Raw genomic sequence first — 288,358 nt, forward strand, 5'->3', positions numbered from 1 at the left:
ATTTTAAGGATCTGGAGGATAACGGTACAGACTTTCTTACAAGCCTAGTTATTATTAATTAAAAGTACAACTCAAGTGAAGAATACAGGATATGCTATTTATTTCTCTTTGCATTATTGATTCAAATAATTTCTCAGCATGAAAAGTCAGACCCAAATTGACATGAACATAAACCAAAATAAACAAACAAGACTAGTGCCCCCTCCTGCATCCAGGCATGGCAGGAGAGCTCATACATAGACAAGTGCCTGGTGGCTGGGCGTGTACTGGTTATGAAAACTGTCTCTTGGGAACTATCTCTGTCCTTTCTCCATAGCCCATCATGATATGGAATTTTACTCTGTCTGGCCGCAACCCAGTACCGGTCCGTGCACTGTTGCCAACCGGGCCATCTACTTGCCTGAGCAATGAAGGCCAGATGATAAGGAGTGACAGTGTGCATAAATGATACATTAAATTTAGCGTCCTCTTCTCCTGATGCCGTCCCTGGTTCTGAACCACTCTTCAACACTGATGTGTGTACGCTGAGCTAACAAGGGAATCAGCTTTCTTTTGAAGTAGAATGAATGAGCTTGCCGGTCCCAACACCCAAAAAGGTTAAGAACCCCCTGCTATTTGACTGCAGGAAGCAGGTTAATTGCCACATAGACCTGATAAATGCAAATTAGTAGTTTGGACTTTCAGGCCTGGTTGGGTCAGGGATACATCTAGTCTATATCCATGATGTTCCACTTCCAGGATTGCTCACGTTCTGCCAGAAATTCCACCGTCACTCTTTTCGGATGTCCGTTTTTGGATGTCCCGCTACCTTCCGCTTTCTTTGTGTTGGAATTTTAAACTCTGATCGAATTATGAGGCCTATGGTTAACTGCTCCTCAGATCTCTGCAGGGTAAATCTAGACAGCTAGCTAGACTATCTGTCCAATCTAAGTTTTCTGTTGCACGACTAAAACAACTTTTAAACATACAAATGTTCCAACAAAAAAAGTTCCTTCCTGAGGCTATATTGCAGCGGCATCCGCTCGATGCTGAGCAGCGGCAAAGACGATTGTGATTGGTTTAAAGAAATGCCAATAAACGAGAGCATGTTTTTCTCTCATCCGGGAATGCTGTGTGGACTATACAGACCCTCGTTCGCAGCGCTGTGGAAGATGGTCTGGCAAAGCGAGACTAGGGAACACTCGACTCGGCAGACTGGTATTAGGGGACCAGTGGGGTGAGGACCGCAGGAAGTTCAAGAAGACTGCGGCAAAGGATCTGGCTAACCGTCAAATGACGAAGCACTCTTCCCATTGGGAGGCAGGGTTCATCCCGGGGCTGTTCTCAGCCCCTGGGAGGACCTCAGAGTGCTGAGGGGTATTGTCAGGCAGTAGAAGGAACACTCTGAGGAACTCCTAAATGTGACCAACATGTCCTCAGTGGAGGGGACAAAGTCGGACAACTTGGGGGAGCCTTGCCTACCTTTCTGGCAGGGATCACCAAGGTAGTCAAAAAAGCTCCACAGTATATTAAATATTAAAACTGACGCATATGTGTCTCCCTACAAAATGAGAGGGTTTCTAGTGCTGCTGATGTCAATATTGATTGACACCCAACTCTGCAGCTTTTTAAGAAGTTTCAGTTTGTTGTTTTGGTTTGCTGATCCATTTGATTGTGTCCTAACAAGCTCTTACTGACCTAACCCTGTACTGTACATGACCATGGTCCTATTCCAACAAATAAAGCTATACATAACAACAGTTTGCTTCCCATTGCAAAATGGTACATGACCATACATGCTATAATACTTCATTATTGGAACTTGTATTGCCTTTAGTATTAAATCATTGGTATACAATTTGCAAGACTATGTTTACTAAAGAACCCACTGGTCAGTTTTTACATCTTAGGAAAACAATATACTAAAATATACAGTGCATAAAGTGTAGTTCATTACATATATATTTAAATAAACTAGTAAACAAGTTCAATTACAGCTTACACTATGTATAATTTACCTCAGAGAGAGTTTAACCACCACATATCATGGTGTGACAGGGGAGGTGTAATACTTTATAAAGCTTTATATTCCAACTCCTTGCAAATATCCCATGTGTTAATTAAATGAGTAAAAAGTGCAGTGGCCTGTGTCCTAAATTAATTGCTTTCTATTAGATTACATTATTGTAGATAGACCAAGCCATATTATTAAAATTGTTGTACATTCTCCTACATTCAATTTCCTTGAACATTATTATTGAGAGAAATCTCTCTCTCTTTCTCATGCTGTCTCTCTCTTTCTTCCTTCTCGAGATTGTTCCAAATTTCTGTCATGGTGCATTCTGCTCAGTTAATTAAAGGGGGCTAAAGTGCAGTGGCCTGTATCCTATTGCCATCAAATCCATAACTTAGAGAGAAAACATTTACATTAACTTGCCATTAATACCGCCTATGCCGACTTTTCAATTCCCGCTAAGTATGATCTTATACAATAATTGCTGTTGCCTGTAAGACAAAAAGGCGATGAGGTCCATGAAGGGGACAAGAAGAATTTGATGCCACTGTTAATTAAATGAATAAAAGTGCACCAGGCTGTGTCTTGGAAAACAGCTTTCAGTAATAAAAAATATAGCTGACAATCTCTCCCTCTTCTTCCTTTCAATTCAGTTTTGAATGCTATTACACAAGGTAATGGAGTTTGGGAATGGGAACTTCTTGATAGCTGTCAGAAAGAAAGAGAGAGCGAGAGAGCAGAGAATGCCTTGTATTTCTTTCTCTTTTTTAAATAAAACAACTAAGCTCAGCAGTCTGTATCCTATCTCAGCTATTGGATTGGATTATTTTACATTTTGATTGAAATGATGTCCGCGCCAGATAAAAGCACAGACCCCAGCTGTTGTAATTGAATCAGGGTGGAGTTGTTTATTCGGTTGATCTACAGCAGTGATTTGCTTGTCCTAACACCCAATGCATAAAAGATCCACTCTTGTTTAACACACTGCTGATTAGATCTGTTTAAAATGGCGAAACAAGAGGCGTCTGTGTCCAGAGATGGGCAGGCATAAAGATAATACATATAACGGCATCGGGAGAAGGGGGGAGGAATAGAGAGTAGAAGAGGAGAGGAGAGAAAGGAGGATACAAAGGGGCCCCACGCTCCCTGGCTCTCTTGATGGTGTTGTGCGCATATGTGTGTGTGTGTGTGTGTGTGTGTGTGTGTGTGTGTGGGTGTGCGTGTGTGTGTGTGTGTGTGTATATGTGTGTGTGTGTGTGTGTGTGTGCTGTAGATGCACCATCTGCTTAACTTTCCATGTGTGACCAAAACTTTCAATAAATAAATTTCACATGGCATGGATGCCAGATGCAGAGGGGCCCTTGAATAACATTTAAATAACATCTAATTGGAAGTAAGAGTAAGTGTTCTTATCCCTCCAAAAACAGGCATCTTCTGAGAATTTAAAACCGCATGTGTGTTTGAATAGCACTAAGGATACGGTGGGCCACTCTATATATACCACGATGTTGATGTAATATTACGCAGCATTAGGTCATACACATACACGATTTATTGAACCTTATTTATGAAGACTACTAAATATATGCTATACAATGGATGGTTGATCATCAAATAATGACTCTTATCACTTTGGTGTAGGATGCACATCCATCATGTTGAGAAAAAGGTGAAGTACGCTCCAGTGCGCAATGCATGCTAATTTCAATATCACTCCTTGAGGGACCACATATGAAAACATAATCTGCTTAGATTGTGTTGCCCCTCATACAACAATAACTGTGTCAAGGGCACAGGCAAAATCTCCAATATGTTTGCATTTTTTGCATGTCAAATATGTGATAAGAGGCACTCTTTTAGGTAAATATCAATATCACATCACGACTAGGCAGAGTTCCATGTTACCTTTGGGATGATCCCTGTCCAGTTTAATATGATAGATGAGCTATTTTCTCCTAAAGAAAGATACACAAGGTATACGCACGTGCTATTTACATATTGATAAAAGTAAAGCAAAGCACTTTGATTTTGTCCAATAAAGACAACAATATGTTTGTGTATACCACATTCATTGGAAAAAACAATATGTATCAGCATTGAACAGTCACAATAAACTACAGATAACTTCATCGCATATGGTGTTATCATGAAATCCACTTGCATAATAAACGTGTAATCTTCATATAAACTGGTCAGGTTTGGCAAAAGCATAAAACTGTAAACAGGATATGTATCAACAGTGAACTTTACTTGGGACACAAAACACTGTGTAAGCTTTGACATTTACTGATATTCAGATTAGGCCAACATTTGTCAGAAAGCCTAACCTTTGTCCTTCCTTGTCTGTATATTAGCTGCATATTAAACCTTTGCATCTGACTCTATCATTTCCCCCAAAAAACAGCTTTTGTTGCAAAACGCAGATCATATGTTTAATAATTTCTCATGTTTCAGACGCTATTGGGTCGGCCCCGCTATAATCAATCATCTCTATTAACTACCATATCTCGCGCTCCGCCAGCCGTGACCCCTGGACAGCTGAGCTCAGATTTTATCGCTGCATGCATGCCACGTTTTACTTACCCTGACATCCCTGTGTTGCTTTACACCTCTCTGTGCTGTCTGCTCATGTGGTGTTATAAGCATCCTGTCGTCTCGCAGTTGTTTTATCGGACTGCTACGATTGCTCATTGTGGCCCCGTGGTAACCTGAATAACCTGAAACATCTCAGACGCCTGAATTCCCCACAGATAGCTGAGAGATACACTTTTATCACTTTAAAATTACGGAAGTCTAGAATGTGTACTTTGTTAGCCTATGTCAAATGAATATCAATGCACAACACAGTGTTCTTGATGAGAACAAAATATACCTAACACCTACAGTACCAGTCAAAAGTTTGGATACGTTTTCGCATTCACTTAAATGGGAAAGCGTGTCCAAACTTTTGACTGGTACTGTATGTAAATACAAAAAAAAGAAAAGAAATGCACTCCATGTCCATGTACCTCATTGTGTTGTTGCATTATTCATATATTTCTCTTTTTTACTTTTTTTTTTACACGTTTATTACCTAAACAGGTGTTTTGAAGTATTACCGTATTGCTTATTTCTATTTTGATGCAAAAAGATCAAAAATGGTAGCATATTTTAAAGGTGCTGTAGGTAGGATTGCAAAGATCCAGGACTTATTCAAAAAATTTAAACATCAACAACTTGTCAGTCCCTCCCCCTTTTCTGCTAAAGCCCAAAACGGTCTCCTAAGCCCCTCCCCCAACAAGGGAGAATGAATGCATGTGCATGAGCAGTGATTGACACACAGTTAGACACCCCCCCTGGCCCTGACTGGTGCATCTGAACAGGGAGTGGTGGATTTTTGCAAATCACACTACAGGATGTAGGTGGTGCCAGAGGAGCCAGATTATTTTTTTTATTACCAGCTTTATGTAGCTCTACTGGAACATAGGGTCAGTTTCAGCAAATATGACAGAATGTTAGTTTTATAAGGCTTACCTACTGCACCTTTAATACTTCCACTACTACTACTTCTTCTAATTCTGCTAATAATAACAATAATAGTACATCAAAACGAATTCATTGAAGGGGTTTAAAGGCTGAGCTCTCAAAGGCATCAGCAGCTTCTGAAGTTCAAATGAGGTAAACATGCTGAGATGAGCCTATCATAGTAGCTGTTTAAATATTATCTGGTTGTAAGTCTCATCATAAAGACTTTTGAAATACAATTTAAAAAATGAGTTTCTGTTACAAATTATATAACTTTTTTTTCATATTTTACGGTCTGAGCACTGTTTGGTGGGTTTGGAACGATGAAAAGGAAGAATGTCGGCAGAGTAAGATTGTTGTTTCTTGTTTACTAGACTGAAAGCTGTCACATGCTTTGTGTTGCAAACTTGAAATGTGGTAGACTAATTAGATGTTCGTATGACCCAAGTTTTAATTGCTGTATTTATGTAATGACGTTATGCAACTGCACGTGCATGCTGTATGACAAGTGCTAAAAAACAAAACAAAGGCCCCAGTCTTGAGCTTTTTCCATGTACTCTGCCTTTATCGCTTAGTGACATACATAGCGGTAAAATTACCGTACAACCAGAGTGCAATTAAAATACACACGTGTCTTCTTCAGTATTTGGTGTCTACTGTATAGATCACATTCAATAGCAATGCACATCGACTACATTACTCAGGCTAGTGTCATGTTGGAGATATTTACATCTGAGCTAGAAAGGATGGAACAGAAACATTCTCAGCTCGTAGACACCAGCGGCTGACCTTTTCTCTCACTGTTGGTAGCAACCCTTCAAACGTTAAACACACACACACACGCACACCCACACACACACACACACACACACACGCACACACGAACACTTGGAGGAAGAAAAAAACACAAAGCAATAATGTGGAAATGTTAACTGCTTACAATTAAAAATGTGATTTATGTTCCGTGCAGCTGTTAAATGACACTGCAGCCCAACGATATCGATTTCCATATCATTAGCATAATAGTTTTATTGTGGTATAATTACTAAATAAAAAGGCTCCTACCTGGCAAACCTTACTGCATATCAGGGACTCTTAAACGAGCAAAATGTTGCCTCACACAAGTAACATGGGTCAATTGCAGCCGGGGATAGTCAGGGGTAATGATTAGATCATTAAAATTTAGTCTATGCTTCACAGAGCATAGAGAAAATTAACTTCCCCCCACCAAGCTCATTTTTCTGCTGAACATGAAATAATGATTTTCTGCCAGTATAATTACAAAGCTAACATCTGATAGAGTCAGCATCCAGGGGGGATTATCACATGCATGAGTATTAGACCTCATTACCAGCTTGACTGCAAAATTATTACATCTTGTAATTGGATGGCGAGATTTATACACAGATTGGGCCAGGGTTCCTCGGTAAGATTGTAATTACAGGCTTCGCTGGTTTGCTACTTATCACACTGCGTGCAGGAGGGAGGAGGGCCGAAAAACAAGCAGAGACGAGGAGAAGGAAGGACCGTTTCATTAAGCAGGGCTACCCTATCAATGGCAAAATGGCGTCGCGGCCAGGCTGCGCGGATTGCTGGGGCGAGTGGGTAACATCTTCCCTCTCCTTCTCTATTTATGAGGCCAAACAGTGGAGGTGTTTGCAGAGGGAGGGGGCGTGGAGGGGGGCATTTATTATTACCAGGGTTCCTCTCCCTGACAAATGGGATTTCATTTATTTAACCTCTGCTGATCTATTCCAGTGAAACGTATAAACAAGCCATCCGTTTTTTTACGACCGTCGCAGAGTCAACGCCTCAATTATCTAAAGGCTAACTGAGTGTTAAAGTGAGCCATCTGCCAGTGGGAAGCCCATTGATTTAATTTGCCTTGTGGTTTTACCCCTGATGCAACCGAGGCCCCGCTTTGTGCCTATAGAAAAAGAGTCGACAGATACACATATCCCTCATTGAACTTGAGTTCAAAGAGAGTGGTCATGGGGTGCTTGTGTGCATGCAGTTGTTGCCATGTCATCACAATCTGCCATGTTCCTCCTCATTGCATACTTCCACTACACGTCATACTCTTCTGTGAAATGCAAGTGAAGTGGAGAGATGGAGTAAGAGAGAGGAAGAGAAAGAGCGGTTAATGGAAATCAATATCTGGGCTTAAATTTGATGAGGAGGATGTCAGGCTGCCAATGGAGGGGACACCTTTGTTCTCCTGTAGCCAGCTAATCTCTGTCTACATGCTGAATTACTATTGACACAATATGTGTGTGTATGTGGGTGTGGGCTCGTCTGCGTGAATTTGTAATGTCTGTGCCGTCCATGCATATGTTTACCCGGTACCTGATTGGATAGTATGTGAGTATCTGTAAGCATGTATGTTTTGTGTGTGTGTGTGTGTGTGTGTGTGTGTGTGTGTGTGTGTGTGTGTGCGTGTGTGTGTGCGTGTGTGTTTGCATCCTAGAAGGCTCCTTTGCAGCTAATTTTATAGTCGGCCCCACACACTAATCAGTGTGCCAGCAGTAATGGAGTTGTTATTGGAGTCCATTACAAAGACCCAGGTTGGATCAATGCTGGTATCAGTGTTCACAGATGCAGCTGGTTCAACCCTATAAAGACAGAGATTCAGAAGGGTGTGTGTGTGTGTGTGTGTGTGTGTGTGTGTGTGTGTGTGTGTGTGTGTGTGTGTGTGTGTGTGTGTGTGTGTGTGTGTGTAAATACTTGCTCACTGTGTGCTCAGTGGCTGGTTCCAAGAGGCCTTTTAATATAGCGTTCAGTTAAATAATGTCATGTATCAGATGATATACAAATACAGAAAATCACTTTGGAGTTATGTTATTTTCTAATGTGTTGACTGTTCACACCTGTACCTACTGTGAAGTAATTTTATAAAATGCTCAAAACTCAGGTTTTCAAAACAATTCTTCCTGGGGTCATGCTATACTTTATGTATTATGTTATGTTATGTAGGATACATGTTGGAAAATGTCATTGACATTTTCCGAGGCTAGTTTGCAGCGGCATGGCTACCAAATTCGGCCAAATAATCACCTGCTGCTAGCACTGTGAGTGTTATTGGCAGGCATATGAGAGAAAATCCCTTCAAGTGACATTCAATCCTTTCCTGAGCAACAGCTACAGTAAAGAACACATGGCTTACTCTAGTAGACAGTGAGCGTGTGTATTTACTCACGTGCACCTGAATGTGCACACACTGGACACACAGAGATAGGTACAACATTCCTAAATTACTGCTTTGTTCCATTTTCATGTATAATTTAACCACTTTATGAATATGAAATCTCAAATCTGAAACCAAAATGTAAACGTGCAAATTTACAGTGTTAATGATGATATTTGAATCCTCATTCACATAATTAGTCACTCTCCATGCATTAATGTCTTTACAAGTATTTTCTCCTCCCTCATTTCCTCTCTTCCTCGTTTTTTCCATCTCCCTCTATCTTTTACACTGGCATCTATCCCCACCCCACCCCTTTTACACTGCCTCAATTATTCATCCTCCCCCTTCCTTCTTTCCCCAATACTTCTTTATATTTTCCTTTTTTCTTTCTTATATCTTATCTTCTCTTCTTCCTTTTCCTCTATTTTTTACAGTCCCTCTCCCCACCCCTTCTCTCCCTCCATCTCTGTCTCCCCAGAGTCACTCATATGGTATTTAAGTGGAATGGGGCCCATTAACCCTGCCAGCTTGTGTCTCTTCTCTCCTCCATTGATCAGAATGCACACTGGAGATATTTTATTACTGCTGGTTGTGGGGGACTGACGCAGCCGTTTAAGCAACTCCTCATTTTTAGTCATGATGGAGCGGTATCGTGTGTGTGTGTGTGTGTGTGTGTGTGTGTGTGTGTGTGTGTGTGTGTGTGTGTGTGTGTGTGTGTGTGTGTGTGCGTGCTTGTGAGTGAATGTAGGACTGCACACAGACTGAAAAGAATGTTGTTCCCCAGGGAACTATCAGAGGGAATTATGAGTGCATTTAGGCTTGCAGGATATGAAAAGAGCTTTTTTCATTTTATTTTTCTTTGAGTATTAGTTAGTGTCTTGATTAATTCTTTCAATCAATTCCAAGTGTCTCTTCTTTATAGTTCTGCAACAGTCTATCATTTCCTCTCCCATACGTGATGTGCTGTGTATTTAATGTTTACTTCAAATATGTAATATTGTGATAGCATCTTTTTTCTCTCTTTGGCTATTTGTTTGACAATTTTCAAACTGTAGTGCTTAACAATGCCCAATTAAAGGAATCCCATCACGGATTACAGTATGGGACATTTAATTAATAATTATGTAATTGTTCGTTGCCTGTAGGCTCAAAAGTTATCTCTGGAAAGTTTTTTGCTCACTTATTTGTGGAGCGGAGCAGCTGTAGTCAAATTGGACTCACATAATTAAAAATGTATTCTGATGGAGCGCCAATTAATAGTGAATACGTTTTGGAAATGTTCATACAAACTAAAGCCCAATCCATTACTCTAACATCTGCCCATTGTTGCCTTATATTGCAACAGCATCGACTGTTTACATGTTTTGTATAAATTTGCTGTAATGTCTAAATGCCATACAATATATTGATCTACTACTATATGGGAGGTACTATACATTTGCACCGTAAGCTTATAGTAGTTTATGATCTCTGTCCAATCTTACATTTCCACATCCAATGGACAATAATCTTAATAATCTCCAATCTTAAACTATTCCAACTGCACATTGTTCCAAAATGCCACTGGCCACTTTTGCATGTAGCAAGTCTGTTGTTTCTTGTGGTGTGGTTTGCTAGAAGTTTTTAAATTCACAATAAATGGCTGCAACTGTAGAGGAACTATAGAGGAAGGACTTGGCAGCATAGACAGATAAATGAAAGGTGAGCAGAAAGACGTCAGGAAAAGCTCTCCAGGTAAATGTCAAGGGGGCTTAAATCCAACTGCTCATAACTCTGCATAGATAGAGTCATCCATGGCTCTCTGTAACAATCCCATAGCTCACAGGGCCTCTCTCCTGCTATGATATGGGGTACTTCACCTCACTGCTTCTCTCTCTTTCTATCATGGTTATTCCATACCCTTTAGGCAGGATTGCACAACCGAAGAGTGGATGAGTCATGGAATAATTCCAGGTTAAAGCACCGTTCAATTATTAGATGCTCCGAAGTAATAGTTCTTCTCCCAGTAATATTCAGCATGTGCTCATACTGTATGCTGAAGGCCTGCTTATAGAAATATAGAGAGGGGTCAACCAGGGACATCACATCTCACTTACAGTAGTTACTGAAGATCAACACACACAAAATAATTGTACCTTTATAAGTGTAATACGTTTTGCTTGTTTATGTAATAATAATAGTAATTACTGTATAATGATTATAATAATGTCAGGCATAATTTTCTTAAGTAGTAAGAAAATAAACATATTTTAAAAAGTGAATTAAATTGATGATTTATAGGGTGAAGAAGCTATCATATCAATAAAATGTGTAAAATATTGTATGCCCTGAGACTGATAATTGATGAGCCCTTGGGACATACAGCTGGTTGGCAAAAGGTAATACTACACTGTCACATGTGTACAAATCTGGATCCATCATTCTTATTGCAGAACCAAAAATCTCAAACACCGGCCACCAAAAAATGCACTGCAGATGCAGAGGTACAATTTATGGCTGAGTCAAGACTGGACTTCTTCCAGGTGCACTGAAACCAAAACACAGCGGGAAACAGCTGGAAGTAATTGCTAAGGTTACCAAAGTGATTTGACCCATCAGCTTTAAAACAAATTGTTTCTCGTCTTTGTAATTAATAAAACATGCATGTTATAAGTTCAAAAAGCTTGATGAACATTAGACTCAGTTGTTAATTTAATTTGCAGTGCATTTAAAATGTTGAAAACAGTTATATAACTGTAGGTTAAAGATTCATCCTATGTGTATGTTGCTTCATGGAACCCGTTGTTTTACTTCACTGCCAGTTTTCTTTAGAAGTGAAGGCCATGGTGGCTGCACATACTTTATTTTATTTTTTATACATTTTGCTATGACAGCTACTGAGATTGAAACTGTGTATCAGGTACTGTGTGAGCCACTTTGGGGACGGGAACAAATGAGGAGATAATGAAAGAAGTGAGCCTGGGGAGAAAACCAAAACAGAGTCAATGAGTTTGTTCTAATTTCTCCTTAGCTCAGCAGTTCTTGGCGTGTGAGTTTGACTTGATTCAACATGAGGATAAATGTCAAAATGCAGGGAGTTTTACTGTAATAAGCACAAGTACACACAAAGGCATGCACTTCAATAGAAATGCATACTGTTCATGTAAGCTGGAGTGCACACTTACATGCACACACACACACATGTTAAGCTCTTAAGCCTTTATTACTTGCTGGGATACCGAAGAATTGTATTAACTTTGAAAGCTGTAGGTAAGAGAAAAAAATACCTCTCATGGTAACTGGTAGCATTGTATTTGATTTGAACAATGCCATTCAATGTAATAACCCACAGCTCTACATAATAGATTGCACTGCACAACACTCTACTGTGTACCCAGTTGTATTTCATTGTAATGTACCTTGTATGGCAGCAGACCAAAGTGAGATCTCAATCATTCACACGGAACAGTTTTATTGTTATTGTTGCTGACATCTACATGTTGACACATTGTCAGCAGGAAAAGAGAGAGAGAGAGAGAGACAGAGAGAGAGAAAGAGGAAAGAGTGTGCTTTGGCAGCTCTGTTGCGTGTGGAAGAAAAAAAAAATCTACTGGATGTGGAGTCGGCTCAGCACAAGCAACTGGCCAATTATTTCTGAAATGGCAGGGGAGTTTTTGAAATGTGAGAATGTTTCCCTGGATATATGCCGCAGACAGCGAATAAATGACAAGCACATAAACAAGACGTTCTAGTGATGATTTTTTCCCCTTCCTTTTCTCTTCACACGCACACACACACACACACACACACACACACACACACACAATGGGCGGAATACTGTTTCTGATATCAAAATTATTGACTCCAAAGCTCTGACTGTTCACTAAAAGCATTCCGCTTGTGTGTGTGTGCTTCTAAGCTTTTGTGTGTGTGTTTCGGTATGTTTGTTTGTGTGTGCACACACATTCCATTCACTTGAAGCGGCGATTCAAAGGTTGGCTTGTGTATCATAAACCTGTGCTGTTTGACATTTGATTAAATAGCATTACTGCCAATCTGCAAAGCAAGATGCTGAGTGTTGGGTCACACAGGTTATGGATTCTTTCCCTTACTGTTGACAGGCAGCACGTTATAAGCCCAAATAAAAATGTTTGCACGTCCGTGTCTGCAGTTTATGTCCACAATCAACTGGTTGTACATATTATAATGTGTTGCGACCAGCCAATCATATGCAGGGTAGTTAGTGTTCTTTTGCTTCTAGTCCAAAACAAAAATGTATTTTGCAAAGTGCAAAAGATAAATTGGCATCTCTCTTGGCTATATCACTTTGATTAGCTTTCAAATTGTGCATATTTAGTGTAGTTTTTTTTTTTCACACTGTCTGACAGTATCAGCTATTTTTTAACTCTTTATGGAAGCTCATTTTACAAGGATCATTTTATACACCTTTCCCCAATATAAAAAACATTGTACTGTTGGAAACATTTTGATTTACACTAGAATTTAAAATGGCTCCATAGCATCAGTTTTACGGGAAATCATGCATACTTTACACTGAAGAGTCAATTTGGAACTCATGATGGATTTTTGGACACATTTTTCCTATTGTCCAGGCACCCTGTAGTTTCCGTTCATTTTTGCATGGTAAAACAAAATATTTAGCAGAATCTTAAAACTTGCTTCAATCATACTGAAATTAAGACAGCGTTTGATTCTTTCAATGTTAACATCACTACAACGCAATGCAGTGCCAACTTCAATTCATTTGCACTTGCAACTGCATTGCCTTGCATTAACCATTTATTCAAAACATATATATACAAGAATTACAAAACCGTGTGTACTATACACATACAGTACATACATGCATATATGGGTCAAACAAACACAGGACTCACCCAGGAGATGGGGTGCATCTGTTGTTGGAAAATAAAAGTAAACGGCAAATTTTTTACAACTTTATGGAACCGGAATTTAAGTAAAGTAATATATGTACTAATTTTAGACAAAACCACAATGTTTTTCTAAACTTAACCAAGACATTTTTGTGCCTGAACTGCAATCTTTTCGCAACGTTAATGTGTTTAAAACATTACGTTCTCTTGTTAGATATGAGGACAGAAAACGCTCCTGTGGGTCGTATTTCCTGCCACTGATAAGGGTGCTAATTAATATAATTCTCCTATGGATTATGTTAGAGTGTAGGAATAAACAACCTATATGGTCGTATGGTTTAGAAGACTTCTTGGAAAACCTTTACATCCACACACACACACACACACACACACACACACACACACACACACACACACACACACACACACACACACACACACACACCTGCATATGTACACATTCAGAGATTTTCCACCCTGTGATTGCAATTATGAATGTCAAAATGGTCAGAAGAAACATGATACGCAATGCACACGGAGACACTGTCAGAACATATGGACTGAAAGCAAAACCATCCTGTTAAAGAGGTTACTTTCTGTATTTGACGAGCCAAGCATTATAATACAGATTTTTACATTTTAAATGACTGTTAATCCAATATCTAACCTTCTTGCTCTTTGGCCAACTGTTCCAGAAATAGATGATCCTACTTTCCCTTTAACTATTGACATTTTGATCAAAACACAAGAGTCAGGTATCAGACCAAAAAAAACAAAAAAAAAACAGCAGTATTTATTTGTTTTCGGGTCAAGCTTCATCCACAATAAAGGTTGACCCGTGACCCCTCTCTCCATTAATCAATGTAGAGATGAATACATAAGTGGGATATGTGGCAGCTGGCTTTCCAACAAGCCGTCTACAACTGTCCAAACCACTTCAGAGTCATTTGCCAAAGAGAGGCCTATAGATCAGCCAAATGGAGTTTGAAACCTAAAGAGTGACCGGGGGATTGGAGAGCAGAGGAGAGGGATGATAGCATGACAATCTGCTACTGGTGCGGGGGGTCTCACTGAGGAGGGGAGACGTGGAGAGAGGAGGAGAGGAGATAGGCGAGTGGGAGCGGAGAATGAAAGGGTACTGGGATATTGTAAAGAGGAGAGGAGATGTATAACAAGTATTCAGACAAGTAATCAGATACTGGATGATCTGTTGCCTTGGGTGGTCTGGGGAGGCTAACATGCAAAAACAGACAGGGTGACAGAACAGACTTTTGGGGAGAAGAGTGAGCGGGGAAGGTTATGATGGTGAGGAATTTATAGAAGTGAGAGGACAGTAAGAGGAAGATTTAAAGGAGGACTTAAAAAGCAATCTCTCGTGGGTGTATCTGACAGAGGACTTGATTAGATGCAGAGTAGTCAGATTTGACTGGGGGCGGTCGCTTGTATATGCGGGGGGAATTTGAAAAAAACAAATTCTCATTAAAAGATATTTCTTATTAGCCATGCAATTTGCTAAATGTCTACAAATGACACTGTCACCTCACAGTAGGAAGGTTCTTGGTAAAATCAGTAGATAGAGAGAGCAATAGATTAATGGACAAATGAAAGAAGGAAAAATAAGAGAGGTGTGGAGTAGACAGAGGAGAGGGAGTAACAGTGCACTCTACTCCTTCCATTATTGATTATGATCTGAGCCCACCAGAGGCACCAGATGTCAGCCAGGCAGTTTAAGTTTCCATTGGCCTGTTTAAAGCTGCCAAAACTCATCTCCCTTTCTCATCCTCTCTGTAATTCCCCCTCCTCTTTGCTCCAAAATCTCAAATGTTGTTTTTGTAATGAACATTGTATTTCCTTAAAGGGCCAGTCCAGCTATTTAGTATTGCATTTCCACAAAGTTCACAGGCTTTCAAGAGACATATTAGAGATATTTAAAAAAAAGAGTGGTCAAAGATCAAAGCAGCAGAGGCTGTGATATCCTGACTTGTAGTCCCTAGGTTTGGTCAAGCTCCACATTGCCCATATTTCAACCCAATAGTATTTTGCATTCACAATTGTCTCCTAGAAATTATGTTTATATAGAACACATTTGCATTAGCAAATATATGAGAAGACCTTGATGATGACACCAGGGTTTATTTCTTAAATGTTTAGAGCCACAGAAGACAGTAGTAGTAGCAGAGAGTAGTACTCGCTATGACAAGTAAACTCAACTTCATGTTTAAAATCAGCAGATTGCCACTAAAATGTATGTTGACCATGACCACTCTCCCCATTCTACATGCTGTATTGTGTTAAATCTTCCTCTCTCTATTTATGTCCCTCTAACAACCACCCGCCATTATTTCTAATGATCAAATTGATTTAGGGCTAATGACTTGATGATACTCAGCACTTCATAATTAACAGAACAGTGAAGAAATGGAAGAAAAGATGTTTAAGTGTGTGTGGAGGTGTCTATATGTGCACTCTTTAAACATTGCCAAGTGTAGGTTTTTGTTTGAGAGTGTGTGTGTGTGTGTGTGTGTGTGTGTGTGTGTGTGTGTGTGTGTGTGTGTGTGTGTTTCCTCTCTGTATTTCACCGGTAGCATCTCTGGGATACATCATGGTGTCTCAGAGACCTGATCCTGAACAAATGAAATAGTAACGCTTTGGATGGGAAACAAGAGCAGCCAGATAATTCTATTTGAAGAGAAAATCAATTCAACACCAAAACACAGGTCCCCCATCAACCACACTATGTCTCCACTATGGTTGTATATAAAGTCATCCCAATGCCCCAGTGTGTGCGAATTATTGTCGCTGTAGTTGCTGTTGTTACTTTACAATGTTGTAAATATATATTTTTCAGGGATAGTGCTATATTCACGCCTCACATCTCTTTCATTTCAGACCGCTTTTCTCTGTGCCACATGGTTAAAGATTAAGCAGCGTAACCCGAGTCCAAAGTTGAAAGCAAATGTTTTACTTGACCTCCATACCCCTTTTATTTTTTTTTTCTTTTTGGTGCAGAGTATCAACCCCTCCATACTGCCTCTGCTGGCACTGAATGTGCCACCGAACCTAAACAATTGCACATTGCACTGGAAATCAGAAAAGAAGGCCATCTAAACACACGCATAAAACCCACACACATACAGCTCACACACACTTAATCAGAGAAGAGAGGAAGATTATTTTGAAAGTTCACCTCGCTCTTCTCTCACTTCTGTCACTTTATTGATTTCCTGACAGAGGAATAAGAGGGGAGCATGCGACCTATTAAAGACCAGTGTCTGGTGTCTTAAAGGTTAACTAATCAACAGTAATGGAAAAGAGTCATACACCTTTACCACCACACACACATTTGCATTATGCTAAATTTCTTTGTACAATAATGTCTGGGTTTAAATTCAGCCACAGTAAAATGAAAACCACCTTTTCTCATGCTTTGAATTTGGAAAAGAAAAAAACACATATAGGGAGAATGGAAGTGCGGGACACAGTGTTGACGTGTGTGTGTGCATGTGGATTTATTTGTATGATGCATGCACGTGCAATTATGTGTGTTGCATCGGATGCTTAAGTGGTATTAAATCACATTGAGTTTTGCACGGGGCAGATGTGATGTCCAGGTCTGTGTTTAAATGTCGCAGCATTGATAAGGTGTGACTGGGACCAGTCAACTGTTAAGGATTTGATGTCGCATTATAGACTGTTTAGTTCTGCGTTAATGGGCTGCTGCACAGGAGAATGTTACATTTACATCAGTCAATGTATACCAAAACTAGGACACGGAGGGGAGGGCATTTTTGTCTTTCATAAATTATTTTTCTCTGTACATTTATTTTATCCTATATAATGTATTTTTTATCTTTATGTGTTATATATGATATGTATGATAATATTAACAACAGGCAATACATAGCCTTATCAGAATTGCTTTGGATATTACAACTTAATATGTAATACTGTATGTGATGTTCCTCGCCATAATCTACTGTCCACTGTTCATCTCATCCTCCCTCATTTGAGCTCCACACCTTTGACATTTATGGCGACTTTATGATTTTGTTCGTTTTGTTTCTTTGCCAGGCTTCTTCAGCACAGCCAATGATGTGCCTGGTGCTTTTATTTCTTGATCTTGAGCAGCACAGTTGCAATACTTCAGGATGCCAGGAGGTGGCAGCTCTTATACTGTTTCTACAAGCTTTCTAATCCCACTACTGGGGGAGTTTACACACAAGCAGTACCACACTACCTTTACTGTTTAGAAAAAGAAATGATTTATTCAAATTTGGGGAAAGAGGGCTACATAAATCAAATTAATTCGGTTTTTTTTGTTATTAATTGTTTTACTAACCTGTATTGATTTCAACTGAATCTTAACTTTAAATAATAAATATGTCAATGAATTGCTTTATTTAAATTGATTTTAAATGTGATTAATTCCACCATTTCCATTGTTCCATGGTTGATTTTCAGTTTCAAAAAATGTAAAGCTAGAATTAGTATAATCTCAGCTCAAATCCTCCCCTGACGTCCTTTCTTTAAGTGCTCGACCTGACTTTCAAACCTCCGCCCAAGCACCAGCATCATCATATTCTGAAATGTTCTGCAATGATGACTGACTCGCGGGCACACAGAGAAACAATCAGCTATCGCCACGTCCATATAACTGTTTTAGTTACATTAGGAATTGAGGACGTTCCCAGGGGGTGTTTCGTGTCCATTTAGTCCCCCTTCTTCCACCCTGAGAGGTCACACACCCACACGGCCAGTTTACATTTCCTCTGTCACAAAAGCAATACTCTGCAATTTCCCTGCACGAAATACCCCCTCTGGTCACTAACAACTGAATGACCTTTTCTCCCTCGCTTCCTTCTTTCTCCCTCGTGTGATTTAAACACTGACAATCCATCTTCAAATAAATATACACACTTATATGTTGTTGTTTTTTCTTTAACCCCCCTCCCCACAATCCCCTCTATCCATACAGGAATGGAGGATAATCCTCCTGAAAGAAACACAGAGGAGTTAGAAACAGAAGCAGAAGAGTGCGCGCATCTAGAAAGCAAAACAGGAGGAATTCATCGCTGACCTGCAGCAGTGTGGATGGGCAACAGGAGATATTCCCCAATGACTTCACCCTCTACTTTCTACACTTCTCCTCCCACCTTTTCACCCCTTTTCCCTCTGTCTTCCCCTGGGTGCCTTCTTGCCTTTCCATAACCCCCCCCCGTCCCTTTCTCTTTTTTCACTCCAATCTCCCACTTATTTTTCCTCTCTCCTCTCCTCCCCCTCCTTTCTTCACTTTACTCTCCATCTTTCCGCAACCTATCTCTCTTCCTCCCCGCTCTGTCCATCTGTAGCCTTCTTGACATTTCTTTAGTTTTTCGCCACTTTTTGCTCTCCCTCTCTCTTTTCCCTCTTCTGCGTCTAGTGGCCATTTCTTCCTTTTCCCTTTCTCCCTGTCCTTTCTCTTCCCTCTTACTTCACTCCTTCCCTCCATCCCCCCCCAAACCCCCCCCCACCAGCTCCTCCACTACACACACACACACACACACACACACACACACACACACACACAAACACTGACAGAGAGAAAGCACTGTTCCCTCTCTTACCCTCTCTCAGACTAACACAGGGCCTTTCCGGCCCACTGCCTCTCCTGTTCAAATGTAACAATGCTCAGTGTGATTTGATGATGGCCTCAGTTCACCGGCCTCTGTGTGCACTGTATGTGTGTGTGTTTATTCAATTCCTATATCCAGACCCCTTTATGTTGTCTATGTGTTTGTGAATTATTATACTGTATATTATTACTTAATTGAAATGCTGTTGAGGAATTTACAAACACGATCATATGAAATAATTTCATTATTTAAAGATAAGTGTATCCTATAATGATTTTCCGTTCTTCTTAATACATTTTTACCCAACTTAACAACATTTATCTCCGGTCCAATTTCTTATTTTGTTTCCTAATGTTCTTTTGATTTCATCTCTCCTTATTTTTCTCAGTTTGTTTGTTTCCCAGCTTTTTATTGTTGTTTGGTCGCATCAGTAAGTGGTCTCGGTTTCTTGACAATGTGGTTTCTTTTGACTTATGTACCCATCTTCATTTAGATACCCTCATGTCATTTTATTTCCCCTGTCTCTTAAAAAGCAACCAAACACTCTATATCCATCTATATGTCCAAAAATGCTGCCTTCAGGCTACACACCTTTATCCATCCTCTCCAATTCGCTGTACACACACAGTGTGGTGTAATGTTGTTGTGTGTTGTCTTTATGTGCTTGGATTTCATGTTTGTCTTAATGTGTGTAAATGTTTATGTGACTGTCTTTATGTTTTTTGGGTGTATGTGTTTTTGCACATATGTATGTCTGCATAGATGTGTGTGTAAACAGTGCAATGTCATCTCCTGCCAACCAACCACAATTCAATGCAATATTGAATAAATACAAAGATTAAAATCGGCTGCAACAAACTCCTCACGTAAGTGCAACTTACATCATGGAGACAAAAAGTAAACTTTGCAGCATTTTGTGTGTGTGTGTGTGCGTGTGTGTGTGTGTGTGTGTGTGTGTGTGTTGTGTGTGTGTGTTTGTGTGTGTGCGCAGGTGTTGGCTCTCCTCTCTATGCAAGCGCAGGCATTAAAACACATCAGGAGGCGGGGGGATATTGACTAGGCTGTGTCTCCCTCACATTCGTGTTTGGTCGGCAGGCAATCTACCAACCGTCAATCACAGAGAGGCGACCCAAGTTGGGGAACCATCAAACTGCCTGACTTCTGGTGTCAGTGCTGAGGGGGATCTATTTCAGCGTGACACGCCATCAGCTGCAAATCTAAAGAGGGCTCCATTGTCAGAGCGGTGGAAACACACAAGAATACACATATTCATGAAAGAGCGCCTACACCTGCACACACATGCATGCACTGTGCACCCACCTACATGTTTTAGTTCAGCCTGATAGAATATTTACATTCAACTAAATCCAATTCTTACTTTTTTCTTGTAAATTACAGTATATGCATGAGAATTGTGATATTAGATACAATCAGTTTCTATAGAGAATCTGTTTTTGTTTAATCAACTTTGAATTATTTAGAGATTTACTACACATGTTCCTTTTTTTTCAATTTTCATTTCTTTACAATATAAAACCACAGCATCATATCTTTTTTTGTATGTATTTATTATTATTTTAATCATAACAAATGAATATTATACACACCATCTAGCAATTAAATAATGCTAATCCATAAAGCAAATTAAAAATCAAATATCTTATTTTCCTCTTTACCTGTGTTCTTAAATTGGTTTGAATGTGACAATAATAAAGCATTGATGCCTTCCGGGGCTTATGATTATTGAAATCGATTGATAGAAAATTACTTCTCCGCTGGTAATAAAGCATTGCACTTTGCCTAACCTTTGAACTTTTGCCACTGTTGCCCCTGGCTCTTCGGCGGCCATGGATGATAAAGTTCAACGTGACGTTCAGACACATTTAAGTTCCCCCTTTCTTTGAATACAATTAAAAGGGTGTTCTGTGTTCTTCCATGAGAGTGACTGATCCAAACCTCATTGGAATAAATGCAGTCATTAATAAAACAAAAATAACGAAATGCATTTCAAACAACAAAACCATAGGTGTTAAATCTTGTTTTTTTTAACCCTAACCCTCTTTTTTTTTAAATATAACCCTTAAAATATATTAGACTCCATTGTTTTGCACAAGGAACACGTTTGTCTGAATAAGCCCCTTCCATGTTTTAACTTATTAAGTACCTTTAACACCACAGTCTCATATGAATTCCTTAGGCGTAACCACTCTCAGGCCGTTATACCAAAGTCATTTAAACACTGCCCCCAAATTAACTAACGACATGAAGCATTACTTAAGCAAAGCATATTGATCCTAATTTAAATGTACAACTATATGCATATTGATTATGTGGAAACCATTATCCCCACGATTCAAGGAGCAGAAGCATATCTTATTGTTAATTATTTCTCAGGCATAAGATAGTGGTATGGGACAGACATTAAAGAGCTTTAGCTTAATAATTATGTAAGGCTGAAAGAAAACCGAGATAAATGTTGTTTATGATGCATGAAGCAGTGTGTACTTAAAGAGTACTCACGGATGATTTGTCATTTTTTGCTTTGTACATACGAGGAGAGAGGCAGCGGCAGAGAGAGGCCTCATTCCTTACTATCAGTAACATAGGACGGCAAAGTATCGTGGACCGCCATCGTTGAAAAGTTTTTCTGATCAAGCCAAAAAGTGATTCACAGCTGTCATCAATCTCCATCTTATCCCTCAAAACACGTTGTTCTTCTTTGCTTTAAAGTCTCTTTCTATCGCCATCATAAAGGGTTACAAATCATACAAAATTGCTGTAAATATGTAATAATACCAACAACAAAAATTAGCAGGATGCAAGGTGGATACCGCAGTAATTGAGCAAGCCTCCATCAGGAGTGAATGTTGACAGAATGAGACATTGTACTTTTGAGCCATGAAATTACAGGCTGGTAAGCCCAAGGCAGTCGCCAGGTGTGACTGATGCAATCACGGCCTGCTTGGACAAACGCAGCAGTGTGCAACAGCATTCCTACTTGTCAATCACGTTATAGATCTCCAGGACATAACTCATCACAAGCACCAAAGATAAATTATGAAGTTAGTTGATGAATTGTGTGCAATACCTCCCAGTTTTGAGATATTTCGAAAATGTACTCCATATAGTATGGGCTTCTATGGCTTGTTTTCCTTTTTTCATTTTATGCTGCTTTATATTTCTGCTCCGCTACATTTTGGAGGCAAATATTGTACTTTTTACTCACCTACTGTACATCCATTTGACAGCTTTAGTTACTCTGCAGATTGAAATTAGTAACACATAATTAAAATGAACTAATATATGTTGTTGTGTTAGCCAGCAGTATATCAAGTAATTGAAATTATCCCCACCTTTACCAGCCACATTAAAGTGACATACAATCATAATTAAGTAACATAATATATCAATCTGAAATGGGCTATTCTGCATAATGAGTACTTTTACCTTCGGTACTATGCAACAATTTTGATGCTAATTCTTTTGCAATTTAACTTGAGTACAATTTTGAATGCAGGATGTTGTTTTACAATGTAGTATTTTTATTTGTACTTACAGTAAGTAAAATATCCAAATACTTCCTCCACTACTGTTTATCACTGGTCACATTTAAATTCATGGCAACTATTATAGATACTTGTATTTTACTCAATTGATTTTTTTTCTCTCCTGCTGCAATGTTTGTCCTCACGAATGGATTCACTACAGACACACAACTGGGGACTTCTATAATGGCTGCTACTGTAATCCTTTTGGGTGCACACTGGTTTGGCCTTAGTCTTATGTACTTGTATTGGCTTGGCCTTTGCACTAAACTGACAATTACATAGAGAAGTTGATAAAGTGAACAATAATTAGTGTAACTATTATTATGATATAATTATAATAAAAACAACACCTATTTCCCTTACCTTACATCTAATAATATAATTGTTGTGAGCAGGTCTGGTATTTACAAATGTGTTTCCCACTAATTGCAACTTCATTCCATTGAGCAAGTTCTATTTGAAGCTTGAACAGGAGGTGGTCTCAGTGGAGAGGTAACTGTGCTGTCCTCTACTGTACTGTGACAATTACAGTGAATCCCTCCCTGGTTCCCACACCTGTCCTCAGGGCACCAAGATTTATGTCTCTGTCCTGCCAATGAACCGCTGTGACCCTCACTTACAATCCTCCTGTCTCCTCCTGTGTAGTGTATGCTTGTGGGTGTGTATGAGAATGAATGTACATGGTACACGGTGAATGCTTGTAACACTGCTGGGGGTCCCATATTGGGACAATTAAACTATTTCAATTGGCTAACACTGAACTCCATGGTCTAACAATGTACAACTCTCTTCTATTGGGACGTTTTACTCCCTGGCCAGAAAACTCTGGATATTTTCAAAATAAAACATGATTAATTTCCTTTCGAGTGGATGCACACACGTGGGTTTGTCACATTAACTATTAACTAAACTGCTCAGTCGTTGCTCAGTGAGAATGTTCTGTGATGATGAAATTAGCATCTGTAAAAATTAATCTGCGTATCAGCTTTTTACTTCAAGACCGCATGCACTTGTGATGGCATACAATATATCACCCAAATTATCATGTGTGGATTCAAATAAATGTAAGCATGTTACCAAAAAAATGGTGTGAAAATACAATTGCAACCCATCCCTGTGTTCAAACTTGACTAGCGTCCTCTTCAGTAGACGGGAAAACAGTGGCTACTACAGTGTTTTCTCCAAATGCCAGCAACAATTAGAGTCATCTCCTCTCCGAGCTTTCGTGACACTCTCCTGATAGTGATAATATGCCGTCCTCATAAATAAGATGGGCTCATAAAGGACCCACAGGACACTGCTTAAATCCATCTGAAATATGCATAATACTCCCCTCCCCCTCTCTCCTACAGAGAGAAGTGAGATGGGATAGCCATGTCCTATATAACATCGTGTCAGCTCATTTAGGCTCACACACAGCGTCAAATTTGATGTACATCAAGTATGATTGGGTAACACTTTACAATAAGGTACACAAAAAATAGGTAGTTAATGATAAGTTACTGTTTTTGAAAGGGTAGTTACCCTTTTTCAGAAGGGTAACGAATGGTTAGTTACCCTTTTTCAGAAGGGGGTGTTACCCTTTTTCAGAAGGGTAACGAATGGTTAGTTACCCTTCTGAAAAGGGTAACTAACCATTCGTTACCCTTTCCGAAAAAGGGTATGAACCATTCGTTACCCTTCTGAAAAAGGGTAACTACCCTTTTCAAAAAGGGTAACTAACCATTCGTTACCCTTCTGAAAAAGGGTAAGTAACCATTCGTTACCCTTTTGAAAAAGGGTAACTTTTGAAAGGGTAACTACCCTTTTCAAAAAGGGTAACTAACCATTCGTTACCCTTCTGAAAAAGGGTAACTACCCTTTTCAAAAAGGGCAACTAACCATTCGTTACCTTTCTGAAAAAGGGTAACTACCCTTTTCAAAAAGGGTAACTAACCATTTGTTACCCACCCTTTCAAAAACAGTAACTAATCATTAACTACCTATTTTTTGTGTACCTTATTGTAAAGTGTTACCAATGAACAAGCCAGAATCAAACATAGCATGAATGTATGATGATAGAGCTCCTGACACTTCTCTTTATAACAGGAAAGATTTTGCCAGGAAATACGAAAACATGCAATACGTCCAAAATTATCAATCTGGTTTCTATAAGAAATAAGTTGCATAAACTTTAACGTACTAAAACGCCACAAACCAAACTTAACTCCAATATTTCTATTATTGGGAAAGTGAATCAAGTTACGCTGCTCATCAAAGCAGAAGGAAGGCAATCTTATAGATCCCACGCTATCGAGGAACAGAGCTGAGAGAGAAAATATCGAGCTTTAAACGGTGGCTTTTAAAAGGTAAATGGAGTCAAAATGCTTCAACCAATAAATTTGCCCCAAGAGACAAGAGGGAATGCGTAGCGGGCAGAATAATACATGTGGGCTAGGGGGTAATGAATTGGAAGGGATGCAGAAAATGTGCAGCTCTGAGCATGGCCCTTTGAAATGGATGGGGAGTTTTAAGAAAATACCGCTCAGATGCCCTCTGAAGCATCTTCGTCCAAGAGAGATGACTCTCCTCCAGCTGATTCTGATGTTAGAACTCTCTGTATCCATAGGATCATATTGGATATGCACATTGGTTAATGCCACTATTACATGTAAGCAGTTGCGTATTGTTGGGCTTAACAGTTTCTACAGCCATCTGTCCAACAGTGGGAGCTTCCTGTTGTGCTCAGGGCTCTACTCATTTGAACCCATTGCAGTCTTTAAAGCCAGTATTGCTCTTGGTACTGACTTTTGCAAAGTGAGTCAAGGATCTGTGTTCTCTGCCAGTCCACTTGAGCTTTTTGTTCATTTGAAAGGACTGAAGTGATACTACATTTTTACTTGTAGCTAAAAACCTCACATATTCTGCTTGAGGATGAGGATGCTTCAGCTTCCCTTTTCCATATTCCAGGTTTTTCCTGCCATGCATGCTCTGCATATGTGGAATGCTCAGAAAACCTATGCAAAACAATTTGTATGATATCCTACAACAATAAGACAACCGCTGGCTGGTCGGGCCCCCTTAAGTATTGTTCCCAGGAGACAAACACACTATTCCTGGGTAAAAGTCCCCGGGACACGAACTCCGCTCCCCCACTTGAAAGCCCTGCGTTTTATGACCCACCCTGACCTCCTCCCTATGCGGACCAGAGTGGTCTTATACAGCAGCAGTCAATGTGGTGCATAGAGCAATAAATACGTGGAATGCACACACATTACAGTGCATTACTTTTCATAGTTATTTGTACGAATAGCTCATGAGAACAGCATGGTCGCTTTAAAGGCTGTGTTCAGTGGCATGTTTTTCCTTCCTTGCTTTTTGCTGGATATTTCCAGATCCTGCAAAGATGAGATCCCTACTTAGTTGAAGCACTTCGATCCCTAACAATCATTTTGAACAACTTTTAGCCACTTCCTGTGTTTCAAAACTGTCCTCCGAACAAAACGCTATGTTGTTTTTTTCAAGCAGCAGTTATGACTCATAGGTATGTTTACAGTGGCGGCACCCTCTAGTTAGCCTCGTGAGACCGTCCTGATCTCGCGAGCTCCAGTTTTCCACTCGCAGATCAGTCTGGCATCTTGAGATAGAGAAAATTTGGAGCCGTTAGCCAAACGACTGGGCCAATCAGCGTTGGTTTTGAGGCGGGTTTAGGTGGTTACAAACAGATGGTTTATCCAATCAGCTAACCAGTACTTTCAGACAGCGGTAGCCCTAATTCTGTTAGCCGCTCGCTAATGCTTTTTTTCTCTAGGATCCTTCTTTTGGAATATGGAGCGGGAACCTGAAATGGTGCCTTTATTCCTAAATTCTCGTTACACAAACGGCAAATATCCTTTACCTACATGTTGCTTGCATGCTGAGCTAACGAGCTATGCTTTGCCTGCAATCCATCTGGCGGAGTCAGGTTACCCTCTAGTGGCTTCCCATAATTATTAAGGTAGTAAAGCACGAAGTAAGGTGACAAAGTATAAGAGGGCCAAATTATAGAGGCAGGTAGGAGCGAAGGATGGGTAAAACAAACGCAGGGTTCGTATTCCATTTCAAAATAAATATAAATGGCATTTTTGTATAACTTTAAAGAGTAAACTGTGTCACGTTCTGCTTCACGTGCGTAACCAGAAGTTAATTAACGAAATGGATGATTTTAACCCAAACCACAATCTTTTTCTAAACTAAATTCTAAAAAGAAATGGAGTGCATTATTTTTACAGGGCAGTAATTAATGCTTTTATTGTTTTGCATCTTGTCTTATTCCCCTGTTTTTCCCATTCCTCCAAAAGCTGGTAATTCGTGGTTGCAGTTTCTGTCCATTCTGCAACGATTTCTATATCATATAAGTAAGGACCATCTCTCTTTCTCCCTCTCTTGTGCTGCTGGGAAAAGGTGCCATATTCTAAAGTTTCATAGAGTGCGCAGGTTTGACAAGTACTTGTGGCGGCTGGCATTCTCTCCCGAGACCCTCTGAACTTCTCCTGCAGTCAGCTGATGAAATATTTAGCATTACAATAGCAGCCTCTTTAAGGGAGGAGGGTGTCACTGACTTGGATCTATTGTTGTGTTCCTGCACTGTTGTTGTGTGTTTTTGAGGACAGTCAGTGATATTTGGAATAATTGTTGTCAAGGTTATTTTGTTTTCATGATCACTTCTTGCTTCTCAGATTGGCAAGCAACTGCGGAGTGCCTTTGGATATTTCTATGGCATGGCAATATAAACAACACCGATAAAGTCTCCAAGAAGCAGAGGAACACACAGCCTCGAAGGCAAGATGTGTAAAAATCTTGCTCTCAGCTGCAAATATGTAAAGGTTGTCATTGTAATGACAGCTTTTTGTCACAAAATCTGTGTTTACAGCATGGATTTCCTTGGCAGAATACAATCCATAATGACTTGGGGAATTTAACTCAGCTTTTATTTCTTTTCTTCATCAAGAGTGTTGAAAAATAGATGGAATTGGGGACAGTGCAAGGTGTTGTATTCAATATAAGGGCTTTCATGTGATAAATTGAACGTTATTCATATATGAGTGCACACTGTTTTTTGGTTATTCTGGAGAGAAGTTGCTTCTCGCTGCCCAGGGACACTTTTCCTTTTAACTGAGAAGCCGTTCAGGAGCGGTTTAGGAGAGGAGGGGGGTGTGTTGGTGGGTGGGTGGGGAATCTCTACAGACCTTGGTACAATTACTGTGCCTTCCCCTCTCCTTCCGCACCACTTCTGGCCACGCTCTCGGCGCACCTCTGGGAATAGAAAGGCCCAGCTATCTGGCAGAAGATTTGGTCAGTCAGGCATCAAATGCAGGGCCCTCTTCTCACACTCTGTGCCGGGGGTGGGCACGCCGAGGGACCTGCATTGTGCATTTTCACACACTTCTCTCAGGGGCCGCAGGAATCCTTAGCCTTCGGAAGGAAAAGTGGTTAGAGAGAGAGCAAGAGAGGCAGAGAGACACAGAAGGAGGGAGAGTGATGGGGTGAATGAGGGAAAGTGGTGGAGAAAGAGTGAGAAAGGTTGAGGGAGGGAGAAGGAGAGAAGGGAGTAAAATAGGTCCAGAGGCGAGACAAAAAGCATTAAGGCTGCGGGCAACCTCAAGGAGAAAAACAACAGCTCATCGGACACTGGGATGGTTCTCTCTCTTTCTGTCTTTTTGTTTGTTTTTCTGTCTATATGTCTGCCCCACCCCACCACCACCATCACCCCTTTCTGTTCCTGACTGGTAAAAAAGGTTTTATTCAGGGGTTTTGGAGAGTTGACCCTTTGTGGGTGTGTGACAGAAATGGCCATGGGCTATAGGGCTCAGGGTCAGGATGGAAGCCGTGAAATGTATTTCTATTTATGGTTTCAGGGCACTGTACTTGTTCAAAGGCTAATGTCACACAAGCATTTCTTTATTTGAGAAAAGGAAGGTGTTTTAGAAAGGTGTAAGCCCCCCAAGCAACAAATCTCCATCAGCAAGCCAGGAGACCCTCTCATTTCCCTCAACTATCTCCACACAAAATGTGATTGGTTCTCAGATCAGCTCAAACTTTTTTGACACAAAGGGCGAAAGGCCAACAGATATTATTTGTCTGTGAGCACTGGGGCAAACAATAACAGAGTATAGTTTGTGAAGCATATAACAACTGAAAAAATAACTTATACGTCACATCACCAGCATGAATATATCTGAAAATATGTCCTCAAAGTAGCAACAAAACAGCTTGCGTTCATGGTTATAGTCTCAATTTAAATTTAAATATATAATATTTTTTTATAATATTAAACAAATTGAAAATCAATTGTTACCACAAAGAAGTGTTTTTAACGTAACAAATAGAAGAAATGTCTAAGAATTTCCTCTTCCCAGAAGTCCTTTAAGTGACAGAACAAAGCTCATAGTGCACCATCCTTTAAGTGGACTAAAAACAATGTAATGTCACATTTACATTATCATGCTTCCCAGTGTTCCTTCGGCAGGTCTGTGTGAAGCAGAATGTCCCCTTTTATCATTTTGGGAAAAACACATGTTGAGGGCATTGTATACCCTAATGAAAGAAGTGAATGATAAGGGAATGATGTGACACCTTGTTTTCCCTGCTGTGTATGTGTGTAAGTGCGTGTGCGCTGTGTTTCTGGTGAAAGAAGGAATGATAAGTCCTAAAATGAATTAATGTAACACAGATATACTGCACCGTACAGTTGTCCATTATGAAATGATGCAGTGCCCCTATAATTGTTATGTCATTTGTTGAAAACATCAAGTTTTATACAATATCTTTTCTGAGAAGTTTACTAATATCTACAAGATAAATCATGACACATTTTTGTATTAGTTCTAACAAAATGCACACTGAATGCTTTTCATCCAAATGTTTATTTGATTTTATCCAGAATGTGTCCATCCAACCTCTCATAGATCTGACAAAGCTGCCCCATATCTTCTAAATTAATTCCTCACCATTTACTATGTTATCCACAGTGATTATACGATTTCCACAACAATTTGGCACTTCACATCCCAACTGAAGGTAATATTGCTCTTCTTCATTGCCTCAAAATGTTGTCCTTGTATCACAGCATTGAAAAAACAGCCTATGTATCATTCACACTGGATAAATCTCTGCTACTAACATGCGAGTCTTTAAAGGGATTATAAAGTCAAACGAAAGACCCCTCTTCTTGAGGCGGGTAGTGTATGAATATTATTATTGTTGTGCATCTCTGTGAAAAAGGGAGAGAGACTTCCCAGCCATCTTTATTGCAGTGTTAAGGCCCAGGTAATGCCTCAGAATAATGCATGATAAGGCAAACATAGGCACTCCTTTCAAAATATTCAAATGTGATCAGCCGAGTGGAAAATAAAGGTACGTGAATGGGTGGAATGACTTCCCTCTTCTCTATACTCCTTCATAGTATTCATATCGCCATTCATTTTCTTGTTACTTATTTACTTTCAAAGTGACCCTGACACAGGAGGAACACACAATCTGATATTTTAAGGGAACTAATGTTTCTGATCAATGTGGTATAAGTACTGTTGAAATGTTATTATTTTCTTGTGAACAGTCACAACCACAACTTTGTTCAACTCTGGAGCCGTAACATTGATATAAAGCACATTTAGGTATTTTGTTCCTATATGATCAAAGATGAGATCAGGCATAGAGCGTTTTCCGAGGTTTCACCTCATGTTATTCACATTACTTTATTGTTTTAGCAGTCTGCAGTTTATTCCTTCCAATGTACCAAATGTACAGACGTTAGTTGCAACGTTAGTTAGCTAGCAACGTACTGTAAGCACTGACCGTGTGCGGTCGCTGTGTGCCTGTGTGTTTTTCTCAGAAACTCCACTTCTCGCTGTTATTTTATTTTTCTCCAGCCTCTCTCCCTTTTCCTCTAATTTCTGTCAATTTATGAACTTTTTGTGCCCACCCACAGCTTTTTATTGACTTTTTATGCAACTGTGCCACATCTAAAATTGCACTTGCGTTCCAATACAATAGTTTATTTTTACTATGGTGGGAAACTGGTTAGAAGAATGAAAATATGCCCCTAAAATTGTGTAAACCACAGGTACTGTGTTTATGCTCTTCATGGGTATTCCATCTCCACTAATCCATCAATCGTTTTTTTTTTTTTTTTTACTTCCCAAAGCCCATGTTCGGGGACTTCCCTCAAATTAGCTTTACAATGCACTTTCTCATAGACTGTGTACAAATCCTATGATTAGCAGACTGAAATCTGAACTATGGACCTGACCTAAACATGAACCATCTTTAACCTGAGCCCAAAAACCCTTTTGATTAATGGTATTGCTGTAAGCAGTAACAACATGTCCTCATTCCTAAACAACACACTAGGTCTTTTGCTAATGATTCCCAAATTATATTTTATCAGTGATCTATTCATCACGACTATTCAATTTAACGTTGGGAAACTGTCACAGTTTAAACATGTGGTAAACATTGTGAAAGGGAACTACTTAGCTAAGTTTAGGCAAAATATCTTCTTGGTTATGTTTCGGAAAAGATCATGGTTTGGGTTAAAATTAGTAAGTTTGTTACGGACAAAAGCCCATGACGTAGTTACCTCTATGATGGGGTTACACAGTAACATAGTAACGTAGCTACGTTGGTTAACTTAAAAAACAATATTGATTTTTGGGTTCACACAAACAACAGTATCCCCTGTCCCTACGCAGACTTTGCCAATACGTGAAATGGTCACGTTATTTTAATCTATTGATACGTGTTCACAGGGACGTTTTTGTCGTTTGTTTCGTGGTGGCCAGGACGAAAATGTAAACTAATGTATTTAAATGGGACGCATATGTCGTGGTCACAGCACGTCTATGGTAGCGAGTAGTATTAAAGCAAATGCCGAAGATCCGCGTAAGGGGGTTGGTTGTGGTTGTGGATGGGTCAAACAATTCTGGACTTTCACCCAGGAGGCAGGAGATCGCGTCCTGCGTGTGGCGTTTTGTTTCCCCGTTAACCGTACTGTTATTGTCGCGTGTTCCCTGCAGCCGTCTCCCGGCGTGTGAGGCGTCCTTTCCCCGTTGTTTTGCGGGCGTTTCCCGGCGTGTAAGGCGTCCTTTCCCCGTTGTTTTTTTCCTAAATCCAACCTCCGCCATCCCGTTACTGTCGCACATCCCCCGCGGCCGTCTCCCGTCGTGTGAGGCGTCCTCCCCCGGGGTGTGACGCTTGCGTTCCACGTTAATCTCCGTATAGACCATTTTGTGCTGGCCACCACGAAACAAACGACAAAAACGTCCCCGTAAACACGTATCAATAGATTAAAAATAACGTGACCATTACACGAACTACCGTGAGACCGTGTTGTTACTGCCGGTTAACAACAAACGTAAATATGGGTCCTAAGAAATTGCTTGCACATATGGACGTTTTTTTTTGGTGAGCAGGACAGTCTGGCAGTTCTCACAAGTTTTGACGCAGACACTCAGACATGTAAAGGGGCCAGAAGTTATGGCTGGACTGTGGCTCACCATGCATCAGATAGATGGAAATACTGGCGAGGTTGAATCTATTGCATTGCTTTAATTATAGTGAAGAAGCTTATGCAAAAAAATTGCCTACATACTGTGTATGTGTTCTTTTTACAGACTGAATTCCCAATTGTAAGACTAAAATAAACATTTATTTTTTGAAGAGCAGAGAAGTGTTGAAATAAACGGAATGAAGTATTGAATTATGAAGTACAAAGTTCTTTCTGTGGCCCAAATCTCTGCCGTCTCAGCAAGCACAGCGAAGACAACAGAATAAAGAAGAAAGCCAGAATTAGACTGCTGCGAGAGAGCAGCCCACTCAGTGAGTAAGATCTTAATGCAGCGATTAAAGTCGGGGAATGGTTGAAAAACCATGTCATGCCCATAACTGCCACAGTTACTCCTGCATTACCTGCCTGCTTTTCATGCAGAACTGCAAAAATGAGAGGCACAAAAAGCAACTGCATGTTAAATAGCTATTAAAATTGTATAGTTTTAATACCTCCAGGTAGAGGAAAATATTCAAATGCATCCATTCCCTCTTGTTCTGGCTTTGAGTGATTGAAGGAACTTGTGATTGGGTTTCCACATTGTGCTCCCATCTGCACATGCCAACCCTTATCGGCCTTGATATTAACATGGCTCTTTCATTAGAATCCCAGCCCATTTTCTGGTTTATGGGTAAAATAAGATGCAGAATGAGACAATAAAGTGCATTTGTGTTTCAGTGGATGCATTATGAATAAATAATTGTAAGTGCCTGCCTAGGCCTGTGTCGTCTTCAGGAAGATAATCACTGCCTATAACGCATCCTCTGCCCCTTAACGCAGCTACGCTCAATGTACTAGTTCTATTATGTAGGTGAATATTGAAAGAGGATCATTACTTTATAATATCCATGTGCTTCAGGAGCCGAAACAAATGGGAAGATGGTGAAAGAAGATGGAAACAGGTCATTTCTAGACAAAGAAAAGGAGGGGAAAGGAAGGAGAGGGCAGAGAATATAGGAAGTATAAGAATAAATGTATTGTATAAAAAACGTAAAAAGGCAGCAGGGCAGAGACAGCAAGAGATTTCAGTCACAACCATGTCTTCAGAGGTGTACTAACATACTTTCAGAGCTTATTTTCAAGGCTGAATTTGGAGTTTGCTCGAACTCACTTGAGTACTTGTCCATGACACTTATGCACATCGTGGTGAGGTCCTGTCAGATACACAAGTACAAGGAAAGTAAGCTAAAATCCCTGATTTATCCTCAGGGCAGCATGGTGTACCTGAGGCCCAGGCCGTGACATAGCAGATCTCTGTTTAGAATGGCATGTTGCGTTGACTGGTTTGACTGAAAACTGGCATACTTGTGCAGTGATGGCACATGGGTAAGAGTCACTCTTTTAAACCATGTTATACCCATCAAAACAGCAGGAAACAGCACCCCAGGCTGGTACAACAGTATCTATATTAATATAAAACAAAATGTTCCTTGCAAATTTCAAATGGGGGAAAATGTATTCAATAACCGGTGGCTGTGCATGGCTGCAGCTGGGTTGGCTGCACTAGTGGTGGTCGCAGGTGTTGGGGGAGTCGAGGGAGTCAGTGGTCTGGTCTGGGGTCTGTCATGACAGAGAGAGCAGCCACCTGGCCCCTGTGTGTGTGTGTGTGTGTGTGTGTGTGTGTGTGTGTGTGTGTGTGTGTGTGTGTGTGTGTGTGTGTGTGTGTGTGTGTGTGTGTGTGTGTGTGTGTGTGTGTGTGTGTGTGTGTGTGTGTGTGTGTGTGTGTGTGTGTGTGTGTGTGTGTGTGTGTGAGTGTGCGCATCGCACTGCGATCAGTGTCATTCCGGTGTCTGACATGATGGGTCTGCCGTTGGTGACACACACACACACACACACACACACACACACACACACACACACATACACACACACACACACACAGGATGGGACACATTCAGGCAGAAAGGTGATTGACAAGTCTCTTTGTTTGGCTGCCCAGCCTGTTTGCATTTCCCTTACTAACGGATAACACTGAAAAGAAAGCTACATTGTAATCAGATACATAAAAGTTACAATCTTTCTGGTATACATGTTAAGGTTAGTTCATGCATAGACAGGTTGTCACCTTTTCTCCAATTGCACTTGAAATACTTAATACCTGAAAAAACACTGATTCCTGAGATACTATAATAGGCAATGGTGTACCTCTGCTTTTTTATTTAAATTTGGGTATAGACTCAAACGTTGCTTACAATGGCTGCTAGATAACAGTCTGTGTCAGCTATGTTTCCATTAGTTTCCTAAGATCAGCAAAATAAAAATGTTGGAGTTAAACTAAAAAGCTTGGTGGATAGATTGTCCTCGAGATAAAATAACTTGTGTTGGCTGCTTCCATTACTTGCAGCCTGTAACAGTTGTATATGCTGCCGATAAAAATGCATATAATCAGATGTAACTCATTGGATGGGATGATATACAGACATAGTTTTAAAGAAACAGAGATGGCAATACAGGGTCCAGCAATAATGCATTAATTGTTGTATTTTAAATTACCTTGAAATAACTCATACACATATTACACAATTAGAACCGGAGCAAACTAATCACACACATTTGACACGCACATCAAATTTTGTGTGAAAGCAATAGAGATATGAGTATCATTAAAGAGTATGTGGCAGACAGACTTTAGCATTCTGGACCCACCACAAAGACATTACATTTACAGATTAAATCTGATGTAATGTAAAATAATATAATATAGAATTTCAAAAGTTTATTTAGTTCTCCACTCCTAATCTCCAATGATTTGTCCCCCTTTTGCAGGTTCCTTGATTAGTTAATATGTTGCAGCGTTTCACATGAGGCACTTATGAAAGGCTGGACAAAACAGGCAGACAGCAAGTAACACTGTATTCATTTATGGCAGTCTACTGTTACCTTGGTGCGACATTGATTAGTTTTCATTTGTTTTCCTGATGGTTTAGGGGGCAGAGCAGGGTTCAGCAGCTTCTATTGTGTTTGGACCATGCACTCTAACTGTGTTGTCTTCTTTGCTGAATTGATTTTTAATTTGGTAATTAAATATATTTTTCATTTTATTTTTCCCCCCAATTTATTTTAGTATGGGGTGGTGTGTATTTCCAGAGAGTGTTACCCTTTCTCATATGCTTTGTGTTATATGAGAAAGTGTCAGCTACCAAAGTTTGCTCTTGTTCTGTGTGTGTAATAAATGACTAATCTGAATAATTAAATAAATATTAAGTAAATAAATGATTGAAATATTTCTCTAAACTATGTCAGATTACAAATCAAAACAAGAGAAATCATGGAAAATGTTGGGTTTACAGTGACATATGCATACATTCCCAAGCAAAAATCCACATGAAAAATAACCAGCACCGTTGTTGCATGATTTGTAATTTACTACATTAAAATGTTGTAAAAAGGAGAATATCCATTCCACTCAGCATTGAAATCACAGGGATGACCACAGAGGAGTAGGTGCAAATGCCAATGTTACAAGACATTTGATTGTTTCCACCCATATCCTGGACCGTGTAATGGGCAGACATACATACTCAGTCCAAGAACACAACCAGTGAACAAGGGGCCAACACCAAGGTTTACAAGACACGTTGGGTTCCCATTTTTGGGAGTCTACCATATTTCAGTGTTTTGGTCCCTGGCCAGTTGCTAAGGGAACACCTGCAGATAGCTAGTTAACTAAGTGCAGCGAAGATGCTCCCGTTGTGGTGATCAATTATGGATGAGCCGAGAGAACTTTGACATGTTAAACCACTTAGAGGGACTGGAGAGGAAGAGCAGCGAAAGAGATGGGAGTGAGAGGAAGATGAAGAAAGAAAGGGTTCGGTAGACTCATCTCAGACATATTATTGTGGTATTGTTAAAAAAGTAGGTCTACTTTCATTGGATTTCACCGCAATTGCTGCACACCCTGCTTGGGATAATACATGAGTGATAATGGACATGCTATCGTTGAAGGTGCTGATGCTGCAGGATTTGCATAATGCATTTGGATGTCTACCTTCGTAATGTGTTTAGTGCAGTACGCATGGAATCTGCTGCATGTTGTCAGAGTGACTAGAAAGTTGCTTTGGAAAGTTGTGTGGATTTTCAATGACATTAATGATGATTCATACACTGTTGTCTGCTTTACTTTATTTTAACCCTTCAGATTACATCCCATACAATAAAGTGTCAATATTTTGTACAAAAAAATAATAAAAAAAAAGACTGCAGAACTAGACTACTAAATGTAATGAACTTGCTAACATGTTATCCAGTTAGTTTTGAAGATGCAAAGTTTGACACACTAAACTTTATACTATAAGTTGTCTACTAAATGTCAATAAAGTTTCTTTCTGAGTTCATTTAAAATCAGTCCCATTGGTGTTTTCTTGTAAACAAACAAAAAATATGTTTACAGTCATTGCTACTCACCAATACGCTGACAAACTGTCCAGTGAATTTGTGAAGCCAATTTATTTTTGTATTTTATTAGTACACTGCAGCGTATCTTGCCGTGTTACCGCCATTTGTAGATCAGTGTAGATAGTGTGATGTCATTGGTAGGACTGTATATTGCATCACCCTTGTGCGGGTGCAAGAGATGAACAAAACCTGGACCAACTCATAGAAAAACAGCTCCACAAAGCTACTGGAGGTCAACAACTCCCCAGGGAACCTGTAATTATGAAATGACAGGATATAAAAGCTTGTCTAGGTTCTACTTTAACATCTATTTTGATCTTTAGATTGATTCCACAGTAAAGCTACAATACCTTTCCCCAGGTTTTTAAAACATGCAAGTAAGTATTTTATAACCACAGCTATAAACAACTCTTCTTATTAGGGATGCACCGAACCCAGATATTTTGGGTTCTGCTGAATACCGAACCCACTGGTTAAGATTCTGCCGAACCCCGAACCGAACCAAACCGAACCCTACTCCCATCCTTAACACAGTAAACACATTAATGAAGTAAACAACGTCCACAGCAGTGCATTTTTCATTTTATTTTGTTTTAACTGTAAAAAATAAAAAAGAATAGGCAACATTATGCCTGGCACACAAGTGGGAAAACTATTTTTGACAAGGCCTATGTTTACCCTATCTCTATCTCCATCTACCCCCACGCTCTTTTCACATCGTAGGAAAGTACATCGCTATCGCCAAAATTCTAACGTTCAGCAGTACCCGAACTCCGTCAAAAAGCCCAAAGTTCTGCCGAATTCCAAACCGAACTCTGGGTTCGGAGCATCCCTACTTCTTATTCACAGGCGTAGCCTAATATTTTGTTCCCCAGCAGAAATAATGATGTACACTATAATAAAAAACATACTGTCATTTCCCAAAGTTAAATTTAGTATTACAATTTTAAAACACAGTGACATAAAACATGTTTTACACCATTTGTCCTATTGTTCCAGTCTTTTTAACCAAGAACAACATTACTATACCCCATCATTATTTAATAAGTATTCAGTAATTTAAAATAAATACTTACAGTCTCCCTCAAACCTAAGTTGTTTCCTCCTTCTTTCCTAACATGGCTGCTTCATCTACACTTACATATTTGTTCTTTACCAACCCAGTAAAGTGGTAAGAAATGAATCGTAGTCTGACCAAGCTAACCTAACATTAGAGTAAAGGAAGTAATTTTAAAAGCCACTTCAGCTGGTTACGATACAGAGTGTTGACTAGTTTGCACAATCCACAAAATAAAATTATTTATTACCACCTGGAAACATCTTCAGCAACAACAAAATTCCCCATTTTTATTCAGAGTGCCTGAAGCAACCCAGCCTCCAACTCATGCAAAAACCATTAGGGCTTTAAGGCCAAAAGAGAAGAGGAAAAGAAATCATTGTGCTGTTCAGGATGAAATAAGAAATACATTGAGAAGATCGTTGGAGATCAATATTCAATTTGGACTCACAGACTAGACAGACTAGACAACAAATAGGCTACTGTTTTGCTTGATAATCATGCGCATGCATGTGTGTGTGTGTGTGTGTGTGTGTGTGTGTGTGTGTGCGTGTGTGTGCGTGCGTGTGTGTAACAATGCTCAGACATTATTTCAGTGACTGCAGAAAGAGAAACATGGTGGCCTGGGAGCTGCTCGGGGCTTCATGTCACCGAGCGAGTCGGCCTGTGCAGCTAGCTATTGAGGTCATCTTGGGTTTCTTTGTGGTTGACTCAGAAAACAATGCATGAGACAGAGGACCACAAGACATCAGAGCACCAGAACATTTTCCTCATACAGGGTGAAAAATAAAATACAATAGGACAGAGTAGAGCCAATGTTTCATGAAGTTGGACCAAAACATATAAATACAAAAAAAAACAAAAAAAAAACAGGGTAGAACTCCAAGATTACAGTATAAACTCACAATGTGGCTAAACATTTACTTTTTGACAAATGTGATTGAAGAGAAGAGAGGGTTAAGAACTGACTTGAAAAACTGAGAATCATAGACAAAGAGATACAAAACAGTCCATTTTAAAGAAGTCAATAAACTAGGTTCTTCTTTCACCTGATGCTAACCCACGTTGGGGAGTTTGAACACGGCAGAGGTCAACATCAGCACTATCACTGAACCACACATGATTGAGGCAAGTTCCCTGTCTCGGTGCTCACTCAACCCTCAGTCCTGTCCAAAACTCATAGCACAATTTACGCATTTTGCCTGTTATCTGAAGACATTCCAATCTGAATCTGTGGGGGAAAAAACTCGCACAAAGGCACAAATTTAGCTCATACAAAGTGAAATAACACTGAGCGTGAAACTATACAAGAACTTATGAAAACTTGGTTTTGAGGAGTTAATTGATTGACAGGTAAATGTCAGCAATATTTCATATATTGCAAGTCATCCCTGTGCCACTGAATAGCAGCTCTCCCTCTACACTTTGTCATCAAAAGACACAACAGTTGCTGCCATGAGCATTAAAATCCACAATAACAACAACAAAAATCTTGGAGTTCAAAATAAATGTTAAAGTATAACTGGTTATATATGAATTGTCAGAAAAAAGGTTGACGGTTGGTTCATATGTTGCTCATGTTCAAAAATATGTATCTTATTGACCCGAATCAGACAAAAAAACATTTTCTATTCTGTTACTAAGAATAAAAAACACTAAATTTCATAACTGCATAGCATTCCAGGAGCTCTTGTCTGTAACTCCACCACTGTATAAACTAAATACTACTATACACTAATTTAACGTCAGGATCACTATGTTCTGTTGTGGCAGAGGCTATTGCTGTATACATATCTTATTTAATATGCACTGGTTACAAAAGATGAACAGATGAGACAGGTTTAAGATTTTTATGTTGAAAAAATTGATTAAACTCAAGTATCAGGAAGGTATTTTTTCCGATCTTGTAGATTTAGATGTTGTTGAACAGATCGGCAGACTACTTACTTGTTAATCAAGTCAAGTCAGTTTCATTATATTGCGTCAAATCAGAATAGTGTCACAAAGGTCTTTGCAATCTGCACAGCATGGCTCATGTGGTTAATTCAAATTGAAGTGCCACTGGGTTGTGTTCTGAGGTGGCATTAACTCTTTAGGTGTACCATACAGCACAGTGTACCTACAACTGAACTCTGTGCCATAATACCCACAGCCAGAATTCTCAAAGCAGCCTAATAAACAATGTTGTTCAACATTACCCATCACTGTCATGAAAGATTTAGCTTTGGTGCTTCATTGACACAGTTCACCTTTTTTTTGTGTCTCACTTTAACTCAGATGACTAGAATCGAAGGTGTTTTACCCTCCTCCCTTCACCTCTCTCTCTCTCTATTTCTCACAAACATAAACTCACACACACAAACACACACACACACACACACACACACACACACACACACACACACACACACACACACACACACACACACACACACACACACACACACAGGCACACTCAGGCTCTCTCCTTGTGGCTCATTAATCAAAGACAGATTATCAGGGAAGTGACACCTTCATGATTACAATGTTTCTGGGGAACTTTTTAATAAGAGTTTAGTTGGAAAGGAGATGCAAATTAGCAGGCTTACTGCAAAGTGCAACACAGTTATTATTCAGATTACAATGGTTTGAGGTTGATGCCATGAGGCAAAAACTGAAACTTGAATAAATAACTAAATAAGCATAACTAAATGACCCAAAAACTCAAGAATGTTAGACTTGCAGATACAAAAGAAGATCTTTATGGTTGCATTCATGACCCAATTGTGGATGTCACAATTGTCCCATTAGTTAGTCTAATTCCAGTCAGGGCGTTGATTTATGCTACTCATCAATATGACGGATGCTCTTACACTAAATCACTGCTGAACACTGCTATCTGTCCTAATTTATACACTAAAATCATCTTCAAATCGCTCATTAATCTAGATAATTAATAACTGATAACTCGCTGATTATCATGTTTAATTTCATAAGAAAAAAGGAAAAGAAAGAAAATGCAATCAGGTCATAAGCAAGGCTCATTTGTCCTGAACTGGAATAGAATAACTTGCTCCACTTTAAACATCCCTGCATCCCCACATCTGTCCAAGAAAAAAAAGGAAGCATCTCTTTTAATCTTTAAACGCTAAACAAGAATGAACTCCTGCCGTCGCCTTTATTTTCCATCTAAAAGCATATACTAGTGTGCCTAAATATTTGATTATAGGCGCCCGATGACACTGGGTAACGCAGTGGATAATGAAAAGGTATACACCAAGGGGAGGAGGGAGGGAATGTGGCCAGTATAGTTTAGTGAATGTGTCTATCAGATTGCCCCACTGTCTCCAGCTGGATTCTATACATACACAAGGGTGGAGGTCCATTCAAAGGACCATAAAGAAAAGTATCAGAGTGGCCCTGATTATACAATATATCTGTGGAAGAATACATGCCACTTATGGGTGTGCTCGTGCGTGTGTCAGGTGCGCTCACACCATCCCCAAAATCAACGTGTCAACACTTTCTCTTCCGTCCAGTGGGTGTGATGTTAAAGATAAATTGGGTCCCGCCCTGCCTTAATGCACTGCGTGTCACATTAACCCCAATGCATTTAAAACAGAAAAAAAGTCTAAATTACTGTAATAAGACAAAGGGGAGCTGTGTGTGTGTGTGTGTGTGTGTGTGTGTGTGTGTGTGTGTGTGTGTGTGTGTGAGAAAGAGAGAGAGAGAGAGAGAGAGAGAGAGAGAGAGAGAGAGAGAGAGAGAGAGAGAGAGAGAGAGAGTGTGTGTGAGTGAGTGTATGGTTGAGCGCTTCAGACGGGTTGTTAATGTTAAGGTGACATTAGAGTTAATGCAAATTAAAAAGCGCTGGCTGATCCCTTTTGACCCCCCTTCCCCGTTCACAGCGTTAATGCGTCCATTTGCTTGGAGGTACTAACCCCCTATAATTCAATTTGTCAGAATGAATGAGAGAACAGACAGACAGCCCGCCCTCCCACACCACCCTACCAAAATAAAACCGAAAAAAAAAAAAGTTGGGCTACTTAATCGAAGCAAAAGCCTCCGTCTTTATAGCTGTTTATTACTTCTTTCATCTGTAAATGAAAGAGAGCAATTATTGAAAGGAGCCTGTATCATATTATTATGTTGGCCCCGGTCCCCTAGATAGTCATCAATCACTCTCAATCGACCTGTCACCGGCAGGCAGAGATCCAGCTGGAGAGGGGAGAAGAAAGGGGAGGAGGGGGAGGAGTACATCATCATTAATTTGAGGAGTGACCCCTGGGGCTATCCACATGTCTCAACCCGGGATTCTCCAAGCAAGGCAGCGCGCACCGGCACCGGCACCGGCACTGGAGGACGAGTTTTGGGATTCTGGCTGTTTTGGTTAACTGCAGTTTAACGATTTTACCTGACCAGAAAGGAAGATAAAAGATAGAAGACAGAGAGAGAGATTGATAGATAGATAGATAGATAGATAGATAGATAGATAGATAGATAGATAGATAGATAGATAGATAGATAGATAGATAGATAGATAGATAGATAGATAGGATGACGTGGTTGTAAATTTCATAACAATTTAAATAATATCCGTGCACGTGTGTGAAGTTCGTGCGAAGAGGTGCAAAGTTCATTCAAACTACACCCTATTAGGCACTTTTGGGGAAACATTGGGGTCATTACAACACTCTGGGGACTCATTGCTCCAGGTGGAATTGGAGCATATGAAACCAAAAGGTGGTCTTTTTTATGTTGGTAATTATCTAATAAATACCAAATATTAATATTTTCACATTTATTTTTGTGGATCTATTTGCTCAATGTATGGGAGGGCTGTGATTTTTGTCTCTGCCCAGTATAAAAATATTCTTTACTAATTAATTTAAAATCAATTAGTTCCCCACGTGATTAGCATCAATGCGGAGGAATGATAAGAATGTGCTTAATTGGGCCTAATGCATTTAAACTGATACATACGTTTGCATATTGAAGACACTGATTGGCTTAATTGATTGATTGGGACTGCAAATTAATCTCCAGGACATGTTTTTTTAAGTACTCCCCCCCTGTTCCCTCTTGAAGATTTCTTGTTGGATTGTTCATTTCAGTTTTTTTTTTTTTCTTTTCTTCATCCTGAGAAAGAAAATGCATATTAAAGTTACAGTCCGGTCATTTTTAGAGTGGGAAACTTCTGACGTCAGAGTCACCGCCGTTTAAAACAACCTGCCTCTGCTGCTGACGTCTTTTATACTATGTTTTTATACGGCAAAAATATGTATCTGACAACAAAGTGATTATTCCAGGCACAGGAAGCCCGTATCACCTTAATTCGTTTATCTATTCATAATATAGCTTTAAAAAAAGGGAGAGCTAGAAGATTTTTTTACTTTTTTTATTTTTTCGCCATTGAAAGGCGTTTGAGTGGGGGGCATTTTCCACAAATTAAACATGCTACTCTGCTTCGCCCTATAAGCATCCAGGAGCCAGTGCTTAACAATCAATTGGTACAGTCAAACAGAGCTGCAGCCTGCGTTAGAGTGGAGACCTTCAGTCTCGCTTTATTTCTGGATATTGGGGGACCTCTCTACCATGTCATATCCACAATTTGGATATCCCTATTCGTCTGCTCCACAAGTAAGTCCATGTAACTACCTTTGCTCAGTTAATCGGATGTTTTGGTTTTGATATTGCAGCGATTGATTATGTCATCGATTTCAGCGTGATCCTTTTACGCATTTTGGCCAAGAATCAGCGAAGCTGTCACAGTCATTTCGCGTATCGGAAGGGTATTGCGTTTCAGCCACTGATACCTGTGTTCCTGCAGCGATAGAAAAAAAAAAAAAAAAAAAAAAAAAACTAAGAAGAGGGAAAGCAGAAACCAGCGAGACCCCCCGACCTCCCGTTCACTGATTTCGGCAAGATAATAGCCGCTCTGTAATGTCAACCATATGTTTATCTGCGCTGGAACACACATGCCAACTTGTTCTGCACACGCTGTGTGTGTTTTACGCCATAACCCAGCTGCTGTTTTGTTTTGGCTTTGAGCCATAAAAGATAATTTGGGCATTACTTTGGGTATTACTGGGCGTTGTTGGGAAAACATGTTGTATCGGTTTGTAACGTTCTGTTCTGTTGACACGTTTTACGCGCACATTACCCCACGAATTCAACGCATCATTCATCATCAAATATCTTTATTTAAGTGATTTGATGTTGTATTTTACTTGTTTATTTATTTTGGTTATCTACAAAGAAGCAAAATGTTTTTTTTTTAACTTAAATCATGTTCAATTTTGAGGTCAGAGAAGTACAACAGAATTTGGAAACCGGTAGAATCGTGCTCATTTCACTGAGATGATTTTTTGAGTTCATATTGAAAAAAATAAAAGTTATAAACTAACTTCAAAATCCAAACATTGGATTTTGTTTCAATGCAGAATCAAATACAACTTTTTAAAAAGGTAAATTCTCTCTCGGTCTCCACCCAGTTCCTGATGACAACCAACTCTCTGACCACTTGCTGCGAGTCCACCGGCAGATCCATAGCCGACTCCGGAGTAGCAGCGTCCGGGCAGACACCAGTCTACTGCCCCGTGTACGAGAGCCGGCTGCTGGCCACGGCGAGACATGAACTCAGCTCAGCCGCCGCGCTTGGCGTGTACGGGAGCCCCTACACCGGCAGTCAAGGCTATGGGAATTACGTTACATACGGCACGGACGCCTCGGCTTTCTACTCGCTGGTAAGCCCTTCATCTGAGCCCCCTTGGCATTGATTAATGGAGCCGCAGGGTGCACCGCTCCTCTTTTTTTATGCTCTACACAACAAAATACCAGTCTCCTACTGAACGTGATTTATCCTCATGTCACCCTTCAAGCAAACTTTTCTTTACTTATTGGAAAATTCTTCTCAGCAAGGCGAGATAGGCTCACTTTCTTGTGTCAGAGGTTTCCTTCATGTTTAAATGAAGCAAGGCAGAACAAAGTTCAAGCATCCCATTAATGCTGAGACATGTTTTTTATAAGCTGGCTGACTCTGAAGATTCAGTATTTTATTAAAAATATATCGATATTGTATTAAAAAATTTAATGATTCCATATGTTTTCATAATATACCCCAGAGTCCAACAATGTTGTTTGTTCCAGTGTTAAAAAAATAATAATTGTGATGAGAAGACTATTCAGAATAGCTACAGGCTATGCTTTTCTAACTGAAGATAATAATTAAACTTCCTGGATTTATTTGCTCAGACTCCTGCTAATAAACCTACTGCTTCTGTGTTTTTCTGAAGGTTTTATTTTAAAAACATATTTTGAAAGTCGTAAATCAAAGACTTTTGTTAGTATAGTTTGTCCATGTTTAGTTTTGCAGGAGGGTATTTAAAAAATTTGATTTACTGCACAATCAGTCATTACCCTCTTCAATAGCCTTAATGACTTAACATAACCAAGCAGGTTTTAAATACAGCCAATACAAGTCTGTCTGTTTTTCAGTAGGTGAGTCATTTAATGTACCAGAATTGATTTCCTATTTGCATCATCTCTAAAACACTTATGCATGTGTGTGATTGCAGGGCGCATTCGATACTAAAGATGCCACAGCTTCTGCGCATGCGGGAATAACCCAGGCAACAGCGTACTATCCTTATGATCCTACATTGGGACAGTATCAGTATGACAGGTATGTTGTTTCTGCTGTATAATAATGTGACTTCTGTTGATTTTTCGATTGTAAAAAGGCTTGATTATCAATGCAAACATCAGACGTGGGAGTGACCTGTATGTGTGACTTAATACAATGTGGTACAGGATGGAAAAGTTAGAATAACAGAACTTGAGCTGTGTAGTTAAAGTTCACTTTAGCAGACTTACATCACCTGCTTCAAACAGGATGTAATCAAAATTTAGGCAGACAGTAACTCTCAAAGTATTGCGCACTAGTGTAGGGTGAGCTTTCCCAGCGTTAAATCAATCAGCCCTGAGAGGTCAAGTCCATTCTCATCACGTCGAGCAACACTGGGTCATCACCTTCATCTCATGACACATTTATTTCCTGATGGGGGTGATGTGCTTCACAACACTCATGCCCCCTTTCAGAAAAGACATGAGGCCTCTTCAGTGTTGTGAAGAGCACGCCTGCCATATTGAAAGGCCTTCCCAATAATGACATGATGTCCAAATTAAGTCTGCGATACGGTGAAAATGGATGTCGTGAACGATAAATATACCTGTGACCAGCATGCTTTTTGAACAGAGCCAGCAACTTAAAAGATGCCAGTACTAACAGACATGCGTGGGATGAAAACTGCTTTTTTTTTTATAATGTTGCGTTTTAATTGATCAGCAAAGTGTCATATTGATTAGCTTTTATAGCGACACAAGAGTTCACATAACCCAAAACCAAACAGCAGGCTTCTTTTACCAATCACTCTAAATTCAGTATAAAGTGCAAAAAGGTGTCAGCAGGAATGCTAATAAGTGCACAGACAGCAAAATGCCTAAAAGTCTAAAGCAAGACAGAATTAGTGGCACTGAGAAAAACAAGCAGGCCTACAGCAGTACCACTCTGTCTGCGCCCGCCTGTTACCTGAGGGCCCATCATTACACTCAATAAAGCAATTTTACAGTCTATTTTATCTGCGAGAGAACAACGCGGGGTATGGAAAGGTGCAGCCCTCCTCTCCTCTCGATTCCCTTAGCAGTGCTTGACCTGCACTAAGCTATACGGAGCAATAAAGGCCTCATAAAAGCCTCCCCTGAGAGGACTTTTACAGCTCACTGCTGACTGAAAATCAACACTGTGCATTTTAAATGGAGGTCTATGGTTGATATATGTGGGTAGGCAAAGAGTTGCGCTAAGAATGGCTATAATAGGCAATGCATTGATATTGGAAAATATACGTGCATATAGTCCAAACATTTGACTTAGGTAGAATAATTTGCATATTCCGAAACTGATAGGAGATGTACTTTGGATACCAGTGTAGGTGCGACAGAAGGATTGTTTGAGGGATTTCAGGGAATGTAGGTGCTCTGCATACTGCACATGATCCTCCAAGGCTTATGTACAATTCTGTAAAACAATTTACTGATAATATTAATGTTACAGTTCCCAAACGGATGGACATGGTGTGTTTACTCCTTACCTGGCTCCCGTATTTTCTAAATGATGTCTCTTAAGTGATGTGTTTATGATGTGTACTGTTTTTCAGACCTTTACACAATTGATTGTCACGCTTATAATGCTCATTATGCATCATTTCAAGATCCCAAGCAGATGGCTCTCCCGTTTTTTTCGAAAAAAGACCCCCCCTTATACAACATCATCACATTTTTATTTACACATAAAATTGTAATAGAAAAATGCGGAGAACGACACGGCGGAAACCCAGCAAGCCCTGAAGGCCTGGCTGCAGGAACACAGGAAGAACCCGTACCCGACCAAAGGAGAGAAGATCATGCTGGCCATCATCACCAAGATGACCCTGACGCAGGTCTCCACGTGGTTCGCCAACGCCAGGAGGAGGCTCAAGAAGGAGAACAAGATGACATGGCCGCCCAGGAACAAGGGCTCAGAGGAGAAGAGATATGACGAGGATGAAGATGGGTCTCAGGAGGAGCAGATCAAAAGCGAGAACAATGAGGATGGTTAGTGTCACCATTTCTCATTGCGCTGCAGAAATAAAGAGAATCTATTAAAGCTTTATGCTCAATTGTTTGGCACTATATTACAGGTGGCTTTTGTCTCAAAAGCATGTAATGTATTCATGACACCTTAAAACTGCAATGTTGTTGTTGTTGTTGTTGTTGTTGCTATAAGTATCAAAACGTGGCACTCTTCTTGTTTGGAATGGAAACATTCTTAACCGCAGCATTATTTCTGAATATCACTCGAACTGAGAGCATGTGTACATATTGAGTAACTGTGTCCTGTCTTATCTCACTTGGAGGGATCAGGATGAATCACAAATAATTACAGAAGAACATGAACCATGATCTTAATACTGTTTAAAATGCACTTTTATCATCTACCCTATTTTAGTTTTTATCCAACTATACACTGGGATGATGTGACCACACTGACATCTTTTATTGTGTTCAAAAATGTCAGTTAGAATAAGATTTGATTAAATCTACTAATCAGTGTAAGGTAACGCTAGCAGTCTTGCATCTTATTTTATTTTCTACTGTATGATTTAAAAAAGATATTTGTAGTATTTGTTTGATGCCGTTTTATTGTTAAAAACTATCATATTGATAATAAGAAACAAAACATAGAGGCCTTACACTTTGTATAGTCAAACATGTTATTGTTGTTATATGCACTGTGCTAAAAGCACTGTATTTTTTATTAAACAGTGTCAGCAGTTTTGTGTCCATGCATGCTGTATCACTCTGATCGCCATAACAATGAAGCTATGGAATACCATTAGACAGACCAGAGTCAGTTTCACACAGGGATATGGTGGAGGTTCAAATCTAAATTTAGGGGTCTTTGCAATGGTGAGATTGTGTTTTCCAACTTTTTTCAGCTGATTATGGCTAAATATTTCTGACAGGACTGAATTAAGTTAGTTAATAAATTAAAGTACATCAGACTGTACGTAAACTATATACAGTATGTAAGGTGAAACTTGATTTATGATTAAACTGATTAAATAGTATTTACCACTGTCAGGCTGTACACGTGAATTCCTTAATTAAAGTCGATATTTTACAAGTGTGATTGAACTTCAATACTTTGGATCGGAGAGTGAGTGTCCAGGATGCCCTTGTCAGATCTGCTGCCATATCTGTCACTGACCATGTCCTTCGTCTCCTCTCTGTTCTCTTTCTCCCAGAGACCAGAAGTCGGCCTGATAAGGACCTCCAGTTGAGCGACTTGGACGACTTCGACACGCTGGAGTCTGAGAGCTCTGAGTGTGAGCTGAAGCACCGATACCACATGAACACACACATGTCAACGACGGGCGACTGCCCCGCCGAACACCTCATCAAGGACGCGTCTCTGAAAATCTCCATCCCTGTTTCTCTGGGAGGCGAGCAGGACTTGAGCAAAAGTTGTCTGAAAACGAGCCCGGAGGATTTCCAGGCGGACAGCAGACAGCAGGCAAAAGCATGTTATAACCAACAGCAGCAGCAGCAGGAGCAGCACGGGCACCAGATATTAGACGGCAAGCCTCGGATCTGGTCATTGGCCCAAACTGCGACGTCCCTGAACCAGACTGAGTACCCGTCGTGTATGCTTAGGTGCCAGCCGCCGCCCTCCTCCCTCACCCCATCCCCCGCCGCTACCTCACCCGTGACCGGCCTGGACAACAGGCATGACTCGCCGGTCACGACCCTGAGAAACTGGGTGGACGGGGTGTTCCACGACCCCTTGTTCAGGCACAGCACTTTGAGCCAGGCTCTGACCAACACCACCGTCTCTTGGACCACGAACACCAAAGGCGCCATCCTGGAGGCTGAGAGGAGCGCGGCGGCCTTGCAGCAGCACCAAGACTCCTCCAAAGACAGTGCCATGAGTTTCCCAAAAACTATCAACAAACTTTTCTGCTCGTAACAAAACCAAATGACCCTTTTATTGCAAAGAGAGAGAGAGGGTCTCTTTGTGACTGACTGAAAGTCGGATGGAAAAGCTTATTTCGTCTCCATGGTTCCCTCATTGTTTGATTCGTTTGTTTTTTTTAACACAATGCTATCTATATAGGCTACTGTTACATTGGCGTTACATGCGTGAAATATCCGGATCGGTTTGGCTTATTTGATTTAACGCACGCACAGAAATGTATAACTAAAAGTTTACATCTTGGGGGGAAAAAATAGGTTTACATGATTTTTATTTTTTCTTTACTATGCGCATGCAAATGTAATTGAATATTATTTAGTTCTCAGCAGTTGAGTATCACTATTAAAAGAAGAAAAAAAAAAGTCTCACAAATGCACAGCTCTGTTAGGAAGTGGATGAGAGCGTCTCAACTTTGTTCACTGAAAATAAAAGCAGTCGGTTTCTGAAGAGCGCTTGTGATGGTGGGCTGAGTTGCTGTCCATGGTGCTGAAACACAAGGGGAATCAAATTCGTCCTGGGCCTTGCAAATCTTCCTTGGTCTGTTTTTGCACGTTTTTTTTATTTTTCTTTATGTAGCTACAACTACGTCCCATTCTTTACTACTAGAACACATGGGGCCTACTACACGGCTGAGCAGAGAGGAAATTTTTAAACGCAATCTACTGTTAAACAAAGCAGTTTTATCCAATTCATTCTTAACCCATTAAAACAGGCGCAATCGAACATCTCCCATGTGTTATTTCAAAAACATCCAGTCTCATTTAGTGACAGCGAGAAAATGAGGCAGCTCAACCCTCAAGACAGAACAATATCAGTATCTAAGATCTGCCTCATTAATCCCCCCTAAACAGGCTGTAATTGGCATGTTCGCAGTCATATTTCATGCCGGGCTATTGATTTCCCCTCTCTGCTCTCTGATAACATTATCGAAACATCTCAACACCGTCCATGATGCAGCTGTCAAAAGGGTAAGTTATTCGCCATACGTCCATTAATGGGTTCAAAGCGGAGGCCCTGCGAAATAATTTGAAGTGAAGAGTTTTCGTTTTGACACTAACCCCTCAATTTCCTAGAGACGGGGCGCTGCAGAAAACAGCCTGGATGCTGATTCCTCCGCTGAAAAATGAAAGGGCCTTACGAGGGAGGCACTCACGTCGTCTAAAAGTGAAAAGGGCAAAGGAACTCGAATTAGTTGTTGTAGATAAAAGGGCAAAAAGAAAAGAAGTCAAGGGTACTTGACAGTAATGGCGAAAGTGGAGCTCTCGGGGGACTCTGTCTGTCCTGCGAGAGAGGGGGGAACGGGAGGCGGGGGGCTTCAGTGATGAATTTTAATGGGAAAAGCACAAACGACTGAGATCTCCCCCTCTCATGAAATAAAGTGATATAGTGGACAAAAGGGATTTTCTATAAATCGCAGTCAGGATGTATGTTTATATTTGCTTTCTTAGTTCGGAAAACCTTGCCGCAAAATAAATTGGAGCAAAGACACATGATGTTGTCAGGGAATAGATATCTGACAGGTGCATGCATGGTTAATAGGGTCCTATAGGGATATTTGTATTCTCATTGTCCTTAATGTAGGCATGTTTATTAGCCTGTGCATGCAAAATGGTGTGTTTAATTTTTCATAGCTACTGATAGCAAAAGTAGGCCAAAGTTAAAGGCCCCACAGGTAAAACAATATAGCCTCGACACTTAATTTAACATGAAGACAGATTTTATTAGACCTCCGAAACAAGTGGCTTTGTATTAGAGAAAGACACGAAATAAGACGTAGAATAGAGAGCGGAGAGAAAGAGAGAGAGAGAGAGAGAGAGAGAGAGAGAGAGAGAGAGAGAGAGAGAGAGAGAGAGACAGGCCAGCTATAACTAAATTATTCAGCCGTAGCAAATACGAACACACAGAGGGAGCGAGATGGTAAATTAACAGGGGCTTTTTACATAGAGGCCAAATACAACTGTAATCAGCGACGCGTTACTTTTTATTAAGCGGGTTTGACAGCAGCACATTCAGCCACTCCGACACAGGAGCAGGGTCCGGGCTGAAATAAACTGCTCTCAAACCGAGAGTCATAAGATAATTCCTTAAGCTCCATTAACAACTCTTAGCCGCAGGAAATGGGCTCCCCCTGAAAACATCTCCAAATCTAAAAGCTTTATCGACCTGGCAAACCTCAGCTGATGGCTTCTCTTTTTTTCATCCCCCCCACCCCCTTCCCTCTCTCTTTCTCACTCTATCCTCCCCCCCCTCCCTTTCTCTTTTTTCAACTTAAGGGACAGAAACGTCCAACTGAGGTAATAGACTTTGACACAACACATTAAATGGGAAATGAGAAACGGGAGAAGAAAGGGCACTCTTAAACGCCTTTTAAACGTTACCAATTAGAGGTTTAAAACTTGAATAAGATGTAGGCCTTTGGCATATGCCTGACTGATGGGACATTTAACTGAATACCTCCCCCCCCCCTTGCTAAAAGCAGCACATAAGTGAGCACGGTATGTAGCCCTCCTGTGAGGTAGCTGAGTCAAGGGACTCACACAAAAGCTGTATCTCACTGTCTGCAAGAAAACATCCACAATTATGTGCAGCCTGATTGTCTCATGATGAGTTTTTTAAAAAGTTTTTTTAAAAGTTAAAAGTTATGGAACCCTTTGAACTTCCTTCCCTTTTTCAAACAAGCATCCTGTCAAATACATGCTCTGTTTATAGCAGAAGGCCCTCAAAAGCTGACTGAAACGCAGAACAATCAGCTGCATGGTGCCTCCCCAGAGAGAGAGAGAGAGAGAGAGAGAGAGAGAGAGAGAGAGAGAGAGAGAGAGAGAGAGAGTCTGGGTCAGGTTTATACCACTGTGACCCTGAGCCATAAATATATTTACACATCATTACACATCAACATACACACACACAGAATCACACTCAAACGCTTGCCACACACACACACGCATTAGGCTTAATTGAATATTTAATCTATTCATTGACTAACATTAATATGGTGAGAATAGCAGTAATGTGATCAAAGCTTTAATGAAAATATGAAGCATGACCTCACACAAAGAGCAGTGTGGAAAGACCACACACACACACACACACACACACACACACACACATACAAGCAGAATGCACAATGCTGGTATGGCCTGAACGCCCCTTTCAAGAATCAATGGAATGGCCTTTTATTCCAATTAAAATAAAGCGCATTATTATCAGAAAATATAAATTCACAAAAAGGAAAACAGCCTGTAGGTGTGTGTGATCGTATCATTTAAAAAACACTTTTTCTTTCTCAGGGTTAAATTACATCTAAATGTCAGTTGATGTGAATGCTTGGCATGGCTGATCTTAGCGAATTAATATATTGATATAATACAGAATAATATGCCAAGTAGAGAGGAGTTTGTAGAGTTGTTTAGACAAGAGAAAACCAAAGTAGAGCACTTTACATGCAGTAAAGTTCTGATTTGGATCTTGTGGCTCCAGTAAAGACAGGAAGCCCCTTCCAGAGCTGTCAGGATGAGGTGCAGAATATTTACCCCTCTACTTTAAAATCGGAAGTGCCTCGTCTTATTCTTTCTCCAACATCTTGGACATATGGTGTGTGTGTGTGTGTGTGTGTGTGTGTGTGTGTGTGTGTGTGTGTGTGTGTGTGTGTGTGTGTGTGTGTGTGTGTGTGTGTGTGTGATCATGTGTGATCATGTGTGAGTATTTGTGGCTGTGTTCAGAGCCCTGCTGCCAAAAAGACACAAGTCTAGGATGTGCCTTTAGGTCCCAGTGACTGGGCTCTGTCAGGCCTCTATCATCGCCTCCTGCAGTCGTTCCAGAGGTCAAGAGGTTTTAGCCTGAGGCGCATCACGTTTCACCATCTCAGCCGTCTCAATCTGAATGACTGAACTTTAAGTGTGCAAGATAAAGCTGGAAAAATGCTATCCATATCAAGTACTATTTTTCACATTATAATTTTCTACTTTCATGGATGAAAACACAATAACATGTTTTTAAAATGTTCTTAGTAGCTTTTAAAAGCACTCACAAAAATGGGCCAGTTAGATTTGTTTCTTAGTTTGGCTTACTGGGTTACCTTACTATGCTTAATAGTGGTTGTAGTACCCCAAACAAGTCCAGGATTGTAATCTTGCACCCTCTTGAGGTCAGAGGAAAGGTGAAGAGGTTCTAATCATGGGTCATCACAACACACTTCAACTCTGTCAGACAACTTAGACCCAGTTAAGCTCACCAGATAACTGAGATTCTATAAGCAGGCATCCGACTTGTTCGCTGTCTGGTTATTATACAGCTAAAATTCAGATTTCTTTCTTTATTTTTAGCCTGGTGTAATCCCAGTATCTTCCATGTTTATGAGATACCTGACATTACAGTCATAGCACACTCATTCCTACATCTGAGGATATGCATGCAGCTCGGAGGAAACAAAGAGCCAGCATTCTTTTTAATATGTTTCTGTCTCATCAGGGGATTTGATATACTGTACATGAGGTTGGGTGAAACACCTAACAGCAGATATTTTGAATGTATGCAGCTATAAGGTGTTCCCATATGGATGAAGCAGTGATTCTTTGTCAAATCATGTAGCCCTAACAGTTACTTGTGGATTAGATTTAAGTCTACAACAGCAATGATGTCACAGTATCTTGTAATCATAATGTCTTTAGATTGCAAAGCGCAGTATCTCTGAAATGTAACTAAAAGCTATTTTCATATAAGTCAGCTGTACTTGAGAAAGATGTAGGTATAGTTACACAGGAAAAAGAAAAAAAAAAGAAAAAGAAAATGAGTTGGACGTTGTTTTTTTCATCTACAGTACTGCTAAAGCCATGTAGAAGTAATTGCTAAAGGTCAAAAGAGACTGTGTTTTACCAACACATTTGTGTTTATCATTCAGGACAGATCAATACAATATTGCTGTTTTAAAGAACAAAAGCCAGGGGAGACTTAACACTGACCTTTGCTTCCATTTTCCATTGTGTTCGGGAGGTCCAACAAAACATACAAATGAGGCCCTCAGGTTTCTCTGAAAGTGAAAGGTTTCTCAAAGTGCTGGCTAGGTGTTTAACTGGGGAAAGGATTGGCTATTTGGTTTTTGCACAAGAAAATCACTTCAGAGAAATGTGGTGCAGACTGTTCTCTAGTATGCTGGCTTCTCCAAATCAAAGTTAAGAGACCTCCGTAATTGCAACGGCAATGGCAATTTTATTTATATAGCACCTTTCATTACGCAGAAGTGTTTTACATTTAAAACAGCATAAACATTAAAACAATAAGACCCCCCCCCCCACACACACACACACACACACACACACACTGTAATTAATGAAATGCCAGAGAAAATAAGAAGGTTTTAAGTTTGTCTCCATAAGATGCATAAACTTAAACTTTAATCATTTACAAATTCTGTCTTTGGAACATATCAACGTGATGATATCGTTGATATCCCCCGTCCCCACTCCCCCCATCTGATTTGCGTGCAGTACAAACATTTAGCATTTAACATTTAGAAAATAATTGCCAAGGAACATAATCCAGACAGCGGTTATGTTTCCTTACAAAATAAAAGTAACTGGGAAAACAAGAGTGTGAGAGAGCAACTTTAAAAATGGTTGCATCTGCTAGAAAAACAAAAACAAAGTGAACTTAACGTAACTGTACAAAACCACCAAGTCATACAGTACATAATTATGCTACATTATAAGGCCTCTTTACTAGTTAGGCATTTAATGTCAAGCACTGGGGTGTCTTGTCAGACTGTTTGCCAATTAGTTTTTCAGTAAATTATCTGTGCTCTTTTATCTGTCTTGTTTGCATGTGAAGGGTTTTCCCTTAAAGTGCTGCTGTGACCTTTTGAGTCTCATTATAGGGAAAAGTTTCTGCATTGGCACTTCCATTATCTGAAAATAGTGTAGCTGTGTCGTCTGACTCAGGATAATGCTGAAATCATTGTTTTAAATAAAGAATGCTTACAGTCCTATGAAAGTATTTCAGACAGAAAACTTCTTTCTCATTCTGTCACATGGCGTACAGCCAAGTCAATTTCCTGTGCCGTAAGCATCTCCCAGCCATCCTTTAGTAGTTTCGCTTTGTCATTGTGAACATGAAGTATCCACATCACCAGCTGATGGGCATACACATTAGTCGTGCTGTAGTGTTTGGAAAGCACATGCACGCCACCATATTAGAGAAACCAGACATTTGATTCTAAGTTGAATCTGGTGTACAGGTTAACGATGGTAAAGCTGTGTTATGTACCATGCAAATGAAAAAGTGTAGCTTTCGTCATGCATGAAAAGTAGTTGTTGCTCTGTGAAAACAATTTTATAGTTGAATTCCAACAATCCTTTTTGGATTGCTTTTCAACAAGAACCCAAATTGTATAAAGTATGTGGTACAACCTCAAGGTGTTTTGCAGCAGCGAGAATGAAGGCAGAGAGGTTCCAAAATAGCACCGCTAACAAGTCCCGCAGAGAGAGGAAAAGAGACACCTTTGCGGGCCCATTGCTCCTGGGCTACAACATGTAGTGTGACGACTCAGTAACTCCAACAGGTCGACTTTAGACTATTTGGAGAGTTTTGAGAGACAGCCTGGCCAACTGTGAGGATGTGCTCTGACGCGCTAGGTGATTCTCCGTCTGCCATGCGTCTCAATCAAACCTAATGTCCGCTTCCTGGCTTCTCTGTCTTTACCCTTTCCTCTTAGCTTTTATTTCAATCTCTCCTCACCTCAGGTGGAAGAAGGGGGATTCATTTTCCCTTCTAAATTATGATGAGTCAGCCAAGCGATGTGCTTTCCACCTTTCTTTATTTATTTTTTTTAAATAACTGTTTGACTCAGCCTACAAGCTGTACTTTCTCTTGTCAATCCAGAAGGAGAAGGGATAGACAGCTTCTTTGTTCAGAGGCTTGTAGCTGCACTGGGCTGGTTGTGACTGAGTTTACAGTGTCCACAGGCTGTCAGGCTAACTGGGACTTTAAGATGGACAAGGCCCTTGGTTTGCCATTCAGTGGAATACTTTGCAGGCGTTCCAAATTTCTGTTTTTGTACTCTATTTGACAGGTGGCTTTCACCCACTTCAAAATGACCTCAGCACCAAAATGCATGAATCTTAGTTTTATATGAATACTGCAAACAATGAGATCTGTTATGAATGCTTATTTAGGGCTTCCTTATGTAAAGACTTCCTATGTTTGTCAATGTTGCTGGTCATCCTGGTACATCAAAAATGGACTCTGTTGTACACAAAAAAACATAGCAACATAGTGGTAGCTTAGTGCTAACTGGCACTAATGCTCAAGGGTCTGACTTTCTTGAACAGGAAAACTTAATTCAAGAAATATCTTCCCTTACTGAAACGATTCCTCGAGTAACTCGGAAAATTCAATTGCTAAAAATCCTTGATGCAAAATTCTTTGCCTCGAAGTGCCGTTTGATCAATGTAACTAATGTTTTACCGCTCACTGTGTTTCCGCACGGGTGGTTATTACTGTCGCACAACGGGCTGACGCTGCTGTGGACACAAGACTGACGGCGCAGATTACAAATGAAGAAAGAGAGCGAAAACAGTGAGAAGGGACAGGCTTCTTAAAATGTGTTCCCCTGAACAGTATAGTGGAATAGCTTTGCTGTAGCTTAAGCGTACATTCACATGTACCTGGGCTTAGTGAAAAGCTCTTTTACATATCCAGTGAAAGAGGCATGAAGGGGAAGGGGGTGAAAAAGATTTACATTTGGGCCACCAAAAATATACTTTGAACAATAGAATAAGGGGTTTGGTGGTGCAGCCAGTGCTTAAAAGTATTAGCATCTATCCCTGTTATAGTATGCAATTTAGGCAATAAACATGTTGCTTTTTTCTAAAAAGAAAACCACTTTTTTTTTGCATATTTACTATTGCTGTTTACTATAAAGCAAAAGTAATTTCTTATCCGATAACTCGATTAATCGATGGAATAATCGGTAGAATACCCGGATAATAAATAATCGATAGCTGCAGCCCTAAAAATAAGTGCATGAAAGTATATTTGGGCATTGTTTTTGTATTTCCTAGATGTATTTTTATACATCTAAAAAAAATATAATATATATATATATATATATATATATATATATATATATATATATATATATATATATATATATATATATTTTTTTTTTAAATGATGTTACACCAGCATTACAGCCAGACAATCATTCTGTATTCAACAGATAGAGTTGGACACATTTTATTTTCCTTAGCTCTATGCAGTAGCTTTGTCTCATGGATGACGGAAAAAAAACATGTATATGATTTAAGATTTAGAATAAATACTAGAGAATTTTAACATTTAAACTTGCATACTTGTAGTAGCAACTCAACACATTTCATTTTCAATTTGTTGGTAGATTTTGGAAGTTATCCTTGCTGAAATAGGTAAACTTTTCCGGCTTCTACATAAGCCCACAGGTTTAAGGAAAATAAAAATATCAGAAAAACTTAAGTAAGGAGACGGCAGTGGAAGTCAGTTTTTCCCCTCGGTCTGGTGCAGAGGTTGGTCCCTGCATAAGCAGTGTGTGGGACTGGTACAGTGGCTGCGGCTGACTGACCTGCCTGCTCATTAAGGCACTAGCGAGCCCATTTGGCCTGCTCCTGTAATAGGAGCCTGTACTGTGTCAGAAACACTTATTTGCTCCACAGCCATCACAGAACATTAACATTCACGACAGCTCGTCACATGAGGGAGGGTGAGGGGGGGTCAGGAGGGTGTCTGAGAGGGTTTCCTCACTGCCCCAGCCCAGTCACACACACACACACACACACACACACACACACACACACACACACACACACACACACACACACACACACACACACACACACACACACACACCTTCAGTAATTTCACACGCATACACAGTAGATCTGCATTTCATACATACACATACACACAAACATAACACACACATCTGCAGCATATGCATGCTCTTAGGTAATATGTATAAACACTTACACGCACACGTACACACACACACACACACACACACACACACACACACACACACACACACACACACACACATCTACACAATTTCTTTCTCTCAACACACTCTTTTGGAGATCACATGCTCTCTCTTACACACATACACACACACACACTTCAAAACTCTGCGTTCTCTCACACTCTAGGAAACATGCAATCAGCCCTCTAAGGAAAGGTCACATTTGCAATGCAGGTGACTCAAGCAGAAGGCAGCAGGTAATTGGCTGACGGGACGGGGAGCGCTAATACCTCGTCTCTGAAAGATAATGTGATGGATGGGAAACGCTTGGCATTGGGGTAATTAGATAGTGTTTGGAGGAGACTAGACCAGGCCAGGGCCTCCACTTATGGTGAGTGGAAGTACAGAGGGAGCAAGGGGGGAGCAGTCAAAGAGAGAGTGGTAAGGTTGAGAAGCAAGGGTTACACAAGGCCTCCACTAAATTTAAGAGATCAGGAGACAGAAATAGAGAGAGGAAGATAAAGGATGCTTAAACAGTATGCAAGGGAGATTCAGGGGTATATAGTAGACTTGATTTTCAATGCTACCTCACCGTGGAACTGAGGATCAGCTGGAAATTAAGCACCACAGCAGGGGACATTGTGGCACAGCTTAACATGTTGCACAGCAGATCAGACAAGTGTTTCAGTGGCTTCTTTGAGCAAGTTAACACGCAGGGAAACAAATAAAGATAACTGTTAGAATGGAGCAAAAAAACTTAAGAAACGATGGGCACAATCAGTGTATACATATCTATTTTTTCTACAAGTATTTGACACAGAAGCAAGGTTACATGGCAGAATGTTATAAATGCATCTCAATGTAGCATAATACTGGAAAAACATGCTCATTTGTACAATGGATGGCTGATATAGAGAAAATCTATTTTACTGCAGTCAAAATTCTCAGTGCAAAAAGTAGAAAAACACTTACTGGAATGACCGAGGAAATGGAGAGAAAGTGTGCACGAGAAAGGAGGGAAAAGATGAGTGCAAAGCGTTCTAATTGAAGTGGGCCAGCTGTGGTGGGGTGAAACCCTTTAAGACACATGCATTATTTACATAGTGTGTGTAACTGTGTAGAACTGTGTGCCTGTGTCTGTGTGAGACACCCTGTCTGCATCGCACCTCCTTTGGAGAGGGGAATATATTCTATCACGGGGCACCCAAGTGGAAACAAAGACTCAGCTCATTCTCCATATAGACTATATACACAGTCGGAGGGTGGAGGGCCGAGATGGAAATATTGTCATTGACACTGTTCATAAGTAGGGCTGGAAAAAGAAGGGATAACATGTATTCTGAAATTTCAAACTGCATCAGTTAAGAAATATAGATACGTGACAAAATGAAATTGGTATTTGAAGGGGATAAAACTTGCTGTCACGTCATAGAAACAAATGAAATGGATGAAAAATAAACTGTTTCATAAAGCTATAAAATATATTTACATATATATTGAATTATATATAATTATATTAAAATGTAAAAAATAGGATAGAGTAACATGACAAATTACAATATATAAAGAGTTACATAAAAAGTCAGTAATGTGTTTAAGACCAATCCTCTCTTCTTCTGTTGTTTTTCTCTTCTGCAACGTATTCCTCTCCTCTCCGCTCCTCTCCTCTCCTTTCCTTTCATTTCCTCTCTCCTCTCCTCTCCTCTCCTCCTCTCCTCTCCTCTCCTCCTCTCCTCTCCTCCTCTCCTCTCTTTCCCTCTCCTCCTCCTCTCCTCTCCTCTCCTCTCCTCTCCTCTCCTCTCCCTCTCCTCTCCTCTCCTCTCACCCAGAATGGTTGTTGCCGCTGTGTGCAAATAAGATTAGTAGGTTGTATTTTCTCAGGTCTCTGCATTGAAACAGTAAGCCTGGCTGTGTATATAATTAGAGAGAGATTATGGCAAGGCCATTGCCAACGACCACGGCCAACTCACATTTTGTGTGTGCATGTGTGTATGCGAGTGTGAACTGGCTGCGGTTGTTGTGCAGTGGCCTCTCCATAATCTCTGTGTAATTGTGAGCGTGTGTGTGTGCGTCTGTGTGTGTGTGCGTCTGTGTGTGTGTACAGGACCACAGGTGATGTTTGAAGTGTAGCAGAGCCAGGACCTCAAAAACCAAAGTGCTGATGATACGGTTTCTCTGAAAATGTGTACAATGTAAAGTTTTATGTGGGCTGTAATTTACCACCTGATAATAGTTGTAGAATGTGATGAACACAGTACATGGCATAAATTAACCTATTTTTCAGGGTCCCTTTCCATGATAAGCATGTTTTACTGTAATTTGCCTGTCAGTCCTTGCCCTTAGTTACTCCAGGCTTCAACTCAACAGGGTAAACATGCACCCCTGTGAACTTGGCAGATGTCTGTAGCCAGTATCTATCATCCTGATGGCCCGAGTGTTTGACTTTGACATCATCAATATCCTGTTTATTCAGTCTGCATTGGAATAATCACTTTAGTAAATGTGCAATATTTTCCAGGATTTATAGGTGTGTAGGTCAGAACTGTTTTTAAACATACTGACGGGTGGCGTCAAAGTCAGATTTCAAACCATATTACCATGCTCAGTGTCAGAAATGTTGGAAATATAGACAGCGGAAATATGGAGAATTGCAAGTAGAACTAGAAAAATGATCAACACCATGAACGAAGAAATGTAAATTTTACACTTTTTAACAATACCTCAAACATCTAGTTAGTACGTATGTATGATGTATGTATTTTTCACCTTTAACTCTTTTTCCAGATTTTCGCTGTCTTCATTTTACTGCCTTCACTCCCTTTATTATTTGAAGGAATTTCAGAGTCATACATCGTCGCTGTCGGGCACCTCGTATTTCCATATTTTGTCATTTCATTGTTTTTCATAAATCAGTGCTACTGGTCACCCTTTGCGTCTGTCTGTGTGTTTAACAAATATTTAAACAGTAACGTGACGATTTCGTCTGACTTAGTCTGAGCTACATAGCTCAATTTAAATTAGCCTTTTTTTTTCATTTCCTGAAAAACAACGGTTATTGACATTGATCTTGTCTGTGCTTAAAAAACAAAGAAAATGTGAAAAATGTATTAAGAGGTTTTATTTAATTGTATTTGATATTATTATTATTATTATTATTATTATTATTATTATTATTATTATTATTATTAGTAGTAGTAGTAGTAGTAGTAGTAGTAGTAGTAGTAGTATCATTATTATTGTTGTTGTTATTATAAGGGCCATATTATTTTAATTGTAGCTCAATCTACTTCTTACTTACTAGGTAATGGGTCACTCACATCTCACTTCTCACATCTCGAGGCATGTAGGGTTTTTGGCAAAACACCCAAGCAATTAGGGGTTAAATTCCAAGAAAAAGAATTCTAAAAGTTAAAACTTTTCTTTCATCAAACACTCTGCAACACCACAAACAGCAAACATTCCGAGACAATGCCTCTCTCTTCCCCCCTTGTTTTCCATCTGCTTCCCTTCTCTCCGTGTTGCCTGAAAGTTACTAAATAATAGAAGAATTATGGGTATTTTATTCAGCCATTTTTCACGCACAGTTTCACACAAATGTCCGCTCAGAGCGGTTTTCTAACTGACTGAAGAATCATCATAGTGGTCTGCTGTTGCCTCTCCTAATAGACGCCTAACAGCTCCCCACTCTCACCTCTCGCAATTAGTTTTCAATGAATGCTATTGATTTTTACCCCCTTTCAATTATATACACAAAAGTCAACCACACAGATGTTTGCAGTCATTAGGAGCTACTCTTTGTGTCTTCTTCAATACTAATTATGTCTGGCTGCTGGTGTTTGTTATCCTCCCTTGGATGAAAGGAAAAAAAGAAAAACTCCAAGAGGAAAAAAAAAAATAGAATCACTACATGCACCAGTGGACATCTGGGGTCCTGTCATGTGCGTGTGTTTGTGTGTGCGTGCATGCGTGTGTGTGTGTGTGTGTGTGAGTGAGTGAGTGAGTGTCTGAGCGCATGGCTATCCTGCCACCATGAAGCCTATGGAGAATACACCTAATAAAATAAATATGACTTGGATAAAGAAAAAAGTAGAAAGTGTTTGTCCCTTGGCACGTCTCTCTCAGAGTGTGTAATGTATTGTGTTTTCTATGTGGCCCGGGGTTTCTCCTGCATTGTTAAAGGAATGTCTTTGTTGTATTTAAAGTAAATCCTGACAATAAATGGCTATTTCCTTTGGATAGAATTGAGGATTTATATTGAAATCTGTTTGAAGATGGAACAGGAATGGAAAGGAAAGTTGATACCGGAATATACAACATTTATTTTGGTGACCTCATAGATTAATCTGTATGAATTTCTCCTTAAAGGATGAAGGATGAATGGTAGGGGAGGATATATTGTATTTTAGTTTTATTTGGGGCTTTCGATAACCTAAATGTTACTGTAAGACATATTTATAGAAATATTCCCTCACATGCAGTAATTTTACACTTTGTCCTAACTGTACTCCTAACTGAATATGTCATGTTTCCCTCTCCCTTGCACATGTAGTGAACATTTTGCAGATTAGAGAGTGTAAGGTTGCACAGGTCTCTGTGTTTGAACTAACCTCTGTCCTATATTTACACATCCTCTAAACAGGAATGCCATGCATATGTACAGAACAGATTTGGCTAGCATCTCTGAGTTGAATCATTATGCCCTTTCCTCTGCATGGCAGCAGTTCAATGATAGCTCTGAACTGTGAGAGGGGATGGGTATATCATGGCACAGAGACGTAGAAGTTGATTTTGTAGAATAGTGTTGAATCTTTTACTCTCAGGAATCCACATTTTCCAAATATATTCTCTTGTAAAACAATATCAAAACTTGAGGAAGTTGTAGGTCTTGCAATGCACGTTGAAACCTTTTAATGGCCTTGTCACACCAGCTTTTATTTTGATGCATAGTCAGTTCATTCTTATGAAATCTCCTCAATCCATAGATACGCTTGTGTGGGCACAGTAAATCTGCTTTGGTGACCTTGATATGCAAATGTGACATGCATGTTTGCAGTATTGACCAATAGAAAACCGCCTTGACAGTGCTGACATTTGTGGGGCTGGCGAACCACTGGAGGAAGCTACTGGAGGTTGTTAGCTGTGAAAAAGTGGGGGTCGTCTTATTTCTTTGTCTTCGTTGAAAAGACAATTACGTGCTGAAATCTTTGAATAAGGGTTAAATTGAGCCAAGGGTGTCCTGGGCTCAGCCCGGCACATAGTCCTACATAGGTCAGTTGCGGCTGGTTAATGAAGGGCGCTAGGGCGCCACCCCCATCAACTTCCAGAAATATAAATGTATACTTAAACACAAAAATTATATAAAAATGAAATGAAAATGAAAAAAATAAAACTAACGATGTTGGTAGTAAGAGCCTCAGCATTTAATTAAAACTGGCTTTAATTGGTTAACTATTTTCTATGTTTCAATATGTTTCATGCGGTTTCATGGGCAACACTGGACAAATGTATGTCTATGTAAGTCCTTAAACTTTCAGCAAGCATGTGACCTGAAGCTGGTCTCTAATTGGTTTCTTAAAGATTCTCCTCCGGGCGCAGCTCGCTGCGTCCCTGGCGAATCAGAATTGGAAACATGTTATTTTATCCAATCTGATTGATTCTCGACACCTGTCATTCAACTTCACACTCTTGGCCGCTACTCGCGCAGGCGATACTGTCACTCCGCCAAAACCTTGCAAGCTGACAATCACACAAATCACTTTCGTAGAAATAATGGCAGCAGTTAAACCAAATTCTGTCATTGATTTAAAAAAAAAACTTTCACAAGACGTTCGCTGGAAGAAAAAAAAAGAGGATAGAGGTCCGGACCAACCCGATTTACAAATCCAGCAGCAGGCCAGTGACCGAGGACAAAGCTACACCCACGGCTTCACCCGCTTTTGTTATGCGAAACGGAGTTGGCTGGCTGGATGTGATGTTAGCAATGCCTTTTTTTTGCTTTCCCTGTCTTTTATTTCAAAGCGTCGCCACTGAGGTTTTGTGGACAACAACAGGGGTAAGAGACCTAAAACATTTCTCTAAAAAATGCAAACGTCATGAAAGTAGCCACAGCCATCTTGATAATAGCATGAAGCTAACGTTTATTGGCAAAGTTAGCATTGCTGAACAACTAGATAAAGGCTACAGGATTGACATTAGAAGGCACAACGAAGAGGTGACAAAAAAATCAACACATAGGCTACTGTCCAGAATAATAGACTGTGAAATGTTGTGGAGCCTTTGAGTTGGCTTTACGTGGCCATGAGAGTGAGAGCTCAGATACCCGCGGGTTGGTGGATTTTGTTGCCTCTCTTGATGGAGCTTTGAAAGAGCACCATGACAGCACCACTGTATTTAATGGACCATCAAAAACTATACAGAACAAGCTTCTGGACTGTATGTTAGCTGTTACAAGAGAAAAAATAATCAACAAAGTCCAGACAAGTGAAGTGAAGACAGAGCTCAGTCTCATCCACAGCAAGGAAGAGTTCAAAGCCTGCCGTGGTGCTGTGGAGCTATTCCAGCTGTATATGGAAAATAATCTTGAAGAAGTCTTTTCCAAAACTGTCACTCTCATGAAAGTTGTCATAACCACACCCATGACCACGGCTAAAGCTGAGAGGTGAGAGTGGGGAGCTGTTAGGTGCTTCTCAACCTTGAAAAGAATAAAAACCTTTCTCAGAAACACCATGACCCAGGAGAGGCTGAATGCTCTGGCCATGCTGTCCATGGAAAAGAGACTTGTTACTGAGATGACTGACTGATCAGAGAGTCATTGAGAAATTTGCTGGCCAGAAGGAAAGAATGGCAAAATTTATATTCAAGTAGTTAACATGCTTTTTGGTAGTGGGTGGGAGGATATAGTTAAAAGAAAAACTCAGTCAAAGTCACTATCTTCTTATGTTTGTAACTTGAATCTTGTATCGTATTGTCTTGCTCTTCTTAAATACATAGTTGTTTAAATAAAGTAGTGCTGGTTGTTTTGCCTAGTTTCTAAGTAAGCCATCTTCTAACCGTATACATACTGGGAACTATATTCTCAGAAAGGCAACGCACTGCTACTTCTACTACTTGGGCGGAGTGATTTGCTTCCAGCACCTGAAGCCCCGTGGTGAGGAGCAGAGAGTAGCTGCAGTGCTTCGCCTTCTGAGAATATAGTTCCCAGTTTGTATATGGTTAGAAGATGTCTGTGTCTCATGTGACGTTGTTATTTGTGCACGCTGTGACTATACAAATCGCAACATGTAAATAGGAAAATGTTGGCGTTATTTTGTCACTTATTGGGAGCAGTAGGCTAGATGGAGCCGGTTACCTCCAGGATCTGGGCTAAGCTAGGCTAGCAGTGGGGGCACCAGACAGAGTTACGACACGCACGGAGATGAGAAGGGTATGTATGGGGTCCGGGGTGATACGGTGAATAAGCTAAGTCCCAATAAATCGGTGTGTTCCTTTAATCTGGACCGTATTTTAACATGGATTTGTGTCTAAGTGAACAAGAATCTTTGAAATTGGTCCTGTATTGAGTGAGAACGCTGTAACTGGCAGCGACCCTCAATTATGTCCACTAAAAGGGCTTGTTTTTGCCACTGACAGGCTCAGATGGTTATTATAAGTGTCTGACTACATGCAACATAGAGTCCAGGTTAAAAAATACCAGACACACACAGACACACATCCACAGCTTGTTCATTCTAGGATCTTTTTAGGCCTTGGGTACTCAGTCCCCTTCCACCCCCTGTCCGACACCCCTGCAGAAACATACTATGGAGTGAATCATCTATCAAGCAGCCAATAATTACAGCTGTCACAGGTGATGAGGAGCACAAAATGACTCAACAATTTGAAAAATGCTAATTGCCAGAGAAAATAATTTTGACAACTCCAGTAGCCTGACAAGGGAATGTGTAGTATGTGACTGATAGACAAGCTACACTAATGTGGGATTAATGCAATGCTGTAATGGTAATATTTCATTATACTTTCACTTTTACGATTAAAGGGGGAATAATATTATCTCAGGAAAACCTTCCTAACAGGACAAGTGTAAAAGTGTGTTCTGTCCTCAAAATTGCTTTTTTAATTTTTAAATTTAAAACTTTTTTTAATTATGTTTGGGTCAAAGCGGTATTTAACCTTCTCTGTTAGAGTATAGCAGAGCAGTCGCTGTACGTCCTTTGAATAAATTGACGTATTCTCCCATTAGTAACAAGGCAAACAATCTTGCTAAGAGCTTTTTCCCACCTAAAAACTCTTTATTGAATGAAATGATGTACAGTAGTCTAATACAGTGACACTGAGCCCAAGAAAAATGTCCCTAAGGGGACAATAAAGTATATTGTATTGTATCTTATCGTATTTTATCGTAATGTAACGTATCAAATTGAATCTTATCCTATCATAACGTATCATATTGTGTCCTATTGTAAGCCTGGAAAACGAAATTACAGGAACAAGTAAATGGCACAATAGAAAGAACCTCTAAGATGTTCCAAGCTGGCCAGCATGTTAGCTTTTATTTTCGCCAGCAACAGCAGCCCTACATCGCCAAGCCTATAGAACCATGTACTTTGAGAAGACATGCAAATGAAGTATGCTGTGCCACTTTCTGACTGGGCCTAAAGAGGTTCTAGCTCAACAACAGTGTGATGGCCTCATATTCCTTATAAAGTATTGCTATGGTTTTTGCAACATAATAAAGCCACCGATTGTTGATGCTTTTCTCCATAACAATGTACTGTAGACCTAAGGTAGATAAAAAGTGTTTGGATCATGTGTCATCATCAGTAATAGGCTCAAGAGCGCTGCCACATTACTGTAAAGCATTAACAACACCAAGAATACCTACTGCCATACTCAAAGCTTTTATTTGTGCTTTTTCCTCACACACTTTGGCTTCAGCAATTTGTTACCACCAAAGGTTCACATTTAGGAAGTTTTTCCTTTGACAGCTAATTAGAATAGCTTGTTTGACAGGTGCATGCATGTCTGTCAGGTATAGGTCTAATATATCAACTTTAAAAGGATTCATGAGGAAACTCTCATCCGTTGAATCAAAGTCAGAGAAATCCTCTAATTATGATGAGGTTCAGACGGGGTGTCTCACTCTCTCTTTTCCTCCTGCTCCCTTGATCTCTCAGTCGTTGACTCTGCCATCTATCACAAAGTGTTCCTTTGATAATTACATGCCAAAATGACTTAAAACTCCCCCACTAGGTGTAAGGCATTACAGCCTGAATGACATGCCAACTCACCTTAAGGACTTTTCAACAAGGTAAGTCAGAAGCACGCCACGCAGTCACTCACTCTTTTGCACAATCATTCTGCAACACCTAATTACAGTCTTTCATAATCCTCTGACTTCTTTTTTTTTACTAAACAAGTTTACAATGAAAGCCACTGTGGCAGTCTGCCATCTCTCTCTTTCTTCCTCCCTCTCTATCGCTCAGTGTGTGTTTGTGTGTGTGTGTGTGTGTGTGTGTGTGTGTGTGTGTGTGTGTGTGTGTGTGTGTGTGTGTGTGTGTGTGTGTGTGTGTGTGTGTGTGTGTAAACATGCAGACAGAAAGTAAGGTGGAGACAGTCTGCCACTCAGTGAAACAGATAATTAACTGATGTAACAGTGGAGTGAAGATTTATTTATTAATTTTAACAGATTCAGTGGGCAGGGGGATCCTGCCTTTGTGTTTGTCAGGCGATGGAAATAAGACTTCAGGAGAGAGGGGCAGAGAGGAAATAGAATGTTGATGGGCCAAATACCAAGCCACAAAGTCTCTAGTGAGTTCCTCCATGAGACGTGCGTGTGTGTGTGTGTGTGTGTGTGTGTGTGTGTGTGTGTGTGTGTGTGCATGCGCGCGCAAACCACCAGAACAAGCCAGCAGAGCTTGAACGTTTGGCACATGCAGTTCATGTGTTAAATGTGGGCATGGTTGTCAGCGTGTATAGAGGTGTGTTGAACTTGCTTAGCATGTCCCATGGACACCTGCACACTTTGTATACTTTTACTCAGCATGTCACTTGTGAAGTGTGCATTTATATACAGTATGCAAGCAGACTGGGTTTGATTTGTGTGTGTTTGTGTGTGTGTGTGTGTGTGTGTGTGTGTGTGTGTGTGTGTTTCAGAGGCAGAGACTGTGCTTGATGACACTGCTGTGGTTCCTTTATGCATTTTTCTTTTTGTTTCTATCTTTTACGGGGAAAAGAAATCACAACATAGTTATGTGCACAAGAGAATAAAAACACTTTCTGCTTTAGGTAGTCAGTTGAAATGCTTCCATAGCAGTTGAAATTAAGAGACAGTAGTAAAGCAGACAATAACCTATACATGTACAGTACCAGTCAAAGGTTTGGACAGGCTTTCTCATTCAGTTGAATTGGACAGCGTGTCCAAACTTTGGACTGGTACTATATGTCCATGTTAGATATTGTGTTTAATGCCAGTGTAAACACAATATTTTTCCAGGAGGTAGTCCGACAGGTGAGTAGTACTGACAGGAGTTTCCACAGAAGAGTCAGTGATGAGTGTGAGCTACGCTGAAAATGATAGCCTAAAGCTAGAACTGCTGTCAAGAAAAATTCCAACGACAAAGTTGTTTTTGGTTTTCAAATCACATTTATTTTGTGATCTAGTTAAAAGGTGATTTTTTAAAAAACTGAGCTCACATTTCAGGAACATTTGGTTCACTTTTAGTAGGATTACATTGGAGTTGTTTGAAGATTGTATTAAATCATGTCTGATATGGACAAAAAGGTTTTTTTTCCAGCTCATTGTTTTTTGAAACTTACTACTGAACTGAGTTTCAAATAATGATGCCTGTGTACTGGGAGGAAATGTGGGGTGCTGTTGTATTGCAAAACAAATTATAGTATATCTTTACACACTCATACCAACCCATCAAAAGTCAGGACCATGTTAAACGAAGCATTTTTATTTTGGTAGCATGCCTGCTGGCACTTAGCTACATATAAGAATATGGTGCTTGTGGTAGTAGTTTTACTGCTTACATTGCAGAAAACAAGGCATTTCTTTATCCTCTGTTAGAGTTCAAAGAAAACAAAAGTAGGTGAATATGGAGTATCCTCCCTCAGAGTGTTTTAACCATTAACACGTCTACATTTAACTTGGAATATCTTTTGGCATTTGCTTAATTAAAAGGTAAATTATGTTAATTAAAGCACTTACAGCTGTTTAAGATGTTTCCCACCTTTACTTGTGGGCACACCACTCACTTGCATTACAAGTCATAACACTGACTTTATCTGTTGGGTTTTGTGGTTGTTGAACAGGTGCAGCACTTCAATAGGGTGTCTATATTGCTGGCTTAAAACCTGAGGTATGTTCCTTGTAGCAAGTTTAACCACATGAAGTGAGTCTTAAGTGCTCTGCGAAGTGTTTGGGGTTAGTTTGAGGTTGCACTTTAAGTGCTTATGCCCTTTTACAATTTAGACACTCTCGTGTGTGCAACAACCAGTATCTTAAAACCACATGCAGAAATCAACCTCACAGCAGCAGCTTTAATAACATGTAGGAGTAAATGTTACATCAACAATACACTAAACATTCCCATTTGAACTGTGATAGCACAGCTTTCAGGGTTAATCTTGAGAGAGAGTTTAAAGAAAGAGAAACATTTTTTAGAAAATATATAACGGACAGCATTTAATGAAAAAGTAAAGAAAAAGTGTGGATCAAGATACTTTATAAGGGAGGAAGAGAGGTTTACACTGAGCCCATCTGTTTTTAGTAGTATGTAAAGCAACAGTGACCTCTATGGTTCGAAAAGAGAAGTACAGAATTGGAGGAGAACAGCAAGTTGTTTTTACAGTTTTTTCCAACTGCTTACACACAAAATCTTTTCATGTCACACGATTTTTGAAACCTCTCACTCAAAGTACAAAACTACACAGCAAATCTCCAAAACCATAAGCTATTTCTCAGCCTTTCACTCAGTTTTCAATTGCATAAAACACTTTTTTCAAAACATTACACACAATTATCTACCTAAGACACAACAATCTAACAGGAAGTGACTTGCTTTCCATTTCTAAACACAACCAATCAAAATGCTTCACTTATTTACCAGGGCACACACTCCTCACATTTGCAAACACTTTATGTCATAACTGAACACTAACCAATCACTGCTTTAGTATAGGCCTATACATAGGTCAAAGGTCAGATTACCTGTTTTGAACAATGGATGCAAGGGGAGTAGGAGGGAGAGACAGGGGACAACAACGAAGAGGAGGAGGAGTAGGAGGAGGAGGAGGGAAGAAGAGGAAGAAGGAGAGCCATCTCTGATGAGATCAGGGCCACACTTATTCATCATGTGATCAACCACGGATTGACCATGAGAGAAGCCCATCTTGAGTAGCTTTACAGTGGCGTCCATACTGCATGCAACTATCTAATGACTATTTCAGCATTACAAAATATAATCAGACTTTGTTTTGCACAAAGTGCATACAATCCCCCACCCCGACACACAAGCACACACAAACACACACAACACACACGCACACACACACACAACGACATGTAATCCTTCATGTGACAGAAATATCTGTTCTGTGGTCCTTAAAACGACTTCCCACTGTTAAATTAACTAACATTTTGTAAGATTGTCTACGTGTTTTGAATGTTCATAAAAATAAGATAAACACTTTTCACCTTATCTAATCAAAGTAGCCGTTGAGAAAAAAAGTGGGACATTTTGACCAGCTCTAAAACCTAATTGTTGGGTTTCAATTCAAATACAGTTTTTCCAACTGCTTCCACACGTCTTCAAAACTATCTCTCCTTTTTTCAAAACTCTACACACAGTTCCCAAAACTGCACACACAAAATGCTAAATGCCTCACATCTCCTTCAAAATGAAACACTGCATTCAAAATACCATAAACACTTCTCAAAATGAAGCATTTGCATCAAATGCCAAACACTTTTTGTGTGTGTGTGTGTGTGTGTGTGTATGTATGTGTGTGTGTGTGTGTGTGTGTGTTCTTGTGCATTTCTTTCTGCCTATAGAATGTGTCTCTTTGTCTGTTAGTCTCGTCCGTCTATCTCTCTGTCGATCATTGTGTGTTTGTGTGTGTATGCATGTGTCTGTGTGTGTCTGTGTGTGAGAGAGAGTCTGACTGTCAGACTGTCTGTCTGTCACCACTGATACTAGCAGTTTGCTGGAGGGGAAACATTCAGATATTTCTGCTTGACCGTACAGCTGCCCAGCCAGAGACAGCCTCTTTTCCTGCTTGGCCCCTCTGCGGACTGCTCTGTGTGTGTGTGTGTGTGTGTGTGTGTGTGTGTGTGTGTGTGTGTGTGTGTGTGTGTGTGTGTGTGTGTGTGTGTGTGTGTGTGTGTGTGTGTGTGTGTGTGTCAGACAAAGCAAGACAATGTGTGGCCGGTTGGACAGTGATTTTGGAATCTGTTTCACCCTCAGGTGGCTGTCAAGCTGTCAGAAAAGCAGGTTTGTTCCAGCTCGAGATGTACCTCAGCATGTTTATATTTGCAGTTATTTTCCCCTTTGAGTGCTAACATCTTGTTGACAACGCTGTACACAGAGAGGCTGGACAGGACAAATAAGTCACACAACTCTCCCGATCTGCAGGAGTATTTCAAGAAGCAGGATAGAGTAACAGAAATTGTATGTTGTTCTTGGAGTTTTTGTGTTTTTCACGTTCGAAAAAAATATGTACATCTTATTTCTGGTTATTTTGAGTCCCTCAGAATAAAATAAGCTATTTTAAATAACTTTAAACAATGAGGCAAAGTAGTTTAATAGGATAGCTGACAAACACAAGTTGTAGGGCAGGAAAGACAAAAAGCTGTATGAAGGTTGTATTTAGTCCTGCATTGTATGATTGGCTGTACAAAGATCTTATACATTGCCTTGAAAAACTATTAACAGTGATTTCCGCAAAAGTTCATGCTTTTAATCCAGTGGAATGTGCTCAGATTGAAGCAGGAGACCAAACCACACAGCAGCTGTATAAGCGTTATATCTGAACTATCCATGTGGTTTATCACTCTACAGATAATAATGAGCCTCTTAGTTTATCGTCATACACAAGACAATCTACTCCACTTATTGTCTCCTCTCCCTGAGTGAGTGCGCCCTGCTAATCAATCCCCTGATCCCTCCAGCAACAAGGACAAAGTGAGAAAAGGCCCCTTTCTCACATCACCTGATTACCTATTATGCCATTAGAACTATACGGTAGCTTTGATCTGACAAAACAGAAAACAACAATGACTGATTACAACATTTTGGCATAGAGAAGAAGCAACAAAGAGTTTGGTTGAACAACAATCCAAAAATGTCCATTTTTTTATGATCCAGGATCTAAATGAATGAGAGCATGTGAGATTAGTTTGGGGTTTTGTTCAAGCCCGTTATCAAAGAGCTTGGAACGACAATGGTGCCGAAAGATGGAACAGGCTAGTGTGAAACAAAAAGTTTTTGTTTCTCAATTTCCAAAGCCTTCCCTGAGAGTCGCTGGGGGAAACAATCGCCCTGACACAGGTCCATTGTTTATGGGCGGGTATAAATACAACAGGCCTAATGTGTCTGTTGTTTTCCCTTTCTGGCTCTCAGAACTCATCACTTCCCAGAAGATAGGCGATCAAAGATAGAGACAACAGGATGCTGAAGAGATATCACAGAGAATGTGAGGATTTACATCTGCACTCCTCATAAAACCAGAAGCTTTTACAATGGAGCTCTGATGGCCCCGCGAGGACTGAGCATTGTGTGTGTGTGTGTGTGTGTGTGTGTGTGTGTGTGTGTGCGTGTGTGTGTGCGTGTGCGTGTGCGTGTGCGTGCGTGCGTGCGCGTGCGTGCATGCAATGGATTTCCAACTCCAAATCAAGTCTCGTGCTATTATCTGCTGTGTGAGAAACAGCTATGGGAACCCCAACAGAAAAGGCAATATCAACAATTTCACACAAAGGACCACATAGCAGAATTATGCTTTCAAAAACCTCTGTCTTGCATGGTGACTAATGTATGTGCACAACCCTACATAAGCACAAATACACAAACTTACACAGACACACAGCCAGATACAGGCACATGCACATATCGCAGAGGACGGAGGGGATTACGATATTTCCCCCCTCAGCCAGATTAGACAAGATCAAATTATTTCCCTTCTCTGATGCCAGTTTTCTGCTGTCTAATGCCGGCTTTTCAAACAACACAAGGTTTATTGTGGGAAGCACATAATGCAGCAGATTTCAAATTCCTGTCAAATGCAGTGTGACAGAATACAGTAAGTCTTCTCGTATTCAGCAGAAGGAGGCCCACGCAGGCCACTTACACTGGCTGCAGCTAAGCTGTTTATGTCCCCCATTCAGCAGTTACACAGGCCAGCGAGTGTAAACACAACAGTATCTTTTTAATTGTGCTGTTTCAAGCCTCGCTTCTCTGTCGAATTAGAGAGAGGACCACTCTCTGTCTCTCCCCCAGTCTGGCAGATTAGGGGCCTCGCTGTAAGGAAATGCCGGGGTGGCTTGGTTTGGGTTGTCACCGAATCAGCTTAAACTTTGCTCAGCAAGCATGGCGGAGAGCGATAACAACCAGATGCTTGTTTGCGGTGCAGAGATGCTGCGGCAGGGGCGGCAGGGTGAAGGTGTGTGCGTGCACGCGTGCGTACGTCCAGCAGACTTTTCTGCTCGTTGTTGTCTTATTTGTTAGAAAGCCGGAGATAAGAGGAGACAGAGTGAGCCAAAGAGACTGAGATAGGTACTGTGTATGCGTGAGTGTGTGATAGAAAGGGAGACGTTGAGTAGGTGAAGCAGTATATGAGTGAGCGATTGTGAGAGTTTGAAGAAAGTACAGCGTGTACTGTATACACATGTCAACAAAGGAGCAGTCATTTGGTCCTGTCTTAAAAAATGGCTGCTGCTGTAAGATGAAACCTTTGATCGGTTTGATGACATTTATTAGATAGCTGACAGCGACTACAGGAATATGGGGAAAGGGGTCATCCCCAAATGGCATACATCAAGGTATTTGGTCTGACTCAACTGCGCTCACCGCTCAGTTACATCCTCTATCTTTTGGCTGTTGACAGGAAATATCAAACCCGCTCAAGCTGATTTTGGTGCTCTAAACAGAAGATCTGTTTTTTTGAATTATTGCGCCTATTATTTAGTAAAGTTAGGTGGTGTCAGTATTAGTATTGCATATTTTTTCTCAGAATTGAGCCTACTACAGTATAATCATGCAATCGCAGAACCAATTTCCCACCTCCAACTTTGCTTTTGACATCCATGTCTAGTCCAAAGGGCTGTCAGTTTTTAGTTAACATTGAAAGTAACCTTCAAATGTGGTAAGAAATTGAACAATCAATCTGTAATCACCTTTTCAAAGTCAAAACTCTTGTTGTATAAGTGCAACAGGCCTTACCATATCCACTGTCCATCGGCTCGCTGACTTTAACAACTGTGCATCCAAGAAGTAACTGTGCTTCCAAGAAAAGCGATTCAACATGGGCCCCAACTCTTGACAAAACCTTGGACTTCGGGGCGACCTCTAGCTCACCAAGTAGAGCAGCGGTCTGGGTTCAAATCCGACCTGCGGCCCTTTGCTGCTTGTCGTCCCCACTCTCTCTCTTTTCCCCCTTTCCTGTCTACCTTTCTCTATCAAATAAAATAAAAAGCCCAAAAAGTGATCTTAAAAAAACACCAACCTTGGACTTAAAGCATCATCAAGGCTGTTCCCCTAACCTTAACAAAGTACTTATTTTTACCCGAAGCACAATGTTTCAGGTCATTTTGTGCCTAAACCTAGCCAGACCTTCACTATATTTTTTATATATATATATATATATATATATATATATATATATATATATATATATATATGTATATTTGTGTAAAAGATCAGAAAACAGACACAGTTTTAAAACAGCCATATCTTCCTGTTGATAGTGGTGTCAGATCGGATCGGTTATACGTGTGATTCTGGAGCGCATTGACGTTTAATTTGGAGAACTTGTTGTATTTGACCCTGAAGTGAGGCAGCGGAGACACCTTGAATACTTTTGAATGGACTATGTGCAAACACTACATTTCCGTTTGAATTAGAATGAATTGTATGATAGTTCAAATTTGTTTATAGTTTCTATTTTTAAGTAATTATTTCATTAAGAAAACCCAAGCATATCACTTGACATCTTGGTTAAATTTGGTTGAGTCTCTGAAGTCCCAGACACCAAATTAGTGAGTCCTCCTCATTATGAAATGCAAACAAGATACATATGTTTCTGTTTCTCCATCCCAACCATTAAAAACTTCTCCAAGATTGGCTACAATGCATTTTTTATTGTGCCCTGTGCTTTTGTAGAATGATCAGCTGGAGTTAAATAGGTTAGGACAGGTAGGTTTTTAAAATTTAAACATTGTCTTTAAAAGACGGGGGCAGGGATATAACCCTGGTGGTTGAAATGAGGTCTGTACACACTGAAGGAATTAACCTTTTCTGTATTTAACAGCTGGGGAGAAGAGACAAGAAAGTATCTGTCTGTCACCTCTCGCATTCAGGAGAGAAGAGAGGGAGAGGGGCGGAGTAAAGGAGGAAAGGGAATGAGGAAAGGACAGAAGAGAAGAACAGAAAAGGGGGAGGGGATGGATGTGAATGCTCATGAATATTATAATGACGGTTGTATTTTTTATACCAAAGGCACTTCACAATACGGCCAGGCCTTGATAAGTTCCCTGACATGAGTGTGGCATGATGGTGTACATCACAAAATCAAAGAGGCATGTGTGCGTGTGCCTTGACTTGACTTAATTTTGAGCTTTTAAAACTCCAGTGACAGTGTTGGGAAAGTTCACTTTCTACACGAACTAGTTCAAAGTTCAGTTCACAAATTTTAAAAAGAACTAGTTCAGTTCATACTTCAAAATTTTGAACTAAGTTCACAGTTCCAAAAATGAACTAGTTCATAGTTCTTTTTTTCCATATGTTGCTTCAGTTCAATGTGCCGTTTCAGGTTTGCTGTGGATGTCACTGAAGTGCAGATTTTCTTTTTGAAAGCCGGCAGGCAAAGTTTGCACAGAAATGTAACATTTTTCCCATCCTCACTGACCTTGTCATAAAACTCGTTTGCCTACATGCATAGACAGACAGTATATAAGAAGCCTCCATGCTGCTTTTTGTTTTGATGACGCGTGCAGCGGTGCGACACTGGTGGCTGGTGTTGCCAGATTGGGTGTTTTTTTCCACTACATATTAAGGCCTGTTTACTGTGTGTTTTAGCTGAGTTTTCGTCTGGAAGGCTCTATAGAAATCTGGCACCCTATTGAACGAAGTTAAACCGAGAGAGCGTGCCGTTCACAGACACCAGAATGAACGAGTTCACAGTAACGTTCATCAGGCAGAAATACAGTACGTTCAGTTCACGTTCGCCCAAAATACGAATGAGTTAATGAACTATCGTTCAATGAACGCGTTCAGGCACAACACTGTCCAGTGAGGCGTATTTTTGCGAGTGAGGAAACTGTTGCCCGTTGGACCTGTTTTTCTTGTTAAGATCACATCTAGGTTCAGGTGAGGGTTGTGCACATACAGCAGTGAGTGTTCATTCTGAATTTAAACTGGCATACAGGGGAACCTGAGGGTAAGTGTCCATGGTTTAGTGGATGATAGATGCTGATCTTATATTCCAAAAGAGAACAAAGACAGTAAAAGATATTTTTAAATTGACACCCATTTTGAAAATGAAGCGCTTCAAATGACCTAGCTGTGTATCTGTTTTGGAAATCAACTTTTATTTTACCACTTTGTTCCAGAATGAAGTATCTTTGTCCAATACTTTGGTTTATGACCAAATACTTCCAAATTATAATGGCATTCCCATCAGCCTCAGTTTTGTGTTTACTGCTTATTGGCAAATATTTGCATGCTAATAGGCTTATATAATAATAATTAAGATGATGAACATAATATCCATAAGCATGTTAGCATTGTCATTGTGAGTATGTTAGCATGCTGACCATAGCATTTACAATAGCTCAAACCCCTGCTATGTCTATGTAAAGCCTCACAGAGCCGCTATGGCTGTAGACTCTTGTTTGAAACTAGAGAGGGAATAGTTTCTCCTTGAACTCATATTTCAAGTATGACAAGAAGAGATGTATTCTACTGGAGAGACATTTAGTTCTCAGTCTATCTGTTTATTTTTCCCCCGTTTTTTTACTAATACAAAGGCAACTAACTAAATGATGCTGTATGGTCGAAGAACTGTTGGAAACTACAAACACTTATTGGATTAATTTGATTGATTGTTTCTGAGGTTTATCGAGTGTAGTATGGATCCTTATTATTCTAATACACTGTACTACATAATACAGTTTCTGGCATATAGCTGAGGATTAAAATAGTTTGTAGGCTAATGTCTGAGCCTGTAGGCTAATTGGTATAGTTACTTCATTGAAAAATTTAACTAAAAGTGAAGCTGTACTCAAAGAATCATTGCTTTCTTCGATGTCAGTTGTTTTGAGAAGAAGTTGGTGTAGATGTAAAGCAAAGACATTTGTGTAAATCTCACCTGTGTAGATCTTAGAAAACACTTTTCATTGCCTTGATTGTTAAATATGATTGATATTCTCTTGGCCAGGAAAGATGTTTGAAAATACATAAATTCAGCAAAAAATAAATTTATATTAATATTTTCAAAGGCAAAGGAAAAAAATCAGGTCTGAAGAGCACTGGGGTGATGCCTATTAATCCCCTTCTATCCGACAGCAGCGTTGGAAAAGGTAGAATTGTGAAATGACAAGCCCCTAAAAAAAGTGAACGAGCACACTTGAACGGTTTCGACTACAGCTCCCCTCAACCATGCCTGTGGTTTTGAAAAGGAGGAGAATATGGTGAAATCTGTCTGAAGACTGATGCAAAGCCGAGTGGACAGGCAGGTAATAGGAAGGCGAGGCGCGGAGAGGGAGACAGGCATGGAGCAATCATGAAAATGAATGCAAATGGAGGCAAGAGCAGCCATGGGAGGTCCAGAAGCATGGAGAAGGGTGTACTTAAAAAAGATCTGTTCAAAGGGCACAGTCGGCCTAACCTTTAGATACAAATGGATGGGTTTAAAATACCGGTCACCTTGGTAAAAGTATACAAACAGACATTTTCAAAGACGTAAGTGACTGTTCAGATTTGTAAAAATAAACTTGTTTTCGTAGGAGCTGAAACCTAATTGATCCTCCTGTGTGTAGTCATTACTAAACAAATAGTTATGTCTGAACTTTGTTGCTACTTACTTATTTGCACATACAGGAAGTGTGTAACTGTCATGGACCTGATCTTCCCCATTGCATATTCACACATAAAAAGGTTGTTCAAAACCTGTATGTCATTGTTCATTTATCTACGTCATCTTTCTTCAACATTAGCCCGAATGGATTGATTGAGAAACCACAAATCGCTTTGTTGCCAACCATCATTCCATCCCATAATTATGGACACAGGTACATATAATTAGATAAGGATGATGATGATTTTATAACAGCGGAATTTTGAATCAAAATCAATCAATTGCAGTCAGTATGTCCCAACATACTGTACAGTATCCATTGCTTTCCCCATTTCTCTCTCTCTCTCCATCATTCCATCTCCATTTTCCCCCCATATCATTCCCATTGCCTCTTCACTCCCTTCTACCTCCCCCGTCTTCACCATACGTTCTTTAAATATGCAGTGTGGATGCAAAAACCCAGTTAGTTTAAAAGCATTACGCCCGGTGACTTTAGCGGCATCTCACACCAGATAAATGTATGGAAATATACATCAAAACTGTGCGTGTGAGTACTGTATGTATGTATGTGTGTGGGTGGGTTGATTCCCACTCATGTGAATGCAGAACTTAAAAATAAATGAATATATATGAATTATGGGCCATTCAATTCAAAGGAACCTGGATCTTGAAAGTTAAAATCAATGAAAGCAAAGAGTGCTATTTGTTTTGGTTTGGTTTATTTATGGATATAGAAAGACAACAAGGGGATCCAAGGGATAACATGTAAAAGCGAAAAACACTTTTTTCCAACATGGTCCCTGATGTAAGAGAACAGGACATACAACACATGCAAACACATACAGTCCTAAGATTAAAACAATAAAAAATAAAACTACACATCAAAAAACCAGCTAAAACACCATGACCTACCAAACAATAAATTTCCCTGTCCCCAATCTAGATTTTATTTCCCCCTAATTATCTATTTTATTCCATAAGTAGGCCCTAACTTTATGTCTAAAATCCCTTTTCGTTACTGCCATTTTGATATGAAGTGGAAGACTATTCCATAAAACAATTCCTGTATAAAAAAAGGATTTTCTGGCTTCGCTATTCACACATGGCACCTTACATGAACGGACACTGGCCCTAGTCTCATGGGCATGTTGAGTATGTACCATTAAAATCTGAAATCCCAAATACTTTGGGGCTACACCATTAATAATACTGTACATATGATTGAGTTTAAGTTGTTCAACTCTAAGCTTAACAGGCAGGAACTCAACCCTCTTAAACTCATTTCTTCCCACATGATACCTAGAAGGTTTAGACGGGAATAAAACGGATCATATTATTTTGCATAATCTGCATCTTATTTTTCATTTTCATCGTTAGGCCACTATACCATGCTGTGTCAAAATGGCATTGAATGAGTGCTGAGACGAGGAGTTTTTTTTATTTTTGAGTCAAACTGTCTAGTATTACGGTATAAAAATTTAAATTTGCCGGCACTTTTATTCAGTAATTTCTCTGCAATGGAATATCCTGACAATGTTTGGTCCAATATAATACCTAGATAAATAACAGAATTCTTTGCTTCAATTTCATTTTCGTTACATATAACTTTTAATGCAGATGCCTTTTGTAACTTACGTTTGGTGCCAAATAGGATGCACTCAGATTTCCCTAAGTGCAATGACAGTACACTATGATAGATCCTTCATACTCTCTGTCTCTCACACACACACACACACACACACACACACACACACACACACACACACACACACACACACACACACACACACATACACATACACATACACACACATACACACCATTTAAGACTCAGCTCCAAATATTGAGTTTGAATGATGCATAAATAATTGAATGGCTGCTGTTGGTTTCTCATGCTTTCCTGGCTGAGCTGGCAGTTTGGGAGGGTTCGTCAGCTAATTGGTGAACACCTGGGTAGACCTCAACCAAGACTATTAATCTCTATTACATCTCAAGTTTGAATATGCAGGATCACCCTCTTTAGCTTCTACACACACAGCGAGTGTGAATATGTGAATAATAATATATAATAATATGTTACTATAGTTTAACCTTTCCCATCTGCACATTGCATTGGATTGACAGATTAAAGGCAGATTTATGTGTGGTTAAACTTCTTTAGAGTTTAGTAACTTTCCTAATAACTTTAAAGATAGGGATGGTAGGGGCTCCTGATGAAGTGTTGGCAAACATGCATACATAATTCCAGTGTCTCTTTCCCGTTCACACTTATTTTCCCTCTTTCCCTGCACCACAGGTTCTGGCCTTCCTGCAGCTTTGAACATCTCAGCTTGCGGTTCGAGATTAATAAAACAGGAAATTAATGAATTTTGGATGAAATCTTCCCAGTTGGGGGCAGGTTGTGCCTCATTAAGGCCTGTATTATTGATCAGATTGAAGACCTCCAGTACCTCTGGACCCAAACTGTTATAACCAGGCACCCAACTCCCTCCTCCTCCATAAAGAATGCTAATTGCAGGTAAAGGATTAATAGCTAATTGAGCATATTTTCAGACAAATCATCATCATGGCTTGACACTAAAATGAACGTCTTTAATATGCATGGCGACTGTCACACACAGTTAGCTTGGTAATGTCATGGAAAAGATTGAGAGATCTAAAAGAAAAAAATGTAATTTAAACCATATTCTGTAAGGCCCATATCCTTCTTATAACTGATGAATGATGGACGCAAATTCTACTGGAATGAGGCATATATTTGGCAACATTTCCATCCGTCCATTCTCGACAAGCAGTCCGCTGTACTGTAGAATAAAATGATACAGTAATCCTCAATTGTGAAATCTTCAGTTCAGTCTCCTCAAAGTTGTTATCCATTTTCTAACTCAGTTCAATTTATATAAATATTCTCAGCTGGGTTTAAAACTCACATTAAATGCTGACTTCCTTCACCTACGGTATATGCCAATATGTTAACAGGGCATCAAAGGTCTTTCTCTGTGTGACAACTGTGTGTAGTTACATCATGTGGTTGCATTTTGTTGTCTTCTCTTTGGTGACTATTTTTTTTTCTCCCAAGCAGCTTGCCATGAAAAATTAAATGGATGCTAAGTGACTAATGCATTTTCTCAGTCGCATGTTGAGACAATAAAAAATTAACAATAGAAGTAATTCATTTTGATTGGTGCCTGCAGTACTAAAAAACTTGTGTTGTGCCCTCATAAGTAATGCATATCTCATGCAAATTTGCCTCTTCACTTACATGCAAAATAATGTTGCTTCCATGTTATATAAATTCTGAAAGACTTTTAACTTATGTTCCAGCATGTTGTGATTGCAATATGCCCCTGTGCACCTCAGCCTGGCTTTGAAATATTTGCTTTTATTTTGAAGTTCCACCCAGTCATCTAATATGCATTTAACCAGAGGTAAACATGCATCCCAAGCAAGATTTCATTTTGTAACTATTAATTCTTACCTTTCTCCCTGGCATGGCTCATTGTCACACTATTGTAAACATCTTTCTTTTTGTTTTGCTGTCTGCTACTTGGCATATCGCTACCAGCTCTGCATGCCTTAGATTTAACTGTCATTTAGCCTAATGCAGCATCCAGTTCTCCTTGTTTACATGATGTTAGCCTGACTACTACCACCGTGGCAACATTAGTTTGTTTGTTTCCTAAAGTGATTCAACAAATAGATTCAATGTTACCGGGATACCTACAGTACAAGTGTAAATCAGTATATTTGCAAGAAGAGCAGACATCCTTATTGTGTAGTAAAAGTAAGTGGTTTGTTACTACAGTTGACTGAAGGGTAATATGGTCATGATTTGAGTCATGGACTACAGTTTAAAGGTGTTCTTTCACAGCTGGGTATAACAATAGAATTTGTAGGGATTTAACGTTTAATCATGAAATAATTTGCGACTGATGAACTCCCCGAGTAAATGAAGCAATAGTAAAATATCATCATTAGAACTTCATGTACTTTTGGCAGCTTTATGCACTGTAAGTTTCCAGATTGTACGATGCAGTTCTATGCAGTGTGTGCCACAGGTTCCAAGTGTTTTTCACCTGTGTGCCATGATATAAATGCTTTTAACAGCAGGTCACATTTTATTTATGTGTTAACAATTTTTGTACAGGAACAATAAATACCAAGCCATATATAAATAATCATGAACATATATAAGCATGTGTAAATAATAGATGATTTGGTGTACACTATTTAGCTAATGTCTCCTTTACTTTCCATGTCTACATACTGGACAGGTAGACATAAACAATAGACAATACAAAGAACATACATTTACAGTAAACATAACAACATAACAATTGCATACATGTTACCTCAGCCCTGCCTCCCCCCAACCAACACACACACACACACACACACACACACACACACACACACACACACACACACATACACACTCCTCTCAGCCCCTCATGAACCCCCTTGTTATCCCCGTATGGCATCTTGCTGAATGAGTGAATCCATCCTGACAACAAATGGGATATAAGACAAAGAATATGTTTCCCTTCACTCCCCTGTATTACTAATAGATAGACTGTTGGGTTGCATAGCATAAATACTTTAACCATGTCGCCTCCATTTGTAACTGTGTGGCCCAAACTGATTCAAACAGGAACATATGAAATATAAATTGGCATTTTATAATGGCCTTTTGTGTGCGTCTGTCTAAGTGCGTGTGTTGCATTGTAGTGATGCTCTGCAGGGACTCTCCAGCCCTTGTAGACAAAGTAAATTGAGGAAGAAGAGAGACAAAGCTTTTCTGTGGGGATTTGAGTTGCGATGCCAGGCAACTGTAGCAGGTCAGTACAGGGAAATATACATTTGATCCAGCAACTTTTCTGCCCTAATTACCCCTAAAATACACCCCCAATCACTTAAAAATCAGACAAACAGGAACTCCTTTAAAACAAAATGTAGGCCTATATGCTAAAACGTGGTTATTGCATCTAACTATAAACGATACAGACTTAGGGCCCTATCTTGCACTCAGCGCAATTGCCTTTGTACACCGACGCATGTATCATTCCTATTTTGCACCCCACGCACAGCGGACTTTTCCCTCCACAGACGCACGTCGGTAAATTAGGGAATGTATTTGCGCTCCCGGGGGCGGTTCAGTGAAAAGAGGAGGCGTGTTCCGGTGCAAACGTTCCCTGGTGCTATTTTGCAGTTTCAGAAAACAATTCCGCCACTGACCATGAAAACCTGGTCTAAAGTCAGTGGCGCTAGTCTAAAGTCAGTAGCGCGTTATTCAGATGCTATTTTAGGGGCGCATGCTTGGCCATAATAAGCGTGTGCACAAAATGCATACACTTCTCTCATCTACACGGACGCAGCAGTTCCTATTTTTGCAAACCATACATAATTACAAAGGAAAATATTACTGAAAATGCGCTTCAGGTGTTTGGATAGATCAGGAGGCACTTTACAGTACAGTCCTCAAAAAGTTGCAGCATTCTTTGTGGCTTGTTGTGTTTTACACTTTTCCATGAATCATGGATGTGTTGATGACATAAATGAGGAAATATTAGAGGACTTAAGGAGACGTGATGTTGAACTACGGCGGGATTGGACACTCCGGCGTAATCTGGCCTGGGAGTGGCAATGCGCGATGCGCTCCTGGTGGAGCGGGTGGACGGAGATGGAGTGGGGGGAGGAGGAAGGGGCACAAAAGGTGCAGGTGGTGCGTTTGGAGGCCCACGCTCCATGGCTGCAGCAATCCTCTCCAGACTTGAGGAGATGCGCCCGAGAGGCCGCAGCAACATCGCCACCCGGACAAGACGGGCATTTATTACTTTGCCGCATCTCAAACAGCTCCCGCTGGCGTGCGCCAGGCAAATCCGCCGTCCTAATAGCAATCCGCCATGGAACAAAAGGGAATGTGAGATGACGCTCTGATTGGTTATTTTCACGTTACGCCCAAACCACACCTAGCTACTTCAGACCAACCCATTTCAGATTTGCGTCGGGCGCTAGACTCATTTATCCCGCTGGTATAATAGCAACAGCGCCCGAGATCCGCCCACAAAGCTACTTGCGTTTTGCGTTCCATACTTGCGTTTCAGATCGTTAAAATAGGGCCCAAGAGGTACATATGAAAAGGTGCATTCCAATAACAATGTAATAAAATTGAAGTAAATGTGACAATTTTGCTGTCATAATTTAGATGCTCAAGGTTTTGACTTTTATTAAATGTAATGGTTGTACATGGAATAGATAGAACAAGCCATACAATTTAGAACATTTCAGTAATACAATAGGAATGCAAAAGTTTTCAATATGTCTTAGACTGCGTGATATTTTAAGATGTCCCATGTTATTTTTGCACGCCTCATATTACTTTATGCATGACAAACTGTATTTGTCAAAAAGCGAGACAAAAGTTAAACATTAAACACTAGAGTAAAACAAGAAATTAAAAAGAAAGGGTCAAATGAAGTACTCAAGGAAGGAAGGATGCCAGAGAGGAAAGAAAGCTGCCTGGGGGGTGAAAAGTGCTTGTTGCGTACCACAAGAGGAAACCTAGTTACCTGAGCAAATGCACAGAGCATGTTGACCAGAAGCAACATGGTTTTTTGGAGCTTGTACTACACTCCTGTTGGACATCATGTCAACCCAGTGCTGATCCATCACACTCAGGAACACACACACAACAACGCACACACACACACACACAAGCATCTCCGACCGCAGATCTGTCATTGTAAAGGCTGTAGAACATCTTGTCTGTCTAACATGTACACCAGAGCTAAACTGCTGTACTACATCTTAAATCAAGGGTCCATCATTGTACTGGCTGAAGTACATCTAGTCTGTCTTGTTACAAACCTGAGGCTGCAAACTGAGGCTATTATGCCTTATTGGATTTTACACATCACATGCACACACACACACACACTCAAAGAAAATTTTATATTGACTTGATTATATGGCCATAATGCATCTACACACACCATTACACAGTGACATAATTACAAAGACATAAATAGCGCAAATAAGTACATGCATATTGTGTCCCTCTATATCACCTCATCAGCTGTTTTCTGACAACCATATTGATGTCTGACTGACCACCAACGCCCTCTCCTTTTTCCTCACACACACAGAAATACATAAAAACAACTGTCCCAGGCTGTTAGTATACTCCAAACGAAACTGGGGGCGTTCTTTGGTAGTGTTGTCAAACGCAGTCCTGTGGGCAAAACCCCATCACGCACACAGATATACACACATAACACGCGATGCGATGACTTTGTGATAAAATGAGTTGTGTTCATCAGAATCATCTTGTTGTCAGTGTTCCTATTGTACAGAAATTTGCTAGGTATGGGTTGTTTAAGATATCAAGATGCAATTAGTCTACTCTCTTAGTGCTTTCATCAGCCAACTTGTTGATGTAATTTATTTCAACTTTAAAAAAAAATGTGTCACCCCTCAACCACCACCATTTATACGACACAAAGTCGTACAGTGAGTCCAAATCCCAACTTTCCACCGACCCCAAGGTGGAACAAGCTTGAACTTGATGCATTTACAAAGCTCCTTCAGGGAGGAACAGAGACATCTGAACTGCAGCCCATATCAAATACTTCAGCTTTCTGGAATAAGAATAATGTTAAATAGTTTCAGAAATGAAGGGAGAAAAAGATAGACAAAAAAATGATAAAGTGAGAGGAAGAGGTAAAGAGACAAGGAGACAGAAAGACATGAGCAAGAAAGAAAGAAGAAAAAAAAGATACAATTGGGCAGCGAGGGAGAGATAGAGAGGGTTAAATAGTCAAGAGACAGTAGGAGTAGAGACAAGCCTGTCCATACGGCTCAGGGAAGTACCAGTTGAGATAGCACTGGCAACCTTTGATTTACAGATTATCTCCTTATCCTCTCCTTTGTGATAAGTGGACATTGGATCTATCTGGAGTGACTCACTGTTGGTCTCTGTCTGTCTGCCTGATTGCCTTGTCTGACACACACACACACACAAACGCACACACGCCCATGCACACCATGCACATGCACATATACATATTCAGAAACATTGCCGGGGTCATTATCAGATCACACACATTTTTAGCATAGACACACAGTTTTGCACTATCTCACAGACACACACACACACACACACACACACACACACACACACACAGGGTCTGGTTGAGCACCCAGGGGATGGATAGCATCACATTTAAACACTTAACAGACCAACCAGCTGTCTTAATGTATCTCAGACTCTTCCTCCCCACCCTACAGCTGCTGTGAGAGATAGACAGATACTGCAGATGTTTCTACTAATGGATGAAAAGACAAATGGGGCTTTAAAATGTATAGCTATACCACATGGGTGGTGTGTCTTGAGGAGATAATTATGAGACATGTTCTTTGTCTGGTGATTTTTATCATATGCTATTTTATTAGCTCAGCTGAAAATGTATTCTGCAACTTCAGCAGTGCAATGTATCACGTTGTATACTACATGTTTTATGATTTCCTGTTCCCAGTCATTTTGTCATAGGTGGCTGTCATCCTGAACAGCTAAGAAGGATTACTACAATTTCACATTGTTACGAGTGAATATTTATTATTTTACACTAGCAAGAATTGTGTTTCATAGACTACGGCAAGGGAGAGGTTTATTTGTTATCTTAAATTACTTTCGTTTGACATAAAGTTCCGTCCTTTTCTCATGGTTGAAATTGAAATTTCCGAGAGGCAAATGGAGTGGTAGTAAGTCTCTTGCTCCTTTCTCATCACAGTGCTCAGAAATGCACACTAGTATGAGTGATAATATTTCCTGATAATATAGCCTGTATTTGGGTGTTCACTGTCCTGTACCGTGCTGGCATCTTATTCAGTTGAGTCAGACCCAAAAATCTGATACCTATTGAAATAAATAAAAAAATGAGCATGTTCAAATTGAGCAAATCTCCTTTGAAGCAATATTAAGCAACTTTTTTACCTTACAGCTTCAAAATAATTTTAATGCTACACTGACTTGTAATAGATAGAATGGTGTTTCTTTCATTCCACCTCTACGGTGGCCCGAGACAGTTCAACACAAATACAAAAGCCACAACACAAATGCAAAATTGACAACACAACTGCAAAAGCCACAGCACAAATGCAAAAGCAACAACGGAAATGAACGACAACGGAAGTGACCATCTACACAGCGTTGTCAGCTGTGACATGAAATGCTCTTTATTTTCTCAGCTGACACCGCTGCGTAGACGGTCATTTCCATTGTCATTTATTTCCGTTGTTGCATTTGTGTTGTTGCTTTTGCATTTGTGTTGTAGCTTTTGTGTTTGTGTTGTAGCTTTTGTGTTTGTGTTGTAGTTTTTTCATTTGTGTTGTTGCTTTTGTATTTGTGTCGTGGCTTTTGCATTCGTGTTGTAGCTTTTGTATTTCTGTAGAACCGTCTTGGCCAGCGTACCACTCCATGCCCTGAACGCATGGCATGCACTATTGCACTATTTCTTGCACTATTTAACTTTGTTGAGCGGGTATGATTTCCTGGGAGAAGTGCGCAACACTTTACACCACCAGCTAGCTATAAGAACACAAGCCCGAATCTCGGCCAATGGGAGTGTAATCTGAGCGGTGCTGATCTGGGCAGACCGGCATCAGCCCCCCAGCGCTGAGGTATGCACTGGGCGAATTTCAGCCGCCACAGCTGAGAGGGCCCACAGGGTTCAGCAGCAAATTATTGTCTCAGTTGTGGTCTGACAAACCGTAAAATCATCAAATTTAACCTAGTAAGTAATAATAATAATAATATTAATAATTAATATTCTGGCTTGCTTTGTCTGTTGTTGTTGCCTTTGCTTGATGTTTGGCTGTGTTAGCAAAGTTGTCGACTCGCTAGTTTTTGTTCCTAAGCCAAGTCAGTTAGGTTTAGCTTCTGTATTTGCCGGTTCCAAAACTTTCAGCTTGTCAACAAATGCACATGTACAGCTGTCTATTAGAACAGTAACACTTAACTATAACCACTCTGAAGAGGTGCCAAATTGCAAATATATCAATACTTGCATAATGTTGGTCACTCCTGAGGTAGAGAGAGAGTCTGGGGTATGCAGAGCTAGATAGTGATTCAGATACATTAGCTTGCATTATTTGTTTTGTTAATCATCAGAATGGATAACAAAATCCAGTACAACACTTTTCTTTACTTTTGTCTTCATACAAATATACATGACAATGAAAGATGTTAGAGGACATGGCTTCGAGCGAAGTTTAATGTTAAAGGTTTCCTTTAGGTTGCTGTGAGTGTGAGCATTATTTGCTGTGGCCGTATGGTCTACTGCATATAATATGAAAACATCAGTGATGTTGTTTCATCTATTTTAGAGTGGACAAATAAGGAAGAGGGAGAGAGAGAGAGAGAGAGAGAGAGAGAGAGAGAGAGAGAGAGAGAGAGAATTAAACCATTAGTCAAATGTTATTAATGACTCGCCCATATGCATGTGCTGGACAATTAACCATTCACAGGTGAATGTAACCGATAGGCGCCTTGCTTTCTCCGCAGCAAATCGAATGAACTTCGATAACATCAATGGCATCCCTCTTTTTTTTTACTGCACTCATTCATTCTGCTCTTTTTTTCGTTTTGTTGTCCGCAGTACGCTGGTGTCCCTTTGGTTATCAAACTATCACCCAAATTTGCTCGCCCATCTATCGCGGCGGTGAGAGGGAAGGAGGGCAGGAGAGAGGGAAGAGCCTAATTACTTTAGCCTGTTCCGCTGTCAGGTCATTAATAAAACCTAGTTATCTTCCAGTGATGCCCAGCCAGAAGCCTCCCTCAGCCATATCTTCACCTTATCTACTATAAAATATTTGAGAATTTCTTCTCAGAAAATAATTCAAGATATTTGTCTGGCTTGGATATTAAGAAAGGCGGGAAAATACTGAAACCTATAGTATTTGACGAGGGCATAATGCGATATTATGTATTCAACTGGATAAATGTGCTAGAATTACACTGGCCTCGGCTTCATAAACATTGATGGATCTGGGCAACCTGCAAATGCAGATAAGGACTGTGGAAAAATCACTGGGGCAGCTTTTAACTTCTTGGCCAATGTATATTTAAAAAGGAGTATATATGCTATAGGTTACATATGCATTACTTATTCCTTTGCCAACATATGTACAGTACATCAGTGACAAGCAGGCAAAAATGAATAGTCAATAACAGCATGGCGGGGTTGTCCCACGGACGTATTTTACACCCACCTCCATCAAATAGAAATAGTTATGTGATATTGAATTGATTTCCTTTAGTGTAACCTCTATGGCCTGTTTGCTTGGGAGTCTGGCAGATAGAAAACAGAGCACAGAGTTTGTAAATCAGGTTGGGAACATGAGGCAACACTGTTTTTACCTGCTATCATCGGTCTATACAAGACTGGCACTAAGTTTACATCTTTTATCCACGGCCAGCTGGTCAAATCGGGCAAACTGCTCACTGGACCTGTGAGGGCTGGGTATGGTCGCAATAGTAACAGTCAAAGGGATTATTCAGGGTATTATGTTGAGTTTATTTTGGCAAATCTTTTGCTGTGGCGTTAACGAGTAACATCGTACCAGTTCAGCTGTCTGGCTTCAGTTTTCAAACCCTGTTTTTCAGGTATTTTTTTTTAACACACAACATGTGTGTGCATGAGTGTTAAGTGTGTATGGTGTTCTGAAGCTCTTGGATACAACCCATAATACCCATCCATTATCATCATCATCCCCCACCCCTGATGACAGGTCGTTTCCAGCTGCTTTGAAACAGTAGCACCCTCAGCTGTGGACAGGTCTCTGATCACACAAGAGCTGCATTCAGCAGGGAATCGAGTGGATAACTGGATATGGATTATAAAGGATGCTGCTCACTCAAAATATCCCATCCAAAGCATTCCACTGTAACTCAACTCAGCAGAGGAGGGAGGAGGAGTGGAGAGTTCAAACAAAGTGTGAGGAGGAAGGAGGAACAGGTGTCTCCTCGTGTTCAATGGGCAAAGAGAATGACAAACTACATTCAGTCTAATCCAAGTCATTACACTTTTTTCATGTAGGATTTAGAAGCAGCAAAGTGTTTCTTCTATTTCATAGCAAAATAAGTGCTATTCATAATTCTCAAGAATGGAAGTTTAAGTACAGCACCTAATTATGTTCTTTTTTTATTCAACTGCATTCTTGTATAAACTAAGCATATTTTTGAAATCAGTAACAACTTTGATTGTTTTTAATACTGTGGTGTGTTCTTGTACTTGCCATTTACAGTGGCTCCCTTTTTTGTCGCTTTATAATGGGACTTCATGACTATTACATTACATTATTTTTAGGTTTACTGAAAGAATCATACCAATGGTTCTGCACTCTTGCAACCCTTTCTCAACATTTTCATCAGAACGTGTATAACATTGAATACATACAATTAATAATAATCGGCTACATATATGGCAGATTAATTAAGCTAGAAAAATGATTTTAATGAAATAATAGGAAGCACAAAAAAAGGAATTTGTTAAATTCAGCAAATATACAGTACGTAGGAACTACATTCATATGGGACGATTCTGCACCTCCTTATTTACATTCAGTGCTAAGGAGGGAAATAGTCTGACTGTGCCCTGTAGAGAGGCGGAGAGTAAGAATATAAAAATAGGGGTAGTGGACCGGTTTGTAATGGGTCCAACTTGTATACAGGGCACCTGAGTTTGGGTCTCCTCCTTTCTTTTAGCCTCAACCACAATCTTTCCCTACTCTAACTTTAACCAACTTTTTTAGTTGCCTAACACTAACCATACCATAACTGTTTAGTATGTGTAACCTTAACCATACCCTAGTTGTCATGCACTGATATAGTAAAAGGAATGAATGTTAAAAGTGTTGTCATTGAACGCCGTTGGTGGTTTTGGAGAATAGTCCAATATCTTGTAAGGTTATTGGTGACATTTGAACTGCTCAATTTCTTTTTTTGAAGATGGACGTAGGTACTTTCTTATCGAATTACACATTATTTTGTTCATTAATACTAACAAAAGCATTGTCAGATTCCAGTACCAGTTCCAGGCCGGCACCATCCCATCAATCTAAAATATTTTGATGTGTTTTGAAAAATTGTCAACAGTATTGTAGAGTGTATACAATTTGTTGGTCATGGGCTGTAAAATCTAATATATTTCCACAAATGTTAACTAATAGTGTATCCAGAGCTCTAATGAAGTTCAATTTATCCTGAAAGAACCCCAGAGACAACTCACACTCCAAACTCCTTCGTCGCTCTCTGTCAAAAACTTTGGAGTGTATGTGCATGACCAAAGAACATGTTTTAGAAATAAAGATTGCATATGCTCTTTGTTTATCTTAGATGGCCCTGTAGATAACATCAACGTCACAGCTGGCGTACTGAGTTTAATTCAATCACACGCACACACACACACGCGCGTAACCCACCCCCTATGATTCAGGCTCAGCCATGCCCATCTCCACTGCTCTGCATTTAGGACTCATGAATAAGTAATGACATCTCTCATCACCTCAGAGCACTGACAGTCAGGCCAAGAGCTTTCATCTGCTCCAGCCCATGTTCAATGTTAATGTTTTTCTTCCTTCCTGATCATGTGACAGACAAGCAGCTGACCCGAAACCACCATAAACAGAGGCAACCTGTAAAAGCATGACGGTGAGGAAATGGAAATATCAAGCAACATTATTTGATTTAAAGTCATTACTTAGGCAGGATCAACGCTCGAGTTTGCAAACTTTTTAAAACCCAAGTACTAAAATGTATTTCTGAAATTAAAAAAAAGCAAATGTCTCCTACTATATTATTAATAAGTTATTTAAAAGTGTAGATTGGGAAATTAAATACAGCCTATTTCCGCCAGGAACTAGAATGAAAAGAAAGTCAATAAAGAAAAATGCCCTTAAGTGAGGACTCACAAGAATGAGGTTGCTCTCAGGACACTGGAAACAAACACAGATACAGTTAATTCAACAAAAACACAAAGGCAACAACACCTAACTATGTTCATTGACATTTTCAGGGCATTTAAGACCAGCCTGGCAGTCCGTTTTTTTTAAGTCCCCAAAAGATCAATGAGATAATCAGATGATCATATCCACCATAGTGTGTCAACGGAGCATCAGAATGGGACTAGTAACAGTTTGTGCTTCATTAGACACATGACCTATTAGCAGTACCACTGTAATGCCTGAAAAATGCAAAACATTGTGGGATTTTATGATGGTGAGGATCACCAGTGAACCTATTAACCAGTCATACATGTTTATAGCTTTATAGATTATGAATAATTGACATCTTACGCTATGTGGGTCATGCAGATTGTATTAGTTATGTGGAATGATTTGTTTAAACACACGGACTATTCTCACAAATTGATTGACACCTTCTTGGAGGGTAAATGTGGATCTACAGTATCTCTGTCCCTTTTACTCTCATACAGTATGGAGACACATCAAAGCATCATCAATATAGGACAGCAGTTTCTTAGCAGGATTATATGGGATAATCAGACAGCTTTCGTCAGTTAAGATTGTATAACCAGTGCTGTAACTTCTCAGTTTACTACCAGACATATCACTGTCTGTCTCTCCCTTTCAATGTGTGTTGTATTATAATTCTCTACTTTCTCCTCTCGACGTGCAAATTTCTTTCTGTGTAAAAATTTAAACTTTCAATTTTGTTTTTTGACACTTTTTCCATTTTTGAAATTTTTGAATTTAGTCACTTTTTCAAGTTTTTGTCTTTTTGATTTTTGCGATTTTTTCAGCTTCAATTCATTTATCAACTTTTTCAAATTAAAATGAAAAAACACCAAATCAATAAGTAGTGAGCTGATCATTTCATTTACTTGTGAAGAGCGTTGTATATGGTACCATCCACGTTATTTCTTTTGACAATTTGGTTGAAAGAAACCCACATTTCTGATGTAGGAACTTATCAGGAAAATATGTCAGATTTGACCCGAGGACAACAGGAGGGTTAATTTAATCACAGAACTGCATGTGCACCCTTCCTCACCCTCAAATACCAAAACATGGTATGACCAAACCAGAAATTGTTAACAGTTTTTGTTATGCAATACAACAGCTGAGTCTGAGTAAAGTTAGCCACAACTTTTGCCATCCTACTTCTTCACTATAACTGCAACTTATTTATATAAATGAATGTCTAAAAAGATTTCACAATTGTTATTCTACGACCGTGTCAGGTTGGTCTTCTTCTCCACAGGAAATGATGCATTTTACAGCCACAGCGGTTTCTTTGGAATACATTGACGTATAATAGAGGAACTTTTACAGGAGCAAAAGTAGCAAAAGACACCATGGCTGAACAGCAGTCTTGCATAAAGTACTTGAAAGCAATACTTGAGTAAAAATACAAGTATCTTAGCAGGAAATGACTTTGGTAGACGTTAAAGTCACCTTGTAGAATATAACTTGAGTAAAAGTCTTAAAGTAGCTGATATTTACTGTACTTAAGTATCAAAAGTAATATTCTGATATTACATGTACTTAATTATTAGAAGTAAAAGTAAAAACTAACTTTGATTATGAACTTTATTGTGGCTCCCAAGTGAAAGGACCAAACACTGCATATTTTGAGAATGACATCAGCAACGACGAGACAGAATTTAAATTTTTTTTGTGAGGAAGAATCTTTTACTCTAACATACGAAAAGAGTATTCAGTATTCAGTATTAAACAGGGGGTTTAACATTATCTTTATCACCACCCCATTCACCAAACCTGCTTTTTTGCAGTCTAACAAATTTCTTCTGATTTTATTTTGTAGTAACGAGTAACACAGATGCCTATGAGAAATGTAGCGGCGTAAAAGTATACATTTTATCAAGGAAATGTAGTGAAGTAAAAGTAAAATATTCCAGAACTATAAAGTAAAGTACAGACGTGAAAAGTCTACTTTGTACCAAGTACCAAGTACATTACAACACTGCTGGACAGATACAGAAATGATACAGCTATTTGGGGTGTTGAAAACTTTAGTCCAGTGATGGCAAAGAAGTAGAGATACTGCTGTGAGAACACAGGGAAATGTAATTCACAACACCAAAGCAATGCCCATTTTCAACCAAAGGGGACACAAAAATCACCAAAATCAAGGATTCTGCAGAGTACCAGTTTGAAAAAAGACACAAAAAGGTGAATGGTCTGGTGTACAAAGCACACGACACAGAGACAAGCTTGTGTTGTAAGGTTTATTGCAGATGTCCTGTAGAGTTTTCTTGTAAACAAACTAAGCTAACTTTTTGCATTCAGTGTTACCCACCAAAATACTTTCCATGTACGTTACTTGCTATCCGTCTTTTTCATCCCTGCTTCTTGCTGGTGCATTGCTACGTGTCTTGGTGCATTACAACCACCTGTAGATGAGTGGAATAGTGGGCAACAATTAGCAAGAATGTGTGTCGTTTCCACTAAGTGAATCTTTGAACAAACAAAACAAGGACCCACATGTAAAAAGCAATGCTGCATTGAGCTACAGAAACTCTGCATGGTATCTTTAACATTTAGTTAAGGTTAGGGACAGATTGTGGTTTTGGTTAACCACCAGAAACGTTAACGCATCCCATCTCGTGCTTCAGTCAGTTCAACTTCAGCAGCAGACCTGGACCTGGTACCAAAGTAGCTCTTCATACATACAATGCATTGCGAGTTTTATTTTTCCCCCCTACAGGTCTGTTGATTCATCTTAAATGTTACAGCGGTGATATATTTTCATCATTAGATTCATTGATGTGTGCAACAATGAATTGTGTTTGTGATCTGGCTACAGTACATCTTATCTTGTCTTTTTGAAATATGGTGAAAACCAAAACATCTAGAGATGGATTTGCCTTAAGGATGAGAATATGGTTTTTGGAGGCAGTAACTAATAATATCCAAGCCATCCCCATCCGTTATGCTTCTCTTTTTCTCTCTCTCTCTCTCTCTCTCTCTCTCTCTCTCTCTCTCTCTCTCTCTCTCTTTTCCGTTTCATTTATTTGTCCTCCTCTTTTGTCATTGTTGCCCTTCCCTCCCCACCCCCCCTCTCTTTTGCATATTCATTTCATGTTAAATTGATGGATTAAGTTATCCCTGGCTCAAAATCAATCGTGGCTTGCTATTCCTTTTTTCCTTTACACTGGACCGCTATCCCAGAGAAAGAGAGAGGGAAGGAAAGAGAGAGACCGGGAGAGAGAGAGAGAGAGAGAGAGAGAGAGAGAATACATTGAGACACTGATAAGGCTCAGTCCCATTATATGTCATTTTAAACAAAGAAGCAAAGCAGCCTGTGGAGACTCCCTATCAGCTATTAAACAGAGACGTAGCATGCAGCCTGAGATTGATGATTAGCATTTTCTCCTGGTAGAATAAAGATGCCGGCCTGGACCAGCGATAACCGGAGAAAAAAAGAAATGCTTCCCTTTTTCTCGACTCTTTTTTCTTCCTTTTTCTTTGAGCATTTTCTTAAATCTGCAAATATCCATATCCATAAAAATGTCATTCTCTTCTTTCTTACACTCTCTTTTTCTCCCTTGCTCTCTTCTTTTCTCCCTCTCTTGACTCCCTTGCTTCTCTTTCGCCACTCTCTTTACTAAGGCACATAAATGTTGCTGTTCTTTTGTCTTTGCGTCCTTGTGTAATCTGTAAGGAGTGGACAACATGGAATCCCTTATGTCACAGCCGGAGACTTGTAAGTCCTGGCCAGATACAAGACAGAATGACACAGAATGAAAGCGGGATAAAAGGGGGGGATTTAAGTAAGAGTTTGATAGGAGCGTGTAGGGCCATTGTTTTCTTTGCTCCAAGACCAATGTCAACCATTGTGCTGGGACAGTTTAACACCATGTAAGGGCTACAAGACAGCTGGGTTTTAAATGTAGAGAAAGGATGGTTCGGCTTGATAATCTGTCTGCTGTTGAATGTCATTGTGTGCCACCACATTGGAAAATTACATTTACTCTTCAAAACTACATTGAATCCTCTCGTGCTTTTGATTTTTACTTTGCAAAACCCTTTAGAGGTTTTGCAAGAATAATCAGTTTTTCTTCTTCTCATAATTACAAGTTATGGAACGTGTCAGCCCCAGTCACCAGAGTCAAATGCTCACTGACCTTCATGTCTTTACTCTCTGCAGTATGTCTTTGTTAAACTGCTGTCTGTTTTGAGTTTTGTCTCCTCCATTTAATTCTTTTGTGATGGACAGATGCCTTTATCTTTTTTTTGTCATTTAGGCGTGCATTATTTGGATTATAATTACACCACTATGTACATTACTCTATTACACTCTGTACACTATATACTTGTGCAATTTGTACGTTTTAATTGTGTTCCTGGATTTGACTTTCTAAGCCACAGTTAAAGGCCAATGAAAAGGTGGCTGATTGCTTAATATTGTAATAAAGGTCGGTGCAGTATGGTATGATTTAATTCTGTTCCTGGTTTTGACTTTCTAAGTTTTCTTTACTGAATTCTGCTCTCTTCTACAGTCAACGTTGAGAATCTGAGAATCGTATGCTTGTTAAAAACAAACCAAATCTCTATTGAGGTGTACTCTCCAATTTTCCAGTCTTTGGCCTCTTAGGAGTTCTAGGTTCCTAATGCTTTTCTTCGTCTTCTTCATCTTTCAGATACATTCAAACAGAGGCCAACAACAACAACAGCCATTCTTTACCGATAGTTTTGAAATCGTTCTGGCTTCTTAAGCACATTCTCATAACTTTCCAGATGGTGGCACCATAATGACCATTTTTACCTATTGACCAATATTTTTTCCATCCCAAAGTTATGCAAATTAGATTCATATTTATGTCTGACTATTTGAATTACTACATTTTTTTAAAAGTTTCTCAATATATCCAATCACCTCCACATTTGCTATGCATGCTTGTTCGCCTATTAAGCACACTAAGGTTCATGAAATGTCATGGTATATTTCAAATTATCATTGTTTCTATGTATTTATTTCTAATTCTTTTTTCTTAATGAAGCAGCCTATATGCAAATCTGTAGATCAAAATACAAACATTGTCAATACATGTTGCTGCATAATCCAGGTTCTTTGAAAATGCCTATTACTGCGTGTGGCTGTATGTCATTGTTACCTATTATATATTATTAGTAGTAGTATATGTTTCCTTTTCTATCTCTAATGTCAAGAGGCATGCTTGTGATAAAATTGTATAAATGAAGTGCTGCCAATCACACAACACTTTCATTCAGGATAGTTAATAACGTGATTCTATAAAAAAAAACAGGCAAAACCAACCAAATAGTATGTCATAAATCAGATAGATATTGTTTTCATTCTGACTAAAAGTGCAACATTTTACCAGCCATAGCAGAAATGATGTGTTGCTTCACAACGCCATTGTCTTTAGTTGATGTATAATTCACATTATCAACCATACATACACAATATACATGTAAGAACATGCATATATTATACATAGACATGCATAAACAAACACATAAACCACTCTTGGCCTCCATTCAGAGACACAAACAAAATGATGTCCACACAAATGCATGTGTAGTATATTTGTGCAGAGGTATACACACACACATACAATGCATGCAGAAGTAACACACGCAGATGTAGATGTTCGATGATTGTCCTGTGGTCCTCCCAGTGGTCTTCCCAAGTGGTCAAAATAACATCACCAGAGCTCCTCCACTTGCTCAAATCTAGTACTGCAACAAACAAAATCCTGTAGGACATATTCCACTTTGTAGCCGCTGACAACACAAACATGTATTAAGAAATAACTATTTAGAAAATAGAAAAATATCAAATGTACATAACATCGTTTTTATTCATCAGTAATAACAAAAGTTCTCTGACTCAAAACAGTTGCAAGGATTACCTAGTGAATTAAGCCAAAAACAAAGATATGTTATGTAAGATATTACTTTTTACATATTTTTTTTAAAACAGAACCAAAATCACAGTTAGGTGCAGTTAGACGCAAAGACTCAACATATAAAGTTATGACTACATATTGAAATCCTATTTGAACCGAACATGACCTGCTTTGTACAGATGTCCTTCAGCATTTAATGTTTATTTTCAACAGTATATGATAGTTTTGTAACACATACATCTTAAATATGTACTGTATGTTGAAAGCATGTGTTGCATATTTTGAATATTTAAACTATGTTTACAAAAAATAAAATCCTAAACTACATGGTCCAAAAATATATAGTATAAGGAAATGTATTAATATGTACCTCAAGTGTGCATGCAAAGCAAATACAAACCATGAAGACGTCACTAAACAAAAAGGTCATCTTTAGATGATGCATTACGTCAACTAAACTTGACAGAAGTGAATATGAAATAAAAATGCAAAGGCCAATGAAAAGGTGGCTGATTGCTTAATATTGTAATAAAGGTCGGTCATGTAGCAACCCTTTAATATTTCTACAAAAACCTAATGTGTTTTCCAGACAATTGCGTTATACTGAGCTACTCCATTGGGTTAATTGGTGCTTGTTTGCTTTGCTCAGCAGCAAAATCCCAGTTACTGGTACGGGAGAGGGGGTTCTTCTTCTTATTCATTCACGTTCTACACTGAAATGTTCCCAAGTCTGAGGATTAGAGCTGGCTACCCTACAATCATAATCTCTAACCTCTGGGTTGTCACCACCGCCATAGAGATTTGAACTAGATGCCCTGGAGAAGATGAGGAAATGGCAGAGGGAAAGCGTCAACAGGAAAAGAGAGCGTGAAATCAAAATGCCATTGCTTTGATACCTTTGTCATCACCATAGATGTTCAATTAGACTAAACAGTATCTGCCTTACAGAACAGGATGTAACAAAGGAGAGTCAAAGAGAGAGAAAGAGAGGGGCGGGAGAGAAGACATTTGTTGCAGTGTTGACAGATGTGGAGACACGGAAGGAGATTTCTCAAAAACAAAGAACATTTGACACAAGAAATGTGACATCAGCCTTTCAACAATCTGACCTAGCCTCGTCTCTTGACATTTGCCCTATCTGTTATGATGTGATATAATGTGTGTGCTGGTCCTCTACTGTGTCATGTAATTGAGCCAAAGTTCTGTTTCGATTGTTGCTTCTTTTGAATGAGTGGGACTGGCAGAGAATGAAGGGGAGTAGCGAAGTAACTCAGTCACTAACTGAAAATAATAATTGTAAATATACTTGTGTGTGTAGGATCTTGGGGACATTGCAGTAACATAGCACATTTCTAAGTGTCTTGCGCATGTGTCCTTCCCGCTGTCCAGCACCTTGCGTGGCAACTCTGCCGCCAACAGGGTGTGAGTGTATGTGTGAATGAGAGTGCATACCGCTTTGCCCACTAAGGTAGAAAGATGCTATGTAAGTGCAGTCCATTAACTATTTACATGTCTAAGACCCATGTGGCTCCATGACACCCCATCATTTGGATACTAACAATTAGGGTTATAAATACGAGGAATGCATACGAATTACAGTGCTTTACTTTACGTAGCTACATATATGTACGAATGGTTCACGAGAACAGACTGAAATGAGCCAGGCTAGCTGTTTCCCCTGTTTCCATTCTTTGTGCTAAGCAAAGCTAATTGGCTGCCGGCTGTAGCTTGTTTATCTTAGTGAGTGAGTGTTATCAATCTTCTCATAACTCTCAGCTAAAATGCTAATAAGCTAATTTCCAAAAATGTCAAACTATTACTTCAACTCGGATATGTGATGCTAATGCTTTGTTTACTGTGAATTAAAAACTTGTAGACACATAAAATAAACCTGCATTTAATTATCTACTGTGTACTATCTGCTTACATGAAATCTACCATAAATATAAGTCTCCTTTCCATATTAAACGCTGGGGCTTAAACTCTATATTTGGCCAACACAAACTAAATATGGGCCATCTTAGAATGACAAATTTCAAAGCAAAGCCTTAATGTTCTTCCTCCGAAAGCACCTCACACATAACAGGAGATGTGATGAGATGTGAGATGAGATGTGAGGTGAACTACTGAAGTGAAGGGTTTGCCTTTTAGTGAGTATCATTTAAGCCAAATCATATACATAATAGATTATTCCTACTAAATTATGAAGCATAACACCTGTCACACTGTGATGTTGACAGTGTTGTTTTATACTTTAGAAACTTGCTTGTTGAAAGATCTGGTTCTTAACCAATGTATTGTGATAGTCTGGTGGATCTAGTGAGCATTGTATACTTCTCAATTATAGTAGAAAATAAATTTATAAGAGGAAGGAAGTTAAACTAAGCTGTAGCCCCTGTATTCCCTTCTAAAGCAATGCCTTTGGGTTTTATGAGCATCTCATACATACACACACACACACGCACACGCACATGCGCAAGCACACGCACGCACACACGCACACACACACACATGCACACACGCACATGCACACACACACACACACACACAGGTCACTGATGTCCTAGTGCCTTATCACGGTTTTAGCGCTGAGGCAGATCAGTGGTTTCTGTCAACTAACACTCGCCTCTTGATGATAGCACAACAGAGCATGGGTATCTGTATTGTGTGTGTGTGTGTGTGTTTCCTCTTCCTGCTCGCTATCATCCAGTCACATTCCAAAGCCATGACCTCCCCTTTCATTCCCAAACAGGCTTATATCTCTATTTGGTGTGCCTCCTCTGTTTTATTCAGCACTTCAGTCTTTTCTATCTTTCTGTCTTTTACTTTCTTTCAAGAAGCTTGAGAACACCAGCGAAAGTGAAGCTAACACATAGAAGATCAAAGCATGTTGAAAATCCCAAATTCTCAGTCGCTCTGTGCTCACACCTCTCATCCAGGATAGCCTAGCATACTCCAAAGGTCAAAGGCCATCTCTTTCTATTTCTCGACTATTCCAGCAACATTTTTCACAAGTGTCAAATTCACGTGTTCAGTACATCATTCTCACCTCCTGGAAGGCGGACTCTTTTGAGATGGATGGTGATGATTTTCACCATCAAACATTCCCCTTCAGAAGAGGGCACTCAACACCACTTACTGAATTCTTGACAGAGAAAACACACACACAAACACACGCCTGTATAATCCCTCTTTACACACACCCCTGTTGTAGCATGTCTTTGTTTTTCCCTGTGTAAAATTACAGTTGTACAGGTGTTCAGCCGGCAAAGCAATGCTGACAGACAGGCATGCGAGGGGACAGCCAAGCACTTGTGTTCGGCACAAAGATCTTTCTTGTCTTACAACTGGCTGTCCTGCCCAGCATGTGGCTTTGGTTACAAAACCCGCTCTTCTAGCAGGAGCCCCCTTCATCTCCCTGAGGAACACAGAGGACGATGGAAGGTGCTTTCCGAGATGAGCGGCAAAGTGGCTTCCTCTTTCAAAGGGCCGTGGATGTACATGGCTCATGGATTCCTGTGTTAGCTGCGAGATAGCGCGGCACCTGGAGAGGCCAGACAGGAAGAAAGGACAAGAGACAAGAGGAGAGAGATGAGGGGGAAAAAAATACAAGAGAGAAGCGGCTTAGATTCAATGCCAGAGAAAAGAACGGCGGCTCTCTCCGATTTCAAATGTCCGTTGTGTGAAATTGCGGTTTCAAACGCTAACAATCTGACTGCCAGCCTCCCCCGCCCCGTCATCCTCCTCTCATCATCAGCATATTATGAAATGTGTAGATTAGCACTATCAAAAAAAGCATCCTGCACAAAGCTGAGTATTGTGATTTACGCTTTTACTTGTTGCACAATATCACCTCTCTGGTATAAACCTACAATTATATACTTTTTGTTTGAGCTTTTCTATCATAGAGCCAATTGTAAAACAGAAAATTAAATTGTTTCTATCGCATAGGCTGCAAAGACAAATGAGACAAAGCAAACGCCTTTGTTGTTGAAGCCTGGGACAGCGGTAAAACAAGGCCTTTGGTGATTGACACATCCGGAGAGTCCCCTGCCAATCTTGGGCACAATCCATTTCCTCAAGCCAAAGTGTTCTCTTTGTGTGTTGAATATGTTTTGGAACATGCCGGCCATTGATTGACATGGGCGCAGGGGCTGGTAAAACATTACTGTGGTGTGAAGCAAACAACGGTCCGTCTGTCACACTGCCTCAGATGTTCAGCCTGAGGGGGTATAATAGTGGTACAAAAAACTGGACATTCCCTCTCTTGTTCTCGTTCTCTCTCCTCCCTTTTGCTTTCACTCATTCTGGCTGCATTCCCATTCAACTCTCAGCCTGGTCTTCTGACTGTCTGCACTGATCTGCTGTATGTTTTCCTTTCTTTGCACTGCCTCCACTTTTCTTTTGTTTCAGCGAGACAGATTCGATCTTCAAATTTCATGAGCTGATTTGGCCAAGTGCAGGAAGCGGTTTCAGTTTTGGATCTGGGTTTAAAGGCACATTGGCAGTGATGGTGGGCACCCAAAGTACTAGCCATCATTCACATGCCCCTTGGGAAGTGGACATACACCAGTATTTTCATGAATTTCTAAAGCAATACATCTAAGGCCACTTTTAATGATGATCCCTGTAGTAATGTTGACAAAAACCACATACAGTAAATACATTGATTATTGTCCCATTTTCGCTTTTGCAGTACACCGTACATGTGGCTTTTGAGTAATTACTATGTACAACAATGATAGTGACATATTCATTCTTGTTTAGGATATTGAAACTTCCTTTTTTTCTCCTTCAAACAGTTGGAAGGCATAGCAGTGACACCCAGTGCGAGTCACCACCTTGCACCTTTCTCTTTCCAAATGAAAACAACAGCAAAAAATGCTGTATATATAAAATGACCTGATACTTGTGTATTTCCAAAATGTCATATGGATTGATTCAACACTGGCATTACAATTTTAATCAGCGGTGTAGAACCAGGTGTTAAAAGGCATGCAGCAGCCCTCCAGGCCATAAGAAATTGGACAAGGCACCAGGAAATTGTGTCTCCTGCAGAAACAAGTGTTTTGTGATTGTTTACCCCATGTCTTTAAATTGCATTTCTTCCTTTTTAATTTAAGCACCTCAGCTATGGGATTGAGGAAGGGAAAGAGAGAGGGAGACTGATGTAGGGAGGAGTGGGGGAAACCTTTTCCACAACCCCCCCTGCCCCCCTCTCTTCTATCCCTCCATCTTCCCCAGTATTAACCCTTTCTGATGTGATTCCTGTCAAATGCAAATGTCACGACCTGATATGGTCAGCCCACAGGGCACTATGACTACACGTTCCGCACCCAAATTAAAATATAAAGTCGAATGGTGTTTGTGCATCTGTGCCAGCAAAATGTGCATGCCGCATGTTTGTGCACAGGTGTAGGCTACGTTTGACTGGCTGATCTTGACATACTTGCAATTACAAAAAACGTGAGCAAAAACACGACTGCTGAGAGGACAAGGAGAAATCAAGTGTGATAAATAAAGTACAGCTTCCAAAATACAGCGTCTTTGTTCATACCACATGCTTGAGTACCTATATGAACATGTAGTCCAGTCAATATGTTTGTGAATGGGGGACTTTAGAAACTGCTGTACATGCACAAATCAGCGTCTAGTAAAGCACTGTTGTAAAGATACGTGCAGCGTGCTGCTTTTTGTTTTTCTTTGTCTTCAAAAAACGTCTTTTTCCAAAATGTCAGGCTATGATTTGAAGTTGTTCTGTATAATGAGCACTTCATCACATACTCGGACAGTGCACAAATAAAAAATATTTAAAAAAATGTGACAGCCAGGCTTTTGTGGTCCGTTCAAAATTGGCCAAACAGCTTTTCTCTGAAATAAATGCATTTTATCGTATCACAATGAGTTGTAATGACATCCTGTCCAGACAGAACATATTTTTCAAGTTTTCTTCTTCTTTTCTTTTTTAAATAGCCTGTATAGGCCTACTCACACCCTGTTGCAGTCACACATTAACACTTTTAAAACTTCTTCCACCCTCACATATTCCAATGAGAATCAAACTTGTAAAAGTGTAACAATAAAGCAGGATGTTATGATTGAGCCCTAGATTCATTTTAAAGAATCAACAGATAATGATAAAAAGGAGGTAGGCTACTGCTGACATTAATGTTAGGCTATAGCCTATTGCAAGGTAAACTGTCACTGGTACTTACATTTGTAATGAATGACAATTTTTCTTTTATTGTTGCATATTGTTCTGTAATACCTTTCTAATTATCGTTGAGCCTACACTTCTTTTGTGTTGAGGATGGAAATCATCCACAGGTGTCGCTAGGCCCCTTTTACTGGGGCATGTGCCACAGTGTTGATCTGCTGTTGATCTGCTGTGTCCTCATGTGTAAAACCATTGTGTAAAGCCAGCATATTTTTTACATATAACGCGGTGAATTAAGGATTTATTTAGACCAAAAACCAGAGGCGAGCTATAACTTTAGTTGCTGTGAGGCAGCACAGTCGTGCTTGTCTAGCTAAATAGCAGTATTAACAGCTAATGTTAGAGGAGATGGAGATGCGATTGGGCGTAAAAGTTATATTATAACATGATGTGTTCTAATGTAATCTTTAAAAATGTAGATTTGGACTAGATAATTAAATATATACAGTTAATCAAGGAGATAAGGAGATGCTTTTGTATGAGCTTGAAATAAATAGAGGGAATTATGACCATTACAAAAGCTGCATTTGTAGTAAATTTCTCAAAATTTAGTGAAATATAAATTTGTTGGATATTGTGTACTTCTTTAATCTTGAGTTGTGTACAATAGCTAGGTCCTCTGTCAGTCGGTGTCTTTAAAGATGTCCCAAATGACTTTCCTTCTTGGAGATATTATCCTTTCATCATAAAGTGCAATTCATATGTTTGTTATTGCATTTATAGTTCAGTGTTATTATTTGCAGAATGAGCCCAGGTGCTTCAATTGCAGCAGCAGAATTTAAATGACAGTAATAGTGGCCAAGCAATGGCAGTATGTATAGCACATTTCATACACAAAACAGGCATTCAGAATTATTTTGGGGGGCCTGTGCCCCCAGTAGAGCTTTATGTCTAGCATGCCTCATCCCAGCACCATGTGCCATAAACACAATAACTTTATTTGCAAGTCACATGATAATATATATATATATATATATATATATATATATATATATATATATATATATATATATATATATATATATATATACAGTACAGGCCAAAAGTTTGGACACACCTTCTCATTCAATGTGTTTCTTTATTTTCATTTACATTGTAGATTCTCACTGAAGGCATCAAAACTATGAATGAACACATATGGAATTATGTACTTAACAAAAAAGTGTGAAATAACTGAAAACATGTCTTATATTTTAGATTCCTCAAAGTAGCCACCCTTTTGCTTTTTTTGATAGCGCTGCAAACCCTTGGTGTTCTCTCAATGAGCTTCATGAGGTAGTCACCTGAAATGGTTTTCACTTCACAGGTGTGCTTTGTCAGGGTTAATTAGTGGAATTTTGTCCACTAAGGACTTGTGCCCAAGGAAACGCATTGAATGAGAAAGTGTGTCCAAACTTTTGGCCTGTACTGTATATATATATATATATATATATATATATATATATATATATATATATATATATATATATATATATATATATATATATATATATATATACATATATATATATATTAAAACGTATAGTTTCATCTTTGATGAAGTTTAGTCTTAGTATGTTATGAGTCATTATTCTTATTATCCCTTGAAAATATTGTAGATTATTTTTCTGGCTGGATATTTTAAATTCAGTTTCTCATCTTTTTTTTAATAAACCTTATCTGTTTCTTTCAGTGTCTATAGGCTACTTTGATGGCTACGGCTGCTATGAAAGTGGCAGTAGCCTATTCCCTGCTCTGCTTAGAACAAACGAAAAGGTTATTACTAGCGGGCTACAATTGTTGTGGAGTGTATGAAAATGTATTGTAAAGTGGATTGTATGGTCCACAAGATCTGTATCAGTTTTGTGTGGGGGCATGTTTGTGTGTTTGTAAAAATTGCTTGGAGGAAATAGGGGTAAAGAGGACAGAACAGAACACTGTGCAATAAATTATTAATAATCTACTCACATACATACCTGGACACTCTAACTGCTCTTAACTGCTAATTTATGCTAGATGTAATCTATTTATTAACTGTATAATAACACAATACCATACACAGTCCTATATATCTATATATCTATCTTTATTTATCTGTAGTTTATTGTTGTTTACTGTTTGTTTATTTTTTGTAAAAATATTTAGCTAAAAGTTTTATTGTTATTCTTATACTGTATTTTTTTCTATCTTTTTTCTATTTAAAGAGTGTTTTGTAAGATGCTAAAATCTGCTGCTGGAAATCTAATTTCCTTGCGGGAGTCATCCCAAAAGGATCACTAAAGAGAAGTCTAAGTCTAAGTCGATATGATTTAGGGGGTTTACTGTTTGTTTTTTTCATTCTGAATGTACTGTGAGGGTTTCACCACTAGAGGGAAGCATATAATCAGCTTTGAAGAGCCAATACGTTGAAACAATTGACAATAGTAAAGTCACATCACATCAGCCAAAAGGTATCAGGCCTCTGTAAGAGATTAGTGCAAAATTGTCAAATGAATGCCACTATTTATAGTAAACTAATTAGTTAATCTTCCATAGGCTTAATGCATCCATATTTTTAAATATATAGGCCTATGTTTGCTGTGACATGGAATTGGTTGAAGTAACACAGACCTCATATTTGGAGTTACTTATTTCTATTTTATAAGTTTATGGGTTTCATTGAATACTTTGGTTTTTACAAAGGCTATAACTTTACCACTCCCGAGGGCCCATTCTGTAAAGATTATGCAGTGATATATGTATTTGTATTTGTTCAGATACACATAAGCTTAACATTTGGACTTCCCCACACTTATGTAATGATGACATGTAAACTATTTATAAATATATATCATCTATGAATATACTATTTATGAATGTCATGTAATATCTGGCTGCTGTGAGTCATTTCACAAAGCCAATGACTGCACTCAGAGCATTACACCCACTCAGTTACTTATCAGACTAACACACACACACACACACACACACGGCTAATATAACCTTTCCTTTTGTTCTAAGCAAAGCAGGTGGTACTGCCTACTTATTATAGCCTTAGCCACCAGAGTGCTCTATAGATAATAGATAGATCGATAAGCCTAGATCTCTGACAGAGACATCTCTGATAGATCTCTGATCTCATGCCTTCAGGGAGACGCTACAGATCCATCAAAACACAAACCACCAGATTAATTAGCAACTTAAAGCCATTCAGCACCCCATATTCAAATTGGTTTTATAATGAATGTTGAATGAATGTTGTTGTTAAGTTTTCTTTAAGCACTGCTGGGAGGGGTAGTCTTAACTGTGTTGTATTCATTGTAATATAATGACAATTAAGGCTTCTTATGTTATAGATAGATCTCTGATAGATAAAGTAGATATCTGATAGATAGACATATCTTTGATAGATGGATGGATGGATGGATGGATGGAAGGATAGATCTCTGATAGGTAGATAGATAGGTAGATAGATATCTGATAGATATATCTCTGATAGATATATATCTGATTGATTGATAGATAGATAGATAGATAGATAGATAGATAGATAGTTTGTTAGTTCTTCTAACAGAGAATTAAAGAAATATACAAATGTACATGTATTCAATACAAATTGTATTCATAGTGTGTATGTGTGTGTGTGTGTGTGTGTGTGTGTGTACCTTGTCAGACTATGGGCAAAACACAATATAAAAGCAACATATGTTCACTAAAACACATTCCAGCACTGCAATACATCTTAAGGTTACATTTCCATTGAGACGAGGAGATTTGAATCCAAATGTTGTTTTTTGATAATAAAAAATAATAATAAATGTTTCACCCTCGGAATGAATTTAACAGAAACACGTCCATCTTCATTTTGCAACTTTTAATAAAAAATACAGCCAAGGTTCAACACAAGCACGACTCTGTTCGTTTGTAGTCTACCACCATAGACTGTATAGTCTATGGCTACCACACTCTTCTAAAAGTACATTTTTCCTCCGTCACAGTCTGTAGGCATTCAACTAGGCTATAATGTTTTAACCTTGTAATAAACAGATTATGAATTAAAGTACATAAAGCAATTTATTTTAAATAAGCTTGATTGATATGACGAAATTGACTAGAAAAACAAAATAGTTTTCAGCGTGCTACAATTAGGCTACATAAGCCTGTTTTGTAAACGAGTTGCTTATATTCTGTCCATGCCCTCGGCCAATAGTAGAGAAGTACAAACAACTCTATGTTGCAAAATTGAAATTACGATATTTTGGACAGTTGTGAAGGCAGCATCACATCATACTGGGCAGGATTTGCTGCGCATGCGCTCTGTCAGAAAAGCAGAATCGTGGCTGCGTTTAGCATTCAGAGCTAGCGGACTGGTTGGGAAACAACACCTGCGCACTATAGGCAGAAATCGGCGACTTTAAATATCCCCAGCTAATCCTTGAGCTAGCCATTATCTCTTCATGCTGTCCGGGAAAGGAAGATAACGTTAATAACCCCGCACTGCCACCTCAATTAGCCACCGTGCAAGACGGATAAGGAAATCTGCGTTTTGCGTGAGGAGTCTACCTTTCAGGCAAAATCACTTTTCTGTTTGGAATATTAAGAATATAGCTGCAACCTCGCCCAACGTGACTTCTTGTAATAATGAGGTTACCGAGTAACCGACAATGTGCGGTGGAAGGAGATGGGAAGAAGATGGACCAAGCTCCTCCGTTCAGAAACCCTTTTGTGCACGTCTTGAAATTCACCCCTATGGAAAAGGCAAAGGTAAAATTATGTTTGCAGGCAAATTATTTTCTCATGTTCAGATATGTTAGCATGTTTAGTAGTTTGTAGAATATTAACACTTCAATGCGACACAGTGGAGAGGCTGTCACCGTCATTTAACTTGGGCAGTTTTTCCTGATTGAATTGTAGCATTCTCTGATTGTAGTCACCTGAGCTAGTGTTAGCTAACCAGCTAACCGTAGCCACATACATGTTGCTTTCTCAGTTCTGTCTTGTTGACTTGCTGCCTTGCCTTAATGCTGCTGGAAACGGATGAGGGTCTTTAAAAAAAAAAAAGAAATATACGTTTAACTTAGCTGCAGCAACGGCATGTACATAACACATGAGTACATTATACATGAAAATCCAGAATGAAATCCAGCTATTTGAGCATGGCCGCCTGTAACGTTAACTGTAGTCTCGCATTGCCAGACCTATCTCCACAGCACTGTTACACGATGGGCCTAGCTTGTTGCTTTTTAACTGTTGCCATGACGTTAGCTATCAGAAACGAGCATGTTGTGCGGTAGCTTTGACCAAGATTTCATCTTGTTTTTGTTTTAAATATGCCATTGATTGTAAAAACGGACGATACCGTTGTGTGACTTCCCTTGTATTTTCTGCATGCTTTGTTGCTTCTCACGGTGCGTCCCACACAGCAACCAACACGTGTGGATGTGGAGAATGGGATGGAAAACTGACAGTCATGTTCATATTTCACCATCTCTATAACATAAATGTATTTTCCCCAGCTGTTAGTACACACGTTTTTGCTATAGTCGCCTGATATATATATTTTTTTACAATCTTTCAGCACATAGAGCAGATGTGCAGCCTCCGTCATTGGTGTTGATAATCAGGTCTAGCTTCCATCCTTCTCTGCATAAGGTGTTGACATGCAGGCTACTTTAGGCCTCCAGACACTGGTTGTATTATGTTTGAGCGTCATTGCTAAAAAAAAAAAAAATAAAATAAAAAGTTGGGATGCAGCCTGCATATCTGATTGATTTTGCACACTTTCTATCTATTTCCGTGCAAATATTGCAACATGTTGCATTATGCTCAAATGAAGGAAACCTCCACTCATGTGGCCTATTTTTGTGAGCATTAGATTATCTTGCTCTTTCAAACTGAGGCTACTTTGGAGGCACGCATGGGACCTTAGTCCTTAGTTCACCTCTTATTTTATTTTATTTTTTTATATTTTAGAGGTGTTTTTGACATTATCAGCATAAATCTGTGCATTAAGTCATAGGTCCTGGTTCAATGAGACATACATTTGTACAAGTACAGCAAAATAGGGATCCAGATGATGTTTGAGAGACATTTTTTGAAGGGATTATGAAGATGTGTCCCTGTTAAAACACTATACTACCTCTTATCATGTTTGAGTATGTAGTACTAGTACAATCATACCAGAGAAAAGTAAAACAAAAATGCCAGCATGCATTCTAAAATTGTTTAATAGAAGTGCATTGTTGATGTACTCTTATAAACCATAGCTCTAAGATAAACAAATAAATAAATGTATTAAATCTTGGCAAAACCTGTATACCTTCTCTTTTGTAAAGCTTCCAAATTTGAAATTGGCAGCAGCTTTCCAAAGTTGCACTTTGATTGACGTCCAGCAGCACATTCATTTCTTGTATATTACCTGCCTAAATTGTTACCATATAGATTGTTGCATAGGGTATGCTGTAGAGTATTAGTAAACAGTGTGGAATTGAGAACAGCTGTGAGGTATTTTCAGTAACAGAGTTCAGTCCAATGGTAGAGCCTCAGTTTTATGAATGGCGCTACTCTGGCATAGCAGGCATAAGCAAGTATCTTGTTACAAGTAAGGATAGTGACCTAGGGAGTTTCACACGTGTTTCTTACCTTCTGGCTCTTTTGAGACTGAAGGGAAAAAGATAAAATGTCAGGCGGAACAAAGCCCAGGGATTAGGCAGGTTTTCTGGTTTCTCCTATGAGGCTGAACATAATAAAATCGAGGAAGTTACAAAGAGAGCAATACACTTCTAAAATACAAGAGATCTATCTATCTATCTATCTATCTATCTATCTATCTATCTATCTATCTATCTATCTATCTATCTATCTATGCCAAAAATAAATGGCTAAATATTACACACAGCCCCCTCATTTTCCCCTACAGTGACAGTACGCATGCCTACATATATTGCAACTTTACATTAAATATGTTTTAATGCTGTTTTTTGCAAGTTAAGTGCTGAAGCAAAAGTGGGTCATGGAGCTATGCAAATGTGTTTCCTAGTTGTTCTAAACTGAGAAGTGTTTTCAGCATGTTGCACTGATCCTGCTTTCGCATCGGCAGCAACATGAAAGTGAAACCCTGAAGACTGATCGTTCTGTCTACCAGTTGACGGACCAATTAACCCACAGAATTCTGTTATGGGTTCAAAGAGAGAAAGGATTGTTGTATGTACCCCTTGTCTATTGTAAAATGACGGTGCTAAGTGACATACTGTCACTCAATGGCATGAGATGACAAAAGGATTGTCCAGCAGTCCCTTTTACACAGATCCGGCATTGGCGCCTCAATGAAGATTTGTCAGTAGCCCGACTTTTTAATCCACATGAAGATGCTTTTGCAGTTTTGCACCTTGATGAGCTAATACGCTGACGCATGGACCTACTGTGAGAACATATTGCATTGTTTCTGTTAACGATTTAGGTGTATCCGCAAACATTCCATTCTTAATCTAGATTTAAAGCCTAAAAGTTGGTAATGTGTCAGAGGGCAAGCTGCTAATGTTTAAGTTGATTTCATTCCCAGCTTAGGTTAGACAAGCCTAATCTACATTCCTTGTGTGATTGATTGGGGAACCCCACACAGACCTAGCCTAAATCTGTTTTAATCCTGCCAAAAGCGTCGTCGAGTCAATATCTTATTCCCACAATATCTATCAGTATTTCTATACATTGGCATCAGAAGTGGGTAACTGATGTGTTCCTCCACAAGAGTAGTCCTACATATGCATCAGTTTTAATGCGCAGTTTGCTCAATTTAAAAAAATTAAGTTCAAATATTCCTTCTAAAAAACACTTTGAGGTTTGAATATATTTGAATATCTATTTGTGTGCATTATGTCCATAAGAGGGCAAACCAATACAATGGGAGACATAGGCTAACTACTTGTATAGGTGTATTAATTGCAACATAAACATTTATTTTAAATGTAATTGTCCTATATAATGTACAACTTATTTTAAACACCATAGACCTCCTGGTCTCTCTGGAGCGTGCAGGAGGTAGAACCTGAGGCGAGTTACACCGTGATCACATACCCGGTTTATAATTTGCCGTTCCGAATCCTGTCTTCTCTCCAGTTTGGCATTTTTGTTACCGTCTTTGTCGCGTCTTGTTCTTCACCCTCAATGTTTTTAGTTCCGGCAGCGCCTGCTAATTGATAGAAACGTCATCAACACGCCCACTCACTCGCTGTGAATTCTCTGGACGACCGGTTTGGCTCAATAAGACATTACAGAGACAGAGAGCTGAATGTTTAGGGGGCTGCTGCTCATGCCCACGCAAGAGACACCTGTGGTAGTGCTGCTTTTTATCTCCTTTTTTTTCTTTTTCTTTTTTTTTTTCTTTCCACAATTGATTATTAATTTTCATATTCAAATGTCTTGTCTGGCTAGCTTTTCAACAATCCCAACCCTTACTTTTAAACACAGTCCGACAAGGAGTTTGTTCAAGCGTGTAAGTGTGAAACCTCTGCATTTTATTAACAGGAAGTTTATACACGTGTCTCTCCTACCAATGCAAAGGTTACAGTTCAAGCTTTTTATCAGTTAGATTTTCTGTTGCTTTATTTAACACAAGTCCCTGTTTGATTGTGGATTAAGTTACATACAGTAAAACCTGGTGGAAAGTAGGATTGTGGGTAGAAATCGATACAGCATAGTATCGCGATATTTTCCTTGACAGTGCTGTATCGATACACAGACGCCAAGTATCAATCTATTATTGTGTGTTGGTCGGTTTGTCTGCTTGACAATCCCATTTTGCAGCAATAAAATTGTGTGTGAGATGAACAAACGGGGACCTTTATCTATAGATAAAACAGATGTTGACAAAGTTTCCTTTTGGGGGCATAATTTGAAGTTGGGGGGGAAAAAAGGTAATGAATTGCAATACATCGCAGAATATTGCGATATGTTTAAAATCGCAACAATATTGTATCGTGACATTTTAAAACAATTGCTTGTACACACACACACACACACACACACACACACACACACACACACACACACACACACACAACCTAGTTTCAACCTAGAAGGGTCTTCTTCATCAGTGCATAGATAATAACAACAGACTGGTAACATCTGGTTCACAACTGCAATTGCTAACTTGCATTTTGTTCGCAAGACCTACAAATGGCTACGCTGTCAACACAGAGTAGAGTTCTGCTTTTAGACTAGCCTGTGTTTTTGATACCAAGAAGCTCAAGTTAATCTGGTACCTTTTACGGTATTGTTACAATACAGGCCATACTTGGCAGCTACATTACATTTCCCAAGTTGCAGTCCAGATGAATGTTTATTTTGTTTTCACATTTATTTTTTAGACTGGGACAAGCCTTGTTGCATGGATTTAAAGATGCCTTTCAGTACAATGCCTACATTTATTCTAACTCTTGGGGGGGGGGGGAGAAACTCTGCTTTTGTAGCATTGCATTTATTTTAATTCTAAGTGACATTCATGCATTCTCATGCTATGGGTCTGAATAAATCTTTTAACAAAGGCAGTATACAATCGCCCTAAAGCATTCCCGGCAAGCCCTTTTTTATTATATTATTTATTTTATTATAGAAATAAATACCGTTGTTTGTCGGTAGACATATATAATTAATGCATGTATCTTAAGAGGATCTTTGGAAAGTAAACATTTTGGAGTACTATTTAAAAAAAAAAAAAAAAAAAAAAAAAGAGAAACTAGGGGTGTCACTGACAACTTTTTATGACTCTTACCCAAAACCCAACACAACATATCTATAATGTATGTAAATAATACTATTATATGGATATTTTATAGAGCAGCTGTATGTTTTTTGGGAGAGCAAACATTAGTGTTAATTTAACATAGGGCTGTGCAATTAATCAAATTTTTAATCGTGACTACAATTTTACCACATTACCTTTTTGCAAGTAAATTCTTATTTTGTCTTGGTGTTCTGAATAAAAACAAAACGGGAAAAGTATGAAGGGAAATTTCACAGTTCAAGGTGTTTTCACTGTTAATTTGTTTACTTTGATAGTTGCAACATCTTTCCCAAAGTCAACGAGGAGTCGTGTTAAATGATCATGATTTCAATATTGACCAAAATAATTGTGATTTATGACGTTTTTCATTATCGAGCAGGCCTACTTTAAGACTAACTATTCTCCAGTTGGTCTCAAACATGTGTTTGCTGCTTATTGTCAGTAGTTTAACAAGCATATTTTCAATTGATGGAGTTAAATTGACCACTGTCAGACAAGCACTCTACCCGGATAAGATGCAGATAGGCTTCATGCTCACCAGTAGCGGTTGCTATCAAGACAAATATTGACAGAAGATAAACACTGCTATCAGGGAGTCATAAAAAGCTGTAAAGCAAACACTCACCATTAGAACCAAACAATGCAAGGTTTTGTCAGAGCCCTCAAGAATGAAGAACATATGCTCTATGAAGCACAATTAGGATTTATACATAAGGGCCATATTGTGACCTGAGGGCTGTCTGATTTAAATTGTCTAGTACATGTTGGCTATCACACCCAGCTCTTCATGCAGGGTAGCTGCTGTTCTGTATTGCTGAGCTGCCGGTGTGATCAGAGGCCATGCTGCAGGCCTGCTGCTGCCCTCCGTACTGTGTAGGACGGGCACATAAAGGAAAAAGCCTCTGGGCTTCATTACGGTATACTTTGGGAATTAAACTATGCTACACAGATTTTTTCTTTCTTTACACCAGATGCTGATAGTTAATTGCTTCTCATAAGACGAAGCACCATTGTTTTCTGATGGTCTTTTTTATTGTGCGTTGTTAAAGGAATACTTAACCCTCAAAATGACCATTGGTATGTCAGTCACTCAACAAGAGGTTGCTTCAAATTTGTATAAACTCTATTCTCTACTCTTTTATTGCATGCCTCCACAATGAAGGGAGAATCAATAGACAGAGTTGTCTTGGTGCAGTTTTTCCCACAAATTAAAAAGCAATTTGTGGCAGATGGGGGTGTCGTCTGGGGGGGAGGGGGGTTATTATTATTGTAACAATCAAGTATCAAAAGCTGAGTGATATGGTCCTTCTCTCCTACTTCAATGCCTAAAGAATCTATCTCTGTCTCTCCCTGACCCTGTCTTTCACTGGTTGAAGCCTGAAAATGTTGTAAACAAATTAATAACCTAACTAATTACACTGGTCGGACTGTTGAGCTCTGTTCAGGCTGGTCCTAAGCCTCGACACGTGCCTTTTTCCGTCGCGGAAAATACTTTTCAATACTCATCTGGATCTAAGCAGGAAACATTCAGTGTAAGAGTAAAAAAAATAACATAACATTATTTATAATGAGTTTATTTAATTCACAGCTGCTACATATAGTGTTTTGACCTTGATAACCCAAATGCACTTGCGACTAGTTAACTTTCTAAAGCAGGCGCAATCACTTGTTTGCTAAGAGTCGGGTCGGGACTCCAACGTTAACACACTGACAACATTGTATTCAGACTATAAAATATTTTTATAGCACTTCTTAGTGCGTGATTGTGTAAAGGTGTTCACGACATAGCGTCCCTGTGTCCACGTTCGGACACTTATTGGCTAACGTTCCATTAAAATATCTGTTCAAATATACAAATATGTATAAATATATAAATGATCTATTAATGTTTTCAGTTAATTTAATGGTGTAAAACTAAAGTGTAATGTCTTACCTTTCTAACGGTATATAGTTTTAACTGTTTACTTTAGCTTTTACTTTACAAGAGCCGGCTAAAGTACGCTATCAACGGTGAATTAGCCGTGCGCTACCTTTGGCCATAACCAGACACCCCTATCTTCTCGCTGTAAACACTGGCCCCGTTGCTGGTTTTTCGGCGGTATTAAGTCCCATCAATGCTGTCAAAACTACCGGATCATACTTCCGTCCTTCACAATAAGTATAATATTAGTCTATGTGTGGGAAACACCGTGGTGTATTCAAGAAATAGGGGTCTACACATTGCGTACGAGCAAAACAACAAGCTTTAAGAACTTGTAAAACCTTTTACAAGCTGTCATTCAAGTTGTGCAGTATAATCTATGTCTCGTTTATTCAGCCGTGTGCTCAGTACTTCCCAAACACATTTTCACCAAAACCTTACAATTTACAACACTTCTGCTACTCATCCGCTACTGTTCTAAGGAAGCTTGTGCAGGCGCAATACTTGTCCGTGCAAGTCTAGACCAGTAGTGTGCAATCCAGTGACTGTTCATGCAGAAGTGATGTAAATAGTAAGGTTTTAGTCTCAAAGCATGTGTTTGGAAAGTACTGAGCTTTCGGCTGGATAAACAAGACTTAGATTATACTGCATGAGTTGTGGAAGAGTTTGTAAATGGATATTTTAATATAGTTTTAAAATGTTGACCCCTATTTCTCCAATGCACCAAGACATGTTTTGACATGTCTATTTTTAGAGTCAACTTTTGGTAAATTTGGTGATTTGAGGCTTCATAGTTAAGACTAGGTAAAGTCAAAGTGAGAATGTTGCGGTACCGAGATGACTGACTAAACGTGTATTGTTGGATCTGTTTCTTTAACCCTTTTCCTTCTTTCTCTTCCTCAATCTCTTCCAGATTGCATTCATGACAGTCACACTGTTCCCCATCCGTCTACTCATAGCTGCATTCATGATGCTGCTGGCTTGGCCTTTTGCCTTCCTGGCCTCAGTAGGGCGCTCAGAGACCACCGTTGAACCCCAGTGCCTCTGGAGGAGGTGGGTGCTTTCTTATGCATTTGTGTGTCTGTCTGTTTGTATTGTAGGAAAGACTATAATTCTTAAAAGGAATGTGCATCAGCAACAGTAGAATGTGTTGGGCAGCTGGCCATGCAATGCTTTCTTTTATGCTATATCAGAAAGTAACTTCAAACCTGTCACAAATAATATTTAGGTTAAAACAAAATCTCAATATGTCTTAAATCTTGGATAACATTCATGTATAATACTACGCCCAACTTATCTGAGAAAGTCTTGAGCTACATTCTGTCCTGCTGTCACTGCTCATGCTCCACAGGCAATGGTCTCAATGACATTACATAACCCACAAAATTTACCAAGCTCTAACACCACACAGGTTTTTCAAAGTTATTCTGGCTGAGTTACACTCTTTTTCAAGTTGAAGGTGGGCCAGAGCTTTGATGGAAACTTATTAGGTCAATATTTCTTTCTACCAAAATTTCTTTCTACCAATAAGGATGACAAAGAGAATAGTATAATATATATATATATATATTATATTTTTTTTTTTTTTTCTCTCTATACACAGACAGACAGACAGACATGAGTAGGAATAATTTTGGGTGTCAATTTATAATACGTCCTATTGGGCTTAAGCATGCAACCAATCTTTAACAAGACTGATTGAAAATGTGCAGATGTTAGGTTGTCAATCCTGCTAAATTCTTTTAAAACTTTTCATATGGAAGTGGCAATTATCAGACCTATTTTAGTGTTGCAGCTACGGTATTTAATGGCATTTGCCAGGACGTCGATTGGCCTAGAGTGATGACAGTTTAGCTTGTGACTCAGCCACGAAGAAAGCGGAGCGGGAGAGACAGAAAAGAGTCAATGGGGTAACTATCCTATACTAATTCTACAGTGGAAGAGTGCCTCGCGGAGGATTAACAGTGTGATTTCTTGCTGTTGGTGTTGTTTTCACTCTGTGTCACTGCTCACTGATTATGTTATACTATAAATTAACTCATAACTACCCAATCTTCTATTTCAACTAAGTCATGTCATTGCCTTGAACATATGCATCTGTCATACACATAACATACCAGTGTTGGCAATGTTATTCCCATTTGAAGTTTAAATGAAATGTGTCCCTTACACATGCATGCTGTTGTTTTCAGACTGGTGGACATCATTCTGAAGATCATCATGCGGGTCATGTGGTTTGCGGGCGGTTTCCATTGGATGACTGTGAAAGGGCGAAGGGCATTGCCTGCAGAAGCACCCATCCTCACCCTGGCACCCCACTCGTCTTACTTTGATGCCATCCCAGTCACGATGACAATGGCCTCAATTGTCATGAAGGCCGAGAGCAAGGATATACCTCTCTGGGGTAGTAAGTACCAAACACGTATTTTACTGTCATTGTTACCTCTATGACTATGACCTACATTGTGAGCGAGAGAACAATCTGAAAAAAAGTGACCTGATTCTTCATGACAGCATTACAAAATATATTTGACCAAAATACATAACCTCTATGCATAGGCACTGATATTACCTAAACCTGTACAGCCACATATGGGTTCCAGTTAAGTATATCTTGTATGTGCATCTTTGTAAAGGGCAGGTCACAACTGTTTCTGTGAATTTCCTCCTGTATAAGTAAACTGAGGGGATTTCGCAATCTAGTTTGCAGAAATGATTTACAAAACTTGAAGCTTGGCTAATGTTCTAATGTATAGTGGTATACCTGGATATGTGCAAACACACAAAATAAATGCATGTGATGTTGTGGTGGAAGCAGATGGTATTTTTCAGCTTTGACTCTGCAAGTTAATTCTGTACCAATCTGCATAGTACAAATGACATTGTTAAACTCACAAACCACCCATGACACGAGGAAGCAGAAATGAAATATTCTTCTCCAGTTTTAAGAGATCACAATCAAACTGCAGAAGGAAAATACCTCTATAGTTACTCACATTGTTCTTACAATACTGAATGATATGGATCTAAAGATTAAATGTTGCAGCAGTGTTGTAGCCTGTCAGACATAATTGCCAATAATACCTATGAATTATTTTATGGGGGGAAAATGTTTCATTATGCCCTTCATGAATGGCCCCATTCATGAAAATGGTGATGTGATTTATAGACACGCATCCTATTCAACTCTTAAATCTCTGGACTATCACTCTGCTTTGAGATTCATAACTGGTAATATCTATGGTACACATCATTGTATTTTATATGAAAGTGTTGGGTGGTCCTCTCTCCAAGAGAGATGTGATACTCACTGGTATCTTTTTATCTATAAGGCTCTTGTTGGACAACTGCCATCTTACCTTACAGAACTTCTCTGTCCCTCAGAGGGACATTATCAGACTCTCTCTGCTGACTGGCTTTTGTTTCATGTTTCCCGAGCTCGCTCTGAACTTGGAAAAACTGCTTTTACAGGGCTCGACATTAAGGCTTGTCCGGGACAAGTGGATTTTTTTTGTAGGGCAAGTGGAAGAGAAATTGACTTGCCCCACTGGACAAGTTAAAACTCAAACAAAATAAAATGCCATGTTACTTAACGTTATTTTCCACTCATTACGTCTATGTTACCGATTTGAAACAAATACATTTTTTTCCCCCACAACCTGCGGCAGCAGACCCAACTGCAGCAGGTCAGCGGGCCGCTAACGTTAGCTGTTCAGCTCATTCTCTGTAAGCGATGCAGCATGAAAGCACGGCGAGACAGCCGTTGGTAAGTTAGTTAACATTAGCTTGCTAACACCGCATTACCGTTACCCCCTCACCACGTTGTTGACAGAAAACGAGCCAAATACAGATGTCACTCATGGCAATAGCAGTGTGCTTTGTGTGGATGAAGCATGAAGATAATTTGACTCATTTAGTGGCTGGCTCTCTGCCTCGTAGCGTTACTACTCCGCTGCTCGTTTGTCCGTAAGTTATTGCAAAACCTCAGCTCCGCGACTCGCCGGATTAAATATCCGCTAATAATCAACTGTAAAGTAGCTACACCTTTTTGGGGAAGGTAATCCTTGGGTAAACGTGGTGATTGTGGGAATTTTAACACCATTTAGAAATAACATAAAATAACAAATTAATTACTTTTTTTTTTTTTTGGGTCTTTGAACCATAATCAAAGTAGAACTCTCTCAAAGTGCAAACAGAGACTGACCAATTGTTTCTTTCAAGCATGATACACTGCTCAGCCTAAGATGCAGGCATGTTCTTTTTCAGGAATATGAGCATGTCCACGTTTTCAGGCAGTAGTTGAGACCTTTGAGCACTAACTATGCCTCCTGCAATTGAAAAGACAATTGAAACAGGCAGTTGAATAACCATCAAACACTCTTTGTAGCGACCAATGCTCTTTTCTCCTCTTTTGCAGTAGTAAACAAGGAAGTAGAAGTCTAGTATTGATTTATGACCATCTTTAGAGAAGGGAAGAACATGTTTCTTTTGTTTAATTATTATAATTATTTTTATTTTTTTTAAAGACAGACCGAGAGAATTTGCGCGAACCAGCAGCCACAGTGAATTGCTGCCGGGCTGCAGATGTGTGTCTCGGGCGAGAGAGAGAGTGGATGAACGCTGGGTTTTACTGGCAGCTTTTTTCCCAAATGCAACTCTGCTACCGCTCTGCAAAAGTTGTGGGGGATCTTCTATGCTAATTTCGGGGTCAAAGCCAGACTCCTGTCATGCTGGCTTCTTCTCTGCACTGTGTACTGATATCGCAAAGCAACTTTTCACTTTTCATTTTATTATCGCCACCTCTACTTGCTTGTATTGCAGGACAGCTGTTGGAATGAATTCCGGATGTAGAATATAATTTGAATAGTAAAAAATCGACACTAATCGAATGCTGAATTTTACTATTCTAATGTATTTTTCAAATCTCGCCCTTCTCGCCTTGGCCTACCCGCATGTGAAAACGAAATGCTTTTTTCACGTCACGTCTGAACAATAAATTTATTAGGAGTGAGCGACACAAGGCATTGTGCGATCTTGGGGCACGGTGCTTGCACTACGGTAGAGAGGGAGTGTAGGGCTGTGGCTGGGAATCAAAAGAAGGTTGTGAAATAATGTTTTAACGTTAATTAAAAAATTTATTAAAAAAATAACGAAATCAATTCAAATGGCATTATAGCGCAAGATTGACCGCTCTAATTGAGACACATAGGCAAATTGTCATTGTCAACGTGATGTTTTGAAAGAACCTATGTAGCATAAACAATGTATACATCTTCCATTTTCAGGATCAATTTATAGTGTTATGTTTGGTTAAAAGGTTATCTGTGCAACTTCAGTTTGACTAGTCAAGCTGGCCTTACAGTAGGAACCAGGCACAAATGTCTGGCCAAGCAAGTGGATTCCAGAATAAGCATTAAGACCTGATCAGCCAGAGTGACGTGTGTCTCTCAGGGTAACAGCTAGAGCCCTAATCCCTTCCTGTCGGCAGACAGCTCACAGTTGGAATCAATTTCTGCTTCTCATGGCCTCACTCTCTTCTTTCTTCATTTTGTGTTACCCCCACTCTCCTTAACTTGTTGTGTTTCTCTCTTTTGTTTGACTCTGTCTCAGAGCTATCATAGAAAATGCTTTTGCTAATTTTTCTGTGTATTGATAAAGATGGGATGTACAGGAAAATGCTTCCAGCATCTAAAAAAAACCTCTGCATAACTAACCTAGAATATTCAAACCCAGTCTTCGTCTAATCACGGGTCCTCTTTAATTTCCTTCCACATTTTTCCTTTGTAGTTCAGATCTGGTAAACAGTTGCCAAATGCTGGAGATGCCTTCAATCTTTGCCCTGCAGATTGTACACTATGCAAATATATATTTTAGTTTTTAAATTTTTTAAGTTTATTTTATATTTCGTTTTTAAGGTTTTCTTGATCTAACACAATCAAGTGGCTATGCTATGGGAAGTGAAATGGACAGTCATGGTGTCACTCTATCAGGCTGTCATATTGCTCTTTAGCTGTTGTAGTGGTGAGTGAACTGTTGTCTATCAGTTTATTTCAAACATTCAGCACTCAGGTTGTTGCAAAATAGTATTTTTGTTTTAAAATAGCCCGATTTGACTTTGTGAGGCACATACAGTTTGACTGGATGGTAACTTAAATTAAAATTGCAATATTAATGATATTTGTGATATTAATGATGTGTCGGTATCAATTGTGATAATACAAAAGTATAAAAACTAGGGCTGTTAAAATTAACGCGATAATGGGTTTCTAGGTAGCTCACCTGGTACAGCGTGTGGCCATAAATAGGGGTTTACTCCTCAACGCAGCGGCCGCTGGTTCAACTCCGGCCTGCGGCCCTTTGCTGCATGTCATTCCCCCTCTCTCTCCCCTTTCATGTCTTCAGCTGTCCTATACAAATAAACACCTAAAATGCCCCCCAAAAATAATCTTCAAGTGCTCATATTATGTGTTTTCCCTTTCCTTTTATTATGTTATATATCTTTTCCAGAAAAAATGCTGATAAAGTGGTTTCAAGTGTGGTTACAGTTTTTCATAACTTCATGCAGTCAGCTTTTGCTGCGATATGATATTAATGGCGAGCCGAAAGCGGTCGCAGTGCTGTTGACCTTACACTTCCTCGGAGACACTTCCATAGGCTGTTTCTACAGCACCTTTCAGCTACAAGGCAATTCAAAGTGCTTTACATGAAACATTAAAGAGCAATTAAAAACGGTCATGATGAAAATAAAACTGGCTAAAAAATAATATACAAATACAATAATAAAAAAAAAATATATTTTTTTACTGACATGACTGTGATGGGTCTGTCAGTTTATCTTCTGTTGCATCTTTAAAAGTGACACTGAATTTGAAACGGCACATTGTAATTTCTGCATCGGTTATCAAAGTATTTATTAGTAATACAGTGGAAATTAGTAGAAATGTGAATATTTTGGTTAGCATGTTGATTTATGGTGTGTGCCCCTACATTTTCTGGCTGTGCTCCTAACATTTTCAGTTGGGGGCCACTGTGCTCCTATTGAAAAAAAGTTAGTCTGGAGCCCTGATGTTATAGGTTTACAAAGTGAAAAAGCCCAAAGTTCACCCCAAAGTCACTTACCTCACTTTTGCCTCAGTCTGTAGCTAAAACGGAGAGCTCAACACACAGGGTGAAAATAGGAGCTACAGCAATGTGCAGTACAACAAAAAGATGGTGTTTTTTGAACACATAAACCTTTTGTGGTACAACCTCTAAATACAATTATGAACCTGAAAATGACCATAATAAGAGAAATGAACACAATAATAACTAGTTAACGCAAATTCCTTTTAATGCTACTTATTTTTTGAAGCATGATTGACGTTGTGGATGGCTAGCAGAAACAAACCTCCTTGAGCAGAAATGGATAAAGAAAAGGGTCTTTTGAATGGCAAATTAAGTTTCAAAACCCTTCCACATGGTTCTCTTGACAAGACTGTTATTTGCATGTATTGTCGATGTGAATCAAGTTACCACCGGAGCACGGCGAGCCTCAAGCACTCCTTGCTGGCCAAGCATACGGCTGATGCAGAGAACCCCATGGCTAGAGAAGATGTGGAAAGTGAAGGCAACAATGGTTCCAGTGGTAATCGGAGCACTCTGGGCTGTAATCCCCACACTGGGACAGTGGAACATCTGAGATCTTTGTCCAGAAGTGCACAGTCCTAGGAAAAGCTAAGATACTGCGCAGAACCCTCAGGCTCCCAGGCCTCTGGTAGAGGACCCAAGCTTGAAGGAAGTGGGATACTTATTTTCATACAATCAAGTATCAAAAACTGAAAAGGACACACTGTTGGATGCTGTCCTCCTCTCCTACTCTTTCTTCAATGCCTAACGAGTCTATCCATTTCTCTCTCTGACCCTGTCTTTACGATTGAGCAGCACTGGTTGAAGCCTGAAAATATTGTAAACAAATTGATAACCTAACTAATTACACTGGTCGGACTGTTCAGCTCTGTTTCAGAGTCGGGTGGGGACTCCAACATTAACACACTGACAACATTGTATTCAGAATATAAAATATTTTTCATAGCACTTTTTAATGTGTGATTGTGTAAAGGTGTTCACGAGATACCAACCTTTCGTGAACTTGTGAATTTCGCCAGCCATCTTCTCCTGTTTCTCTTGTCATGGAGACAGACGCTGTGTGCACGGGGGAGGGGCTGTGTGTGTGTGTGTGTGTGTGTGTTTGTTGTTTTGTTTTTTTTGTGTGTGTGTGTGTGTGTTGTGTGTGTGTGTGTGTGTGTGTGTGTGTGTGTGTGTGTGTGTGTGTGTGTGTGTGTGTGTGTGTGTGTGTGTGTGTGTGTGTGTGTGTGTGACGCAAGTGACAATGAGACGGAGGAGAGCAGGGAAAGGAAATGGCAGCTGAACGAATAAGCTGTGTGTCACTTGGGTTTCTTAAATCACCCCGTCTGCCCCCAAGACCCTGACCAGATCGTCAACATTGTAGCTGAAACTACCTTGTTCCTAGCCTGGAACCTTCTTTTGCATTTGTGATCCACATGTAAGACTCATCTGACTTATGCAACCAGCATTGAGGAACACATGATCCTGTGTTAAGTGTAGAAGATACAGCAGCAATATAAGACAGTTTTAGACAGACTTTATTTCCACATAAGATGGGGTTAGGTTGGCTGCTTAGTTTTTCTGTATAGAATTAAATGATTGTTAGCAAGCTCTATAAACCCAATATTTCCTGATATATGTTTTAGTTTGACGCTATCCTATACAATGTTCATAATGAAATGTTGCTTGGAATGTCACCTCTTGCTTTTCCACTATTAAATAGTATTAAATAGATTGTTTATAAGAAAACTGATAAGTAAACCTTTGTGGCTAATGTTTTGCCCTCATCAACAGTGGTTTCTGGAATCTACAGTATCTGGTAAACAGGCATTGCATGCAACTGTGGTTTACAGATGAATGAATGCCACTTAAACACAGGAATGTTTCAGTACAACCACATTCTTTCACTCTTCACCACTGTGCAGCTCTGTTCGAGGGATTTGGATTGAAGTGCTTTGTTTAAGGACACCATTAGAGTTGTGGTTGATGTAAAGAGGAGCGAGGCTCTCTTTCCTTGCTGGCTTTTCTTAGCCGGTACAGTGAAGTGTTTGTGCTACTGAATCAGATAGTTTTAAAGTCATGATCATGCAACAAGATCTACTGTTTGACACAATACAGACATGGCCTGTATTACCAGGTGAAGTGAAAAGTTCCGACTGAGTTCTTGCAAATTCCAGTTAGAACCAGAAGTCAAGAGTTCGCCCCTCTCCCTCCACTAATAAACCACTAAATGGAGTAGATACAGACGATGCAGAGACGCTTTAGTTGCTTGGATGTTAGGGCTGGGCGATATGGCCTAAAAATAAAATCAATCTGCAGATGCCAATGTTTTGAAAATGTTCAAAACAAGTTTTATTTTGTTTTGACTCATGCACACACATGGGGCATGTATACCATTATGATTATTCATGCCAATTTTGTGGAAATATAAATTGGTTTGAGTTTTTTTTTTTTGGGGGGGGGGGCTATATATTCAACAACAAAACGGATGCGTGAGATAAAGCTGTTTTCACACATACAGGTGGTAATTCACTTCTCGTTCCTTGCTAAAAGTTCAAATCATTTTAACGTTATTGCACAACCTTGCCCCTATTTTCACCTGTTGCTGAGTAACGTACGTTAACATCCCATGGTCTCTTGAATGTAGCATACCTGTAGCAAGCTCCTTCGTAGCGATTAAAAAAACGTAGAAGCGGAGCTCCGTGCTACAGAGCGGCAATTGCAAGTTGTTTAAGCCGCTACAGACCGCCGTCACAGCTCGGTTGTATCAGCGGCATTTAGTAGATGTGTTGAGTTGTGTAGAGTTCCTCAACACCGCCTCTGGTGCCCCGCATGGTGCTCCTTCAGGTCAGCTGTAGCTGGTGGTTCAGTTATCCGAGAATAGGTGACTCTCAGCCGGGGACAGTGCACCGCGAGGGGCCGGTCATTTCAGCGGAGATTACAGATAAGTAAGTAATGAAACGACTGGTTAAGAAAATAATTAATGTTAGTCCCTGTCGCTGCCATGTTGTTTGTGTATCTCCTATGGCAAACGCGCAGGGGGAGGGATGAGCCCTATCTGAGCTACGGGAGCCCAGAGGGGAGCGTCGTCGGATATTAAGGAGAAAATCGACTTTTCATTTAAACAAATCCACGTTAACTACACATTCGAGTTAATCGATAAAATCAATTTATCGCCCAGCCCTATTGGATGTCAAAAGAAATCAAAATAAAACAAAATTGTATTCATTGACATTTTCTCTACTCTGTGTCTGCTTTCTTGTTCTAGCTTTGATTAAGTACATCAGGCCAGTGTTTGTGTCACGGTCAGACCAGGACTCCAGAAAGAAGACTGTGGAGGAGATCAAACGCAGAGCTCACTCTGGAGGGGAATGGCCTCAGGTAAATGGATGGAAATTTGTCTGCACACTTGTGTATTTTCACTTGTGGGCACACGCTCCCATAACGGGACCTGATTTTAAAACGAATGTAGGACAACAAAATCATGCAACCATTATCCATTTAACTATGATTTACTGACATTTTGAATTCATGTCAGTTTTAAAAACCAATGCATTATGGTTTCTAGTGAAAATCCATTTTATCTGTACAAAACACCCCTAAGGTTACAACTGCAACCCCGGTACTCTGATGGCATGATTGAGGTATGTGGGGCATCCTCATAGTAAGAAGAATAGAGAGAATGCTTGAAAAAGACCTAGACATCCCTGAAAAGGACAAAGCTCCAGACAAATGGACATTTTACCACTAAAATCCAGCGTTGCAGACAACATTGTTACGACTAACTGCACATCTGACTTATAGCAACTTGCAATATAATGCAAGCTAATTTACATATTTCTGCCTTGTACTATTCTGTTTAGGATATGACCAATGTTTTTGTAATTTGTTTCCTTTTTCATTACAGATAATGATTTTTCCAGAGGGAACATGCACTAATAGGTCCTGCCTAATCACCTTCAAGCCAGGTAAAGCTCTCCCATCATCATCCTTCTTATGCTGGCAGCTTGCTGGCATGCACTGATATGTCATACTCAACCTAGTGGGCATTTTGACTTATAAATTAAATGTAGCTTTAAATGTGATGTGTGGTTTTAATTGTTGTGGAATAAGAACTGGAATCGGTGTTGACATTGAACATTCCCAAGGTTTGAATTATGATGTGAAAGTTTAAATTTAAGTTTAACCTGACATTTACCTTTTTGACTGATTTTTCTGTCACAACATTTGTGATATTCAAATAACACATAGGTATGATATAGGCTGGGCGATTGGCTGCATCTATGGCTCATGGACTTTATTTGGCAGATATTTGAATTACCAAATAAGTGCATTTACATTTCTGCGTTGGTTTGGTGTTTTTTACTGTACAATTTCTTTTTCAGTGCACTTTGTCAAACATGCACTATTCTAATTCTTATTGTGTATGCAGATATGTCAAAGTGAAATAAACCTTTTGTCTGTTTTACTCTTGCAGGGGCCTTCATCCCAGCTGTACCAGTGCAGCCTGTGGTGATTCATTACCCCAATAAACTAGTAAGATTGTTTATGGATATGCTATTTCTTTGTAGAAAATCTCAATCACATAATCGTTTTACACAATTAAATACTATCTGTTGATATTGAAACTTTGTAATATCATACAGATAGATTGTGAGTGACATCCCCCACATCTCCTTATTCATATCTTAACTGTGTGATCAAGTGCAAACATGATTGTTCTAACTCTGGTTCCCTAAAGATTAATCAGTGGCCCCACACCTGCTCACTGATCCCGGTCAACAATCGTATAGTCTTTTCTTACTTTAATTTAAGCAGAAAGTAGCCTATAATATAAACTAAACACATAAGAGTACTAAGAGTATGTATTTTAAACATTAAATTACATAAAGGGCCTGCAGTACTAAAATGTTAGTGCTCTGTGTTAGTTCTGGAATAATTTGCATGGGCCATATTGTGTGCGTCTGTAAGTGTACCATGCATGTCCTGTAGCCCGCTTGGCATCTTACCAGAGTCTCACTCAGTGGTAGGTAAAGATCTTGCCGGTCACATGGTAGGAAGAAAGATATTGCAGGTAAATATAGTATCCATGAAGGAGAAAATGTTCTGAATATACAGAAAGATTTGCAAACTCAGCTGAATCCTATATGGTACTGTGAGATCCTCCTTCAGTCAACACTTAGTGTTGTGGTAATATTGTGTAATTATTTTTAAGCTCTTAGGGTCAGGTTAGATGAAAATATTGTTTATATACAGTATATAGAGGTAGCATGCATATTTTCAGTCTCTCCAGGAAGGTATTCATAGTGTTGCTTTCGGTTGTTCACATGAGAAGTGACAGAACTGGTTTTGTAAAAAAGAAAACTACAGAGAAGTTTAAACTCTCTCAGCTTCACACAGCACCCCAATCGCAGCGTGATTTCGGTGTGAATGTTTTGGAAAGTTTTAGCACATTTTCGGACACAAGCAGTGGCTATTGCTAAATAGGCTGAATCTAAATTTGAAAATGCAAATCAATTAGGGTTCTCTACTCAAAATACTGAAAAAAAGTGGGCAGGGATTGCTTCCATGTGGCTCACAGAGACCGTTCCCCAACTCGTCAAAGTGAAACGCTTTGTCACGTCCCTCGGCATCTGATACCGACGCACAAGGCACTTACAGACACTAACATTAATGCGCGACCGGCTATGAAAAAAAAAGTACAGAGCTGAGATTACAACACACTGAGGCAGTGTGACTTCATTCTCTGCTCAGGATTACTTCACTTCACACATCTTTACACAGCAAATATTAGTTTACTGCTATATTAATGTTCTTAATGTCGAGTACAGCCTCTTGAATCTTTAAAAGCACATTCAGTGCCATCAGAAGTCACACTAGAACTGGCTATGTGGTGCTTTGTTAACTGATAGCCTGCGCCTGCTCACCTGCAATGCTCCACCGCAGCAGTCCACAGGTATCGCATGGGTATGTAAAGGCTTTGTAATCCATTCAAGTATATGTAGGTGCAACAGGCTGTGGGCATATGGGACTCATGTGGCCACAGCAGCAATTTTGAGTCACTATTATTTTTTTATTCATGAAGCATTTGCATGTATTATTCAAATTGACTTCCCATTGTGGTTAAAACAAACCATTGCACTAATTATATACAAGTAAATCTTTTATTGAGAAAGCATGAGTTTGCCTTGTTTAAGTTCTGGATGCACAGATAAGCCGGAGTATCTCAACTAAACTCATTTGTGCAGAATAATGGACCCTTGATTCAGTAGACACCTACTGGCAGGCCAAAAAGGCTGATTCAGTTGAAGTTGTTTGTCGGGTTATGAGAAGAATTCAGTGAAGCGTTCAAAGCCACTTTCTGATAGCCTCACTGGGAATCTGGCTAATCACGATATGACTCAGAAGGCAAGTACAAGGCATTGCTCGGGCTTGTTAGTGAGGCTGTGGAAAACCAACGGACATTGTGAGATGGAATTGTTTGAGAATCTTATAACTCCAGCAAACCTACACTGTCATCTGCTTAAGGAGGTGGTGCTCAGATGTTCCGCAATACTTGAAGTCAGTTGTAGAAATCACAAATGTAGTTGCAAAACGTGAATGGTGCAAACTGTGGTCAGGCTATTGAAATCAGTGGAGTCACATGATGATGACACATACTTTAAGTATAAACTTTTTTGTTTTTTTGCCAAGTCACTGTGTTTGCATGCACTATAGTAACTCCAGTATTCCCCACTTTTTGCACTAACCTAATTTTAGAAATGTCCATGGAAATGGGAACTTAAGTTTTCTAACCCGGTTTACCTAAGTACTTGGCCATGTCAACCCGTAGCCGAGATTTTAAAGGATCACATTTGTATTTAAAATAACTCAAACATTTAGATATCCTTAGAAATATGCCAAAACTGGTGCACATTTTTTTAAGAAGGTGGCTGAGGAATTAGATTAATCAAATGTGATTTATTAAAGAAGTGTTTTTGAGTCTTTCAGACCAAATGTGAATAATTTGCCCGTATAAATCACATCAATTCAAAATTCAAACCCATTTATCGCTATAAGCCTATTCACATAAAATCCGTATTTTGCAGTGCAGGTTTTCTCTTACTGTGAATTTTGGATGCCGATACAAACAAGCCAACCAATAAAATAAAGACTTTTGCGCATGCGATCAGTAGATTTTCTCAGATGTCAATGTCATAATTCTGTTCATACCGTCACACAGCAGTATGGATATTGACTGATTGATCCATTTGGGCTCGCAAAATAAAAAGATTATAACGAGAACAAACATAAAGACAACATCTGGGGAAGTATAGCAGTTGAACTTGCTTGTGATGGTGATAGCCTATAAAGGCGTTTCTTGTCAAGGTAACATATAGAGTACCATTCGCTTCCAAGTGCATTAGTTGATGTTATGCTATGGACATTATACTTTTATAAATTTGTGTGTGTGTGTGTGTGTGTGTGTGTGTGTGTGTGTGTGTGTGTGTGTGTGTGTGTGTGTGTGTGTGTGTGTGTGTGTGTGTGTGTGTGTGTGTGTGTGTGTGTGTGTGTGTGTGTGTGTGTGTGTGTGTGTGTGTGTGTGTGTGTGTGTGTGTGTGTGTGTGTGTGTGTGTGTGTGTGTGTGTGTGAAACCCATTTAGACTAATTTGGAGCTTTGGTCCAGTCAAATGATGAAACCCAGTGCTGTGAAACTCAGCATCTACACTGGAAACAATAACATGTTTTATTGGCGCCACCCATAGGAAATGCGACCACATTGTAACTTTTCTACACAGTCTTGCCCACAAGCCTTTCCCTAGTTTGTAGAGTTGATTGTGTGACTGTGGGAACCTTACATTTTTGGTGGAATGCACGGAACGCAAATATTTGTGTCGGCCTCGTTTGTCAATGAATATTCTGTGTTTTTGTTCAAGTTTTTTATGTTTGTGTGTAAATGGGTGTGAAAAGGCCTTCAAGACAGTACATGTGGATGGATTTCCTGCCTTAACCTGATTCCACAGTAATCGGATTTTTGGTGTGCAAATAAGCATTAAAGGTTTAGGCAAGAACAACTGCAGAAAGGAAGTTAAAACTTGGTCTAAAATGCATCCTGGAAATAGTCCTTAGTTTTTCAATCTGTCTAATTATGTCTTTGCTTCATGTCCTTTTTTACAGGACTCAATCACATGGACATGGCAAGGGCCTGGAGCGTAAGTACACAGTTTCTGAATTTCATTAATGGTATGCTTCAGTTTCTAGTTGCTGTTAATATATAAATCTATTTTTTAACTAACTAAAAACAGAATGTATGATTCTTGGATTACACACACTATTATGTATCATAGTAAAGGTTGTCATTGATTACATTCTGCAACTCAAATGCAGGCTACTATTTTGGAAACATTGTGTTCTGAACCAGAATCTCTGCAGCGAGATCTCAAATAGACTGGACGCAGAGTAGTTACTGTATGGCTGGAGGAAAAGGACTGCTCTCATTATCTGTCTCTGTAGCGTCCTCCGAATACTATGTCCTGTCTTGGTTTGGCTTCCATCATTATGGTGGGTCTTTGAATCCAGTTGGCTGTCTTCCCACCTCAGCTGAGCAGAACAGAATTATACTTTATTTGACTAAATCTCTAAAAGACACACACACACACTCTATTACATGCACTTTGTGTGACATTTTCTTTCAAACATGTCATAGAAACTTTAAAATAATACGACATTTAAAATGCGTATTCATACCTAAATTGAGCTTCAATACATCTTGTTATTAAATTATTGATTTATTTATCAATGATTTATTGTATTATGGCAAAGGCATTATTGCAAATTTCTGAAAAAAGAAGTGATGTGGTGCCTTTAAAACGCACTGTATGTTTTAAGTGTTAAGTCATTTGCCACATGGACCCCAATCAAGGCTGTTTGTGTCTATAGCTATATTTGTTTATTGTTGTTAATGATGCCATGTTATTATCCAGGTTTGAAATCTTGTGGCTGACTCTCTGCCAGTTGCACAACGAGTTTGTGGTCGAGGTAAGGGTGCCATTATATCTCCATACTGCATGTATGAATGTCGCTGTAGATCGTGCCCCGTTTACCTGTAATGATCACTGTGCTTGCAGTATTCCAAATTATTTAATGTGTGCTATGTGAAAGGAGGCCATCATTGATTCCATCACGTCCTTTATGTTTTGAAGATAATGCGTATGCAACAGTACGGATACTAAAGAATTTTCTCCTTTCTGTCTTTTATGAATTCTTTATTTCATGCAAGGGAATACATTTTTTTTATTTGTCCACAATAAATGGAATGTGTTTTGTCCATACATACCTATAATAAAATGTCCACATAATGATACAATCTCTTGTTATGTCTGAGATTGTCTGAAATTAATGTCTGTCTGTCTCTGCAGTTCCTTCCCATCTACACACCCTCAGAGGAAGAGAAAAGGAACCCTGCTCTCTATGCCATAAACGTGAGACGTGTCATGGCTAAGTAAGTTCAAATTTATTGTTTATGATTGTGTATATATACGTGGCAGTTCATCCTTTTTGGAATGTACAAAAAAGCAAAGTTGAACCCAAAATATGAGGTATCCAGTTATCACTCAACAATTGTTATTCACATATAAACAACAAATGTAACATACATTTTGACTGTCTCAGCAATTAGAAGGGACATAGAGCTATGGGAAATCTCCTCACTTGCACAGACTATTCACTTCTTTCACATAGGGCAACAAGCAAGGGGAGGCCTGTGTTTGCTGTTGGGTCAACGTCTGGTTATGTGAGAAGGTTGGAACAAGGGTTTTACACAGGTCCATCTCTCTGTAGCTTTGGTCTGAGACAGGTGACCGACTTATAAAGACAGATGCACATTATTTACGGTTTCATCGTGGTTCAGTAAGAAAATATTAAAAATGAACTTTTTTTATAAACATGGTTTCCTCTGCATGAGTATTAATCATGTGTAAGCTCTTAAGTGTCATCCTGCATTGGTATGACACCTGAATTCTGTACCATCCAACATTGCTATCCATGTAAACCATCCACCAAAAAAAAAACAAAAAAAACATACTATACACATTGTTCTTGAAATCAAAGTAGCCATATCGACTACTGCATTGTCTTTTATGAGCCTTCAACAAAGTTTGTATTGATTTGCAAATACTGATGTCCCGTCATTCTCGTCTGTGCCATGCTTAGAGCCCTGGGGGTACCCATCACAGACTATTCATTTGAAGACTGCCAGCTGGCCATGGCAGAGGGCCAGCTGAGACTGCCAGTCGACACCTGTCTGCTGGAGTTTGCCAAGCTTGTCAGGAGACTGGGGTGAGTCACTGAAACCTTCCAATGCAATACTCCATCAAAGAGAACCAAGTAGGGGGCAAATGTGTGAGACAGGGGCAAAATATTCACCTAACACACCAGGGACCCAAATTAAATTTCTGGCAGTGGTACCTTCAGCATGGTTTGCATTCCAGCAAAAGAAACTGGTTGTGTGCACAGGTGGTGAAGGCAGTTTGGGATTGTGTCCTTGTCCCTGCGCTGTTGACTTATATTGGTTGGTCATGTGCCTGCACAGTATGGGATCTGGAGGGGATAGTGTAATCTCCACACAGGGTGTGGTTTCTTGGTGAAACTCCTCTCTGGCAGGTGAAAAGAAGCAACTGGCAGCACCATGTGTATTGGTGGAGGCACACATTTGTCTACTCCTTCCCCGGTCCACCAGTTGGCAGTGACAAGGAACACTGAGAAAAGGAGGAGCGGGATAGATAACCAGAGGAAAAGATGTAAATAGATTGGACAAAATACTGCAAATAATTCACAAGAATGCAGCCCATCAAACTACAGTTTAAAAATGTCAGAGGACTTGAAACAACTCCCTGGTGCAGTCTTAAAATAAATTGACACAGAAACTGTGTATCTGCTATACTGACTGTATTGTTTTGATTCTTTTTTTTTTTTTTTTTTTTTTTTTCTTCATTGTGGCTTTTACACATTTCCTTGTTCACACTTTGGCCACGTTATTAATTAACAAAGTTTATTCCCCTCGCTTTCCTAGGCTGAAACCCCAGAACACTGAGAAGGTTCTCCAGGATTATGGGAACAGAGCCAGGAAGCTGGAAGGTCAGAAGCTGGACTTGGACGGCTTTGCTCAGTGCCTCGATGTGCCAGTTTCAGAGATGCTGCGAGATATGTTCGCTCTTTTTGATGAGGTAAATACTGTGGAGGTTTTTCCCTCACCCCTCAAAAAAGATACAGTAGCTCTAAAATCTTCCTTAGTGGCCACTGGCTAAATTATTTGCATTGTCTCTTTCTTCATTATGACTCACATTATGTCATACTTGCATTCACTGCAAATATAGAACTGCAATACAATAATGAAGTTGCAGTATGTAACTATAGATGTGATATGTATGTAGTAAGCTGTGTGCTTCAGTTTAGGGCATAATTGAGCTCCAAGCGTTCAGTTGACAAAATGCTTACATAAAAAACACTGTTAATACTGGAGTCCGGATGCAATACCAGATGCATTTTTGAAACTAAGCACAGCACCTTGCTTTCCATTTGGGGATACATTTGCAGTGTACTACCCAAACAACCAATAAAGGTTTTATTGCAGCAATGTGTTCATGACCTTAACAACAATCATACGCAGCTATTTTAGTGAAATAAATAAATAAATAAGTAGTCTTGCTCATATACGTCTTATCTTTTGTAACGCCTTGTTTTCTCTTGTTTTCCCAGCATGAAGATAACTGCATGGATATCAGAGAATATGTGATAGCCTTATCTGTCGTATGCAGACCTGCCAAAACTCTGGAAACGATGAAATTGGCCTTCAAGGTATGTTGTGCTTTAAGCTTTTACACTTATTTAACCACCAGACAGAATAATTATCTGTGCTTGCTTAGGATCAGCATGACATTAGCTACGTTGAAATGCCACTTACTTAATCAAATAGTTATCGCATACTACTACTAATAATATTAATGTTTATTTAATACAGCACCTTTTTACAGAACAACAACACAAAGTGCTTCACAAGAGTAAAATTGTTAAGAAGTCCAAAAAACAGTAAAAGGACAAGCAAAATTAATTAAAATAAAAACCGTAAAATAAAACTAGCAACAAAAAAAAAAGGCCAGTTTAAATAGTGGAGTCTTCAGCTGCTTTTTAAAAGCATCAACAGAGCTCACAAAACGTATGAGAACAGGGAGGGCCTTCCAAAGTGTCGAAGCCACCACTTCAAAGGCACGGTAACCGTTTGTTTTATGTCGAGCTTGACGGACAACCAATAAGCCAACCTGGTCAGAAGACCTACGTGACCTACTGGTAATATAATACTGACACATGTTACACATTCTTCCCCCTCATGTTCATGCACACATCTGAATTTCATAAGATCAGATGAAATGAAATAGTTTTGACTGCACGTGAACCAAATGGCTCGAGTTTGAATCATCTTCATGTTGTCACTTGAATTGATTTTCACAATTCTGAAGTTGAGCAAGTTATGTGACCTTAGCGCTCATGAAAAAGGGAACCCGCTTAAAGAACATTTTCATTGGCTCCTAATCTGACACCTGTGTCGGAGAGGCATGCCTGAAACAAAATCAAAGAGATGACACCTGCATTTTCTCAATGCATGACTCAACTGCTAGTTTCAAGTCTTGTTCAATACTTCATTATGGTTCCATTTAGAGTAGAATAGACAATAAAGCAGGGTATGCTTTAGGGCGTGGCTACCTTGTGATTGACAAGTCACTACTACTCCATCAGGATAGAGGCTTAGCAATGAATAGCCATGGCACTGTATACATTTAAATATCCTTGGTCTGTGTTTTCGTCTTACAACTTTGACCCTTTCACAGAGGGTTTTCAGTTCATTATAGTTAATTGTAACATTTTGGTCACCTAAATGTATTGCTTAGTGGTCGGTTGTACTAAAAGACACTCTAAGGAGTCAGCTGTTTTTTTTTTTTTTTGTTTTTTTGTTTTTTCGGTAAGGTTTTGCACGGTCTTTTGCTGTACGTTTGGTTGCTTAATGTGAGATTTTCAAGTCACACAAACGTCTCGTCTTCATATCACAAACAAGAAAATGATCAACCCGTTCTCACTCCCGCTTGGTCATTGGCTCTCAGAGTGCACGTGGGACTGCTGTGATTGGTTGAAGTCACGGGAAACTTCAGGTTATTCATCAAATTTGCGGAAAGTTGCAGTGATTGGTCAAAATTGCGAGTCGCACCAAATTCGCGGTGGTTGGTTGAATTCACGTGAATTACAGATGCACCTTGCTAACCAAGCAGTCTAGCTAGCACTACCATTAGCTGGGAATTTAAACCGTGTTTACATCAAACACACGACTCAGTATAGTACCTTTTTAGAACTGTACGTAACCAGTATGGACATGTACCAAAACACCAGATCTGTTCTGCGTTTCCACCGCAGACAGTACTCTTAAATGTAGGCAGGGATCATTACTGGATGATAATAGCCATTTTTATTCCTCACTGCTCCACCCATCTCTCGCTGTATTTCATCATCACTGATGATGCAGAGGAACGTCCGCATCATTTGCTGACTGCAGTGTTTCTAGAGCCTTGTTTCCACCAAGCAGTAAGTTTCAGTTCATTACACATTACATTACATTAGAATGGTTATTTTTGCATTTCCATTGTCAAAGGTTGTGGATGGTACCAGCATAGAACCGCTTCATTTTGTCCTGTTTTTTCGTTAACTCTCTGTTAAGGTACCTAGCCATCTTCTAATGTGTATGTGTATTAATGTGTAATGAACTGAACAAAACCAGACTGCTTGGTGGAAACGAGGCTTTAGTGCTTAGCTTAGCACTCCCCAGCTCCAGCCTCTCGTCCAAATACAGTCACATCTGACTCCAAAAAACACAAGATGGTGATAGCCAAAATGCCAAGCTTGTGGCTTTAAACAGTAGTCCACAAACCAATGGGTGACGTCAGAGTGGCTACGTCCCCCTTCTTCTATATGGTCTATGATTTCTTCCCATTGTGTCTTCTCCAGATGTTTGAGGCAGAGGAGGACGGTGCCATCACAGAGATGGAGTTGGCAGTTATCCTGAAGACGGCTTTGGGAGTGACTCACCTCAGTGTGTCACGTCTGTTTACCGCCATCGATCCTGAAAACACAGGAAAGATCACATTTGGTAAGCGACTGAATAAATCAGTGATTGACTGAAATATTTTTTAAAGGAGACCTATCGTGCTTTTCCTCGTTTCCTGTAATTTCTAAATCACATACTGTAGGGTCATCTGGTCATACTACTCGTGTGTGTGTGTGTGTGTGTATATATATATATATATATATATATATATATATATATAACCACCCCACATTTGTTTCGCGTGTGACGGTAAAAGTAATGCGGTCACTGTCATACCCCCAGCTGCAATAATGTACGGTACAGACTAGGAGACAGATGCAGATGACCCGGAAACGCTGGCCAATCAATGCAGATTGGGCTTTTTCAGGAGGGGTGGCTTAAAGACACCTTTGCAGAGCATTTCAGACAGGGTGAATACTGGTGCATCAGCCCTGGGCAGTATGAGAAAAATATGTCTATGTTCTAGTAGAAACTCAAAATGCAAGTATCAACCTGAGAATAAGCATCATAGTTTCCCTTTTAATCAAATCTTTGTTTTGAACGTTGCCTGTATTTTGTCTACTTTCCTGGCTTTTTAACCCTCATGAGGAGCAGTAGATTCGACAACCAGGCCACTTCAGTTTTAGGTGCAGTGTGTCTCTGGCCATTTTTTTTGGCCTTTTGTCTCATGTTGCCTTTGTCTCTGGCGCCCTCCTGTGGTCTTTCCACAGATAAGTTCAGATGCTTTGTGGAGCAGCACCCAGACTTTGCTGAGGAGTACCTGTACACAGAAAATGCAGGCCTCCACAGCAGCCCCTGCCACGGTCACCAAGCGAAGCCCAGCCTGTCTGCCCGGAACCTGCAAGGCACTGCCACCACCAAAACAGCTAACGGTATCTGCCCTGACTTCAGCCCCAAAGAACATGGCAGCACAATTGATGGACTCCTCAAGAAACACAACTAAAAGGGTTTAAAAATGTAGTGGGAGAAAACTAACACCTCTCCTGGTGAGAGGGTGTTGGGTAGGGGGAAGAGGGTAGTTCATTACCTTTTTAATTAGTAAGTTGTTTGAACAGTAAGGGACTACATTTCAGTAACCACAACTACGAAAATGACGAAGTTTACCTTATCCTTTTTTTATTAGTATTGCCATGACATTACTGAGGTTAATGTCAGCCTGGTATCACTTTATTTTGTTATACGTTTCCTTTTTTTTTTCTTTTCTTTTCATAGCAAGGGTTGTCAAAATGCCAGAACAATGGCTGTTTCAGACACACTGCTTGAATACTTGAAGGGCAAGCACTTAAAATTAAAAACAAATCATGGGTCAAAGTACATTTTTCTCATAGTGCTAACTGCATGTTTTAACATGAGGGAAGCAAGAAAAACACAAGCCCTGGACAGCAAAGTTAAACCATTTTAAGTAAAATCAGTGTTGGATTCTCTTTTATTTGTAACTTGTATCTGTTTCCTCTCTTTAATGGTAGCTGCCTTTTTAACTGAAAGTGCAGAATGCATGGGCTCATGTTGTTTTGAGCAGTATTGGATTATTTATCTAAAGAAGGGAGGCCTGAGGGTACCAGTGACAATTGTGTGACTACCTGAAGTGTTGAGCTACAGGAGCCACATTTGAGGTGAACTCGGGTCTCGGTGAGTTGACGGTCATAATTGCTATGAGCCTCTTACATATACAGTGATATATATGATTTAGCTCAGGGTTCAGTGACAAAAATGAAAAATGTAACTAGTATGATGTCATCGTTTTTGACGCTCACTGGGTTTTGTGCATGTCTTTCTTTCTTACGACATCCGTAATCTTCTGGCCAGTCATTCCTCATTCACATTGACTTCACAGATTTATTTCAGGTTGACACATTCAAGTGTCTTTTTATTTATTGTTGAAATTACACAACGTGGACCAAAAATGCATTGAGTGATTTAATGTCACCTGTCATGTTTGAACTGTGCTTTTCAGTCAGTGGTGGCTTAGGTGGCTTTGTTGGGTATTCTAAAGGCAAGGTCATACGAATTCCCTTTCTGTCTTACACTGATTCATTTTTATTAATTCCTACTGTTCTCCTACTACAGCATATCCTGAGTCCATCTGAAACTCCAAACTGTTCAGTTGTTTAAATATGTCATGTTCAAATATTGGACCCTTAGTCACGTCATGTTTTAAAAGAGCTCCAAGCTCCTTTGCATCCCATCACATTCACGGGACCTTTTGGAATTGGAAAATATCCACCTGTAATAATATTTATGCCTTGTTTGTTTTTCTAATGGTGGTCTAATTGGCGCAGACACATTTGTCATTGAATGTGGTTTGATTACTTCTTAGGGCACTGCCATGCAGCCTGTGGCCATGCAATGTGTTTATAATCACAGGCCAGTGGGCCTATGCTTTATTACTATTTAAGATAAGAAGAACAATTTATCTCAAATCGGGCAAATAGTATTTAGCGGTCTTTAAGTTATTAATATTTTAGGACAGAGTTAACCTGATTGCTACTGGAAATAAGGTTGTATTGCAATTCTCCCTTGATATTTTGTAATGAGTCCAGTATTCTACATTTTTAATTTAAGAAGCTCTGAAATTACAATCAACTTTTGGATGTATTGGCAAAAACTTTCACACACAATGATGCTCATTTCAATCATTTGCCAACAATTAATTGGCTGTGTTTCATCTATTTCGTCTGTTGAAACACACAAACTACCCCTATACTTAAAAAGAAAACCCAAAATGAAAATTGGATTATGCTGCACCTTCTCTCAAAATGTACATTGCTTTACATGTCATGTTACAGCACAATTAATTGTTAAAGGGAATACCTCTCCTGAGCAGGTGAAATGAAACGCATTAGAAGCCAGTTGTACTTGGGATCTGTGCATTCATGGTTTAATTGTGTTGACTTTTTGTATATCACATTTACAACTTAAGTGTTTTTTTTTATTTTTTGTATCATTCTATAAGTTCATGATGTCAGTGAGCCTCACATTCCCATCCCGTTCATGACCATGCATACTGTACTTGTATTCCCATTATGGTTTTAGGTGAAGCAATATTTCACATCTCTTAAGCCTTCTCAAGATATATGCTTTTGAAGAGTTCTGATATGTATTTTGAATATTCCAAATGCAGGACATTTTGTGAATTTTTGATATACGTATATGAATGATTTTTATTTTCACTGCCATGACAAAGATCTGTGATCTCTCTTCTGCAGATTGTATTGATGGTGAAAAATGAGCCGCATTTTTGTTTTCCATTGTATTGTATAATACTGCAATTGTTTTGTGCTGTATTCCTCCTACACAGTGTACAGTTTTATTGTTATATTATTACTATTATCGCTGAGTTGACTGCTTAGAAACAAAAATGCAGATTTCTTATGGAAGCCGATAGCCTTGAATCTATAGAATTTTTATGCTGAAAAAGAGAATGTTTAGACAATCTTGTCACGATCAGAAGCCGCTCAAAGCGCTGATCTCCAGTGGACGTTTTCCCGAAGAAATCATGGTTTTCAAATGTACACTTTTTATCCTTTTTTGAACCCTCTCTCCATTTACTTTTTTATGTTTTATGTTTAAGGCATGCAGGTTGAAATAAGCAAAATGTGAGTGTGCCAGTGTGTCAGGCCCTGAGGTAATGTCTGCCACCACATGACGGGCCGCATCGCACAAACTCTGGACTGTATACGCACACACAGTATAACCTAAATTAAATGTAAAATCACAATCTTTTAGTATTTCCCCCTTACTACTTTGTCCTTTTTAAATTAAACGTGTGTGCTTGCACTTTAGATTATTTTCTTTATTTTCTTTAAAGAAATATCCCATTGCTGTAAAGCATGTTAAGTTTTTAGGTATTGTAGCTCAATCTTGATAATATGAATAGTTTTTGCATTCATATATTTGCTGCAATATTCTGAGCACAGAGGAAATTAGGGATCACACATTAAAGGAAGCTGTCCCTTGTCCCACATTTGTTTTTGTACTGTAAGAAAGAGCTTGGTTAGTTTTAACATCTTAAACACTTTTTAGATCTACTTTTCTGCCTTGTCTCAGGATGGTGGACGTTTTGTAGCTTGAAACGACTTTGTAAACGTGTAGGACTTGCCAACAACGTACTAATTTGAATGACTAAACATGCACCGTGGAATGGATAAGTATTAAATGTACTCCCAAGTGATGTGATTTTACAGCAGGTTGTTAATTATACAATTCACCATGTATGTATGTATGTATGTATGTATGTATGTATGTATGTATGTATGTATGTATGTAAGTATGTATGTATGAGGGAAACATACTGTTGTTGTACATAAGTAGGTAATCTGACTGTGAATCTCAACTGAAACAAAGCATTGATGTTCAAGACCTGACCATAATGAAATGTAATGATCCACAGTAACCCCTCATGCGTTTTTTTGTTTATTTTTAAACAAACACACACACAATATTTACATTCAGAACAATTTGGCATTAGGGCTGTATGAAAATACTGGGTCCCTTTCTTTTCATGAGTGTGAAAAGAAAGGGACCCAGTATAGTATAGTTATTTTGTACTTGTTATCTATATGATAAAACGTAAACCTGCAAGAGATAAACTTGTATCTATGCTACTGCTGCCTGCTTTCCACAGTCTGTCCAGCAGCGAGCCTAAGACGAAAGACTTATGTACTCTGACAGAGCGATGGTGTCTTTCTGATGGCTTATTGTCTGTGGACCAAGAAACTGAAATCTCCATTTTCTCTGTAGCTTTACTTCCTGTCTTTTTTTCTATACTCAACAGGTTTTATTTTATTAATGCATTTTGATGATGGAAGAGTCATTACTGCAAGCCACTTTGAATTTGTCTGTTCAGGACTGCTATGATATAACTTGTTAATGTGACTCTTGGATTGAATTAAAAATTGAAATGTTAACACACGGTTGTTTCCCTGTCACAGTGCTAATTGATGATCTGTGTGTTTGGTAGCATGATTTAGAGCTAGAAGGTGTTAATGTGAGTGTGTTGTATGAGGGGGGTTAGCACAGCACTGCAAGAAAATGATTACATTCTGCTCAAATTTGAAATGGATTGTGTTTACAGCATGGTCAAAGTGTAATGTTGATGAAAGTACAAATGCAGCAGTGATCTTGCGGCTTAAAACCAAAGTAATTCTACATCCTCATTTTTCAGTAAGCGAATCCCCATTCTCACCTTCTAGAATCCCCATTCTCACCTTCTAGAATCCCCATTCTCACCTTCTAGCTTGTTGCATAAATGTCTCCCTCTTGAGGTCACAGTGGCAGTGCAGTCATGAGCATCGAGTGCACTCATCATTATACATTCTTCAAATAGCTGTGTTGCTCATGATTCCTATTGCAGGACATGCATGATACAAGTAGTATTGGCAAGACTCTGGCAGCAGGAATCCATGTCATCAATATTGTTGGACGTAACAGTCAGTACCAATATTTAAAATGAAATGTCTAGATTAGAACATAATGTGGATCTTAATAGGCAAGTTAAGTTCACCAGCATCAAAGCCCTCCTTTTATAGGCCTGTGTTTGCGGTCATTGATTACACGTTGATGTCTATAGACTGCTATAGAATGTCTCACTTGCGTGCAGAAGGCCATTGTGTGGTTATTTTATGACAGTGATTGAAGGATTTCCTTATGTATATGTACAGTATATGTGTTGATCTATTTTTTATTTCTTTTTTTTTTTGCTTGCCTGGCTGTCTTTAATTTGTGTTACTGTCGTGTTTCTTTCCCTGCAGGTTTGACTGGTTGGCAGACTTTGTGGCACAATATCCTGTGGTTTTTTTATTTATTTTTTATTAGCCATGCTATAGCGGCATGGCTCAGCCATTCCGGTTGGTCCACCACTTTGGTCCGGACTGAAATGTGTCAACTACTGGATGGTGTGTCAAGACATTTTGTAAAGACTTTCCTGGTGCCTGGAAGATGAATCCTAATAATGTTGATGATCCCCTGAGATAGGTCTCTCAATGCGTGACTAGTGATCCCCTGACTTTTCCGCTAGTGCCACCAGCTGGTCAAAGTATTCACTTATCCCGAGAAATATCTCAATGTCTGCTACATGGATTGGTGCAACATTTTGTGCAGACATTCTTGGTTCCCAGGCCATGTATCCCAACAACGTTGGTCATCACCTGACTTCTTCTCCGGCACCATGATCAGTGTTCCTATTTGTGTATCTCGACAATTATTGAATAGGTTGTTTGATGATCCCGTAAGTTTTCCTCAAGCAATTTCCATCAGTCTTTGGTTTATCACCAAATACCTGCAAAACTAAAGACATTCCTAACAACCTCAGCTACATTAGCAATTATTTTCATGCTAAAACGCTGAACTAAGATGGTGAACATCAGCATGTTAGCATCGTTTGTGTTTTCACGTTAGCAAGTATTGCAGACCTTTAGTCAGTCAATTGAAACCAACTACAGTATGTGTATAAAGGATTACTTGTTTTGCTTTGTGTGTAATGGGCTTGGTTGCTCTCATACAGAATGTAACTTAAAGGAATACACAACTGTTTATTGAAATAGGGCTTATCACCCTCTACCCTGGTTGTAGATAGGTGGGCCAATGCATTTTTTGTCTCAGTGCAAGTAATTAGGTTGTTTTTTTTGACTCACTTTTACTCACAACATGCTAACCGGCAACATAGGGTTCCAATCACTACGCTAAGTTAACTAGCGGGGGCGCTGCCGGTGTTGCGCCGGACTAAAACAATGCATGCACAAAAAAAGCGTTGGCCCACCTATCTACAGCTAGGGGAGACCGTGATAAGCCCTATTTCAACAAACGGTGGCGTATCCCTTTAAAACAAACGTGATTGTGCCGTTTTCACAGTAACTTTGCAGACAATGTAGAATAAGTTTGAAGTAATTACTTATGACATTTTTTTTCTTTTAATCAACAACTACTCTCTCTTGCAGATCGTGTTATGCATCATTTATGACTGAATGAGACTTTATCAAGGGTCTCCACTGCTTTGCTCAGCAGGTAAACTGGTAGTCTGCGTTTGAGCAGGAAGTTCTAATTGTGTGGAATCAGTGGTTATGGTCATGACTCAATAGACAAAGAATTTGCCCTCATTCCTCTTTTGTGTCTTTTTTTTTAGACGGGTAAGACGGGTGTAAGGGAATCGTGTGGTTCTGCACTGTTTCTTAACATCCAAATCTAACAGTTTGAACAGAGCAGAGCATAGTTGTTAGTATGTATTCTATGTGCTTTTTGCTTCTTTTTCAGGACAGCAGGTGACCGTATGAGTAAGCCAGGGGAGGCTTTAGCTGTTCACATTACAGATGATTCTTAAAAGCCCAGGTTTATATTTGTGCCACCACTTTTTGCCCTTACCCTTCATGTCCCCTTGTACCATTCCTCAGCCCTCTCCTATCCCTCTTCCTCCCCTGCCTCACCCATCTCCTGCTCCTTCCTCCTCTTCACCCTTCTTCTCTCTGGGTCTCAGCTGTTGCGTTTATGAAAACAAGACACTCGATTATGTTCACCTCATCGTTGTCCGAGCTCAATCAGAAACCTCATACATCCAGCGCGGCCTACATCGACCCAACAATTTCAGATATGAGGCCCTAGGCTTGATAGATGATTGCACTTTGGAGGTGTGTGCGTTCTGGTGGTGGTGTTGGGGATTAGTGGCCGATTGATCACTGCGATTGGCTTGCAAACAACAAGCTGTCATTCTGGACGTGAGGATCATAAATCTGTCCATGAGGAGCGGGCTGATTGGGTTATTATAATATTATATTTAAAGCCCCAGTCCTGTTTTGGTTGAGTTTGACATGGGAGAGGTCTGAGTGTCTGAGGGCTGATTGTATTTAGGCCTGTCGGACATTACAGGTAATGAGATTTCTCCATATTGACAAGGTGGATCAATGGTGTCTTTTGAGCGGTGGAGCAAGAACAGAAGAAAAGAAAAAGGCCAACTGGTTTCATGTGGAGTGGCAGGGAGTTCAGTGTTTTAGAGAGTGTTTTTGTCTCGGGCTTTTTTTCAGCGGATTGAAGTGGGCGGTGCTCGGTTGGAAAAAGGTTATGTGACTTACTCCCATGAACCGATCAGAATCAGAATATTTGAATCAGAATCTGATAATAGCTGTTGAGTTGTTTGCTTACGTTGCCAGGACACTGTCCTCAATCAAATCCAATCAGACCACACCCACACAGTCCTGACGGAGCACACTGCATTTAGTGCTTATTTACTCATAGGTCAAGTTTTTGAGAGAAACTGAAGATGTCAAACCAAGTTTTCACCAGTCTTCTTTTCTTGCACCATTTACGGCTGAAGACATAACTTCTCACAAACATCTTACTGCTTTGAGTATTTGTTGAGATGTTTGCACTAGTTAACATTATAACAATAAGAATTAGCCACAGCTTTCGCACTATTGTACCACCGTCGGGATTCATTGGAGAATGGATACATAATTAACATCCCCACTGAAATCAGTAAAATAAATAAAATAAATTAAGAAGAGATTATAATCATGTATCAATTTTTTTTTGTAGTTTTTGGATTAGGTTTATATATATATATATATATATATATAATTTTTTTTATTATAATATTTAGAGTTCTAGTTGTTTCAAACTTAATTCAAACATTTAATCTACGAAGAGATTAACTCTACATGGTTTATGTATTAAAAAAGCATTTGGTGCATTTTTACATGATACCATGGTGTGAACGCCTTCCTCTGGTCTTCATGTTATGAATATGAATCCAGAATGTAGAATAGATACTAACTCCCCAACTAACTTGAAGCATCTGCCACAACAGTTACTGTATATCCCTGGGCGAAGAAAGATTCATAATGTGCTTACGTTATTTAAACATTTCAAATATTACACGTGCAAGGAATTTCATTGTATCTGTGTACATGTTGCAATATTGAATGCATTTATGTTTATTTTTACCCCACATATGATGTAAAGAAAAGTCAACCTCGAAAATGCTTAAATAAGATGAGAAAAAAACTGCAGTGATGGTGAAAGAGAAGAGGCGCAACAGACGAGGGAGGGAGGAGTGTGACGGAGATGGGGGGTGTAGTTGATTGATTCTCATACAAGAGTGGTATCGCAGACAGATCTCCATACCAGACCACAGGGTACTCTGGGCTCTGTGTGTGTGTCACTGGAGCCAAGGAGGGTGGGAGGGCTTTCTACAACTCCTCATAGAATACCAGTTGCTGTCATCTTTTTCTGTCTTCATCCTCATCTCCTGACTCTGTCTTAACTGTCTTTTTTTCTTTCTTTCTTTCAGTTTCTCTAAACATTTTTGCTTCAATCTGGGTCCGATTCTAACTTATCCAGAACGGTCTGCATAAATATGGTCAGCATCAGTTTGCAGCGCACTGAACAACATCAGCACAACTGGAATTAAATTGTCCAAACTGACAACGGGAGAAGCTTTCACCTGTCATATTTCAGAGGTGAGTGTTTTTTTGTCCTTGAAAATGTTTCTTTTGTAACATAATAACTGTTATATAATTGTATCATTTTAGTATTGTTTATTTTTTTTGGAATATAACAGCATTTGGCTGTGACCTAAGGTGTTATCTGTTGTCTTATGCTGACAGGACATTTACAGAAAAAAAATACTGAATTTGGCCAAACAATTAGCAAAAAAAACTGTTTTCATTGATATGATAATGGATGTTAGAATTGTTTAATGTTAAAAATGTATGCACATTCAGTTTTCAACAATACATTTCAGACTCAGTCTGAAAAAATAAAACGGCAACATAAAAAGCAAAAAATAATGCTCATTTTAGAAATTAGAATTTAGAAATTTAAAACATGTTTTAATGATAATTTTCTTATATTTAAGAAAGAAATGGGGCCTCATACTGGCACTTTTTCTACTAAAGATAATTTCAGTGGAAATCTGAACAACATTTGGTAGGTAACATGTTGCCGTTAGTCGGGAGTAGGAGACACTGGGCCAAATGTGTGAGCAAAATGGCGATCAACAAGTGTGAAATGAAATGAGCACGCTGTGATGGCCTGGTGGAGACACTCCCGCCCCTCCACACCCTCCTGTTACCCTCGGCCTGGATCCCACTCTCTGTTGCTTTTCTCCACTCTCCTCTTGCTCTTTTTGAATTTCATGTAATATCTTGAAATAAATGTATGTATTTAATCACCCATGATCTTTATTTATTTCCTTTCCGTACGGTCTTCTTAACATTTTAAAAAATCCATCAGCTTTTGTTGTTGTGTTGAATCCTGTTCAAGTCTGATTATGTTTGCAATGATAACCCAATTTCTTAAACAGGGAATAATAAAGTTCTATCTTTTGTTTTTCTCAATAATCTTCAACCGCACCTACATTGCTTCCTCATCCCCAACCTCCCAAAGGCTGTGCACCCCTCCATGCTGACAGAGAGAGTCCCTGTCGGCCTGATGTCCTCTGTTGTAGCCCCAGAAAAGCCCACCTCCAACACCATGGGCCCCAAAGAGGTCAGTGCAGATCTGACACACATGTAGTGAATTAATGGCCTGCAATTCAGACTGCTTAAAAAAGTGTAATTGAATCACAGCATGGGGCAAGCTTCCTAATTAAGTGCATTTATTTTTGATTTGGTCTGTCTGACTCAATTTCTGCAGACCTAAAAAACGTTGGGTGGGAAAAAGAACCATATTGGTAACAAAAGCCACATTTTCTGTAGGCTAAAATGGAAATAAGGACTAAATTAGTAGAATGTTCACAATTTGCATAACTTACTCAGAGGATAAAGGTGCATGAAGAATTGATGAAATGAAGGTGATTGTCATGTGTGGGGAATTGAGTGAATAATGAAATTAGGGTGAGACTCGGGTGACTTAAAGAGACGTTAAATTACACTAGTATGTTTTTCAGTGCCTATTGCATCTGCTTGTTTTAAACTCTGTGATTTCTAACACTTTAGGTGGAGCTGATCCTGGTGAAGGAGCAGAATGGGGTTCAGTTCACCTCGACCACCATAGTGGCTCCTACTCAGACCAAACCCAGTGGGGAGGACGAAAGGGAGACCTGGGGGAAGAAAATCGACTTCCTCTTGTCTGTGATCGGATTTGCCGTGGACCTCGCCAACGTCTGGAGATTTCCCTACCTCTGCTACAAGAATGGAGGAGGTGAGACAGATTAAAGGGGTGAGGGCAGGAGGCTGATGCTGTTCCCATGTCTAAAGGGTCCCCTACCAGAGATAGTGGATAGAGAAGGGAGTAAGGAAGTGAAGGTAGGATGGAGGGTGTGTTTTATGTGAGAGAGATCGTCCTCATCTCCTACGAGAGAAGTGAAGGAATTGAAGGGTTGATGTTTGTGCGTGGTTGTGTTGAAAGAAAAGACAGGGAGAAAAAAAGTGAAATATAGAAAAAATTAGAGAAGGTGAAATCAAGGTGAGACGTAATTCACACATGCTTGCATGCTGTATATTTTTACCTGCTTGTACTATTCGCGCATGCAAGTGCATGCTCAGACTATTTGCACATGCGTGTGTGTGTGTGTGTTTCAGCTCCTTGTGCTCGCTGGTTGTTTTACCCCTTCACAGAGATCAAAATAGGGGAAAAACCACCACAGCTGCTCCGAATAGATTAGCTCTAACAATCACTGCCACTAATTATGGCTGTTTAACATACATAGAGCTCTCATTACGTTTGAGAGCTATAAATGATACTGTAGCCATAGTCGAGGCTGACTACATGTCACCCAAATCCCGCATGTTGTCATACTTGTATTTATGGAAAATATTACTTAGTTTAATTTAAGGTAAAACCCAAATTTCAATTATTTTGTGTGCTTACATTTGATAGCTGACAGTAGTTCGCTAACAGTAAATCAGAAAAGGAAAGGGACAGCGAAAGACATAAGGCAAAGGTTTCGGGCTAGATGCAAACCAGGGACAATGGGAGCTTTAAGCCTTAAGCCACCATGGTGCCCTTAATGAGGGAGTGTTTTTAATCACCATATTCCCTATGTGATTTTACTGATGCTATGTAATTCAGTCGTTTGTGGTAGATTATAATATATCCATAAATCCATTATTCTTAAAGTCACATATTCTGAAGTTGATTGATCTGGTTACATTTAAGACAGCACAAATCATGTTCAATGCAAGAAATAATTTACTTCCGGGGAATTTACAAAAAATGTACATAGAAAGGCAGGGTGGGTATAATCTGAGTGAAGAACTAAACTTTTAAAAAGGATGTGCATCACAGTCTGTGGGGTGAGTTTGTGGAATAGTTTGGACCAGGTGCTAAAACATTGTACAAACATAATAAAGTTTAAAAAGTTGTATAAAAACACTTTATTAAAAGGATATGAGGATGAAGAGAGATGATTGTGAGGGTGGGTTGTTATACTGATTGTACTGGGGTGGGTGATTAGGGTAATGGGTTTTGTGCTAAATGTCAAAAATGTTTGGTAGGTGTTTAAAATTATATATATTTTTAATGTGTGTTTGTTATCTTGCTATGAATATATAATATAAAATATATGAAACATACATTTACAAAATATATACAGAAACTATTTAAAGTTGAATGACGGGTGGGGAAAACAACAAGCTTTTCTGGACAGATTGAACATATTATCTGTAACACTTTATAGATATTGTTTTTTCCTTTAGGTGTGTTGCTACGCACTTATTGTGTTTTTATATTTTCTTGTTATTTTTTGTTTCGAAATTAAAATAAAGAAAAATAAAAAAGAAGAAAGAACCTTGCATAGGTTGTTTTAAAAAAGGACCAAAAAAATTAGTACTTTACAATTATAAAACAGTAACTTTATAATTGATATGGGATCAGAAAACTTTTAATTTCACCTAAAACAAATAGCATTATGGAATGTATCTAGAAAAGAAGTTTGACCTCTCTCTCTCTCTCTCTCTCTCTCTCTCTCTCTCTGTGTGTGTGTGTGTGTGTGTGTGTGTGTGTGTGTGTGTGTGTGTGTGTGTGTGTGTGTGTGTGTGTGTGTGTGTGTGTGTGTGTTCAGGTGCGTTCCTGGTGCCATACCTGTTCTTCATGGTGATAGCAGGCATGCCTCTCTTCTACATGGAGCTGGCTCTGGGACAGTATAACAGAGAGGGGGCAGCAGGCGTCTGGAAGATCTGTCCCATATTTAAAGGTAACAAGTGGTCATAGGACACACATCCAGATATACAGACAGACACATGCCCACACTGGATGATATACACATGCAAATTCTTGACCAGGAATGCTTTCACATGTGTTTAAAATCTGTCTGTCACGGTATGTACATGCCTGTTAGTCTGTCTGATAATAGACCTGTAATATCTACATGTCTTTCGGTCTGCTTGTCTGCCCACATGCCTGTCTGTCCACATGCCTGTCTGTCCACATGCCAGTCTCTTTTGTCTGCTTGTCTCCCGTTTTGAGCGGGGCGACAGGCATTGTTTATCCTCCCCGGAACATCAGGTTCCATTGGCACTCAGATGGAAAGCAAATGAAAATTGGGCTTTTAGACTCTTGTCCTGATTGTCCAAATCCTCCTGTCAAATAATGGCGGGCAGGGAACACTCTCAAGGGGTACTTTTTAACACATCGATAAGCAAAGCTCAGTTGGGGAGAATGTCATCCAAACATACACTAATGGAGAAACAAACATTGAGACCAATTCCCATTTCTGAGCAAAGTCATTGGTTGAAACTATAATAATACACTTTACTTTGTTCAACTTATTATTCTCTGTACACAGTTTACAATCTGTGACGTTTGTGTATACATCCATCTCTGTCTTTGTACTGTATACCCTGCTCTGGTAAAGTTATAGTTTCACTTAAATCCATATTTAACACCTCACTATGAATCTAAAGAATCAACAGAAATACAACCTCAAATACCATTATTACCAGTAGACCAGCTGTTGCTTCACAGTTTGATGCTGCACCACTGTCTTTTGTTAGATCATGTCCTTGTTGGTTTGGAGGTGGCCCGCATTGTGTACTGTATATGCTCCTTCATGCTGTTTGTGTGTGTGTGTGTCTCTGGGCTTGTGCCTCCTGCGTGTGAACATGTGCCGTCTGTCAGGGACCAAACTGAGTAGGTTGACGGTCTAATCACACGCTTCACTCTCTCTCTCTGTCTCTCAGCAGGGGGATAACAGTAATTATTCAAATACACACACATGGTCATATTGACAGTAATTATTCTGATCAACAAGCTGGTTTCCTCTCAGGATCAATGCATTTGAAGAAAATGATGGAGAGAGGCAGACGGAGAGAGAGAGAGAGAGATGGCGAGATGGCATGGCCACATGTGGCGCTAATAAGAGGCATCGCTCCCTGGACAAATATCACATCCACATTACAAAAGGAATCAATACGGCACACTTGTGGTCGTGGCTCTTAGCAAAGGTTAACAATTAAATTCTGCCTTAGAAGAGTGGACATTGTTTCAGATTCATAGAAAGGGTAGATGTGTTGATAATTAAGGCATAAAGAGGCAATCTTTAGAAGGTGTGGTGCTTTCTGCGATACCGCAGGCATGTATCATGGGCTGGTGTACTCATGCTGAGCGAGAGATTGTGCTTTCTGGTGTGCACTCCGGTGGTGGAATCTGTCAGGGTGTAGTCACTGTTCAGAACAGCCAATGCCTACATTTGACCCGTGTGTGGAACATATAACTGTTTCTACTGATTCACCATGGTTCTTCATGGCCAAATACCTAAGAAGCATAATTTGTTTAGCTTTTAAACATTCCTGCAATCAAGAGAAAAAAAAAAGAATTTTGTAAAACCCTAAGATTAGCACTGTATCATTTAGTTCACGTTTTGGTGATAAAAGCATACAGTATGCTAATGGTGTGTGTTGCATTAAAGAGTGAAAAGGTGACTCGGTCAACAACTGAGAGAAGTCCAAGGTTTGGTTCCTAACTTGGAAATCTTTAGTGGTGGAATAAGTATTCAGATCATTTTGATTAAGAAAAAATATCTAAATTGTCCATTACAAATCCTTTTGAATGATTTATTATTATATAATACATGATTTACGTTACTGATATATCAGCAGTTTACTGTTGTGGCAGGTTCAGCTATTTTAAACTACTTTTTATACGGTTTGGTAGTTTTTTTCCAGTGGTTCCCAATTTACTTCAAAATGCAATTCCTGCTATTATGGATTTTTCCCAAATAGCATAACTATGTATAGATTATACATAGATAATGTTACCCCTTTAGTTCTCAAACAGTTATTTAAGTAACCTGCAAGTTCATTTTGGGGTATAATATTCCTTTGATAGCAAACAATAGAAAGATGACAGAAAATGCCAAGAGAGATGCACAGTGACATGCAACAAAGTTCACCAGCCAGACATCAACTGGCAAGGTTGCAGTTGTCAGTGCTTTTTAGTAAGGGGTTATGAGCCAAAAAGTTTGGAAACCACTGGTTTAATCTTTACCAATTAATTGTATTTTATAGGCTTATCATATGTTTCATTTATGGAAAGTCTTTATGTGGAAAGTAGCTATTAACTATAGCTGCATGCCCCTTTTAAAATGTAGGGGGTTAGAAGTATAAAGTAGCAGAAAATGAAAATACTCAAGTAAAGTACAGAACTTGACCTGGACATCTTTGCAGCCATGGAAGTCAACCATGGAAAGCAGTAGGCCTACTCTGTAATTGATGTACAAAGTAGAAGGACTAAGACACTGATGGGATGTTATATGCTAATGTTATGTCATGTAATGCCTATAAATATGAATCATTTGTGTTCCCCTAACAGGTGTAGGCTTTACAGTGATCCTCATTTCCCTCTACGTTGGTTTCTACTACAATGTCATCATCTCCTGGGCGCTGTTCTACCTGTTCTCCTCATTCACCAGCGAGCTGCCGTGGGTCCACTGCAACAACACTTGGAACAGTCCTAACTGCTCCGACTGGGCTGACAACAGCTCAGTCAGTGATATTTACAAGGCCACCCCTGCTCAGGAGTACTTTGAGTAAGTTGGCCTGAAATCAGGCTATAACATGTATTCAGTGATCTTTGTTTGATATAGTTAGTTCTAATTTAGGTAAACACAATGACATAGATTTATAGTCAGTTTGGAGCCCCACCATGCTTTTGAAAATATGTGTGTCATACTCAAACTTATATGGCAACAGGTAATTGTGAATGTGAATTGTGGGACCTAAAAGTAGTGTGACGGAAAAAGAAAAGGTTAAGAAGCCCTGCCATGATGGTTCTACAAAAAGGCAATTTCTATAGATCTAACTGCCTTTAAATTGTAGTCATTATAGTCATTATATAACTTCTACCAGTAAAATGACTTTAAAACACAATGTTCTATTCCAAAATACTTTTATTTTATGAAATAATAATCTTTTGTTGAGGTCTTTGAACCTACAGAAAAATGGAAACTTTGAAATCAATTAAAGGCAAACATACTGTATACATATTGTTACAATGCTAAACTAACCTGGGCTCGTATAACAAAGACACACAACTACTAAAGGCTAACCTAGCTCATAACATGGTATGGTATTTTCTCCTCTCCCTGCGTGTTGCGTTTAACATGAGAATGAGACTAAGCTGGCCTGGATGAATGTATACTTTCCTGCCTAAGAGGGATTGTGCTGTGTTAAGCTGACTCACCCAGTCACCGTGTCATGCCGCATTCTGGAGCATGGCCAGGTTTTAAAAGGTGTATTTACAAAAGTTGTGTTCTGGGAAAAAAAGAATAGGCTTTCAGCGTCTTTGTCTTCAATTGTCCTTCCGTGTAGTAGCATGTGGTTTTCAGCGTCAGCCTGCAGCATGCTGCTTCCATGATTGTCTACCTCCGGTAACTATCTCAATCTGAATCTCTCCCACACACCTGCAATGGCTGGGTTAATTCAGATCAACCAACACACCCCCCCCCATGTGTCATTTGTCAGTCTGACCCTCTCATCAGCTACACACACTACCAGCTGACAGACTAAAACATAACAATATGTCCAACTATTAAAACATCAGTAAAACATCAGTGCACAACTTAGGCTTTACTGTATATAACCCACACAGTTACACTGCAGGAATTGCACATGAAAACTGTTGCAGTAATGGTGTAATGGAGCAGAGTTGGCTTGAAGCTCAGTCTCCAGAATAACTGAAGATTCTGTAATTACTACATGTATAAGCACTTTGCATAGATATAGGAATGTCTTGGAATATCTTATTATGAATACTTAGACCTCAAAATGGATCTAGAGTTTGGCTGCATTTAGCTTATGCAGCTTCTATTCTGTGAAGCTGCCCAGGTGCCTCTTATTCCAACAAGCGAGGGGTTGTTCTGTTGTGACAATTGAGACATTTGATCCATTCTCGTTGAAATGGCAGTGTGCTATTTACACAGAACCACCTGCAGACAATTTGACCACATCGGCTGAGCGTTAGCTGATCTTTTCAATCTCATCTGTTAGGCTGCCTCTGAAGACTTTCAGGTGACATGTGTAATTCAACTTTACAGAATATGTTACCTTTTATTGCAAGTTCATTTTTCATTGTTAAATAATGCATCATTTTGCAGCAATGGATGTACCAATACTTCATGTGGCATCCATCTGGCCAGATTTCTTAGTCTCTTGTCACTGTTGCACCCCCAGGTACTGAGCTTCCAACAAGGCCAGGTATTGATTGTTAAGCCAATTTATATGCAGGATGTCAAGACCAGGTCCAAGTGTATAGCTCAATTGTTGTGAATAATGATGTTATAGGACACTTACTGTTACAGTACATGCACATACTGTGGTGCTTTTATTGTAGCACGGGGCCTTAGAGAAACAGTTGGTTCCCCATGGCCTCTAGGACAATATCTGGTATCCAATTGACTGCTTGCCATACATGAGATCAAAAACTCAATCCTGAAGTCTGGTACATACTGTAATGCAGTGGTTCTCAAAGTGGCATCCGGGGACCACCAGGGGCCCTTAAGGAGGTTCAAGGGGGTCCCCAGCAAAAAGGGGAATCATTTATTTTAACTATAATTCCATCCATAAGTAACACAATGACGGAATGTGTGACTATTTGGGTCATGGATTTCATTCACTTTCTGTAATAAAACGTGATAGCAAAAATTCCATGAAGTGGGCCACACTGGGACAAAATATTATCAAATGGCAGTCCAGGGTCTAATTTGTGTCAGTTTAGAGCTCGTTGTTGTTAAAATTGATTTAGAACTGCTGTACTGTATGTGCCTCAGAGACAGCATATGTATCATGTATTATATACTGTATATTAACATTTGGAATATATGGATGCAGCTCTTTCATATCTGTTACGGCCATTTTTGTAAACTTTAAATGGGGACTCAGGAGTGGTCATGGTTCTTACCAGAATATTCTGTTTCCTTAGACGACGGGTGCTCCACATCCAGGACAGTAATGGTATTGATAACCTGGGCCGCCCACGCTGGCAGTTGACTTCCTGTCTAGCTGTAGTGATTGTTCTGCTCTACTTCAGTCTGTGGAAGGGAGTCAAGACATCTGGAAAGGTGGGAAATTACACAGTAGCCATGTTTCATTATGTGGAAACTTATATATTATGAAAATACTATGATTCCTATCCAGTAATTCTCAAGTGACTCAATTTAAGATGTATAATTACCTTAAGGAAATGTCTAAAAAGGGAATGCGGCGTCTTCTTGTCCAGTTCGAATCCACTGAGCTGTTTAAGACCACTGTTTGTGTGTATATAAATGTGTACATGCATTTTCACTCTCTTGCATGCATGCAATGTATGAATCTGACTGTGTGTGTATGTGTGTGTGTGGCCTTCTTTCTCTGTGTAAATGTGCGGGTGTCGTGTGTGCGCGCCTCATGCGACCCTTTCAGGTTGTGTGGATCACAGCCACAATGCCCTATGTGGTCTTGACTGTGCTGCTGGTCCGCGGAGTCACCCTGCCTGGAGCCATCGATGGCATTAAGGCCTACCTCTCTGTCGACTTCCTGAGACTCTGTGATGCCAAGGTGAGTGTGGACAGGAGAGATAGGGGACACGAGAGAGGTGAGAGTGGTTTGTGTTCAGGAGAAGAAAAGGAGGCACTGTGGCTGAAAGACACTTTAAAGAAATGCTTTGCTTTTGAAAAGTTTTTGTTTATTTCTTTTATCTAACATTAGCACTTATTGTATATCAATGTTTAAAGAAACAGTGTGATTGTGCTAAAAAGACTTGGCAAGTGTCTTGTAACATAGTTGGTCGACTATATCATGCTAATGTGCTAAGCTAGACTTAACATAGCAGTGGTACATAATTACACTACGTCATTAGCTGTGAGCGTGGCAGACCACTAACAACAGCATGGAAAGCAAGCATATAGGTTAACATTAGATCATTTCAAAATAGCTAACAATGGCAAATGAGTGTTCAAAGTAGGAGCTGTTACAATGTGAGTTAACCTCTGCATTTATTGTAAGCAGATAACAATCCGTATTCAAGCTTTGCGAGCAATGAGGAGTTACTGCTAAGGAGGAACAAAGGCAATATCAACGTTATTTGCAATGTTGATTGTGCTGTAAGTGTTTCAATATTATATGCACATAACAAAAAATAAATAGGATAAGAATAGAGAACCATAACAAAATAGAGAGAGTTAAACTAAATTTAAACACAATTAGACACGCAACAAACCCAGCAAATGCTACACAAAATGTCTCTGGCACAATGAATCGTCTTTCATTTTGATCTAATAAAAGCCTGATCGTGGAACTATCTCTGCAAACTCAATTGACAACTGTTGCGTTATTAATGCATACAATCTGAGAGCTGGTAACTGTCATCCCTCTCTCATTGTATACTGTGTAGACCAAATAATTTAACAAAACGGTGGTTTACAATATTAAGTATCTGTAGAGAGGCATTTCCTCAAGGCATAAAAAAAAAAAAAAAGTGACAATATTGTTTGTGTAACTCATTTCTAATATGTTCCTTATCTGTGAAAGCCGCTATCACAGCACTAAGGAGCTCTATAAGTAAGCATGCAGGACTAAAGGACTCAGTTATGGAGAAGGAAAGTGACGGAGAGATACATGGCAGCAATTGGAGAATTAGATTAGATAGATTCATGGAGCAGTAATTTGCAAAATTACCCCCCGTATTCACTAGCGTCTTTCATCTGCTGCCGTTGAATGAGTTTCCTGCAATTATCCCTAATAATGGCTTTTTTCCTCTCCTGTGCCTTTTGTTTGCCGCTTCACACAAGTGTACTCGTTCTGTTGCTCCACAGGTCTGGATTGAGGCAGCGACACAGATCTGTTTCTCTCTGGGAGTGGGGTTTGGTGTGCTAATTGCCTTTTCCAGCTACAACAAATTCAGCAACAACTGTTACAGGTAAAGACACACAACGAGAAGAATGAGGGATTGCAAAGAGACAGACGGAGGAAGGGGAGTTGCTTCTACACACACACACACACACACACACACACACACACACACACACACACACACACGCACACAGAGGCAACATAAGCAGGTGAATTACAATAACCTTTGAAGCTCCTTGAAACCCGCTATGTCTTTGACACCATGCTGTGCAAACAGACAGCCATAACACCAATCAAAACTGTCGCACTCTTTGAAAATCATCATCATCATCCCACAGGAAGCTTTTTATCTTCCTGTTTTGCCTTTTTTACTACACTGAACATATATTTCGGCAAAATGCCAAAAATGTCTTACCTAATGAGGAATTGCACATTTTCTGTGGGACAATGTTAAATAAATTCTCCTTATTTCCCTTTCCCACTCTTTCACACACCAAGTGTTTATTCAACAATGACCAACTCATTCATTTGTTAATTCTTTTCTCCTTTCTTAAACATTTTTGCAATTGCAGAAGGTTTACCTTCCATCCAAAGGCAGGTGGATGACTTTTAAGTATTAACTATTCTGCGACCCAGACTCGTTACAGAAAGCTAACATTCCTTTCATGTCGAAGCCAAGAGAACACTGTTAACCCACCCATGGCATACACTTCAATTGGTCAACTGGTCAACAATGATGATATTGACTGATTGATGACATTTTGACATTCTAATTATGTCATTTTTGTTTATCTCATTTGATTTTATTGATCCAGAGACGCCATCATCACCAGCTCCATCAACTCTTTAACCAGTTTCTTCTCCGGCTTTGTGGTCTTCTCATTCCTTGGGTACATGTCCCACAAGCACAACGTAGACCTTGACAAAGTTGCAAGAGACGGTATGGTATTATTTGTCTGTGATTGAAAGGTGTGGTGTGTGTATATATATATATATATATATATATATATAGTGTAGATATTTTGAGGCATGACTATGCAGACTATGATCAAGTTAAGGCTTTTCCCTCAGCTTTTGAAAATGTATGATGAGTGCATTCATGTGCCATGCTTATGTGTAGATTTTGAGAAAGTTTGAGCTCAATAAATTAAACGGACCGCATGTTTCAGGCAAACATGAAATTTCCTTGAGCACATTTGTAGAAGCTTCACTCATCATCACTCATGTCCTCACTCATTATTCCACAAGTCAACAATATTAAAGATGAGCTAAATGTAGTTGCCAGGACTGTAATCAATGAAAAAACCCACATGAACCGGGTGACTGGATTTAAATGCCACCACTGCTTTCCATGGAACTGTGTTCCTAACAGAGTCATTACAAATTTAACATGTTGCACAAACTCTTCTCCAATATACCATATGTATTAATTAACATGTATCTTGTATCTACGTTTTAACCATACTTTTTGCTTTTTAGCAATCTATTCTTTTATGTCCGCTTCCATGTTAAAAGCTAAGTGTGTTTTGGGCTGTTTTCTATTTTCCTTGCTTGAATGTGTTGTTCTGTAGGTGCTGGTTTGGTGTTTGTCATTTACCCAGAAGCCATTGCAACATTACCTGGATCATCAGTGTGGGCGGTCATCTTTTTCATTATGCTGTTGACACTGGGAATTGACAGTGCTGTGAGTATGCACCCACCCACACATGTTGCAATGTCTCCGACGTTTGGGGGTATTTTAGTTTATGTACTATAATGTTAAAGGAAATGACAGCATGCTTTTCAGACATTCATTGGACAAAATGTGAAAGAAACTATTTTATGTTTTGGCGCAGTGCAGCGGTAATGCAATAAAAAAATGGGATATCAACAGTGACTCGCTGACTTTGTGTTTTAATCTAACTCTTGTGTCTTCTCTTGCAGATGGGTGGGATGGAATCAGTGATCACGGGGCTGATTGATGAGTTTAAATGCCTCCACAAGCACAGAGAGCTGTTCACCCTCTTCATTGTTTCTGCCACCTTCCTCATATCCCTCTTCTGTGTTACAAATGTAAGTATAGTACAGCGTAGTCATACAATTTAATACATACATGTAGTCATTTTCACAAGCTCTTGTTGTAACACTGCCATACTAATCTAAGTTTCTGCAAATTCAATGAACTGAATTGTCATTATTTTTGTATGTTTGTTCTTACTTTAACCTGTATAATAAAGCTTATTATACTAGCACAATTATTGTACATTTATTATATTTCCCCTCTCTCTCTCCAGGGTGGGATGTATGTGTTCACTCTGCTGGACCACTTTGCGGCAGGGACATCGATTCTCTTTGGAGTGCTTATTGAAGCCATTGGCATTGCATGGTTTTATGGTGAGAAAGATGGACAGGAGGAAAGTCAAAGGATAAAACAGATAATTCATGTTTTCATGGCCAGCAAAGCTGATGCTGTATTAAGGGTTTGATGAGAAATCTCTTGGTATGGGTGTGCTGTGCCACAATGCAGCATCGTTCTATTAGAAGTAAGATACTGCAGCTAGAAAGTCTATTCCCATGGATGGTTTTGGCCTCTTCAGTCTATAAGCATTTGTTGTTAAAGGTAAAAGGATACGCTGTAGCTGTGCTGCTCATAAGAGCTCAGTGAGGTTAAATGGCCCGTGTTTTGAACGCTGCCTGTGTTACCTCCGTGTTCACTCAGCAGTAGTGAGCCTCCACATAAAGAAAATTGCAGCTGGGGAACACGCAATTCACACTTGTCATGGACAGGAGTCAGCTGTCTAATAGCTAGGTTGTAGATTGTTGTGGGTGGCAAGTGGGGGTGACCTCTAAGTCAATGTCTTTCCTGATGTCTAAATTGTATTGACACTTGGTTTTACACAATTTTGCCATCTCTACAATGTTACAATTCTTTTTATTTTTTTTTATATCTATCACTCCATTCAACAGACCAAATCTCTATAAATTACTGTTTATCTCTGCGCAAGATAAGACGTTTTCTGGAGTAAATGGCATGTCTCCAGGGTGATTATTCATCAGCACAACATGGAATAAATACGTTAGTTGTGAAGGAGTAAATAACCCTTTCTATACTACATGTTAGCATCTCATAATTCAACACTTTATGTGCTGATAAGTGACCTCTCACAGTTAGCCATTTGGGGTTTCCTCCTTTTTCCAGTTTTATTTGTAAATTAATAGCTAAAGAATAAGTGATGCATGATGAATATTTACCTTGATGCATTTTTAACCTACAGCACCACTTGCTGAAAACAAGAAAAACTGACTTTTCAGAAAAACAAAGACAAAATATTATAAGAACAATCTAAAGGTTAGGGAAAAGGTTTACCTGAACTTCCGTGTTCAGTTTCTTGTCTCATGTCTACTGAACCTGACTGTGGAGGGATCTAGAAAAGGGCTAAATACTAACCAGGCCCCAGGCGGTGGGGTCAGCATATTAGCCAACTTTGCTGGGTCCCGACCTTGGCAAGCCAGATAAATCAAGCCTAAGGCTTCAGTGGGCCTTTTTTTCCTCATCCTCATAACTGCTGACAGGAACCCCTGGCCGCTGTGGTCTTTCGTTCGGCTGTCCATTACACAAGTACATTAAGCTGTGCTAAATACCTAGTCGTCAGTCTGGATATATTCCTCTGTCATGAGAGATGCCTTCCAGGCAGAAGAAACAAAATGTACAATACAGCCAGGTTTATAAGAGAAAGAAAGTTGTAATGGTGGAGGATGGAGGTAAAAATGGTGCAGTATGGTATTACAATTGGCTCTGCAGAGTGACTTTAGTTTTTTTTTTTTTTATATATATATATTGCGTCATGCGTTTCTGAATGGCTGAAAAACTTTTTATTTAAACTTATGCATAAGGACCATATACATAAATACCTAGTGCCTTGATAATATTTTCAATATCTGATATTCAGTTTTAGCAAAGCCTGTGTCTTGGAAGGAAATTTGGAAGTATTTCCATGTGTTTCAGGAGTGGACCGATTCAGTGATGACATTGAAGAGATGATTGGTCAGCGACCAGGCATGTACTGGAGGCTGTGCTGGAAGTTTGTCAGCCCCTGCTTCCTCCTGGTGAGTCTGTGCACAGACTTATTGTACATTGGAACCCAAACCAAGGCTTGTAGATATAGATAGATAGCAGGATGAAAATACTGAGACTGTGAATTTAACTTCATCATTATATGATTTTAGCTCATACACAACACGTACAATTTAAGACACCAAACAAAAATGTAAACTATTTTCACCATGACTCCAATTTCCTTTTTACAGGAACCGTCCTATTCTATTTTGAACTTTTAGGCTGATTGATGAATGAAGTCATTTTTTACCACTATATACTGTATCCAACAATCCATCAGACCAGTGGTTATATTGAGCAAAAGCCAAGCATATTTGTATGCACATTTTGAAGCGTCCCATTAGAAACGCTGTTTCTAATGCAAAAACGTTTTTACGCTCGCTTGAGGTGTTTTTTGCCTTTTTGGAAAAAGCTAAATGGAAAAGGTCAGAATTTGCAGGAAAAAGTCCAAACTCAGAATTCTGACTTTGAACTCAGAACTCAAATACAGTTTACACATGTGGCCCTTATCCTCTTCAGTAACATGACAACAGAAATATTTCCCCTATTTTTTTACTGCTAGTAGAATATATATCCTGCATCAGAAAATTGCATTGAACCACTCAATTAATTTGCTTTTAAGAGGACTTGAAATGAACAGTGAATCTTTGGAACTGATGCTTCTTCAGGTCCTTTGTGCTCAAATTATTTTTTTCCATAGTTTATGGTGGTGGTGAGCTTTGCCACGTTCAACCCTCCAAACTACGGCACCTACACGTTTCCTCCATGGGCTAACATGGTGGGGTGGTGTCTGGCTATTTCCTCAATGTCCATGGTGCCTCTATACGCCATCTACAAACTCTGCATACTGCCTGGGAAGTTTTGTGATGTAAGTCTGAGCTTTTTGGCCAAAATGGAATTTCTAGTATACATGTTAAATCTTTAATCTTTCATTAAAAATCAAGTATTTAAAAAAAAATATTTAACTTACAATTTCTTAAACTATATCAATTGATCCCTTTCTCTTTAAACAGAGACTGGCCTATGCCATCACCCCAGAGACAGAGCATCATTTGGTAGACAACGGGGAGGTTCGGCAGTTCACAGTAAGTGCTGACTTAATTATGATTTATTTGCATTGCATCCTTAGAATTGTTTATTGCTGTTGATGGCCGAATGCGAAGTTGACAGTTTTGGACCAGTATTCAAATTCATGATATTACTGTTTTTAGTCTGTTTCAATTAAGTAATAAAATAATAAAGTACTGTGTTTTATTTCATATATTCGATTTCCCCCACAGCTGCATCACTGGCTGGTGGTCTGAAAAGTACAGAGCAAGAGAGATAAAGAGACTGAACGAGTGTGTGTGTGAGAGAGAGAGAGAGAGAGAGAGAGAGTATGGACTTTGGGTGTGAATGCATGCACAGCAAAGGTCTGAAGAAATAGGAAGAAAAAGAAATAGTAATTTGAGTCGATCAGGGTGGTGGTGGGAGGTTAAAAGTGCTGAAAAAAATATTGTAGTGTGCTTTAATTTCAGCAGTGGGTGTGTGAAGCTGTGCATTGACCCTCTCCACCATTGTGTTGACATTAGTGAATGGGATTCAGTCAAACCTATAATGTGGTGTTCATACTGCTTCTGACATAAATACATAACTCTTTATGAATGGTAAAATGGGTTTTCTTTGAGGCAAGTAGGCGCAGTAAATAAGAATTGGTTTATTTTTATTGGGTGAAGATTTTGGACACAACATCTGAAAGAGTTAGTTTCCAAACTGCAGGATCTGTTTTTGGAAATAACTGTTTTCTTTAAGATCATTTGTATTTGTTCTATACTTTAATTTTATTTTCAATTTGTCACTTTCAAAACAATATTAATGACAGTATTGGTTTTTTTTAGCGGTCAGTCATGATGACATGATGACATAATGCATGCCACAGGTTTCACTGAATCCCAGTCCATGTCTTGTTTATTATATTTATTTTATGTACTTGCTCTTCTTAAAGACTGTTATAATACACAAAATCCCTGCAGACTTTTGTTTACACCAAAACAATGTACAGGAAAGAACAGCTGCTACATCAATAGACCAACATAACATCATCTGAATAAACTAAAACAAAGTATGAAAAATCATTATGAGCTTTCTCACTGAGGATTCGTCAGTTACAAATCAGTACTGAGTTCAGTATTGATTGTCTGAAAATAAAAGTCACTTCCTCTTACCGCTGTCCGCCTTTAGTCATGTTGGAAGGACCAACAGAAACATAATTTGACCAGTAGTGCAATTTTGTAGTGTTGTCAAGGGTTGGTTTATAGTAAGACTGTCCAACAAATTCCAACACATTGGTGAATACATTCTAAAAAATAATAAAACTGAACCTATCTACAGACCATTTGATTGTTAACTTTATCTTGCCGGGTCAATCTCTCTTCCCCATTATAACAAATCAGTGCCATTGCACATTTCATTTTAGTTTAATTGGACACTAGTTGTGTGTTTTTACACAAAGTTTTCCGGTGAAGATTTGAAAGCTATGACTGTCAAATTTCCAGAAAGCATCAAGCTTTAATGTTACTGTTTACATAATCGTATTAAGTGTTTCAAGACTGTTTGAAAGCTGCTTTGTATTGAGCTGCAAATGGATAGTGTGTAATGTAATATATGAAGTAATTTAAGTTATATATCTGTGTAAGTAAATGTAATGTAGAGGGGCTTGTATTGTATTGTACTGTATGATATTGAATAACAAGACCAACAAGATTATATATATATATATATATATATATATATATATATATATATATATATATATATATATATATATTGCTTTGTTACTGTCAAGTTGATACATATTAGCCTTAAGGACCTTGATGAGAAACTTTCTTCTCATGAACACTTTCTGTTAAATCAGAGACCATATACATTTTTTTTTCAAACTTATCAGCAATGACTTGTTGTCACCTTGTGGTACATGTAACACACTGAAGGGTTAATTATGTCCCAAACTGTATGCCTGTGCTGCTGTACTGTGCCTTGTGGTGTTTCTGACTTTTATTTGTACTGTCAAATAAAGTATAATAATTCAATTATTACATTTAAAATGCCCCTCTCTGTGCCCTTTTCTTAACTTTATTTTGTGATTAAAATGTCCTGTGCCAATTTGTATACCTTTCTCTTTAGTACTGCAGTGGTTTTATAGAAGGGCACACAAGGACACATATAAAACTGCATCCTTGTTATTTTGGCATGAAGCCAACAAAGCAAAATGACCACATGTTTTCTCCTGGAGAGTACATTTCATCACAATTCTAACATTTTGGCGATCATGTGAAGCTTGATTCCCAAATTGAAACAAATTCGACATGTATTATTTAAAAATGCATTTAAGACATGTATTATTTAAAAATGCATTTAACATTTTACATGATCACGAGGTACTGCGGGAGTATGGGGTGAGGGAGTCCCTTCTCAGGGCCATCCAATCCCTGTACGCCCAAAGTGAGAGCTGTGTCCTGGTTCTTGGCAGTAAAGGCTGATTTATGGTTCTGCGGAAGCTCCTCGCAGAGCTTTCGGCGTAGCCTACGTAAGTAGCCTGAAGTTTTTTGTGCGTTGGTGTGTGCGTCGATCTTTTTAAGAGAATAGCAGGGCCGGCATGTGTGTGTGCGTGGGGAGTTTGGTAGAGCGAGTGAGAGAGTGACGGTGATTAGCTTCGGAGTGAGGACTCTAGAGAGGCATAGTGGGAGAAACAAAGTGTCTCTCCTGTGCTTTCTGACTATGGTCGGAAATCTGTAGCAGGAAATAAGTAGGGGGAAATGCAACGATACCCAGCCACGGCCGAGCGACGTGCATCGCTGTGACGTGTAGTTAAAGTGATGGTTCGGAGTAATTTACCCTAGGGTCCTTTGCACCATGACCTCGAGCTAAACACCCCCCCAGAAGCTTTTTTCACCTGGGTCTAACATTGGGCGAGTTAGCGTAGAGTAGCGTTAGCCGCTGAATAGCTTAGCGTGGGGCTAATGGACCCACGTTTGTATCTCTTAAATGACCCCACTAATAATGCCCGAAATGATACCAAAGGTCTACACTAGTATATATAGGTTATGCACTATAAAACGATGGATTGGAAAGTTTGTAAGTACAACCAGAAGTTTATGTAAATAACACTTCTGCCTGCTGGCTTCTGCTCTGCTGTTGTTGTTGCTGCTGTGAGAGCGAGTGCTTAGGGGCGTCTACAAATTACAACACCGAAAAGAGATGCAACAAAAATATTTTTTAATTTAACTTATTTTTTAAAGTAAGTGCTGTAATATAACTAGCAGGAGACAAGTAATAATTGAGGTAAGTTAGGAGACATTACCTTATTTAATCATTAAATTTATACATATTTTTGTTGTATCTCTTTTCGGTGTAGTAATTTGTAGACAGCCCTAAGCACTCGTCTAACTGCAGGTAGCAGCAGCAGCAACAGAGAGCAGAAGAGAGCAGGCAAGTGTTCATAAACTTCTGGTGTACTTACAAACTTTCCAATCCATCGTTTTATGAGAGCATAACCTATATATATACCTTATATTTGTATCATTTCCTGGATTATTAATGGGGTTTCACGCATTGGTCCATTAGCCCCTGCGCTAAGCTATTCAGCGGCTAACGCTACTCTACGCTAACTCGCCCAATGTTAGACCCAGGTGAAAAAAGCTTCTGGGGGGGTGTTTGGCTCGAGGTCATGGTGCAAAGGACCCTAGGGTAAATTACTCCGAACCATCACTTTAAATTTTTTGAGAGGTGCACGTCAGGCTACGGTGTAGGGTCCAGCGTACGTCCCAGCGTAGGGTCGGTATCTCCACGTACGTACCCACAGCGTCAATTTAACGCAGAAGCATAAACCAGCCTTTAGTCTGACTCGTTCCAGGTGGGTGTTGGCCTCCGCCAGGGCTGTGCCTTGTCACCAAACCTGTTTGTGGTATTCATGCACAGGATATCAAGGCGTAGTCAGGTTTGGGTGGGGTTGCTGTTTGGTGGGCTGGGGATCTCATTAGTGCTTTTGCGGATGATGTGTTCCTGATGGCATCATCGGCCTGTGACCTTCAGCACTTACTGGATTTGTTCACAGTCGAATGTGAAGCGGTTGGGATGAGGATTAGCACCTCTAAATTTTAGGCCATGGTTCTCAGCAGGAAACCGATTGAGTGCCTACTCTGGGTGGGCAATGAGTCCTTACCCCAAGTAAAGGAGTTCAAGTACCTCTTGTTCGCAAGTCAGGGGACAATGGAGTGGGAGATTGGCTGGAGAATCGGAGCAGTGGGAGCGGTATTGGATTCGCTTTACCGCACCGTTGTGACGAAAAGAGAGCTGAGCCAGAAGGCAAAGCTTTCGATCTACCAGTCAGTTTGGTCATAACCTATGGTCATGAAGGCTGGGTCATGACCAAAAGAACAAGATCCAGGTTACAAGAGGCCGGAATGGGTTTTCTCCTTTGCGACGAAAGGAGCCAGTTGAGGTGGTTCTGACATCTGGTAAGGATGCCCCTTGGGTGCCTTCCAAGGGAGGCGTTTCAGGCACGTCCAGCTGGGAGGAGGCCTCGGGGAAGACCCAGGACTAGGTGGAGAGATTATATCTCCACCCTGGTCTGGGAACGCCTCAGGATCCCCCAGTCAGAGTTGGCTAATGTGGCTCGGGAAAGCAAAGTAAGTGGTCCTGTGCTGGAGCTGCTGCCCCCGCGACCCGACCCGTTTATCTGTGTTTTAAGCCCCCAACGTCTCCTTCCAGGCAGCGCTGCCTGGAAGGCACTAGGATTAGGCAATGGTTATGGTTAGGGTGCCTTGAAATCAAAGGTTGCAGCGCTGCCTGGAAGGAGACGTTGGGGGCTTAAAACATCATCGAGCACCTGACCCTGGATAAGCAGTTAAAGTATGGATGCATGGGTGATGATCCCAATTGATATGGTCTGTATCGACAACGTTTTGTTTCCAGGATTGTTCAGGTGCCGCCAAATATTCCGCCGGATGTCCCTAATTTCCGGACGGATGTCCCTATCCTTCCGCTTTCTTTGTGTTGGCATTCTAAACTCTGGTCGATTTATGAGGACTATGGTTAACTACTGTAGACTTATCTGTCGAATCTGAGTTTTCTGTTGCACGACTAAAACAACTTTTGAACGCACACATGTTCCACCAAAACAAGTTCCTTCCTGAGGCTATTTTGCAGAGGACCGTTGCTCCGTCAGGCGCTTAGTGCCACCCAAGACCATTGTGATTGGTTTAAAGAAATGCCAATAAACCAGAGCACGTGTTTCTCCCATCCTGGAATGTTGTGTGGACTAGCCAGACCCTCCTTTGCACACTGTGGAGGTAGGTTTGGCAATGCGAGACTACAATTGATACAGCATTCCCCAATTATTGTGAAATTTAATGGCATATTACCTTGTTCTACCGCTGTGTCTTCTAATCAGCGTGTGGCCTGACAGTTTTATTTTTTATTTATACGCTATCAACCTTTTGCAAAAGGTCATATTTACTGTATTTGGGGCTGGACAGTCTAGCCTCCTGTTGTGTATGAAGAAAGTGTTGTATCATTATAGTCTTGCTCAGTAGTAACTTATTATATTTTTTTTTTATCAGACACAAAGAGGAACAGACAGAAATAAAAACATTGTTGATACAATGTGTCATCTTTGTCATTTCACCCTATTTCATCCCTGACCGAGAACAAAATCCCTGTGCACCCTTTGTCCCTGTGTGACCACGTTCACTTGATGTGCTTAGAGTATCCTAAAATAGACTACAGCTGGAAAGGGAATTATAACTGCAAAATAGATATATTTGTATTTAATTGTTAATTTTGTCCTTCTTAATGACAGGGTTTTTAAATGTAAATATTTACTTTGTAATTGTTCTCTGTAATCCACAATAATTACCCACTCAGTGAGTCTCTAATGTTGGCACCCTACAGCTTTCATAGAACAGATCCGATAAGCTTAAAATGGCACATTGGCATTAAGATACACTCAAAGAGGACAGATAGTCTTGTGACTGTATCCAGTAATCCAATTTACTCTATCTCCATTGACAATGTGTTACAGTAAACCTGTTGATGTCACCCATTTCATTAACTATCTGTCATTCTCTTCTTACATTTTAAAGACATGGAAAAGGGGTCCTCAATTAATCTAAATGTGAGTGTTTTTTTGATTCCACCTTTCCTCCATTTGTTGACACTGGTAAAGGCCTCTGAGAGATGTTAGCTGTGTCGTTTTCTAAATGCTGTCAAGCCAAGACAATTGCAAACCAATTTTGTCCATGCAAGGATTGGGTTTAAAAGGTGCCATTATCACATCCAATAAACAACAGCAATTATGTATAATTGCATGTCTCGCTACTGACGTTGAAACTGAAAGGATATACACAAGAAAATGTGGAAGGGAATGGGATTTTCTTATTTAGAGGTGCACTGCACTATATGATATTGGCTTTATCCTAATATGAAACCGGGATGTGGACACTGAGGACACCTTTAAAAAGCTGCTCAAGACCCACTTGTTTTGTACTTGCTTTTATTTAGTTTCTCATTTAATTATACTTTTTATGTTTCATTGTGTCTACATTTCAAGTATCTTGCTCTCTTACTTTTTGGTTTTTGTCTTTTATTGTAAGGCACTTAATGAGGTCTGCTCTTGAAATTTACTTTCTCAATAGGTCCTATAGAGAAGCATGCCATTTGGAGAAAGAGACAGGAGAGCAAGAGTGCTCCAAAATGTGTGTGCGTGTGTGTCTGTGTGTCTGTCTGTCTGTCTGTCTGTGTTGATGGCTTGTTTTTTGTCGTACAGGGCCCTCTACTGACAAAACACCTGTACTACATATCCCTCCTTTAGAATATGTTTACAGTCATCGTCACATATCACAACAGTCAACACGTTCATGCACAAGCCCAGATGCCTTAGTCCAAAAAGAGAACATATCTTTGCCAAAGGAGCCGTGACTAGACAATGTTTGGCAAGCTACTGGATAATAATCAAATTTCAATCAGTTGATGAACCGTAAACAAATTCTAACATGCGTCCTTTATATCTCTTTGACTGGTAGATGTTGAAAAGCCCTATACAAAACATGTATCAAAAACTACATTCAGTGAAATACTAAGCACTAAAATAATATCCAATAGTCCAACAGAAAACACAACAGCATGTACACAATTAAAGCCATCTTAAAGCCTTTCTTTAGTTTTTCAAGACACAATTATAATTCCTTAATAACAGTGCATGTATATAACATAACTAATCAATCTTATACCTACATAAGTTTTAGCATCAGGATGACACATGTTGACCTCCTCTACCTCCCCATGTTTTCTATCACACTGCAAAAAGACGAAAATAAATAAATATAGGCATTCCCTTATATTAATATGCTCCATTGTAAATCCTGTAATACATGTCTGCTGGCCTTTTCTCTAATGTATTTTAGATAAGTGTCTTTAAAGTAGCTCCTAAAAGCATGACTGCAACTTCTACATTAGATTCTAAGCTCTGTGCCAGTTTGCTGTTGTAGCCTATATATTCTAATATTTGAGCATACAATCACATTTCAGTAGGCTATGTTCTTCAAGAAATTATGTTTGCAGCTACTCCTCTGCTAACAATTTTCGAATACTAGCACACTATATGATACAGCACCATCATGTGGCCTCAAGTGAAAATTTGAGGTGCAGCTGTGTAATGCAGGCGGCTATATTGCTGTAGGTTACAACAACCAACATCATTATTGTACATTCTATAGGCCTAATATTACATATCATATCACAACATATATCATACTAAAGTTCTTTTGGGACTTTTGGCCCTGACTGAGTTTATTGTGGACACCCAACACGTCTCAATAGAGCGGTAATTGTGCCGCTGATTGCTGCTGATGATGAAAAGGGGTCATGACGACACTAGTCTATATCCTTGACGTTCCACTTCTGGGATTGCTCCGGTGCCACAGGAAATTCCGCCGGATGCATGTTTGTTCCCTTCAACTTTCTTTGTGTTTGAATTTTAAACTCTGGTGGATTTATGAGGACTATGGTTAACTTCTCCTCAGATCTCTGCAGGGTAAATTGAGACAGCTATATATATATATATAGCTAGACTATGTTCAATCTGAGCTTTCTCTTGGACAAATTCGGAATATTGTCATATTCGGAATAATAGTGGAATATTGGTGTGCATATAAACGTACTGAATCGGTGAAGGAGGAGGAAAAGAAGTAAGAATAGGTTTTGGTCATGATTATCCCTCTGGTACCATATAGCAGCTGACCAAACTTAAAATTAAACTAGGCTAGCTTTGCCGCAACAAGTATATGGTAGGCTTTCAACATAATGTAGGCTATAATAATGCATGGCTTCATATAGTGGGGAAATGTTAACATGCATTTACACTAAAGACATTGCACTAAAAATATATATATATATAATCCAGACATGTAGGCATTATGAATGAATCTGGCTTTTTATGTCTGCAACAGGAAACGTGCCACTTAAAGGACATAGAGTATATCCCTGTTGTTACGCAACACAATTACACAGAACAAACATGTTTTTTGTCCCACTCTCGAGATGTCACCGCTGGGTTTCCAATTCTCTTGATACCCTATTAACTTTCTCACATGGCTGTTGGAGGGTTTTGCATCGTCTAAGTCTAACAATTGTTTCAACTATTTTTTTTTTTCCTCACAGCGCTCTTCATGCGTCTTTGTTTCCTACACTGGCAGTGCGCATTTTATTAAATAAGCCTGTTGTCACTTATCACTTAATAAATGATTGACTCCCTGTTCATTACGGCTGTGAAAAGTCCCTGGTAAGCGGTGAGAAAACAGCAGCGCGTTCCCATGGATACGTCCCAACAGATGAGCTCCCAGGATACAGCTCCCAGCATACATCCTGGGGAAACTACAGAGACCCGTTTGGCCAAACCATCACTTGTTGCGTAGCGGTGCACGCGAAGCGAATAACTCTGCGCCGTTCCCTCTGTAACGGATTGAGATTCTGCAAAATGTATGGAGCGTTGACATAACGCCGGGGAATATCAACAGAACTGATGCATGCGCTCATGTGTTTTATTCAGTAACCTCATCTTTAACCCGGGAGCTCGTCGCCTTTCGCCCTGAACGCTTCTGTGTCCAAACTGTCCACTTCGTTTATCCCCACTCAACCCTAAACATTTGGCCAGGATGGACCAGCTCTAATGTTATTATAATGGCCTATAAGCCTTTATCTCGCAATTGGGGTAAAGCTGCTGTAAGTTTATTATAACAAAGATCTCTCTCTCTCTCTCTCTGTCGCGTGCCAGCTTGCTTGCTTTCACGCACAACGATGGGCTCTGAGAAGCCAAACTTTCTGTCACAGCCGGTCGTGAAGAACATTTTCATGTACCGAAACGGCGACCCTTACTACGACGCTCGCCGGATTGTAATAAACCAAAAGAGGGTGTCCAACTTTGAGACTTTGCTGAGAGAGGTGACCGGCGGGATAAAAGCCCCATTTGGAGCGGTGAGAAACATCTACACACCGAGAGGAGGCCACAAGGTGGACTGCTTGGAGAGCCTGCAGAGCGGGGAGCAGTACGTCGCTGCTGGGAGGGAGAGATTCAAAAGAATGGAGTATGACTTGACTTACGTTTGACAAATTGCTACTTTCAAATTGTTTGTTTTTTTTCACAGTAAATTAGCCTGAAGGATATCAGTACGGTTACAGTTTTACAGGCTGACCAGGTTTAACCCATCTACTGCTGTAGGCGTAATTGCCTGCAGGATGGCATGCTAGTCAGTTGTAATTACTGTTAATAGTATAGTATATAGTATAATAAGTAGCCGAATTCAAATCTTAGGCCTAGTTGTCATACACGGCACACACTAACTGGATTCCACAGTCAATGACAATGTGGTCAATCAGCCATGTATACAAAATCAATATGTCACCGAGCATCAGAGCTGTTGACTCAGTTATGGTCTTAAAGTTTATGTGACTCAACAGTTTTGCACAGTGCTAAGTCACAGCACGAAAACAGATGAGGTCAGCACTGCAGAGAAGTGTGCTCTGCTCTGACCTAAAAATAAGTGGACTTATACTGCAGATAATGAGATTTGTGCAGTGACTTAGTCATAGAATGTAGTGGTGACGAAGTTAAGTGCGAAGGTATTCGGGGCCATGACTTTTGTGTACTGTCACCATGCTCCTTGACATAGTTTTTTTTAATGCCAGGTAAAGGTGTGGGTACTGTATATGTTATCCACTGCATAACTGGTAGAACATATGCGCTTCCATAGGAATCATCCTGTTGTCCTTTCACTGCATACCATTCAGTTGTTGCTTTAATATGCAGAGGAATTGTGGGGAAAATCTGATTTAATTCAAGAGATTCACAAATAATTCTCCAACTAACCTTTTTAATAATGTTTTTTATTTAGTATGCATAATTTGGGGCTACACACTGACTATTAATTAAATAAGAGGTATATTATGTTAAACCATGTTTTAGTAGCACAGATAGCAGCAAGGAAAATTATTCTCACATTTACATTTCTAATTAATGGCATGAAATAATATTAATTAATTTACGAATTAAAAATACATACCGCTGTTAAAAATCAGGGTGCTGAGTCTAACTTCACTTTATGTTTTGTCTGTAGTTACCTACAGATAGGCTCGAGAAGGAAGAGGATGATGCAGACTCTTCCGATGCAGGTAAGGCCAAAGTTCTGCTAAAGTAAGCATGCCTTCTTTCATTTAGGCAGAAAGTCATTTGTGTGTTTAGTCAGTCTAGAAAGGAAAGTTCATGTTGAATGCAGTAAAATGTCGTAAGGAAAGTAGTGCAATAGCTGTAGGGAATAGCGGTGTGTTCACATGTGTGGATTAGCTTTAAGACTTGACCCCAGCTTTATGAAAATGAATTCATCCAGAATCCAGATCAAATATGAATTGCAATGTAGGAACTGTATTTCCTAGTGAAATGTTTAAGTAATACCTTCTAGAGATTAATGAAACCCATCACCGGTGAGGGTTTCAGTTACAGCCATCTCACTCAATCCAACTTTACAACATTTGAAACTGCGACTAAATGCAAGATACATGAGGATTCACCTCTGCCCTCCTGCCCCCACCCACAGTGTGAAGGTTTTTAGCAAGATCATTTAAGCAAGGTGTTATGTTTAGCATTTCTCTCTATTGTTCACTGTGAAGAATCACTTTGTTGTGGTCTCAATGGCCATGCATTATTGATTTATGGATCATAATCATCCCTCCTTTTCAATGCATCTTTAATCACCAGCTATGAAGTCACAGGCAAAATAGCAGCTTAAAAACAAGTTCAAGGGTGTATTGTTTCTGTTTTAAAAGTCAACTTCAGGTCATCTTTCCAAATGAGTTATGTTTTTCATAATAGCATTTACAGTATTCTAGGGAAGGCACAGATGTGTGTACTAGCACCCATTACCAAACCATATTAACCCCATTCATGTTGTTATGATGAAAACATGGCAACAAATACATGTGTGCAACAGTTTGACATGCTGATTTGTCAGGGTACTCTGTACTACAAGTGTGCAGCCCATTTCTATCTTTGACTTTAACCTTTGTCTCTTGCCACAGACAGCATTGGCTGTGTGTGCCCTGCTGTTCTTCACTGTAACATGTTAATCATACAAAGTGAATCAGCAACTGCTCTCTGTGGTCTTGATTTTGTCTTATCACCCGCTATAAGCTCATTCATCACAGGTAACCTCAAGGGCTTGTTGTTGCTGCTGTGATTACGTGGCGAGCATAAGAAGAGCCAATTTAGTTTACAAGGACCCTGCTTCCCCTTCACTCCCCCACTTAACCTGCCCGATTGTGTCAATTAATGATGAGAAGTCTTAGCCGGCTGGATGGTTGGCAACGTTGTTTCTTGTCCGTATTGATTTTGGAGCATTATGGGAAGGGCTAATTATAGGAAGGTTACTGCTTCAGATATACTGTACTATTCTGTATGTGGCATATTATTAACCCAGCTTCTGACAATAGTCCCTGCTAGGGTAAAACAAATTGCTCTGGGACGTTCACATTTCTTAGTTTAAACCAATCACAATTGCCTTGGCCAGCGCTAAGCTCCGGTCGCAGTGACTGTGGCTCTGCAAAATGGTCTTGGGAAGAAACTTGTTTTTTGTGGAACATTTGCACCTCGGAAAAGAAAACGCCACATACAATATTAAATTAAGTTAACTGTGCACACAATACAGTATCGTGAGCTATTTAAATTAGCTGGATACATGGTTAAATGTAATTTGCTCTTATCAGTGTAACGCCGTGTGAATTTCCTCCACAGCCATCCCTCCAAAACGTCCCAGTTAGAGAGTAACTGCCTGCCTTATTGCATGATCCATATTTTCTTCAAAACTTAGCATTTTTAGCGTGTGGCTTGGTAGATCGAAGTATGTTGTTTCCCTAAGCGAAGAGATTTTGAGAACGGCGTCACACAGAGAGCGGAAGGTGAGCGTGCCAAATGTCAGCTTTTATCCTGAAAATGTACTCCAGTTGACTACACTTCAAGTAACCTGCTGGTTACAGTAAACAATGATGCTGGTAGATTAATTTAGTGTTTAGGTGAAATGAGAATAGGGGATGTAGTACCTTATTATACACAAAATCCTTCATAAATTAGCACTGACTTTGCTTATTATTTTAGCTGCATCTAGCATCTGCACTCTCTAGATGGAATCGAGTGAGTGTGCGATTTAGTAAAGTGTATAAGCAGCATTGTAACGTCCCTGCCTAGCACTAACAGTAAAACATGATGCTTTTCGCCAAACGCAATGTGTACATGGGCACTAAAAAGAGCTGAGGGAACTCTTCTGGCATACAATCAAAGATCATGCGCCTATAAAAATCATTATCAATAGAAAAACAAATCTAGTGCTTTTAATGGCTCCCTAGCGAGTGATCCATGCCTCGCCTTGCTTGTTTTCGGTTTGTTCCTGGCTTGGATTGGTTATGGGGTTTCTACTAGTTCATCGCATTTTTTTTTTTATCAAGCATTATTGATTATTTTGGCAATTGTGTCTGTGTCCTGGCCTCATGCCTTTGTTACTGGTATATCTCTGTATATATCACACTTTGTTCTTATAAAGTAAGTTTTTGAAATCTACTTCTGGACTTCACATCTCTGTTGCCAGGGTGCCCCCAGAAGACTTTTAATATACCTCCTTCCTTATCTCTCTCTTTGTTTCTCTCTCAGAGGATCCAAATCTTAGTCCTAGAGTCACAGTGGGTTACCTGGTGTTATGGGACAGGACCTGCAGTGTTCACTCTTTGCAACCCCACAACCTCAAAGGATTACAGAGAGGGCTCAGTCTTTTGCTGTCACAGAGATGAGAGACAGAATATTTTAGTGTGTACAATAGGTTTTTCTCCTTGCCGTCAGGGGTATTACTTTTTATTTCACAAAAAGTTTTTTGTACCATATATTGAAATCTCTCACAGCAAACGGAGAAAAAAAGTGTATGGATTTTTAAATGGATAAACATATTATTGTCTACAATTAACACATGGTGCTACATCAAGATGTTGCCACTCTTGGTGGCTCTGATTCTTCAAGCAGTTCTGGCACTAGAGCAGGGGTCTTCAACTTTTTTTAAACAAAGGACCCCTTAACTGAAGGAGAAACGGAGCAGGGACCCCCTACTACTAATATTCTATAAAATTAAGTTGCATAGTTTTTAAAGCAAGTTTTAAAAATTAACAATAATTTGGAGGCCCCATTGCAGTGACTCTGAGGACCCCCTAGGGGTCCCGGATCCCCTGTTGAAGATCTCTGCTCTAGAGGACTTACAGTTTTAGCCCTGTTGACTGCCCTATATTTAGGAGCTTAAATGTTGTCCTTACCAACTAGAAATAAATATTGATCCCAGTGTTAGCGCTGGTCCCTAAAGCAAAAGTCCCTAAAGTTTGCACAGGTCTGTTGTTTTGAGTTTCCACTGGGAAACAAGAGCTGTCCTTAAATCCCAGCTGGACACACTGATCTGCTAACAAGCTTTCAAAGCATGCTTAGGTTACCTGTTATCAGGACCCAGAATATATTTATTCTATACATATATTTTGTGTGTTTATATGGTGATAGGCATTTTTCTATGTACTTTTAGCTTTAGCATTGCCCATACCAGATGTAGGCAATCTGTGTGCCAGATCATCTTTAATGATCTTTGAGCAGCTGTATGTTTGACATATATTTTACTCTTTGTATCCCTCTTTTCCAGGCCAGACCACTGCCACCGAATCGAATCATTGTGTCAGCTCGATTCCTGAAACCCATCAAGGAGCCGTGCACAATATTGTAAGTTCAATTTGCCCTGCTTGACATGAACCATTTCATGCTGTTTTGATTTTCTCAGAGCGATATACTCGACGAGGGAAACCAGGCTGTGTCATTGTTTGTTTTAATCGTGTGTTTTTTCTCTACTTAGTGTGGTAGCAAATGGCGATGTCTTGGACCCTGCAATGAGGCTGTTGGTCCACCAAAGGATGCTCGGCCAGTTTGACAGAATACTAGAGATGATCACAGAGAAGATGGGTTTGAAAGTCCTGGGGGGTGTCCGAAGGTACAGCTAAAACCAAAAATGCTTGCACTTCACATATACTGTCTTTACTTGTTAACAAAGTAACTCAAGAACAGATTTTTTAGCACTTGTTTGCACTGTTGTAGACATATGCATATCAATGAAGAAAAACTGCTTTAAGTTGCCATTGTTAACATGGACTTTGCTCTGGTGGTATATAAACACAGTGTGTGCTTGTTAATGTGACTGTCTTAATAAATGACCACATGATTATTGGAGGATACTCTGCAACTCAAGTGCGTCTTGACAAATTGGTAAACACATGGATGGAAACCATGGGGCTTTTGACTTTGTGTCTGTTTTCCAGTCTCTACACCTATGAAGGCCACCAGGTGACTGATGGAAATCAGCTGGAGGGTGGTCAGCTGTATGTGGCTGTGGGAAGAGAAAGGTTTAAGAAGCTGCCCTACAGTGATCTTCTCTTCACCAAACCAAGAATGACAAGGAGGGTGAATGGGTAAGCCACATCTGCAAATACTTAACTCACTTTCACTCCCTGTCTTGCACTGCTGGTATGAAATACTGCTATAGATACACTGGTGTACTGGCTGCAGCTTTCACTACACAGCAGCAGGGGTTAGTTGGGCTTGACGTGCCGAGACAGCTTTTACAAAACCCTAAGTCTGTCTGGTCCCATGTGGTATGAGACTGTAATTCATTACCTGGAGGACCATAAGCTTGGGGAGGGGACTAACAAATTAACTCCAAAACATGAAACACACCAGAAACCAGAAATGGTGGAAGGTTGGTCTTGGGGTTCAGCAACCCCAACTTGTAAAAAAACCCATATATGCTAAAGAAACATCAATAATACATTGTCACTAAATATTAGAATGTATTCAGAAAGGCATTATTTTTTGTCTTTCCCCGTATAGCACAACTAGTGCAAAAATAATACCATAATAGCATGTGCCTTTATGGCTCTGGAATTTTCTCAATACAGATAAAACCTTGACATTGCGCAAACTGATACATTTGTTTGAAATGTTGCATGTAGGTAGATCCTACGTGAAACTAGCATAGATGCAAATTGTGCTTATGTCTTCACTTAATTTTTTTTTTTATTGAGCAAGGTACCTGAAGTTATTCATTTACACTAACAGCATTGGCCAATGATGCACATTTTTAGTATCCATCAGTACGTAGATTCCTCTGTCCTCTGTGAAGAGTTGTGGAAATGTAAAAATGTAATACTATGGCTACCAGGCATGGTTCTTGGAGACCGTTCAGTTTGTATTTTTTCTGTGTTCCTGTGTGGCAACTAATTACTCCCCTGGGGATAATATCTGCTTTCCAATCTCCTGAAACCTGCATCACTTAGCTCCAGATATTATTTTAAGGATGGATACCTTGCTGCATGTGAATAAAAGTGTTGCCTTTCCTATTGCAATGTTTGAATAATTTTTACACTGTAGAAATGAACAAAATCATAGAGAAAATGTGTTATATCTACCATTTCACATGCACATACACAAAGCTACAGCTTCTTAAACACGCTATATTTAACAAGCCTTCCATATTATATTAAGGTATGTATATTACGTATTAATCAAATATCAAACAGCACAGTGTTTAAACCTCCAACTTTTCAATACAATTATATGTGTCTGTTTTGTTTACAGAATGAAAGCTTACTCTCTACCGCCTATCTACAGATTCTCCAGGCAAAATGGAAATGTAAGAATTTCACGTGCCTTTCACGTTCATTGTTTTAATTATTTAGTTTTATTTTGAAATTGGAAATAAGAAATCAAACATTTTCATATCTGGTGTACCATACATTGCTTACATAACCCAACATGCATAGAAATAATTAGCACAGCATTCTCAAACATATACCAAATAGAGGAAAGTATTAGATTTTCTGTATGATTTTGTTGCTTTGAGTTAATTCAATGAGGATTGGGTAGATGGACGAAACATTTAGCTTAGCAATCAGTGTTCAAATGTTAAAACTCAGCCTTGTTCAACAATTATTTGGCGTTGTTGTTTGAATAGTTAGTTAACACAGTTTTCATTTTTCCAGCTCTTTAAAGCTGTGGTAGGCACTTGATTTTTGGCGTAGTTGGCCAAAAATTCCATAATAATCGTTTATCATATTGTAATTGAAGTGGTCTGAGAGAAAACTAGACTTCTGCACCTCCTCTTGGCTCTGTTTTCAGGCTTTAGATAATCTTGCCATGATAGGAGACTTTGGTTAATCACAGGTAATTTCAGACATAGAGAGCTTTCCTATAGGCTGTTCTGCGTATGTATTTTCCTTGCGACAGAGAGGGAGAGCTGCAGTCTCACTGTACTTCAAATTCTGGCATTGTTTTTGCCTTCTACCTTCTAACAATCATAATACCAGCTGCTGTTTATCACTTTGGCCTTGTGGGGAAGGAAGAGGTTCTATCCCTGCGGTCCAATGTACACATCTGCCTTTACTCCTGTGGCACATTATTAAAGATTGTTGACCGAACTCTTGGGTTGCCGGTCATGAACTTTAGACAAACAGCAGCAGTGAATTTATATATATATATATATATATATATATAACATATTTTGTACATTTTGTACTGAAATAGACTTGTTTTTCGTCCAGGGTACATCTATGGTCCGATGCAGTGATAGTGGAGATGGAGACTCCAAGGCCTCTCCACCAGGCCACAATGGCCGCAACAAGGAGCACATATCCTCCATCGTCAGAGAGATCTCTCAGGCCAAACTCAAGGCCCTCAGGAAGAGGAGGAGTGGACAAAGCATGGCTCTCGGCAACTCTGACAATGGTAATGCAGAAACAAATAGAACAGTATGGATAGGTGAAGGGATGGGCATTCGATTACATTTTCTTAGTCGATCGTCGGGAGAATTAATGATCGACTCTATATTAAAATTCATTATTTATTTAACTTTTTATAAATTAAAAATGCAATGAAAATACAAAAATACAGCGTTTTTTTCCTCAATGAGATCTTAATTACAAGAAGAACAACTTGTGGCAGTTAAACTGGAGGTTATAGATATAGATTATAGATAGATGTGCTGCGGTGCGGTGCTCTGAAGCAGCAGAACCTGCAGCTGTGAGCCGGCATTCGTTTGTTCCAAAATAATAAATAAAAAGAATCATGTTAAATAATAACTTAACCAAAAACATAATAATACTTAGATTTGACAGGTTTTGTCAAAATGTAACTCAAAACTATCCAAGGCACGGAAAAAGCCTAATAAAAAATAACCAGTAGGCTAACTCACATACAACTTCTGCACCAGTCTACTGATTTTTGTTGAGAAAGATAAGCATGTTGACATGATCTGGGGTCAGACGCGACCGCTACCTGGTGACCGTCAGTCCAGCTGCCGAAAACAGCTTTACTGGGATGCACAGGTATCTCCATGCTAACTTTGCCAGCCCGGGGAACCTTATTCCGTTCTTCTTAGTGAGTTTCTACCAGTCTGGGGATGGTACGTCGTGACTAAATGTGATATGCTGGTTACAATATCCATCTCAATGAACTTACAGATCCCTTGGGTAATTTTCTCTGCTCGTTGTGCATCGCAGCTCCTCCGTGCTAACGCCGAGTTTATGCTAGGTTGAGACAGAGCAGGATGCACCGCGGCCGCCACCAACATTAACTAGGGTCGGATGCACTTTGTTTAGTGGTAGGCTACATCATTTGAGTCATGGCCATGTTGTACTTATACACGGCATCTCAGTGTTTGCAGTGAACTAAAAAAAAAAAAATGAAAATGGTCCCACGCCACACTTCGTCGTGTCCTCTTCAAGATTACTTTTGAAATCAAAACAGAAACTCGCAGCCAGGTAACTGAGTATGGAGTCAAATATTGCCCCCGGGTGGTAAAATGTTTAATTGCTGCCACACTGTGAAATGAATTTCATTGCTTCAAGACTCACACTACGCACTGCAACCAGCATTAGTTTAATCAATAACAAATTAACGTGATCGACGAAATTCTTAATAATCAATTATCGATCGTCGAGTAATCATGCCCATCCCTAGCATGACAAGCCAGACCCACATCAAGATGTTGGGTCTGGGAACTCAACATTGACAGGGCTCAATCCGAGGGGCGGGATAAACGGTTGTCTTTCAAATTCCCTCTGCACGCAATAGGATAACGCTACAACCAGGCAGAGCAACAAAGAAGGTAGCAAAGCTAGTTGATAGATTAAACTTTAAACTTTTGCCATATCCGGTCGGCAAAACTCCGAACACATCTTCCTTTTTTAAGAATTATTTTTGTGCCGTTCTTTGTTCTTTTCTCAAAGAAAAGCTTAACTCCAAGTCTTCAAGAAGACAGTAGCAGCAGCAGCAGCAGCAGCCATAAGCCCGCCCACCGACTCTATACACGATTGGCCTGACCAGATTTTGTTTTTTCCAGCTCGCAAGTCAACGGAGTGCCTAGACCCCCCTGGCTGCAAATTAAATTTGCTGCCGCTAGGGTGCGTCTAGATTTCTAGGCTAGCCCATCCCTAAATAGGAGTGGAATATGTTTACATACCTGATAATACAAACAGGCCTGGCAAATACAATGTGACTGTATCTTTGGAGTATTGTAGCTTCTACAAGCGTTTTTTTTGGTTCAGTACTATGCTTATATTATTCAATTGATTTAGAAGTCTTTTATATTAGTATATGAATATATCTATGTTATATATTAGAAATGCACTCACCGCACATAAGGATATAATAGTTGTGAATTGTATGTTAATATTTGTTCACATGTGCTATTTAAAGTGGGAGAGAGTGTGTGTTTCTTCTTATAAAGCCATGATATAGTAAATAACCACATCGGTGTATGCTTACATGTGTGGTTGCATGTGCTTGTGCAATCAAGACGATGAATGCCTGTCTTAAGGACACTTCTCACAAGAATGTCACATGCTAAGTTTTAATATCACTGTCTGAATTGTCTTTGCCATGAATAATTTCCACGAACGTGTGCACAAACTGGTAAGTAAGTAAGAATAATACAATATACAGATATATGATGTAATGCATGGCCTTTGAAAGCTTATGTAACCTGCTGCATTCTTAAATGCCCACATAGTGGCACTGTTGCTCTGCAATAGGAAATACTGTATAGCAAGATGCATTGAAAGTAGGTCTAGCATGATGACATTACCTTATATTACGAGAAACACATTACGCCATCTTCTTGGCTTATGATCAGTAGATTATGTCCTGCAGAAACTCCAGTTTTTGCTTTTCTGCTTATTTGCAGCTGGTCCTCATCTGAACAATAAGATGTTTTGTTGCTCTGTGACCCTAACAGCTGTTTTTCTTATACATTACATATAACATTGTGACAGGGAATTTTACAGTAAAAGGGATTTAGATTGTCTGCAGACTGCTGCTGACCTTATTATAACTCCTACTGCGGTATGAACCACCATTACGTCATCTTGTGGCTCATGATAGATGTTGCCTGTTTGCTCCTCTGGCAGGAGACTTGACAGCAGAAGCCCAAAGGAGCGTGGAGAATTGTGTCTGTGGTTCAGGGGAGCTGGCATTTTGCATCAAAAGAGGGATGAGGAATGTGTGTGTGTGTGTGTGTGTTTGTTTGTGTGTGTGTTTGTGTGTGTGTGTGTGTCTTTTGTCTGTGTGTGCATTTGAAACCTGTAATGTCCCCATTAAAATCCTCTGCGCATCAGATTGTGTGGCAAGTCGTATTACAGGCAGAGAATACCATGTTGCATTATTGGTCCCCTTGGGTGACATTGACCAAAGATTAAATTAACAGACAGGCAGCTCAGAAAACAAGATCAGGCATTAGAAAAGATCGTTTGAATGGCTTGGAGACCATTTTACATTCTCATGCACCCTTCACTGTTTGACCTATTCAGTCTTTCTTAAATGCTGTTGTGTTTGCATGAACAACATCTCTTTATTTGTCTGGCGTAGTAGGTGTTGTGTACAGTATGTAATGCAGTCTCTGCACGGCATTGAGTCTGTCTCTGTGTCTCTGTCCATGGTGCTGAACAGACCTTTTGTAAGATACAGCAGGTTAAGGTTTCCCACACGTTTCTTTACTCTTTTTGTCTTTTTCCTCTCACCCTAAGGAAAACAATGCTGAAATGTTATTTGTGCATTTGCCTTCTCAAAAGCATACAAGAACTGAAATCATAGCTGTCCATTGGCTTACCAACAACAAATTACTTGTGTACCCATTAGCTACTACGTTTAGTCTTGTGGTCATGTTTGTCCAGTTTAGCTTTTCAATAGGGACACAGTGTTCATACCAACTTTATTTAGTGATTTACAGCCGCACAGAGGTGTTTTTGGAGGTATCATCCCTTCGGGAAACCCTGCCCCGGCTGGGTATGAGGTAAACACATCCCAATCTGGTGCCAAAAGGAATGTAGCCAAAAGGTTAGCTGCCTGGCAGAGGCTGTGGAAAGAACACAGCATGAAACCTACACTTCAGATCTCTGGTGTGCAGGAACATTGGAATGAAAACAAAAGATTATTATGAAGGTGTCATGTCATTATCAATGTATTTGTGAGATAGGGAGGGGGAGGGAAAGAAAAAGAGATGCACAGACTAAAAGGCTTTGAAACAAGCAAACAATAGAGAGAGAGGGAAGAAAAAAGACAAATGAGACAGATTGACCCCGTAACTCGAGATTCTCCCTCTGTTCTGTGCCGACTGTTGTGACAGGGAAGTTTGTTTTTGTGTGTGTGTGTGTGTGTGTGTGTGTGTGTGTGTGTGTGTGTGTGTGTGTGTATGCCAGTCCCCATTATTCACTGTCTATCAGCTGCAGGGAGCCAGACTGAGGAGAACTCCAGCAGTTTCTGTCTGGTGTATTGCAAAGCTTCTGACTTTTCTGCTTCATTAGAGTGAGCACAGTGGTGAGTGACAGCAAAGACAAGGGGGAGGCAGTGTGACAACTCATGCAGCAAAGGTCACAGAATGAATTTGAACTCACTATAACAAAGACATTTGGCTTAAAAGACTTAACCAACAAGACACATTGCCTGTCGTACGCTTCACCCAGCATAGTTATACTTTAAGGGAGCCCTTTTAAATTGAGTAAATTATTGGTCTAATTTGGCCAGTGTTCAGGTTGTTTATGACCAATCAGCAGTTGTTGCTAACCTCAAAATAGAAATATGATGTCCTCATCAGTGTTCTCTTTCTGAAAGGGCCTTTGTGACCAGTTCAATTAATGGCTCTCTTGAGAAAAGTAGAGAAGAGAAGAAGTAAAATGCGAAGCAGCAGGAATGGGAAAAGAAAAAAGATTCAAATATATTAGAAAGAGGAAATCATGTGTTTTGGCATGTTAGGGGAGACAGGATGTAAAGAGAAGAGAGGATAAAAGAGAAGGTTAAAGAAGAGGAAATAAAAGGTTGAGATTGATGAAAGCAGAAGGACATTATGAGGAAAGAGAAGTGAAGAGAGAAAAAATAGTACAGTAGGAATCGAATAGGGAGTATGGTGAATAGCGTGAGATGGTGGAGCATGAGCATTGTGTTGGAGAAAAAAGGCAGAGATATTGAAGGTTAGAGGCATGGGTGGGGTTTGTATAATTGCCTTTCATTTGGATAATCTGCCCATTTAGAGTCATCAAAGCAGAATTTTACTTGCCTCTGCCCCTCGCTGAGGCCAAATTGCTGCTCCGAAAATCAACAAAAGAGCCTTGCACTTCAAGAAGGAGGGGCAGATAGAAAGGTATGGACAAGAGGAGAGAGAGGAAAGCCAAAGTGAGAGGGAAAGCACAACAAAAGGAGAAGGGGGTCTACTGATTATTGATACTGAACACATTTTCAGGTGTAGTTGCTATGTAGATTCTTTTGGAAGCTATTTAGACCACACATTCTCAGCAGCCTGAAAACAGCAATATGGTTAAAAAGAAATGGTTCAAAACAACTAAAAGCAGTACCAGTTAATAGTAGATTTTACACCAGCGAGAATTTGGAGACACACCCTAAGGCCTTGCTCCTGTGCTCTTTCACACACAAACACAGACAGAGCACTTTTGTATCTCAATTGTACAGTCTTAATAATGTCTGAGTTAGGTTCATCTTGCCTTTTGTTTCACATCTCTAAGTCTGGAGAAGGTGAGTTTCAAATAATGCAGGTAATTCTGCCCAGGCTTGTATTAAAACATTCAAAGACATCCACTTTACAAATAACCTTATGTTCTGAGAAGCTATTTGCCTCATTTTATGTACAAGGCCAATTCAATTCATGCCACACAATGGGTCTACATTATGTCCTTTCCTATTATTTTCCTTGAAGGGACTTTAATTTGAAGTCATGGAACTTTTAAATTGCGGGATTCTTTCAGAAAAAATTATTTCCAAAGCTCAAAATTGAAACATCCTTGGCATTATTTGCAAGTTGAATGTGAGAGGAATGAAGATGGCTGCATATGTGAGTGTGTCTGTGTGTTTATGCGTGCCTTTGCACATGCACAAGCCAGATCAACCTTCTGCCTCTGGTGTCATAAAATGTGATGCTGCCTTGGGGAATTAGCCCTGTTAGCATATGTATCTATAATTCCTGTCAAAGTGAAATAAGGTTCAAAACAGCGTTGGGAGGCAAGAGATGTGGACACAAAGAGACTGTGTGTCTGAAATTGTGCGCCTGTGTAAAGAGGCTCAGCAGAGAAGGATGAGAGATGGCAACCTTTAAAGGAAGTTTTTTTTCTTGCCAAGTTCTTAGAAAGTGTGGTTTTTGAGCACTGCGTTAAAAGTATTTATGTGTGTGTTATATGCGTGACTGTTTTTATCTGCACTCCCTCGCATGTCACATTTCAGGCAACACGGCCATCCTTCCCAATCCCCACCTTCTTTCCTCCTCTCTTTTCATCTCTTCCTTTTCACAGCAGAAAATAAAAGGTGCTTCATGACCCTTTGATGCAGGATTACTGGATTAAAGTGCAGGGTAGCTGTACTAATCTGCCACATTAATCTGTTAACAAGTGTTTCAGCTGTGACATACAACAGTCCAGGCTGTGGCACCTAAAGTATAGGTTTAGGGTGACGTGTGACACTTTTAATGACGCAAATTTTCTTAATTTCTGTCACTTCTAATCTAGCCTGCGTTGCCAATTTTAGCATTTTCGTCGAGGTTTAGCTAGTAGACGCACATCTGGAGTAGCTGTGATAGGAGCATCTGCAGGGTTTGTATCAGCCTGAAACAGCTTTGACATTCAACCTAAATGGCAAGAGTAAACATTATACATGTGTTGGAACTGGGCTTAGGAAGTTGCTGTGTTGGTAGAGCAAAGTGCTTTGTGTTCATCACTGTCAGTTATAATGCAGTCGCACAAACACTTTCAAATGTTGCACATGTCTGTTTTTATCCAAATAATGCAGTTCAGGGTGCAAAGAGATATACATGTAGATTTTAGATGATCTACTCTAATGACTTCTAGTTCACAGAGGGCTCTGCCTGTGTTAATTGAAGTTCTAAGACAATTATTGTTTTGAGTCTCCATTTTAGTGACCTGAAATATTTGTGCTGTGAGTTACGTTCCATAATCCAATATTCAACCTAATAAACATTTGATATGATGAAGACACTGGATGATAAGGTTTCAAGCAACTGTAAGGAAAGTGAGAGAGAGCAACTCCATGAATTATTAAAATATTTAACTGAAGCCATGACCTTTTATAAATATTACTCTGCCTGTCTGACTGCAACATTGTTAAGCAAAGCGTTCTTCCGATTTAATGTCAAAGCTATCTAAGCACAGGGCTGCACACTACTGTAGATAAAAGGCACTCATAATACTTTTATTCAGATCCATCTTGGAAACAAACATTAAAGGATGTTATACACTAGAAATAATTTACATTACTATTGTATATGTCCTTCCCACACATAATATAAGACCAGTGTGTCTGTTTTTAGTGCATTAAAGATGTTCAGAAAAATTATACTTATGATAGTCTAGTCCAAAGCACCAGGCTCAATCATTGAGCAATTTAGCATTGCAATTCCATAAAGTTGGGACATTTAAAAAAGAAAGGTCAAATTGAAGAGAGGAGAATTGAAAATGTGAATTTTAGTCCCTAGTGGGTCAAGTTCCGAAAATACCGGATCCTTCATTTTCAATAATGCTACTCAATGAAAGAATCATCTGTCATTCAAAAAAGCTTCCTCCAGAGCCACACAACTGTTTTTACAGGCTAAGGAGTTCTTTTTGACAAGTACATTGAACTTTATGTGTAAAAGTGATGGCATACCCCTTTAATAAAGTTGTTGTAGTGACTTTTGAGCATTACAAATATCTTAAATTGGATTTGCTCAACTGGGATTTGCTGGATTGTTGATTGCCAAACATCTATCACCCTAACCCCAATGATTCTCCTGATACCTTCACTCTATGCTATTTTACCTTTACCTTTTACGGCAGCTGGATTCTCGCAAGATTGCGGAACCACGTATTACACGAAAATCCAACTTGTCAGGTGTTTTAGTCCAAACCAGAGACGGTTTAGAACCGAGACACCCCAACTCAGTAATTTCCTGTATCTGTGTCACATGGGTTTCTCCACTGCCACGCCTCTTTAGGATACTAGCAGCAGGTCCTGAGTGTATTGATTCCAATGGGATAAGTAAACATAAACGCAAGATTATGACAGATTCTTTCGCCCCATAGTCACCAAAGTAAATACTGGACCCGTTTTTCACAAGCCACGTACTATCTACCGAAAATCTGACACTAAAATGGCATAATTTCAGATGGACACATCAGGAGAAAATTAGCTTTGTTTCTGTCACAGCAACAGATCTTGCGAGCAATACTGATGAGCTAATGTCAATTAACATTCGTGAACGCCGTAACAAAACTATTTTTTGTGATGCTAAATATGGCTTTTAGCTGTGTAAATATCTAATATTAGCAAAACAAAATATCAATAAATTATACAAATATAGCTTTTTATCCATCCATCCAATGAGACCACACCCATTTAGGAGACAGGAAGTGTGTATCATTCATAACATTGGTGCAGCAGGAAATGCGCTTTAAAGGGGTGATAGAATGCAAAACCGATTTTACCCTGTCATAGTTGAATAATGACAGTTTGGAGGGTAAATAGGACATACATAGAACCTCAAAATCCCATTGACACCCCTTTCCTCTGCAAATCTCACAATTTGAAACTGCCTCTGAAAACGGGCGAATCTGAACAAAGCTGAAAGTTGACGTCAACTTCTCAAATCCTCCTCATTTGGCTCAACCTTCTATCTTTGTAACGCCCCAAAATTTACATAGGCCACTAACTGATCTGAGGTCAGTTAGTCTTTTAAGTCTAGGTCGTGCAGATCTCTGCTATTCCATTACAAAATTCACTTCTGAGACTTTTTTATGCGAGAAATCAACTATGTAAAGCTCAAATATGGGCCATTTTAGGAAAATTGATGGCTAATTGCAAATTTGGTAAGACAATGTGGGACTTTATGAGCTCCACAATCTGCCGGGACAGGCAGCGGCTGCCGGCCGGGTTTGCTGCCTTACCAAGCGGCCTCTCCCCCTTCACAGACCTGCTGAGCTGGAGCTCTGTCAGGATCTCACACACCAGCTGCGCAGTGTACTTTAGAAAAGAAGAAAGTTTGGGGGTTTTGCAAGGATATTGACAATGAACCACGGTCGTAAATGCAGTGTTGCAGACTGTACAACGGAATAGCCTACTGGCCCAGAGAAAAGGGTTCAGAACGAGTATATTGGACGAGAGGGAGTTGTGGATCTAACGCAGCGCTGCAGAGGCACTGGCAGAGGACAGGCTTGCAGGGGTTCACTCTCCTCTCCTCGCGCTTACTAGCTAAAAAGGTGAGCTGTAATTTTTTGGTGGAGGCTTTTTTATGTCGCAAGAGTAACGTTAGAACAACACTAGTTATAATGAAAGTGTCGAAACTTTTTTATTTTGTCTCGGCTGTTTTAGCCGCTGCGGCTCTCGCCTGGGCATGTCTGGGCATGTAACAGACAGAGTGTCTGTGTTTGTGTGTGTGCGCTGTGCAGCGGTGTGTGTGTCTGTGTTTGTGTGTGTGCGCTGTGCGCAGGCTAGCAGTGTGTGTGTGAACGTCAGTTATGACGGCCCACGGATTAAAAATGTGTTGGGTTGAAATCGGGCTCGGGGTCATAATTCCAGTTAATGTGTCGGGCCGGGTCGGGCTCGGACACAGCGTGCACGGGCTCGGGCTGGGTCGGGCTTGAGTTTTTGGGCCCGATCTTAGCTCTAGTCTGAACCACCAGCTCACCGAACGAGCTACTGACAGCTACGGCGTGGTTTAGGTGTGTGTGACAGCCACGACTGTTAGTTCAAAACAACAATGGTGGAAGCAATAGACAGATGGTAAATTCGGCCAGGTATTCTTTTAAAAGTGCCTGCCCTTTTGCAAACCGTTACCAATGATGGCTTCTTGGATGGTTCTGTGTAACAAACCATGGCGCGTCAGGTTAATTTTGCCTCATAAACCTCTGAATTGCATTAAAATAGATTGTGTGTATGCATGAGAGAAAAAAACAAAACGGTTTTAAAATGTTTTAACATGACCCTGGCCAGTGACTGGAGCACGGTTGCTGAGTGGCAACATTTCATAATTACCATTCAGAGTTAATACCCATGTTGTTTAACACCCTGCCATAACTCAGCCATGTGCTGAGTGGGTTAAATCAGCTGGGTGTAAATAAGCAATATACTGTACTGTATGGGGATAAACAGGGAGTGTTGTTGGGAGTGATTTCGGTACATAAAGTAGTACGTCAAGTAGTACGTCAAGTGTTTATTTAACACTGCAGAGCTAAGTAGAATTGGCTTGTTGAGGCCATGCCAAGGATTTGTCCATCCATTGGTTTCTAAGCATAAATACAGTGTATTGAAACTGTGATTTTTATAATTTATTTAGAACTATAACCTCTGCCATTTAGGTATTAATTTGAAGAATAAAGACTATGCTCGTCTACAGCCAAAACAAGAAACACACAGTTGTGGTGAGAGAGGCTTGATTAAACAATCTGCTGTGATTATACTGTGGATATTAGGTGGTCAATTCGAGTTGCACAGGAAATGCTGGATAGTGCAATTATTGGAATAAATACAAAAGAGGCAACATTTCCCATTATTTGTTTTTGTTTTTGACATTTCTACTACATACTCTCTCTGAGCTGAAAACCCTCGTCGATATTGTTTTCTAGTAGTGTCTCCAGACTAAAGGCTTTATTCAGTTTTCCCAGAAGTGTCACAGCACTGAGAACATCTTGGAAAAATTGCATAACAGCTTTCAGAGAACCTGGAATAAATGATTTGCAACATTAACTGAAGGTTTCACCAGTGTGACTACTACTACGTACGTGGTGACTACACAGCTGTTAAACGCAACATATTCCTCAACAAACCTATTTGTAATTCCCCTGTTTCATGCCCTGGTCTGCTACAGATTTCCTGTGGAGTCAAGAACTTGTTTGTGCTGTATAGATTTTACTCATAAATTCTTCAAGGAGTAGTGGGAAGCTTTTAAACATGATATTAGACCCTGCTAGTCTCTGCAAGACATGGTTGTCCACTCCAACTCTGCAGTGGAGGACGGAAGAAAAGACTGATGTGCAGTAATGCACATCAAAATTGTCTCATTTGCCAGCAGGCTTTTCATGAAAAGAGACAAAGATGAAATATTTAATGTAGCTTTTTTTTTCTATCCAACAAAATAAAAGCTTTATTCACACATTGTTTACCACCCAGCTCCCTGCGCAGTTTAAACTCATTGCTACAACAAAAAAAGAGAAGATTGGCAACAATCCCTGTCCTGTGGAAGAAATTAAACGATGCACCTGTTTGCTTACACTGTGCTAGGACTTGAATCGGGGGAAAAAAAAGTTCTGTTGACAATTCTATTTCAGGGTTCATCTGAGCACAGGGTCCCACTGGTTGTTGTTTCTGCTGTAATACATTATGTTGTTTTTTATTAATTGAGTTGATGAATATAAACCATAGATACTTTATGGAATAGAATTGACATCATGTTGCCTGGTGTGACCTGCACACTGAATTTCCTCAGTGTGTAAGGGTTCCTAGAATTGGATGAGCACATCAAATGGAAACACAGATCAAAGCAATGCTGCACAACTGTATGCAGCTGAAGGTGTAGAGACGGAGATCACAACTCCTGTATTTCTTTTTTTTTTTTACAGACCAGTTCTAAAACTAAAATCATGTAGCAGTAAGACAGACTGTGTGTGTGTGTGTGTGTGTGTGTGTGTGTGTGTGTGTGTGTGTGTGTGTGTGTGTGTGTGTGCTTGTAAAGAGAGAGATGAAGTTTGCTTGTTAAGAAGTGGGAGGTTATTGTAGTTTACTATGAGCTATCACTTCATCTTCAGTTGTGCTTTATTACATTTCTCTGGAACAACAGTCATTTATAACTTTACCTTTCATAATAATGAGTAATTATACACACTTACTGTTGCATTCTTGATTTACCTCACACTGATGGATGAGATGTAGCATTACCCCCGAAGTGTGGGTGGGCTCTGTCTGAGTTTGTGCCAATAATGCATAAGGGAATGTGTGTGTGTGTGTGTGTGTGTGTGTGTGTGTGTGTGTGTGTGTGTGTGTGTGTGTGTGTGTGTGTGTGTGTGTGTGTGTGTGTGTGTGTGTGTGTGTGTGTGTGTGTGTGTGTGTGTGTTTGCCTGATTATGAAAGGAAAAAAAGAGAGACTGCACACAAGCAAGTTGCAACACCAGAACCCAAATCTACTGTATTTAATGAAGAGCAAGAAGGGTAGATTCTAAATATTGTGTTTAATTTGATTTAGCATTTTCATGAGCCCGTGCCTCACCCTCAAATCACACTAAGATATTTAGAGTTGTAGCGGCTCATCCACTGCTTACTGCTTACACGCAATCGTTCGGCCCTCACTGTTAATGAATGCAGGCGATTTCCATAAAATATTCTTAAAGAGGTCCGTTATTATTACCATAACGTTTCATCTCCCACCATAGCTAAACTTCAATCAGTTTTGCATTTGAAATGCATTAAATGTCTCCATAAACTCTTCTAATCTCTACCCAAGTCATTTTTCTTCTTTAACTTGTATGTGTAGAAAGGGGAACTAATATTAAAGACATTAATTACACTGTTCTGTTCTTTTATTTTTTTTTATTTTTTTTATCCACTCTTTTTGCCACTTATTTCTGATTGGAAATTTCAGTCTCATCCAGTGTTTCAAAACAAGTGTGTAATTATGTTGTTTATCAGAGCGTATAGTTGTATCCCTCTTATGATGTTTAGGGTTAATTACTTTAAGGCATTTGACGCACATGCTCACATGAAAGACTGAAGAAGAAAAAAATGTATTAATTTTGCACTCCAACAAATCTGCCTTGCTGAGCTGATTGCTTCAATAGAAATGGGTGTGTAGCTGGTATCAAGTTGTGGTATGATGTCTTCCTACACAGAAAAACACAGAATCACTATGCAGTTTAGACAGTAAATGATGACGGGTGATTCCTCTGGGGAACTGGGCAATATATATGTTCTTATAATCTTGACTATTATTACATCAGATTTATTTTGTTTTGTTCTTGGGTAGAATACTATTGGCTGTGGCTTTGATGAAAAAAAAATAGGAAATTGAAAAAGCTTCTCCAGATTAAACTAGTTAATTCTTCAAATTAAAAAGAAAAGGTGGGCCCATTTCTCCCTTTGTGTCAATTTTGAGTGCCTAACATTGAAAGCCAGTGTCTGGGATAAAAGGCACCTGTGATGGGGACCTGAATAAATCTCTTTAACGTTTGTGTGCTGGCCAGTGGTAAAAGTGGAACAACATCTACCTTAATACCTTTAGGGATTATTAGGGTGATTACTGCGTTGGTGATAATACTAACAAGGATCTTCTCACCTTATCACCATGTTTTCTGGCTCTCTCCGCCAGACTTCCATTGTCTGGGGAAGTTGTTTACTTGCCTGAAATAGTCTTGGGTGTTTTTCTTCTTTACCACCAGGTGTCACTCTTGTACTGTGTTTTGATAAAGACTGAAAACACAGCTGCGGTATACAAGATGTATAATTTCAACAAGTCACTTACTGGAGGATGAATAAGAGCTCCCTTGTTTATAGGAGAGGTTTTATGGGTTTCTGAAATGATGTAATGTGCTCTGACTGGGTTTAGTGTCTTGAAAAGTAGTCAGCAATATTCCTTATATTAAGCCTGTAAAATTACAGTAGAGAATCAGACAAAATAAATGGTATGAGAATTTAACATAACGAGAGTGGCATTAAATTAATCTGAATTAAGCCTATTTGGGATTGTTTTATGTTAGTCATACGCAATGCTGTAATGTGCAGAGTTACTTTGTATTCTGCTACATTAAGTAATGTTGAGCTTCTACAAAACAGAATGTTGAATCAAAATATTATTCATGTCTTTGATGTAATTCATACCATAACATAACCTCTCTGTCTCTATTTTGTCTGATTTGGCCAAGAGACATTTGTTTATGCCTGTGTAAAATCCAATATATGTAGATGTATTTACACCTGGATGACAACCATAACTCAGTTTCATCTTATATTACGCCTAACAAGCCCATTCAGGACACAATATCACACATTTGGATCATTGGTATGTCATAATATCACACTGAAACATGCTTCAAAATCACAGGCACACTTTTCTGTGAAATCAGCCCACAGTTCTCTGACGTTATTTGCAATATGTGTGCTCAGTTAATATAACTGCGTGTTCTCTCTATTACCAGATGACCTGGAATCAAAGGATGATGATAGAGATACTGAAGACAAGACCCCCCCAGACCAGCCAGCCGATGAGGTATGAACATACAGTACAGCACTGTACATAATAGACCAGCGGTGTCAAACTCATTTTCACTAAGGGCCACACTGAAAAAAGAGAATCACACCAAGGGCGAGACATGTAGGGTTTATTTACGTGCTTTTGTTACTGCATGTCACCTTTTTGTAAATTTGTTGCTTTTTCCGACATTTTTGTATGCTTTTTGTCGCATTTTTTGTTGACATGAAGCCCTACAAAAGTCATCAAAAGAGTTCCTTAGCCATCATAGAATTTAGCAAATCAAGCAAAACAATGAAACTTTTTTTTTTTAGCAACCTGTTTTACAGCCTGAATATGAAAACTTCTCTCTGTTTCTGGGGAATCTCTGAGTTTCCTAGTCAGCAAATCTGACATATTCTGCTTTGAATGTCATATAATTGCAGTTTAAAAAAACACCACTTTCCTGTGTTTTTGGTTTGGCGCACAACTAGGCGGGCCAAAACTTATTGTGAACCCAAATTTATATATGGGCCGGATCTAAATCTGCAAGGGGTCGGATTTGGCCCGCAGGCCTTGAGTTTGACACGTGTAATAGACCATTACGGGAGCAAGAAATTACGTCTTTTTAAAGAGACGTACATTGTGTTTATGTGACCTCTCATTAGGCCACACAGCAGGCACTTTTCCTAACATAATTACGTGGGTTCAGTGCTTTGTCCCATGTCATCCTGTCCCATAATATCAGGAGAATGATGTATTCAATATTAACTGAGTTTGCTTTAGTTTTGAAGATGTACAGTATATACTGTATTTTCATATTCATGACCCAAAATTTCTATTTCAACTATTTTAACCCTGCTTTAAGATACCCAGAATTCTTATAAATGTCACCCATATGTAATGTTATGAATTAGATTGATTCACATGTGCCAGCTAATGTGTTACTCCATTACTTGTTGCATATTGATTGACTTGCCATTAAAGGGTTTTGATTTTGCTTTGGCTCCATTTGGATTTGTAAGTGCTCAACACTCAATAGCGCTGTCACTCTCTTTCAGGAAAGTGTAGGTCATGGGGAGAATTATTGTAAGCAATCCAATTACATTTTATGCCTGTTAAAATATTTAGAGCTATAAATTGTTTCTGTGGAATTATTGCATTACAGAAACCTGCAGATGGTGATGCAAAAGCTGAAGACGAAAATGGTGAAGAGGCAGGAGAGGAGGAGGCTGTTGCTTCTGAAAACACCACAGAAGCAGACACTTCCGCTAGCAAAGAAGAAAAGAATGAAAACCAGGACACAAGTGGCAAAAAACAGGGAGGGGAAGAGAGGGAGGAGAATGCCGAGGAAAATGATGAAAAAGAGGGAGAAGCAACAGCAGGATCTGAAGAGAAGGAGAGTGAAATAAAAGAAAAAGTGAAGGAGGAGGTCACAGATGAAAATAAGGATGATGTTAAGAGTGAGTCCAGTAGTAGCAACATTGATAAGACCCAGGAGAGTAAAGAGAATGGAAGCCATTCATCTTCTGAGTGTGAAAAAGATGATCAAGACAAAAATACAGAAGAAGAGAAGCAAGATGAAGACAGTGAAAAGGGTGAGAGAAGCAGTGAGGAACAAGTTAACGATGTAGACATGGGGGAGGAACTGAAAAAGACAGAAAACAGCAGTGACCCGGGGAAGACTCCGTCAGGTAACGAGACAAAAGAGAACGATAACGGCAGAAGTAGCAGTAGCGGTCGTAACCAGGGAGAAGATGTGAGAGAAACAGAAGAGGGAGCTACCAAGGACTCAGGAGAAGATGAGAGAGAGGTGAACGGAGAGGCCAGCGGAGGCGATGATGAGGTGGAAAATGGAGCAGAGCTAGACATGGACAAGAATTCAGCCAAGGATGCCGCAGCAAATGGAGAGGAAGGGGTGGATGGTGACAAAGACAATCCAGGAATGTAAGAGAAAATTGTAGGATGGACAGTGTTGTGTTGAAAATAGTAAGCAATACTTCTACAATCTAAAAGTAATGAAGGTGGCAGAGCAAATTCACAGAAAGTGAAAGCAAAGGTTGTTTTACGGCCATGTAGAATCTGCACTGAGAAGTAAACGAGCGAAAAGTAGTAGAAGCTTTGAATGGCTGCTAAATGATGTCAGGTACAAAAACACCATCAGAATTTCAGGTATATATTCAAAAGCTATTTATCAAAACATTATTCATAACTATCATGTCTGAAACAGACAAATAAAAGTTACATACATATTCTTATTTTTCATTAAGTCTTACTATTACCTCTTGGGCTGCTTTATCGTTTCAGTATACATTGTCTGTGAGCACTGTAGTGAGTGATTAAAATTACTAGTAACAGACTTTAAATGTTTAAACATGTTTATTTTTAACAGGTGTGATTATACTAGTTGCTTGTTTTTAAAGATGTTTTTGTATGTTTGTTATTTTTGTCTATTTTCCAAAGCAAGTGATAGAAGTGAACTTTTTTTTAAGTTGATACAATAAACTGTGTGTAATGTTGTAAGCATACAGTATGTGTCTGAATGTTCCACATCATAATCATTCATTATGTCTTATGCATATTTGTTTATTTACATCTATCTTCTACAATAACAATAAAAGAGAAACATTACAGTGAGGCACCTTTAAAAGATACTTTAAATAAATAAATAAAATGACTGTAATCATATTTGTCCAAAAATAATAAAAAATAATGACACCTAAAGTGTGATAATGCTAATTTGTTTGTGGCAGTGAATATCGTCAGTATCGACTTTACAGACTTGTTTGTCAAATTGAACAATATATAATACTCATAAGTCCCCGGCTGAGTGCCGCTACGTTGGAGTTTACCCCGGTGGACTATGCCTACGGGTTGTGGGTGGGGAGAAACTCTGACTGTTGTGCCTATGCACCAAACAAAAGCTCAGAGTATTCAGCCTTCTTGGAGACCTTAATGGAGCCCTGCATGGGGCTCCAGTGGGGGACTTCAACGGGCACGTGGGCAATGATGGAGACACATGGAGAAGCGTGATTGGGAGGAACGGCCTCCCTGATCTAAACCAGAGTGGTTGATTTTTGTTGGACTTCTGTGCTAGTCATGGATTGTCTATAAAGAACACCATGTTTGAATATAGGGATGCTCATAAGTGTACTTGGTACCAGAGCACCCGAGGCCAAAGGTCAATGATCAATTTTATAATTGTTTCATCTGATCTGAGGCCGTATGTTTTGGACACTCGGGTGAAGAGGGGGGCGGAGCTGTCAACCGATCACCATCTGGTGGTGAGTTGGGTCATCGGGTGGGTGAAGACTCTGGACAGACCTGGTAAGCCCGAACAGGTAATGCGGGTAAATTGGGAACGTCTGGAGGAGGCCCCTGTCCGACAGACTTTCAACTCACACCTCCGGCGGAGCTTTTTGTGCATCCCTGTGGAGGCTGGGGGCATTGAACAGGTGGACAATGTTCAAAGTTTCCATTGCTGAAGCTGTGGCGGGGAGCTGTGGTCTTAGGCGCCTCAAGGGGCGATAACCCACGAACACCGTGGTGGACACCAGTGGTCAGGGAAGCCGTCCGACTGAAGAAGGAGTTTTTCCGGGATATGTTATCGCAGAGGACTCTGGAGGCAGTTGCAGGGTACCGAAGGGCTGCAGCCTTTGCCGTGAAAGTGGCAAAGCAGCGGGTGTGGGAGAAGTTCGGAGAAGACATGAAGAAGGATTTTCGGTCGGCACCAAGGTGCTTCTGGAAAACCGCCACTTCAGGAAGGGGAAGCGGGGAACCATCAAAGCTGTGTACAGTAAGGAGGGGACGCTGTTGACCTCAACTGAGGAGGTAATATGGCGGTGGAAGGAGCACTTTGAGGATGTTAGAGGCAGAGCTGGAGGATGATGGGGGATTGTCGTCGATTTCCCTGGTGGAGGTCGCTGAGGTAGTCAAACAACTCCACAGTGGCAAAGCCCCAGGGATTGATGAGATCTGTCCAGAAATACTGAAATCTCTGGGTGTGGAGGGGCTGTCTTGGATGACACGCCTCTCCAACATTGTTTGGAAGTCTGGGACAGTGCCAAAGAGTGGCAGAACGGGGTGGTGGTTCTCCTGTTCAAAAAGGGGGACCAGAGGGTGTGTGCCAATTACAGGGTATCATACTTCTCAGCCTCCCTGGTAAAGTCTACTCCAAGGTGCTGGAAAGGAGGGTTCAGCCGATAGTCGAACCTCGGGTTGAAGAAGAACAATGTGGATTCCGTCCTGGTCGTGGAAGAACGGACCAGATCTTCTCTCTCGTGTTTTGTGGATCTGGAGAAGGCGTATGACCGGGTCCCCCGGGAGATACTGTGGGAGGTGCTGCGGGAGTATGGGGTGAGAGGGTCCCTTCTCAGGGCCATCCAGTCTCTGTATGACTAAAGCGAGAGCTGTGTCCGGGTTCTCGGCAGTAAGTCAGACTTGTTTCAGGTAAGGGATGGGATGAGGATCAGCACCTCTAAATCTGTGGCCATGCTTCTCACCAGGAAATAGGTAGGGAATGAGTCCTTACCCCAAGCGAAGGAATTCAAATACCTTGGGTTCTTGTTTGCGAGTCAGGGGACAATGGAGCGGGAGATTGGTCGGAGAATCGGCGCAGCGTGGGCGGTATTACATTCAATTTATCGCACCATTGTGATGAAAAGAGAGCTGAGCCAGAACGTCAGTTTTCGTTCTACCCTTACCTATGGTCATGAATGCTGGGTCATGACCGAAAGAACGAGGTCCAGGGTACAAGCGGCCGAAATGGGTTTTCTCAGGAGGGTGGCTGTCGTTTTTGCTTTGGGTAAGTTTAAAACAAAAGTAGAGAGCCAAGAAAATAGTTTAGCATTCACAGTTATATTAGTAGCCTGTGATTAGTGTACATACTTTCATTTGTTTAATTGTTCATCAGAATAGGTTGCACAAAATTCTGGGCCCTGTAGAAAGACATTCGCTATGGGCCCATTCCCGCATCCACAGCTCTTCATTCTAGCATCTTTTTGGGCCCTCCTCACATGAGGGCCCTGGTTACTCAGTCCCATTTCCACCCCCACTCCGACACCGCTGCATGAGGATAATGTGTGCACAAAAACATGAGTGCTTCCAGTAGCACATTACAATTTGGCACTACTTAACAGTGTTGTAGTACTCAAGACCTGTCTTGATCTTGGACTTTTTGAAGGTCTCGTCTCGGAATCGGACACATTTTTACTCGGTCTTGGATAAAGAGGATTTTATTTCAAGACCGGTCAAGACCACAACTGCAATGAGTTCACTAAATTGCCTCTGCATTGTTTAATTTTATGTGTCAATATCATTACTGTGATTGAATGTAATGCTTCAAATGCAACCAATACCATGACTGATTTCTAATTTGAAATTTGTTACTGTTAACCCCCTCTCCCCACCCCCTTAACACGCACTCCCAAGAAAGTGAACGCGGAAGACAGGAGAAGCTCTGTGTGTCTGGCACTGGTCTGGTCTTGGTCTTGACTCAATAACAACCCCTTAAAGTCTTGGTCTTGACTTGGTCTCGATACACTCTGGTCTTGGTGATGACTTGGTCTCTGTTTGGGTGGTTTTGACTACTACTAACACTGCTATTAATCTACCAATTAATATAATAATAATGTGTATTAACCATATCTTATTTAGGCATATAATCTAATTTTAGGAACAAAGATGCAAAGCTTGAATAGCTTTATGTAAAACAACATGAGAGAGATGTGATGTAGCTAACCTTTTTATTTTATTCAGTTATTTTGCCTCTCTGTTTTCCCATGAAACAAGGTTGCATAAAGCCACTATAAACTGCCTCCCACAGGCAGGGAACTGTAGTGTGTAAACTGTGATCTAAATCAGTGACTATGATGACCTCACCACCCTCTCATCCCTGCAGCTGTTCAAATTGGGATTCATGCAGCCAATGTGTCCGTGAGTCACCATCCCACGGGAGAGGGAGAACATGGTGAGAGAGGAGGGTGAGGTAGAAGGAGAAAGGAAAGAGCAAGAGACACAGACAGTGGCAGAAGAGGCTGTGTGTGTGTGTGTGTGTGTGTGTGTGTGTGTGTGTGTGTGTGTGTGTGTGTGTGTGTGTGTGTGTGTGTGTGTGTGTGTGTGTGTGTGTGTGTGTGTGTGTGTGTGTGTGTGTGTGTGAGTCATACCGCCTGACTGAGGTGATGATCCTCAAGGTGCTATTTCTGGAGGTACCATCAATTCTGTGTGTGCATGTGGGCGTGTTAATAAGCCTGTGGACAGCACTGACACCCTTCTGCGCTTCCCCTACCAAAATGAATTTCCTGATTGATTACAGTAAGAGCTTCTACGCGGTGTAATGAAGGCTTAGTGGAACACCATTGACAGTTTGGAGTCGTTTATTAATGAAAACCAAATCCAATAATTACTCATTCTTTTTCTTTTTTTCCTCTGTGACGCAAAGGGGACATACTTTATCTTTAATAACAAAAACCAACTCAACATGTCAAGTATATTGAACTGACACTGTATTTCAGGTAAGATTTAGATGACAAAAGTGCCAGTTGTTTGGCACAATTCAAAACAGCAAGGCAGTGATTTGTACAATTACAAGGTTGAAAAAGCAGTACAAGAATAAAACAGACATATTCACATTATATCACTAATTTGAGCGATTCAGATGGCCTAATGGCCTTGTGATAACTGCATAATAACATTTATTTCTGTTCTCTGCATGGTTAGGTATGAAGTATTATCAATCTTGAAGATATACTGACAATGTAAAATGTGTATAGAACTTAAGTGGTGATGAAGTGAACTTTTTTCTGTCCATTTGCTATGTATAGTTTAGTGAGTATGTTTCAATTAAAACGATAAATACAATCTTCACACATTTTGAGCTGTGGATATTTCAATTTTATTGTGTTCTTTGAAAAATAGAAAAATTGTATATTGACATTGATATATATTTGTTCTTTATCCAATAAAACCTCCAATAAATACAGTATACATTTTTTTATTTACTAGGAGAATCCACGGTAACCCTTTATAATAACCATCATTAATACATGGCAAATTGATAGTTAATTTAACTTAAGTCAATATGTATTTAACGAACAACACAAAATTATGACTACTATTGTTTACTAATTATGAGTGATGCTACAATTGTTATTTTAACAGTTTATTGTTGCTCATATAACATTTTATATATTATATTAAGTATTTGTTAATGATTACCCAAATGATGTGTAAACCTTTAAGAAATCGTTTGTAATTTGTTTAAAAACATTATTTGGATGGCTATAATAAAGTTGCAACTGATGATTATAATACCTTGTTAATGCTTAATAGGTATGTTCCATTATTTAGATAGCTATCACTATTCACTATCACTATTCAGTGCACAAATATATCAAATAATCATCTATTTCTTTGATCACTAAAAAGATTAAATTGGTCCAAATTAATGTTACTTGGTGCTTTATTACCCATCTATTGATCATTAATCAATTTGAAATTAATCTAATTATAAGCATTGCAGTTGCAACTTTATAATAGCATCCAAATAATGTTTATAGATGGTTCACAAAACAATTATTGACCATTAACAATTAAATGTATTAACTAATTATTTGATATACTATATATACACTAAACTAATGATAAAATAAGATACATTATAACATTACTCGTAAACTTTATAAATCATCATTACATTGTATATAACTATTAACTAATTAACTATCAATTTACCATTTGATAATGATGTTATTATAAAGTGTTATCGAATCCACTGTTACATCAGGAGCCACTTAACCTGGGACATGGTCAGATTAAGAGCAGAAAAATATCCATTTGGGATTGTAATGCAGAACTCAACTTTGGCCAATGTAAGGATACAAATAAACTCACAATTCATAGCATGAAACTCCAAATCAGCACATGTATTGATCTCTTAATAACGCTCCGACCACACTGGTTTGTTCATAACAGATTGTTTAACAGCTGGGTTTTTCTTCTTGTACTGTATGTTTGCAGCTTAACAGTGGTTGTGTAAATTCCTTGAACATTTCTTCATTATTAGTATATTGTTCTGTATAGTTATATATGTTTGTGTTGTATCTAAGACCTTGGTCTTAGATACATATTAATATTCCTACATATTCCTACAACTTTCACTCTATTCTGTGATGTAATTTCAACATTGAAATTACATCGTTAGTTGTAGGATGTTAAAAGTAGGATGTTAAAATATTAAAAGGTCAACTTACATGAACATAGGTGGCTAGCATAGCAATAGCTTTTATAGCTTATATAACATGTATTTATAAATAACCTGTATTGTTTTATGTATTTGCCATTGTTGCTTCATAGATTTGAAGGGGATACAATGTTTGGACAGACCTGCAGCATTGGCGCACAGTACGAGGCATGTAGCTTGATGGGACTTCGACTGTGACTAACACAAAACATTGTTCTAAGCAAGTACAGTAAAAAAAGAATGCTGCATTTTTACAATATATGCTGTATCTGTGTGCAATAAACATACCATCCTCACCCACTGTATAGGTCGACTGTGCAAGCAGCTCATAAGGACCCCAACAAGTCCTCTGAAACATACAACTCTATAGGTCGTTTATTCCTACCCTCTAAAATGACCTATAGGAGCGTTTCATAAATTAACGCCCCTGGCGGTGGCAGGAAATACGACCTACAGGAGCATTTTAGAGAATGTAATGGTCGCGGTTTTAAACCCATCACAGTTTGGTTATGTTTAGACACAAACACTACTTAACTACTTAAGTTCAGAAAAATATTGTGGTTTGCGTTACTTCACTTCGGATTACCCACCTGACTCAGAGCGTGACGTAATTCAGTTTGTTCTGCAAAGTTAAAGAAAATTGCTGTGTATTTTTAATTTCATTGACACACAAGCTCTGGTCTCCTGGGTAGAACTCCTGTGTTTGTTTAAAAACTAAACTTAAACTTAAAGCTAAACTTAATCCATTTTAACTACGTTACGTTAAATAGAATGGTCCCATGACAAAAAGTGCCACCGCGATCACATGTTTATGTCAGGTGTTGAAGACAGCCACCGGGGGGGCATATCACAACGCTAAATAGAACGCTTATAAATGTTGTTTTGAGAATCAGTGACAATCGACCCTTTCTGTGGTTGAGGTGTAAAGGTGTTGGGAAAGGATACAAAACAAACACAAGAAGCAACAACATACAACTTACAATTTAAAGTGGCATGGTCACAATATTTAAAAAAATATATATTCAAAATACACTAAGTTTTTAAAAAGCAGCAAAACATGACCATTACTAGCTTATTGTGCTTGTAAGTTGAAGATAAAGCGCCTGTGAGTGCCAAGCTTGAATACAATAAATAAAATAAAAACCTTCTTCTGTTTCTCATATGGTACGCAAGTGAATATGCAACCAGTTTAAAAAAAAAGCTTTAGTGATACATAAGTACTGTATGCTGTTCAGCTCAATGTAGTTTCAAGTTTTGTGTTTGAGCACAGGAAGGCAGTTATTGTTGAAAGCATCAGTGGATCCAGACAGACTAAACAATGAGCGCTGTCAAACACATGTAGCTGATGTGTGATCTCACTGGAGATCTGAATGCACTCTCCTTATCCCCCTGTTATGTTATATAAGCTGTCACATTGTTGGTCTTCATTTCAACAAGCAGCACCTGCACATCTCTAACTCACGACTACCAACTGCAAAAAATGTACATGCTTGGTCAGATAGGTGTGTGTCTACATGCTTGTGTTTGTCAAAGGAAGATAAAGAGACAAAGAAAGGAATAGCATGCTTAATGAAAAAAGATAATATATATTTTTTAGAGATAGAAGGCATTAAGAATGCATTATTTGTATTATCTTGAAAGTAATCTGTTTGATTATGATTTTTTTTACTTGACAGAGTATGGTTTAATGTACCTTTCATCAGTGTGTCTGGTCTGGTCTGGTCTATAAATCCTGCTGTAGATTCACTGAGGGAGACAATGTCAGAGGCCTAATAAGACAGAAGATAATGTCAGTGTTAAATCTACCCTGAAGGTCTGCTCTATTCTGTGTTTTTCTCGAATCTGTTCTGGTGATGTGTGAACTTCTAGCAGATCATTTGTTAAGACTGCTCTTGGCTTGTTGTTGGATGTAAACTTAAAAGAAGTATTCACATGTACGTATACTGTGCGTTTGTGACTGACAGCTCTGACTGAGTGTTGTGATAAAGTTGCACTGCACATACATGTACACACAAAGTAGGCACATAGAAACTCTCATCCTAAGTTGCCTTTTAGACACTAGGCAGAGATAATGGTTGTTTTGTTCAGTTCTTCTTTTGATCATTTTCTGGCAATGGGGGCCAATCACCAATAACTTCAAACAACACTGCATCTGCTGCTCTGCACCCTCCAGCATTAACACTATCCTTTTTTACAAAATGTGAATCCTCTTGACAGAAAAAATACTCGGTGGAAGCTACGATGTTGTTGTTCAGCGGCTGTGTTCTATTGATTTGTTTCTGTGTTTTGTTTTCTGGGTAGGGCTCAAGACCTGCATGTGCTTTATCGGATCACTATAAATTTAATACAACTGATGTCCAAAAAGAAGGCTTAAACTTTGCTCAGCCAAAAAACCACCACATGGGTCGATTGTGCAAGTAGCTCATAACGGCCGAATATTAAGTTTCCTGTTAGGGTCAAACAAACACAGGAATTTCACTCAGGAGACCGGGATTCGTTTCTTGTGTCTCGTGTGAAATCAAAGGTCAACTGTTTTGAAATTTAAGTTTTACCTATCAGTATATGGACCTTAATCCATGATTCAATCACCTACATGTTGCTATGTTACGTCCTCATTTTAGTATTTTAAGCCAATCCCTGATTTTTTACTAACGCTACGTATTTTTGTTGCCTAAACTTCACTAGTTACATTGGACTATGTTTAATACGTGTTTAGTCTTCGGAAAATCAACCTATAATGTTGTTTAGGTGTGAGGATGTGTTGCTATATTACTTTAAAATAAAGTGTTAATTTCAAACACAGCAAATAAAGATGAATAACCAATACTACAGGACATGTAAGATGACCTTTCAAAAGAAAGAAATTCACACGTAGACTGATCCACACACGTGTTCGCACTTGCACACAGTCTGCGCACCAAAACACTCGTCACGCACACTTCACGCCTTCATCTGGACTTCTGTCAGGTCTCTGACTTTGTGGTCACTGGCTGGATGTTCTGGACTTTGGAAAGTGTGACTGGCACCTTTCCCTCTCCGGGTGTTGGTGCTCTCATTATGGGGGTACCTGTGACAAAAGCAGTTCTGCTATGATGGATATTCAGTAGTTTGAGTACAGTATTACAGTAAAAAAACACATTCACTTACTCTTTGGCATTCATTCTTAACCGTCATTCCATAATGTGTCATAACAAGACAGTTGAGAGTGAAACCTTACCAACTGCGTGCAGATCTGCCAACCTCTCCTTAAACTTCTGCTGCAAGTACAGTTCTTCTTTGGAGTAGCTTTTGGCAAAGGCAGACAGCAGGAGTCCCACAGCCATGGAGGTGCCTCCCACACAGAACAACACAGCACCAGTCAGCTTACACACATCCAGTGCACGGTTGAAACTGACAGCGTGGCTGTTCAAGAAAAAGACAATTAGTTAAAGGTTGTTTTTTTACTGCTATTTTCAAATTTGCTATGTCCCAACTAGACTCAATTATTGCAATTCTGTTGCCCTATGTACATTCCACCAAAACAATGTGCTCTTCATTATGATCATGTGTTGGAAGAAAATACAGTACAGATTACAACTGTTAATGTTAAATTTACAGAATAGCCGATATTTAAGACTCCAGCATCTCCCTCCCATTAATATTCTTTATTGTTCCTTTACCTGTCAACAAAAAGGAGATCGTCCTCGCCAAATGCCTCGTACCTGGTTGGAGTGGCATAACCCACCAAAACAACAATGAGGCCTGCAAACAAGATCAGGGAGCCGAACGCGAGACAGACCTGGCAGGGGAAAAGGAAGACCTTTTTTGCAATAACAGTTTAATTACCCAAATAACAGCAGGTGAGATGTAGTTTTTTGTTTGAGCTTGCTGGAAGGTTAACCTCACCTTCCAGAGTAAAGAGCTCCACCTGCTAGGTGATCTCTGAATCTGAAAATCTTCATCACGTTCCCAGATAGAAGCTGTGCACTCCTCATAAAACTGGAGAAGAGATCATAGAGATGTGTTTTTAAATTCCAAACATGGAAATTGAAAGCCGCGAGAAATCAAGATCTAAACCCCTCAAGTTTAAAAAAGAAAAAGTCAAGTGATTACAAGATATTATGAGACTGTGAAGATAAAAACAACACTGGTTGATATTGTAGATATTGTAGAAGGATGACCTATACTCTGTCTGTGTGTGTGTGTGTGTGTGTGTGTGTGTGTGTTGTACCTGGTGTAGGTAAGAGCGGACTCCATACTGCTGGCAGTTCCCGTTGGCTTGAGCTTGCTCAACATACTCCGACCCACAGATCTCTGAGCAAGAAGTCATCCTTCACATCTGTCTACCTGCTTGAGTACACACACACACACACACACAGAGACACCTTTTAAGAAAGCACCCACATGTTTTGTGGACAAACTCTCTCCGGTTTTTACCCATGCATAAACATGCGCACACAGATATGCAGTTCATTTATACATTTATACACACAAGCATGTGCCCTCACAAACTGCACTAGAAAGTTAGGTAACATTGTACTGAAGGCATGGGTGCCTCAGAACATTGAGATTAATGATGCATTCTCCTTGTCTGCTGTCACAAAATAGGTCATAAAATGTTACATCGGTCCTCCTTTTTAGATTCAATATAGGGTTGGCTGAATACAGAGTGTGACATGCACATGATTAACCTTCTTGTCTTTTCACATTTTCTTTCATGCAAAAATCATAACATCTAACCCCCTTTTTTGTGCTGTGCATCAAAAATAAAGCAGTATATTTAGTATGTTGCAGTTTACAAGGTTTCATAGAAGCAATAAAAAGAACATACTGTATAATGTTTACCATACTCTTTGTCTTACAATTGCCATTCACAAAATAACAAGTAATTGTTGTTATATGTGCTATCAAAGTTAGATGTGGTAGGTTCTGTAAAGATACAACTTGTTATGGATCAGTAACATGCAGTAGAAAATAATTTGCCCAAAGTCGTGTATTTATAGGATTCAAATGTTAGACTATATCTAGTCATTGTATTAGCGCTTACTGTACATTAAATCATACGGTATATTATACACATTACCCTTTTCTTTTTTTTGCTATAAAAACGAAATGATTGCATCTTGATTAAAAAATTACATTAATAAAAGACAGGAAAACATATATGGTCTAGGAAATTATATTTTACATACACACACTTGCAATTCCCTCAGTATCCATATGAGATCCAGAGACATTTACGAGCTCAGTACCTCTGGAAAAACACAACTATGTTTTAAAGTTTGTGTCAGCTGGCACTAAATCTCGACTGCTGTTTCGTTTTCACCACAACAGAAATACACTGGGGAACATATATGGGACTTAATCAGTGACCCCAGTGTTGGCAATGTTTCTTATAAATGCAAAAAAGAAAAAAAAAATGAACACACACATCCCAGAAAAACATAAATAATTCATAATATGTTATGGTTACAATGCACAAGTACGTGCTCTTATGATACATGTGTGAAATGGACAAAAAAGGACACTAAACAAAGAGGAACTATAATGTGACATAATGGGCTTTCTGGTTCATCAGGATAGGTATGTAAATTAACTAGTGGGTGATGTAATGTTAAATATACTAGCAGACTTAAATACTGTATAGAATAAATTTGCGCTTGACTCTGGTGGCATTTTCTGGAAAACTAATCAGGGAACTATTTACCCAATTGTTAGTCTCATATTGCCAGACCTTCCTCCACAGCACTGCGAAGGAGGGTCTGGCCAGTCCACACAGCAATCTGTCATTGGGAGAAAAATGTGCTCTTGTTTATTGGCATTTCTTTAAACCAATCACAATTGTCTTCGGCGGCGCTATGCGCCGCGCAGAGCCATGGCGCCTCTCCAAAATTGCCTCGATAAGGAACTTGTTTCCAAAACCAAGGTTGTTTTAAGGTTGTTTTCAAGGTTGTTTTAGTCGTGCAACAGAAAACTCAGATTGGACAGATAGTCTAGCTAGCTGTCTGGATTTACCCTGCAGAGATCTGAGGAGCAGTTAACTATAGTCCTCATAAATCGACCGTTTTTTAAAAAAGCGGAAGGAAATGGACATCCGGTGAAATTAAAAGACCTGAACGATGAACAATCCCGGAAGTGTAACGTTGTGGATACAGACTACCCAATTGTAGGCAGGTGAGATTAGGTAGCCTAAACAGTATTTGGGATATTCACTGATGCAAGCTGTAGGCCTATAGCAATAATAAGAACATTTGACATGAGCACAAAAAAAAAGCATCTTTGACCTCTAGCATGTTTTGCCATTAATGCCATTACCAACTCAGGTGTGTTTAAACTGTGGAAGAAACATTACTTTTAAAATGCATTATTATTAATAAATCCATAACAGGCATCATCAGTGTCTTGCTTATTTCTGCTCGTCATTGACAGCTGAAGTTAAACCTTTACATGTATCTTGTGCATGATGCTATAGTCAAGTCAAGTAAATGTTGTTTACATAGACCGAAATCACAAATCGGCCCCAAAACGCTTGACAATCTTTAAAGCACCCTCAATCCTAAAACCCTTGATTAAGGGTTGACCAAGTTCATTGGATTAATCAAATGTCAATCAGCACAAAGGTCAAATATGTTTTTGTGAGTAGTTGTTAAATGTAAACATCTTGGAGAGATAATTTAAAATATGGCAAGACACAGCTAATACGCTGCCATTCTTTTTTTAAAGACTTTTTGTTATTTGAACCTCTTTATTATCTATAAGGAGGTTCAGATAATAAAGACAGTACGTATACATACAGATGATAGATGTTTAGAAATGTGTCGAGGAGGTGGAGAGTGTCTCACTTCTATACACTGCAAAACATTAATTCACATAGTATATGGGGGATGTCAGGGTTTCAGTTAGATAACATAGTATGAGTGATTATGGAGATGCTGCATTAAGATCATAATATACCGGCTGTTACTTTTTACCTTTTGTTTTTTTTTTTTTTTTTTTTTTTTTGGGCATGAACATCTGGCTCTGCCCAGAGTCTGTGAAGTCTCTCTGTTAGACTAAATTTGCATTATCATATTGTAATTTGCAAGAACACATTTTTAAAACAACTTAAAATATGCTTTAGAGTTTATAGATTTAATCAGTGCCCTTGACCTTATGCAATCCAGGACAACATTCAAGCATATAGAAACACACATGCAACCAAGGCAATGGCCAAAACTGATTATTTAATTGACTGAATGAGATGACTGTAATGGAACATAGCAACTGTGGCCAAATAAAAACAACACTACATTCAGATAAGCTAACAGCTCACAGAGTGTGTCTCTAGTAAGGTGATTTTCTTTTTTTGTATTCTTATCCAGGTGCATCCTTTCAAATTTTGACATTCTTCCTCATCCACAACACACAAAACATATACATCTCGACCTACTTTGACCTTAATCAAACTAGGTTGTGAAAAATACAATCAGAATACATTAATACAATAATTACAATGAAGATGTGAATGCCCAAACAGTGTCGTAACCCTGCCTACAAGATGTCCTATCAACCGTTGAACCGGGAGCTGGCCGTGGTGCTGAACGCCATTATTACCATCCAGCCCTCCAAACACACAGACGTCATATGTGACGCCAGTCTGAAAACAGAGCTCATCCCAACCCCCAATGAGACGCAAATAGACACACAGCAAGCTTTTCAATAAAACTTAGAAATGCGCACTTTGCATCAAAGCATCTGGACTAAATCAGGTCGTCTTAACGACCTGATAAATATAATCTCTGAATATGGAATCTGCAGGTACAAGTTTTATTTCATCTGATTTGGACACCAACGCCCGAAACGCTCATACGGGAATATAGAAACCTGAGAATTAAGTAAAAGGTGACAACACAAAGTTTAAAAGAACATTTTTTTCGACATTTCTCCCACATGACCGATACTTTTAGATGTGCACGGTGATATCGCGTGCAGGGATGACAACGTTCAAGTCCACGCAGGAATATGCTTTCCTGATATGTTGGTTATCATATCAACAACCCAGCTGAGCCTCTATAAATCCAAAATATTCTTGAAAATCATTAAAATCGTCATTTACCTGTCATTACGAACTCGGAGAGTGATCACTCGCTGCTGTTCCCTCAGCCCGGTCCCATCACTCTACAGTCACCTCTCTCTCTCGCTCTCTCTCTCTCTGTCTCTCTCTGTCTCTCTCTCTCTCTCTCTCTCTCTCTCTCTCTCTCTCTCTCTCTCTCTTCTCTCTTTCTCTCTCTCTCTCTCTGTCTCTCTCTTTCTCTCTCTCTCTCTCTCTCTCTCTCTCTCTCTCTCTCTCTCTCTCTCTCTCTCTCTCTCTCTGTCGATGATTCAGATTTCGACGCCATCTACTGCGCAGGCGTCACATCCATGACAATATATGATTCAATGGCGAATATAAATAACCAGGCAGAAGGGTTGGAAGGGCTAGCTGGAGAAAAAATACATTCATTCATCCATCCATTCATTCATTCAATCAAGATTCAACATATATGCCTAGATGGATGGATCAATGAATTGATAGATAGATAGATAGATAGATAGAAACAGAGGTTTATATATATATATATATATATATATATATATATATATATATATATATATATATTATATATTATATATATTGTGTTGTGTGTGTGTTGAATGGAATGACTACTGGTCAAAAGTTTGGGGTCACTTAAAGGATTCTCCAATGTTTTCTCAGTTAGCCTTTTAAAATTATATCAGATTAGTGAACAGAATGTGCCTTTTGTGGAACATTGGATAAATGGTTGATGATAATGGGCTATGTAGATATTGCATTAAAGATCAGCCACTTCTTTGTACAACAGTCGAGAACCCTTTTGCAATTATGTAAGCACATAATGTAATCTGAAAACTGCTGCCCTGATTAAAAAAACAATGCCACTGATCTCAGCTGGTATTCTGTCTGTAATGGAGTGGAATGGAAATTTCTAAGTGACCCCAAACCTTTGACCGGTAGTGTGTATATAAACTTGTGTATATATGACCCAGCCACTAGGTTAAAAGATGGCAATTTGCACATAAAACCTGGCTCAATGGGATGTCATACCAGTCACAGAAACAAATGAAGACCTACGGGTGGAAGAAAGGCATCTGACTCATGCATCAAAATCCACAGCAGGTAAACAATAATGCAAAACACACACACCATTTTACAGAATTCTCATCACCTTCCAGAACAGTTTATTTTTAGCGCTGTCGATGACGTACACTAGTAAAGGAAGTGTTAGTCACCAGCTCAGTGCTCCTCTTAAGGCAGGTATAACCTAAAGAGACGAATCGCATCACTACTCAAGTACAAAATTCCTGTTCAATAAAGAATGAGAATGAGTCAGTCAATCTTATTTTTATCCATTCACAGTCAAACTTGTAGTGTTTGTTGTTTTTTTAGAGTGTAACTTATTGTAATAGGTGGTAAAATGGGAACTGCCATATTTCAGAAATAAACCCTCTTTACAAAAACACATTTTGGAACAAATGTATGTAGTGCTCTGCCTAAAGTAAGGTCTGAATTCACTTCTCTATAATGCCTAAAATTGGATAATGCCACACAGGAATTGGAATTTAATTTAGGTTACATAAATCGGACTGGGATTTTGACTGACAGCTAAAATGAATGAAGCCTACTTGCACCTTGGCAATATCAATCAACATGTATTAGTTGCCAGTGGCTGTTTAGAGAAAGAACATATTTGTAATACTAGATTACAGATCTGTTACCCACAATTAGTCTGGTAAAGTCAGTCCTTATTGGTTATAAGGCAGAATTTCAGTCAGCACCTCAGGCAAATAATATTCAGAGGGCTAATCCAGGCAGGTTGTCTAAAATAAAGGCAACAATGGCATAACATAGCATAACATGTCTTTGTTAGTATGCACACAGCATTAGCTGAACTAGAGGCAGCAAAAGGAGATGAGAAGGTGTGAGCAGCTGTCGCCATGACAATGATCTTGGGGATATTTCTAAGGTGAAGATATGCTGTTATGTCTCAAAGGAGAGGTTGTTTTGTTTTGGGCTTCAAATGAGCATTTCAGTTAGCTTTTTTGAGAATAGACGTCATTTAAGTCATGAACATTAACATCAGTATTAAGCTTTATTTAGTGATGTTGTATCATCATGTTGTGTTACTTTGTTGTGTTGCCTATGAACCACACACAGATGATGATATGTGAAGGACTGGGGACACATCCATGGTGCATCTCATGTCTGATGTCTGTTGTCATAGGCCAAGGCCCCTCCACATGATCCAAAATAGTACTAAATAAAAGTACAAAAACAATAAACAATTTATCTTTTTGGAATTTGGCGCCCCTACAGTTGCAGAGTACAAGTCATTTATACACCGATATCGTAAATATTACATTACTCATGATCAAAAACTAGGGAGTCAACAACTATTCTAACGCAGCCAAACATCAAGCAAATACAACAACACAAGGCAACGCAAGTCAGCAAATATTACTTGCTAGTCCAACAGCAAGAAGGCCAGCTCGGCGTCTGTCTTGGAACTTTGTATATGTACTTTCGTCAACAACTAAAGGGCCTTTGTCAGATCAAAGGCAGCAACTGCACCGCTGCACTCTGAAACCCATTGTCTCCGATGGCTTACGTCGAGCAAAGCGTGGGTGCAGCAGCAGCACACCACCAGCGAGTTTGTGCCGCCGCTGCACTCAAAGTTGAACCTGGTTGAACTTTGGGTGCAGTGTGCAGTAGATAGAAACTGTGTTAGGCCTGAAAGGGCCTTAACAGCTAGTCAGATATTTACTCTTGTCCGGCGGCCTCTTGCTCAGTCACTCTCTCATTTTCTCTCCTTAGCTTCCTCCGTCAACGCCCTCTTTGTTCTCTTCACCTCTGCCTTGATGTCTGTAGGAGCTGCTGAACCTAGCCTGGGTAGTAAACCCTGACGAACTTCCAGCAAACTTGAGATTTGCTCTGCAAATCTCAAGTTTGCAACTGAGAAGGGTCTGGTGTCAACCAGGCTATGCTGAACCCAGTTCCATTGCTCATATCCCCTGCTCCGGTTCTGGCACGACAATGGTGCTGCAAGCTCCCAGTCCTGGCAGCATGGCTAACTGAGCTAACTAGCTGAAGGAAGCTACACTCAGCAGCAGTTCACAGTTATCCTTACTCATGCAACAAGTAAAGCTTTCTGTCCATCATGAAACTCCATCAATCACTGAGAGTCGAGGCAGAGCAGCCAGAAGACATCAGGAAGAAAACCAGGCAACATTTTCTCCATGAAATATGATCCAGTTTCACCAAAATCAGTGGTGGTGTCTGACTTAGTGCCGTAAAGTGTTATGCACTTCTCCTGGCAGATCGTACCCGCTCACCAAAGTTACATGTGAGAACAGGCATTCGGGGTGCAGAGTGGGAATAACAGAGGCACCATTCTCCCTATTACAAGTCAGTGTGGTATCAAAATGATTTAGAAACTGTTTCTAAGGTGAAATGGTTGCAGACTGTTGCTTTAACTGATGATGAACACATCTCTCTTTTTGTGCTGATGTTAAATCAGAATGTGCCTGTTTGACCGAAGAGTCTTTAACATCTTTCAAAGCTTTTGTGTGTTATTGTTTCTTGAGTGATTGCACTGTGTATTTTTAGACATCCAAGAATACCTCACATCATTCATTTGCTGTAGCTAACAATTGTAAACACATTGCATATATTGTGTGTGCACATTACACCTCATGCAGTAGTGACTGTGTTTGTGAGAACGGCTTTCATGCCAGAGGAACTAATGGACCCTTTACAGTCCCGTTTGTAAGACAAATCAGATACGACAAAGTAAAGTAGTCAAAATCTTTTGTATGCCCTGTTCAAAATAAATAGGTGAGTTCATATCTATTTATTATTGGCTAACAAAATAATCTGTGCTGCCACATCATAACATGACTTGTGCGTATGCTATCACATTGCATACTAAATGTTGTTTGGAAGAAAATGTTCTGTCATCTCTCTCTTTCTCTCTCTCACTCTCTCTCACTCTGTGTACAAGCTCTCAGAGCAGAGAGAGGCAGTTTCTATGGCGACGTGAAAAGGTCACCTTCAGGAAGTTCTCTGTGAGCGTGTGCAGAATAAGGATAAGGATAATCAGGCTTCCTGTAATGACTGATAACAGACCACAGCTCATTAGAGAGAAAGAGAGAGATGGGTGGGGGGATTGGGAGAGATTATTAGTCAAAGAGCAAAGAAACAATAGGACATTTATACTAATGGTATGCCACACTTGTAATGTGAAATTCAGTGCAGAATATGCACACTTTGTTCATACATAAAGTATTACTAGTTCACTGCCCGCTCTAATTCAGGTGGATGATGATACTGTAATAATGTAGCTATTTAACAAATATATCTGCTAACATTCCTGTAAAGTAGGCCATATTTGCCTGCTTGGCAGATCATTTAGACAAAAATAAACAATATGACTTTACTGCCATGTAGAGCTGTGCTACCTGGCTGCCTGGCAGGACATTGTGACCTACATTAGAAGTAATGCTGCAGCTACATTGCAACATTAGACATTTATTCTGTACAGTGCAATGACAAGAGCTGATTACAAAAGCAACAATAATCATAACCGTCAGCGGTAACCTGCTCTGAAATGTAAAATAATAATTCTAACAAATTGCACAAATCAAGATCTATTGTCGGCACTTCTTTTACTAGGCCATCAGAGCATGGCTTCTTCTAATCCAGTGTCTCAAAGTGTCATCTCCCCCCACACTGAATATATTTTTGTTATATAAAGTACACACATTTATGTCTATTTAAATCATTACTTAGAAGAAGTGTAACCTTGGTTCCACATGCATCCGTGACAAAAAAATTGTTTTTCATTACTACTTTGGAATAGGTTACGGGTTTAAGCCAAGCTTGTAGTCATTAGTTTTCTTTTATTGGTTGCTGTAGGCTAGCTTTTGACATAAGTAGGGGCATGCTCCTTTAAGTGTGTGTGATTTATTTTATTTTCTCATGCTCAACATCACCCATGACTTCGCCCCCCGCATGCCAGATTACCAATAGACCAAAATACAGACAAGACTGTCACATTTGTCTCACTCTGTCCATCAGAAAAATAAATAACAACGCCTCAAATCTGAGTAGGTGCTGATTAATTTCTTCATTACCTTAGGCAATTGTAAAATGAAAAAATATTTAAATATTAAACAGTACGTAATTTATTATGCAGGCTTTCTAGGTCTGTGCAGGTGCTGTACTTTCCAGATATTTACATAAAATAAGTATATATGTAAAAAGCAATTATTGGCACAGAAAACAAATTACTTTAGCAAGCACATAGTCAAGTTTAATTTTGAACATAATGGTATATAATGTAATTTAGTACAAGGGGTGGGTTCTTTCTGTCACCATTGGCTGATTAGTTTTACATTTTGCCCCCTTCTCCTTATAGTATCTTTTTATGATTATGTGTTTCTATGATAATGGATCCAATAGGCACACTATTACGATGGTAGTGATCTTGCTATAAATGAGAGTAACTGATAAACCATTGAGGCAGATCAACACAGCACATCATTTGCTATTGATGTACCATTGTAAACACCAGCTCTGGAGTCAGTAATTACTTCTTACTAACAAGGCTGACATCTACTGGGCACCTTAGGTTCTGCATCAACAGTGAATGGAATTAGTTTAGCCACATCAGAATTCAATACTATCTATGTTTTGCCCCGTATGTGTCACACATGTGTAATTTAGGCATGCTGGCTTGTGGCTGGTGTGCACAGTTTTTAAATAATATTGTGCTGTTAATACATAACTTCAGAACTATGTTGGGGTAACTTCCATTGCTCTATTCGTCAAACATTCTGTGAGAGTTTGACTTAAAAATCAACTTAGACCATAACTGGTGCTTTTGTCCTTTATGTCAAGGCTTGAATAGTTCTCTCAATTTGTTTTTATTTCACATAATTCCCTTTCGTGCACATTATAATGAGAATAAGTCTGCTAAGTGTGCATCTAAAACTGAATCTTTGCTACTATTTTAAGATTTATTCCACTGAACCAATAATTAATAATGGCTTATTTTGTGATTTCTCAAATGTTTTTCAAGTACATTTGATTTTAGCTGTCTTGCACCCTCCCCACCGCCCTTATATTTTATGATAGATGATAGGGAGGGACACCTGATCTATCCGTCTCAGAAACCTTAGCCTTGGTGTTGTTGTCCATTCTTCATCTTATTGATTTCTCTGTCATTTTGCCATACCAGAGCTAGAAGCTCGGACTTTCCACTTGGGCCTTGCTGTATTTCATAATCTATTGACTGGAGGGGTCAAAAAGGTGTTGCTATGATGGAAGTGATCTTTTTTCTGTGGGACAAAGCTGTCAAAGTTACAGCTATACAGATATTAAATTATGGCAACATTTATGCAGTGTCAAAGAATGGTGGTACAAATCTGAATGAAACTCCTATTGCGTAATTTGAAAAACAGACCTAATAGGTTGCTTTTGGTGAAATTAATTGGTTTAAATTCATCTTTATCTTTGCCATGTGCCCTGTATTAGTTAAAAATGAAGACATCACACCAAAGAGCACTGACATGGCCCTATTATTCAGCTCTTTCCAGTGATACTTAGAAAATCTGGAACCAGTTATCTAATTTGTCAATAATTCAGTCCTTTAAGCAAATGAGAGCTCCGCTTTCTTTTTAAAAACAAAAGATAACTGTTATGCAAATTGTATTGTAATCCTAATTCGTCTGGCCCCATCACTAATGATATCCATATATTAAAACTGCAACCAAAGGCTATCTGTTTTACTTGGCCTTCAACAAATCTAGTTATGAGAACACATTGCTCATAGTTCCTGTAATCATTTATTAACAAACGGAGAAGCTTCAGGGGAGATACAGATAATCAGGTTAGAATGGTAAAGCCACAGTTGGGGATTTCCAAACTGATCAGTCACAAAAACACTCTACGAAAGGCGTAGAGCTACATGTGCAAAATGTAATTTTAGAATATTTTTCTTATAATGGAAGTATAACAGCATTACGCACTTGGGCTTTCAATACAAATTAAACTTACATATTTTTTGTTATACATTTTCTTGATCCAATTTCATATAAATGCTTATTTTCTTTAAGTCAAAGTGGAAGCAAATAGGTTAAGAAAACAAATGAAGAAAGAAACCATACATAAATCCTCTTATAGTTTTAATTTCAGGGGTCATACAGTATACCCAAAATGGTGAAGAGTATGCAGCCCATGTAAAGTAAAGTTATGTTTGTCTATGTTAAGTACCCTAATTTTCAATTCTAGGACGTTTGTTAGAAAGAAAATGTTTCCTAGTATATATTAATCTATATATTAATCACAATCATACATCATTCGTAAATAATGGCAAGTGATTTGTTTAAGCTTTGTGACAACTCTTTACCTACAGGCCCCACCACACATGTACACACACAGAGTTTCTGGGGCTATACAGTGATCCTCAGCTACACCCATATTTTAATTGCACCATTTCAAAAATTTACATTGAGTGGTCATCAGTCACCGGTCTATGGGGGTTGATCTATGGGTCTGAGCTGTAATAGTCTCTGCTTTGCTCTCCAGGCACGCCATCACTTATGAGAGACACACTTAACAGCAATTAATCATGCTGGATCACACCCGACAGACTTTCTCTCTCTCTCTCTCTCTCTCTCTCTCTCTCTCTCTCTCTCTCTCTCTCTCTCTCACTCTCACACACACACACACACACACACACACATGGGTACACAGGGCAGTTTCCCACAGGCTAGGCTGATGTCCAAAAACCTGGTCTAGTTTAAGATTAGAGATTATTTGGTTGGGGTTTGGTATGTTAGAATCTGAGGATCTGTCTATCTATAACTACACTGGAATCTGTAAGAAGGCAGTGTTTTCTAAAAAGCCTATAATTTCAAGTTCATGATTTCTGTGGCCTGCGCTTGCATCCAAGCTTCTTTTCCTGTTATCATGACGACTGAATGCCAGAAAATGCCACTATTTTGGTGGTATTGTAGGGACCCTCTCCAGTGTAAACAGTCCTAGTTTAAAAGTGTCATACACACATCTGGTTTTCAGAAATAAAAGACAATGACTCTAAGGTTTTTGTAAAAGAGTGCAAGTTCCTTGAGTTACCCTAAACCTGAACTGAACCTGCTACATGCCACATGCCACCTGCCTCACAGTTGGTAGAGCAAGGTTGGGTCCAGCACACTGCAGTATCGCTCTTATCTGCTGCTCTTTTTGTATTCTGTAGATCCATCTGCCGTTCAGTTTACTCTGCTCCTCAACCCTCAATCTACTTTGGTTCTTTAGGCCTCTCTTTCTCCCTGTGCCTCTGTAATTGGTCATTTAAATGAAAAAGCCTCAAATTGGAGGATTAGGGGTGCATGTCTCTCTCCCACTCTGTCTCTCTCTCTACAAGTGAGCAAGAGAGAGAAAGAGAGAGTCCCATGGTAATATACAAGGCAGTCTCCAAGGGATGTCCTTAAGAACAAAAGCATCTGGAAAGGGCCTCCTTTGCGCTCCGTTACTGTGGTTACAGGCTGGCAGCTTGTGTGTTTGTATAGTATGTGAGTCTGTAATGTAAGTATATACTATATTGTGCAGTTGAAATATCCCAATTGAAAAATGAATGAATGATTTATGATGAAAAGGTTGTTTTTAATTTTAGAGATGAGTTTGAGAATCACATTTTTGGTTTTGATAAATATACAGTAGCAATTGGTGTGGGAAGAATCAGGAAAAAGGGTTTGAGAACAAATGTTAGTCAATGGAAGGCACTCAAAAGTTTAAACGTCTGCCTGAGTGTGTATTCATGTGTCTGTGTGCATTAATGTGTGTGTGTGTGTGTGTGTGTGTGTGTGTGTGTGTGTGTGTGTGGGGGGGGGGGTGGGTTGTGTGTGTGTGTGTGTGTGTCCGGCTGGCAAGCAACTGTCAACGTGGCAACAGCCAACCACGCTTCACTGCTGGCCACGCCAAGCTCTCCAATTACAGAGGCCAGCTCTGCCAGAAGCCCCCTCTTTTCCTCTCAATAGATGGGATGACTGGGCTGCATCCTCTGACACACACACACACACACACACACACACACACACACACACACACACACACACACACACACACACACACACACACACACACACACACACACACGCCTCCCTCCCTTCCTCTCTGTTCGTGGTGCACCTGCCTCCCTGCTCTCCAGGCCAGCTCAACTCCTATCAAAGGAGCTGAGCTCTTTTCTTCCAGAAAGCTAATCCAACACCTGTCTCCGGGCTTTATAATGGGAATAGAGGACTGTGTGCTGTGTGAGTGTGAATGCAAGAGTACAGTGTGTGGAAGGGAGAGTGTGTGTTTTTTGGCTGTGTTTCTACTAGATCAAGAGCAAAAAATAAATAGTATGTGTGTGCCACTTTTATGTGAGGATTTGAGAATGGACATATGGAGACTACAAGGCAGACTGTATTCTTTTCAGTAGTAATGGACTATCAAAGGGCATTTGGGGAATAGATGGGGTTTTATTTTGCAGGGGGTCAGATTAGCAGCAACACAGAGACCAAGAGAGCTTTCATTGTACTGTGAATGATACTCACTGTAAGTGCTGCTGTCTGTTTTTTGGCAGAGACTGAAGATATATGTCCCAGACACATTATGCAACAAATAATGTTACACAAAAGGCATTCAACAAGAATATAAAGTTGCATATACAAAGACCAGACTCTAAATCTTATAGTCTAACCTAACATCTCTATTTAAGGGATCAACTTGCCACATTAGGGACATTCAGTTACCATTCGAGGCAGGGTATTTCAGGACTTTTTAGCTCAGGGCCTAGTTCTGTCTCTGGGTTTAGCCTCTTTGAGTCATGTTACTTCCCATGTCATATGGGAACTCGTAGCCCTAGAAACCATGGGGGTAATTGATGCATACTGCTCTGTGTACAGAACATTGGTGGTTTTCTGGTCTTGTTGTCCTGTAAACATGGGGAGCCATTGAAATATTTTGCCATTTTTTCCAGACTTTAATTTAACAGGACGACTCACATCAGGCACTCTGAAGATTCGCCTCCAGCAGCAGGAGTCTCTCAAATTGGAAATTGGAGGTAAAATAAATCTAAGATTGCTTCCCTCCCTGTAGAGTCCTGAAAATGGCTGCAGGGGAGATATTAGAGAGAGGGCTGAGAAGGAGAGTTAGATGGATAGAAGGCAGGGGGGCAAGAAAGAAGAGAGAGAGAGAGAGAGAGAGAGAGAGAGAGAAGAGAGAGAGAGAAAGAGAGAGAGAGATAAGAATGGCAACAAACAGAGAAGGTGAGAGGAAATGGAGGGAATTGTAGAGAAAAGAAGAAAGATAGAATTAATGGAGCCTTATTCACTTTAGCCATCGGGGCCTGAAAAAGTCATTTTACAAGTAAAGGGTTCTGGAACCTCCAGTGCATGTCAGCGAACATGCATGAGTCTGGGTACATGTCTGTGCTTGCAGATGTTTCATGGATTTCACAGTACATATTCCTCCAGTCGTTGTGGGAGAGAGATGATTGGACACACTTAATCGCGGCATGCCGTAGTCCCATGAACATGTGTCTCTGAAAATGAAACAAGGTTTATTTGATTCAGATGAGCCAATGTGGTGGCAGGTGATCGGTCACACTGCACACACATGAATGCAGCACTTGCCTCTGCCTACACATGTCCTTACATGAAATGTGCTGGTTAGATTATGATCTAAATGTGTTACTAGGTCAAGTCTCAGAGATAGCAAGATGCATGTCCAATTGATTGGCCACAACAATGGAAGATGAACTCAATGCCATGTGATACAAATTTACAGTGTCTATGGGTTGTCAGATACTTAAGCTCTGATATGTATGGAACACTTTAAGGCAATTTTTTCCAAGGATTATGCTTAATATTTGACACAAAACATAACATTCAGAATAGCTACAAGGCACACTCGAAATACAGTTGACTCATCAGGCATCTCTATGTTGCTCACATTTAGGCAACATTTATGGGATGTTCCAGTAATCTACAGTGATTGACAGAGAGACAGAGAGGAAGCTTAAATGGGTGAGTAAATGCAAGAAAACATACAAGCTAATTATTGAATAATTATTTTAATTGAGAAATTATTGTATTTAATCTAATTGTGGTTCTCTAAATAACTGTCAAATCCCAGGGGAAGAAAGATGACAACACCACCGCTAAAGGAAGAAAACAGGAAAAAAAAACTTCCCTGAGGCCATGTTCAATCAGTGGACATCATACAGATTACTGCACCGACCCTGGAGAGGAATGTTGGGACTTCTCCTTCAACTATAATGAGACAGGGAGTCCAAGACCTGTGGCAAATGTGCTATAATCATGTTCCCCAGCAGATTAATCATATATATTTTGGAGTCTTCCTTTGGCACCACTTTAACTGTCAAAGATTTGACACAAGGCACATGATAATTCAACTCTCAGGACTTGTAGGAGGTTGTAATAGTCTATATCGATGTTTAATTTCCAGGATTGTTCAGGTGCCAGCGGAAATTCCGCCAGATGTCCCCCATTTTGGTCGGATGTCTGTTACCTTCCGCTTTCTTTGTGTTGGTATTCTAAACTCTGGTTGATTTCTGAGGACTATGGTTAAGTGCTCCTCAAATCTCTGCAGGGTAAATCCAGACAGCTAGCTAGACTATCTGTCCAATCTGAGTTTTCTGTTGCACGACTAAAACAACCTTTGAACGTACACGTTACACCAGAACAAGTTCCTTCCCGTGGCAATTTTGCAGAGGCACCGTTGCTCCGTCCGGCGGTTTTCTCCACCCAAGACGATTTGGATTGGTTTAAAGAAATGCCAATAAACCAGAGCACGTTTTTCTTCCATCCCTGAATGCTGTGTGGACTAGACAGACCCTTCTCCGCAGCGCTGTGGAGGAAGGTCTGGCAATGCAAGACTAAGGTGGTAATAACTGGGCCAATGCAAGAGGAATGTCAGAGTTGTTTTACAGAAATGCACAATCATTTCAGTTTTGCTACTCATAAACATGTGTCATTTCAACAAACAAGAAATGGTGTAATTACTGTGGTGTGGACATGCTCTTGAAATGAGACAAAACTATGTTCTCACATTATATCTAGCCAGGTAAAAATGTGTCATGAAAAAATAACCTTGGCCTTGATGACAGAAATATTCTCAAGCATAAATTCCCTCGCTTTAAATATGTACATTTACAAACTGTCACTTTGCACCTGATCCCTCTGTCAAATATTCACATAAATGCGCACACACATTCATCCCTTCCTCCCTGAACTGAACACACTTCTACTCTCTTTTACCTACTTTCACACACATACAAACACATGTTCCATAATGTACTAATGTTTACCCTTTTTCCTTAGCACACACAGTTGCATTTTGCTGAGTGCCTTGGAAGTAATTTATACTTACTTTTCCATTGCAATGAGATTATAACTGTGTCATCCAGTACTGGCTAAGCAGTGCTGGTGTAACTGGAAGCATGATGAAAAAGGACAACTGGGTCTTTTTTCCCACTCAAGCTCTCTCACACACACACACACACACACACACACGCACACGCACGCACGCACACACACACACACACACACAACACACACACACCAGCCAGACTGTTAAACTCATATCAGCAGAGGCTCACTGGATTAACATATCTGGGTGAGATAAAGAAGCAGACGATGGTTACTTAACTTTGACTTAATGTCTCCCATCTGCCTCTTTCTATCTCTTGCTCCTGCTGTCTGATTGTCTTTTGTCGTCCCTTCTTTCTGTATAACTGAATGGTCTTTTATTCTCGCCCATGCTCATTTTGTCTCATTTTTCTTCACTTTCTCTGTTTCTCTGCGCCACTTCATTTCTCTATCGTTTTTTTTTCCCCTCCCTCCCTCTCGCTCTTTCTCTCTCCCTGCTTTTGGCAGATGATGATATCAATGAAAGCACATTGGTATGACAATACATTTCTTATCATATTGCATCCACCGCGAGGCTGGGGATTATCTATTTGTGCATTAAACTGGTCTGTCTCCCAACGCACATGACTGACACTGCAAATCGAGGACATCTACCAATGTAAAGTACATTTACAAAGTCCACCTGCACACATAGACACACACAAAACACTAAAAAACAAAAACCGGCACAACAGAGGACATATACGCAATAATCACATACAATTACACACCAAAAGACACAAATGCATATGCATAGACATATGCATAACACGCACAGACACAGGGATAAACAAAGTTTATACTCCATGCTCAAGAAATGTCACAGATATATGTACATGAGATAGAGGGCCGTGACATTTTATTCCCATTTTTGGAATTTTGGATTATCCAGATAAGGATGAGATGGAAAAACGTTGCAGGGTGTCTAGACAGCATATCAGCATGGTTTAAATGAGATATTCCTTAGTCCCCTAGTTTCCATGCATGTGTAAAATACCAATTGCTTTCCAAAGTGTTAGTTATATACTGCACAATGGAAAACTGCAATTATTATTCTGTATACAACTTGTATTTCGGTGAATTACAAATAAATATCTTATAAAAATATGCCAGTTTGCAATGAACTAAACAAATGAATAGACATTTTACAATGATAATCATCATCCCCATCGTGTACTACAAGCAATTCCTTGTTAAATGTACGACAGTAATGCATGTTGGAAAAAGCCTCATTGTGGATGCATTAGAAATGTGCTCTTCTGTAGTACATTAAGGCACAGTTACTCACATTCGTTTGGCCACAAAGGGTATCAACTTTCACTGTGTTTGTGAATCCATGTGCCCATCTTTATGTGTTGCTGTGTGTCGTTTTTGAGTTGAATTTAATTAGATTACGTCCATCATAGATTAATAAACTATTGGTATTTGAAAGTCTAAGTCAGTGTGGAGTTATCCTTCCCTGATTGCCTGATTTGAGCAGCCGTTGTTTTGTATTGGAGCTGGACATTACCAATCACCTTTGATAATGAAATCAGCATACATTACATTCCACAATTTCACCTCTTGTACAATTTGAGTAACAGTGATCAATGGACAGTAATGTTCAATTTAAATCAATTGCAGTTCAAAATGTCACAGTCATACATAATAATAAGATTGACCCAGGAGTAATGGTTAAGAAACCAACTGCATTGAAACATATGAATCTCCATTCTAGAGTAACTTAGTGCTTTCATTTGTTAGAGCCTAATGGTGCTATTAGGCAGCTCATTGGCATTTGCTGCCCCACAGAATGAATGCATGCATATGGCTGTTCATCCCGAAAGGGGACACACTTGTACAGGCACCAACACAAACATACATAAACACACATACAGTCAGTAATACATTTGGCTGCACTCTGTAGGCATAATGATAATTTATTCAGTTCCCTGTCACCTGTCAGGGTAATTGAGATTTGCTTGCTATACTGACCACCCATACTGTCTGTCTGACTAAGTCCCTAGGGTAAAATAGTGTTTATGGATGCAGCCAGATACAGTGATTGAAAAAGATAGCTACTTATTAAAAAGGGTGTACAGGCATGTTCTGTACATGCCTACAAGAGTTTACGTACATACATGTGTTTCCAGGCACACATTGATGACTGTGGATCCTGCAATGACACAATCATTTTGCTGGATGGCTGCAGAGACGCACACAAACATGATCACATCAACAGAAATGTACACATTTATACATACACACCTGTATGCACACATGCAGAGAAACAAGGACTAGGAATTTAATAATTCTGTTAGTTGCACAGTGACACAAATATACAATGACAAAAACTACCCTTTCACTCACCGTCACATGCACATATACAGTATAAGCATGGCAACTTCCATGGCAACAAGGTGAAGTCATTGTTGGCAATGCAAAATGATCTTCAGTAATTTCACCAATGATGTAATTCCCAGTGGAGTATAGTAAATGCAAAATGGAAAGTGTTGCATTAAGGGCACATTGTGGACAAGCTCATTCTTTAAGTTGATTTGCAATTATCTTTGATATATGCTTATAAATAAGTGGAGCTCCACCTGTCAGACTACTGTTACTATGCAACTGACTGCCTTAACATATCTTACTTCCTCTCTGGGCCCCTGTCTCTATCACTTCTCTCAAATTTCAAGATGCCTCTCCTTCTCAGCCATTTCTTCCTTTCCCTATCAGTCCTTCTTTCCCTCTAATTTACCTCAATGACGGATTCCCCACCTGCTTCAGATAATAAGATACTCCCACTGGCCTGCAAGACTCATTCCCCCAGCATCCATCACTCCCCGAGTCACATTACTGCCCTTTACAAGCACCAGGATGTTTTTCTCCTTAATTGTAGCCGCATACATACCTCACCCCCCAGTAATAATAAATGGTCTTGTCCTCCATTATGGCCATTAGGGAACTCACACTGAGAGTAGCATGCCGCCCACAGTGAGGAGGGCTTGTTTGGAGTCGAGCATTGTAGCCAAGGAGTGGAAGGATGTCTCTTCGTTCTGGAAACACATGTTAGGGCCTCAGTATCCTGACTAGGTATCTCTGTCTCTCTCTCTCTCTCTCTCTCTCTCTCTCTATCTCTCTCTCTCTCTTACAGTGTCTCTCTTGCTTTGTCTCTTCCAGACAAAAACCCTCAAGTAAACACCAGGTTGGATGGGAGAAGAGCATAAGAAAAGACTAAGTCTCCAGGGACTGAGCAACATTATATGTCTGCAACCAGATGTCTCAGACAGCGAGCCAATTTCTACCCAAAAATATGGCAGCAGCTAATCTGGCCAGAAGATGGCAGTATGTTCCCATCATACTGCAAACACCGTGCCCTATACTGTAATCTTAGAAAAGCAGGATGCTTCACAAAAAAAAGGTTGAAGATTGGATGCACAGTAGGGCTTGAATGAAAATGTAGAGGTTGAATGACTGACCGTCTAAAAGCCTATGCTTGTTACTCTTCTGGCATTTATATAGTGTTGGCACTCTGATCATGCAAACATTTTGAAATGTCACAACAGTTACTAATTACAGCAAACCTGATGTTTGATTTTAGGTGGTGATGTTACACTTGTGTTTAGTTGTAAAAGCCCAAGTAGTGCCAAAAGTTCAAAATTAACTTTGTTTCATATTCCGTACTATAACGATGTTAAATTGCATAGTCCCTGTCAAATAAAAAAAATTCAGGGTTGAAACCTTATAACTCAGTTACTTAGTGAGCATTACGTGAACACATGGAAATGTTATTTGAAAAGCTGAAACTACACAGCAGGGTGCATGAGTCATTTTATATTTTGCTCACTATGGTGTATAGCAAGCATATTTTGGTCCATGCTGTTTCTTAGTTCTTTTGCACATGTGGCTGATGGACATTTATGAATGAGGCCACTGTAAATAGAAAATAGTACCAGTGGATATCTGCAGTGTCTTCATTTTCCATCTGAAACTAACTGTTGTTGTGATGTAGAAAACTGGTGATGTCATCCTCTCCTGTGAAGAGCAAACAGGTGGAGGCTAGGATGTGGAGTCTAGGGATATTATGTTACGCTTACTGTTTATTGATAACACTGCTGTCAGGTAAAATCTGTCAAATGTGTCTTTACTTGTGGAGGCGGTAATGAACCATTATTTTGCTAATTAATATATATCTGTAGCCTGGAGGAACCAGCATTTTTTAGCTTACTGTATGACTCTTTGCTTATTAGAAGCATGTCAATATAATGAATTGCTTTGCATTCATCGCATCAATATTGGTAACTACGTTTTGAGGATATGTTGCTGTTTGGGCTTGAAAAGCCCATTGGGACAGCATATGATATTGGTCTATTCAAACAATTTGAGAAAATCCTCAATTTTTTAAATCTTACTTTTTGCAGAAAGTGCAGAAAACATTTAGTATTCATTTAGCTGATATTTAACTGTAGTCTGTGTTCTTATTTATGATTAGTAGCCAATTTCTTGGACTATTTTGCAAATACACAAGACTCCATTAAAAGTCCAACACACACTACTTGATGTTGTGTCCTTGTGCCTTTTGCTCTTTAACAATGACCCCATTTTCTTTATAGATTGATTTCATGTGTTACAGTGACACATTTCATATCTTTTTCAGCAGGCTGCTGTCATGTCTGTCGCTACATGTGCCTCATACCAACAGGCCAATTTACAGATGGTGACACGAGAAAAAGACAAGGAAATCATTACGGACAGATTCATAAATATCAGCCGCTCTGTTTCTTTTAATGGTCAGGAGTCAGAAGTTTAAGGCATGGGAGTCCTGGAGCTAAAAGACTCAAGGATAGATCAATGTCAGTCGTTGGGGGGAATGAAAGCCAGTATGGTGGAAAAAGAGGAAAGAAGGAAGGAGCTTCAGGCACTGAAAAGTCATATCATAGAGTCGTCAGGGTGGGCTGTGGTGGTTTCAAATCATGAATTCTTTAATGTACTAAGTCCAAATGGTCCCCTGTGCCCCCGCAGTGCCTTGCCTGGCAGTCTGAAAATAATTGAGGACTTGAGCTAGAGCAAAAGGAGGGGTGAGTAAAGAGAGGGAGTGAGGATGCAGGACAGGGAGAGTATAAGAAGGAGAATGAGAGAATGAATAAATGACAGAAAAAGAGAGATGGAGACTCTGCTCTTTACAAAAATTACCTTACCTCTACACTTACACAGGTCTCTTGTGACTCATGGGCCGTCATCTTTTCAGTCCTCCAGCCCCTGTATCACTCACACTGATGATAAGCTCTGGTGGAAGGTGGAAGGTAATCTAGTGGCATTTCATGGAACGGACCTCAGAGGAATACTTCTTTCATCTGCGGTCATTAATCGCAACATCCAATCACCTCGCTCGTAGATCAATAGCACAGTCGCTGTGCTAAAGAAAATGAAGGCATGAAAAGTGATGCTGAAGTATAAAAACATGTGGCATATGTTACCCCTCAGCGAGTTTACAGCTGGCTGGGTCAGTGAGTTGGTGCCGTGTGGCCGATCAGATCATCGTGAATGAGCTGATCTAGAGGTTTGGTTGCTTAGGCTGTGATTAAGCACTCAAAACTGCTTGCATGGCAACTTCTGATAATCCTAGATTGGAAGTTTAATTTCTTTCTGTGAGTGTGCTTCTTTTTTACTTCTTTGGAGGATCAAATTTAGGAAAGGAAATGTCCCTGAAAAAAGTGTACTGGCATTTGTTTAATAATGTAAACTGCTACAAGGCTGCTGCAGTAAAACCAGGGTTCTAAAACCAAGGTTAAAAACATTGCTCTGGGCAGCAATCCTCGATCAGTGCTGTTTGGGAACCTTGATAATTGCCTTTCCTGGTTTCTCAGTTCAGTGAGTACCGGCCACTAACTCTCTTAGCCGGTTGGGTGTTCATTAGAAGTCCTTATTCAGTAGTTAGAAGGGATATGAGTTTTCAGCCAGCCCATTAAAGGCCAAATGTCACCAATTTAACTGTGCGCAAGGCTCATAAAAGAAGTCATGCATGCTATTGATGTTCAGTACCTTTCCATTCTTCATAACGAGCTGCCTGCACAGAACTGCAGTGTGTAGAATGGATATCTCTGACTTTAAATAGTTAGATAATAAGCGTGCCTATTCCATTACAATTGTATGTCTGCATGCTATAGATACTTAAGTATTTTAACCCTTGTGTGTAAGATTGACACACTCACTTGGTTTGGAAAGACTGATTTATATAAGGTATAATCATTGTCCTGGATCAGCCTCAAAAAGCAGCAAAGTAACTTTAATATCCCAATTTGCACTCTGTGTATTGATTGTTTATGGTGTATATCTAGAACTTCTATAACAGGTAGGATCTTTTTTTCACTTTTATTTATTTATATTCACAGTATTGATTGGTGTTTCACCATGTTGTGTTTTAGCTCCCTGTTATCTACTTAACACTGTAAGAATGTATGGGTCTATGGTTGCAAGTAAACATACAAACATTTGCCAATCAGCTAAACACAAAGTACAGCTTAAGCTGAAGGGAATGTCATTAGTTTTGCAGGTATTTAGTCATAAACTAAAGTATTGGACAATTTAAGGTTTTGAGCTGATGATGGCGCTGAAAGAAAAGTCAGGGGATCACCAAAGTTATTACACTTTATCCTGAGGGGAACATGGATTGGTGCACCAAATTTAAAGGCAATCAATCCAGTGGTTATTCAGACATTGCACAACCTCATGATGACTTTAGAGGAAAAGTCATTATGATACATTACGTGGAAATCTGAACAAAATTTCACTGGATAAGTGATACCTTGCCTTGACCTGCTGATGGCGCTAGAGAAAAGTCCAGGGATCTCTGAAGTCATTACCATTCCTCTGGGTATTTGTGGTAATCTAGTTAATGGTTGTTGAGATACTTTACTGTATGTAACCCAAGACTGTCAACATGCTGGTGACGCTAGAGGCAAAGCCAGGGTATCCCCACAGTCAGTAGGAGTTCAACTTCTAGCTACCATGGATCTCTGCACAAAATGTCTTACCAAAGCATCATGTACTTTTTAAGATATTTCAGTCCAGACCGAAACAGTGGACTGACCGATCGACTAACATTTCCATCCCTAAAACCATGCTGATAGCATGTCTATACAGCAAGCGAGCACCATATTAGCAAGCAACACAAGAAACATAGCATTTCTTCCAATCTGCTGCAATAGTGTATAGTAAACTGCAACAACATCAACCCAAATACACTTACTCCATGTGTTCAGCATGAGGGGACAAATAACCCACATCAGCAGGCCTCTCAACAAACCCACAAGGGAAGAAAGAAAGAAAGAGATTGGGTTATTCCAAAGATGAATGTGCCTTGCAGCTTTTGGGCACACAATACAAAACCAGCGAAAGGGAACATCGGCATCATTTGATGAGGCATTCCAAATGTCTCGAGGGGACTGAATTGCCAAGGGCTAAATGACAAATATATGTTGTTGGTGGTAGAGAGTGATTCTGCTGGCTGCCCTTAGGTGCTCTGTGGCTGCCAGCACTATTCCATTTGTCCTTGAAGATGTTGGCTGAAAATGTTGTCATCTGCTTGGGTTGTCTTTTGTGCCTGGTTTGACAGTACCTACTCTAAATGTCTCGTCTCTTGGTCATGGACTCTCACTCCTTTAACTCTCTATGAGGTTGTCTGTATTTCCTGCTATCCTTCTCCATGCTTGGGGCACTTCTAGTCTTTCTATCACATTGCCTTGTCTGAATATGCAAAGCTAGACAAGCAAAAATACATTTCTAAGATCGTTAAGTCCCCAAATATGATCAAAACCTTGTAGCTAAGGGTTTAAATCTCCTTGTGTGTGCTGCAGTTATTGAATAGAATCTGCAAAAACACTATAAAATATGTACAGTCAAAGGCCACACTATAAACTTAGGGGTGGAAAGTTTAACCCTTACAGTCTTCAAGTTAAAGTGTGCTTCAGAAATGCAATAAAATTCTTATGAAGCAGTTCCAGCATAATGTAATACAGCTGCCTACACACATACAAACTTACAATGTTCATAAACTGCACCATCTATACTATGCAAGACATTGTTCCCATTTCAAAGTTTTATAATTCAAGAAGGCTCACACTTACAAAATGCATGGAAATGAATAATTCTTTGTGGGGAGACTTACGTACGCCTTTCTTTTTTTACCTACCTATATGCCTGAATTATTGATATAAGTCTCAGAGAATTTCTTTTCTGAACACATTGTGGATTATCTATGCATATGCCTAAAGACAAAACAACATTGTAAAAACCTTCATCAGAGAGTGAAAGCGAGAGAGAGATGGAGTTTGAATATTTACAGTCAGTTAATGACATTTCCATTCTGTGGGCTTGTCAGAAATAACAAAGCCTTGCATTTACCCTCTGCATCTGCTTAAGTCTCTTTTCCTCCTCCCTGTGCCCCAAGTGGCTCAGAAATCCTACTTTATAGCAGAGAGGTGTCAGAATTTTAAACAGGCCCCGTCTTTATCCCCCTGCTTCCCCGAGCTCTTTCCCTTTAATTCCTGGAAGACTAGGCCACGGTCGCCTTTTAACCCTCACCTGCTCCTCTGCTAGAATAATGTTGGCTTCTCTCTCTACTCTGTGGGGGAGGAGGGTGAGGGGAGATAATGAAGAGAGGGGGGAAAGGGGAGGTATGAGGGAGAGGAGAGTGTTCCAGGCAGAAGAGAAAGATAGGGTTAAGATGGGTGGGAACGGGTGGGAGGTGTGTGTGTGTGTGTGTGTGTGTGTGTGTGTTTAGGCGGAGAGTGTCTGCAAGGACTGCAAATAAAAAATAGGAAAAGACAAATGGAAAATACTGGCAGAGATAGAGACAGGAAGCATGGACAGACAGCAAATACTGGAGTTATATTATTCTCTGGTGGGACGCTGACTCGCCATTTATCACGCTTCACTGTGAAAAGAAAAAAAGAACGGAGATGGACGGTGTAGGTTTTTTTTCCGTCTCTTGTCAGACAAACCTGATGACAAAGCACTATCCACACACCAGGTAACATCCCTATTGTGAAATTGGAACTCTATACAAAGCCAGAATAAGGGGTGATGATTGGCCTACATTTTAGGAGAAATAGATGTGGTGCTCACAACAGTAGGTACACTTGGTTGTAAGAATGTGGATTATGCAGTATTCATCACCTAAATGTCATAAAATAACTAGATTTAAACACATTTCCCATAATCTCCACTCTAAATCAAAGAGAATTTGACAACTATTCTGTTCAGAGAGCTTAGAGCTTAAACATGTCAAGATTTGGTCTGATCTTGACATGTGTTGAGAAGAAATATCACTAATACTGATATCAATAATATTATACCTGATACATTTTCTAAAATATATGAGATTTCAACTTTGTTTTGTCGAGAATCTGCTTGGCACTAAAAGGAATACATCGGCACAAGTTTCCAAATGAATTGTCTATAAATGATATTCTGCTGTATGAGTAATTGCCTGCAATTCACTCCCCTTTGAGTCAATCTCATGTGTGAAGTCAACGCTGTTAATTAGACCTGTTTTTATGTTCAGGGAACCAGCTGAGCCTGCCTCTTTCTCTTCCTCTGCCTCTCTCGCTCTCTTTCTCTCTCTAGCGTTTGTACTTAATTACTGAGGGATTGCTGTCTGCCCCAGCGAGGCATAACAAAGAGATGTAATGCCATTAGCAAGCACAAAAAATGGAGATACATTTAATCATTTCTCTTATTCTCATGTCTAAAGAGAGTAGAGTGGGTAAGATACACTTTGTAACTAGTGATATTTTTCTATGTCTAGCATTAGGACTGTCATTACATTACGGGAAATTGTTTAGTCTGATTGATGCACTTACTTTACATATTAAATGTGTATAGTTGGCATAACTAATGCTAAATTAAAAACTTACAATATAAATGACATATTGATTTTGATACAAAGGTCTGTCTGAGGAAGATGTAAACAAAAAAAAGATGTAAAAAAAGTGCTGTAAATAACATCTGTCGCAATATGAAAAAAATCAATAAAAGATTAGATGTTGCTAATTGAAAGGAGCATATGTACATGTGGACAGTGATCAAAGAAGCCTAGAGTTTGACATACTCCTTAGTGCAGTACATTATGTTGGAAAAATAATGTGGTTTAAGATACAACAGATGAGGATATCTAGCACTGATAAAACACTGCTTCTTGAAATTAATTATGAGTAGTATAACTGAAAGTAATATATAAATTATAATGATGTAAATGGAATGCGCAGAGATTGACATGAGGCATACAATAACACCTATTGCACGTTGAAAATTGGATTTACACCACAGTGGTTGCTTCCATTTGTTGTTCAAAGAGCACTGAGCGATAGTGCAGATATTGAGTGGCAAGATAAGGTGTATACACGCACACACGCCCACACATACTGTGCACACAAGCTGAGAGGAAGTTTTACAGGTTTTGACACTTTTGATTGCATTTGACACAACAGAAGTCCTCAGGACATGTAACATGGAAATTATCCATTGATTACAGGCCCCTGCACCAGGTTTGTTATATGTTGTGAATTGAATCAGCCCTGGCTTTGCTAAGCTCTGCAATACCTGAGGTTATGAAAGAGAGTTCATAATGTAATGCAGCCATAACAGCTTGAACAGCAAAAGCAAAGGCAATCATGTAGTTGGAACTCATACGTTTGGCTCACTCAGTTCCCAGAGGTCCATTGCAATGGCTTGATTTTGTTGATTACAGTAATTGCATTGATTTCTAAAAGATCACAGTTTTCTATATTACATCTAGGTAGCTCTGATGTAACTTAATACATTTAAGAACAAAGATTGGACTGGACATGTGTCACTATTACACATTACACACACAGTCTGTGATCTGGGATTTACAATGCAATTGGCAGCTTATATTTTTACTTTATTTCTTAACTTGTACATTACTTAATCAAAAGAACCTTTAGATTGTCGGTATTTCATGACTTTCCTTCAATGTGTGTTATTTTATGTTTGGTGCCTTTTTCTATTTCTATTATCTTCTTCTTTTCATCTGTATTCTCTTTCTTTCCTTTGTAAACTGAAAACCAAAGGTTTGTTTGCATGTTCATACTCTTCGAAGGCCTAATGGCTCATGATCAGCTGTTAAGGCTTTTGGTGTGGTACCAACTGCAAATACTGTAGTTATGTTCATCTCTGACTTTTGGATAAAGGTTGGACTCACTCCTTTTTCTGTAGCTTTTCAGAAGAGAGAGGTAATGAGCAGGTGGCGAGGATACTCACAAGGCCCCAGCTGAGCTCTTAGTGTTGGAGTTTGTCCAATGTGGGAAGGTCACCTCAATGCTAATGTGTGTTGCGGGGTCCTTGTAAATACTCCACCTCTGGATTCTACATAGTAATTCTTCTATAAGAATCACATTACACATTACCGACGAGACAACAGAGAAAACTAAATTTACCTGCTTTGTTGTTGCACTTCTATTTGAGGAATGATTGCCATTATCATCATATTTTAAGCATAATACGGTTCTTTCCTCTACTTTAATGTCACCACCTAAGATTAAACTTTTATTATTGCTTGGTGTGTTGGATCAGATGGCTACGGAACAGACATGGTAAATAGTGAACTGAAGAAATAGGCCTTTCAGGTGTCTATACTCAGGACTAAATCAATTAAAGCCAATGCTCAGTGAGTTAGACTCTTCTAGTGGTTACGTACCTATTGTACGGTTCTTTGTAAGAAAAAGGTGTATTATTCCCTCTGGGTTGAGGGTGAGCTGCTGCCAGACTTTAACTAACTCGGAGTCTCTTCCTGACTGATATAGAGTCAGATCAATAGGACAGCAATTGCAGTCTTGTGGTTATTGTACAGGACCAGTGTGGTGAGGAATGAGCCTGAAGTCGATGTGCTTTATGTTCCAACTCAAGTTTGGTTAGTGGCCATATGATGAAATAAGCAGACTAGATGTAGATGTAATTGGTCAAAATGCAGAGTGACTGGACTTAACTTTTAGGATAGGGACAGAGTAGGGCCATGGCCTCTTCTCATTGAAAGACACAAGGCAAGACTGAGGCATTTGGTCAGTATGCCTCCTGATGCACTCTGTGGAGGTATTTCAAACAGTCCTAACCTGGAGGAATCCCAGGGCAGACCCACACTGGAGAGATCATATATCCTAGGTAGCCTAGGAACACCTCAGGAGTGTATTGATGTATGAGGCCCTAACACATACAGCATCATAAAAAACACAACCCAAACAGTTTTAATCCAACTGTGAACCTTCATCTCATATCATCTCCATCTCTCCCAATATTTACCTTATTAACCATTAAATAATGGATCCATGCTTAAAATATTGAATCATAACAACAAATTAAAATGAAAGGCTCAATCAGTCATTTTTTGACCCTATCATTTACTATAATCACACAACTGAGGGGTTTGACTGAAGGGCTGATGCTGTGCCTTTAACATGATGGAAAACAAATAATAAGAGCCCCAATTCTTCGACAATGGAATCTCTCTCTGCACATCATGAAATGTATTTAAGGTTATATGCCTGTTTTTTTTATTCACACATTCATACAAACCATATATGCATCTAGGTTGTCAATCACACATATGATTCAATGTATTATAGTCACACCTTCAAAATATCTCCAGACTTTGATATGTCCAAACCTTTTGATTAATGGCTCTGACTTAAATAACGCTACAGTATTTCAATTTAAAAGGCATAATGCAAACAGTACTAAATGTATGGATTCCATTGATTAGACTCAGAAAGTGTTTGAGGCAAATTCCATTAGACTCTATGTCCTATATAGTGTAAAGCGAGAGTCCCACCATGCATGACTTCATTTTGCACTTTCAAATGTGTGACCGATATCCATTCATCAAATGCTAAAATAATACAACCTGCCACAGGCAACAAAACATCTCATGGATCAAATTGAATACACCTTTTATAGGAGTCTTCAGGGTGTGCTTTATGAATTGCATACATGAATGGTAAAGTTGATTCTTAGGGATATTATTACCATCAACATTAAAACATGGAGGAGATTTTTTTCTAATCAGTAAATGCTGGTGCTGGAGGATTGCCACCTAAGCTGTGGAAGGGGACTAGAGCCTTAAAATATTAAAATAATAGTTAATTTGTAATAAAAAAAAAAAATTAACTTACAAGAAAATAGCTGAAATCAGTGCGAATCCAAGGCAATTTCTGTCTAGTTTCTTTTTGTTGGCACAAGTATGGCTTGTGGCTGTAACATTTGTTTCATTTTGATTGACACCAAGTATCAGATGTTAAGAATAAATTACAAAATATCAGATTGTAATTGGAGACCTAATCAGTATTCACTGTTAATCATTGCACCTGCTATTTAATATGTGCAGTGTTATTAAGAGTTTAAAAGTCTTATATCAGTTTTCAGTGTTGGGAGTAATGCAATTACAGTAATGTATTCCTTTTTACTGTAACACAGCAATATAACGCATCACTAATACAGTAATATTCAGTAATATTATACTCGTTACAATCCGACATTTAGTGTTTTATTTTTAATAATTCACCAACACCGCGAAACATTTCAGCACAGAAAAAAGTCTGCGAGTGTTATTTCCTGTTGCTGGGATTTTGTGGTTGAAATGACCGCAGAGACGGATACATTTGCGAGATGGACATTATTTTCAGGAGTTTTTTACGCTGCGTTGAAGTGGTGCTGTCCCGTCACTGTTCCCGTTGTCAGAGCCAGAACCAGAGACGGTACGGACAATATCTGTGTCCCAACAGGTAACGGTACCTCAGAGTGGACAGCAGTGTGTCCGAGCAGCTGATATAAACATTTCGGAAATTAATGTTTAGACATGCTACATAATATTAACATTACATTTTCTCAGAGGTGGAAAGTATAACTATACCGTACTTCATACAATTGTAAGGTAGGCTACTTTTAATTAAGTATTTTTTTTTTTTTTTTTTTTTTTTTTTTTACTTTGCAGATTCAGATTAATAAAACAAAATATTATGAATAAATTATGATGTATTAAAGTGGATAAAGATGAGACTTTGTTGATTCCGTGGGGAAATTCCCAAGCTACCTGCCAAGTCACAGCCTACTTCCGCTGTTATTTTGGTGAAAGTAACTCAAAAGTAACGCAAACGTAGTGTAAAGCATTACAATTCAGAGAGAGTGATATTGTAATTTAAATAATTACTCTAGAATGACAGTAACTAGTTATCTCTCGGCGTTTTTCCATTACATGGTATACCTGCTCGACTCGCTCGACTCTACTTGCCTTTTTTGTTTTTCCATTAAGAAAAATTGTACCTGGTACTAGCTTACAGGTATTTTTTTTAGTTTCACCTCCATCGAGGTTCCAAGCGAGCTGAGGTGATACCAAAACGTGATGTGAAAACCTGCAGACTACTGATTGGTCAGAGAGAATTGTCTCTAATCACTGCATCATCATTGCTAACGGGTGTCCTGAACAAACTCGCCATTTTTAAATAGTTTAGCCAGCGGTGTGTTTTTTTGTGCTGCCTCCAGCTTCTTTTAAAACAAAATTTCTTCTGGCTGTGTCAACAGCCACATGACGAGAATCAAAAACAACACACCTTCGACATTCCGTGTATTTGTCGCATTAGGTCAGTTTCCTGCGGCGTCACTATGACGACCAGCCACGCTCACCTCACGCACGAGGCGGTACTGAATCTGCAATGCAAAATGGAGTTGAGTCGAGTCGAGCTGAGCCGAGCCGTGCTGGTACTAGCAGTGGGTAAGCGCCATATAATATACTACATTTTGGAAGTAACTTGCCCAACACTGTCAGTTTTACCAAAACTGTGTGGTGTGGTGATGGCGCAGTGGATATGACATGGGATATGGGTTCGATTCACACTGCATTACATCAACCAATGTGTCCCTGAGCAACACACTTAACCCCTAGTTGCTCCAGAGGAGTGTGACCTCTGACAAATGTAGCAATTGTAAGTCGCTTTGGATAAAAGCGTCAGCTAAAGACATGTAATGTAATGTAATAAAAACTCTAAGCTAAAAAATAAAAGGAAAAAAAAGTTGCAATCTCATTTACAAATGCTAATATTAGACTGTATATGTTTATATTAATAAGAAAAATATTTCATAGCTTAGATTGTCAGGTCGTGGGATGATGTTTTTGTTATTGTGATAGATGACTAACTGACAAAGGGCAGTCATTGCTGGTTGACACAGTCCCTTTCCTGTTTTGATTGAGGCCCTCCTTCATGCTTTAAGTCAACCCCCCTTCAAGAAATCAATTAGGGACTTACAAAATAAATACATGGGAAAAAAAACAAAAAACTTAGACAATTTCCTTAGTAATGGTCTAGTTTTTCCACAGCCATTCTACTATGCTATCACAGTGGAGAATGTTATATTGCAACACATTCTACTGAACGGGTTCGTATGATATCGTACTTACCTTCTGCCCATCTCTTTGCATTGTTTCTAAAAATGTATGGACTACATTCAGAAAATAATGCCCGCTGTCAGCCTGATGACCTCCATATTTTTTGGCAGATGTATGCTGCCGGTGAAAACATATTACTCAGTTACTCTAGAGTTAAAAAATGACAGTAAAGATCATATGATAAAGTGAGACATGGCCAGCGCCTCATATTGGTGGCTGGCTGTTGCTGTTTATGACATTAGCATATATTGAAACGCCTCATTTTTCATTTAGTAGGCATTAGTAAGGGTGACCTTTCACTACTACCAACGGGCATTTTGATTATCTAGATTGCATGATAATTACAGTGAGAATAAATGACTATGTAAGAGTATTAAATCATACCCATGTAATATGTCCATAGTAATCTGTGTATTACCCTAACAATGCAATAAGCGGTCATGGTGTTGTTCTAGTGTTAATGTATGGACTGTTGTAGTCATGCAGGGGAAATTTTGTTTCAAATGTGCCAACTAGCTAATAAGCAAACTAAATGACACAACACAAAATGTCTACTAGAGTTCTAATAATTATACAGAACAAAGAACTTATTTTGTTGGTGTCAGATAATTGGGCAACTTTTGCCATGATGAGGTAAATAGGATATAGAATCCTGAAGATTTCGCTTCCTGTGTGAGTATGAAGCAGAGTGTGTCAGTTGCAGTATGTTAAAAAAATAAATCAGATGCATTTAACTTAACCTATACTAAGCTGCACAAAATTACAGGAAACGTTTTCCTGCTTACTTTAATGGTCCCCTGCTTGTGTGTGTTTTTTTTTGTGTGTGTGTGTGTGTGTGTGTGTGTGTGTGTGTGTGTGTGTGTGTGTGTGTGTGTGTGTGTGTGTGTGTGTGTGTGTGTGTGTGTGTGTGTGTGTGTGCCCACTTTCATGGCCACTTTTACTGATGTTTTTAAGGCACAATGTATTCATTCAACTGCATTGCATGTAACCATACGTAAGTCCTTACAGTCAAGGCAGCAGTGTTGTGTAGTATATTTTGGAACAGCTTTAAAATAATGTGTTTCCACTGTATCTGTACTTCTAGTTGAGTTATGATCCTGATGGAACAACAGTTCTTTGTATGGAGTTGTCGCAGAGGGTGAGTGATGGAGTCTGGGGAAAACCCACTTCTGCTTTACACAGACACTTATACATGACAGTGTGCATGTTGTGTGTACACTAGTCTCTGTCATTCTCTATGTATCCAAACTTTGTTTCATATTATAAGTAGGCCTTCATTACGTATTATAATACTGCTCATGTTACTGAGCCAAACAGTGACACTTTTCTAACTATAGTATGTCTGTTGCTATTATTGTCAAAATTGTATATAAAAAAAAAGAAGTCCTCCGAACCATATGATGATATAGGTTGTTTATTCCTACCCTCTAATACGACACATACTGTAGGTGTGTTTCATAAATTCATAATGCAGTAATAGTAAAAACCGATATGTTCCTGTGCATATTATGTTGTGTGTACTGGTAAAGTAATTATATATGTTTAGAAAATGGTGCATACCTCTGTGTATACAGTTTAGTGGCACAGTCATAAAAAAACACATTAGATAACCACAGCTATTTGTAGCCAATTTACTTACCAATTTATTAAAAATGAAAAAACACTGTGCTCATTCAGACTTGTGGCCTATGGCCCTGTAAAGAGCCTCTGCGTGTAGCATGGAGTGACGGTAAAAGGCATCCTTACGAGGGTATCTTAAGGTCATCACCATCCCTCGCAGCTCACTGGAGCCATAAGTTGATAAATTCAGAGGGGCATTTGCCCTTCAAGCCACACAATTTGCTAGCGGCCCTGCCTCTGTTAGGCCTGCCCTAATCTAATGCCAACTGTCTGCCTGTGAAGAAAAATGGAAAAATTGTTTGTGAAAAATGAGCGTCAAACCCTTTCCTCCGCCCCCAGCCCCTAATCAGAAATACGGTCAGCAGCAGCATTTATCGGGCCTTGGAGAATTTTGGCCCTCTAAGGAGAAGTAAATGCAGGCATTAGATAAAGTGATTTAACATGCCAGCGTTCCTTCTTTACATAAGTGGCTCATTGTAAAGAGCAGGCTAAGGGGCCAGAGCATGTTGAGAACCCTATAGTGCTGCTGCCGTTATGACTGTGGCCATAGCAATAATTTTTGACAATGTCTTTTCATGGAATATGACAAAGGGAACTTTTTATTCTGTGCTATTTTTCTTGGAAGTAGACTGGAAATGGCAAGTAGAGAAACTGAAAATATGAACAGCTCCACTTTCAGCCGAATAAACCCCCTTTGTAACTGCTTATATTTGCCAGCAGACTCCATCTGTCCTCATCTGTGTGTGCTTCACAACTTACTCACATACTTAAAATAATCAAATTAATACAAACGTTAGCCAAACGAATCTAGACAGCATATTAAAGTTAGTCTTTCTTGCTGTTGTCATAATCATTCTTTAATTTCTAGGAAAAGCAATTTCATACTTAACGTTTGCGCGCGTATCCTGTGCATGTATTAGTGAATTCTGACTAGTGTGTGCTGTGCTGTTTCTTTCTCCAAGAGCGAAGTCTCACAGCATGGCAGTAGCTTTCCCTCATGTCAGCTTTGGACATGCTTCACACAGACACACATGCAGACACACAGGGCAGGAAACATACACCACACACACAAGTGCAGACAGACCAACACGCTAACACACACACACACACACACACACACACACACACCCTTACACTATAACCTAACACCCCCATAAGCGCCTCTTCTGCATGCCTCTGCCATAACTAACTGGATTAGTCAGCCACAATCGATTTGGCACATGCTATCAAAACCAGACAGCCAATCTCCTCTCCCCCGTCCATCTCAGCGTCCCGCTCTTCCCTCCCCTTCTCTCCCCACCCCTCATCTCCTCTTGTCTTTTGCTCCATGCATGCTTTCCTCACTCCATCTGTCCCCCTCCCCTCCTCTTCCTCCATCCCTCCTTTCTTCTTTCACCAGCACTACTGCCCCATTCTCCTCTTTCTCCACTTCCTCACCTCTCATGTTCCTTTTGCCTTGTTCCATCCTTTTTCTCTTTGGTCCCTACACAAACTATCAATCCAAGCATCCACACTCTTGTTTTTAACCCCCCTTTCATTTTCTGGTTCCTCCTCTCCTTTCGTCAATGATTTCATTACTCATTCCTCCTTCTTTAACTCATATCTCTACATGATTAAGCATTTTCACACATCCATGCATCCTTACTTTCCTTTCTCCTTCCTCTCCTACACCTGCGTCGTCTCACACCTGTCCTCTCCTCTGTCTACCTACCTTTTAAAAAACTTTTCCTCCCTCCCTCTTTACCGACCCCTGTCCTTCACTGTGACTTCCCTTCCCGTTCTCCATCCCTCCATGCCAGTGTTCCACTGCTTCCTTCCTCCTCGCCACACATTCATCCATCCTTTCTTTCACTTCAGCAGCCAAATCACTCTCTAACAGATGCCGCGCTCATTCAGGCGGTGTCCCAAGTGTATGGGTGTGTGTTTGAATGAGTGTCTGTTGTGTCTGCGTAATTATGCATGTGTGTGTAAGGGAACACGTGTGGGCATGTGTGCATGTGTGTGTGTGTGTCTCAGTGGAACAGGCCTGGCCAAGGCTAATTGCTGCCTCCTACCTGGTGGTGACAGGCCTAATCAATGATGATGAGCTCACTGTTGGTCTCTCTCTCTCACTCACTCTCTCTCTCTCTCTTTCTCTCTTTCCTCTTTTGGCAGAAAAATAGATAGACAGCCTCCAGTCCCCCATTATGGGTTGTTTTTGGAGAGAAGAGGATGATGACGGGGGGGATGGGTGGGGGGCGGAGGGGAATGGAGAGTGAGAGGGAGAAAGAAGGACAAGGCTTTTCATTTCAGCTCTCTCCTCTTAAGGGGACAGCATGGGAGCAAAAATTGGCCAGAGTGCTTGAGGGGTTGAGGTACACAGGTTGCAGCACAATGGTCCTATTTACCGCCTCTCAAATAGTGAAGAGGCCAAAATGATTGGATGAATGAATAAATGAATGAATACATTTTGTTTCAGGATGTTTTGGGGGCAAGGTGACGAGATGGGATGAGATGGGGGTTTACATGCATGCATATGTGTGTGTGTGTGTGTGTGTGTGTGTGTGTGTGTGTGTGTGTGTGTGTGTGTGTGTGTGTGTGTGTGTGTGTGTGTGTGTGTGTGTGTGTGTGTGTGCATGTGTGTGAGACAGACTGTGTGTCACTGGCTTGAAGGGTATGGCTATCCAACCACTGCCTCTTCTGGCCCAAAACTGCTTGAAACTTGAATTAGAATAATGGCATTTGGCCTCAACAGTACCATAACAGATGTGTGTGTGTATGTCTGTCTGTGTGTTTGTGAGTGCATGTACTGTAAGTACATATGAGCCTGATTGCAAAGTAGCTACTATGAATGTGATGAGGTGATAGCCCAAAATAACCCCACAAATAATACAATTGCCTGGCTTGTATGGAGGCACATAATCACTATGTGCTCTCTCACTCACTGTAAAACACACATATTGCACATATACACTTGTATACATATAATTGCATGCATCTAATATTTTAGGATATTTATGTTTTCACATGAGCTTCTCCATAAGGGTCAGAGGTCAATGTCATAATAGGGACATAATCAGGGGGCAAATGTAGAAATTGCATTAATTAATATATTTTAAAAAAATGTATGATGTTTCCTGGATGTTTAAAAATGGTTAAAAGCAAAAATAAACACTATATAATGATAGAAATGTGTTGTAAATAGCTGACAGTTTGGTGTTAAATTTGTGTGGGGCAATAATGAGTCTCCTGCATGTCCCTTCAATTAATTTTGCACATTGTTATGCATATCTATTGATGCATGAGTCTTGCCAAAATCCTGGCCTACAATTATACTGAAGTGCAGAGCAACATAACTTCTGGTATGCTTATCTGAGAGGCATGATACAAATCATTAAACATCTAATCAGAGATGGGACATTTTTTACCCAGCATATTTTGTCATTTCTAGTCTAATTATTTAGATTTTGATTGATTGACACTAGATTTGTGTTTAAAGACTTTTACGGGACATTTTTTAAGAAAGCAAACATTTATAATTTTTCCCCCAAAAAAATACATGTACACAATTTCTGGATATGTTACATTAAACTTAAGCATTAACCATAACCATTTGATACATTCTGACTATTTCCTATACACACAACAAAGGCAACCAGATTCTTCGATTTTTTTGACTTCTCCAGTATCTCATCCCCAACATAAAAAAAACATTCCATTCCCATTTTTTACACACATTTTAAGATTAAGATGTTTAGACCTTTAAAATGATAGCCATCAAAGCCTGTATACCTGAAAGAAGTGTAGGCCTTCTGAGAGTTTCAGCATGATGGATTTGGCTAGAAGCTCTTGATCCAAGTATATCTGCCATGTGTGAGGTGCTCTCTTTCTCCCTCTCTCTCTCTCTCACCCCCCCTCTCAGACCACCTTCCATTTTCTTACATATCCCTTTTGCTTTCTGCGGCTTGTCTGGGCAGGATTCACATGGATGGCTATCTTTAAGTATAGGCCACCCCTGCATATTGAGGTATTATCTGGCCTCTTTGAATCAAAGGTAATAGGAGATTGAATAGATCTCTATGGAGTGATTCGGTGGAAATCTTTAATTTATATTCCAAACACTCTCATAGGGAAGAATATTACTCATTTGGTGTGTTTAGTGTGAGTATGAAGAAGAGTGAATGTGGTATGTGGTGAGAATGCATACAGTGGAATTTACATGGATTGCCTATTGAGATTTGCCATAGTCATGACCCGGTTGATATTGTTTTTAAAGCTGTTTCACTGATTCTTTGGCTTTTGTTTGTATGTTAAGGTGCTAATCCATTTTTTTTTTGTTCTTTTGCAAGAAATGGGGTTACTCAGACCTTTGTGCTGTCTGACATAACCGTGAAATATTTCTATGATGCCTATTCTCACAGATGTAATTAGACAGAAATTTTATATTTAGAAGACAATTGAAAAAATATCACAGATTATATACCACAGTATACGGCATTAGTTGCTGTCCCTTCTGTAACATTTATTACTGTTTTAAATAGTATGATTAATGCCCCTCCAATGGAAGTTAATAATTTTTTAGACCTAGAAGCACACAAAAATAATGTTTATGACCTAATCAAATATATGACTGTGGTTGTAATAAAAAAATCATAATTTCCCCAGTGCATGATATTAGAGAGACATACTCTTGAAATCATAATTTCTGGTTTGTTTATGAATTATGTGACTATGTCTTTGAAGCTGGCCTATAGATCATCAGGTAATTTAGGAGAGGCCGGGCGAGAATAGTGAAAAAATGGCTTCATCTCTAAAATGCAAACATGCTAATATGGCAACACAGTAAAATCGTTAGCTAAGACAACTTACTTTTTCATGCTAAATTAATATTCTGCACAATGATCATTTATACCTACACTACGGGGGGAGAAACCACTCTCATTTGAACTGTTTTCATGTTATGGTGGAGCATGGCTATCATCAGTTAATGCATGCTTTTTAACACAGTATCAATGTCAAGGCAGAGCTGTTTATTTTCTGCTCCACTGTGAAACATACATGGCTTTTACTTCGTTTTGTATAACTCTTTAACTGAATGCATTTATCTGAATTTACATTTTGTTCATATTGTATGTATCCACAAGTTGGACAGTGGTCTAGTTTTACACAAGGGACATGTTTAGGTAAAGAGTTACAGGTGCTTATGGTAGTTTGGGCCAATTCAAGGTTATTTGTATATGTTGTATAAGAGAAGTATAAGAGAATATTCTCAAAGTCAAATGTCTTGTAAGAAAATAATAGTGGAATATTCAAAACAACACAACAATCATGCACACAGTACATGTTGGAAACAATGGCACAATATATATATATATATATATATATATATATATATATATATATATATATATATATATATATACAGTACAGGTCAAAAGTTTGGACACACCTCATTCTCGTTTTCTTTATTTTCATGACTATTTACATTGTAGATTCTCACTGAAGGCATCAAAACTATGAATGAACACATATGGAATTATATACTTAACAAAAAAGTGTGAAATAACTGAAAACATGTCTTATATTTTAGATTCTTCAAAGTAACCACCCTTTTTTGATAGCGCTGCAAACCCTTGGTGTTCTCTCAATGAGCTTCATGAGGTAGTCACCTGAAATGGTTTTCACTTCACAGGTGTGCTTTGTCAGGGTTAATTAGTGGAATTTTTTCCCTCATTAATAAAAAAAGCAAAGGGTGGCTACTTTGAAGAATCAAAAATATAAGACATGTTTTCAGTTATTTCACATTTTTTTGTTAAGTATATAATTCCATATGTGTTCATTCATAGTTTTGATGCCTTCAGTGAGAATCTACAATGTAAATAGTCATGAAAATAAAAAGGAAACGCATTGAATGAGAAGGTGTGTCCAAACTTTTGGCCTGTACTGTATATATATATTGCTTGTAGATTCTGCCAGCAATAAAACCACAGGGAGGTCAGTGCAGCAAATATGTACACATTTGCAGAGGACATGATGTGTGCATGGGCACATTGGGAACGTTAGGCCTTAAGGGATGTTTTAGATTGTTCATGACACTTGATTTACCAGCTTAAACTCTGCAGCCTTTCAACAAAAATGCTTTGACAATATTAGATGTGGGTATGGCTTTTTATATTCCCATGGCCAATTGGATCTTTCCATTACTGTGAATCAGCAGGCATAAGGGAAAAGTATATAGTGGCGTTTCGCAGCAACCCTCCCACAGGACACAAACCTTCCTCTCTTTGGCTGAAGATGCTTATTCCACAAGTATCAAAGGGAAAGGAAGGGAAAAGGTAAATTTGTCCAAATAGGAATTTAAAGTGCACTCTATTCCCATACATTTCACTGAGCTATTTCTGATGTGTGTAAAGTTGATGGTTGAAGACATTGACCGCAATGAAACAGGCCTTCATAGGAGTACTGGGTCTCCTCAAATATTACATTATGGAACACTCCGGTGATAATAAAACTTTCCTTTTTGCTCTCACAGCAATAACAGAATCTAAACTGCACCGCACATGAAAGACCACAGCAGCGGCAGGTCCATCACACCTAATTGATTCTACTATGTCTTCATTTCCAAGGAAAACCGTGTTGGGCCGGTGAGAATGAGAGAAGGCTTGATTTATGAAACACAGAGATGTGGGTGTTGCAGAAAATGTAATCTCGGAACAAGCCCCAGCACTGTGGAGATAAAAGCAAAAAAAAAGGAGAGGTTTGTACTTAAATGTATTATGTTTATGGCTTGTGTCTCACATGCCACAATGTGTGTTTATGTGTGTGTGTGTGTGTGTGTGTGTGTGTGTGTGTGTGTGTGTGTGTGTTTGTGTGCATGTGTTCATGTCACTGAAGCTTTTCATACATACAGTGGCCTGAGGTAACATAACCTTGAACGGCTATCAAACGGAGATACTAATGATTTACAGAGCCATCCCCAACACGCTGACCTCCTCTGTACTGCATGTGTGTTCGTTGGTTTTACTCATCTATTTGCATGCATGTGCATCAGTGCTGGTCTTTCAAAGAGGGGAAGCTCATTTTCGGCCAAAATCACATCGACAATATTAGCATTGACTGCCATCTTGTGCAGTTTGCTAGCTGGCTAGTTCACCCCTACGACACTAGCCTAGCCTACTGTATGAATGAACGAAAGATCTAACGAAACAATATTAAACTCGAAGAAGGAAATGTGGTAATTAGGTTAAAATGAAACAAGGAATGTGGTGTATAATTGTATGAAATGTATGATGAAAATTGGCTAGCAATTTCGCCAAGCAAATACCAAGAAATAGGTTGTAGCAGTTTGTCTTTCGACTACACTTGCAAAATCCGCGATGGGACTGAGCTTGAATAGCTTCGGCGACTTTTTATAGCACAAAATCGCTGTCAATCAAAAGGAGATGCAGTCTTTCGACAGACCCTCCAATCATCACGCAGAAGCCCGGAGTCCAGGCCAGCCCACTCCTCCATTCACCCCCAGAGACGCTGAGCATCCGTGGGCGGCAGCATTTATCCAATGAAAAAAAAAATTCAAAGCAGCCCCATTGAAGTCCACGGACGCCAGGCTTCAACAGGGAAATGCACTGTGACGCTACGGGAATGTATGAGAAGGAAATCGAGTCAGTCAACCTGCTTTATGTAGCTGATCCTGAACGAACTTGTCTTCGAAATGAACGTGATCTAACGCATTTTTTGTCAATAAAATGTTAACACAATAGTACATATTTGACCATTAATTTTTTGACATTTATGGGGAAGCCAAGCTTCCCTTGCAGTCTTAAAGAAATCGCAACTGATGTGCATGTATACAGTATGTGAGTGTTATGCATATGCATTTTCATAATCTTGTGTTTGGAAAAACCATTTACAACAATAACTGTCAATGAACTTCAAAATGAATGAAATAACAGTGTTGCCTGCACAGAGATATTGTTTTGCCTCTGGCTAAAACCTGGGACCTCAGCTCTAAGACCCAAAAGAGAATAGAGAAATGGAATTGTCAGACTCAGTTAACATTTCATGAGGTGCCATAGTTAAAGTTAATAAACAAAGCCCATTTCCACATGTGAAAGGTTTGAAATACTGTACAGTATAGTTAACAGTTAATAGTCTTGAGTGTGTTTTTACTGTAACAGAAAGAACGTCAAATGTGATATTTAATAGTACAGGTATATGACAAGGTGATGTTTGAAAGAGATTGATGGAATAGAGGCAGTAAAAAGTGCGTGTAGTTTAGGCAGGATCATGGATTCCAACTGAGAACTTCTAGGCTATCTTACAGTAAGTACTGCTACCACCCCCCTCCCACCTCCCACCTCTGATACACTGCCCCTGGCTGTGCTTTGTATGATGGAGACCAATAAAGTCTAAAGTACAGACAGCTAGTCTTTTTCAACTCAGCATTATGCCATAGGAATCCCGCACCTGCTTTCAAGTCCTCTTCCTCTGTCCTCTCTGCTGGGCTCAGCCTGTGTGTGTAGTGTCCGGCTGGGGGATGTGATAACGCAGCCTAAACCCAGTCAAACAAGCTTAATTCACCCTGTGTCAGAGAAAAGCTTCAGAATCGTCCATTTTATGGTTTAAAAAAAATCTGAATAATCATTTGGCTTCCAGCAGCGAGGTGGGACATCATCTGAGGCAGAAGATTCTCTCTCGCTCCCTTTCCTTTTGCTTTCATTTCAAATATGCCAGGCTATTGGTCTTGTTCTTTGGTTTGGCTTATTTCTTTGCAGAAGTTCTCTCTTGTTCTCTAGTTTCAAACTTTCCTTATATTTTTCTTTCTTTCTCTCTCTCTGTCTTGTATCGACTTGCAGATATTAAATAAGGGCTAAAGCTTTGGCTGGCCTTTGCAAGCAGAATCCAGCCTTGTGAATCCTGTCTGCCCATCAAATAATAGTAAAATGAATTCCTCAGCATTTGATTAAGTCATGTCAAAAGGCCAATGAATAAACTTCTGTGACACCAAATCCCTCTGTGCCAGGAAATTGGAACTACATTTATTTAATTTTAACAGGAGGTTTTATGCCCACATTGCCAAACCACTTTTTTGTTCATTTGACAGGGTTGTGCTTTGTAGAATCAGAGGATGTGTTCCTTTTCAGATAAGGCCTGAATCGTTATCCTTATTAAACTCTGGTCTGACCCCTTCCACCTTATTATGGGGTGGATGTGTGAAGTTCCAGAGTGTAGCCACTTTGAAGATTAAGTTTACAAAATATCTAAAGTAGCCTATATCAATTACATCTAACCCATCAATGGAACATACTGAGTATGTGCTTGGTCATTAGTATCTGACATTTGTTCTGCACCATGCAACCACTTATTACATGGTACATACAGAGGAACTATGCTAAATTAAAAATGTTTTAATCTGTGGCAATTTTAATCATATTCAATACATTTTGACAAAATGTGTGTTTGAATCTTTATAAAAATTCATCCTACACTAGTTTTTATTGTATACATCTTACATTAAGATAATGATGCACTAATTGGACGCTGGATGAAATTGGGTAGTGTAATATATAATTATGTAATTTCTGTTTTAAACACCTAAATCTTTCTATTGTGATTAGTGCTGTCAAACAATTAAAATATTTAATCGCGAAAAAATCGCATTAATGTCATAGTTAACTCGCAATTAATCACACATTTTTATCTATTCTAAATATCCCTTGATTTCTTTTTGTCCCATTATTTTTTCTCATGTTAAAGTGATGGTTCGGAGTAATTCACCCTAGGGTCCTTTGCACCATGACCTCGAGCCAAACACCCCCCCAGAAGCTTTTTTCACCTGGGTCTAACACTGGGCGAGTTAGCGTAGAAATGCGCGTAGTGGCGCTGGGTAAGCCGCGCGGGCTAATGGACCCACGTTTGTATCTCTTAAATGATCCCACTAATAATGCCCGAAATGATACCAAAGGTCTACACTAGTATATATAGGTTATGCTCTCATAAAACGATGGATTGGAAAGTTTGTAAGTACACCAGAAGTTTATGAACACTTGCCTGCTCTCTTCAGCTCTCTGTTGCTGCTGCTGCTGCTACCTGCAGTTAGACGAGTGCTTAGGGCCGTCTATAAATTACTACACCGAAAAGAGATACAACAAAAATATGTATTAATTTAATGATTAAATAAGGTAATGTCTCCAAACTTACCTCAATTATTACTTGTCTCCTGCTAGTTATATTACAGCACTTACTTTAAAAAATAAGTTAAATTAAAAAACACCTCTTTTCGGTGTTGTAATTTGTAGATGTCCCTAAGCACTCGTCTCACAGCAGCAACAACAACAGCAGAGAGCAGAAGCCAGGAGGCAAGTGTTATTTACATAAACTTCTGGTGTACTTACAAACTTTCCAATCCATCGTTTTATGAGTGCATAACCTATATATACTAGTGTAGACCTTTGTTATCATTTCGAGCATTATTAGTGGGGTCATTTAAGAGATACAAACGTGGGTCCATTAGCCCCGCGCTAAGCTATTCAGCGGCTAACGCTACTCTACGCTAACTCGCCCAATGTTAGACCCAGGTGAAAAAAGCTTCTGGGGGGGTGTTTGGCTCGAGGTCATGGTGCAAAGGACCTTAGGGTGAATTACTCCGAACCATCACTTTAATGCTTTTATCAACATGGAAAAGTGGATCGGCTTGCTTTGTGCTTTTGTCGCCTGGCTTTGACGAGGGGGCGGGGAATTCGCATCAGCTGTGTGCTTGGCCATCAAGTGGTATTTCAGATTGGACGTGCTGCGATGATAGCTCAGATCACAACGACAAAACACACAGATCACTTTGGTCTTGTAAATGGAACCATTTGGCAACTTTTTAAAAGTAAACTTATCATTCAGAATCTTATTGGCATCAATTTTGGCGTCTTGCGCTCGCCATCCACTCAAAACGTAACGTTAGCCTACTACTTTTTGGCCGGCTCGCAAGCCCAAACAAGTGTGTGGCGTGCCTGTTGTTTTGTTTCCGGTCTAGCTAGAGCTGGTGTGGTGTTGTAGTTTTTCTAACGTTACTAGTTGTTGCAGCAGCATGTGAAAAAAACTACAAAGTTTGCTGGGCCAAAAAGAACATTAATCTTGCAATAAAAAAATTTACGCCGTTAAAATGGGTTTGCGTTAACGGCGTTAATAACGCGTTTAACTGACAGCACTAACTGTGATCCCAATCGCCAACATCACAATCAATTGAACTCATTCTATTTGTCAAGGCATCTATTTTTACTAAATGTGAACACTTTGTGAAACCTAATGAATTGTTTCACATTTTTCAAGTCTGTCTGAAAACAGCATTTGCATGCCCACATGGATGCACTGAAATAAATTGTGTTCACTGTCTATACTGAAAGATACCCCCTCTCAAAAGCCACAGACAATATAAAAATGCATCCTAATGTTCAGCAAAAGCTAATATATGGCTTCAGCAGTCGGAGTTACACAAATCAATTGGGGATCTTCCAAAATTGCAGTCTTTTTAGTATGAAATCCCTCTTTGTAAAACGATCCCTCGGCTGTGGCTTAGCAAGGAAAAACTATCAGATGCAGAAAAAAAATCTGGAATTTCATCCTTTAAAAGACCGTAAATTCGGAAGATACACATTTCATTTTTTTCTATGTCAGACTGCCAAAGCCTCTAATATCTTAAGCTGAACTTCAAACGCATTTTACACATAACATTGACTGTGGGTTTTGTGCCCCATCACTTACATTTAAATCGATTTATGAAGGGATTTCTTCAGTCACTAAGGACATGGATGAAGGATTATAGTGACCAATTACTCTTTCAATGTAGCCTGCATATGAACATGAGAGTATTGTTCTAAGACTTGAAATATCAGGAAATATCAGTAATAAACAGGAAAAGGGAATCCAACAATTGTCAGTCTTGTTGCCAGTTGCACCCAAAATTCATATGCATCATGATGACAATCACACAGACCTTTCCTACCATTACACTACACTTTATATATGTCTTTATAAAGTACTACCTTAAAGCCATATCTGTACAGTACAAAGACCAGGGGTCAAATTAATACATTTGTTATGTAATTGTACATAAGTACACACGTATTTTAGGAAAATCTGTATTTAACTTTTACCAAAGTACTTTTCATTACGAGTATTGCATTACATTTCAAGTGGCATCTGTTACAGAGGAAAACCAAAAGTTGCATGATAAAGCAAACTTACGATTCATGAGAACAGGCTGGATAAAGTCCTGATAAACAGTGTGAGAATTGAACGACAAAATCAGCAGCAGCAGAGAAGAACCTGCTGGTGTGTCTCCGGCCGCAGGACGGCTGAGCTCCATGTCCAGAAAGGTGACACTCTGACACCTTCAGAAAAGGTGAGTACAACAACAAACTCAGTCATTGTTGTGACTCAATGTACAGAGAAGAAAACATAACAACATAGCATTGCGTATGTGCATTTGATGGTGTGAATAATCTGTGCAGGCTCTGTTTTTTGCTTTTTAATATTTGTGTTCATGGGCTGCAGTCGCTGTGGGGTTTATATTGTCTTTCTAAACATCTCTGCCTTGGTGATGTTTTACTCTACTGTTGATTGTATAAGAAGTGTCACACGTTTTACTTGATGTGGCTTAATATTGCTTGTTGCATCCACTGTGGCATCCATAGACTTGTTATTTATTGTTGATGATTTTTGTGTAGTTGTTGGTGTTGTGTCCTCTTTTCTGGTTAATTCTAGTGAGGCTATGGCAAGAAAGGCTGTGTATGTGTATAACTAATAATCAGTTGTGTGCACAGGCTGCAAAGTGCCCGGCTATAGAAGATGCATTTATTGTTGGTTTGGACAAAATGGCTTAATGGCATGATGTTGTTCTGCAGTAACCTTTGATGAAAATGTTTTTAAATGAACAGTACTTTTACTTGAGGATAGTATTCTCTCTTCCAATCCCTGATACAGTCTACTGTGTATCCTGTTCTCTTGTGCCATGCAATTTGCCTTAGAAACCATGACTGCTGCAAGCATAATGGGCTTCCAATTTGTGACCAGAATATCAAGGAAAACCCCAAATTTGTAAGTGCATGTGTTCAACAAAGATACATCTGTTTTTTTCTAAAGAAGCAGTCAACCAGACCATTTTCAAAGTTAATGAAAAAAAGTGGAACTGGCATGATAACCTGCACATAAATAATACATACACAAAATACAGTACATAGATAAGAGCCATTTTGCAAAGCCACAATCCTTATTAATTAATGCATGTTAGACTACAGGGCCATCACCATTTGCCATGAAGTCACATCTACAGATAACTGAGCAGTGAACACAAACACTCACTGTCATGTTCAGAAGCAAGTAGAATTGAAATATCAAGCGCTTGTTATTGCACTCTGTGTTCATTAGCGTCTACAGTGATTAAATTATCTGAGGCTACATTGTTGTTCAATAATTAGCTTATTAGCATGGAAACCACAGCACTGGAAGGCCAAGCAATCAGGCCAACAATTAGCCATCAGCATAACGACAGGGAGATTGGGGCCATGCGGCAATGGCAGCTTATGACAATAGTGGTCAACTCATTTCCATTACAATCAATTAGTGCCTGGCCTAATTTGATCTAATGGAAAAGGGATCATTAAGCAACGAAGCAATGTGAAAAACAAAAGGGATCTGTTTGAGTTCATTCACATGAAGAAATAGGTCACTTCACATGAAAGGGACATTTGAATTCAGTATTTCTAGAAGTCAGAGTCTGCCTGAGGTTTCTGTCTGTTAAAGGGAAGTTATTCCTTGCCACTGTCACACCAAATGATTGCTCTTGTTGGGTCTCCTTAAATGATAGTTATTGTAGTAATATTATTGTCGAGAAATCTTAACAGATGTTTTGACTGATGCAGAAATTGTTGTATATTTGTATATTTGTTCCTTTCATGACCTGAGTTTCCAATCAGAAAAAAACAAAGTTTGCACTGAACTGAATAGCAGTGCTCTCCATGGAGCTCAGGTTGGTTTTATATATTATATAAGAGTTTGGTCTTGCCTACTCTATCTGTAAAGTGTCCTGAGATAACTTCTGTTATGATTTGACACTATAAATAAAATGTAATTGAAAACTTGAATCATACCAGGATTTCGTTGTCACTGAATCTGAAAAGACATGCAAAGTGCTTGCATGTTGCATGTCTTATGGATCAACATGTGCATTTGGTGTCCATATGTTGACTTAATACTCATTTTGTGATGTGCATTTCAGCTAACCTTGTCCAATGGCAATTTACATACCGTAATTCCTCAAATAAAAACCGGTAGTCAATTAAAATTAAGGATTATGGATTATTGTCCTACCGGTATTTCAACACGGTCTCACGGCAGTTTGGCAAATGGTCACGTTATTTTTAATCTATTGATTCGTGTTCATGGGGATGTTTTTCTCGTTTTTTTCGTGGTGGCCAGCACGAAATGGTCTATACGGAGATTAACGGGGAAGGCAAACATCACACCCCAGGGGAGGATGCCTCACACGCCGGGACACGGCCGCGGGGGACGCGCGACAATAACGGGATGACGGAGGTTGGGTTAAGGAAAAAAACAATGGGGAAGGGACGCCTCACACGCCCGGGAGACGGCCGCAGGGAAGGTGCGACAATAACGGAACGGTTAACGGGGAAACAAAACGCCACACACAGAGACGCGATCGCCGGTCTCAGGGGTGAAAATCCTTAATTGTTTGACCCATCCACCACCCCAACCAACCTCCTTACGCGGATTTTCGGCATTTCATACTACTCTACCGTAGTTGTGCTGTGACCACGACATGTGCTTCCCATTTAAATACATTAGATTACATTTTCGTGCTAGCCACCACGAAATAAACGACAAAAAACGTCCCCGTGAACACGAATCAATAGATTAAATAACGGGACCTTTTCACAAACTGCCGTGAGACTGGGTTGGGTATTTTAGTCAATGCGGCTGTATGTGTTACTCAGCCAAGTGTAGTTTGTAGTAACCTACAAGTGCCAATAGATGGCAGTAGCTACATTGGATGTAACACAGGTCTCATTTAGTGCTAGCAGAGAATGACGGGCTCTGGTGCTAGCGACGGACTTTTCAACAACAAAACGAAAAGAGTTTTAAAGTATGCGGAGGAAAACTCGGCTTAAAAAGCTGCAAGACATTTCGACATTGACCCCAGGAGAATCCGATATTGGAAGAAACAGAAGGATGAGTTGACAATATTAGCCGACAAGAGCAGAGCACAGCTAGCTGGAGGTGGGAGGAAAAACGTTAGCCTGGAGCTAGAAACAAATAGCTACGGCCTTTAACATTAATCACATACTGGTGTGCTGCAAACCAGCAACTATGCTCTTATTGTAATCTACCAGCAGTGCCTGTATTTGAAAGAAATACCCGGTACATTTACAGGGCTCAAACTGGCACAATGGTAGTGTTTGATTAATTCTGACCCAAATAGCTTTGTCGCCCTTCTGGCTGTTGTTGTATATGGTGATATTTTTGCAAATGTTTCTTAAAAAAATTATGATCTCTGTCCACTGGAACACTATGGCTTTTCATTTAAAACATTTCATTTAAAACAAGTATACTTATCAAACAGATGGAATTAGATATAAAGGCCTGTCTCTAACAAAAGCCTGCTTCAAATAAAAGCCTGGTACCTTCTGCAGTTCAGGTAAATAAAGGCCCCGGTTTTTATTTGAGGAATTACGGTAAGTGATGTATTTTATCATTATGTATGTTTTTTTTAAATGCATATTTTGGGTAACATGCCAATAGAAAATGTGCAATACATACTGTCCATTTATTTTGTTGGTATATTCATTAATTAGGTGTCCATACACAATGTAATATCCCCAAGTTTTGATTTAACTTTGACTTCATGTAAATGTTTCTAGTGAATGTCTGTCTTTTCTGTCTGTGGGAATTGCCCTCCCAGAGCCTTGTCGATGAGCCAGATAAAAGTCAGAGACATGGTTTGTTGCTGTCTATGCACTTTTCTTGAAGTGTAAATCAGACTTGAAGCCATCTTCCCTCTGTAAGCCCGAAGCCTGATCATAACCGAAGTGCCAAGTTTTTTTTCATTGTCATACAGCCTCATCATGAAAACCTCACGCACATCCACACACACCTAATGTGGTTGAGTCATTCAGTGTTGGTTTAAGGACTAGTGAACATTGCACAGACAAAATCACATCTCCGAGAGGCTCATTTCTGTCAGGTCGGCACTTTGTTGTTCATAATGGTGGTTGTTTTTTTGAGCAGCAAAACTGTAACAATAGGACTTATAACGTGCACATTATTGAGGCTTTTTATAGCAAGTGTGGGCACAGAGAAGAAGAGTAAAAATATGCATAACCACCCCAAAGTAATGTCTCAAAACAAAACTCCACCACAAAACAATATCTACGTAACAAAGCTTTGTACTGTACATCACAGTTTTTTCTTAAACTCACATGAGGGTTCATGCAAATGTGTTACGCTCGGAGGTACAGCCAGCACATATCCCAATCTCCTGATGATTGTGAAGGATGTGTGACGACTGTACTAATTTCACAGCCAAGGCATTTACTAGGCCCAGGGTGGAAGAAATCAATAGAAAAGCAGTTATCTTTGAGAAAGTCTGCATCTTCTATCTGAGTTTTTATGTGGCCTCTATACATCTGCATGTGACAGTTTCACTATTCCAGGAAAATAAAATGGGGTGCATCTTCGTAAAGATGCGACAGATACTGTTTTAAATATATAAACTATCAAGCTCTATCTCAAGTCAGCCTTTGATGGTGCTGTAAAGTCAGGGTCATTGCTAATGTTTCTCCATAGGTGGTGTTGTGTGACTAAAGAGATGATTAACGTTATAGTCAACACAGCCTCCATGTTCTTTCAGAAGTTATATACCATTTGATTTTACTTCAGTATGCCAGCACACATAACTTTCCAACCAACACAACTTTTTTTTTTTTTTGGGGATTTTTAGGCCTTTATTGACAGCACAGCTTAAGACATGAAAGGGGAGAGAGAGGGGGAAAAACATGCAGCAAAGGAACGCAGGTCGGAATCGAACCCACGGCTGCTACAGCAAGGACTGAGCCTTTGTACATGGGTCTGATGCTCAACCAGGTGAACTTTTTTTTTGTATACATACATACATATTTGGAAAAAGAACAACAACAAAAAACTTGGACCCTCAAGAACCTTTTTATTCTTTGTTACGGCAACACATGGAGAGGGGAAGGCGAGAGGCAATTATCCTGGAAATGTACTGTTGTTGATCTAGACTAGTATACTGCCAATAAGTGGTTGTCAGTTATCGTCAGGACAGAGTACTGCTGGACTCCTATCAGTTAGTTGATTCATTAATGGCATTCACATGGCAGCCCAGGTGTAAATCATTCTCTGATTAGACGGCATGTATAGAAAGTAAGTAAGGGATCCTGAACACCTGGATGGAAAAACAGCCCTAAATGAATAAAGAAACTGTATTATACTGCCCTATGTTGATAGTTACTTGTCTGAATTATAAGTAATTAGTTTATTAAAATGATGTCTAGTAAATTAGGATGTTGTATTCATAACAGTTCAAAATCACATTTGCTAAACTAACTTCAATGCCCCCTTGCTTTGACTTTTCCCTGTCTTTCAAGTGCTACTATATAATATAAACATCCTCCTCTCTACTCCACCATCCCAATAACTTGCTCGGGCTGAGAGTTATAGCAGCAGAACTCTTTTCCCTTTCTGCTCCTATCAGTTTTTGAACAGGCAGGCCCTCCAGATGTTCTCGCCAACAACATCTATCAGCAGCTTGTGTGAAGGTTTCAAAGAGGGCAGGATTATGAGAATAACAATGGAGGGACCACTTGGGTTGTGCACACTGGAGATTACCAGTACTCCAAACACCTTTACACATCAATATGAACATGCTGCAAAGTTATTAAACAGGCAGTTTGTTGGTTATTCAAAATGCCTGGAGATTTACATCACACAAACCATATTGTGTGAGCAGAATAGTGTCTAAAGGTGCGGTCAGACCAGAAATGGCAGGGTGAAATTTGCTTGCAACTCCATGGTGGGAAATCTGACCTTCACTTAATCAGGATGTTCTCTTGAGATCAAAACACTTTTATAAGAGAGTCCTCTTTCAAGGAGGGACTGGAGTTATTGTGGTCAATGACTTGCCAGCAACCATTAGCATTTCGCAAACTCGTGATTTATAAATATATGATGTATCAGTATGATGAGACAAACACAAAGACAAACATGAGATTTTTGCCAAACACGTTGCTGTCATTGTCCTCTATCCATGTCCCAGGCACTAAATGTGAGCCAACAAACAGTCTTTTGTATTCTGCATGCATTCCTTTATTATGCGATATACAAATATGATATCACGGTGACTTCCTGAGCAAAGGTCGACCCCAGGCCACTGTCAATATCCATACAGAAACAAAAACACAAATAGACAGAAACATGCATGCAATCACTCACATATACATTTGATGAATGCACACAAGCAATCTTCCCTTCACATCTTAAAATGCCTCTCACAAATATGCACCATAAACACACAGCGCATTTCAACAAGCCCTCTCAGTCTTCTGAAATGTGCACAAGCAGCCAACAACAAAGACAAGAGAGGTGCGTGGGGGCACTGCATGGAGTCATCCAAAGGCCAATGGAGGGATTGATTGTCTGTTGGGTGGAGGATTACAGATTCCTGTGTTCAGCCTCCCACAGTCCAATTGGGTTTGTTCTGCCATAGCTAGATAATGGAGCTACAGTAATTCTGAATGCATCATGTGGTCACAGTTTCTGTGTGTTAAGAAAACCCAAATGACACCTCAGCAAAATATGTAAGTCTGTGAGCAGCAAGGGCACACACAGATCTGTGCATCTGCTCACACACAGCACAACATCATAAGCACACACATTGACACTTTTGGTAGATGCATTAATGTATGCTCACACTCTAACACACACACCTACACGTTCACATTCACACAGCCTGTAAGCGGCTTAAGGAAAGGTGTATTGACTAAAGATCATTTCATGCACACACACATACAGACAAACACACACACACACACACACACAAACACACTATCATCAGAATGATAGAATATGGCTGTTTTCTGTTTAATTGTTTTTGAATGAGGTGGAGGTCTATGGATATACAAGCTATACTGTATGTTTTGGCCACACAGACAATTCATTAAAGATAAATGTATATGTTTGTTTTTATTTTGATTATTTGTTGTGTTTTAAGGAATTAGTTGTTCATAAAATATAAAAATAAAATAACAGCAGCAGTATCATTTAAACTGTCCGTGTAAAATATAGGTTCTGTACTTTCACCACAAACATAAATAACAGTTGCTGTGATATGAGCCGTACTGGTAAATATTTGTTTGACGAGCTTTCTCAGCTCACCACCAGCCACAACAGAAAAGCAAGGGGATCGTCTTTGTGATTTGATGCAATAGAAATGTGAAAAATGTTGTAGCCAGAGGACGGACACACACACACACACACACACACACACACACGTACACACATACACACGCGTACACACACACACACATAGTTTATCTCAACATAGGCACATACTGTCCAATACGGTCCATTATGTGATGATACATTTCTATTTGCTTTTAAAAGTAATTTCTTGTAAATATTACTTTTGTAATTTCAGGTAGCAATGCTTTCCAAGCATGGATATATATACTGTATATATTGGACTAAAAATCTTGGAACATGTCATCATATATTTGCCATTTAGAGCAGTTTTTGTCACCAGCCAATTCTTAACAAAAATAGTTAAGATCACAATTTGCCTGTTACTGTATTGTGTGTTGACAGTGCTAAGAGAATCAAAGTTTAAATACAAAATAAAATAGCAGAGTTCAAGTATAGCAGGGCAAACACCATTATGCCACTCTTTGAATGGGAAAAGACAACAAGAAACAATAATCCATATTTGCCCTGAAATTATTCTCTTAATAATGTGTTAAAACGAAAGATGAAGAAAAAAGTGAAGCAGCAAACGAAAACTGCCAGCAATCCGCATGTGATTCCCGAGAGCCCCACCTCCCAAGATTTGGCCCAGGACGTTTGAGCCGTGCTCCAAATTAGTAAGTCTCCACAGTGTAGGCCACACTTCAAGACAGCAAGACACTCATAAAGCATAGTCCTAATTGCTCTGTCACATCAGATACTATGTCCCCAATGTATTTTATTGTCCTCTAGTAAAATGTTAATATCATTCCAAGAAGTTTGCAGTGATGTATCTCTCATTAGGGCCAAAACAGGCCACAATAACAAGAGGGACAGCAATTAACTTAAACCACCTCACCTATAGAATTGAGGCACATGCCAAATGGCCTTGATAAGAGAGAAGAGGAAAAGAAAGATCCCCCCCCCAATTTATTAAAACATACTATGTCCATTAATGGTGTAGGGACTGATTTGCATAATTTAGCATTCCCTTCCCATTAGCAAGCATTATGTTTCCAGTATTTCTTTACACCCCTGGGTTTTAGCCAGGGCACAGACCATGAATCTATGATAACTTTGACATCAATTTGCAGGCACTCCTCAGCAATAGGACATTTAGCATGGTGGCAGAAACTGTTGTGTGGCTATTCACAATATGTTTCATTTCTGATTCCATTCTCTAAGTTGTGAATCTGACCTAATTATGTTTGTTTTAGCATAAGCATGTGTTTAAAAGGACCTCATTATTTAGAAAATAACTGCAGCCAAAGTAGAGGAGAGTGGTTGTTGTTATGTTATGTGAGTTTGCCTTAGTGTACAATGCCATTGATACAGTAGCTCCTGATCGCTCATCTAAAAGCAACTAAATGAATATCTGAATAGCGATTCAGTTCATTCAAAAAATCATCCTTGGCTTACAAATGACCCACTAAAAGACATACCCAGGTACACATAATAGATGTACAGGAGACATTTTACAAAAATGTCAAATCTCTAAAGTGAATTCATTTAGTATTAGGATTTTTTGTGCTCAGTGAATAAATAGTTGAGAATTTAGAGACTCAATTAAATTGCAGGACAGCAACAACTGTTACCTGACAGAAGCTTTGATTATGTGAAGCATCTACGATTATTTGAAGCATAAAGATCTGTTACTGTATCAACTCACCCATCTGTGGAGTAGAATTGTGTCATGGTGAATAAATATTGCAAACCCTACTGTGATTATGGCTCTAAGGTAGTGTCTCGAGTCCTTCGGTATTACACAGCTTTAAAGCAGTGAATTAACGTATTTATTTATTTACATATTGGAAATGGACTTGAACAAAGCACTGGCTTGTAATGTGTTAGTGTCTTTGAAGAATCAATTATGTAGCTGAAGCTCAACGTTTTATAAAATCCACACACTTAAGGATCATTAAAGGGATTCAAACACGTCATACTTAATCTATCCACGGATGATGCATATAGCTGGTTTGACATGCAACTGCTTAAATGTTATATTCAGACTGTTCAGACTAAAAAATTGACACAGACACTCTACAGTATGTTCTCAGGCAACAGCTAGAAACCAAAGAAACAAAGCTTGGATGTGTGAGGTCTTCGAGAGACTACAGTCAATACCACTGACTTGTGTTTAAGTGTTAACAAATACACAGATGTGAATTGAAATTCCAAATCAAGGGCATTCATTTTAATCTTACCGAAAGGTTACTAGCACTGTGACCAAAGAGACCTTTGAGCAGGTTCTTCACTGCTGTTGGTGCCAGTAGCCATGACCCAGCTATCCTCTGCCAAACCCTAACCCCAACCCTGCATGTGGTCTTCAGTCAATTTATGAAAAGAGTGAAAACTTTTCAGACAACTTCATATTTCACCTTTCACTGTGATGAAGAATTGAGAGAGATACCCCTTGGAGCTCGACACATAAGCTCTTCTGACATCTCCTCTCTTCTCTTTCTTGATTTATCTTTCCTGTAAATCTCTGCCTACACTGGCTTACGACAATAGCCCCAGGAAGAATGGCCGTAGCATCTTAACAGACAAATAATGAAATAATCTCCTCCGTCCTACTCAATTGCAATGACATCATGCTGGCATTGAGGCCAGAAAATGGACTGACTTCATAACTTTGCATGGATGTTATTTGTTTGGCAGCCTGAGGGGGGCAGACAAGACCTTTAGAAGCAGGCCTACTGTAAAATAATTATTTCAGCACTTTTATGTTGAATGCAGAAGAAAGGCTTAATTTATACCACTCAATTCTCTTCTCAAGTAAATACATCAATAAAATCAGACACCCCCTATCGATGTGCTATTAAAACATTTATTTTAACTATCATGTCATATAAATCAGGGTTAGGGTTATGCTTAGTCATGTTTAATGCTTACAAACTAATTTGTATTGGGCATGCAAGTATAAAATGTTTAAATTAATCAACACAGCCCAGCTACTTCTACATTTCTTTTCAATTAGTCATATCGTTATTACTATTTTTCTCTTAATTATCAGTGTGTGCTGCCTAAAACTCTATAAAACAATTCACAGTCTTGTTGATAAATTACTAAATTGAATTATTTATTGTTGTTTCTTCCTATTTCATTAGGAATCACACTGAATCATCACACACCACTTCATTAATTACCTAATCTATGTATACAATCATCATTATTTTATATCTCTTTTTCATCGTCTTTCACAGTGTGACACAAAGTGGGCTCCCAGCTGCTCATGTGTCAGTCATACTGTAAGTGCCCTTACTAACCCCGCATGTAATGCCTTTACCTTTATTCCTCTTTTTTAATGTAATTGTAGTTCTGTCTTCCTCTTCAACCATAATGCTCCTACCAACACCTCCACCATCACCACACTCACATTTTCTTTTTTCCCCTCACTATAATTATTGATCTGTCATTTCTGTGTCATATAATGAACTATATTAACCAATCAACTGTCAAAGACTGAGGAGATGTCATGTGATTGCCCTCAGTGGCCAACAGGCACCTGCAGCGGAATAATTGTGGTGATTACGCTTCCTGGTGCATCTGTGTAGACCTGTTAGCCTTTTGTCAACGAATGACTCACTCAACCTCTGCACGTGTGTGTGTGTGTGTGTGTGTGTGTGTGTGTGTGTGTGTGTGTGTGTGTGTGTGTGTGTGTGTGTGTGTGTGTGTGTGTGTGTGTGCGTGCGTGCGTGTGTGTGTGTGAGATATAGGACACGACATACAGAGAGATCAGCATGACAACACCTCCAAACCCTGAAGTGATAACAGTATGCACAGACTGTATGTGTATGATGTGTTTATTTTAGAAATGTTGTTTAAACATACAAGTAGGCTGTATAAGGCCATGCACAAATACAATGTGCAAAATGATAACACTACGGATGACATTTTTAAATATGGTACACAAAATAGTGAGAAGTTACTTAGGAACGTGTGAGGAACAACCTGATCATTAATGAATTGTTAATGAGTAGGTCCTGAATCACTAGGACTGTACAGTGGATAATTATGAGTTACAAGAGAACAGACTGGGAGATGTTATATTAATGAATCATTGGGTAATGATTGGTTCATAAATATCTGTGATTCAGAATCTTTTTATTCATGAGTTGTTAATGCTGTTGATGATGAACTATGAATCAGCCATTGAACAGCAAAATGAGTAACAACTCACTCATTACTTAATCACTGGTAACTCTTTTTGTGCACCCCCAAGTAAAGTGGTAAATCATACTGAGTAGTTCTCTGTCGTATCGAGATCTTTTTTTTTTTTCATTTTGTTGAATATTCACATTGATAAAATACAAGAAAGTGACGCTTAACCTCTGCTTGTTTTTCCTAAACAACTCTGGTGAGCCCCCATGGATGGAGGAAAAGAAAAGATGAAGGAAAACTTACTGGACCATTCAGCTGACATAATAACAAGATAACTATTCCTTTAGAATATTATTTATAAATATGGTCTGAATATGAAGATTAAAATATGTTTGCTGTCTCTGGTTTGTTATTGAGAAGAGTCTTTCCAATCAAAACTCAGTAGCTACTTGTCACAATTATGAAGTAATGAGGGACTACTTAACAGAGATGGGGACTCGAGATTGAGACTCGAGTCGCACTTATGTCGCACACACAGTCGTCTCGCTTTGCCAGACCCTCCTCCAAAGCGTGCTGGAGGAGAGTCTGGCTACTCCACATAGCATTCGGGGATGGGAGGAAAACGTGCTCTGGTTTATTGGCATTTCTTTAAACCAATCACAATCGTCTTGGGTAAAAATATGCTCGGAGAAAACTCAGATTGGACAGATAGTCTAGCTAGCTGTTTGGATTTACCCTGCAAAGATCTGAGAAAAGGTTAACCATAGTCATGTTACAGTTTTTTTCGATTGCTAAACGACAGTGGGCACAACTGGAGTCACATGTGCAAAACTCTAACTACAGTCTACACAGCAGCAGTTCATGTGGACCAGACTCTAGTTCGTTTTTCATTGCTTGAACACAGTTTTCAAAACTCTACACACTTATCCCATGACTTTAACCACAATGTGCACAACACTGTAGATTTACAGCACTTTGTTCAAATGCTAACACACTGCTGTCAAAACTGTTAACCACACATTCAAAACAGAATAGATTTCAGTCTGGTGCCTATCAAACACTGCTGATTGCAATTTTAGCTGAAAGCCTAAGCAGGTGTCTTGTTTTAAACTAGTTAGTGAACATATATGGTATTTATACAGAGAAAGCTCAGAAAGTCTTTTTTGTAATACTAACACAAAATAAGAATGAAACAATTATACACTGTACTGTTTGAGAGAAACAGGTAAAAGAGCAAAGATACCAATATGTCCAGGGAAGATGTCTGAGGTTATATACACAGCTATAAAAAAAAGTGAAAAACATTATATCTTTACAATAGTAAAACCGCGTTCTTACTGTTTTTCAGAAAGTAATGGAGGTGAAAGCAATAGAAACACCACATTCATTTGTATTTAGAGATGATGCAGACATCCAATGTGATGAAGAAAACTTGCCACATGATGCTGGAGAGAAGCAGGATTAGTCACACTATTCTTTAGTACTGTTACATATGTACCTTTAGTTTTTTTTCCCCAGTAATTCCATAAATTACTAGAGACAAAATACTTTATTGAAGAAAACTGCTGATTTTCATTCCTTCTTATTTACCTTATGTAAAAATTGGTATGCTATACAATCTATATTTTTTCCTTAAATAAACTGTTGAGTAGTGTCAAGTCACTCAAATTGTTCAAACTGTAAAGATGAAAAAGTTTCTGTATTGGTGTTTGACGCTAGTGTTTTTACCCTCCGTGTGTTCTGAGTGACAGTGTGTGTTATCTCAGTGAGGTCTGTGCATAGTGTTTGGCTGCACTGAGCCTGTTTTGAGACGTGTGTTAAGAGTTGTGTTGCTTTGAATGTGTTTTGCAGGTGATGTGAACTGTTTAGCTCAGGTGACTGTAGGTAGTGCAGACTGTAGTTTGAGTTTTGCACATGTGACTCCAGTTGTGCCCACTGTCGTTTAGCAATCGGAAAAAACTGTAAATCGACCAGAGTTTAAAATGCCAACACAAAAGAAAGCCCAAGGCAACGGATATCCGGCCTAAATGATTAAAATCTGGCGGATTTCCCGGCGGCAACAGAGCAATCCCTGAAGTGGAACGTCAAGGATGTAGACTACACACACAGTGACTTCAGACTGGACTTGAGAATCGTCCTCAAAAGACTTCAGACTCAACTCGGACTCGAGATGCGGGACTCATGGACAATCTTAATTTTTTGAAACGTCTGATGAGCTGAATGTTATCCCTCTCCCTGCGTAACCTATAAAACTACGTAATGCTTAACACATCCGCTGCGCGCGGCCACAGGGCACAGAGAGGACAACAAACATGTTTGAACCTGAAAAATGCACCTGAAACACACCCTTATAGGTTAGCAGACATGTTTAGCTCAGCATTGGCCGTCTAACGTTAGCTTGCTTCTTGCTTTAGCTACGACCTGCGGAGGGAAACTCGTTCGCTAGATGTTATGAAAAGATGAATGAACATTTGCTTGTTTGCCAAACTTTTCTTTGGGGATTTAACGTTACGTAATCATTTACGTCTCGCTGGCGGCTGCCACCACGTTACAGGTTTATCGTTGATCATGTAACGTCACACTTTTATTTAGTTAACATTACACTGGATTTGGGAGTCTGGGGGATGTGTTGACTTACAGTAGTTCATAGGCTGTCATTAGTTGTAGACGCAGTGCACATTACATGGTTGTGCTCTGTAAGTGAATAATAGGTTGGTTATTCATTTTAGCAATATTTTCCCGATACCCTGAGTACCTCAATATTTGGTCTGTAACGTACTGTATGTTCATGTTACAAAGCAAAATACAGTGATTAACTTGAAAGTAAAGCATTCCTGGTGTTTTTTGTTATGGGTTTGGTGTGTATTGTCTTATTTTGGTAATCTGCTTTTTCTGTTTTGTATTTTTGCTCTGTTTCCAGTTTTAGTTGGACGGTCTTGTTTTCTGTCTTGTTTTGTTTTACTTCCTGTGTTTTACCCTAATGTGTTTCACCTGTTTCCCAGTCTTGTGCCACTTGTCTTGTGTTTCCTCGTTACCCTGTGTATTTAGTCTTTGTCTTCCCCTTGTCCGGTGTCAGATCATTGTATTGTTTTTCTGTTTGTGAGTTACCCGTTTCGTCTCTGTGTTTTTGGTCCCGTTTATTCCCGGATTTACTTTCACGTATTTTGATTTTCCGTTCCTGCTGTTTTGCTGGACTCCTTTTGTTTGTATTTTATTCATTCATTAAATACTCAAGCTCTATTCTGCCTGCTGCCTCTGCTTTTGGGTCTGCCAAACTCCAGGCCATAACAGTTTTTGGCATATTGCCATAGCCTGTTTACACTGATTACTTACCAAACAACTGACAACAAACAAAGCTGATACTATATGATAATAGATACATAAGTCAGAATAATATATTACACGCCTTGAATTATATATATATTATATATATTGCTTTGCAGTGTTCTGAGCAGCCTGGATGGAACACAGCAGGTGATACAACACTTATTATAACCACGAGAGACTTGAGACTTGACTTGGACTCGAGCTCAGAGACTTGTGAGCATCTCTGCTGCTTAGTAACTACTCAGTATGATGTACCACTTGACTTGAAGGGACACAGAGATAGTAAGGGTCAGATAATCGTGACGTAATGAAGGACTTTGTAGGACTGTAACTACTTAGTATGACCCTTTATTAAGTACTTTCCAGAGACACAGCTAGCACTATTTATAGCTCTGTATCTTTTTCTGTGTGGTTCTAGCAGCTTTACACACCTTGATTTTGGGCAGCTTGTCTAATGCCTCCAAGCTGACAAAAACAGTGTCAGATTGGATGGTGAGCATGTGTCAACTGTGCTATTTTAAGTCTCTTTAGACATTTCCACCAGAGTATAAGTACAGGAATTTGCTGGGTCACTGAAGAACAGAGCATTGTCCTAAAGGCACTCCAGCATCATCTAAGCTCTCTGCTTCTGGTCATTGTCTTCCTAAAAGGGGCCAAAATATATTTCTGATCTGCGACTACACTACGAACAACCCAGACCTCTCAGGTCGTCTGGGACACGTCTGCTTTCTGTCCCCAGAGTGAGAACTAAACAGGGGGAAGCAGCGTTCAGTTTTTATACACCACATATCTGGAACAAACTCCGAGAAAACTGCAGGTCTGCCGCAACTCTCAGTTCTTTTAAATCAAGGCTGAACACCTTTTTTTATGCTGCCTTTCTTTAAATGATTGTTAATTTCTTATACTGCACTGTAACTTTTATTCTCATTTTTATATTATGAATTGTTTTTAACTGCTCTTTGTTTTATGTAAAGCACTTTGAATTGCCCTGTTGCTGAAATGTGCTATACGAATAAAGCTGCCTTGTCTTGCCTAACAAATGGGGGAAATGGTCTGATTCTTGGAGAAGGGTTTTAAAGACACACATGTAGTTGGTTCTGCTCATTGTTTAATAAGTCTTTAACTTGTTTCCCACCTACCTTATGGTAGAATATTGTTTTACAATAAATTCTTTTCACACCCGCTGCTGATGTAACGACCCAGTTTCAAAATCCCAACATATCTTGTGTTTTAATGAAACGCTATCATCATAAAGTAATTCAAATTCAGCCGATTGGCTGCAAAAGCAAAAAGCAATAGTGAATAGCTTTCATCATCAAAGATATAGCTGTAGGCAATTTGCTTTGTAACATGTTATGTAAGAATCAATGAGCACTGTCACATTGCTTGGGGTACATTATCTCTCCTACTGCACTGAGGCTACATAAACTGTGCCAGGGTTGGCAATGCTACATCCTAGGGTTGATAAGTGGGGTGAAGATGAGAAGAGAAGAAGTCAGGAGAAGTGCAAAAAGACGAGAGAGCTTCAACAAGGCCAGGCAGGTTGTGAGCTCCCAGGGAGAAGAGGGAGAGTGAGAAGCTGGGATGAGTGGAATGAAGGAATGGAGCAGGTGTATGTGTGTGTGTGTGTGTGTGTGTGTGTGTGTGTGTGTGTGTGTGTGTGTGTGTGTGTGTGTGTGTGTGTGTGTGTGTGTGTGTGTGTGTTGTGTGTGTGTGTGCATGTGTGTGTGTGATTGTGCGATTGTGTGATTGTGAGTGCGCACTCATGTGCGAGAAACCGAAGCATTTTGATATTCCTATGTCTGTGTCTTCCGGCGTTAAATCGGTTGGGGTTTCAGACCAGACTCATGCTGGGTCCCTCCAAGCGCTCACACTGCTGTTCAGCATTCATTTGTCTCCTCTCCTCTCTTCTCCTCTCGCCTGTCCAGTATCTCTTCTCTTACTCTCTCCACCCTGTTTTGCCACATGTCTGTCTCTCTGTTTACCTCCCCTGTTCTTCCTCTTCATTTCATTTGGTCCCTCTCTCTCTCTTTCTCTGCTCTCTATCACACTGTGTTTCAACCACATCCTTTCTTTTCATGTGGATGGTGGATGCTTATGAATTTATGGATTGCTGCATGGGGCCTCTCTTCCGAGGGAGACCAAAAATGATTTCACAGCCCGCTGTGTGGAATATGGGCTTGCTGAGGAACAGGGTGGGAGCTCAAAGCACCAGACAACTGTTTTGTTCTGGTCCATTCTCTGCCACAGAGGGAGTGGTCCACCTGAAATAGAGCCTTTCTTATAGCAGACGTACTGTATGAGCAAAATAACAACAGCCTTGATTTTTATTGGGATTATTCTGTTGTGTGCAGTAGTATTTTAGTCATTGTGTTGTTCCATTTGACTTCATTTTGACTGCATTATTTTTTAATTATTATTATTATTATTATTTGTCATTTAAACACATTTCAGCAATCCTGGTGAATATACCTAACAAATGAAACAGCTATAAATACTACGTTAAATAACATTCAAAAATAAATAAAATCGTTAGTGGAAAGTAAAACACAAATCTTAACTTAAAGCTGCATTAATTAATTGTTTGGCCACTTGGGGGCGGCACAGCAAGCTTTAACCACAATACCTTATAAAGTCACCACGGCAAATGTGAGAAAACACTGGCCTATTTATGCATTAAGCAGACACAGATTAGCAACATTATTCATTTGAAGTTGTGTTTTTGGTTACCAAATCCTAAACAAAATATTTGGCTGTTAGAAACTTTCCTCTCCAGCTTGTCGTTAGCTTTGTTTCTCTGCCGTTTCTTTGATTTGTTTGCACAAAAGCAGGTTGAATTAAACCCAGCCAAGTAACCATGGCGATGTTTTTTTGCAGCTAGCCTGCTCCAGAGCAGGCTAACAGGCAGGCTAAGATTAATCATGGAGTCTTATGTGTTAAATCAGCTGCCGCTCTGTTCCGAAATAAACGTGTTTAACGTTTAAGTTATTCCGTTGTCTTCTGAATGTATTCCACTTTATTTTTATTAACATGCATTACTTGTCACTATTGCTGTCATGAGTTTGATTTAAATCCTACTATTGCAGTTGTTTAGATGGTAAGAAATGGTTGCACTGGCACCCGGAAAAAAAGTGGGACGACGCGGAGGAAATGGGCTTTTCCGCCGCTGCTGTTCCCGTGAAATTTGCCCCGTGCAACGTTGAGAGGTGGGGGGAGGCGGGGGGGGCAGGGGGATCCTCCCATACCGTGCAGCAGTGGAGACTTTTAGCATCAATAACGACAACAATGGCACATGACCAAATGTCCGTATTTTACAAGATGGGAGTGAGAATGTGTTCAAAGCTTCTTAATCATTTCATTTTGGGGCTGTCACTTGTCATCTTCGAGCTTGGAGTGAGAATAAAAAAACATGAATAATAATAGGCTACATTGTTTTACAGATATGCTTACAGTGTGTATTGAATTCACTTAATTATTTTTCTAGTTTTTGCCCAGTCATGTTTGTTCTGTATGATCATTAATTGTAGAAAGATATTTATAATTAGACATAGCTCATAGAGATTTGTGCATATGGTTGTAAAACATATTCTCGCATTATGAATAAGGGTTTGAAATTAAGCCTAGTCCTTAGAGTAAATTTCCCGAGGAACATTAATTCTCTCTGCTCACTTTTATGGCAAAGTAGGCTAAATAATAAAACATTTTTTTATATAATGCTTTACATGGTAGGCTAAAATACACTTTACAGTAAAACCAGCACATTTAGCACATAAAAACAGATACAGCAATACAACCAACACATAAAACAAGCATATTAAAGCAATTAAAACAGAATGTACAACTTTGTAAAAATGTGGAGTGACTAGTAAGTAGATTTTTTAAAATCCATACGCATTCAGTCGGTCCGCTATTGTCTGTTGGGCTTTTTCTCTCCGTTTGATAACAACAGCCGTATTTCCCTTTCTGCATATTATATGCTTCACCTCCTCATAACTTTCCATAATTAGTTGCTGCTCAGCGGGTGAAACATATGCCGCACGCGTATTCTCCATTTCTGCATCAGTAAATCTGTGATCGATACCGTGGTCTATTTAAGAAAGCCGTGAACGAGCACTTATCCTAGCTATCTACACCTGGCTTGACATTGCTTCACCGTCTGATCCTGGCTCGGCAAACGTGCAACCGATTAAGCCGCGATGAGGGGATCACACTAAGTCAAGCTGCACTTTTTCAGTTATCCTGGATTTCTTCATTCTACTTTTGTGCAACAGGCCCGAGGTGGGTTTATCAGAACTTTTGTCTCTGAAAATTGCTGTCCGGTGTGTCTAGAAATGACACTAATGAGAGCAGTGAGATTGACCCAAACCAAAAAATTTGTGGGGTGTAAAACCAAAACAATAAGTTATCTGTGGGTTTGTCCCTACGAACAACACTTTTGACATTAAATATAGTCATTTAATCTATTCTTAATATACAAATGTTGATAGAGCAGCAAGTCAAACAGCAAAATGCTGAATACAACAGTGGCCTCTAATTTCATGTTAGTGTTAAACCAGTAAAACCAACCATTGCACAAATACAAATGCAACACTTTTTTTGATGCTAGTCCATTTATTTTGATGTTGACAATGCTCATAGTTTAATACACAATGTGTGTACTTACGGAAAATAGACTAGACACATAAGAAAGTTATATACATAAAGCCAGTCAGCTATTATTCAGCCACGACTGCATTGATTAAAATTGAAGGACATGATCAGTGAGACGAATGACTGAAAAACGTGCCTGAAATGCCTTCTGTGTTAGGGTTCACTGGTGACAAGCATTTGACATCACTCTGCTGTGCCCCCCAGCAACACTAAACAAAATGCAACACTTACCACCGAGGAGGTGTTTTTGGAGATGACCAAAGATTATTACACGGATATTTTCCCAGGAGGTAAAAAAACAAAACAAATTGGCTCCATGTTTCCATCCAACAGTTTAATGAATAGAGAAACAGGGTGGATAAAGCCTGCAGCAAAGTTACTTATTTTTTTTATTCATGTAGCTGTATAAAGATGGAGCAACCAATGTAGCTACAAGCCTGCATTGTAGAAACAATATCAGCAAAGCCTATAATTTTAGGAGGTACGGGCTATAACCGTGATGTATAATGTGATTGTCCTTCAAAATCTAAAGACATCAACAGCGTGGATGAACAAGTAATTTGATTTGTTCATTTCTGCAAGCAACAGGGAGTGAGATCTAGAGGGATGGAAAGAAGGAGAGGGAGAAGTGGAGACCAACATACACAGAGAAGGCAGGAAAAAGGAAAAAGTCTCATTGGCAAAACACATTGAGAATGGTACAGTTACACAAATCGTGAAATCATGAAACTATAAGGATTCATCTTCCCATCACTAACTGAACTAATAAGAGAAGCACAAGTGGAAGAAGGCGAGTGAGTAATTTCAGTTAATTGTAATTGATACAGATTGGGTTATAGGGTCACCTGCTGTCTTCTGTTTGGCAGAATAGATAAATCATTGCTGGTTGGCCAGTTACAGTACATGTTTGTGTCTGTGTCACAGGAGGACTATTGTCATCGGGCTTCCTCTGAAGCCTGTACAAAGACAGTGAGTATTGAGTATTAAATTAAGTATGTAGTTACATGTTTTCTGAATAGACTTGGAGTACACAATGTACTATGTGTCATGCAATGTTATTTTGTTTAAAATGGCTTACTACAAACAATTGTATAGTATAATAGGACATCAAATCCATAAACTATGTAGCCTTGCACGGTGTTTGCATTCCAGACATTGAATTTATTGTGCATGTTCTGTGAGCAAATGAAACCTGAGTGATGATGCATGAGCAATACAAAGCATCAATAGCATACACAATGTTCCCTCCATAAAAACATACTTGTGTAGAGGGGTTGAATGTTTATGCATTGTATCTTGGCAGCTGTGTATTTGTTATCTCTTTTTCTAATTCTTTCTCACATCCACACACATACAGACACATAAATCTTTACTTCTACACACCAGTCAAGGGTGTCCTCTCTCTCTCTTTCCTCTCTCTATTAAACACACGCACACACACACATACACACACACAAACACACACATGCACATGCACACACACACACACACACACACACACACACAGACACACGTACAGATCCATGTATATAACAACGTATGCACTAAGTAGGCACATATAGTAGATAGCATGTAGACAAATGCCTTCTTTCTCCTTTACAATAAAAAAAGATTATTACATTATATTCTTCAATGGCCATATAGGGGAGTGTGCTGTATCTCTCCTCTGGACACTGCTTCAATGTGCATGTTGTCATGGACTGGATGATTCAATGCAGCAAAGATACTGTAAAAGATACAATAAAGTTTGCCCTGTAACAATGCAATGCAAAATAATGGGAGGCTTTAGAGAGCAATGCAATTACATTGTACAGTATGTAAGGCAGTACGATTTGTGTAAATTCTCAAATAGTGCCTTTTGAGAAAGCTTATCATTAGATACAGGCCTTTATTTTCCCTGTGTAGCCTTATCTGAAAAATGGTTACCTATATGTACATGCTATTGTTATCCATAAAGCATATGGTGTTGATGAATTAGTGATGCACCTGCCATTTAGAGGTGTTTCACATGTTTTATATGTCCTCCCACGCACCAAAGACAAGCTTTAACATCCATATCCAGGTAAGATAAGCAGATACATATTGCATGATTATAACAGGTATATACATGGGATCATTGTTTAGTCTTCTTGCTTAAAATGTTAAATGAATAGTAAAAATGCCAGTGTAGAATAAAACAACCTGGTTAGGTTGATAAGCGACTCTAAATTGCCCCTAGGTGTGAATAGCTTGTCTGCCTCTATATTTCAGTACTGTGATGAACTAGCAACCTGTTCAGAGTGTACCCGGCCTATTGCTGGGATTAGATCCAGCCCCTCTAAAGCATAAGCAAATAGCTAATACATGGATGGATTGAGACATATATTCTTAATTAAAATCATCAGTAAATCCTTTTGTATGTTCTGAGATTTATAGTCACATACACACAAAGGACTTGTTCTTCTTTGTTAGTTTTTGTCTCTATTTTTTGTTTTGTGTTGACTCCTGCTTTAAAAATATCAGTATTACTCCCAGTCGCTATGGAGAATCCAGTGTCTGCTTGTTTTAAGTCCTCATATCTGCTTGCAGTAGAGTTGCATAATAGAAACACACTGAAACCCGAAAACATGCCAACAACACAAAATCACAAAATACATCATGCAGGCAGGATTGCCATCTCCCCCATAATCTTACTGGTATAAATCCCTTGTCTTGTCTGTTGGACTTGGGCAGCATTGTATAATAAAACCATTATTGTTGAGTTGACATACAGCCCTTCACTGCTTCCATGAATCCTGTGTGTCAACAGAACCGTGAGGATGTCCATTTGAGTGTCAGATTGGGACAAATTTTGGACAAACCACCGACTCAGCATTAATGATAGAGAACTGGAGAGATGGGTCAGAGGCTAAGGGTGTGTGAGGAAGAAAAAAAAGCTATGGCATGTACAAGTGTACCAATACACCTTCACACAAAATACTTTGTAGATACAAAACAAACAACAACAATAAAGTATATTTAGTATGTAGGCCTATGTACCGTAAAAACATGCTCATATACAAGAATAGTTCATGTAGTCCAGAGTTTGGGTTATTTTACTGTGTTTTGTAAAGATTATAAAGATTAAAAAAACAAACAAACTTTGGAAAAATGTCCCGATCTAGTTTTTTGACCTGATCGTGATCCAAGGTATCTGCCTATATCAATGCTGATCCAATAACTACATATTGTTTTTTAAATGCCACAGCTGCCCAGTGCACACTCAAGCTACATCCTGGCAATGAGATGAAACAGAACTTGATACATCCCCAAAATATGTTTTATGCTCAGTCTACATAGTAAAATTAACTATATACAGGAGCAGATCTTACGTTAGTAGGCAATGTTGATAAATCCGGCACGTTGGAAAATGTGGTGTAGCTTACTAAATTTGACAAACTTTATTTGAAGCTACTTGATCCAAATACTGAGGTTCTTGGTAGATCAATTTAAAATATTGATATGATATGAATGGAAATTGAATTATATGCAACCCCTGGAGTAGACAGGACACGATCAGTAGAACATTTAACAAGAGAAGACATATGACTCTGCTGGTCTTTTTGGAAATGTAAAAACATTCAGTCCACTCTTGATTATTAACCTGACTCAGCCAGATGGATTGCTTCGTATTTACTCGGCATATCCATCTGGGAACTTTCCGTTGGAGAACTTTTGGGAAGGGGCGAAAATACTGGTTAGCTGATTGGATAAACCATCTGTCTATCACCACCTATGTTGGTGATAGACAGGCCAAATCAACCAATCAGATCAAACTCTTGCCGAAACCAGTCGGGAGAAGAGCAAAAACATCTTTTCCTTGGAGAAAAGCCTCCAGTGCCGATTTTTGCTCTTCTTTCAATGAAGGAATACTTTCTAATTCGGATAAAACTTGCGCGATAGCTACGCTCATCTCATCCGTGGAAGCTGCCATGTTGTTTAGACTGAACAGTCGCTTCTCGTTGCGTCACACCTAAACCCGCCTCAAAACCAACGCTGATTGGTCGGTCGTTTGGCGAACGGCTCCAAATTTTCTCTATTTCAAGATGCCAGATTGATCTGCGAGTAGAAAACTGGAGCTCGCGAGATCAGGACGGTCTCACGAGGCTACTTGATTATACAGTAGAGTTACAAAGTTTCTTCCCTCACAAATGATCTTTGATGACTACAGATAACAGCTTGTAGAGAGCCCACAAAGCTGACAACAGCCACGTTTAGTTTTTCGGAATTATTTCACAGAATTAACGTTAATTAGCGACCTGCATGTCATGTCAAGGAAGGAAAGACAACAAAGCTGCATACATTACCAATTGGCTGTGTCAGAAGTCAGAATCACTCAACACTGGTGCACCCAAATCATTGTTTTACATTTGCAACACCAACATAGAATAGGCTATTAAATGGGTCCATTTAAGTTGATACTGATCTATTGGAATATGCTTGGAACTTTTGTCCGATTGGCTCAGGATATCTCTACAAATTAATATTGTTTGTGTTGTATTTTTGTTACCTTTTTTCATGTCTCTTAGTTGCTGTCGGCAGTGGTGGAATGTAACTAAGTACATTTACTCAAGTACTGTAATTACTGTAAGTACTGTAGTAATTAAACTAGCCAACAATATAACGGCCTACAACTCCAGCTGAAATGATTAGACAATTATACACAGAACTGTTCGGATCGTTTCAAGTTTCTAAAATGTGAGGATTTTTCTGCATCGTGTACTTTTACTTTTAATACTTTAAGTACATTTTCCTGATGATACTTACTTATATACTTTTATTTAAGTAACCTTTTCAATGCATGCCTTTTACTTGGAACAGAGTATGTTTTTACAGTGGGCTATTCATACTTTTACTTAAGTAAAGTATCTGACTACTTCTTCCACCACTGGCTGCCGGGATCTACGTCTTTATTTTTGTCTTATTCTTATGTCACAGTTTTTGCCTTTCTCTCAGATGAGCAGTCATTAACACATTCCATGTAGGATATTGGGGCCATCATTCTTTCCCTCTCCTCCTCATGCCTCTTCTTACCTTTCTGTGCTCATGGTCCTCCAAGGTCTTCCCTTATGATATCTGAGTTTCCATTTTCCCATCTCTGACTGGGACTTTCAGCTCACAAAGTGGCCATAACCTTGATGCAATCCAGGCCGCATGCCTATCACGGAGTGACCATAACGACGTTTCCAGTAACCCCCTCCAGACCAGCTGTCTGAGAGCAACATGCTTAAAACTCTCTACAAGATTAACGCTTTCTGATTATGTTTGGAAGGTAAGGTTATTCAGAGAAAGCTTTGTAATTTGATACTCAATTACACTTAGAAGAGAAAGATGAGTGTCACAGCCTATTGCGTCAATCTATGGCACAGTGCAACAGAGAATCAAATACACAGTTCCACAGTTGCAGTTCCTCTATCAGGATATACAAGTCATGTTAAGTTATAACTTATTTGATTCATTTATTTTAAGAAATACTTTTCATGCAAATATTAATTTTAAAAAAGTAAGAAAAATGTTCATATGTACAGTACAAACGCAGAATAAAGGACATTGTATATTCCTCAATGTCTTTACAAAAGAGTTCCATTTTAAGAAATACATCAGCTCTGCTCTCAGAAAACCAGGAACGTTTCTTTTTTTCATTATACGACCAGCTTTTCATTTTCAAATAGTCCATTATGTCTCTAGTCCGTGAATATGGAACAAAGTCTACTATCTTCATTCTGACACAGTGGTTCATGCATTCAAACATTCAAAAGCTGTCCACGGCAGTCGATTCCTCAGCTCCTCTATTTTATCAAAGAACGTCAAAAAGTGACTGAGAAAAGAAAACGGATCTGTTACAGCTGAATACATTCCTCCCAGATATACTTTTCTTACATAACATTTCACTCTTGTTTGATAGACGCAAATCCCTGTAAAGGATAAATTATCCATATATACCCTAAGGAGTCAAGAAAAGTTTTCTCCCTTTAACATAATCCCACATTTCTATCTGTCAGACACAGAGGAAAGTTTTCTTAAAATATTAGTGGTGGGTAATAAAAGAGCAGAAAGGCCAGACCTCTTAAAATACAGAAATTCAGAAGAAGTCATTGTAGAAGCCCATCTTCCTTGTTTTAGAACATTATTTGAGACAAACTTGTAAGACATGGAAATCAGTTGTTTTGGTTTGTCTGTTTCTCTTGTCTTTTAGAGTATGGTACATTTTTTCATTCAAAAGTCAGATTTTCAGGTCAGTAGTTTCTGAGAAAAATCATGGTGAATCATGGCTTTTATTAGGAAGTGTTTTAGTTAGTGTGTGAAAAATCTCTACCCAAAAGATACAACTCTCTGGAAGTCTCAGTGCTGAAGAAAAGCGAGGCTGTTCTCCTGAACCATTCTTATGTAGCTGCGAAAAGTCGTATATATTCCACGTATTTATTGCTGTATGCACCACATTGACTGGTGCTGTAAAAGACCGCTGTTGTCAGAGTAGGCTAAATTTACCTGTACGTAATTTCGTAGATTATCATACGAATGGCTGTGCATAACTTTTTGTAGGATAGCCTGTTTATGAGAATGTGTTGAGAAAAGGCGCATCTCCTCAAGTTTGGAGAGGATTGCTGCAGCCATGGAGTGTGGGCCTCCAAACGCACCACCTGCACCTGTTGTGCCCCTTCCTCCTCCTCCCACTCCATCTCCGTCCACCCGCTCCACCAGGAGCGCATCGCACATATGCCACTCCCGGGCCAGATTCCGCCGGAGTGTCCAATCCCACCGTAGTCTCCTTAAGTCCTCTAATATTTCCTCATTTATGTCATCAACACATCCATGATTCATGGAAATGTGTAAAACACAACAAGCCACAAAGAATGCTGTGACTTTTTGAGGACTGTACTGTAAAGTGCCTCCTGATCTATCCAAGCACCTGAAGCGCATTTTCAGTAATATTTTTCTTTGTAATTATGTATGGTTTGCAAAAATGGGAAATGCTGCGTCCGTGTAGATGAGAGAAGCAATGTGTATGCGTGTTGTGCACACGCTACATTATGGCCAAGCATGCGCCCCTTAAATAGCATCTGAATAACGCGCTACTGACTTTAGACTAGCGCCACTGACTTTAGACCAGGTTTTTCCTGGTCAGTGGCGGAATAGTTTTCTGAAACTGCAAAATAGCACCAGGGAACGTTTGCACCGGAACACGCCTCCTCTTTTCACTGAACCGCCCCCGGGAGCACAAATACATTCCCTAATTTACCGACGTGCGTCTGTGGAGGGAAAAGTCCGCTGTGCGTTGGGTGCAAAATAGGAATGATACATGCGTCGGTGTACAAAGGCAATTGCGCTGAGTGCAAGATAGGGCCCTAAATTTATCTTTTGAGTGGAGGTGAACTAGATTTTTCTATAAAACCAACCAAGAAAAACCATATCTGTATTCTACATCAGTTACATCAGACTTGTTACAGGTGATAATACAAACACCAGGTACACATCATTTGATCTATGACTCCACCATGATTATGTAACAGAGAGCATCATGCAAGGAATTTGCAGAAAAAAGCTATGGTGAATAATTTAAGCCTTCAATTTATGTTGAAAAGGATACAGTACTTTGGATGCAGAGCCAGATTCGTTTAACAAGGTTATTCACAACTCTGTCAATACTACACTTACCTATCAATATGCAAGATAAGCCCTGCTCTATGAAGGATTTAGAAATCTAATATACAGTGCTGGCAAAATGTGAGAACATGCAGGAAACAAACACACACACACACACACACACACACACTCTGGTTAGAGAAGGGTTGGAGGGTTTGCTCATGGACTTGATGCACCTCATCATGACCTTATTGGGAAATAGGCCTTTCCAGGACCCTGAGCAAACTCAATAAAACCTCCAACTCCAAACCCACTGCACTCTACGAGGTCCCCCAAAGGAGTGTCAAGACAGAACGAAGGGGGAGAGGCAGAGAGAGAGATAGAGAAAGAGAGCAAGAAACTGACTGAGAATACATATGGAGGCAAATGGGGGGAGAACAAGATATTGAGATTGAGAGAGACGGGGAGGGTGAGAGCAGGACAGGAAAGAGAGAGATCAAAGACAAACAGTGAAGCAGCTGAGACAGGGAGAGAAACACTGAACGAGGGAGAGGGGAACCCGGTGGTGGAAAAGTAATTCAGTGCTGCAGGGAGAAGCTGTGTTCCGTTTCTGCTCTTGGCCTCACCAGCTGTAATGAGCCTCAGATTACAACTAGGCCCCGACCTAGTAGAACCCTGACATGTGCAAAAGGCATTACTGCTCGAGCTGGCAAATCTGGAGACTTCACTCAGAGAATCAGCTCATCATTAAAACATATTGCTCTCAGCCAGAATAATTGAAAATAGGAATATGTACTGCAGTTCCTGATGAGAAAGAGAGATAAAGGAAGACATTGGCAGACGGTGAGATGGGGAGTTCATGAAGATGGTACGTTTGGCTATTGCCATTTCCATTTTAAAGTAGATCAGTGGCATTGTGCTGGTGCTGTATTGTCAGTGAGCCTGAATGAAATACGACGAAACAAATGATTGATTTTAGTATCTTAATGAGAAGCGATGTAATTCATGTATACACATATATAGTTTTTGTTTCTGACAACAAATAGAGGGTCATTAAATTGATGAAAAAAGATTCACACAACAGTTTAGCTTTATAGATCCGATCAAATGCACTGGATATAAATAAAAGATCTGTTGTGAAGACAGTACAGCTTCTACTTAATTACAATTTGTTTTACAACCATATATACTCTTTTACTTTCACCAAATATATTTGAACAATATTATTTAAATAACTTAGAAAGTTACACTTGCACACAAAAAATTATGTTTTGCCATTCAGGCTTTATTAGTTCTGTGATGAGAACCAGGAAATGTCAAGACACAGTACAACATACATCTGGTTCTTCCCATCACAAATGTACTGTTTTAAACTTACACTACCAGATACAACAGTCAAGTCTATCTCTAAGGTGGAAAAAATGACCCCCAAAGACACCACTGAATTGGCATCCTCTTGCACATACCCTTGAATCAGCATACACGTAAACTCATACTACACACATAACTATACATACAAAAATACATATATATATATATATATATATATATATATATATATATATAGGTATACGCACTTACTCAACACAAGTTTGATACTAAAATCCATGATGATCATCTCAAATCAAGGTCTCCTTACTGGCCAAAGAGTTTGTACTCCTTTTACTGTTTGTAAGATAAAAAATAAACACAGATGTAAACCTGTATGAAGTTCAGAATAGGCATAGCAACGCTGTTTTAAGAGAAATGTTTCAATATATCACTTAGGCTTCAGCTTGCATACGCAAAAGCATATGCGTAACACTTACTGTAAAAGAGGAAAACAAAATCCTACACCCAAGGAGCCGGTCAATGAATTTGAAGGGCTATACATGCAGTCGATTGTGAGAATGCATCAGCAGCTGAGCATTCCCACCCAACTGGAATCCAGGCTGTCATTTGGCCCTGTTATTTCATTGTGCAATGAAACACCAACGCTATGCCATCACACCACACTTCACCACCAGCGAGGATTTTCTCTCACGTACACAGTAAGTGGAATTCTCAAAAATTTGAAATGGCGCTAAAGCACAAGGGAAATATAACACAATTGCTACAAGCACTGTAGCAAGACATTTCAGGAGAAGAGAGAATACCAAAAAAATACAGTCCTCTTTTTTTTCTGTGCATATAGAAATCCCTTCATGCAAGTCCAATGATATAGTGTGTTGATATTTTCTTATAAGGTAGTGAGAGTTTGCCTGTTAAATGAAGGGTGATACACCCTGGATATCAGCTCCCCCCCCCCTTCCCCTCCTTATCCTCCTCCTCCTCCTCCTTCATTTCATCCAACCACATTGTATTGTGCCACTTCAGTGAACATCAGTGTGCACTGAGTTGTTTTGGCTGTATTCCTATTGCAAATTCACTTTAGTAGATAAAAATTGAATTTGGTATATCCATCCTGTTGTGCAGTTCCATTTCAAAACCAAAGATGCGCTGGTGTATTTTTTTGGGTAAATGTATAACACTGTAAACTTGGGAGTACAGCTGCCTATCAGAAATGTCAATGGTCAAAAATTGTATTTATGGTATCTTTGTCTGTATCTACAGTACTGTTATCCTGTTTAATGCAAGCATCAAAACACTGATTAATTCAACCCAGTTTTTTGGGGTCTACCAAGATCAGAAAATATGGGGTTCAAAAGGCCATTTATGGCACCGTATTTTTCTCGCAAAACAATCAGAGCAGATTGGGCTTTTCAGGAGGGGGGGTTAAAAGAGACAGGCATTAAAACCGAGTGACATAGGGTTGATACATGTACTGCAACCTAATCTCAAAGAATTCCATGAAATGAACACGGCCCCTTAACTCAAAATATGTGGCAGTGTCACGGAATCGCCGAAAATTCCATGAAATTAAAGGTCGTGGGTGGGCGGGACAACAACGGTATGCGTTTAGGAAAAGAAGAACGGGACGGCCGTATACAACGGACAGAAAAATAAAATGCTTCACCAGATCATCATCAATAATGTTTGCTGCATTAAACATATAAACATATAATATAATGCATATAAACTTGACTTAGTAATATGTTTTAGTATGGGATGCAAACATTTGTCCACATTACAGCAACAGGTCACACAGTGTCAGTGCTAGATGCTCAACAAACATGTCTTTAAAGCCCTGTTTGTAAAATAGACCCAGTCAGGCTTTAATGTACTGAAGGTTTTCCAATGTAATTCCCGCTAAAAGCCATTATCCAGCTGAGATTGGAGCATTGGGAGGAAAAAGGAGACACAGCTAGTTTGACAAGTTTATAAAAATAAATTGGCCATGTTCATCAGAATCATAGAATATGGTTTTTTTCTGTGTTTAATTTTTTTTGGATGAGGTAGTCAATGGATATACAAGCTATATGTTTTGGCTACATAGACAATTCTTCAAGATAAATGTATATATTTTTTTAATTTTATTTTGATTATGTGTTGTGTTTTAAGGAATTTGTTGGTGATTAAAAAAAACATATAATACCAGCGGCAGAATCATTTAAGGCGACACTGTCCGTCTAAAATATAGGTTCTGTACTTTCACCACAAACATAAATAACAGTTGCTGTTATATGAGCCGTACTGGTAAATATTTGATTGACGAGTTTTCTCAACTCACCACCGGCCACAAGTCAGAAAAGCAAGGGAATCATCTTTGTGATTTGATGCAATAGAAATGTGAAAAATTTTGTAGTAGCCAGAGGACAGACAGACACACACACACACACACACACACACACTCAAACACTTCCCTTCTTCCCTTCTGCTCTCATGCGTGTTAAGATTCTATCTATCTTGTGAGAGAGGGTGAGAGCCCTTTAGCCATACTCGGAGGGCTCATTTCCATTCCAACACAAACATAAACACACACACAACATACGCACATACTGCACATAACATCAAACACACACACTACCCATTGGGATTCCACAAGCACCTGTAGATTGTAATGAGACTAGAGGTCTTTTTGACCTTGGAAGCACCAAAAGTGAAGCTCGTCAACCTCCAGGAAATGCTTGCTTAATAAACGTGTGTGTGTGTGTGTGTGTGTGTGTGTGTGTGTGTGTGTGTCCTGAAGTAATATGCTAGGCTTTATCCCAGTGTTCCATTGTGCGTGTGTTTGTCAAAGACCCAGGTTGTATACTACATCGACCGAACACCTGCTGCTGCAGTAACTAGGATTTCAGGAGACTTCATAAATATATATTAGAATCAGAGCTGATATTAAACTAGGGAACAGCATCTCTCAAGGTAAATATATCTATCTATCTATCTATCTATCTATCTATCTATCTATCTATCTATCTATCTATCTATCTATCTATCTATCTATCTACCTATCTATCTATCTATCTATCTATCTATCTGTCTCTCCATCCATCTATCTATCCATCTATCCATCCAAACTCACCTCACCTCTGTCTCTTTACCTTTACCCTTTTTACCCCTTGGGGTGATGTCTGTTTTCAAAAGGCTTGTTGGAAAGGAAATTAACAAATGGGATTTGTATGTGATCATAGAGGGATTCCAAATAATAAAGAGGACAATGGTGGGAAATAATAAGAAAAAAAAGGTGAGAGGGGCAGGGTGCACGTACAGTTTTGCTTTTTTGTATTTTCACAGGTAAAGGGGGATGGAGACAAAATTTAAATCGACGGTAGATAGTTTTGGTTGAATTTAGATCGATCCTGAAGTAGGATTTTACGGAGGCAAACATACCAAACATGGCTAGTATCCATAACCTTTTATATATGTAAAAAATATATATATATACAGTATATATTAAGCTTTTAGCCTTCCCCTGACCAAGCGCAATATAGTAGGCTACTTATAAAAGAAAATGTCCAATGCAAAGCAGCTTTTCGCTTACCTGAATTGCATTACTTTAACAACTCTGACAATATCAAATACTTTAAAGGGATGCTGTGTGATTGCACCATGCACATTTAGACATATTTATTTCACTTATTTTGTTAATTTACATTAATGTTGTTTACATTTCAATGTTAATAGTTCCATGCAAGATGAGAGACAATTTAAGATTAGCTGAGCTAGACTAACCAATATTGACAAAACCAAGGTTTCTTTTTCTTTCTTTCTTTCTTTCTTTCTTTCTTTCTTTCTTTCTTTCTTTCTTTCTTTCTTTTCTTTTTTCACTCTCTCTCCCTCCTCTCCCAATCCCTCTCAATCACATTTTGAAGCACAGAAGCATTGGTCAAAATGGCAGTGAAACTGCAGTGACGTGTCAAAAATATCATTAAAATGTATTTAAGAAATAACTATAAAGATTTTACTATTTTGAAATTGAACAGTTTAAACCCCTCTCTCAGTGAACCTTTGCTTCATGAACTTTAATAGCCGCCTTGCCTGTCCTGACTTACAATACCTTGAAATTACAGTATCTTGCCACAAAGTCCAGAAAAGATGTATTTCAGTGAAAGACATCCCACTTTAAATGTAGGTCTTTCACTCTATGACATTTTATTGTACACTTCACACCTCTCAGCATTAATCTTTCTAATTTGATTTGTGACAGATTTTATTCGGGAGCACATTCCCTTCCTTAACTTATTCATTCAAGTCCTTAAATCTTTCCGTGCTGAGCAGTGGCAGGGTATTGTCAAATCGAGGTCCTGTGAAAAGAAGTATATAAGCATAAAATATGCAGTTGTTGAACCTAAAAATGCTCTTTCACACCGTAGCCTATAACACATGAATTGGAAAAAATACAATTTTAGAAATCCCATTCTTTATAATGGGGTTTCTGTTGTCTAATCGTATCCAGTTAAAGGGTTGTGTATGTACATGTGTAATGTCTGTAAAAAATATATATATATATATCCCAGGATGCCTAGATAGCTCCCCCGTAGTGTGCGACCCATGTGCAGAGGCTCGGTCCTCGCCCTGCAGAAGCCTAGGGTTCAATTCTGACCCATGGCCTTTGCTGCATGTCATTCCCCCCTCCCTTTCCTGTCTTAAGCTATCCTATCTAATAAAGGCCTAAATAATGCCAAAACATTTTTAATTCCCCAGTCTATTTATTGAAAAAAATGCAGCTTATCATATTGACAACATACAATTTGAGTTCAATGTGTAGTGTTTTTCTTATCTTGCATGCAATAATCCTTAGATAGCAGAGGCATACATGACCACATACTCAGAAATAGTATTTCTACTAGTAAGTTAAGTCATCTGAATTGTGCAAACTCTGAAACTTAACTACTTAAAAATGGAAACATAAAACACTGAGCGGGTCCAAAGGCCTATAAACAGGAAATATCTTGTCGCAATATCTGAATGCCCCATAAATTAACATGCTGATATTAGAGAGTACCTGGGTGGATCAGTGCTACATTACCTCATGCTTAAGACAATATATGGACTTGCACAGCTGATATATTGCTCACCCTAAGGGGGAATCCATCTTGCCTGACAGACAATGGAGCTACTGAAAAACATAAAATCCTATCAGACTCCACCATTCGCCTATAATTAAAAGTAATGAAACAGGCAAATGTGCATATTATAGAGGGAATGTGGATGGGATTGTAAAAGATAGTAGATAGTTTGGTATGAGCAATGCTTTTTGTATCTGAAATAAAGCCATGGCATATTTATGTGTGCTAGTGGTGTGTGCATGGATATGCATGAAAACAAGATGAACCCTATGGTTTTAAAAGTCTCATTTTGGTTGATTTAAGATGTAATATCCCATAATAATAATTTGTATAATTTTCCAGTGTGGAACCTGCTGAATTTTTCACGCTGATTATATTTATTGAGGCATATATGCATGTTTGACTAGAATCTGCTCCATACCATAAAACACAGAAATGCTAAGACAGAAATGTAACTGCACCTGTTCATGAAAGCCTTAATCTATCAGTTTTGTTTACATGTAGCAGAGAGCCAGCCGGATGACTCTGTCCTTCTCTGTGACAACATAATATTCCTGCCTGGAAGATGAAAAGGTCACGCTCAACAAAGTGAACATTAGCTGAAGAGGATTTTTCAATCTTATGGCAAAATGTTTCCATTTTCAAAAGCCAGACCTTGAACTCGCAAGGTGACAAACAGTTCCAGGCTTCAACCCATCACCTTAATTCAACCGCTGGTTGTTAAAATCACCAATTTATCAGATGTGTGTGTTATCAGAAATAACTTGCTCTTGGCAGTGGAAAATTGAAGACTCACTCTGGATAGGGTGGTCAGTTTCTGCTTGAGGTGAATTATTCCTTCATGAAGCTCTTTTCTTGGAGACCTCAGAAATATCAGATTTTAAGAGAAAGTTAACTCTTATCTGCTAATAAACTTTATAGTTTGGGAATATTGGCCTCTTTAAGATCTTATACAACCCTTTCTAGATATGGTCTTGATTTCAGTGATAGTTTTGTGTTGATAAATTTATAATTTTTTTTTATTTCTAAATTTCTACTTATTATTATTGTTAACATCATGTATTATTTACAATATAACTTACACTTGATTTTGTAATTATTATTATTCTATTGCGTGGCTGATAAAATTAAAAAATGCGCTAACCATTTGGCTGGTGGACGAAAACGTTAATTTTGAACCCTGCTGCCAATCACTTAAGTGGCATTATAGTCAGAACGTTTCTGGTTAAGTAGCCGACGATGAGCATCTATGCAAATATGCATTAGCTTGGTGTTTTGTACGCTCATCATACCTGATCAGAAACCAGGGGGCACACCGTGATACAGCAGCATGTAGTGTTGAATTTTGACTCTGGTTCACAGTAGTACAATAAAGATTTGTCTATCGTTTAAGGTCTAGCGAAGGAAATCACCATGATGCACAAGGGCTGGTTGTTTATTTTCAAATTACATGTATGGCATTACATCTTCTTTGTCAAGGAGGAAAAAACAACCTTGGTGAAAAAGAAAATCAAATCACAACATCCTTATATTTCAACCAAAATTCCTTCCTGGCATCAACACCTATACTGACCTCCAGCACAATCTCCAACAGTCAGCATGACATATATGAAACTATTTTTTCACTTTGCAGTTTGAGGACAAGTCAAAGTCAAACCTATAGCTCATTCCATGTGTGGGTGTCTCGATTCATTTTCTCTTGACTTCCAATTTAGAGGGGTAAAAAAAAAGTAAACCCCATGGCAGTGACCTCTGCTGTAGGGCCATGAATAATGGGGACTATTAGTTGCAAGGTAGTGCACTCTGAGAAAAGAAGTCATTTCAGCCACAGGGCTGTTTAATTTAGACATGGGATGAGACATTTTGCCAAATGTTTTGCATAGGTTAAAAAATATATATCTAGTTGTATGTAGAACATGCTGCAGGTCACAAACATATATCACTTGCTTCTTTTCTCAGTCCCACGGGTGCACACTGAATTTCATTCTGTTTTTTCCTCTACCTCCATCCTGCTCAAACATGTACACTCATACACAAAATACATTTTTGGGTTTATAAGTAATGGCACAGTTTATGGTTATAATAAGACCCACTGACTCAATCTTTTATGCTAGCTACAATGTTAACTATCAAGTTTTGCTTTATCACACTGCAATGGCTAAGCACCCCTCAAAATAAAATATTTCAGAAATTATTTTAATAGAGTAAATGAAGTTGACAGGTACTCCAGGTAATCAACAGATTTTGTACCCCCCAGAGCTAAGACTAATCTGGGCAAACAGTCTTTTCTTTATGCTGTAACTACTCTTTGGAACCGGTTACCTGGGACACTCAAGACAGTCAGAAGCAGAGGCAGTTTTAATTATACTTAAGTGAATTGTATTTTACTGTAAACAGTGACATGATGATTTATAATGTTTACTAATTGTTGGCAATGCTATGACTAATGCAATGTTAACAGTTTGTTTCACACATCATAACATTTTATATATTATATTAAGTATTTGTTAATGGTTACCAAATGATTTGTAAACCTTTAGGAAATTGTTTATAAACCATCAATAACCATTATCTGGATGGCTATTATAACATTGCAACTGATCATTATAATATCTTGTTAATAGTTAATAATTACTTTGTAAGCATCTATAAACCAAAAGAAGATTTA

At 39.4% G+C, this 288,358-nt stretch overlaps 5 protein-coding genes across 6 annotated transcripts; 4 read left to right on the forward strand and 1 right to left on the reverse strand.

Moving 5' to 3' along the window:
* The first annotated feature begins 42,986 nt into the window (after nucleotides 1-42,986).
* Nucleotides 42,987-49,738, forward strand: irx4a (iroquois homeobox 4a). The gene is made up of 5 exons (XM_039804827.1): nucleotides 42,987-43,354; nucleotides 44,209-44,460; nucleotides 45,292-45,414; nucleotides 47,077-47,365; nucleotides 48,559-49,738. The coding sequence occupies exons 1-5, from the start codon at nucleotides 43,310-43,312 to the stop codon at nucleotides 49,278-49,280; spliced, it is 1,431 nt and encodes a 476-aa protein (XP_039660761.1). The 5' UTR covers nucleotides 42,987-43,309; the 3' UTR covers nucleotides 49,281-49,738.
* Nucleotides 49,739-108,961: 59,223 nt separating this feature from the next.
* On the forward strand, nucleotides 108,962-142,498 carry LOC120562533 (lysophosphatidylcholine acyltransferase 1). Its single transcript, XM_039806257.1, has 14 exons — nucleotides 108,962-109,416; nucleotides 117,268-117,407; nucleotides 118,547-118,761; nucleotides 126,727-126,839; nucleotides 127,366-127,426; nucleotides 127,936-127,994; nucleotides 131,616-131,650; nucleotides 132,422-132,476; nucleotides 132,857-132,939; nucleotides 133,650-133,775; nucleotides 134,509-134,662; nucleotides 135,195-135,293; nucleotides 137,487-137,628; nucleotides 138,297-142,498. Exons 1-14 carry the CDS (start codon nucleotides 109,294-109,296, stop codon nucleotides 138,527-138,529), a joined length of 1,638 nt encoding a protein of 545 aa, XP_039662191.1. The 5' UTR covers nucleotides 108,962-109,293; the 3' UTR covers nucleotides 138,530-142,498.
* Nucleotides 142,499-146,686: 4,188 nt separating this feature from the next.
* Nucleotides 146,687-164,668, forward strand: slc6a3 (solute carrier family 6 member 3). Its single transcript, XM_039807297.1, has 17 exons — nucleotides 146,687-146,749; nucleotides 146,864-147,032; nucleotides 147,961-148,062; nucleotides 148,512-148,716; nucleotides 150,578-150,709; nucleotides 153,325-153,541; nucleotides 155,932-156,070; nucleotides 156,411-156,545; nucleotides 157,802-157,905; nucleotides 158,654-158,778; nucleotides 159,410-159,522; nucleotides 159,762-159,890; nucleotides 160,112-160,211; nucleotides 161,824-161,924; nucleotides 162,635-162,802; nucleotides 162,948-163,019; nucleotides 163,215-164,668. The coding sequence occupies exons 3-17, from the start codon at nucleotides 147,976-147,978 to the stop codon at nucleotides 163,236-163,238; spliced, it is 1,851 nt and encodes a 616-aa protein (XP_039663231.1). The 5' UTR covers nucleotides 146,687-146,749; nucleotides 146,864-147,032; nucleotides 147,961-147,975; the 3' UTR covers nucleotides 163,239-164,668.
* Nucleotides 164,669-171,864: 7,196 nt separating this feature from the next.
* On the forward strand, nucleotides 171,865-196,948 carry LOC120563110 (doublecortin domain-containing protein 2-like). The gene is made up of 9 exons (XM_039807219.1): nucleotides 171,865-172,553; nucleotides 173,583-173,637; nucleotides 177,180-177,256; nucleotides 177,387-177,521; nucleotides 177,847-177,996; nucleotides 179,162-179,216; nucleotides 180,124-180,307; nucleotides 194,251-194,321; nucleotides 195,451-196,948. The coding sequence occupies exons 1-9, from the start codon at nucleotides 172,267-172,269 to the stop codon at nucleotides 196,231-196,233; spliced, it is 1,797 nt and encodes a 598-aa protein (XP_039663153.1). The 5' UTR covers nucleotides 171,865-172,266; the 3' UTR covers nucleotides 196,234-196,948.
* Nucleotides 196,949-200,763: 3,815 nt separating this feature from the next.
* nrsn1 (neurensin 1) lies at nucleotides 200,764-210,729 on the reverse strand. Of its 2 annotated transcripts, none has more exons than XM_039806836.1 (6): nucleotides 210,596-210,729; nucleotides 206,732-206,850; nucleotides 206,407-206,499; nucleotides 206,181-206,299; nucleotides 205,739-205,923; nucleotides 200,764-205,588 (listed from the first exon to the last, which is right to left on the reverse strand). In XM_039806836.1, the coding sequence occupies exons 2-6, from the start codon at nucleotides 206,828-206,830 to the stop codon at nucleotides 205,485-205,487; spliced, it is 600 nt and encodes a 199-aa protein (XP_039662770.1). In that variant the 5' UTR covers nucleotides 206,831-206,850; nucleotides 210,596-210,729; the 3' UTR covers nucleotides 200,764-205,484. The 2 variants fall into 2 exon arrangements, with proteins under 2 accessions (XP_039662770.1, XP_039662771.1); XM_039806837.1 differs by having other exon boundaries at nucleotides 206,732-206,847; nucleotides 210,596-210,714.
* Nucleotides 210,730-288,358: the final 77,629 nt, after the last annotated feature.

Source organism: Perca fluviatilis, chromosome 7, assembly GCF_010015445.1.
Source record: "Perca fluviatilis chromosome 7, GENO_Pfluv_1.0, whole genome shotgun sequence".
Taxonomy (NCBI): Eukaryota; Metazoa; Chordata; class Actinopteri; order Perciformes; family Percidae; genus Perca; species Perca fluviatilis.

Bases quoted from the DNA above. Each gene is read 5' to 3' on its own strand.
- irx4a (XM_039804827.1), top strand. From the start codon at position 43,310: ATGTCATATCCACAATTTGGATATCCCTATTCGTCTGCTCCACAA. The intron at 44,461-45,291 runs GTAAGCCCTTCA...GTGTGATTGCAG, and splicing joins CCTCGGCTTTCTACTCGCTG to GGCGCATTCGATACTAAAGA. The intron at 47,366-48,558 runs GTTAGTGTCACC...TCTTTCTCCCAG, and splicing joins AAGCGAGAACAATGAGGATG to AGACCAGAAGTCGGCCTGAT.
- LOC120562533 (XM_039806257.1), top strand. From the start codon at position 109,294: ATGAGGTTACCGAGTAACCGACAATGTGCGGTGGAAGGAGATGGGAAG. The intron at 118,762-126,726 runs GTAAGTACCAAA...TTCTTGTTCTAG, and splicing joins GGATATACCTCTCTGGGGTA to CTTTGATTAAGTACATCAGG. The intron at 126,840-127,365 runs GTAAATGGATGG...TTTTCATTACAG, and splicing joins CTGGAGGGGAATGGCCTCAG to ATAATGATTTTTCCAGAGGG.
- slc6a3 (XM_039807297.1), top strand. From the start codon at position 147,976: ATGCTGACAGAGAGAGTCCCTGTCGGCCTGATGTCCTCTGTTGTAGCC. The intron at 156,071-156,410 runs GTGGGAAATTAC...CGACCCTTTCAG, and splicing joins GAGTCAAGACATCTGGAAAG to GTTGTGTGGATCACAGCCAC. The intron at 158,779-159,409 runs GTATGGTATTAT...GTTGTTCTGTAG, and splicing joins TGACAAAGTTGCAAGAGACG to GTGCTGGTTTGGTGTTTGTC.
- LOC120563110 (XM_039807219.1), top strand. From the start codon at position 172,267: ATGGGCTCTGAGAAGCCAAACTTTCTGTCACAGCCGGTCGTGAAGAAC. The intron at 172,554-173,582 runs GTATGACTTGAC...TTTTGTCTGTAG, and splicing joins GAGAGATTCAAAAGAATGGA to TTACCTACAGATAGGCTCGA. The intron at 177,522-177,846 runs GTACAGCTAAAA...TCTGTTTTCCAG, and splicing joins GTCCTGGGGGGTGTCCGAAG to TCTCTACACCTATGAAGGCC.
- nrsn1 (XM_039806836.1), bottom strand. From the start codon at position 206,830: ATGACTTCTTGCTCAGAGATCTGTGGGTCGGAGTATGTTGAGCAAGCT. The intron at 206,500-206,731 runs GTACAACACACA...TCTCTTCTCCAG, and splicing joins TCCGCTCTTACCTACACCAG to TTTTATGAGGAGTGCACAGC. The intron at 205,924-206,180 runs GTAAAGGAACAA...TTTCTTGAACAG, and splicing joins GATCTCCTTTTTGTTGACAG to CCACGCTGTCAGTTTCAACC.